At 37.4% G+C, this 288,358-nt stretch overlaps 1 protein-coding gene across 1 annotated transcript; it reads right to left on the reverse strand.

Moving 5' to 3' along the window:
* Positions 1-65,457: 65,457 nt before the first annotated feature.
* Positions 65,458-240,354, reverse strand: ABCA12 (ATP binding cassette subfamily A member 12). The gene is made up of 53 exons (XM_042993914.1): positions 240,286-240,354; positions 226,260-226,353; positions 185,588-185,741; positions 172,501-172,592; positions 169,269-169,366; positions 166,189-166,374; positions 164,357-164,535; positions 158,163-158,275; positions 153,679-153,754; positions 149,922-150,040; positions 148,741-148,847; positions 142,170-142,426; positions 141,965-142,077; positions 140,617-140,741; positions 138,596-138,769; positions 135,076-135,240; positions 134,541-134,751; positions 133,449-133,588; positions 131,539-131,658; positions 128,270-128,360; positions 125,938-126,117; positions 125,023-125,338; positions 121,817-121,931; positions 115,037-115,366; positions 113,841-113,910; positions 113,618-113,752; positions 112,555-112,710; positions 111,453-111,639; positions 109,159-109,377; positions 107,535-107,731; positions 106,589-106,749; positions 104,991-105,227; positions 104,329-104,479; positions 101,303-101,555; positions 100,571-100,657; positions 99,684-99,777; positions 96,710-96,837; positions 94,607-94,694; positions 91,710-91,815; positions 87,585-87,639; positions 86,822-86,999; positions 84,787-84,902; positions 82,890-83,049; positions 81,499-81,752; positions 79,475-79,679; positions 78,231-78,340; positions 77,809-77,950; positions 76,455-76,589; positions 74,462-74,565; positions 72,951-73,043; positions 71,772-71,877; positions 68,952-69,089; positions 65,458-67,180 (listed from the first exon to the last, which is right to left on the reverse strand). Exons 1-53 carry the CDS (start codon positions 240,352-240,354, stop codon positions 67,073-67,075), a joined length of 7,797 nt encoding a protein of 2,598 aa, XP_042849848.1. The 3' UTR covers positions 65,458-67,072.
* Between the last annotated feature and the right edge of the window lie 48,004 nt (positions 240,355-288,358).

A 288,358-nucleotide genomic window follows, 5' to 3' on the forward strand; every position in this document is an offset into this window, starting at 1 on the left:
ACTAATTTGATTTTCATCCCTTCATAGTTACATGGCTTTTATTTTTTGTTTTTGTTTTGTTTTGTTTTCCTTTCTGAAAGTCTTTAGACACTTGCTCTTTATCCTTTGGGCTCTGAACCATTTGTACGATGTGTCTGCAATGTGTCTGTGTGTGGGTCTTTTTACATCAGAGCTCAGGCAGTGGTGGGCCTTTCAGCTCTGGTAAATTATCTTCTCCTGGACTCCCTCCCTCCCCCTACTTACTTTTCTTTCTTCCTTCTCTCTTCCCCCTCCCTCTCCCCTCTCCTTCCATTTCCTCCCTTCATTTCCTCTGCTCTCTCTTTTAGGAATGCTATGGGAACAGTTGAATGTATTCTGTAGTATCAACTTTTCTGTTGGACTTTCTGCCTCTTTCTTCTCCTGAGCTGCATTCTCAGAGAACCTTCTGAGCTCAGTTGGCCCTGTCCCTAAGTCAGCCTTCCATTACTTCCAGCCTGCCTGGATACTGTATTGCAGGGCTCACGTCTTCATTTCTTTTTTTAAATTTTTTTAAACATTTAATGTTTATTTATTTTGAGAGAGAGAGAGACAGCATGAGCAGGGGAGGGGCAGAGAGAGAGAGAGAGAGAGAGAGACAGAATCTGAAGCAGGCTCCAGGCTCTGAGCTGTCAGCACAGAGCCCAACAGAGGGCTCCAACTCACTAGCCGTGAGATCATGACCTGGGCCAAAGTCAGACGCTCAACCGACTGAGCCACCCAGGGGCCCCTCACAGTCTTCGTTTCTGTAATGTCTAGTCATTCCTCACATAGTTGCTTAGTCTTGTTTTCTCCATTAACTGTTTCCTTTGATGTGGGTTTCCTGTTGAGTTTGATACCTCTATTTCGTAGTTTTTCCATAAGTGTTTGGGGATTTTGTTTTTTCTTTATATGAATGTATTAAAAATTCTTATTTCTGTCTTGGTGACTCTAGGTTCTGTTTACAGCATCTTGCCCCTGGTGATTATAGGAGGGGATAGGGCATGAAGTCAGGCAGGGTACGTGGGGATGGTTTGGACTCAGGGCATTTGCGTCCTCCTTCCTTTCAGAGATCCTAAGTTACTAGGGCATTGGCCTCCTTCTCCAATTCTAGCACCCTATCTGTGTGCCTTGTATAGGAGCATTTCTATAGAAATGCTTTAGAAAATCATATTCATGGTGCAGTTTCGTTGAGGGAGGAGTCAGATTGTCTTGCCTTCTCTCTAGTCCTGTTCTTATGGAGGTCTGTAGAGAACCCGGAGTCTACTCTGATTCTCTCTCCAAACCTAGCTCTCATGCCAAGAGACCTTAAAGGCAGATGTTCACTGGGTTTAGAAAGCAGTTATCAAAGTGTTACCATATCCATACTTTCCACTGCTATTCTAAATAATTAATGAATATCCTGATGATATTTCAATGCCTTGTAAGCTTTTTGCATTCGTTCACTTTGAGCTTGAAACATCTCTGGACTTCCTCTTATTCCTCCAGTCACTTCCTCATGTGCACATTTTCTTCCAATCTTATTCTCGTCCGTATGATTCCATCTGTTTGCTATTACTGGGGACTCTCTGCTCCACAGATGGCATCCTTGTTTTCTAGCATATGATGGAAATACTCTTTTAAAGACATATTTTCAGTTATCTAAAATAATTCTGGACAGGAAGGTGGGTTGATGCTGTGATTGGTCTTGATTTTCATAGTAATGTTTTCTGGTTGTTACTTACAAATTTGAAAATGAAACTTAAGCCAAATATAAAAATCACATAACCACACTATCCAGAGATGATCAGGATTAGTATCTTGATATTTATCTTTTTTGGGTTTTCTTTTGATATTTGCTGAAACAAAAATGGGATCATTGAAAATGGATTTATCTTTATGTAAAATGAGTATCTAATAAATAGCCAGGACCACTATCTAAGGGTTTGCATAATGTTTGTTCCATTCATGTGGCATCCTACATACATTTTATAAGACTAAGGGATCCATTTGATGACAAAGAGAATATGGAAGTAAGTACATGACCAATGGACCCATTGGGCACATCATATCCTGTACCACCCAGAAAGCTAACAACATAGCTAGAATGCCAGCTCAGAGGCAATATCTTGAAATGATGGAACATCATCCTCCAATATATACCCCCAGTATATACTTTATTTAGTGCTTCACAACCTGGGGCAACTTTGCTCCTCTAGACATTTGGCAAAGTCTAGAAATACTCTTGGTTGTCACCACTAGGGGGTTGCTGTTAGCGTTTGTGGATGGAGGCCAGGGATACTGCTACACATGTTACATCACACAGGACAGCCCCTACAACAAAGAATTATCCAGCCCCAAATGTCAATAGTACGAAGGTTGAGAAATCTTGCTTTAATTGATGACCTTTATAGGGTGCTATTTACCTGTAGGTTTGGGACCCATTAGGTAGAAGCAGAAGTGCCCTACTTACCATTGCTACCAGCTATCTGCTTGGGGAGGAACTTCTATTTCCACAATTCTCAGTTTTATGAGTTTAGAGATCCTGGCTCCTAAAAAGAGAACTCTACAGTGAAAATATGCAAGACTCCTATTGGTCTAGAAGCTACAGCTGTTGCCTTTAGGCTCCTTGTACCAAGGAACCATTAGGCACAAAAAGGAGTCACTCTCTTGGCAGGAGTAACTGGCCATAATAATGAGAATGTAGGGCTGTTTTTACCTTACAGGCAGGGAATAATATATTTGGCACCCAGTTATCCACTTGAGCATCTCTTGGTACCCGCTTCCCCTGTTTTGATGTTGAAAGGGCAAGTGCAGCATTTGGGTCCAAAGAAAAGCATGGTTACCACAGTCTCACACTCCTGGCAAGGAGAGTTTGTGTTATACCAGCAGGAAAGACATGGAGGCCAACAGAAGTGCAGCTGAAGGTACACATAATAGAGAAGAGAGGCATTGAGTGTCAGTTGTGGACTGGAGACCAACTGCAGAGGTGAAGGTTATGTTTTGTTCTACTAATCCTCCTCTTATATGTTCCTTCAGGAAAATAGCCTCCATGGAATCCTAGACCTTATGTGAAGAAACAGATCTGAGCACTGAAAAGGATGGACTTTAGTGGATGCTGTGATATACCCAAATCTCCCTTTAGAACTGAAAAAATGTATTCTCCTGTCTGGGAATGCTGCCAGCAGACAGCCCTTAGATTCCAGACATCTTAGAAATTACACAAGCTGAAGAGTGGCCTCTCCCAAGGCTACACTCTTTGCCCAGGCCATGTTCAAAGACTTGTGCAGACATATGAAGGCCTCATGCTCTTCTCCCAATTTAATGTAACTCCAAATGGCCATGTCAGTTTTAAACTCGTTATGGGTCTACTGGAGGTTTTCTTGAGGGGGCCTCACAGCCCAACTTTTCTTTCTGCTTAGTTCTTCTTTCTTCTCTTCCCTTAGATGAGTTGCAATGTCAAGACTACTCCGGAATCTATCGTTTGCATGTCACGTCTATCTCAGACAGCTTCCTGGGGAGCCCTACCTATAACAGATTACAAATTGAAGCAAGGCAGCAGCGGTGGTGATGGAGGCTGCATAGACATTTTGGATGTTTTAAGGAAAGAGAGAGAGTTCATTATCATTTGGGTATAAAAGGAGAGGAAGATGGATGACTTAATCATAACTTCCAGGTTTACTTGGACAACTGGGTAGTCTATGGTGCACTCATCAAGATGAGGAATATAGAAATAGATACAGAGTTTGAAGGAGAAAATGACCAATTTCTTGTACATTTTCATCATGTGTATAAAGGAAAATGCAGTAACATAATATATATAAAGTTATTAGGCTGAATCGTATGAAATTGCCATTCTTATAGGTCAAAAATTGTCAAATGCTGGCAATTTCAAATAGATTAACCTGATTACATACTAGCTTCTATCAGAGAAAGTTTACTATTTTTATTAAAACTTATGTAAGCCATGTAAGATTTTATAAAGGTAATATCTGTCAGATTCAAAAGATAATCTTTGGGATAATGATATATAATTTACATTTAAACTTCCAAAGCAAGAATATAAGTCACATGTTATTGCTTTAAGGCACATTAGAGGATCTTGATGAGATTGGGAACTCTGTTTTATATCACTTTTCTTGTGGAAGTTGAGATATAATTGCCATAAATAGACCCAGGAAAGGCCACAGATAACTTAATTTCTATTTTGAAGCTTTCACAAACATACTATCATCTGTCATAAGAGAAAAAAAAATCGAAGACAAATGTGGCACACTATGGCATTTGTTGCCTATCAACGGGTTCATTTCCAGAACACAAAATGTCGACAGTGCCATTTTAGGTGAGGCCAAAACTGAACTCCCAGACAAGCCTCACATCACCTTTATGAGCTGAAAAGTATATCTTAATATATCACGTTCTATCAAGGTTGTAACGTGCAGTGCTGATGGATACAGACACCCAAATATTAGAGATATAATGGATTCCAAGTGGTGGCTGAAGGTATGGCACTTGAAACAAACTTTGTGCTCACCTGAGAACTTCATTTCCACTCTTTTTGAATAGAGAAAGAATCCATTGGATCTATATTAATCTGATCAAGGAAAGATAAATAATCATAACTAATATCACATCAAACCACCGACCTGGAGAAAGAGAAAACTAGAATGCATACATACAGATAGAAAAACGACAGCAACCCTCTTTTAAAATATAATGCATAGGTTCCAGGACAGAGGCAGTGATGTCATTGCAATAGGTAGGTTAGAGAATGTAAGTGGGAAATGTAGTAAAGACTATCAATACACCTATCAATCTGAATGCGCTGGGTTATTCTGAGGCAAACAAACAAAAAAAAAAAACAGACAAGAAGACAAACAAAACACCCTGAAAATCTTAGTGACTTGAAACCACTAAGTTTATTTCTGGTTCACATTAAATGTCCATGGCAAGTTGGCTGTGGGCTCTGCTCCCCATTGTCCTGACTCCAGGAGCAGCCAAGCTGGGACAAGAAACCACTACCTGGAACACTGCGAGTTACTCAAAGTGAACAGAGAGTGTGATGAATTGCACACTGGCTTTTAAAGCTTATGTCCAGAGTCATATACATCACCTGCTTACTTTCCACTCACACTTTGTTGTCCAAAGCAGGTCCAAAGCCACAAATAACTTCAAGGGGGATGAGAAAGAACAATACTATAACATACCTGGGAGGGAAAAATGAAAATATTTGGTCAACAGCACTAATGACACACTAAGATTGCCGCTTTTCTAGACTGTAGTTGAGACCAAAGGCTTACAGTGTTGGGAGATAAAGTGCCAGGAGTCTTGGATAGAACAGAACAAGGGGATAGAATAATGGTAGGGGCCTGAGGCCAGAATGCGGTGAACCACATAGGCTTTGAAATGGCAGATGCAGGACAGCCTTTTCTAGAGATGCAAGAGGAATTATTTCTCCCTTACAAGAGCTTAATTCCCAGATTTTGTTATCAGCAGAGAGAAGAAAAGCTACTATAGGGCAGTCAGAGGGTTAAAGGGCAAGTCATGACCTGAAAAGTAACTTCTGGAATCCATTTCTCTGTTAATGTCCTTCAGCAGCTTACAGTGTGTGCCAATTTCCATTTGTCTCCAACACTGTGCTTTCCACTTCAGATCATGGCTCGAGGGCCACCTTATTAATTAAGACAGAATTTTAATATAGTAAAAAAAAAAAAAATTGGGGGGCAAGTTTTAATTACCTACTAAAAGTGCTATTTCTGTATTAATTCCACATTTCCATTGGTTTTTCTAGAGTTTATACATCTGATATGATTTATTAAAATAATTATTCATTCAGCCAATTATCAGCCATGACATTAATTTTTATGGCTTTAATTTATAGGGATAGTAACTGTAACTAAGAAACACGCATGGAAGCATTTGAGTGAGTATAGATAGATTTTGTGTACAGTAGCCTGTACACATTTGTGGATGCCTGAAACTGCAGATAGTCTTGAACCCTGTATATACTGGGTTTTTTTTCCCTATACATACCTGTGATGAAGTTTAATTTATAAATGAGGCACAGTAAGAGATTAACAATAATAGCTAATAATAAAATAGAACAATTATAACAATACGCTGTAATAAAAGTTTTCTCAAAGTGGTCTCTTTTTTAGAATGTCTCATTATACTGCACTCACCCTTCTTGGAATGACGTGAGATGATAAAATGCCTACGTGATAAGATGAAGTGAGGTGAATGATGTAGGCATTGTGACTTAGCGTTAGTCTACTGTGACCTTCTGACTGTAAGTCAGAAGGAGGATCTTCCACATGTGGACCGCAGTTGACTGTGGATAACTGAAACCATGGAAAGTAAAACCATGGATAAGGGGAACCGCTGTAGAGTAAATAATTCTGAGCAAATGGCATCATCCTGCAGATTATCAGCTACTTCTCAGAAGAGTTCACAAAAGAGAAGAGTACTTTTTTCTGTCCTTCAGTTCTAGATTTGATTGCAGGAGTGGAATTTATCCAAAAGCAAAACGACATGGTTGTTAAATCTTACACTATTAGACTTAAGTAAATCCGTAAGACAGATTGTAAAAAAATGTGGTTACTGCTATGTTGACCAAGACCTTGTCACAAAACTATAGTGAGAAAGTGAACCGTGCGGTTCTTATATTTTAAAATTGTATGGCCCATTTTAATGCCTCCTTCAAAACTCGAACAGAATGTCAACTCGTCCATTTTATCTTGCAGTTACAAAATCAAATAATGAAGCAGATGGACAATAACGCTTTATTTTAAAGTGAGTGAATGCTTTCATCTTCACAGCTAGTATGGAGAATTTTGTTAATAAAAACAGGAAGGGCATGTGTGAGTGAGCAAGTGAGCAACAGAGAGAGAGAGAGAGAGAGAGAGAAAGAGGGAGGGAGGGACAGAGAAAGAGAGAGAGAGAGAGGTCTTACAGACACTTTGAATTATTCCAGTATCTAGCATAATGCTTTGTACATATAAAATGCTCAGTGATTGCCAAAATGAATTGAGTTAAAGACTGTATACCTAGAATTCTTTAATTCCACCTTGATTGAAAATTAAAACTGAATTAGGAGGTGTAAGTTACAATAATAATGATAGTAATTATTATTATTATTTTGGTATCTGTAATACTGGTTATATAAAATGAGTTTTATATGGTTGTATATGTGTCCAATCATGTAGAATTAGAAGTGTTCCTACCACCTGTATTTTCTGAAAGAATTCATGTGAGATTAGTGTTATTTCTCCCTTAAATGTTAGAAGGAATTCACTAGTGAAGCCATCATGGCCTGGAGTTTCTTTATGGAAAAGACTGTAGTTATGAATTCAAATTTCTTTAACGGATATGTTATTTAGACTCACTATTTCTTCTTGGGTCAGTTCTGCTAAGATGTGTCTTTCTGGGAATTTGTTTGGTTAGTTGGCTGAAACCTGCACCACCAGGTGCCCCATACTGGGTGAATCAGAAAAGCTGCACCTGCTTTGATTTCATGGGGAGGGAAGAATTCAAAGGCTTAAGGAGATTAGAATATTAAAGCGGTTTGTCATTTAAGACCTAATCACCCGTGCTAGGAGGGACTGGAGGATATACCCTTCACTTCTGTGAGAAATAAATGTGTGAGGAGAACCCTGGCATCCTGAAAGAGCTCTCATCACTCTTCTCTCTGGGCCAGGCCTTACAGCGCAAGCTGCAGTCACTGATTTGGGGAAACCAAAATGTGTTGGGAATCATTGGATCGTGCGGCAGCTTGGACTTCCGAGCCTCCCAAATTATGAGAAACAAATGGCTGTTGTTTTAGCCGCTCAGTAGGGTATTGTTATAGCAGCTCAACCTCACGATGACAAGGACTGTAGTTGGTTGAAATGGCAGCTGGAGCCCTAGGAGTGTGCTGTGTGATAGGAGCCGGGTCTTAGGCTCTGCGGGACTGGAGGTCCTGGAGTCCTGCTGGCTCCCCAGGACTGGAGGTGAGAACTAACACCCTGAAGCTACTTCTCTCCTGCCTTCCAATCTCTTGTTGACCCCTCCTACGTGCCAAATCTAACTTGAAGTCAGAAGAGTCTAGTAATGTAATCCAGGTATCAGTAAACCGTGGCCTGCAGGCCAAATCTAGCCCCTGGCCTGTTTTTGTAAATAAAGATTAGTTGCAAACTTGTTCATTCGTTTACATATTTTTGGTAGATGCTTTCATGCGATAAGAGAAGAGTTTGGTGGTTGCAACAGAGGCTATATGGCCTCCGAGCCTAAAATATATGCTCTCTGCCCCTTTACAAAAATGTTTGCTGGCCATTGACACAGTTCACGAGGTTTGGTCCCACAGGGCACAGAAGAGGGTGAGAAGGATGGAGAATAAACCTGGAGGGGCAAACAAGGACTATTCAGCATAAAAAGTAATTTCATATTTTGTCAGTATATATTTGAAATAGGTTCTTAAAAGTAGGACTGCTGAGTCAAAGGATAAATGCCTATGTAATTTTTCTAGAGATCACCGTGTTAACCTTCATAGGGGTTATACCATTTTGCATTGTTTTTGGCAACATGCAAAAGGGCCTGTTTCCCCACAGCCTAAACACCAGAATATATCAAACTTTTGGAGTTTTGCCCATCTAACAGGTAAGTAGTATCACAGCATACGGCTATATTTTACATCTCTGTTACTAATAGTAAAATTGAACATTTTTTTTAAATGTGCAAAGGACACTTTAATTTCTTCTTCTCTGAACTACTATTTGTTAATGAGGGGAATAAGATTTTTTTTTCCCATTGAAAAAATGTACTTTACAATATATAAAGTGCATTGAATATGTGTGTGTATATATATATACAGGTCAATGAAACTTTTAAGCAAAGTAAATATTCTCAGGTAATCAACTAGATCAAGTTATAAACATTCTTAGCATCTCTGAAGACTTCCTCTTTCCCTCTTGGCCATTACCCCTCCTAAAGACAGTCACTATTCTGTCATAAATTAGCTTGATTTTTAGTTTTCTATAGACAGAATTGTACAGCATATGCTCTTTGTCTGGTTTCTTTCACTCATCACTCTATCTATATTGTTGGTGAAGCAGTAGTTTGTTTTTTTATTGCAATATGATCATCTCTTTTAGAAATATGTAATTCATTTATTCATTGTAAGTTATAAGTATTCCCATTTTTTTTTTTTTTTTGCAATTAAGAATAACACTGCTATAAACATTCATGCCCATGTATTTTGGTGCATCTATGTATACATGTCTGTCAGGTATATACCTAGCAGTGAACTTGTGGGTCAGAAGTATAGCTATGTTCAACCTCAGTGAATACTGATGAAAGCTTTCCCAAGGTGATCACGTTAAGTTTTGCCCCCTCAGCAATATCTTAGAGAACTACTTGCTCCACATTCTTGCCAGAACTTGGTACTGTCAGATTTTTAAGTTTAGGCCTATAAATCAGATATCCCTCTGTAGCCTCTAGTTTATACAATTCACCCAAACCACCACAGATGGATTTTAGGTCTACGCGTGCTTCGACAATCTTTACTGAGAAGGGATTTATGGTCCACACCAAAATAAGTAATGCCTTTCCTTGTAATTCAGTAAATTATCTATCATCTATCTACATTTACAATCATATCTCTATAGTCACTATTTATTTCTAGCTATGTCTGTACATGAACTAGTGTCATTTTTATACTTTTTATTTGCTCCAAATTCCTTATAGTTGCAGAACTGAGGCTCTCAGCTCTTAGAGGACACCATTGGTTCCCTCCATGGGCAGTTCACATCATAGCAGCTTACTTCTTCAAGACCAGCAGAAGAAGAATGTCTCTTTTTTTTCAGTCTGCTAAGGCAGGACCATAAAAGGTAGCATAATCATGGGACTAACATCCCATTACTTTGACCATAAAGTGTAACTAAATCAAGGGAGTGACATCCACCCCTTTGCCATATTCACTTGATCAGAAGCAAGTCTGGTTCTACCTGCACTCAAGGGGAGGAAATTACTCAAGGGCATGATTCACTGGAGTATGTCCACCACAGTGCAAGTTTCCTAATATATATACAACATGCTTGAAGTCAGTAGGGGATGAGCAGCCAAGAGTGTTGCTCAAACTGCAAAAAATTTTTTAAATTTTTTTTTTTTTTTTTAAGAATTGTCCTCTGGACACCAACAGATCCTTAAAAAAATTTTTTTTAAGTTTAATTTTGAGAGAGAGAGAGAGAGAGAATGACAGAGTGTGAGTGGGGGAGGGTAGAGAGGGAGGGAGACACAGAATCTGAGGCTCCAGGCTCTGAGCTGTCAGCACAGAGCCTGACATGGAGCTCAAACTCACAAACTGTGAGATCGTGACCTGAGCCAAAGTCGGGCACTTAACTGACAGAGCCACCCAGGCATCCCTTATTTATTTATTTATTTATTTATTTATTTATTTATTTAGAGACAGAGACAGCATGAGTGAGGGAAGGGCACAGAGAGAGGGAGACAGAGAATCCCAAGCAGGCTCCATGCTGCCAGCACAGAGCCTGACACAGGGCTTGAGTTCATGAAACTGTGAGATCACAACCTGAGCCGAAACCAAGAGTCAGATGCTTAACCAACTGAGCCACCCAGATGCCCCTCAAACTGTAAAATTAATATAAATTAAGAATGGATGATCAGGAGCCTGAAGACAATCCACTTAGTTAAAAGTTACAAATTCACATCCATTTTCTACACCTGAGCCAGTTTCTGACCCTAAACTTATCAACTGAAGAAGGAGGAAGCCTGTAACATAATGACAAGTCATTCCTCCACAGGAATTATAGCCACTCACTTGTATAACAAAATTCTGGGGAAAAGGAAATACACAAATGTTTTGAGAAATGTTAGATGTCAGGTCTGAGTTGACATTGATAACTAGAGACATAGAGCATCATCATTAATCCTACATTAAACTGAAGGCATATGGAGGCCAGATAATTAATAGGGTTCTAGCATAGGTCCAGTTCATAGTAGTTGGTTCACTGAGTTCACTGACTCACAAAGTGATTGTTTGCTTGGTCCCCGGATATATAATTGGAATGGAGACACTTGGTTGTTAATGGTTCATTAGATTGCAGAATAAGAGTTATTCTACTGGGAAGGCCAAGAGGAAATTTCTAAAAATCATCCCCCCACCCCATACATACACCTGTGAAATATAGTAAGTGAAAAGAACAATATTGCATCCCTGTGGGAATAGTGTAAGACCTAAAGAGTGCAGAGGCCATAGTCCCACCATATCTCAATTTAATTCACTATTTTGGACCCCTGAGAGCCCCAGATGGATCCTGGAGGATGACAGTAGACTACTACAAACTCAACTGGGCAGTAGCACTAATTGCAGTTGCTTTTCTAAGACGGATGGATGTCTTTGTTAGAGCAGATTATCATAGCTACAGGTACATGGCAGGCAGTCAGTAATTTGGCTAATTTATCTTTTTTTTTTTCTTAGAAAGGAGGATCAGAAACAGTTTATATTCATATGGGATAAACACTTATGATCTTGGCCCATTATTAGGTTAATTTTCATACCCTTCGTACGGTTGGATATTGTCTGGAGGCACCTGGACAGTTCATATATCTATATAACATCAGTTTGGTCATTATATTGATGACATCATATTAATTGGACCAGATGAGCGCAAAGTGGCAAGATAAGTACACTGGAAACCTAGGTGAGACACGTGCTCCAGAGAGTCGGAGATAAGCACTCTGGAGGTTCAAGGACCTGTAACATCAGCTAAATTGTTAGAGGTTCATTGGTTTGAGGCATCCTAAGACAGCCCCTCCAAAAAGCATAAATTATTGTGTCTTCACATTTTTCATCACTAGAAGAAACACAGTGCTTGGTGGCTTTTTGGGGACTCCTAAATCACTATGTTCTACAGTTGGGAATATTGCTCTGTCAGCTTTGAGGGGAACCCACATCAGGTAAAGTCTGTCCAGTAGGTCCATATGCAGCAGACCTGCGGTACAGGAGCACCTGTGCTAGGGTAGCCGTGAAGTTAATGATGAAAGGAGAATCATGGTTCATAAACTTGCGGTTTCACAAGTCCACAGATATAAGGAACCATACTCCCGGAGCTGTACTTAAGCAATTACACTCAAGGAGACTCATCCACATTTGAACATGATTTAGATGAGGTGATACTAGACATTGATCTGCTGCTACAATAGGTTGAGTTCTACAGGGGCCCTGAGAAATTGTGAGTATACTTTTCATGTGGAAGAGATGAGAATCAATAGGGGCCACAGGGAATACAGTGGCATAGTGGTAGACTGTAAAAGGGCTTTTGTCACCCTACCTTCTGGTATTCTTTCCCTTGTGTAATCCCTTTCCCTTGAATATTGGACTTAATTCCTCACTTCCAGAGAATAGGATATAGCAAAAATGATGGATGTCACTTCCAAGATCACATTATAAAGACCATGACTTCTATCTTGCTTGTACTTTGTCTGGCTCTTATTGATGCTTGCTTGCTCTGATAAGCAAGTTCCCATCTCTTGCAATGTCTTATACAGAAGCTTATGTGAAGAGGAACTAAAAGCAGCCTTCAACAAATGGCCAGCAAGGATGAAGATTTTAGTGGTGCCAATACTCATGTGAGTCAACTTGGAGACCAGTCTTTCCCCAGATGATCCTAGGAGGACTGCAAAACAGACACTTCCTTTATGGTAGCCTGTGAGACATTCTGAAACAGGGGACATCAATAAAAAATGCCAAGATTCCTGACTAACAGGAAGTATGAAATAATAATTGCTGTCTTAACCCAGTAAATTTTGGAGTAATTTGTTATAAAACAATAAATAGCTAATGTAATAGCATATCATTATACAGCTGGAGAGTCATCTTTCCAAGATCCTCCTTCATTTTATAGGAGAGAAAAATGAATCATACTGATCACTGATAACATATGTTCTTTCAACATGTTTTTTTTTTTTTTTTAATTTTTTTTTTTTTCAACGTTTTTTATTTATTTTTGGGACAGAGAGAGACAGAGCATGAACGGGGGAGGGGCAGAGAGAGAGGGAGACACAGAATCGGAAACAGGCTCCAGGCTCCGAGCCATCAGCCCAGAGCCTGACGCGGGGCTCGAACTCACGGACCGCGAGATCGTGACCTGGCTGAAGTCGGACGCTTAACCGACTGCGCCACCCAGGCGCCCCTCTTTCAACATGTTTTTAAGATAAACATGCTTTTGATCACATTGATATTTGTATTATTTTTCTTTAAAATAGGACCAAATCTTTCAAGGTGTTTAAATAAATTAGTGAATTTCAGGATCATAAAGCTGGAAGGGAATTTAGAAATCAGCTCGTGGTATCCACTCATTTTACAAAAGAGGAAACTAAAAATCTACTTTAGAAATTTCCCTTTTGTAATTGCCTTCTACAGTGGTTTATGAGCTATAGATGAGAAAACTAGGCTCATAACTTCAGCTCACCTTATTTTTGAAACCCCAAACAGTATAATCCAATTTAACCAACTACTTTGTTCACTAGTCTTGACTTTTGGCAATCTCTAAAAAATCAAATCCCCCATCAAAGGATGAAGATTTGCCACTCTTGAAGATAGTCAAAGAAATTAGCTTCAGGCTCTGAAAGCAATTTCAAGAGGAGCTCTAAAACTGTTTTAAGCAATGGCAGTACCACTGGAATAAGTGTGTACCCTGTCAGGGCAGCTGCTTTGAATGGGATACAGTAATTTGGATCTGTAATTTCTGCTTTGTTTCCTGAAGAGTAGAAACATATATTAAGTGTGTGGAAAGTAGTAGCCATCCATCCCACAACAGCTACAACAACCAAGATTTGAATAAAAGGTTTCAAATTGTGCTTCAATCTTTCATTCAACAGTCTATACCTATGATCCTGAATGTGACCTCTTTGCATTTTGTAGTTATCAGCTATTTGGGTTTATGATATTCTTTTAAAAAAAAAATGTATTTATTTATATTGAGAGAAGGAGAGAGAGAGAAGGAGAATCCTAAGAAGGCTCCATGTTGTCAGAGCAGAGCCCAACACAGGGCTTGAACTCGCAAACCATGAGATCATGACCCAAGCCACAGTCAGATGCTTAACCAACTGAACCACCCAGGAGCCCCTGGATTTATGCTATCTTACCATGAGTTCTGTCATTAACTATTGATTTCTTTAACATGTTCTTCAATCTTATTTCTAATAGCAGGACTCGATTTATAATGACGTAGACTCTCATCTCTCAGTTCCAATGCTTTCATCCTTCCATTCAGCTCAGGCTTTCTCCATATTCACGCATCTTGACTGATACTTAAAAGGTAACCGTTAGAGTTTCATGACATAGTTCCTGAATTATAAATAAGTTTTTGTGTTGTTTGCTCACTTTATTGAGTTGTTTGTGGGCCACCTGGAACACTAATGTGGAGAAAGATTCCGTGGCTTCATCTGGTCTCAATGGGAAAGAATTCTATATTTTGTTAAGCCTGCCATGATCAAAAAGACAAAGTAACCACATATATATTGATGACCCTTCTTTGGATTACTGCTTTGATTCTTACTGAAAAGAGAATATCTCTAGAGTAGATAAGGCTTTAATAGATTGTTAGCCAATTTTCCCTTAGAAGGAATAAAAGGTTTCCATTGTGTGGAATTAGACAGCGCATACAGCCGGTAAGTATTGGGAATACAGGATGTCACTATGAGGGAAAATGAAACAGAATTGGCGCAAAGACTTCCAGACTTCAGTATTTTACCCTGGTTCAGTTTTAATTGCTTTTAAGTGTTTCTTCAATTTGGTATAATTGCCTCTTTTCACCATTCAGAAATATTGCAGAAACCTGAAATATTCATATTATCACTTATGTTTCCAGGACATTGATTTAATCTCAGCCCCATTGTTTTAAGACTGGTTGATTTCCCAAGCTATCATTTGCCTGCAGGGAGGGCAGAATTTATCATGGTCATAGAACATACTGGATAAAATCTTGGTGGAAGTATTTTGCAGTATTCCTGGATATTGAATCAAGAAGCATTCTTATCATTTTCTATCTGACTCACATCTATGGTCAGTGCCCAGTGTTAGATGCCCAGTCAATGCCCAGTGTTTGGATGCCACTTTCCTATCACCTGTGTCTGGGATTCAGAGACTGTGAATTTGTCCAGTCAAAATGCTTTTTTTGCCTGAAATAATAACCAGGTTCAAGAAGGTAAGCAATCAGAAAAGTTTGAGATCAGCTTCCACGGGTACACATTGACCCTAAAAACCTGAATCAGTTCACAATCCTTGAGTTGTACCTGCTATATAACCCCCATAGCTTCTCCCACCCTGTTTCTCTTTCTGCCCTCCTCCACTGGTCTTTCTTTCCCCAAATCTCCTATTGATGTTTGTTTTCTTTTCCTTATTTTCTACCTCACTTTGCTGTAGTCATTCAGAACTAAATAGAATGCCAACCTCTGAACCAATCTATAGTACATGGCTGTGACCTGAATCCCATTTTCTCAGTTACCAATAAATTGCAATTCATTCTTCACAACTTTCTGACATAACCTCTGACTGGTTCACACTAAATCTTTACTATATCTCAGAAATCTAACCTGATCTAGACTCTAGTTCACTTCTATGGTAACTCAATATGTCTTTGTAGGAGGAGAGCTATCCTAGTTAGCATTACCTAATATTTTCTTTTTCTCTTTTAGGTTTATTTATTTGAGAGAGAGAGATAGAAAGAACATGAGTGTATGGCGGGGAGGGGCAGAGAGAGAGGGAGAGAGAGAGAATCCCAAGCAGACTCTCAGCTGTCAGCACAGAGCCCAACATGGGGCTTAATCCTATAACCTTGGGATCATGACCTGAGCCAAAAGCAAGAATTCACTGCTTAGCTGATTGAGCCAACCAGGCACCCTGTTACCTAATATTTTGTTAAAGTTTGAGACAATACTAAAAAATTTGGGAGAAGGGCACCTGGGTGGCTCAGTCGGTTAAGTGTCCGACTTCAGCTCAGGTAATGATCTCACAGTTTGTGAGTTTCAGCCCCACACCAGGCTCTGTGCTGACAGCTCAGAGCCTAGAGCCTGCTTCAGATTCTGTGTCTCCCTCTATCTCTCTCTGCCCCTCACCTGCTTGCACACTGCCTCTCTCTCTCACTCTCTCAAAAATAAATAAACATTAAAATAAATAACATTTAAAAATTCAGGATAAATGACATTAATTATGGAAAAAGACTTAAAAAATCTTCAATTTCTAATGTCATTCCAGTTTGAAGAAACATGATACTTTGTTACAGAATGGCTGAACTTCACTTTTTCTTTCTTTTTATTAAGAAAAAAGTTGAAGGGCACCTGGGTGGCTCAGTCTGTTGAGGTACCAACTCTTGATTTTGGCTCAGGTCATGATCCCAGGGTCATGGATTCGAGCCGCATGTCAGGCTCTGTGCTGAGCATGGAGCCTGCTTGAGATTCTCTCTCTCTCTCTCTCTCTCTCTCTCTCTCTCTCTCTCTCTCCCCCCCCCCCCTTTCCCCCAGGTGCACACACACACATACTCTCTCTCTCTCTCTCAAATTAAAAAAAAAAAAAAAAAGAAAAAAGGAAAAGTTGAAAAACACCAAGTATGCATATTTTTTCAAGTCAAGACTTTGCTTGAAAGACTTCGCATCCCACTATAGACTTATTTTACAATTAGTCTTAATTTGGCTATCTTTGATAAAAATGATGGTGATTTCAGAGAGGAAAATTATGTTTCAAAAACACATCCTTGTGGATGGTAGATTCTAGTTTTGATTACTTGTCTTTGAGTGTTTGTTGTTTGGCTATAAATTAGGCTGGATCCTGAGTTCTTCTGGTTTCCTCAAATATCTGGCTATTAATCTCCAAATTAAGGTTCCCAATTTTCTCTTATTCTCTTGACTTGAAATCATTGAGAACTAAAACTGCCCTTTTACCTAAAGCTCTGCAAACTGAAGCTAGACAACTTGATGTAAACTTCAGAGAAATCGTGACAACAGCTCATGTATAGACAATCCCCATGCCTGTTGCTCTGTGGGCCACTCAAAGAGATCACAAGAGACATTAGAACTAGAAATCAGAAAAATCTATCAGTCTGTCGCCGCTTGTCCCCACTCCATCTGAGGATGCTTCGAGGCTGACATCTAAAAATCCTCTCACTGACAGCACTAGGGACTCAGACACTAGGTTTGTGATTTGCTCCAGCCATTAGCCTGTGTTTTTCTTTTGTTTCCATAGAAATGCCTATGGTTACTTCTAAGACCCCAATGCCAACACAAGAGGCACTGAGGAATATTTCATAAGTCAAGTCAAATGGTTTCCTTCTACAATTGCCCCTTGTTGACCCCATTTGGCCAGAAGCAGTCAGAGGAGAGATGATATCCCCTTGTCTCTGATCTCACAAAATTGTGGAATGAACCTGTGACAGTGGGGAATTGTTACAGGGAAAGAAACTTAGCATGTCTGACTCCATACTGCTCCTATTGCCCTTGCTGCTGTGACCCATAGATTAGAAACTTCTACTTAGCCCTGCACATAGGCATGGTACAGCTAAGATTTGCAAAAAAACTGTTCTTTACCTGAAACCTACCTTACCCAAGGAGCTAAGGAAACATGTGAAGAAATGACCGTGCTATGTTTCAGATTTACAGGAATGGCATGACCACATTCCTGCATGCAAACACCAACTGTCTGAGGACAAAGAAGTTATCCAACCTCCCTGGGATGTCTATAGACATCAGCCACCTTTTGACTCTAGCCCCTTCTTGGCTTCCCTCTTTGGCTAACATAAAAGAAGCTTGAATTTCCTGCCAAAGGGAGATGGTTCTTTGGGACGGTAGTCCTCCATGTCCTCGGTTTGCTGGCTTCCCCCAAAAAAGTAGCTTTTCTTTACTCCAACATCTTGCCTCTCAACTTAGTGACCAATCATGTGACAAGCAGAATAAGCTTAGCCTCAGGTATAATTACCCAAGGAAATGAAAACATGTCAACATAAAGACCTGTGTGTGAATATTCATAGTAGCTATTTCAATAGCCAAAATCTGATGAACAACCCAAATGTTCATCAATTCTGGAGTGAATTAAACCAACTGTGATATGTCTATATGATAGAATTCTACTCCTCAATCAAAAGGAATGAACTACTGGTATGTGAACTATATATTAATCTCAAAAGCATTATAAGTGAAAGAAAACAGTCATAAAAGACTACATACCATATGATTCCATTCATATGAAATCCTAGAAAAGCCAAATGTATAGTGACAGAAAATATATCAGTGATTGCTTGTGGATAGAGGAAGTTGAAAATGGCCTCAAGGGACCTTTTTGAGGTAATAAAAATGTTTTATTTCATGATTGTGGTGGTGGTTTACCATTATATAGTTTGTCAAAAAATCACTGAACTGTACACTTAAAATTGGTGATCTTTATTGCATATAAATGATACATCGGTAAAGCTGACCAAACCAAACCAAACAAAACAAAAACCTTTCACATAATAAAGGAATTATAGGATGCTATCATGAGCATGAAACAGGGGACCTAACCTGAGTTTAAGGAGTGGCCTTCCTAAGGATATTTAGGTGGAGACTAAAGGACAAATAAAAACTTGCTAGGGGCACCTGGGTGGCTCGGTTGGTTGAGCATTGGGCTCTTGATCTCATGATCTCACGGTTTGTAAGTTTGAGCCCCAAGTTGGGCTCTGTGCTGTCAGCCCAGAGCCTGTTTGGGATTCTCTCTCTCCCTCTCTCTCTGCCCCTCCAACACACACACACACACACACACACACACACACACACACACACTCTCTCTCTCTCTCTCTCTCTCTCTCTCTCAAAATAAATATTTAAAAAATAATAAAAAAAATAAAGAGATAATAAGTTTAAATGAGGTCATATGGATAGGTCCTCATCCATGTGACTGTACTTGGAGATAGCATGTTTAAAGAGGTGATTAAGTTCGACAAAGGACAGTAAGGTGAAGCCCTTATCCAACATGAGTTATGTTCTTATAAGAGGAGAGACATCAGAGATGTCTGAACAGAGAAACGGCCATGTGAAGACACAGCAAGGAGGCCATCTGCAAGCCAAGGAAAGAGGCCTTGGGAGAAACCAAACCTACCAACACCTTTATCTTGCACTTCTAGCCTCCAGAACTATGAGACAATAAATTTCTACTGTTTAAACCACCCAGTCTATGGTATTTTGTCATGGGGGCCCTAGCACACTAGTATAGAGAATATGAATTTCAGAGATCAATATGAAGGGATTCAGGAGGGAGGAGAGATGTGGGAGTTGGAATCAAGAGAAACATAGATAAAAGAAGTGAAACAGACATGACTTTATCATATCTTTATTATTCTTCTATATTGTCAAGAATATCAAGGTATAATTTGTGTTAAATAAAATTCAATATATTTAAGTGCATGATTTAGGTATAGTGGGGGAATAAATGTATTAAGCCATGTAACCGGCACCACACACAAAGTGAGAAAAAGAACTTTGATATAGTTCAAATTATGTTGGACGATTAATAGTCTTTTCTTGAGTTAAGATATAATAACAAAATTAGTCATCTCAGAGACAAGACAATTGCTATACTGAATATGTAGGAGATATTTAAGTGGGGAGGGTAAAGAGTGGACTACCATTTTTGTAAAGTCTACTCTCTACCAGTTATTATGTGTTTGACATGATCTTTGCCATAACACTTTGAGGAAGTCAACTCATCCAAAAACAGGCAGTGCACCAGAAGATTCTTACAAAAGTGACTTAGAGATAGCCTTGACCCTAAGTCTGTCTGAATCTTTGCCCTGTACCACAGCCCAAATGAGTCCTGCTCAGTGCCCATGAAAGAGTAGGAAATAAACAAACAAACAAAAAACTCTACCATTTGAGAGTAAGAGAAGACTATCAAGTTGGTAAAGCACTAGAAATGGATTTACAGAAGAGGGCTGTAGAGTTTCTATCCTTGAGACTCTTTGAAAAACATAACTGATAATTCTGTCTGATGAATTTGGGAATTAGAAACTGAGAAATGAGATTTGCCATTCATCAATTTCCATCATTTAATATTCATTCACTAAACAGAAATTGAATATCTGCTGTTTGTTAGGCACTAGTGAAATAAAGGTGAGTAACATGTCATTGACTGGAAAGAACTCAGTTTTCATGGGAGGAGAACATGTTAACATGTTAACATCCAGAGCACTGTGTGACAGGTGCCATGAGGGAGGTGCTTTGAGGCAGGTTGGAGGAACGTTTGCCAAGACCACAGGTGAGAGAGCAAAGGAGTCAAGAAGTAAAATACAAATAGTTGGTTTTGTGCAGCATTTCTCCATATGCATGGGCAAGCGATAAAATATCAATTGTGTAATTTTGGTTCAGCACTCTTATTTTTTTACATTTAAAGGTGTCCTGCAGTATATAAACATGAACAGTAAAATTTGTTGTAATCATTTATGATTTTAGCTTTTCTTTATTTAGGACATTAAATAGGGGTGCCTGGCTAGCTCAGTCAGTGGAGTGTGCTACTTTTGATCTCGGGATTGTGAGTTCTAGCCCTGTATTGGATGTAGAGCTTACTTAAAAACAAAATCTTAAAAAAAAAAAAAAAAAAGAACATTAAATAGCAAATAAAAACACCCTGACAACTTGAAAAGACACAGCACAGAATAAAGAAAAAAAATTATATTTCTTTACATTTAATGGCACTATTTTCCCTGCTTTTTGAATTTTTTTTAACGTTTATTCATTTTTTGAGAGACAGCGTGAGTGGGGGAGGGGCAGAGAGCGAGGGAGACAAAGAATCTGAAGCAAGCTCCAAGCTCTGAACTGAGAGCACAGAGCCCCTCGTAGGGCTTGAATCCACAAAACCATGAGATCGTGACCTGAGCTGAAATCGGAAGCTTAACTGACTGAGCCACATAGGTGCCCCTTTTCCCTGCTTTTTGAATGTTTTTAAATGTTTATTTATTTTTGAGAGAGAGAGAGTGTGCGTGAGCAGGGGAGGAGCAGAGAGAGAGAGGGAGACACAGAATCTGAAGCAGGGTCCAGGCTCTGAGCTGTCAGCACAGACACAATGCAGGGCTTAAACCCATGAACCATGAGATCATGTCCTGAGCTGAAGTCAGACACTAAACCAGCTGAGCCACCCAGGCACCCCTTTCCCTGCTTTTTAAGTAAGGGATTTTATATTTTCTTTTTGTAATAGATCCCACAAATACCGTGATGTTTCATTAGCGTACAGCAGGGGTTGGCAAATTTTTTCTTAAAGAGCCAAATAGTAAATATTTTAGGCTTTTAAGGCTATATAGTCTTTGTCTCAACTACGCAACTCTGCCCTTGTAGCCCAAAACAGCCATAGACAATATGTATATGAATGGGTGTAGCTGTGTTTCAATAAAACTTTATTTACAAATTGGCCAGGCCATCAGTCACAGTTTGCCAGCTTTTGGCCTATATCTATGTTCTCAAGCTGGCCCCATATTAGAATTGACTGGAGAAGTTTTACATCAGTATTTGGGACCTGCTTCCTGAGTTCCTGATTTAATCATTGTTGGGTGGAACCCAAGTATTTGTTAAAAGGTTTCACTCTAATTTTCATGTGATGCCAGAATATGATGCCTTGCCTTTCAACCATTACCAATATTGGACATTTCTTAAGAAGAAAGGTCTGGATGGTTCCTTTTTTTTTTTTTTTTTTTTAATTTTTATGTGTTTTTAATACATAATTTGGTAAATTGAAAATATCATAAGTCAAAGGTCTGGATGGTTCCTTTTTTTTTTTTTTTTTTGATTTTTATGTGTTTTTAATACCCCTATCTGCCCTCTCAGAAAAGATTTATGACAGCATGTTTTGTTTAGACTCTCAGTGGCCTAAAGGCTCTGGCTGCTAACAAGATAATTTGGGAATAAACCTAGATGGATATAATTCAATCATGACCTGTAACTAACTGTGCCTTAATTGTGAGGTAATTGGAAATCATTTTTTAAGAAATATAGTATAGGAAACAAAGTGTAGTTAGTCACCTGGTCAAACTTTTAGAAAAATGGAATTGATAGCTCTTATCTAAGTTCTACAAATATGCTACAAGGGGGAAAAAGGACAAATTATTTTCATTTTGGAGTCTGTTGTCTTTCAAATGTGATTCTAATTCACCACTTTTGATTATTGTTGATCTTAACTCTGAAAAGAGCTATGTAATCAAAAAATTACATAGCATCAAAATATGTTACACCATAAATAAAATTGTTTCTGGTGTAACTCCAGAAATATATTTGTGCATGTACCTATGCCCTGATATATTTAGGTCTAAATTAAAGATATATTAAATAAACCTGATGAAAAAGGGAATAGCCATGTCAGTAACAACTCATTGTTATGGTTCTCCATAACTTAATTTTCCAGAGAGCAGAAGCTGACCCCTTGAAGGACCATCAGTTTTTAATCAATTTTAAGATAATTCTTTGAAGTGTCTTATACAATTTTCTGCTCTCTAGAAGTGAATATTTTTGATGACTCAGGACAATCATTATGGGTTTGAGTTATCATATTGGACGAGGACACACTGACATCTTTTGAGACCTTATGAAAATGAGTAAGAGCAAGGATTCTGGGGCAACATCACCAGTTTTGAAACTTAGCCCTCCCACTTACCCACCATATTACCTACACTACAGATCTTCCTCTGGGGTTATGTTCTGATAACCTCGTGATAAATTGAAAATATCATAAGTCAAAGCACAATTAAAACACTTAGCCTAAAGGACATCATAGCTTAATCTAGCCTACCTTAAATGTTCTCAGAACACTGTTAGCCTACAGTTGGGCAAAATTATCCAAGACAAAGCCTTTTTGATAATGTAGTGCTGAATATCACATGTAATTTACTGAATGCTGTACTGAAAGTGGGAAACAGACTAGTTGCATAGGTACATATGGTTGTAAGTATGTCGGCTATTTACCCTATGAACTGCAGCTCAAGGCTACTGCCCATCATGAGAGAGGATCATGCTGCTCATTGCTCTCCCAAGAAAAGATCCAAATCAAAATATGAAGGAGTTTCTACTGAATGCATATAGCCTTTATACTCCTATGAAGTCATAAAATTATAAGTCGGACCATCATAAATCAGAGACCATCTGTAGTTACTTACACACTAGCACCTCAACCACAAAGAATAATTACAGCACTACTTCACCAAGTTGTTGTGAGGAAGAAATGAGTTCCCACATTTGAAGGGCTTACAAGAGTGGCTGACATGTAGGAAGCACCCAATAAATGCAAGTTCGTGTTATCTTTCTTAAGGTTTTTTTTTTGTTTTTTTTTTTTTAAATAAGCCCACACTCTTCCTTTAGGTTTTGATTTTGCATTTGTTCTAGAGACATTTATTTTTGCTCTTATATTTTGGGGATATTGAGGGCATATCTAGAATATCAAGAGGGCATGGCAATTGGCCAAACATTTAGAACATGATGGGGCAGGAAGAGGAAAAAATAGCATCTACATCGTCTAGCACTGGACCCACCACTACCTAGTAAGGGATAAGCACTCAGGCAATAGACAGGGCTGACAAGAGAGATTCAGCCAGAGTGACAAACATAGGGTCGAGATTTGATCACCTCTCAATTCTTCATCTGTGGCCTGTATTATAGGAAGCAAAAGAGTTTCAAGTGAAGGATCAAGGCATCCTAACATGAGGAGGCCTTGACTTTGGGGACTTGGACTAGGAACACTTAGTAGTTCAGCATTCAGGAAGTTGGCATTGGAAGTGGTCTTCACAGGGCAAAAGCCCTAGCAACTAAACAGGGATCCATGGACTGTGTGTAACCCTAGGAGTGCAGGACCCCCATCCAGGAAGGATTTGGAGATCAGGTATCAACATAACACCCTGAAACCAAGGACCTAGACTGAAGCTCAGGTGGAAAAATTAGGAGAATTGGGGGGCTCAGGAGGAGAGGATTCCCAGTTATTAGAACAGAGACAGTGCTCTATCTCTCTCTCTCTCTTAAAAATAAATATTAAAAAAACAAAAACAAAAACAAAAAAACAGAGACAAAACTTCAGGGTCAGTTCCACAACAAAGATAACTCAATGATGAGCCTCAGAAAGTGGTTCTTCAAGAGTTTAAGGTTCTGTTGACCTTGAGAACTGAGAGTGAAGGTGAGTCTGTAAGGAAAGACCAGCTGGCCCCAGGGTTTTGTGTGGTGGGGAATAGAGCATGGGAAGGGGAAGAAAGATGCTAGGGTTTGGAGGCTATTCAGACCTAACAGACTTTCTTGTTGCTGTCAGTGAATTTACCTCTGGCAGCATTTGCCATCCCTGCCCCCACTAATCTACCAAGCCACTTAGAACGTATTATCAGCTAAAATACCACGCATTTATTCTGATTGTATATGAAGAAACAGACACAACGAGCTCTCAGAGTAGAGCCTGGAATGGCCCTCTTATGAATACATAAATACACTTAACATCTAGACTTTGGCTGCTCTGAAATCTTTTCAGTTTTCTTCAGCATTATGTCATATGTTGAGATAACCAGTTAAGTGTCATCAAAATAAATGAGATGTTGACATTATTTGAACTGATGTATTGGTTTCTATTCAACGGTCTCAGAAACACCACTCTGCCTCTCTTCATTCCCCTTTGTAGCATTCTATCTTTGTCTAGAGCAATCCAAGGGTTTGGTCTTGAGGTCTCTGCTGACTGGTTCCCCCTGAAGAGTCCCCTGTATTGTTGTGGATCATCTATCTCAGTATCCAGCTGCACCATGGAGTTTCCCTTCTGTTTTACTAATGACTGTCTGAAACCTGTGTTGTGGTATATCCGGTAAGCTTATGAAGCCACAGTGGTAGATTAAATATGTTCACAGATGCTTTGCTGCTTCTACAACTCTTAAATCCGTGCTCGTCCTAGAGATTTATTTGAGCAATGGATGTTGTAGAAGTGACCTTTAAAAATTCCGGAGGTGTGGCTGTAAGAAGCGCTGCATTCACTGTTAGTGTGCTCAGCTGGCATGTAAAAGCTCTGACCCCCTGAGGCCACTTTGCTGGAGAAACTTCATGGGAAGGCCATGAAGACTGCATGAAGAGAGGGTCACACACGGCTGGCTGCTCCAGCCCTCAGCCACGTGCATATCCCCACAGAGATCCTGCCCCAATTTGCAGATCTGTGATCAGAGTAATATGGTTGTGACTTCATGGCTGAAGTTTTGTAGGTGCTTGTTGCACAGCAATAGATTATCGGAACTACCCTCTTCACTGGCCCCAGAGATTCATGGAATAAGAGAATCATGGAATAAGAAAGCCCCCTTGCCTTTTATTAACTCATCACTTTAATCTCATAAAGGCTACTACACCAGATGCAAGCAAATGCAAATTTCTTTACTGAAAGACTAGAGCAATTTCAGGAGAGAAGTATACTATAGATGGCAGAAGATTATACTTGAGTACTCAAAGGGAAGACACCTAAGAATTATATCCTTCAAAAGGGTTCCCCTCATGGGTTTCTCCACACCTCATTTAGCTCCCGAGGCCCCAGGGAAATCCCCTCCTGCAAACATCTCTAGTTGCCTTTCATCTGCCTGGAATCCCCCCCCACCTCCACCGAACACTCCACTTCTCCCTGAATCCATCCCCCTCCTCCTCTAAAATAACCAGCCTACATCTGACGCTTGAAATGTAGCAGCCACTCCAGGGTTTTGCAAGATAATCAGCGAAGCAGGTGTATACCCAAGTCTCACAGGACAGGTGAGGGAGAAATGGCTCTGATCCTTTGGTAATGCTGAAGCAGGAGTCTCTTTGTTGCATTTCCCCCCAATGTTTGTAGCAGTATATGCTGCAGTTGAGCTGAACCCCATAATTAGAGAACATTTAAGTGAAATGCATAGTCATTAATTCGGGGAGAATAGAGCATTCTAAACCAAGAATCACAAATTGTAGCGTTCGGACACCAAGCAGATAATATAAATGAGTGAAGTGGACCTGATACAATTAAGGTTCAAAAATGGAGATTATAGGGGCACCTGGCTGGCTCGATCAGAGAATGTGACTCCTGATCTTGGGGTTGTGAATTTGAGCCCCACATTCGGTGTAGAGATTACTTAAAAAAAATAAAATAAAAGCTTAAAAAAATGGAGATTAGAACAAGATAGAATGAGCTCTCATTCCTTTGCAAAGGGCATAAAAATTGTTGTTCTGCAGGAACATAGATAGTGTTGTCATGTCTCCTCTCTCTTCAGAGATGCGAACTTACATGTGAAATGTTCAATTTTTAAAACGCTGAGGAGGCCAAACAAAACACATGTCCATCCACTGAATTTGGGGCATCGGCTGAAAATAATTTTGAGAAAATATTTTTCCTAATTATCAAGGCACTTCTCTCCTCACCTTTGCCTGATCCCCGTAATTGTGTGAGTAACACTTAGAGCACTGCTGTGCCTCAGCGTTCTTCCTGAATAACTGATTACATTAGTCTTTAATACGCACTCTTCTTTTTTTCTCTGAGTGACTCCCAGATCCGATTAATTCCTAAACTTTAGCCATCTCTCTCTAGTGTGGGGAGTGAAGTGTTTGCCAATTCTTTTCTTGACAGCAGTTTTAAAGGCTTAGTGAAGGCTGAGACCTTCACTCCTGATAGGTTAATTCCAAAACACTACCTCCTTCCATTCTCTCTTAAGCAATATTATATTAATCAGACTGCGCTGGGTCCCTATACTAGGTATTTCTGCTACAAACAATGCCTGGTTAGGGCTCTTAAAATTGGGATTTTAAGCAGAAAATAGGGGCGTCTGACTGGCTCAGTTGAAAGCATCCGACTCTTGATCTCGGGGTCATGAATTCAAGTCCCACATTGGGTGTAGAGATTACTTAAGTAAGTAAAACCTTAAAAAAATATTTAAAAAAACCCATAAAATAACTTGATGAGCATTTTTCATGGGAAATGATATTTAATTAAAGAATTAAAATAAGCATAAAAAGTTATGATTTTTATCCTGTAATAAGTTAATAAATCCTGTATTGAATGCCTACCATCTCTTTCCTGTGCCCACCTTCCCTCCAACAAGCTATCCTGGCAATAAATTCCTTACACTGGGATGACGTAATGTTCTAAGAGCTGCCAATATTTGAGAAGATTTCCTATTCTCATTCAGACAGAACTTTGAATCTTTTTATTACAATTCTATGGAAAGGGTGGGTCAACCACAGTGCAGCTATATTCCCTGTCAATTGCAATGTCAATCAGTCTTTTGAATCCTTTGAACTGTTCTAATTCTCCAGTCTAGTGCCATGTACCACTTCCAGAGCAGTCCATGAGAGGTTTGACCCAGTCAGAAGCTGAATAGACCTAGTGGTCCGGAAGCTTTTACAATTTGAGGGTCCTCTTCTAGAAAAAGAACACAAAATTACCAAAATAAACATATCCAAAATGCTCTAAAAAACAGACATTGCACCAACCTGAGATTTTCTTTAAAATCAGAACTAAGAGGGACAAGCCCTCAATCCCCCTCAAGTGATAAGAGCAGGAAATAGGAACCAGGGTGTTAGTGGTGGCTGGACCCCCACAAGTATTGACTGGTTGCATTAGGACTTAATAAAGTTCACACAAGAAAACAGCTATGAGAGACAGAAAGAAATAACGTAATTGCAGTTGTTCAAAAACCCGTTCTATAATCATTTAAAAAATGTTTTAGTGAGGGGCGCTTGGCTGGCTCAAGTCAGTTTAGCATCTGACTCTTGATTTTGGCTCAGGTCATGATCTCACGGTTAGGGAGATCGAGACCACGTGGGGCTCTTCACTGACAGTGCGGTGCCTGCTTGGGATTCTCTCTCCCTCTCTCTCTGCCCTTTCCCCACTCATGCTCACTCTCTCTCTCTCTCTCTCTCTCTCAAAATACATACACATTTAAAAGAATAAAAATATTTCAGCGAAATAAATGAGACATTACTGACACTAACTTTGACAATATAAATGGCAGTGTCTCTGTCATACATAAATTAATATATTAAAGAACTGAAAAGAATTCAGATAGAAATAATGGAATGTGAAACAAAGGGATGAACAATGATGAAATTAATAGACATTACTGACATAAAAGAAAACAACAGCAAAAAAAAAAAAAAAAAAAAAAAATCAGAGCATACCCAAAGCATACAAATGAGGTGGCCCCAAAGCTTGATCATCATTGTTCTTATAACAAATCTGCCTGTACTTGGAAGCCGCAGCCAGTCCTCTACACAAGATCCCCTGATATGATTCCAGCACAGAGAGGGTCGGGGCCCATTTTTACTACTTTCCTCAATACAGAACATGTGGGTTTGATAATATCCAATCACAACTCCCTTCTGTCTTATTTGGGAATAAAAAAGTTTACATTTCTTCGTCACCTATGAGACCTGCATATAAAAAGAATAAGCAAAGAGAGTCCCTAAGAAAAGCACTTTAAGAATGAGAGTCCCAGGTGTTACCCATGCTCCCTTGGGGCAAATATTCAGCACATATTTCAAAAGGAGATTCCTTGTGTGAGAAAAGTTGAATAGCTGTTAGTTTTATCTCCTCTCTTAAGAAGGAAAAATTGTATCATATGTTGTTGACAAGATTCTCAGACTTCAGTTGGAGATTTTGACAAGGTTCTCTGGTAAGTCTTTTTCTTCTGTCTTCCAGATCAACTTTTCTCTTTGCTTCTCTCACGAAATCCCAATTTATTCCACCACATGAGCTGTCCATCATCTCCAGGAGAGCTTTGATCTGTATTTGTATTCCCACTGTGGTTAAGACAGAATATGTCTGGGTGCCTGGGTGGCTCAGTCAGTTGAGTGTCTGTCCTCAGCTCAGGTCATGATCTTGCAGTTTGTTGAGTTCTAGCCCTGCATCAGGCTCTGTGCTAACAGCCTGGAGCCTGCTTCAGGTTCTGTGTCTCCCTCTCTCTCTGCACCTCTCCTGCTCATACTCCATCTCTCTCTCTCTCTCTTTCTCTCTCGCTCGCTCTCAAAAATAAATAAACATTAAAAAATTAAAAAAAAGAGACAGAATATGTCTTCTATAACCATCTCAATGCCTAGATATAACCATTTTTACTAGAACTTTGCTACCTCTAGTGAAAAATCCTTACAAGTTTGCTTTATTTTTCCATTTCTCTTCCTTGTTTAAAATGTTTATGCTACTTTTTGCCTTGATGCTTTTACTTCTCTGACTCAAGTTTGTTTTTATTGTATTTTTTCGTATAATGACTACCCTCCATATGTTTCTGATTCTTCCTGAAGACTTTCGCCTATATTACTGATGCTGGGGAGAGAGCAAATTCCTTCCCCACCCCCACCTCCTCCAGGGTTCTTGTAGCTGATTTAAGAACTAAATTGATATGAGACAGACTAACAGGAGGAAAAGAAAGTTTTATTATGTGTACATGAAGGACCAATAATAAACTTGAGACCCAAAGAAATGGCCAGGGCAGTAGTTTTTATACTTTCTTAGAAAAAGAGACAATACATCTGTGAGGAATTAACAGGACAAAATAAACATAACTTCGGGAGCTTCAATTAGTAAGAAATTCTAAAGAATTTGGGCTGGGAGAGTAAATTAGTAAAAATTAGTAAAAAAAAATAATAATAAAAATCCCTGGGACTTTTGTTTATAAAACCCCTGGCCCTTATCTCTGGTGATGAGGATGTCTCTTTACCTCCTGGTACAGGGAAGATACCTTGCAAATGCAAGACTTACTTCCTGCTTTCAGGAGGACAGAGGAGGGTTTGAGTCCTCTTCTTGCACAGGGTGCCTTTTAAGTAACTTTTATTTAAAATGACCAGTATGCCAAAGTGGCACATTTTGGAGCAGCCCATCCTCAGCCCCTACACTGATACTTGCCCTCAAGCTATATCTTTTCTGTTGTCTTCTTCCTGGAGTTTCTAATTCTTGATATTATGGGAAGAGATATTTACACGCCCTGTAGCCAATGTGATCACTGAGTCAGTCCTAGGCTGACTTGCTCAAAACCTTGTTTCCAAGCCACCTTAACCCTGACTTTTCAGGGTGCTGTTTGTCACTCACTCTAAAGCATCCTTTGGGCCATCTATTTTGAGACCAAAAAAAAAAAAAAAAGCCATTTTGGAGGTTTTTGAAAGATTTTCCTACAGTGGACTATGCAATTGTTTTGAAATGCACATTAATAGAGCTCAGGCAAAAACAAATAGCTGGCTAACAAGCAAGAGTTTCCAGTGGAGCTATGTAGCCCTCAGGTGAACTCATTAAGACCAGCCTGCCGGCAGCATGGGTATGCATATCCACCAGTTTGCTTCTCTACACCCAAGCATCATTCCTTCTAATGAAGGGATGAAGATTCTCCTTCACTGTTACCGAGTAAACTGTTCACAGGTATTTTTCTTTTCCGTTCTCCACCCAGATAATTCATAGCATGTCTTCTACCTGGTATCCATATCAGACACTGGAGACAAGATTGTTATATAAAATGAAGAATAAGCTCTCTATTCGGAAAGGATTTTAAAAGAATGTTGCAAGTCTGTGCTGTTTCTAATGGGCAGTGGCAGGGCAGTGGTTGTGGTGCAGAGGAGTGTTTAAGTGGTGTGAGATCTTCAGTCTGTTAAAGAAAGCATTATTGAGTTATGTCACTGACAAATAGTTACACAAAGTAATTTATATATTGAATAATCAGCGGTATGAGAAGTTGGAATTCTTTTTTTTTTCCTACCTCACTTTGCCAAACTGATTTTTGAGAATTTACCAGTAGTGAATTTGCTATATTTTCAGGGAAGCCAATTGGTATGCTTACCAGGTGATTGGTTTGAATTGTAATTCATCTTATGCACACATCCAATTACTTCTAATAGAAAGGGTTCAGAAAAGTTCCCAGCCTACCAAAGCTTTGCTACCAAGCAAAGTCTTGCCTTGAAAAAATATGCATACTTGGTGTTTTTCAACTTTTTCTTTTTTTTTTTTTTTTTAATTTGAGAGAGAGAGAGAGAGAGTGTGTGTGTGTGTGTGTGCCCGGGGGGAAGGGGCAGGGGGGGGGGAGGGAGAGAGAGAGGGAGAGAGAGAGAGAGAGAGAGAGAGAGAGAGAGAGAGAGAGAGAATATATCTCAAGCAGGCTCCATGCTCAGCACAGAGCCTGACATGCGGCTCGAATCCACGACCCTGGGATCATGACCTGAACCAAAATCAAGAGTTGGTACCTCAACGGACTGAGCCACTCAGGTGCTCCTCAACTTTTTCTTAATAAAATGAAAGAAAAAGTGAAGTTCAGCCATTCTGTAACAAATTATCTTGTTTCTTCAAACTGGAATGACATTAGAAATTGAAGATTTTTTTGTCTCTTTCCATAATTAATGTCATTTATCCTGAATTTTTAAATGTTATTTATTTTAATGTTTATTTATTTTTGAGAGAGTGAGAGAGAGAGGCAGTGTGCAAGCAGGTGAGGGGCAGAGAGAGATAGAAGGAGACACAGAATCTGAAGCAGGCTCTAGGCTCTGAGCTGTCAGCACAGAGCCTGGTGTGGGGCTGAAACTCACAAACTGTGAGATCATTACCTGAGCTGAAGTTCATATTGAACTTTAATAGCCTCTCAAGGCCAAAAGCCAAGCTGTCAGATTTGTCTGCAATACCCATAGATTTGGGTGAATTCCTCTATTCTTGAGGTCCCCCAAATATACCCCCAAATACATATTACACCTGCCAGGAAGGGACATTCTTTAATCACCTGGTAAGTCTGCTGGGAATTCTGTAAGCAAGGTATCAGGCCAACATTTCCAAGGGGCTCCATCAGCTCTATAAAGTCAACCTTGATTCCTTAAAGCTATCTGGTCATATCGGAATCTATGCACATCTCTCTCAAATATGATATTCCAGTCAAAACCTTGGTAATATAACCAATGTCTCCAATGGTGTTCTGTTACAAGGAGAACAGATTCTTATTGAACTTATGCAAAAAAACTATAATTGCCATTAAAGAAAGAACACTTAATGTGAGTTTCTGAATTTTGCAGGGTTCAGGTAGGGCAGAAAGAGGAATGTTTCAATTTGTTTACCAAGTAATATTTCATCAAATTTCTGCAAGTCATAGATATGTTTGGAGAGGACACACTTCCTTAAATCTCGAAGAGTAAACATTAGAAAACCAGCAATGTTTCAAACAAGAGTCATAAAACTATAATTATCTTCCTCAATTCATTTAGTCCCATACTAGTCCCATGCTAGTCCCATGTTACTAATTTTTATTCTGTTTGAATGCAGTTTTTCCATTAGTTTTGGAAACCTGTAGTTTAGTTTTATGATCTTTACAGATATCAGAAACGTATAATTGTCAAAAGTCCTTTCCATGAATCTCCTTGAAGCTGAAATGCATTTGCAAGGGCATCGGAGTGAAACAATAAATGTAAGTGACAAAAGACTAAAAAATGGCCATTGGTCAAAAATCTGATGAGAATTCACTGTGATGAAGTTGACAAGGAAATTTTGTTATTTTTGTGACATACAACATGTGAGTAATTAGAATGTGATGACATTCTACCAGAACATATTAAAACTTTAGGAATTTTTATAATTTCTGGAACAGTTACAGCATTTACTCATACAATAGAACCTAAGAAAGTTTGACAATGATTCCATGTAACTTCATATACCAAATAAACAAGCCTAATTCATGAAAAAAACCTTTCATTTAGAGTTTGAATTTTTGGAAGTTTCTTAAAAACCCCAGAAGGTTCTAAAGCACATGCCTAAATAGGATTATAGATTATAAAACTGAATATACAATTATTTACCCAAGGTGGCAATAAGAGAGTCTGTGGTTTATATACTTGTTAGCAAAATTTAGCTCCTTTAATATTGAAAAATTTTAATTTTCTTAAGTAATCAAAGACCTGATAAAGACAAAACATAGAAACTTTGTTTTTCTAGACAAAGAAACAAAAACTTTGTTTATAATTTCTTATCAAGAGCAGAACAATAATCCAAGCCAAATTCCAATATTATACCAGTGTCCTTTTAAAACTCATCCATTTCTCTTTAGAGCAGCATTATCAACAATAGCCAAATTATGGAAAGAGTCCAAATGTCCATAGACTGATGAATGGATAAAGAAGGTGTGGTACACACACACACACACACACACACACACACACACACACAGGAATATTACGCAGCCACCAAAAAGAATGAAATCTTGCCATTTGCCATGACATGGATGGAGCTAGAGTGTATTATGCTAAACAAAATAAATCAGAGAAATACAAATGCCATATGGTTTCAGTCATAAGTAGAATTTGAGAAATGAAATAGATGAACATAGGGGAAGGGAAAAAAAGAGAGAGGGAAGCAAACCATATGAGACTCTTAACTATAGAGAACAAAGTGAGGGTTGCTGGAAGGGAGGAGAGTGAGGGATAGGTTAAATGGGTGACAGGTTTAAAGGAGGGCACCTGTTGTTATGGGCCCTGGGTGTTGTAAGTAAGTGATGAGCCACTAAATTCTACTCCTAAAATCAATATTATACTATATGTTAACTAACTAGAATTTAATAAAAATTTTAAAAAGCTCATTTATTTCAATCTTAGTCTTGACCATGCATAAAATTCTTTTCCAAAGATTCCCCTTCAAAAACTTTCTATAACTTTGTTTTTCACTCCGTGGGGGAAGGGCAGAGAGAGAGGGAGAGAGAGAATCCCAAGCTGGCTCTGCACTGTCAGCGCAGAGCCCGATGTGGGGCTCGATCCCACGAACCATGAGATGGCGACCTGAGCCAAAATTAAGAGTTGGACAATCAACCAATTGAGCCACCCAGAATAAAAGTTTTATATGTAATGCTGATAACTTTAAAGATGTGTCTATTTTAATGACAACGAACCTTGAGTTAGCTTTAATACCAAATACTTTTCTAGATCATGTTAGCTTGAAAAACATCTGGATTCGTTTTTATCTTTCTGGGTTTCAGAATGCTCAATTTTTACAAGTGCTTGCCTTTAAGCCAATTGAGTAGAGCTCCTTCCCTATGAGAGCTATTTGCAGGCTCAAGGCTTGCTCCCGTGGGACCCTCATGTCCAATTGTCCTGGAGAAAAAACTCACTTGAGCATTTAATTTACAAAAGAGATCTGGGCTCAAAAGAGGGATGGGCATTCTGACATATACAGAAAGCTATGTTTTAGCATGAGGTCCCTCAAATGACATTCCAAAGGCTGCAAAAATGAGTGATTAGTACTTTTCCAGGTACCCGGTGACTGAGGTAGCCTGACAGGTTTTATGTGCTAGCTTGATGTCTATTACGGGAATATGTTGCACCCGTGTCCACTAAAAAATCAATTTGTTCCCCACTGTCAATCTTACCTGGGGCTCCTATGGGAAATCTGAAGTGGTCAGTTTAAGCACTTAAACTCCATGCTAATTTTGGAGGTGCTCCAGTATGAACCTCATAAGGAGGTGGCCCAACAGCTTGGGGTGCATTTTCCTTCCTGATAGTGAGGGTCGGGGGAGCAGGAGCCAATGGCATCGAAGGCACTGAGGACGGTATGGGGCTGGCTGTGGGAGCAGCCCAGGTGGTGGTGGTGCAGGAATAGGAGGAGGTGAGGGCAGAGGCACAAGAGAGCTGCCTGCAGGGCCAGAAGTTGATTCGAAGTATGGACCTAACGTTCCTTCTCCCATTTTTCCCTCCTGCAAAACAGGCTTTTTCTCTGGTTGCCTTTCAGCCCTCTGCACTATTTATTCAAACCATGTCCTAATGGACTTTCTTTGGGAACAGAAGGTGTGTTCCCCATTTTCCTAGGCAACAATTCAGAAAGAACACAGAAGAAACAAAACTCTAATGAAGTCCAGAGTACCTCCGTTAGCATTTGTTCCTCCCCCAAAGTCAGAGATTCACCAACTGTACCGAATGGCTTCCTAGACAAACTGAGAGAGCCAAGCCCAAATGCCTTATGTGGAGTCAACTGAATGGGAGGTAGAAAGCTGACACTAATATTTGTAGAGACAACATTAAAGGCCAACTTTCCAAATATCTTTTTGTTATAAAACGAATCTAACACAGCCAGTTTTGTCCAAAGATTAATTAAAAGCTGCAGCAACAAACAGACCAAATGCAAATGGACCAGTTCATAAACAAACTGGGTGAAAGTCCAAGTACTGCCTTCTCCAACAGGGTACCACAGACAAATGCAAGCAAAGTGGCTTGCCCCTCACCCCAAGGAAAAGCCCAAACAGAGGGGAGTGGAAGAGGATTCCCGACTATACACCAGTAGTGGAGTTCCTTACCCTACTTCGGAGTCTGGCAGAAGTTTGTTGATTCCTGTTGTCCCAACAGCCTGGTGCTGGGGCGGCCAGTGCTGTTCCAGGCAGTTAAAAGGCAAGCCTGGAACACAGGTGGAAGCAGCTGCCAGGGACTTACCAGCAGAATCCCCAGGGGCAGGGTGAGGCTGCTGGCCAGGAGTCTGTTCTCCCGACCTCGTTCTGCTCCCCTTACAAAGGACCAATGAGAGGCAAGATGTTGGGGTAAAGAGAGCTACTTTTTTCAGGAAGCCAGCAAACCAAGAACATGGAGGACTATTGTCCCAAAGAACCATCTCCCCTCCACACAGAATTCGAGTTTCTTTTATGTTAGCAAAGGGGGAAAGGGGAGAAGGGTTGAAGTCAAAAGGTGACTGACAACTGTAGACAGCTGAGGGGGGTTGTTTAACTTCTTCGTCCTTGGTTAGTAGGTCTTTGCATACAGGAATGTGGTCATGTCATTCCTGTAAATCTGAAACACAGCGTGGTCGTTTCTGTACATGCTTCCTTAGCTCCTCCAGTAGGTTAGGTTTTGGGTAAAGAGCAGTTATTGCCACCATGCCTACGTGCAGGGCTAAGCAGAAGTTTCTAAGCTATGGGTCACAGCAGCAAGGACAATAGAAGCAATATGGAGTCAGATGTGCTAAGTTTCTTTCCCTGTTACATAATTACATAGGAATGGAATTCTGAGCCATGTAGTAGGTATATATTTAACTTTTTAATCAACTGCCAAGTTATTTTCCAAAGTGTCCAATTCCTCAGTGCTACCTGTGGTGTTTGAGTTAACATTTGTTCCCTGTTCTCAGCAACACTTAATATTTTCAGTTGTTAGCTTTAGCCATTTTCACGGGTATTTACTGGTATGCATTGGGGTTTTAGTTTGTTTTTTTCTTATGACTATATTGAGTTTAATTCTTTCTTAATACATTTAAGTACTTGCAGAATGTCCATCGTCCCTCTCTGTTAGACTGTAAACCCCATGACAGCGGGAATGATGTATTTTTCTTCTCTCTTCTTTATTTAAAACAAAGTTTTAATGGAATATTTTTTAAAAAATACAGAAAAATGATAAACTCTTGTGTATTCATCACCCATGTATGAGAATCTTCAAACAAAGCCTCTTGTGTTTCATCTTTTTAATGCCTCCTGTGTCTCCATGGTTCACATATGCTGATTTATTTTAAAACATATCTGAGGCTGTATCTTTCTTATTCACAGATGTATCACTAGGGTTTAGAGCAAGGCTCAGACATGGAAGATGCTCAATATTTATTTGCATGACTAGATATTATTTTTTATACATAACTTATTTTCTCTCACGGTCTTGCCTCAACAACAAATCATTACTTCAAGTCAGCTAATTAATGGAGTTGAACTTTTTTGGTAAGTTGAAACAGAAACATCATAAGCCTCTTCCAAAAACTGCATCTATTGTCTGACTATTGTCAGAGGGATGGTGGGAGCTCAGAAATATTAACATTTTTTAAGCTAATCAAAGTTACTTGGTTACTTGCCAAGATTTTTTTTTGGTTGTGAAGCAGTGTCTCTGGATAAATCAGCCATGAAAATGAGCTGCAGCTATGGTAGATTTCTAGCTTTCAGCAGCTGTTTGCTAAAGTCTGTATTAGGTTGAATACTGAATAGTTCATCATACCAATAATGGGGCTAGAACAGAACTGCTTGACTCTGGTTCAATGCTGCTTTAATACATACATCGTAAAACTGGCTGTCAGGATGGAATAAACAATCAGAATAGCCTGTAGCAGAAAAACATTCATAGGCTGATGATTGGACAGAAGTAAAACAGATGTAAGTCAAATTTCTGGAGCCCACTGTTTTCTAAGGCATGATTCACAATGTAAAAGTCCTCCAGGAAACCTGGTTAAGAGATAAATAGGACTGCCTGAGAGGTAAGACAGGTAAATACATTTCCCATATTCCTCATTGGGTCCTACAATTAATCCTGAACTAAAATGCTTCCAAGTCCTATACTAAGTTTTGATAAAACAGATGCCTAAAAGGAAGGACGGACTTTCAAAACCATGAATTATGTGGTAGCCACAGCTTTGTTTTCCCAGAGAATAGCAATTGGATGACTCAAAAAGCTTAATTAAGAGGTGATATTGCTTCGTGACTTTCAGTTTGTTTCTGTTTTTCCCTCTCTGGTGACTCCGCCAAGGTAAGGTGTGTGCATTAGTTGAAACAATCCTTTTCCACAGTTGACTTTTCATACCATGGGCTGCAGAATATGTGACACAAAAATATCACATTTTTAAAGCAGCAGTTAACAATTTCTGTTAATCCTTATGTTGTGGTTAGACGCCAATAGCTCCATGAAGGCTACAGTTGAAAATAGCAATTATTTTAAAGTATGTCTCTTTTGTACACCACTAGTAAATTGGATTATGTTTTCTGAGCCTCCCAGGGGCATTAGCCAAAGCATATCTAAAGCTTTTCCAGTACTATAAATCATCTTTATAGGCTCACAGATATTTTATAATAAAGGTTGGGATTTCCCTAATCTTTTTAATGTGAAATTCATGTTTCCTTCTCTCCATTAATCCTTATCCCCTTTCTGTGACTCCACTCACACATTAAATTTATCTAGGCTATCAGCCAAAGTAGAGTGCTTGTTTACTTTCTTCTTAAAGCCAGTCTTCTCTTCCAAATTACCCACGGTAGATTAGAACTCTATTCTGACCTTGCTGCAAGAAATCAGGTAACTCCACCATTCTGAATTATGAGTAAGTGATAGGCTTATAAATTACCCACTTGTTTTGTTGGGATTAACTTAAAAGAGGCAGCTTTTCTTTTCAGAAGCATGTTCAAGGTTGTGAGAAAAAATAAGACTTCCTTTTGTGTACTCGAAAGGAATGAAGCTGTAACATGATGGCACATTTTACAAAGAGCTTACTTACCCATTGGCAATTTTTAGTTTGCATTGTTGGATGTGTGTCTACACAATTATACAATATCTTAATTTTAAAAAAGAAATCCCCAGTTGTCAGTGTATTTTAATTCTGAGTCTTATTCGCCTTTGTAGAGACTCCTCCGACACCATCCCCAAGCAAAAAACAAAACGCAGTTCAAACAAATAAATAAAAGCCACTCTGCAAAGACCTCCAGACAAATTACCAATATCATATTAATGGGGAAAGTGCCATTAGAATCTGAATCTATTTAAGTGCTTTAGCACAAAATCAGAAAGGGGCTTGTTATTGGAGAGGTTTGCTTCAGCTTCAGTAAGAGGATATAGTAGTCACCTCTCAAATCAATGTAATTCAGAATTTTAGATAAATATTATAATAAAATTTCCTATCAGTTAATGTGGTGATTTTTATTGTATTCTTTTGGCTTCAAGTAATAGAATATCTACCTTAAATGGCTTAGCAAAAGTTAATACAATTAGCTTATCAAAAAAGTCTAAAGGCTGGGTACTTTCAGGATTGGTTCAACAGCTTAGTGATATGAAGGAGTCAGGTCTTTCTGTACTTTGTCTCTCCATCCTCAGAGTTTTGTTTAGAATTTAAGTTTACTAAAACCTCTTGGATGTAGGAGTGTAGCTATAGTTTAGGTATTACATATAGAGATGACAACATCTGGTATAAAAAAAAAAATCCAGTTTCTTTCCAAATATCTTTTTGTAAGAGGAGGGAAAATCTTTTCCAGAAGTTTCTGAGCAGACTTCTTTTTGGGTCTATTGTGCTAGGATGGGTCTCATGCCCATGACCCAGCTTCAAGGAAATTTAAGAAACCTACGTGTGGTATGTTGAGACTCTGTAGCTCAATGTCATCAGGGACAATAAAAAAGAAGTGGGAAGAGGGAGGAATCTGCCAGTTGAGAAGACAAGAGTTGTCTACCAATTGTTTACATCACATTTTATGACTGTTTTTGTAAAATAAATTGACTAAGAATTATTTGTTTTTGCTAAGGAATTTATATCAACACATTACAGATATTTTTGGAGAGATTCACAGATTAATTTTAATTAAACTTCTTGAATTTCTTTCAAGTAAACTTAAATTTTTTCTTTAATGTTTATTTATTTTTGAGAGAGAGAGAGAGTGCAAGCAGGGGAGGGGCAGAGAGAGACGGAGACACAGAATCTGAAGCAGGCTCCAGGCTCCGAGCTGTCAGCACAGAGCCCAATACCGGGCTGGAACTCATGAACCGTGAGATCATGGCCTGAGCCAAAGTCAGACACTTAACCAACAGAGTCACCCAGGAGCCCCTCTTTCGAATAAATTTTAGAAATCCCTTTTAAACATACTGAGAAAAAGAAAATAAACCTTATTGTGATATTTCTGTTCCAAGTAATAAAAGACAATAGGATGTGATGAATTGAGAAATCAAATCACACTCTCAATGGAATGTGGCAAAAACCAACTGACTAGTAAAGTAATTAGGAAACAAGGCCCTAAACATGGACAAAGGCACAATGAAAACCAATCAGATTAAATAGACATCAATGCTATAATTATATTCCACAGCTGATGTAAAACTGAAAACACCAGGGCACCTGTTTTGTTCAAACCAAAGCTAGATTTTATAGACACAGTTTGAGAGGCAGAGGGCAACATTCAATCAACTCTCTTCATTTGGCTTGATTCACCAGGGAGACATCTAGATTTTCCAGTGGTGAGACAATTCCATTCAGGAAAAAAAAAAAAAAAAAAGGACAACTAAAAAGAATCAAACAACAAAAACAAAGCAAAAAAAAACAAAGATGTTACCTTATTCTGAAAGTTCCAGAATAGAAATACTTTGAAAGGATATTTTTCTTATCATAGTTTTCTAGTTTAATCTAAAATGAATACAGGTCCTCTCCACAAAACAAACAAGCTTTAATGCAAAATATCGCTCAACAACATTGTGTAAGCAGGGATTTATAAATCCTCACAATAACTTTCTTTATTGTTTCCTTCTTTTGTCAGAAAAGAAAACACCTCTGAGAGTCGCAAAGGGGACTTAAGATGGCTTGTTCAGTAAGTCTCCAACTAAAGGAGCAGAGCCCAAGGCCCGCTATATTTCAACCGAAGACAAAGACCTTCCAGGTTTCCACTAAGCACTGAAATAAATGCAATTCTGGCTACATTTAATTGAGGATTAATAGAGAATACAGACATTACAAAGCATTATTAAGGAACTATGGCACCCTCTGAAAGATAAGGTGACTTTCTGACAAAAACGAACACAGTACATTGCAATTTCCTTAAAAACAACAACAAAACACAAAACCTCATCCTAATGAAAATAGAGAAATACCATTTTATTAATCTATTAATTTTTCAAGAATAAAGGCTTTTTATATTCTTCATTATCCTAAAAGTCAAAACCTCCATTTCAATAGAGTGTTTTTAAGGGGAGGTAGAGGAAAGTTCTAATGAATATTTATGTCTAATTCTATCTGGATTTGTTTGATGACAGGATACAGAACCTTCTTACATGCTTTTAAAAATGTGTATGGAAACTAACCTGTGAAACAAGGTTGGCATCACATTCAAATTGCTGGGGCTGGAGGTACTGCAACAGGCCATTCCAAAGGTCTGAAAAAAATCATTATTTTCCGTGATAATGAATGGCTTTCCTTCCAAGACACAATACAGCAAAATCAGTAGTCATTTCATTGAAGCCTAACTGAGCTATGACATTAGGTTTAAGCCCATGGAGTATTTCAACCAGCAGCAGCCATTAAGAAGCCAGCGTCTGATTATTTCTCCTGTCAGTCCATTAAGTCAGTAAATATTTATTGAACACCTAGTATGCACTCTGATGGATTCTGGGGACATGGCAGAGAACAAATCACAGGTCTTCCCTCAATTTCCAGTTTCCTTTCTCTTTTTTGTATTTTTCTTCAGGGTCTAAGAAAGAATTCTGAAGCCTGTTTTGAGATCCTCTAGTAATGCTAATGGACCCAGAGAAAGATACCATGTAGATGATATGCATACCCTTCAGATTCCAGTGAAGCATAGATTTAGACAGAGAATTTTTCTCAGCTCTCCTTCCTCCAAACAACACATACCTTTGGGTTGGACTTTTATGAACTCCACTATTATGTTAAAAAAAAATTCTTTCCATTTATTTAATTTAAACTAGAGGAGAGACAATGACTGCAAAATTAATATAGTTGGAAATATACCTACAGTGGCGTTGACTAAAATCTCCAACTAGAAAATTAATATAGTTGGAAATATACCTACAGTGGTCCATAATAAAATTTCTGAATCATCTTAAACAGCATGCCCATTGTTTTTACAGGCACACAGCCAAATGAGCAGACACCAACCAACCCCAAACTCTAAATTTTTGTTTCTTAGAGTGTATCTTCTTATCTCAGGGCTTTAAGGTAATGGCATGGGTATTGAGAAATATTTATCTGCTCAATGAGATACAGCAATGCAGGCAGGATGATAAATTTGTTCACTTATCCAACAAATATTTATTGGGTGTCTGCAATATATCAGTCAGTGTTCCAGGCACTTGGGGGTACTGTGATCTCTGCTAGGTTGGAACTTCAATTCTAGAGTGTAGAGTCAGAGATAAGAAACTAGGCAAGTGGGCAAGTATGATTACAGTTGATACATGAGTTTGATCTGCACAATTCCACTTACATGAGGATTTTTCCATAAATATAGGACAGTATTGTAAATGTGTTTTCTCTTCCTAATGATTTTCTTTTTTTTAAATGTTTGTTTGTTAGTTTATTTAGAGAGAGCAGGGGAAGAGCAGAGAGGGGGGAGAGACAGAATCCCAAGCAGGCTCTGCACCGTCAGTTCTTCAGTTTGAATGGTCAGAAAAGTCTTCTGGAAAGTATGGAACACTAGCTTCAGGGCTAGGAGAGACTCCAAGGTGGAGGCAACTGTGACAAACTGGAGGGGTGCATAGCTCACCTGAGACAATCAGTGTCATTGATCTTTTGTAGTCTACTTCTACTTGGCAATAGGGGGGTGGGCCAGTGATGGAGAGCATGGTGAGAGATGTGGCTGTTCGAGAAAAATTTAGATTTCAAAAGGAAATTTCTTTTTTAAATGCTGGAAAATAATTAAAACTTAAAATATTTTGCCATCCAACACTATACCTTTGGGAACCATATATGTGTGTAGGGGCAGGGGGCTGGATCAGGACTGAGGGTTACCCATGAGCTGAATCTCTGCTCCAGGTCTTTCTTCTGATCTAGCTCACCTAGGGCTAATCTAATAAAATAATCTGGCCTAAAATGTTAATGGCAGATGGTGACTTAATGCCTATATCTTCCAGAGATGATATTTACAATTTAACGGGATTTTCTACGAAATGTTAATGATAATGTCTATTGGAAGGAGAGACTGTTCAGCCAGAGTGATCTGGCTCACCCTCTCTCAAGTCACTGCTATAGGTTTCCACCCAGTCTATCCCTACTTGTGGACACAAAAACAATGAGAACTAAACTGATGGTTAATTAGCATAGTGATTAAGATCATTCAGAGATTTTATTATGGACCACCGTGGGTATATTTCCAACTGTATTAATTTCCCAGACATCTCCTCTCCCTTGGTAAATTAAAATAAATGGGAGGAAAGAAAGTGAAAATTGGACACATAGGTTTCTTTCATTTAATAAGAGAACAGTGTGTACATATTGTCAGTAATGCTTTATAAAATTAAATTAAGATATATGGTTTACAGTAAGAAGTGAATGCTATTTTGCCATAGCATTTTAAGTTTTGCTCATTTTTAGGTTTACTTGGAATTGTTTTCCATTGGCTCTTTATCTAACTCCTTCATCACATCTCAGCATAAGTGTCAGATCTTGGCTATAATTCTTGGACAAATCATGCCACATAGTGTTAATACCTCACCATTTCTAAGTAGAGCCTTTATTCTTCCCACCTCGAGGCATAGAAAGTATTGTAGGCAATACTTTATTAGTTTTTCTTTTTACTTCATCTTTTTAGAGCAGTTTTAGGTTTACAACAAAATTGAGAGGAACGAAGGAGATTTCTCATATACTCCCTACCCTAACACATGCATAGCCTCCTTTCTTATCACCGTCATCATTGGAGTGGTATATTTTTTACCCAGGATGAACCTACATTGACAAATCATAATCACCTAAGGTCCATTACCTTCACCTTACCTTTACCTTAGGGTTCACTTTTGATGGTGGACAGTCTGGGTTTAAACAAAATATAGTGACATGTATCCGTCATTATAATATCCTAAAGAATATTTTCACTGCCCTAAAAATCCTCTGTGCTCTGCCTATACATCTCTTTCACTCCACCTTCCCTGACCACTAACAACCACTGATCTTTTTATTATCTCCATTCTTTTGCCTTTTCCAGAATGTCATAGAGCTGGAATCATACAGTATATAACCCTTTCAAATTGGCTTCTTTCACCTAGTAATATGCACTTAAGTCTCCTTTGTGTCCTTTCATGGCTTGATAGCTCCTTTCTTTTTAATGCTAACTAATATTCCACTAACTGGATGTACCATAGTTTATTTATCCATTTACCTATTGAAGGACATCTTGATGCTTGCAAGTTTTGGCAATTATGAAAAAAGTTGTTATAAGCATTCATGAGTAGATTTTTGTGTGGGCATAAGTTTTCAACTTATTTGGGTAAATACCAAGAAGTATAATTGCTGGAACTTACGATAAGAGTATGTTTAATTTTCTTTCTGTTAGTTCTGTACAGAAAAGAATATCACAGTCTCCCACCTGTTTATATAATTAAGTGCAGGTTTTCTTCCATCAGGTCTGTTTTATAGTCAGATGATGATTTCTGAGAAACTTGACCAAGTTTTATTTTCTTTTAATTCTGAAACATTTCAGACTGCAAAAATTGATGAAAAGTGGATTCTAAAATAGGGGTGCCTGGATGGCTCAGTCAGTTAAGCGTCTGAGTCTTGATTTCAGTTCAGGTCATGATCTTGCAGTTTGTGAGATTGAGCCCCATGTCGGGCTCTGCACTAATAGTTTGGAGCCTGCTTGGGATTCTCTCTCTACCTCTCTCTCTGCTCCTCCCCCCACTTATGCTCTCTCTCTCTCTCTGTTTCTCTCTCAAAATAAAGAAACTAAAAAATATATGTATATTAAATAATACGATCTTCCTTTGAAAACACTTATTAAAGTAATTGAGTACAAACTATCCAGAATGAACTCTTTTGGAAAAGAAATTATTAACATTGGAAATATGTTTTACAATTAAAATAATTACCCCATTTAGATGTTATAGCTTAGAAGAAGAAGAAGAAAATGAAATGAAATAATAAAATAAACTATTTTTTTAGGAAATCTTTCCTTACTTTTTACCAAGGACAGATTGTATCAGGAAGGGGCAGTGAGATCTTTCATCATACTAATGACAGCAACGACACTGGGGCCAAAGATAAGGATCAAAATCTGCCATGTGGCTAGAAAGCTAGCATTAGAACCAATTCATCTTGAATTAAAAACTAGAACCATCTACTAGAAGATAAATCACACCTAGCTAAAAGAACTTGACTGTTTTTAGTGTTTGTTTTTTTTCCCCCTAGTTCATCGTTTTTTATTTTTCTGTATTTTCATGGTCATTCTTATGATCAGGGGAGGAGCATGCTGTTTTAGTTAGCACATTTACACCCTGCATGTAACCATTTAGAAATTACCCGCAGTATATTTCTTTTTCTTTTGAAAGTCTTGGTGAATGTTATGTACTTTGAAGAGGTTAAAACACATATTATCGATCCAGAGGGAAAGTTTCCTCTGCATAGACTTTTCTTTTCGAGAAAATGAAGAAAACTGTTCTTAAAGAATGCCCTTTGACCTCTCTGTTATTCCTCTATTTGGGGGCTTATAATAGGCTACAAGCTGTTCTTTCTACACAATGAGCTTGTTTTGAAGTTTGGAGTTCAAAAAGAGATTTTGTGCAGGCTCTTTAGAGAAGCTGGAATCTGGATGGGGAGCTATGAGTGTAGATTTGCCAGGCAGGTTTGGATTTTGTCCTTGGAAGCAGTTATTTGAGGACCTTTTCTCTTTCCAGTTTGGCTGCTGAGGATGTGGTTTGATTGTTTTTAAGTCACTTAAAGAAAGTAAGCAAACAGCTAGTGAATCGTCTTAATCCTACTTAGCTCCCAGGTCCTGTAAGCTCTCAGAATGCTCCCCCCTCAAATCCCCATATTCCAACTACATATCATTCCATCAGCAAAGAACTACTTATCGTCTCCAGAGTACATCCTTCCGCATAAAATAAGATCTACTCTATAACCACAACTGACATGGTCCTTTCAACGATTAAAACACCCATGGAAGGAAATTCTATTTCTTTCTTTATCCGTACATCTTAGTGTTAAAACTCTTTTTTCCAGCAGCAAGTTCTTATTTATTAACCTCAAGTCTTCTGCCTACTCACTATCAAAGGACATAAACAATGATGTAATGAGCACAAAACCAGTAGTCATCAGCTATTAGGAAGTACATAATTTTTAAAAGTATTTTGTTCAATCAAAATTAGGATGCATTTCATGAATGGTATTTGATAGAAATAATATTTAAATTATATGATATTTTATTGCCCCCTAAATAATGTCACCATTTTTTAACTGCTTGATATAATTTACTTAATGTGTTACATAGTACTCCCAATAAATGATCGGTCATTTAATAACACTTTTGAGGGGCGCCTGGGTGGCTCAGTCGGTTGGGCGTCCGACTTCGGCTCAGGTCATGATCTCGCTGTCCGTGAGTTCGAGCCCCGCGTCGGGCTCTGTGCTGACAGCTCAGAGACTGGAGCCTGTTTCAGATTCTGTGTCTCCCTCTCTCTGACCCTCCCCCGTTCATGCTCTGTCTTTCTCTGTCTCAACAATAAATAAACGTTAAAAAAAATTTTTTTAATAAAAAAAATTAAAAAAAAATAACACTTCTGAGCATGTAAAGGAGCATTATGAGACCTAAACTTGGTCTACAGTTGTAAACCAGGACTGCCCTCTGCAAACCAGGATGCATGTTCTCCCTACCTCTAAGCATGTTCTCAAGCTAAAGAAAAGTTATGGTTCCTCTGCCAAGCAGTCAACTTTCTCTCATTTATATTTAGAGTTCATATTTTGCAAGCAAATGAAACCATCAGTTCCCCTTTCCTGCAAATAGGGAAACCTTGTTTACTCAAATTTTCAACATCAATGACTTCTGCAGTGTCCCACTCCTCCACCAAAACTAGGGGATAATGTAGCAAGAATTTCTTATTCCACAATCTCAGCCACTCTTTTCACTATCTGAAAAATATATCATTTACACTTATTTTTTTTTTTTCTGTCCCACGTTCCTCCCCAACCACCATGTAAGCTCTGTAGGGGTAAATACTTTGTCTTGTTTATTACTGTATCTCCACTACCCAGAACATAGTAGGTGCTCAACAAATATTTGTTGATTGAATGAATGAATGAATGAATGAATGAAGGTTCATGTGCAATAAGCATTATTTGGTTAAAAGCTAAACTGAAGATAGATAGGAGGAGGATATACTTGGTGGGGAAGTTTTGTAGGGCCTCTTAGGGCAGGTACCGAATGGAATGAACACAGCCAGGAGGAATCTTTACGTCTACATTGTGGGAGTGGTAGGCATCATGCTCCAACCAAAAACCCTGCAACTCCAGCCGACTGCTGCCATGCAAAGATATAGGGTCCAGTGATGTCAGCTCTTGCAATTTTTCAAGACTAGAAATTTTAATTTCAAGCCCATACCTATAATGTGACATGTTGGCTTTTTCCTTCTTTTCTAACATTGTGTAGTTTAAGTAAAACACGTCTTTGCACAGGATCTGATTGTGACCTCTGGTCTAATTCTAATTCCACCAATTGGAAATTAATTAGGATAAATTAACTCTTCTTTTCTGATATAAATAATACTGAGAGTATTCACCTTCTCCCTCAATCTCAATTTCAGAACTGCTTTTGTTAACATCAGTATCGCTGCAGCTATCAATTTCAGAAAGTGGGAGATTTCAGAAAGTGGAAATATGCACTTCCCTAGCATATTTGACTTTGAGAGTAGGTTTTATTTTTAACATCTCCTTCCTCTATTTGACAAAATTATTTTTAATAATTATCATGAAATAAAACTAATAGTCACCAGAAAATAAAAACTGACAATTTCTTTTATTCAAATTCTCATCTAGTCATGGCATTAAAAAATACTAATAAATTTAGAGACTAAAATAAATGTTATGTTTAACAAAGGAAAAATGTAATGGATTGATACTTTTTAATTGATTTTTTTTTAATGTTTGTTTTTGAGAGAGAGACAAAGCATGAGCAAGGGAGGTACAGAGAGAGAGGGGAACAGAGGATCTGCAGCAGGTTCTGCACTGATAGCACAAAACCTGATGTGGGGCTTGAACTCACAAACTGTGAGATCATGACCTGAGCCAGGGTCGGATGCTTAACGGAATGAGCCCCACCCAGGCAGGCATCCCATACTTTTTAATGATCTTAATCTTTAGTTGTAAAAAGGGAAAAATAACATATCTACACAGTGATCTGTTGCTAAATGAATAATAATAATAATAGTTTTCATGTTCAAGCCTTACCTTCTGCAAATTTGTCAATGGCTTCAGCAAAATAGATTTTTGTGTATTTAAGTTCATTAACAAGTACAGCCAGATTGTTCAATCTATCTTTGCTCATTGTTGGCCCAAGAACACTTTTTATTAATTTTAATTTTGATTATTAGTCTCAAAGCAACAATTATACAAACAGGGTTAAATGTTAAGAATCAAGAAAAGCTTAGCAAAAATTTATAAAAATCTCATGTCACAGTACTCACCACATCTTTCTTTCTTTGGAATGGAATCTAGCAGCTTTCAAATGCCTGTGCAGTCAAAAATTTTTGAACATAAATAAAACACGAAGTGGCTACATAAAAAAAAAGCAGAATTCAAGTAACAAGTGCTGTTTCATCATTTTTGCAATCACAGTACTATCATTGCTTTTTTAAAACCTGTTTAAATGCAGGAATACATAGTTGCAGAGACCTTGGGGGCAGAAATTACACCCATACAAGCTGGAAGGATTCTGAATTGTCCTGAACTTATAACCAAGAGTTCTCCAAATTTTCCTCCATATAGAATATAATGGTTATCAAAGGATAAATATTTTTTTGAACTTCTAATTTGAAATTTACATATATTTATTATTAACATCAGTAACCACATCAATTTTTAGAATTTATATTGACAAAAGATGTTTTTGGGTAGGAGTATTTTATCACTGACCTTGTTTGGAATTGCTGGAGCTAAGTGAAAATAAAAGCACAATGTCTTATATAGCTGGTTCTATCACTATTTTTAAATTCTCTACAGACATTGTCCCCCAATTTTGTCTGCACTGACGTGGACAGATCCCAGTGCCTCCCTTGAAAGGTTGTAGGAAAAACGTAGTAAATGGAGGAAAAAGATGAAGAAAAGTTTAATATATCCATGTGACCTTTCTCTGCTTTCATGGGACATATTTACGAATTGTCTTATTTCTATCTTCTGCATCTGATTTTCTACATATGCTAAGTAATTCGTTGTTTTTATTTGAAGAAGAGGGATTCGCTGAGGATGCTTAAGTAACTGACCTATGGGACTCCTCATCTCATGAGGGGTAACTTTTGTCCCCTTTGCTCGCCAGGGGCTGAATGCAGGGCCACTACCGCTCACTATTGGACCCAACCTGTGGCTCTTATTTCAGCTGTTTGTGGTCCATGGGCCTGTTTATCTTATTTTGGAGTTCAGTCATGGTTTTGTGTTATTTATTACATTTTATCTACTGTTATTCTGTTTTTACAGTACAGTACAGGTGGGTCCTGCAGGGCTTGGCCTTACAGCCATTTTCTCTATTTTCTACTGGCATGTACATATGCATCCTTATTTTTAAGTTTATTTAAAATTCTAAAAAGTTCAGAAGTGAAGCACAGTGGTGGTGCTCTCTGGGGAGATAAGGAAGGAGTCTAAATTGGGAGTGGTGTCAAAAAATCACTTTAATCTTACCCATAATATTTTAAGTTTTAAGGGAGACTGTAGAAATATATTTATTAAGTGACTTAAAATTCACATCAGCATTTAATGAAATAAAATAATAAAAATGAGGAACGAGGGGAAGTATTTTATAAATGCCTACTGCTTTATTTTTTCTAAGTTTTTAACTTAGAAGAATATATTAACCTCTATTAAATCTTAATCTGTGTGTTGTTTCCTTAATGGAATTTTTAAAATATTAAAAATATACATTATATTGTTGCACTTTTTGATTTTATTAAAAGATGTTTAAATTTAAAAAATTGAAAAAGGATTCACATGTATAATTCGCTATGGTATCGTAATGAACCCCTGACTTTTGCAGTCTAAAATTTACAGAGATAGAAGTATACTTCTGTTGCCATTTTTCTGAAAGTTATCAATTTACTAAGAAAACTCGATTTTCTGTGGTAGTTCTTACTCACTGATACATGACATAATGTCTTAATGCCGTAATTGGATTGTTAGGTAAGATTTAAGTGATTCACATATGATGCTGAGACAAAGCTTTGTCTTTAAGAACAGCTCAACATGATTCATATCCTGCACTATATTTTAAGAAAATGAGAAAGAATAGAGCAATGACTCTAAAAGCAGATGGGACAAATACTTTAGAAGCTGTTTTGGTACCTATAAGGGTTGCAGAACCACCTGGTTAAAAAAGCAAAAGAATGCTCATCATGAGAATCTTACATAGCATAGTTGTTGGAAAGAGCTTTTTTTCTGTGGGGAAATAATGACCCCAGAGAGGTTCAGCCGTGTCTTTCTCACGCATGCGGCAATTGGGTACATACCCAGGTTTTAAAAAGCTGCATTAGTTTTTAAATATAAGTTTAAGAGAAAAAAAGGCTAGAGAACAAATTAATTTTCATGTTATTTTAAAACATTATCTGATATCTCAAAAGGCTCTTTCCATTTCTAATTTTAGTAACATGAATATAATACAAGTTTTCAAGGGACATTAATACCTAGGATTTATATTGAGGCAATACAATTTATAATTTTATCTATGGAGCCAAAGGCTAATAGAAATTATTTTTAAGATTTATTTTATTTTAGTTTTGAGAGAGAGAGACAGAGAGTGTGAGTGGGGGGAGAGAGGCAGAGGGAGAAGGAGAAAGAGAATCTCAAGCAGGCCCCATGCTGTCAGTGCAGAGCCTGACATGAGGCTAGATTCCACAAACCGTGAGCTCATGATTTGAGCGGAAATCAAGAGCCTGATGCTTAACCAACTGACCCATCCAGGTGCCCTGGAGACTAATATAAATTTGATAAGAGTCTAAGAAGTTATATATTGTTTTTGAACTTTTTCGGTGAGATATCAATTATCCATAGAAGATAGAACCATTGCTCTTGACCTTGGCTGTACATTAGAAACAGTTGGGAGACATTTTAAGACTCCCAGTGGCCACACCACACCCTGATCAGTTATATCAGATTTTTCCAGGGAAGGATGGAACTCCAGGATCAGTATAATTTCCCCATATAATTTTGATGGACAGTTCAAATTGAGATTCACTGAGATAGAAGGAATTACCATAATAAAGTATGCCAGAAATCATTTTCTTCTTTAAAAATAATATATTGTGAAGCTCTTAGATTTTGTTGAGAGGAAAGTTGAAAAAGGATTTTTAGGATATATTACATTTATTCCTCCATTTATACATCCATGCATCCATTTATTCAACAGGCATTTATTGTGTTCCAAAATGTGCCAAATTGAGCTGAGTTTATAATCTTAAATTAGGGAAATTATCTTTTTGAAGACAAAAAGATGTACTTTTGACCCTTTCTTGTGAGAATTTAACCTGGAGGATAAAGCAAAGGAATAGTTTTGTAACTGCGGTTCAGACTAAGATGGAAATGATTTTGTCAACTAGCGGTCTTCTGTTGTGACTCTTCTGTTTGACAAGATACGTTAAGGGGAATGGGCTTAATGAAATTCAGTTAAGGGAATTTCTGGAATCAGTAAATTGCGTAGAAGTCATTATAAGACTGTTAGGTGTAATCATGTCATCCATAGAAAATTTTGCTCTTAATGATTTTTCTTTTAAAAGACACACTATAGGGGTGCCTGGGTGGCTCAGTCGGTTGAGTGACCGACTTCGGCTCAGGTCATGATCTCATGGTTTGTGAGTTTGAGCCCCACGTCAGGCTCTGTGCTGACAGCTCAGAGCCTGGAGCCTGCTTCGGATTCTGTGTCTGCCTCTCTCTCTGCCCCTCCCCCATTCATGCTCTGTCTCTCTCTGTCTCAGAAATAAATAAACATTAAAAATAAATAAATAAATAAAAAACACACTATAAACAAAAATGCCTTTAAATTTGCATTAATTGCTGATCTTGATAAGTGTAACCAAGCCATGGAACCAATATGTTAGTGAGTAATAATTTATGCAAAACTTACCATACAGCCTCTTCTAAGCACTTTTGACACCCTACAATCCTCATAACAATCCTGTGAGGTAGATATTAACATTGTCTCCATTTTTAAAACAATGAAACTGAGTTACAGTAGGGCTAAGTAAAATATCCAAGGTCACCCATCTAGGGCAAGTGGAAGTGAACTAGGTGATGAAATTCAAAGTCAGTGGTTGAACCAAGCAATTGGTTCCAAGATCAAACTCTAGTCTCAAAGTGTGTCTGAGGAGCAGCACCAGCAGCATCCCTGTGATGCAGAATCCTCGGCTTCATACCTGATCTACTCGTCAACATCTGCATTTTAATAAGATTCCTGGGTGATTCATATGTACATTTAAGTTTGAGAAGTCATTCTCTAAATCCTTGTTTTATTCTGCCTCTCAGACCTGATGTGGTCGATTTTATGAGCTGCTTATAAAAGTATACACATGTACATGTCATTGGTATAGACTGGCATACTGAGCCTCCTAGTCAAAAATGCAGAAATAAGCTACATTAGATTGTTTTCTAAAACAATGATTCTCCAAGTTCCCTGTAGATAAAAGTCACTTGGATGCTTGTTAATAATACAAATTGTTCCCCAATCACTGATTTATTGAATCGGAATCTCCAGGGGAAGGCCTGAAAATCTGTTTTATTATTTTTTTTAATCAAAGGTCCCTAAGTGATTCTAATAATGAGGGAAGTTTGGGCATATTGCTCTGAGTTAAGCTTTACAATCAATAAATAATGAAGACACAAAATCACTACATTTGAAAAAGTATATCTTGATTGAAAATGCTGTATTATGTCTGAAGAAATAAGTGGCCGTCAAAAGGAAGCTGGTTGGCATAGAAGCATTGGAAAGAACTTCTCAGAGACAAAAGATGGCAAGGGCTCAGGTCTCACTCAGCTCTGATAAGGGAAGAAAATTTTCAGAATGAAGGATGGGTCTTTTGAAGGTGTATCACACTATGGAGATGGATGCTTCAGGCTCAAGCTGCCTGATGACATTAAATGTTGGAATCATATAATTAACTCAACTTGCTCTGAGTCTGTTCTCAGCAAGCAACCTTCTGATTAAAGCTTGACTTCCTATGCAGTGTGCTTGAGGGGAAAGAAAATGCATTGGCTGGGGGATAGGAATGTTCAGCTAAAGTTCTCATTGTAAATCAATAATCTGGCAGTCATATTTTATCCATCAGTGTTCTGGACTTTAAAGTAAGTCCACCCATGGGAGATATGTCCCCTTTATGCTCTTAAGGTACGATTCAGAGCCTGCAAAGCTGAAGTGCGTTGAAAGGTAACACAGGCCACTCTGTGTGGGAAAGATCTGGCTGGATAGCCCTTTCCTCTGGAGCTTTTTCTCCATTCTCTTTCTGATTATCATGCCTTTCCTCTGTAGCCCAAGACATTTATCTTGTGGGGGGGGGGGGAAAGGGAGGATTATAGGGAAATTAGGGGACTGGAAAAGTTCTGGGAGAAAAACGTGGAGGAAAAGGTACTCTTAGTTTATACAAACTCTTTAGTTTATACTCTTTAGTTTATAACTCTATAAAGGTACTCTTTAGTTTATAACAAACATGATAGGAATTTGCAGCAGGACAGGAACTCTGAAGGACAGGGCATTATTTTAAGAATGGATTTACTATATTTCTTGGGGCACCTGGGTGGCTCAATCAGTTAAGTGTCTGACTCTTGATTTCAGTTCAGGTCATGATCTCACACTTCGTGTGATCGAGCCCCAGTCGGGCTCTGTGCTGATAGAATGAAGGCTGCTTAGCACTCTATCTCTCCTCTTTCTGCCCCTCCTCCACTCACATTGTCTGTCTCTCAAAATAAATAAATAAACTTAAAAAAAATAGAATGTATTTACTATATTTCTTTGACTTTCCTCCTTCTGACCCATTTAGATTAATAATCTGGCCTGGGAAACTAACGAATGAGTTCAAGATCACAGGATTTTCTTATAATGTGAAGAAAATACATTTTTTGTCTTAAAATTTGCTGTTTATTATAGAAGGAGGATCAGATGTAGATAAAGCTTGCCTGCTTTCTGTTTTGGGAAATTAAGCACAAGAGAAGGGAAAAAGAGAAGGTAAGAGGAGAGAAGAGTGAACATAATGGTAATTTTCTACTCTCTGGGCTTTGACATGGAGCGTGTGTGTCCCTGTGTGTTAAATATGCATTAAATGAACTTAATGTGAAGGTGAGCTGCTGTATATCACTCTGAGACAGTCCCCATCAAAGTAAACTGGACTGTGCAGGATGGCACAATAGAGGAGGGTCTCAGTGTAGCTACCTTCAGTTGAGTGTAGCCTGGTCCCTGACTTAAGAGCAGTGTTCTGGGGTGCCTGGTTGGCTCAGTCGGTGGAGCATGTGATTCCTGATCTCAGGGTTGTGAGTTTGAGCCCCATGTTGGGTGTAGAGATTGCTTAAAAAAGTAAAAAACAAACAAGCAAGCAAGCAAGCAAGCAAGCAAGCAGTGTTCCTATCACGGTGTCCACCCTGGCAGGACTAGGTGACCTCTGAGCTAAGAGTGAACTTCTATGTCCATAGGAGAAATGGACATTGGAACAAACACTTCAGGGTGAGGAGTCAGCCAGAAAGCACTACCAGACTTTGACCAAGCCCAGAAAGACCAGATTACAAGTTATGTCAGGCTGGGCTTTAGTTATCAATCCTATCAGGGAAAATAGTACCCGAAAAATAGGGGGCATTGCCCACCCTAGAGAATTTTGGAGGCAGAGGGCACTAACACTGGGAAACTTGACCCTTTCCTGCCCCAATAAGAATATGTGAGATCTCTCTACTGCTAATAAACTGGTAATTTCCCTTCAACTACCACTTATTTCTCTGCTCCCCTTTCCATTACTGTCTTGAAAAATGTAACTATTTACTTCATCTCCACTTTCCCTCCTATTTTTTATTGCATTCATTCCTGAGGCTTTCTTACCTATCATTCCACAGGATCTTCTCTTGTCAAGGTCACCCATGAATATGTCAAATCCAATGGCCAATTTTCAGTTTTTATTTTAATCTACCTAGCAGCTGCCTAGACAAGGTCAGTCACTCCCTGCTCTTAAGAAACACTTTCTTAACTTGCATGTACAAATTATTTCTGGATGTTCCTTCTGTCCCTCAAAAATAGTGTAATGCCCCAGGATGCTCCCTTTAGATTGTTGTTCTGCTTTGGGCACACTCATCTCCCTGAATACTCCCATCCAGACTAGTGGCTTGAATTTCCATCTATATACCAATGATTCCCCTCATTTGGTACAGTATGGACCTTTTCCTGAACTGCAGATATATAGATTAGCTTACTCAACATTTCCTTTAGAATGTCTAATAACCACCTCAAACTTAATGTACCTTAACCCCAGTTAAGGTACATTTCCCTCCTTGACCTGCCTTTGCCTCTCCAGTTTCCCCATTCTCCAATAGGTGGCAATTCCTTTTATCCAGTTGCTCAGGTCAAAATCCTTGAATTCATCCTTGACTCCCTTTTTTCTTACACATTCCTCATTAATCTGGCAGCAAGTCCTGTCAGCCTTGCCTTCAAAATATATCCAGAATCTGACCATTTCTTACCATCTCTGCAACTACTGCCTTATTTTGCTCAACTATTTTTCTAGATTGCACTGACTTCTGCTTTGCCTCCCTACAGTGTGTCCTCCATAGCTGCCAGCATAGTCCTTCAGCCTAGGCTGGATTCTGTGGCTAAATGTCAACAGGACATGGTCCATTATTCCATTTGTCAGTTCTGCTTGTTTCTGCTTGACTTCATTAAGTATGCAAACTCTTTCTATGTTATCAATAAGATGGGAACTGGGAGCCCTATGCTCTTCTCTATCTAGTTTAGCAATCTGAGGAAAAGGCAATATCTCTCCCTCCAAAATTTAAATATTAATTTCAGAATGATTGACTGACTTCACTGGCATCCTGTGTTAATCTCTAAACTAATCAAAGTGGTAGAGAAAAATAAGATATTCTGGCCACTCTGGGTCATATGCCCAACCTTGTTGCTGGGATAGTATGGACCCCCCACCCATACTGTCAGCCTCATGGAGATAACCTTGAATAGGAGCAAGAAAACCACAGAAACCAGAAGAGAGAGACTAGGAAAGAATTTAATGCAGACAAAAAAATATACCTCATTACTAGAATTTAATACATGTGTTTGTTGCTTTAAGTGAATTATTTAATCACTCTGGTCCTCCTTCTTGATCTGGGGTAATAACACTTTATGGGGGTGCTGTGAGGTCAGGTTATTTTTATACATATGTTTGTTCTATAAAAAATGAAATTATATACTTTGTAATATAACTGTTAGCTATTGTTAAATTGAGATTAGTCCATCAGTGGCTGATAAAAATATGGATAAATCCAAAGGAAGACTTTCTGTAACTTATAACAATGGCTTAGATGTAGACAAAAGTCAATCAAAGAGTTAACATCTTAAGCAGAGAGACAGGAAGAAAAATCATCTTGAAGACCAGGATTGGTAGGATAGGATTGGTAATCGCATACTTAAGTGAGTAATGAATAATAAGTAACTTTGGGAAGGATTATTTGAAGAAAGAATGTTAACAAGGCTGCAATCAGTGTTGACCAGGGCTATTTTTCATCTGCATGCTTAACTGGAGAAGAATCTGTTTCCAAACTCAGGCGATTGTTAGCAGCATTTGTATCCTTCCAGATTGTGGAACTGAAGGTCTCAGTTTGTTGCTAGCTGTCAGCTGGAGGCCATTTTCAGTTCTTTGTCAGTTGTTGGCCAGAGACTGCCTGCACTGCCTTGCCAAGTGGGCCTTGACCTGGCCTCTTACTTCATCGAAGTCGGCAAGAGAGAGAGGCTCCTAGCAAGACAGATGTTACAGTCTTGTGTGACGTAATCCCCTTTGCCATATTCTGTTAGCCAGAAGCAAGTCATGGGTTCTACCCACACTCAAGTAAGAGAATTGATCTCTCAATAACATGAGAACAGAAAGTGAGGATAAATCGGGGGCCGTTTTAGAAGGTCCACTATACTATGACAGCCTATTTTCTCTCCTTGGGTCAGATTTGCAAAAGAATACTACTACTAATAAAAAGTGCTCAACTCTCTGTACTCAATAGATAATATACTTTACACGTGTAGGTCATGTTACAGAATCCCTATTCATGAAGGAATCTTGAAATTCTAGACAGGTCATACTTGTTAGGAAAGGTTATAAGCTCCCTTTTTAATAAAGAGAAATTATTTAATAAGACGATCCATACTTTAATTTCTTTATCAAGGAAGGGTTTTGAGAAGACCTCCATAATGGGAGAATACTTCTGAAGCTTTACCTAAAAAAGGATCAGATAAGTTCTTAAAGCAGGTTAGTGTAATAAAGAAAGTTTTCTAGCTTAGCTAATATTTGCGCCTTTCTCTAAAGAATCTGACAGAAATTTATAGAATTTTTCTGGAGTTGTATCTGACGGTTTCCTTTGGTAGGAGCTTCCATTTATTTCATTCTTTTTTTTTTTAATGTTTATTTATTTATTTTGAGACAGATATAGAGGGGAAGAGAGAGAGGGGAGAGAGAATCCCAAGCAGGGTCCATGCTGTCAACGCAGAGCTCAAGTGGGGCTCGAATTCACAAACTGTGAGATCATGACCTGAGCTGAAATCGAGTCAGATGCTTCACTGACTGAGCCACCCAGGCACCCCCCATTTATTTCATTCTTGAACTATCACGTGCATTGGTTGGGGCATCTTGCTTCCAGTTTTTTAGTCTGATAATATTTAATTAATAAGCATCTTCATTCAGTGACTGAATTGTTTCAAAGGAAAGGAAAAATCTGGAAATACTAAATATTTCTTTTGGGCTGGTTATTGGTGTTTGTCTTTGAGAATGAGTTTGGTCAGTAACTTTTACTGAGTTACCAAGAGCAGTAGTTTAGTTGAGAGGCTTTCTTCTTTTACTAGAGACTTCTCAATGGACCCCAGGTAGCAAAAATTGAAAATCTGTTTTGTGGTGTCAAAACAGCCATTTTGGACATAACTTGTTTACAGTCTACATACCATATTATAGTGCTGGCTTCCTTATACTGGGTGATTCTGTTCCCATTTTAATGGAATAATAAAACATAAAAATGAAAAATAGACATAAGATGGGAAAATTAATCAAATAAATAAAATAACAAAATTATCTGCTATATTGAAAACAACAGCAAAATCCCAGTAAGTACTAAGCAAACTCTTTTAAGTTAAAATAAATGTAAATGATTAGTAAATCTTTGTATGTCTAGTTTATAGGGTTGGATTTCTTGAGGAATTTCAGAAGAGGCCGAATTGAAGGTTAGAGTTTTTCTGAAGGGTTCCTGGGGGGAAGAGGATGGTCAGGAACAGAGTCTTCTCATTCATGCCAGAGATCTTTGTGGCATTAGTCAAGGGATCAGGAATTAGGGCCACCAGGTCAACTTACCAGGTCAACACAGATATAAATACAGCATAGGCTTAAACTATTAGTGAACTTATGTTATCTAAATCAACATATTCAATCCTTCCTTTTTCTTTTTCTTTTTTCTTTCTTTCTCTTTCTTTCTTTCTTTCTTTCTTTCTTTTTCTTTCTTTCTTTCTTTTTCTTTTTTCTGTATTTATGTATTTGTCCTGTCAGAATACAATTTCTGGAGTCAGATTTGTTCCTGTATGATTCTGGGCTAGATAGTGACCTTTTACCAACCTCCAGTGTCCTTGTCAATAAAAAGGGGCTAGTAAGTTGAAAGTATGCTGTAAGAATTAAATAAGAATATAATAAATATGGCACCATTGACCCAGTATTTCACACATAACAATTGTCAGTAAGTGGTAGCTGCTGTTATTTTAACTATATAACCTAGATTAGTTTTTTCACTTTGCAACAAGGGTGATTAAGCATCACTCTATCTGGGTGAAAGTATTTGATTTTAATTTTTCTTAATGTTTATTTTTTTTGAGAGAGAGAGAGAAAGTGGGGGAAGAGCAGAGAGAAAGAGGGAGACACGGGATCTGAAGCAGGCTCTAGGCTCTGAGCTGTCAGCATAGAGCCCGACATGGGGCTCAAAGTCATGAACCATGAGATCATGACCTGAGCCGAGGTCAGACGCTTAACCAACTGAACAACCCAGGTGCCCTGAAAGTATTTGATTTTAAACAGTATTTTTATTTTAGTATCATTGGACAAATGCCATATTTAAGCAATGCTGTTAATAAAATAATAGTATGTCCAATGCTTGGCATTTTAATGAAGTGTGCTTTATGTAGAATCAACATTTTAATTTAAAATATTGGCCATCTGCATATTTTCCCCAGCAGTTAACTTTAAATTTTCATAGCTACTCTTTGAAAACTAAAAACAAACATAGTTGCAAAAAGTTAAAAGAAAAACTATGAAAATATTTCTAAAATGAAACGGACACTTTGGTCTTTCAGAGATTCATCAAGCAACAGTATGTGGATATTGTGCTGGATGTGGGCAATACAAGGATAAAGGAAAAGAGGTCACCACTCCTAAGGAACGTAGAGTGAGGTAGGAAGAGGAATGTACCATGGGACTGATTCCTGCAGAGCTCTACACAAAATGCTTCTGTAGCAGAGGACAGAACAGTGAACTCGGCCTGAGCCTCTCTGGGCAGGTTTCCTTAAAAAGAAAACACAAGAGAATGGTGGTAACTAAGATGAAGAGAATTTTCTAGATAAAAGCTAAGTGGGGACAGGGAAGAGGTCTCTCAAGAAGAAAGAGTAGTAGTGTGAGCAAAGTGGCATAGAACCAAGAAAAAGTCTAACTCTAGACTATAGAAATAGTCTATTTTCCTATAATAGGAAATACAAGAAATTCATTCAAACACAGATTACATGGAGAAAAGAAGTGGAAGCATTTGGGGCTGGATGATGAAATACTTTGAGGATCGGTTAAAGAGTCTGCATTTCATTTTACAGAGTATGGAAAACCAGTATGGGTTTATAAGCAAGGGAGGGATGGGATTAACTTCATAGCAAATAATGTCAAAGGAAATCAATCCCTTTTAGCTTGCTATTGCTATATTTAAAAACTTCATTGAGAAACCTACATTAATGAAGCAAGCAGGCTCCCAAGGTGGGGGTAAGAGAATGCAAACCTGCTCTATCACCCTTGCCCAGGAGGGCACCTGTTGTTCCAGTAGGGGATTATCATACCTAAGAAGAACAGATCCATCATTCAGACAGAGAGTATCACTGGAGAAAGTAGTTGTACATATCATTTTTCTATTCTTCTGATTTTGCACCAAATGTTTTAATGTTCTAAGAACCAGGTTTTATAGGTAAAGTGAAGATTGCCACAATCCTCAGAAGTAATGCAAGTAACTCACATAAAAAAGCGGATTCTGTTTATGTTATCCAGAGTGTAGGCAGTCTGGGAATTCTCAAAACATTTTCTCTATTGCAGAAAAATCCAAAGGCATGTGGGTTCAAACACTTTTTCATGTATGTTCCTTACTTATATGCAAAAATGCCATGAAACTCTTATGCAATACATCCTTACAGACAAAAAGACAAAGAAATAATGGACAGAAATGTACAATGGCAAAGCATTAGAATTCTGATTTCCAAGAAGGTAACAAATTCCTCCCACGCTAGTGGATTCACTGTGATATCTGTAGTGTGGAATAAAGTATCATCTTTCCTTTTTCTTCTCCATGAATAAACTACTCCTTGGGAAACTTCACTGCATTTCAGAGATTTATACTGAATAAGGATGCTTTGGTTTTATACCAACCATGCCAGCTTCTCTTTTGTTTCTCATTCATTTATTTATTCATCCATTTAACCAACAAATATTTGTTGAGTGCCACAAATATTCATTGTGTGCATGTAGATACTGGTGGGAAAGTTAGAAAGTCAAAATAGATTTTCTGTCCTCACAGAGCTTCATGTCTAGTGAGGGGGAAAAATACTAAATGAATATTTAAATAAAAGTGTAACTACTGCAGTCTAGAGGTCAGTTGGGGCTTCCCTGACTATGGAGAGACAGATAAGATTGGCTAGAATCCCCCAGAGCCATTACCTGTGGGGTCAGAAGCTCTACTCTGCATATCCAGGTCTCTGTCTCATGGTCTCCTCTGTCTTTAAGCTTCTCTGTGGTGAAGCAGTCACTGTTCTGGGCTGCTGCTGCTGCTTCTTTATTTTATTTTAATTCCAATATAATTAACATGCAGGGTTATATTAGTTTCAGGTGTACAATACAGTGATTCAACACTTCCATACAACACCCAGTGCTCATCACAAGTGCATTTCTCAATCTCTCTCACGTATTTCACCCATCCTCCCTGGTAACCATCAGTTTGGTCTCTATAGTTAAGAGTCTGTTTCTTGGTTTGTCTTGTTTCTTTTTACCTTTGCTCGTTTGTTTCTTAAATTCCACATTTGATTGAAATCATATGGTATTTGATTTTCTCTTTTTTCACTTAGCATTATACTCTCTAGATCTACCCATGTCTTTGCAAATGGCAGAGGTTCATTCTTTTTTATGGCCGAATAATATTCCATTGCACATATATACCACATCTTCTTTATTCATTCATCTATTGATGGACACTTGGGCTGCTTCCATAGTTTGGCTATTGTAAGTAACGCTGCTATAAACATAGGGATGCATGTATCCCTTTGAATTAGTGTTTTTGTATATATGTATATATCTTTGGTAGATACCCAGTACTGTGATTACTGGTTAATAGGGTAGTTTAATGTTTTGAGGAACCTCCACACTGTTTTCTGTAGTAGGTACACCAGTTTGCATTCCCACCAACACTGCATGAGGGTTCCTTTGTCTCTGCATCCTTGTCAACCCTTGTTGTTTGTTGAAATTTTGATTTTAGCCATTCTGACAGGTGTGAGGTGATAGCTCATTGTGGTTTTGATATACAGTTCTCTGATGATGAGTGATGTTGAACATCTTTTCATGTGTCTGTTGGCCATCTGGATGTCTTGTTTGAAGAAATGTCTGTTCATGTCTCTGCTCATATTTTTTAAAGTTTATTTATTCTGTGTGTATGGCAGAGAGAGAGAGAGAGAGAGGGAGGGAGAGAGAGAGAGAGAGAGAAAAGAGGGAAGGAGGAGAGAGAGAATCACAAGCAGGCTCTGCACTGTCAGCACAGAACCTGACGTGGGGTTCAAACTCATGAACCACGAAATCATGATCTGATCCAAAATCAAGAGTTGGACACTTAACTGAGCAACCTAGGCATCTCTCTTCTGTTTTTAATGGATTATTTGTGTTATTTTTAGTGTTGAGTTGTATAAGTTCTTTATATATTTTGGATACTAACCCTTTATTGTATATGTCATGTGCAGATCTTCTCCCATTCAGTAGGCTGCTTTTTAGTTTTGTTTCCTTCACTGTATAGAAGCTTTTTATTTTTATTTTTTTATTTTTTACTTTTTAAATATTTTAGTTAACATACAGTGCAAAATTGGTTTCAGGAGAATTGAGTGATCCATCACTTACATATAACACCCAATATTCATTACAAAAGTACACCCCTTAGTACCCATCACCCATCTAACCCATCTCCCACCCACCTCCCTCCATCAACCCTCTGTTCTCTATCATTAAGAGTCTCTTGTGGTTTGCTTCCCTTTCTTCTCTTTCCCCCATCCCTCTATGTTCATGTTTTGTTTCTTAAATTCCACATGAGTGAAATCTTATGATATTTGTCATTCTCTGATTGACTTATTTCACTTAGCATAATACGTTCTAGCTCCATCCACATTGTTGCAAATGGCAAGATTTCTTTTTTTGATGGCTGAGTAATATTCCATTATACACACACACACACACACACACACACACACACACACACATCTTCTTTATCTCTTCACAAGTCAATAGACATTTGAACTCTCTCCATAGAGTGTTTCCTTCACTGTGCAGAAGCTTTTTATTTTTATGTAGTCCCAAGAGTTTATTTTTGCTTTTATTTCCTTGCCTTAGGAGACATATTTAGAAAAATGTTGCTATAGTTGAGGTCAGAGATATTACTGCCTCTGCTCTCTTCTAGGATTTAAAAAAAATATTTGTATTTATTTTATTTTTTAATTTATATCCAATTTAGTTAGCATATAGTGCAATAATGACTTCAGGAGTAGATTCCAGCAATTCATCCCCTATATATAACACTCAGTGCTCATCCCAACTGTCTTCCTTAATGCCTCTTTCCCATTTAGTCCATCCCCCCACCCACAATCCCTCCAGAAACCCTCAGTTTGTTCTATATTTAAGAATCTCTTGTGTTGTGTCCTCCTCCTGTTTTGTATATTATTTTTGCTTCCCTTTCCTTATGTTCATCTGTTTTGTATCTTCATTTCCACATATGAGTGAAGTCATATGATATTTGTCTTTCTCTGACCAATTTCACTTAGCATAATTCCCTCTAGTTCCATCCACGTTGTTGCAAATGGCAAGATTTCATCCTTTTTGATTGCTGAGTAATACTCCACGGCATATATACATATACCACATCTTCTTTATCCATTCATCTGCCAATGGACATTTGGGCTCTTTCCATACTTTGATTATTGTTGATAGCACTGCAATAAACACTGGGATGCATGTGCCCCTTCAAAACAGCACATCTGTATCCCTTGGATAAATACCTAGTAATGCAATTTCTGGCTCATAGGGTAGTTCTATTTTTAACCTTTTGAGGAACCTCCATATTGTTCTCCAGAGTGGCTGCACCAGTTTGCATTCCCCCCAGCAGTGCAAAAGAGATCCTCTTTCTCCTCATCCTTGCCAACATCTTTTGTTGCCTGAGCTGTTAATTTTAGCCATTCTGACAGGTGTGAGGTGATATCTCATTGTGGTTTTGATGTTGGGCATTTTTTCATGTGTTTGTTAGCCATCTGGATGTCTTCTTCAGAAAAGTGTCTATTCATGTCTTTTGCCTATTTCTTCACTGGATTATTTGTTTTTTGGGTGTTCATTTTGATTATTTCTTTATAGATTTTAGATACTAACCCTTTATTTGATATGTCAGTTGCAAATATCTTCTCCCATTCCGTTGGTGGCCTTTTAGTTTTACTGATTGTTTTCTCACTATGCAGAAACTTTTTCTCTTGATGAGGTCCCAGTAGTTCATTTTTTCTAGGATTTTTATGGTTTCAGGTATCACAGTTAGGTCTTTAATCCATTTTGAGTTTATTTTTGCGTATGGTGTAAGAAAGAAGTCCAGTTTCATTCTTTTGCATGTAGCTGACCACTTTCCCCAACACCATTTGCTGAAGAGACAGTCTTTTCCCCATTATTCTTTCTTTCTCTATCAAAGATTAATTAACCATGTCATTATTGGTTTATTTCTGCGTTTTCTATGTTCTATTAATCTATGTGTCTATTTCTGTGACAGTAACACACTGTTTGGATTAGTACAGCTTTGTAATATAACTTGACGTCCAGAACTGTGATGCTTCCAGCTTTGCTTTTCTTATTTATTCAAGGTTACTTTTGTGGTTCCATACAAACTTTAGGATCGTTTGTTATAGCTCTGTGAAAAATGCTGGTGGTATTATGATAGGGATTGCATTAAATCTGCAGATTACTTTAGGTAGTATAGACATTTTATTTAACAATATTTGTTCTTTCAATCCATGAGCATGGAATATCTTTCCATTTTTTGTGTTATCTTCAATTTCTTTCATAGTGTTTTATAGTTTTCAGAGTACATGTCTTTCTCTCTTTGGTTAGGCTTATTCCTAGGTATCTTATTATTTTTAGTGCAATTTTAAATGGATTGTTTTAATTTCTCTTTCTACTGCTTCATTATTAGTGTATAGACATGCAACAGATTTCTACACATTGATTTTGTATTATATACTTTACTGAATTCATTTATCAGTTCTAGTAGTTTTGGGGTGGAGTCTGTCAGGTTTTCTACGTATATAGTATCACGTTATCTGCAAATAGTGAAAGTTTTACTTCTTCCTTACCAATTTGCATGCTTTTATTTCTTTTTCCTGCCTGATTGCTGTGGCTAGGACTTCTAGTACTATGTTGAATAAAAGTGCTGACAGTGGACATCCTCGACTTCTTCATGACTTTCAGAGGAAAGCTCTTAGTTTTTCCCCATTGAGGATGATGTTCACTGTGGGGTTTTCATAGCTTTTATTATGTTGAGGTATGTTGCCTCTAAACCTACCTTGTTGAGAGCTTTTATCATGAATGGATGTTGTACTTTCTCAAATGCTTTTTCTGCATCTATTGAAATTATCATATGATCTTTATCCTTTATCTTATTGATATATCATGTTAATTGATTTGTGAATATTGAACCACCCCTGCATCTATACAATAAATCCCACTTGATAGTGGTGAATGTTTTTTCTAATGTATTGTTGGATTCTGTTCTGCACTTCTTTCCAAGAGGACATCAACCCATCCTATCCTCAGTTTTTACCAGACCTCTCTTTGTAAGTGTGGCTGACTTTAATGAAGATTTAGGAGTCATGAGGAGAGTATGTAGCATGGTTTGTACAGCAAATAATGTGAAAACATTATTTGGATATTCATGGTTTTAAAAGTCCATTGTATCACTTCACCTTCTCACTGGACTTTCATCTCTTTAAGACTCAGCTTTCCCTGCTTTCTCCTTCCTCCACTCCTTTCTTTGCCCTTTGCTTCCCTTCCTACCATTGCTCAGAAGCAACCAACCAGCTAACCGACCAACTGCCATCACCACAATAACAAACACAATGAACAATAAACAAATCCTTTTATTCTTTCATGGAGCCTGACCACCTTTTTTTGTCATTTGGGCTTCTGAAGATATCCATGTTCTCAGAGTTACAACTTCTACTCCAAAAGGCTTATGTATACATTATACTCAATACAGTGTTTTTCTATCCTAAGAGAAATTCTGTTGCCATCTGTTAAGACGTGTATTTTTAGTCTGGGTATATTACAAATTAGGATGCATGCTCTGACAGAAAAGTAGGAAGTATAATAAAGTACAGTATTAAAACAGAGGGACTGGATTTAAACTGAGGAAGTAGAAAAGGAAAGCTTCTCTGAGAAAGAATAGCATTTCTGAAGACTATTAGCATAGTCTAGCGACAAGGAGGAGGGAAGAGCATTTAGAGTAGGGGGTCTGGAGATGGGAAAGAGTTTGGTGCATTGGAAAAACTGAAAAGAGGCCAGCATGGCTATACCCTAAAGAAGAAGAAGAGAAAGAAAGGGATGAAGGTGGAGAGGTAAGCATGGACTGATCATGTGGGACCTTGTAGGCCACATGACTCCAATTTTTAGCTTCCAGAATCTTCCCTAACAAATGAAATGGCTTCATGAATTTTTTTTTTAACTTTGAGTTTATTGGTTTTTGAAACCGATAACAATTGTGCCAAAGCTGGCAAATGTGTACGCACGCACACACACACACACACACACACACACACACACACACACAATTGTTACATAAAACACCTTCCCCGAGGGCTATATAATTTGGCATTATTATGAAGTCTATCCTATATAGCCATACGCATGATTCTGGGTCAGCCCGGGTGATTAGCTGAAAATTATCTCCATATTCATTTTCTCTCCACAGGAATGTTTTCTGCAGAGAGACCCACAATATGAGGGTTTCCGTAAGAGCTTAAAAAAATGTTGCCTGCCAGCAGCACATGAATTTTCTATCAGTTTCTAGGATTTGGGTCTGTTCAGCTGACACACCCATTTCCCCTGCAGAACAAGTAGCTTCTTCCTCTGCCCAGGGCCTTAAGTATTGTTAAGGACCAGCAGGAATAAATCTGAGTTCTGTTTACCACCAGGGTAAACTGCTCTCTTATGGCATTCTTGTGGAAAGGCACTTTTCTGGGGTTCAGTATACCCCCACATATTTATAGGCACTGAAAATGACATACATACCTTGCAGACATTGTGCCCACTGCTTACTGCCAATATTAATCTGTATCCAATGATGATTCTCATTCTGTTATTTTCTGGAAATAAATTATTTTGTTTCTTCTCTCAATTCTACCCACCCCAAACTATCTTACTCTTCTGCTCCATTCTTTTCACCTAGTAATAACCACACTTTTTCAGCTTTTTATTGAAAGTAATAAATTAAGACGTTTATCTTCAAGCAGTTTCACCTTGCGTAGTCATCGCCAACACATACATTAGCACGCTCACAGTACTGAGTGTTCCGGAATTCATTTCAGTAGCAACAACATTCACTGACCTTAAAAAAAAAAAACAAAACACAAACAAAAACCAAAAAACCACCTTTCCACTTACAGTTACTTGCTAGTCTTACACAATTGTACCTTCCACACAGTATAATACTTTAAAATGAAGATAGTTTGAGGAAGCAATATCTTCGGCGGCTCTTCCTTAAAAGGAAGCCACAGGCCACTTGCTGAGATTGGCTTTGCTGGAGGTACTAAGATTCCATCCGGTCATCCTGGGAGTCAACACTTATGGTGGAGCCTTGGCTACTGGCATCAGCACTTTCATAGGACTTTTGATCTTTGGCAAAGTTGATGAAAACCTGATTTTTCAAGGGAAATAAAGCCATTACTGCTTGGTAAGCCAAAGGAAGAAATAAGGTTAATGCGCACACACACACACACACACACACACACACACACACACAGAGTGAAAGAGAAAATAAGAAAACTAGATAGTATAGGGACATGTCCACACATATATACACACTCTCACTAGTAGTCCTTTTACATACTCAAATTTAACTGGGCTTTGAAAATAAAACCCATATCTACAACTATAATCATAATATAAATCTAAAGCTATAGTTGAGTATCTATAACCACATATCTGTATTTATATGATCTACATTAACATCTCTATCAAGAATAATACAGGAACCCAAGCCAAACCATTATCAAATGTTTATGAGATGATGTTGAGAGAAATTTCACTAGTTTCAAGGGTTAATATACTAAAACAAAATTTGTAAAGAAAGCCCACATTAACTTTATGTTCAGTAAGCCAGTTATTTAATTTTTTTTTAACATTTGTTTATTTTTGAGAGAGGCAGAGCATGAGCAGGGAGAGGGGCAGAGAGAGAGAGGGAGACACAGAATCTGAAGCAGGCTCCAGGCTCTGAAATGTCAGCACAGAGCTGGACGCAGGGCTCGAACTCAGAACTGTGAGATCATGACCTGAGCTGAAGTCAGACGCTTAACTGACTGGGCCACTCAGGTGCCCTAGTAAGCCAGTTATTTAACAGGCAGACTTTTATTACTTGGTTTAAAATCATTAAGTCTGTTAGTCATAGATTCCTCCAGAAACTGTTGATATTTTGTGTCTGACATGGTCATGGTAGTTGATTATAAGTCAAAGGCCAAATTTTCTGGGTCAGTAAAGCCATAATTTCCTGAAGGCCCCATAAAAAATTTTCCATAAAATGCAACACTCTGAGGCCCCTGAGGCTTAATGTTCAGACCTGTTGTGACGGTAGATGCAATGAGCTGTTCTATATATCAGCTTGGTAGAGCTGTACGAAATTAACACCACACAGAGGTGGTGAAGAATGACCACAAAGGCTCTAGTTACTGAATACAAAGAAATTAAGAGATGATATGAGTAAAACAAAAAATTCTGCATTTACCACTTTGGCTGCATGAGTCTAGCAGATCTAAAGGTCTGATACCAAATTCTCTTTATGCTGTGCTAATCCTGGAAGCCAGTCAATAGAAATGTTATTTAAGAAACCTACTGAAAAGGGGGAAAAAGACAGAAACTTATCAAGGATAAAGTAAGGAAAGTGTTAACATCTATTTGTTTTATAGGTGAAAATAACACTTTGTTGCTTTACATATTCATATAACCTAATGGATATAAGTGTCTTATAGTAAGGAAACGTCTTCTTTTCTCCATTAAAAAATAGTTCATGCTTTTCACACTTTTTTTGAACATCCCAAAAAGTAGGTAGAGTTAAATTAAGCTGGGGTGCCTGGGTGGCTCAGTCAGTTAAGCATCTGACTCTAGATTTCGGCTCAGGTCATGATCTCACTGTGGTGGGATCGAGGCCCATGTGGGTCTCTGTGCTGATGGTGCGGAGCCTGCTTGGGATTCTCTGTTCCCTTCTCTCTACCACTCCCCGACTCGTGCCATCTCTCTTTCTTTCTCTCTAAAAGATAAACATTTTTAAAAAAAGAAATAAATTAAGTTTTTCAGGTGTAAGCTTAGATATTGCTTCAATTAAAAACAAACTGAATGGTATTAAAAAGAAATAACCAGAATGTGTAATAATTACTATGTGACATTATGCACTTGGATAGTGGTATCCAGCTTACCTCTTCCAGGGTCGTTTGACTCACTAAGAAATTTGTGATATTTAAAGCAGTCTTGTTGGTTTCTAGCAGATCAAAAATGTTTGCCACTCCTCCTGCCGTGACAGGCACATGGTATTCTAGCATGCTGAGGTGCTGATCCTGTGGAAACCGAGGGAAACAATTTATTCTGCAATGTCAGGTCATACTGAGTTGACCAGACATAACCTTACCAAGAGCTAAGGAAAATACTGAAATGCATTCCATCGACAATGATGCAACAGTATAAAGTGATGGCTGTATTTTGAAACTAACAACCTGCAAAGAGATGAAAAGTTTTATGAATGTCAAAGAGGAAACAAATTACAAACCTAATGAATATTCCAAAGTAGTCTACATTCCTATGCACTTATAAAGTCATCACAGTCTTGCCTAGAAAAAAATACTGTGAAATGGCATTTTAAATATTTTTTTAATGTTTATTTTTGAGAGACAGAGTGCGAGCCAGGGAGGAGCAGAGAGAGAGGGAGACACAGAATCTGAAGCAGGCTCCAGGCTCCAAACTGTCAGCACAGAGTCCAACACAGGGCTTGAACCCATTAACCGTGAGATCACGACCTGAGCCAAAGTCAGATGCTTAACCGACTGAGCCACCTAGGTGCTCTATGAAATGGTATATTAGAGGTCAGATTATGCTCAGCTCACATTAAGGCTTTTTTCAGGGATCACATTTAGAATTTTTTTGTTTTGTTTTGTTATAATGTTAGAATTGTTCTAAAAGGCTGTGGATTAACTTCAATTCATATTGGCTAAAGATGCTAGATTTCAAAAGCATTGCATATGAAACATCTCTTTCAAATATGCCACATTCTTTCTTAACTCACCTGGAAATTCTTTTCAATTTCTTCATTAGTCCATAGTATCACCATCTACTTATAATCTATTCTTGTTTTCTTGGAGCATCTTTAACATTTTGTTTTTCTACATATTTAATAGTTAGCATATCCTTTTTATTTTTCCTCTACAATGACTCTTAAATGTAAACCTTTCCTCTCTATTTGCACCATCAATGTTATTAACTTGATGTTCCCCACTCCATATCTAAGCAACTGTTACAGCCTCTTCTGTGGCCTGGAAACTGCATACATTCATACATTCTGGCACAAAACAGCTAGGATAATCTTTCCTAAGCACTATTTGATCAAGAATCTACCCCTGCAACCTATATGGATCATGACTGTGTATTTCACCTGGTATTCAAGACATGTTACTGGAAACCCCTCCTCTTCTCACTCCTGTGCTCACTGCCTACCCCCTCTTATTAACCTGTGCATGCATCACGCCTGTTACCACAATCAGGCTATCTTACTTATTTTTATTCCCAAAATGTTGCTTTTGCTATTTCCCTTCTAGAGATCTAGAAACCACCACATACTCATAAAGAATGGTCTGTTTAGAAAGAAATGAGACTTTTGTGATCACTGCATTTGCTTTTTGTAGCCCTGGCCCCACAAGGAACAGACCAGGGTGAATGTAATCTCATCACTCAGTGCATAAACACAGATTTCAACTCAGAAATTCACCAAAAGGAAAAGCACTATGACCAACGTGATTTGTGCAAAGTGTCCTTTAATTTTTAAATTTGATTTTAATTTAGATGGTTGAAAATAGACTTTGATAAGAATCGTGAAAGCCATTGTTTCCTGAAGAAGTTAGCCAAGGTTTGGGAGGTCCAGGCAAAGGTATCTTATAGAGATAAAGAATTATTTTAAAAAATGCACTCTATTTTACTATCTACAATCATGTCACATTACTATGGTGCCTTATAGTTTATGAAGTAGCTTTGTGCACATTTTATCATTTATTTCTCGCACCAATTTTGTGAAGTAGATGTCATTATGCCTATTTCACAAAGGAGAAAAATGAGGTTCAGAGACTTTAAATGTCTTGCTGGAAGTCACACAGGGAGAGCTGGATTTTGGGCCATCTTTCACCACTTCTTTCCACCTTTACACACCTGATTTCTATTAAAAACAGTGGCTATAACTACATCTTGTACAAACTACCTACACATCAAAGATGTTATAAGGATAGCTGTTTTGTCATGTGCATTTATTTAAATATGTACTATGTGAGATACATACACATATATCTGTGCCTGTCCATCCTGTGGGTATGTATATATAACATGAGATTAATTGAATAATGTTTCAACTAGTGTGGGACTTAAGAACTTGATTTCCAAGCAGTTCAAATCATTGTGGGCTTATTTTCCAAATGAGAGGAACAAAGAAGATAATCTTTTCCAGCTGTGACATTCTGGAACTTTGTAATTTTTTTTTTTCTAAGAAGAAATGTTCTTGGTCATATAATATCTGTCTTCCCTCAGTCCCTTAACATATATAACTAGTAAACTCTGTGTATACAACTTAAAAACTAATAGTATGGTCATAAATCCTCTGTGAGGAACAAATAAATGAAGATATATATACATATAAGGACTACATTTTATGTATGTATGTATGCGCTTATGTTAATGCAAGCTGTCTACACCCAATGTGGGGCTTGAAGTAATAACCCTGAGATCAAGAGTGACATGCTCCACAGAATGAGCCAGCCAGTTGCCCCAGGACTACATTAATTTTAAATAGCTACAAAATTATATAATTAATTTGAGGATTCTATTTGTTCATAGTAAATATGTTTCAGAGTGTCTTATGTATCTTGAACTAATAAGTGTATTAATAGTAAAGCCACAGTCAATTTAAAAATGGCAAACATCCGTATGAGATTATGACTACCAAAACCAGTCAAGACTAAGAGGTAGGACAATTGCTTACTCACTTTTAAGTATGTTTTTGGAAAGTGCAGTTGCATAAACCTTGTGAGGGCCTCCATGCTCACTTTGGTATTCTTCAAGTGAACCTTGACAGTAAATCCTCTTCCAAACCTAGAAAGAAAAAGTGTGGAATGTGATATGAGTTACATTTCGCTGAAATAGCTCCCCTGGAATTCTAGGTAATGAAACAGGACCCAAGCTGACCATGATAGCCCCTTTACTTATATAAAGACTGTCATTTTGCCATAAAAGTTCAGGGTATGTTGCAACTGGAAATAGTGCACTGCCATTATTTTTTATTTAGTTCTACCACTATCCAAAGTCACACTCCTTGGACAAAAGCGGCATTAGAAAGAAAACATAAAATCTTGGCTTTCTTTGACATGGATGAATTGGCAATGGATGTCAATATGTGGGGTTAAATACTTTCTAATTTAAAGCAGACAGGTCTTAAAGGGCAAGTCTTTGGAGATTTGGTGTCAAAAGTGAGGATTAAAGTTATGGAGGTTTTAAAAATGAATAATAAATCAATATGCTAGCTAACTGTTTGCCCAAATATAGACTTTATAAACAAGTTACAACAGACTCTGGGAACAATGTATATGGCCTCTTTTGCCCTTTTTTGCTTACCTTGGTTAATGCTATCTTATAAGAAAACCAAGTTGTACAAATAAAGTTATAAAGTTAACACCCTGAAGTTTGGAGATTAACATGAATACGTGTAAGTGCATATGCATTCTGGCAAATATAAAATTTTAATTTAATTTTAATTTGGTCATATGATATTTATGCACGTTACCCCAGTGTATTCTTGATTAAAAGGTTTTGAATGCAGTAAAAATGTTAAATAGTTTACTGAAAGCCTGTGCAAATGGAAAATGAACACGTTAGATAAAAATCTATGCCTTCATGTACTTGGGAAGGTCTAATTTCTTCTTGAGTAAACTCTTAGAAACTGCCTTCTGAGAGTTATTTTTGTCGTAGTTGTTTTTAAGACCTAAGTAAGATAATTTTAAGACCTTCGGTAAGACAATTTAACTTTAAGGTGAACTGATGATCAGCTTTTTCTTTCCAGTTTTACTACTCATTACAGGATAGGCTGCTGAGTAATCCTACAAAGTAAGGACAGTACTGTTAGATGTACTTCCCCACATCAAATGTCAAACAATGCCATTGTTCTTCACCTGCTCTTTATATGCTGCAAAGATCCAATGCACTGGAACCTTCCATTCACCATAATGGCCAACCTGGTACAGAGAGCCTCACATTCTTCCATGCTGAAAGACAGAATCACATCAGAATTCTGGGCACAGAGAAGTGCTCATAAGCATAAGCTGAGCTGTTTCATTATGGCACCTTGGAAATACTATTTTAGTTCCTTAAGATGTCTTTTCCCTTGAAGGACACACAAAATACATTTTAAAATATAAATTAAATGTCTTCACATAGGGTTTATTACTCTTTATTCTCCAGCTTCAAGCTATCTCTCTCACCTGGAATGCCCTCTCATCAAATGCAGCATTTCTTTCAACCTCTTTTAAGCTTAGGCTCAAGACCTACATTTCCTGAGAAATGTTTCCAAAATAATCCTGAGCTTTTTTCATGATGTTTCATATTCCATATTCAGTTGACTTTTATGCTTTTTTATTTATAACTAGTTAACCTATACTTGATTATATAATCTCTCATTTCTAGAACTGTGTTAACTGGTAGAGATCCTCTCCACTTCCTACAAAAGTGAATGGTAATGAAAAGACTGGTTTCAGAACACATAGTGTATGGGGCATAGTTAGAATATGAAAAAGTCTCTTAATTATAAACTAATCTAGAACTTTTCCTACTATGAGAATTGCAGGGAAGAGATCACTTTAATACATGGCTAACCTTATAAAAAAGGCACAGATAAAATGCTTCAGCAGCATTTTTATTTCCTTGATTGGAAAGGTCTATTTCATGGAGGAGGACTGGGAGATTAGAATTTGTATTTTTGGCGGCGCTTGGGTGGCTCAGTCAGTTGGGTATCTGACTCTTGATTTCAGCTCAGGTCATGATCTCACGGTTCGTGTGATCGAGCCCCGCATCCGGCTCCAAGCTGACAATATGTAGTCTACTTGGGATTCTCTCTCTCTCCCTCTCCCTCTGCTCCTCTCCCACTCATGCATGTGCTCTCTCTTTCTCTCAAAATAAATAAACAAACATTAAAAAAAAAGAATTCTGATTGTGTGAAAAGACAGTTTCAGGTAGAAAGCACAGCCAAAGAGAGGGTGTGGTGATAAGGGAGGCAGTGAGTGTATGTGGAACCACTAGTCATTCAGATTGACTGAGAGGAGAGGGTGTCATAGGAGAAAAAAAAAATAAAAATAAACCGGAAATTTAGATGAAGCCAGACAATAAAAGGCCTTGTATACTACGGCTGAGGATGTTGAACTTTATGTGATAGGCAATAAGGAGTCCTAGTCAAATTAAGAGAGTCATAAGTCCCTCTCAATTCGAGAGAAATTTATTTTTAGAAAGATTGTCCTACTGGCCACAGGAGCTGGATTCTCACATGAAACCTGCCTGACTCGCCCCTGTGACCATAAACATAAAATACTTTATTTGGTTGTGGCAATTCATCACTAATATACATTACATAGGAATACCTCTTCCCATCTCTCATCCTAAAATGCTTCAGCGCTCCCCCCACTCAGTTTACCTGTGAGACGTGAGGATGACGGAACATTTATTCTGCACTTCTTCTGAAATGATCCTCCACAGGTGCCGTTTTGACTTAGGGTCCATCCCAGAGCTCGGCTCATCCTTAATAGAAAGTTACAGGGAAGATTTATCAAATTAATTAATATTTGATGAGGTCCTTTACATGAATCACTGCGTCTCACTTGCCTAGAACAGAAATCACTTTGCGAAGTCCTGTGACTAACTTGTTTTGTACTTAATAGGTTTCTTTCTGCTGTCAGAAAGCTCAAAATTAACCATTTAAAATTGTCAATCTGTTTTAAAAAGTGCCTCAGCGAAGCTGACACCCTGTTACTTTACACTTGTCTCATATTTCTTTGGAAAAAAAAACCCAGTTCAATTACTGACAAAGCAGAGTTTCTGCATTTAATACTACATTGTCACATGTATATTTGAAGCTACATCAACAAGATTGCTACCTTGCTCCTGATAGCAGAATTGTGGCACGAGGAATACTACAGCATGTGTCGCACAGAGAACACAACCTGATTTTCCAGTTAATATGTTTGAGGTAGATTTTAAATTCTATGCTACTAATTGAAATTTAATACTCTTTAGGGAAATTAAGATTTGTAGAAATTGTCAAGTAGAAAATATAAATCATATTTAAAATAAATGTTTCGAAAAATTGTTCAGACGTAAGATGCAAAATGTACAAAAATGAATGACCTAAACCAAGAATACTAGATCCTAAGAGATGATTAAATTAGCAAGTTCTAGGTCAAGATTAGGTAATAATTAAAAATATGAATTTGCAGTGGAAAACATCCACATAGGATCATCCGAGGCTTGTGTTTATAGTAAGAGGCTAAAGAAAGGCATGGATATTGATTTGGGCAAACAGTAAAGGATATCTTCTCATTGCCCCTGTTTTTGAAGATGATAGCATAGATGGCCAATGCATATGGAAGAAAATATAACAGCTTTCTCTCACAGCCTGTATTTCAGTTCAGCTCATTAAAATATAACCTTTGCATAGCACTTTTAAATGTTTTAAAGTAATTTACATCTATTATTTCACAGGGGTGCCGAAGGATTGTTTTGTTCAACTTAGGGGACACTTAGACAATAAAATTCCACCATAAGCATCGATTGGCAGGGAGGTAATGTGCTATAAGCTTCTGGTATTATAAAAAGGTAGGTTGTGTATCACTCTCGCTGGGCAGTTTAAACGATTTGGTTCTCTGTCTGACTGAATCCCCAGAATAACGTGGTGATTTGTAACTGAATTCGTATTGCATATGGTTAAAGCTCTTGTGAGGTTTGGAGCTCCTTGAATGAAGGGGAGCTTCCAAAATAAGGACAAGTTCATTTCTTGGTAATAAACACCTCCACAATGTTTGGTGCGAAGAGCAAGCAGGATGCCACATCACCTCTACGTGAACTTTGTATTTCCAGGTGACGAATTTAATTTTCCAGCTCTTAACCGAACTATAAATGTGAAGTGCATCTCTTGCGTCCGAAAAATTCAAACAGAATAGGAAGGCATATTGTCAATCTCATCCCAAACTAGGTAACGTGTATTTTTAAGTCAAGAGGAAATGAAATTTTAGCACAACATGTTGCCCTAAAATGTGTCTTTCCTCTTTAGTAGAAGTTGGAAAATATGTTGGTTCACCTGATGAGTTACTAACAAAACAGATTTCTTCAATAATGGGTAATCAAATTCTCCCATATTTTGTAACTTTACTTACTCATTAGCATATCCTGAATTTGGTTTGGCTACTTCCTGTTCCCATGACAAGTGTCTCTTCTGAAACAGACTGAGCCACAGCTCTTTGCTGACATAAATTCCCTTAAGGAGACGGCGTATGTAAAGTGTTTTGCAAAATAACAAGCACATTGTGAGACTTCACCAAAGGTTTATGGCAACAACGATAGAACATGTTGCACATACTATTGGACATGTGATTCTAATTATGTAGTAGCCTTTTCCACAACAGTCCTCTTACCAGCAGCAAAATGGAAGGTTTCCCTATCAAGGCCAGTGCGGTGGATAATTTTCTTTTTGTGCCGTAACTGCACAGCGAGGTAGCCCTGTCCTTGTAGGGCATCAGGTGAAGTCTCCTAAGGAGTTTATGAACAGTCTGTGGGTGGAAAACAGGAGTTAGAGGAAAAGATGCTTATGAAAGAAAGTTCTATAATGAAGAAATACATTACCTGAAAAAAATTCAAACATTTAAACCAGCATAGATTTTATTTTTACTTTTTTTTAATTAATTTTTTAAGTTTATTTATTTATTTTGAGAGAGACACAGATAGCATGAGTGGGGGAGGGCAGAGAGGGAGGGAGAGAGAATCCCAAGCAGGCTCCGTGCTGCCAGCACAGAACCCGATGCAGGGCTCCAACCCATGAAGCTCCAACCCATGATCTCCCATGGGAGATCGTGACCTGACCCGAAACCCAGAGTGGAGGCTTAACTGACTGAGCCACCCAGGTGCCCTATTTTTACTTTTAAAGGTCTACCTACAAATGAAAATTATTTAAAGAGATGAAAACGATTCTGTAGAGGCTCATTTTCAAATGAGATTTTCCCCTGTGTATGTGTGTGTGTTTACAGTTGCAGATTGTACTTTCTGCAGGATTTCTTTATAAAACTTAAAAGAGCTAAAACAGAACATGACCCTTCACAAGGCAGGTTTCTCATTGACTGTCCTCACTGTTCTGTCTTTCTTCTTACTGGGGGAGCAAGTTGTCACAAAGGCTTCGTGTCTATTTAAAACTGACCCAGTATCAAAACTTTAGCACATTAACTTAGGAATCATGGGTTCCTGAGGCTATTTCTGTTGTTAAACAGCTCTGGTAAATAGAGGAATCCTAGGAGGATTTCCACAGGTCCTCGGGGTTGCAGAAATAGAGGAGACTGCCCTAAGGGCTAGTCATTCCATTAAAAAGGCAAATGATTGCCATGAAGCACAAGACCACATTTAAAAAATCAAAATGGAAGCTATTCTATTTTATGTGGGCAGTTTGCAGGGAATTGCATTTTTCAAAACTTATCTAAACACTACAGGATGTGCAGACCAACCCATGCTCAAGCCAGAGCCTAAGGCAAGTATGATCCTTTACTTAATAGTTCTTGAAAGGTAAGTGAACAAGCACAGGTCAAGGAGCTTCTGAAGCTGAGTTCATAGGTGTATATATGATGTACAAAATTAGGCTAAGACTGCCTAAACTGTCAGTGACAGGAGGAAAATGCCCTAGTTTTTCAGATGTCAACTTAGTCTTGAGAGTTGGGGTTGCAGCGGGGGGAGCTGAAACAGTAATGGTTTTCAAATGAACTAGTTTTTCACACTTATACTCACTTCCTTAATATCTTTTTCTGGAATTCCATGTATCCTTGAGTAGAAATACAAATGTTCTTCCACCGATACCAGGTCGTCTAAGGCATCTTCCTGAGGGCAGTATCCAACTAATGAGCTGTGTGAGTCAACATGACCCAGAGATCTGCATTGAGAGAAGTGAAGATACGGAGGGGTTTCAAAAGGTATGTCCCTTCTAGTCCCCAAAAGTTGGGAAGGCAGCTCTACTTTGGTCATGGAGATTTGTGATTCTAATAAAAAGAGGTAAAATAACCCCACCATCATATCACACACATAAAGTTTTAAAAATTAGGGAACAAAATAGCTGTTTCTCCCCTAGGGATGTAATACTATATCTACAAAATAACAAAGTGTTCATTTTAATTATGTTGTGCTTGATAAGTTGAAGCCATGGTTTCCCATACCCAGTTTTATTTCTGATCAGGATGTTTCCACTTGAAGGAATTACGTCTCCTGTCAGCATCTTGAAGATAGTTGTCTTTCCTGCTCCATTCACCCCAAGAAGGCCAAAGCACTGGTTTGGGAGAGGGAAAAAAAGATGTAAATCTTAATCCAAACCAGACATGTTACTATTACATCTGTTTCCTCTTTTTCCCTGGATGAAATAAATTCCAAAGAAAAAAAAGTTCCTGGAATTATTCATGGATATTGTAGTGTTCTTCTGGCATTTGATAAAACTTTCTCTTTTACAACAAAGATCTTTTTTTTCCTTTAACCATCTGAACATTTGTATATATACACAGGACTTGTTTTACATATTATATTATCTGCATGACATGATAAAATATTCCATAAGTAAGATACGCTAACTTGACAAAGTAATTATATTTATAGGTTTCACATTATTCACACAAAATCACTACTGAATAAGCCACTGAAGCAATAATTTCTTTATGCTGTTGAATGGATTGGATGCATGTGGTTTGCAGCTCTCCTCAAAAAAACTAAGGGAAATGCCCACATTTTCTCTTTCTTTTCAAAGCTGGCTTAATATTTCTTATATAAAAATGGCAAGAATAAATATGAATGCAGTTCTAGGACCTTGCTTCTTTTTTTATTAAAAACAACTTTCTAATGCATATTTATTTTTGAGAGAGGTAGAGAGAGAGCTTGAGCAGAGGAGGGGCCGAGAGAGGAGACAGAGGATCCGAAGCAGGCTCCAGGCTCCACACAGACAGCAGAGAGCTCAGTGCACCACCTGAACCCACAAACCGTGAGATAATGACCTGAGCCAAAGTTGGACGTTTAACCACCCAAGTCAGATGCTTAACCCACTGAGCCACCCAGGCACCCCTAGGATCTCGCTTCTGACAACAGATCTCTTCATGCTGTCTTTCACAGGGAGCTAAAAACTGAAAGTTGAAGACAGCGCCCTGCACGGGCTTCTTGACTAAAAGTCCAGCCCAGGGAGGACAGTAGGTAGCATGGGCAGGGGCTTAGAAGTAGGTGTGTGGCGAATCCTCCCTGACGAGAGGGAAGACTTAGAGAGTAAGTAACATAAGGATATGTGTACATTGTATACACAGCATCCATCAAGATATTCAGAGGTTGACTTCTACATTTCTAGAAAAAAATAGGAAAGTTTAAAGATTTTTGTGACTTAACATGCCAATATAAAGGACAGTTAGGAACAGAGCAAGTTCCTCACCTCCCCAGCGGGTATGCCAATGCTGATGTTGTTTACAGCTATAATCTTTTTGTGGATAAGTTGGTAGGTCTTTGTGAGACGATGGAGCTGGACCAGGTCAAATTCACTTGCGCCATTTTCCACTCTTAATCTCTCAGCTCGGACGTCTTCATCTTCGTCTATTGTCTCCACTACAGGAGACGAACTAAATTTTCTAAAGAAGAGTCTAAAAAAAAAAAAAGAAAGACCCAGTGATTTTGCATCAATGATTTTAAAGTGGCACCGCTCAATTTCAACATGTTTTAATGAATTCTCACTTCACTAAAAGCGCGCAATCACACACTAAGCTTCAGATTTGTTATGCATTATGCTACTTAAGTAAGTTAAAAATTAGTACAAATGCTCTTCACCATATTCAGTGACATGAATGTCCCTCTATGTTCTGTTTACTGTGAATGTCTTACTTAGTATCTAGGCAATATATTAAGGTTATCAGCCCTGAAAGCAGTCTCAAACCCACATCAGTACCTTGCCTAACGTATGCTAAAGCAAACCAATCCAAACAAAATTTAAAAACCCAACAAATCAATTCAGGTCTTCTTCCCAATGTCCCTGTTTCTTTTAATGATATCCCCAGAGATTCTAACTGTGATGTTTTCTTTGAATCTTCCCCATTACAAAATCTACGCATGTAGTCAGTCTCCTAACACTGGAAATGCCTTGGAACACCCAGTCATCAATCATGTTCTGTCTATTTCTATTACCATCACAGGCTTTCACTGTTTCTCACTAAATTCTTCAAGAATTTCTAACTGTTCCAATATCTCTGATCCTCCATTCTAAACTGTATGACCTCCACAGAATCACATCTCCTAAAGCACCGTTTGACCATGTTGCTTTCTGGTCAAAACATTTATTGGACTATTATTTGTTTGTTGAAAAAGTCCAAATAATCTCTCTACCCAAGTATCCAATAGACTCCATAGTCTTCCAGCCACATGCTTGAGCTCCTACTATTTCGTTGCCTTTATTCTACGTTCTAATCAAATTGTATTACTCATTTCTCAAATACACTTAAGATTTTTTTCTCGGTCTTTGCTCTTGTCATTATTTTTATTACTATTAACTTAAGTTTTATTTTTCAATAGGTGATATATGCACACCATGTATTAAAATGGTACTGAAGAATATATAGTGAGAAGTAAGTTTCCTTCAACTCTATAGAGCTCTCCTCAGCAGGGCACCCATAGAGAGATAGTATATGCATATGTATGTATAAATTATAGTTCTTTTCTAACTCAAATGATAATATACTTCACACAAAGTTTTGAACTTAGCATTTTTCACTCAATAAGTATTAGTAGTAATCCCAAATATTCCATACAGAACTGTATCAGTCTTTCTAATGCCTGCAAGTGTTTACCTATGAAAAAATGTAAATTTGTATAATTTATTTAACCAGTCCATGAAGGACATTTAGGCTGTTTTCATTCTTTTGCTATTAAGAATGGTTGCGTTGATGGATAGCTTTATACATTCATAAATCTGCAAATGTGTGAGCATATCTGTAGGAAAAGAATCCTAGAAATGGAATAGTCGGGTCAATTGTATGCATATTTCTTTTTATTTAAGATTCCATTTTCTCCTTATTCAACCTTCTCTCAAACCCATTGCTAATACACTACTCACTCAGTCTTCTTTCTTCATTTCTACTTTCTAGCCATCCTTTAAACTCAACTCAAACACTACATCCTTTGTTTATGTATGCATTTTCTCTCCACCACTGAATCTTAATCTCTTTAAGGCTAACAATTGTGCTTGTTTAATTTTATTCTCTCACTCTACAATAATACTTGCAGACACAGAGTGAGGTGTGATAACTATTTACTGAATGGAATGAGTGGTGAATTATGTTACAATTTTTTTAAGTTTTTTTAGCACATTTCCACGTTACTAATAGAAAGGTTTAGACTATTGTTCCTTCCTAAATATTTTGAATTGAGTTCTATCATGCATGTCAAACACGATGTTTTCTTTTTATTTACCTGAGTTTCTTTATTAGCCATTCGTTGATTAAGAGCCGCAACAAAAAGAACATGGTGCCCTGAGAAACCAAAGCCACAAACATGGCACCTAGTTTATCCATCTCAAAGGTTTCACTTGGGTATTCCACTCCATATGCTTTTAAAAAGTCTAGGACCGACTGTTGTTGAGAAAGTTCAATCAAACCATAGCCAAAACAGAATTGTGGAAAAATCAGGAAAATACGCTTGAGGGTTTCAGAAATAAGTTCTAAAGTCTGAAATAAGAGAAAAAAAAAATGAAACTCAGTGTTAGACTTCTGACAAATTGACAAAAATTTAAAACTGATGTGAGCAAATGTGATGTGGGCAAATATTAAAACTGGGGAAGTTTATCGAGATCGGCAATTATTTCCCATGTGTGTTGAATTTACATGTAAATATTTACTATAACCAAAACATGGAGATTTATTACTAAAATATAAACAGAAAAGGTTTATCTTCTTTTTGAGATGATCTGAGGCATCAGGCCAAACCCTGGAGACAGAATCACTTCTAGCCCTGCCTTAGATCCTAGAAGTGTAGAAATAGCCAGGATGTTGAGGTCTGGTACAGGGTCTTGGTCATGCCTAGGTAAAGAAGGGATTTGGTACAGTGAAGTTTTAGAACTTTAGGTAATTCGTATTTGAAGAGGGGCTAAATGGTGAACTGAGATGAAGGAGAGACAACCTATCTACATGAGGAGCAAATGGCTTATTTTCACGTTATTCACACTTGGGCCAACCACTTGCAACTCATGAATTGTCTTCTTCCTCCTGGAGTGTGCTTGTCTGTTCCTCAGTTCACGTAGTTTCCTCTCCATTCTTTCTCATTCAATTGCCCAGCACTGTTCGTGCTTCCCTTCTCACTAACTGTAATTGTCAGCTTTGAATGGGAAGTGATGCTCACAATGAAGTAGACTCTATCTAATACATGCTTGAAAGGGAACATATCAGGTTTGTTCTCTATGAATGTTCAACAAAAAAAAAAAACACCCTTAACCAATAGTCACATAACTGAGCCATTGTCCTTGTTCCTACCATATGATAACAATTAATGAATAAATATTTCACTGGACCAATAGGTTCATGATTTTTCTAGTGTTGTACACAATAATTTGATTTCACCTCCACTTGAACGCTTTCAAATGCCAATAGTTTTGACATTGAGTAAATATAATCATAGGCATTAACCTACTTGGAAACTAAAAAGAATCTTAAAAGGCTGTAGTTTCTCTTCTATCAAACTTAATAGAATTAACTGAAATTCCTCTTTTCTATTTAGAGAATGCAAAATGTAGAAAATCTTTTCACCTTGAACATACTGAAACATTTCATACGTTTATTGAAGTTTACCAGGCGAATAATGGACCTTACCGGATCATTGGGCTTTTCCTTGGAAAGGAAGTATACCACTGACAGGGAGACAATGGAATTGATGCCAAAGAAAAGGTTGATGCAGACGTAAGTGATGAAAGCCATCCCTGTTTCATGGAAGAGCCCAGCCAGTAAGTACATCCAAGAAAATGTGGCATACCTATATGTAAATAACACAAGGATTAAAATTATGCTTTAATCCTTACTCTTTAACAAACAGACAAAACTTCTGATAGGGCTCCAAAGTGAAAATAAACATTAGGGATGCGTCACTAAGCCTCACAGCTAGATCTCTGTATTATAAAAACTTTTTTTGACAAATTCTTTGGATTTTTAAAAAGTGACGTGGAGAAACGGGAACACTCTTGCACTGTTGGTGGGAATGCAAACTGGTGCAGCCGCTCTGGAAATCAGTGTGGAGGTTCCTCAAAAAATTAAAAATAGACCTACCCTATGACCCAGCAATAGCACTGCTAGGAATTGACCCAAGGGATACAGGAGTGCTGATGCATAGGGGCACTTGTAACCCAGTGTTTATAGCAGCACTCTCAACAATAGCCAAATTATGGAAAGAGCCTAAATGTCCATCAACTGATGAATGGATAAAGAAATTGTGGTTTATATACACAATGGAATACTACATGGCAATGAGAAAGAATGAAATATGGCCCCTTGTAGCAATGTGGATGGAACTGGAGAGTGTTATGCTAAGTGAAATAAGTCATACAGAGACAGACAGATACCATATGTTCTCACTCGTATGTGGAGCCTGAGAAACTTAACAGAAGTCCATGGGGGAGGGGAAAAAAGAGAGGTTAGAGAGGGAGAGAGCCAAAGCGTAAGACTCTTAAAAACTGAGAACAAACTGAGGGTAGATGGGGGGTGGGAGGGAGAGGAGGGTGGGTGATGGGTATTGAGGAGGGCACCTGTTGGGATGAGCACTGGGTGTTGTATGGAAACCAATTTGACAATAAATTTCATATTAAAAAAAATAATAAAAAAATAAAATAGTCAATAATTTAAAAAATTAAATAAAATAGTCAATAATTTTAAAAAAAGTGACAGTAAGAAGCTTTTCTTTTAAGGAAACTTGAGTAGTTCTATATCATCACAACTACAAATGAATTCCTTTTAGAGATGCTGTCATCCAATCCAAGAAACTTTTTTTTTTTTTTTGCTCTCAGAAATAAGAGTTTAATCAATATAAATCTTATAATTTAAAGAAAAGTAATGCCATTATGGTAAGCTAACTTAGCAGACAGAGAAAGCTCAGAAGCTGGATGTCCTGCTGTGAGCAAACACTTGAGCAACCTTTGGGGTAATGATGAAGAACCGGAGGCAATGTAAACCTTCATCTGCTACACTGCTATGTCAATGGCTACTGCCCATGCATTCAGGGCAGAAAGAACTGCTATGCTAAGCACTGATTATATCAACCCATACTACCTGTATAGCCCCAATACAGAAATAATACTTGTGTGTGTGTGTTAAACATCCATAAAAATATAAATAAAATATACATGAGGATACATACCTTGCAATGTGATATATACTCATAATTTGTCAATACACAAATCCACACATGTATGTAAATTTTTCCGATCATTCTGAAACATCCATTTTTATGTAGCTTATATTACATGTGTAGATTACCAATCATGACACTTGGTACCTAGTAAGTACTCATTAATGTTAGATATTACTATTAATAACGACAACATTCATTTTCAGAAGTACTGTACTGTACAAACTGTGGACTAGCAAGTATAATGTGTTGTCAGTCATCACTCATGGCTACTGAAACCCCAAGACAATTGTAAATTAGCTAATGAGATTTAGTTTCTGTTTGTGCCTCAGAACACTTAGTTCTGTTAATTCTTTTTTCACTGCAGCTTACCCAAACAGTAGAAGTAGGAGGGATACGGCACCTAAGTTGTTTTCACTGTAGAAGGCAGGTAATTTGAAAATTGCAATGACACCAATTGAAAATGCTACAGGCACCAAGTAGAAGACCTATGGGAATATGTAAAACAATGCTTAATACATGGTAAATATTTGGGACTCATGGGTGGCTCAGTCGGTTAAGTGTTCAACTTTGGCTCAGGTCATGATCTCATGGTTCATGGGTTCAAGCCCAGCACTGGGCTCTGTGCTGACAGCTCAAAGTGTGGAGCCTGCTTTGGTTCTCTGTCTCCCTCTCTCTCTGTCCCTCCCCAACTCACACTCTGTTTCTCCCTCTCTCTCTCTCAAAAATAAATAAACGTTTAAAAAAATTTAAAATATATATATGGCAAATATTTTCCCAAAAACATCAATAGCCCATCTAGTTAAAACGATAACAAGTTAACCTTGAAGTATGTGAAGGAATGAATTTTTATTTATGTTCCTGTTGCTTGTAAGTTCAGCTTATTTTACACTGATTTCACTCTAGAATTTGTCTCCTGTAATATGAGGTCAAGCCAGTCACCATCTTTATAGATGTACATGGAGTCCCTGGTGTTCCTGCCTCCAGGCTTTGAGACTGGGGATCACTTTGTGACAGAGGTTCAGTGAGAAAGATAAGACAGTCAGGTATCTTGGTATTAGATGCAGTCTTCAAAGTACTGATTTCATTTTGAATGCTGGAACTCTCTCAGGTGGCTGATTTCGAAGGCCTGGTTATCGGTGTGAGCCACTCTGCGTAAAACAGTGGGGTGGCAGGTTCCACACATTCTTGGAATCACAGTATATGAACAAAGAACTCAGTGTTTTATTGGCAAATAGAAATAGTAAATGCTGTGCAGGCTGCAGCAAGAGGCACACTATGAAAGAGATGGTAATTTAATCTGGAAGGGAGAGGAATCTCCTAAATTGGGATGAGCACCAGACATATGACAATGGAATCTGAGTAGTAAGTAGCCCTTTGCAGAAGTGTGTACTTTGAGCTCTCTTGACATTAAAACTCCTATTAAGTCCAGAGGAGTCATTACCATTCTTTTAGATTTGACTTCTTCAACAAAGGCATTTCAGACCTCACTGGATACATTAACAAAGTGGATATGCAGATAATTACCCTCTAGCTCTTCAAGCCAATGATCTATACAGCAACTCAGACAATTCTGCCATAATCACCAGGCAAATGCATACCACATCCTGGGCTTTTGGCCAATACTGGCGCATTTGGAGTCAAGAAAAACCATCTGAATTTGGGGCCCATTTTATGCAAATGAGAGAGCTGTCAATGATATTCATCCTTTATTGTCCCTACTCATCTCCTCTAATGTGTCATTCATCAGGGACTGCTACTTCGAAGTTTTTACCATTAGTATTTGGTACCATTCGGCAAGGCTATTTTGCTTTCTATTTTTCCACAGTAGTGGCTCTCAAACCTTATTATGCATAAAATAACTTGGAGGATTTTGTTTAAAATGTATATTCTCTGGGTTCCACTCCCAAAGTATAGAACTAGTAGGTCTGGAGGGGGCCAGGAATCTGCATTTTAATAAATGTCCAGGGGAATCTGATATCGGTGGGTCCTCAGACCACAGAGACGAGGGGAGGTGGCTCTTTCTTCTAATTATCGGGTGACTGTAAGTCTGATGCAAATTATTTTTTTCTTTTTTCTTTTTTAATGTTTATTTATTTTTGAGAGACAGAGAGAGACAGAGCATGGGCAGGGCAGGGGCAGAGAGAGAGGGAGACAGAATCTGAAGCAGGCTCCAGCTCTGAAATGTCAGCACAACACAGTGCTTGAATTCACAAACTGTGAGATCATGACCTGCGCCAAAGTCGGATACTCAACCAGCTGAGCCACCCAGGCGCCCCCAAATTATTTTTTTCTTAATTTACTGACTTGTAGTGATAATTTTAACAAGGTAGGCATGAATAAATCCTGTATATAAGAGTGGTATCTTCTACCCCAATCAATCCTGTCTTTCCTGCAAGCTACTCACCATGTCATAAATGAAGTTTGTGGCCCAGTAGCAAGTCACACCGACGCCTGAAATGTGCTGCAGCTGCTTGGCTTTGGTCTGATGCTCCCTTACAACATAGGTGACAAAGCTGGCGGTGGTGACAGAGTAGCCCATCAGGATGGAGAGTGCCACTAAAATATCGATTAAGCTGCTCATTCTGTAGTGAGCAATAGGGAGAGGAGAGCATACATAAGTTTTTAGAACTCTTTTCCTTTCAGAAAGATTCATGACTAAAACCATCAACAAAACAGTATACGACTTGGCTGTGACACAAATAAGTCTTCCTGCAAGGCAGCCAGATAATATCTTCTACATGACTTGGCTATGACCCTGGATAAGTATAGCTCTAGTGCATCTGAATTGACTAGGGATATTTGATCAAAAAAAAAAAAAAAAAGCCCACTTCGGTCTCTAAGGGTTACTGGGTGTATGCAAGGAATATATAGTCCTTGAGCACAGAAATAGTACTTAAATGCTATGCAGGGAAATTGAAATGATGAAGCACTTAGGCACTTGACTTATAAAAGCAGCAGATTCTGACTCTACAGCCAGCAAGCTCACTTGGCAACCCCACTGCACAGACTTTCAGAAACTTCCTTTTATCCCAGTCAGTGACTTGTATTAACAGCTCTTCTAGATTGACATTCATTCAGATACAACTGTGATTTCCAATTACAGTACTTTATTCAGAGGCTTCACTATGCCAAGGAGTAATGTAGTCATACCAGATATTTCCACTTACGTGGCTTGTTCTTGGTCTTGCACTCCTGGATAAGGATGACTATACATGATGATGCCTTAAAGAAGAGACAGTTCTGTTCATTAGTAGATATTCAGTTATTCAGAAATACCAATTTTTGGATGAATAATGCATAACACTTTCCTCCTTATGCTATAATTTTGCTTTGGGGATAGTATTTTAAAGGAAAATTATCCCCCCCCGCTGCCCACCTCCGCCAACTAATCTCATCAATGCCACACAATTGGTGGCATTCACATAAAAATTAAAAAAATGTTTTTTCCCATTGTGTATGGAATTTTGGGGGAAGGGACAAGAATTTCCATTTCTTATATGGCATTTCCCCTCTATTACATTTTCCATTCTTCTCCCCATCTAATCATGCACGTTTGTATTTCAGCGGCACTTACTACATTGGTGTTTCAGACCAATTATATGAGGATCTCCTAAAGAACACTGACCACCCTCATCCCTCTTTATCGTGCTGTCGGCCAGGTTGGGAAAATACTGTAGCCTGAGAAGATCCTTCCTCTTTCACTACCTCCAAGACGTCTATTTTTCTAGAACTTTATCTACTAGGGTAAGGCTTGAGAGCTTCAGTCATCTCTGACGGGTTTTCATTGAGACACAAAGATCCAAGAGAATTCAGAGAAACTAGCTGGTGCCAGGAAAGTAGTCATTTAATTCCAATACAGTCCTAAATTATTGGGATCTCCCATAATCAGTTATAGTTTCTGAGTTAGAAACAAGATTCTTTTCTCCGCTTATCAGAGGATGATCATTAGTCATAGTCAAAAATGGGCTGGCAAAAGTTTCCCAAGGGACTACAGTGTGAAGACGAAGTCTATACTGTCTGAGTAACTTTGGAAAAGAATAGTAGGGGATGGCAGTGAGGCTGTCTCTTAAATATTTGTTTTATTAGAGTCATAAGCTGAGCAAGAACTTTCTCACTTACTGCTCATGTAGTATATGTTTATTATATCAAGATATTAAGACCCTTTCACAGCAGCCAAATATAAATTATTCTAAAGTTATATTCCCTCCATTAACTTAAATTTATAATTTTTGTTGAGTAGAATGTAACATATTTTGAGGTTGAATTCTGCAATTGTTACATGTTAAAGAAAAAAAGTTTAATTAAAGCAAAACAAAGAAACTACCAATAATAATCAATTTGGCCTGTAACTTTAATCACATCATTGGGGGAATGCACTTTTCTTATCTTTTGTGTAAATTAACAGTCTCTCTTTTTACTGAGATTCAGTTTTCCTTGGGGCCCTACTTAAACCTTATTGTTGAATTATAATATAGGCAGGGGAAAAACATTTCTTTTATTTCTTTCTTGTATTTCAGAATCAAGAACTACATTATTTCACTAGAGGAATCTTTGCAAATGCGTTTACTCCACTATGAAAAATGCTGCCAAACTAAGTGTTTCATAGATATTTTTAGCAGAAAGATCAAGTAAATGCATTAGGGTTGAGGATGTATAAAAATCTTCTCTGTGGGTTCTACCGTATCCAGCATAATGTTCTGACTACAGTGATCAGTCAATGAATACTTATTACATCATATTGAACCTTAAAATTTCAATTATTTCCCCCATATATAATATACATTAAAAATAACATATTATCTGTTTCTGTTGTCTCTATGGGCATACATCTAAAACCAGGTGCTTTCCATTGATCATTACTACTAATGCACTAAAGGGTCAGAACAAACAGGAGCGTAGAGGGAACAATATGTCCGTATGTTTGGAAAAGAGCCTCATTGTAGAACAATTGTTAGGGGAAACAAGCAAACCTTTATTGTTTGAGAAGAAAACAGAATTTTCATGTTAAATTAACCACTAGAGGGAACCACATGAAAATAATAGTTATTGACATAGCAAAGGAAAACTAATTAAAAGATTTTTACTAGCATGTTAGAATTCAAAGAAAATCAATTTTATAGCTAAAGCAAAATCCTAATTAATGCAGAATTCAACAAACATGCTTTAAAACAGCTAGTGTCATAGGGGGAGGGAGGTGGCCGGAGAGCAATTGAGTTGATTTTTAAAGACAATATTACCATGGCAGATCCCATATGTGCATTACAAGACAATGAAAGTATTTTAGGGTGACATGATTTCTTCTCTGAAGAAAATCAAACTCCTCCCACAGAGGGTGGAAAGCGACCACTTTCATGAGTCTATATAAGAGAAGTTAAGGGGGCCTGGGTGGCTCAGTCAGTTGAGTGACTTGTGGGTTAGAGCCCCACGGTGGGCTCTTTGCTGAAAGCTCCGAGCCTGGACCTTGCTTCGGATCGTGTCTCCCTCTCTCTCTCTCTCAAAAATAAATATTAAAAAAAGAGAAAAGTTTTTTAGAAAAGGGCACACTACTACTAACTGCTACAGAACTCATAAACCCTATTTTTAAACCTAAAAAATAAATTTCCTTTGAAGGTCAATAAAAAGTTTATGCTCCAGAATTCTAATTCTTTAAATTCTGTAACTTAAAACATGCAATGGTAGGAGCCACAACAAGCCTGCTAGGATCCAGGGTGATTTAGATTACTTCAGTCTTGGTAAAGAATACTACTAATAAATGAAACCTGAATATAGGTTTCAAAAGCCGACTCTTCAAAAGTGGCTTGTATGTTTTTCTCACCTACCTACCTACCTACGCTACATTTTCCCCCAGTCGTATCTACAGCTCTTCTGCTTCCATTATCCTCCATAGAAACAAGTATCTTTTGTTCTGATGAAGACATCCTACCAAAAGTCAAGTACTCAGTAGTATTTCAAACCAGGTTACACAAAACCTATCTGGCCTTAGTCACCATTTAATTAATTAATTGATTAATTAATTCTCTTTCACATTTTTATTTAAATTCTAGTTAGTTAACATTAGTGCAATATTGGTTTCAGGAGTAGAATTCAGTGATTCATCACTTACATATAACACTGAGTGCTTATTACAAGTGCCCTCCTTAACACTCATCACCATTTAATTTAATTTGTCACTTTTGACTATGTCCTTTATTGGTGCTATAGATCTAAGGACTATCTTTCAGTCTTGTTACTTTCTTCATGGTTCCTCGTGCTAGGAAACTGCTATAGCAGGTGGGAAGGAATGCTGTTCTCTCTAAAATGAAGACTGACAGACTCTCTTGCTAGAATGAGTGTTTGACTCTATAACTCACTTCTACAATCACGAGAACATCCAACACACATTGTTATGCCCAACAGGAAGGAGATGAAAGAAAAACAGACGCTGGCATTTCTAAAAGACCGGTTGTGTCTTTTTTCCTGTTTAATAGGCTATTTGTTAGCCTATTTATTAGGCTATAGACTCAGTATTGGCTAATAAATATATTACTCATTTGTTTCCATCATCATTATTATTTTTTTTAGGATCAGTAAGGAAAAATAATTTGAGCAAGGCTTAAGATGATAAAATGATTTGACTGACAGTAATCGAATTAGAAAAAATAAATCAGTCTTTTTAAAACCCCAAATCCTGTTTTGAAAACCACGTGGATGCCTCTTGGGAAATCCAACTGCAATAGATCTGGCTGAGTACCGAAAAGTATTAGAAAACTGAAGGGGCAGGACTCAGACAGACTTGGGTTCAAATTCCATGTCTGGGCTCTAGAAAATAGTAACAGAGAACAAAAATATTCATTCTGAAAGGCTACTGGTAAGGATTAGCAATTTTTCATATAAAGCATATATTATAGGGTAAGTGCTCAATTAATGATCAGGTGTAGAACTTCTTAGTTTAAAAGTTTTGGCTTCATCTTTAGATTTATCAACATTAATTATTTTTAATTCTTAGCCTATATACAAGTAAATAGTAATAAAATGTTTTCTTGTGAGTAATAGCTACTAGATGTGAGACCAGAAATAAGCATGAAGTAAGCTTTATTATCCTGATTTGATAAATGAGGAAACTAAATTAACCCAAAGTTAAGGAAATTATCTAGAATGTTCCATCTGGTGGTAGTTACTACTTTCAGACTCCTTTTAAAGATCTGTGATTTAGATACCATAAAATACCTGGAGGAAACGGAATCTTATATGCATTTTTATAGGGAGAGAGGCAAAAGTTGCAATACAAAAAGCTTCTGTGTAAGTAACTTTACCGTGTCGGGCAGCATCATATGTTGACATGTTAACCCGCAGAAGGAAATTATTCAAGCTGTTGAGGTAAGCTGGAAGTGAGTGATAGCCTTCTGGATCATACCATACCTGTTAAATTCCAAAAAGGGAGGCAAGATCAGTATGGTGTTTAAATAAATTAGGCTGCCTTTACATCTGACAGCTCACAGAATTTATATTTAAAATAAGACCAACAATTTCCCAATGAGTTATTTTATCTTCGAAGATTAGAACCATTCCCCAGAGTGCTGACCACAGACCTCTACATTTCCAATTTAGAGATGGACAGAGATTGAGAAAACAGGTTTTTTTTCTGTATGATAGCACCACGTTATTAGTTATTCTGTATCTTCTGCATAGGCAAAGCTTGAAATAAACTGAAGAAATCGTTATTATCTCCATCTCTGTGGCTGGTCTGTAGTGACTCTGGGACTAGAGCTAAAGCATACTCAATAATAATAATAATAATATAAAATAATGTCTAGGCAAGGATGTAGAAAGAAATTAAATACAAAGACAAACATTGTGTCCTTAGCAACAAGAATGATAACCTTGAAATTCCCACACTAACTTTCTATTCTTAGTTGCAAGGCACAGGGAGGAGAGTTACTTTACCTTCTGTGTCAAAAACAGAGGGATTTAAAATACTGGTGTGCCTCAATTCAAGAGACCCAGTTGATAATTTAAAATTACAAATCTAACTTAGAGAGAAATTATTGGTTATTAGAACTCTTTGTTTATGCAAGAATGTTTACTTTGTGTGTGGAGAGAGGAAGAAAAGGAACAAATGGCAGAGAGAGGGCATTCAAATCTCCAACACTACTGTCTGCTTTTTATATGACCTTTTATGAAAATCGGCTAAAACAGGCTCCATAATATCTCATAGAAATGTTGTGAGGATGTGATCAGGTAGTTTGTGCACCAGATGATACTAGTGTTGGGCTTATCACAGTTATTTATATATATGTGTGTGTGTGTATATATATATATCACATATATATATATCACATATACATATATCACATATATATATATCACATATATATATCTCACATATATATATCACATATATATATCACATATATATATATCACATATATATATATCACATATATATCACATATACATATATATATAACATAATAATATTAGTTTCTCCACCTCCCCCAAGTCTATATATGTCTCTTACTACCAAATGAGAAATGTGTGAAGGACAATTTAAAATTCCTAAGACTACCGTAGATCTTCTGTGTGTGATTCTGTGACCCTAGTTTGTTTGAAAGCATAGATATGATCTAGATGATGATAATAATAATAATAATAATAATAATAAAGCCTACAGGATTATTTGTCTTCATCAAATTCCGTTAAGTTTCCATGCTCTTTAAGAAACAAGGATAGGGGTGTGTGGGTGGCTCAGTTGGTAAAGCATTCAACTTCAGCTCAGGTCATGATCTTGTAGTTCACCAGTTTGAGCCCCGCATCTGTCTCTGTGTTGACAGCTCAGAGCCTTGGGCCTGCTTTGGATTCTGTGTCTCCCTCTCTCTCTGCCCCTCCCCTCCTCGTGCTCTGTCTCTCTTTTTCAATAACATTAAAAAAAAAAGAAACAAGGATAAACACATATAATATATATGTAAAGAAAAACGCATAAGACATTAATGTTCAGTTTAGCAAAAAATGATGAAAGGAGTACATCCATTGAACAATCACTCAGGTTAAGAGAGAAAAACTGGAGATGCCTGGGTGGGGGTGGCTCAGTTGGTTAAGCTTCCAACTTTGGCTCAGGTCATGATCTCATGGTTTGTGAGTTTGAGCCCCACGTTGGGCTCTGCACTGATGGTGTCGAGCATGCCTGGGATTCTCTCTCTTTCCCCCCCCCCCCAGAATAAACTTTAAAGTAATTTTTAAAAAAGAAACAAAAATTGCCAGTATCCAGAACATCTCCGGAATTCTGTGTTCTTCAAAATCAAAATCACAATAGTCTCTCTAAACAATATGATTGAGTTTTGCCTTACTCTTTTTATTTTTTTTTAATGTTTATTTATTTTTGAGAGAGAGAGAAACAGAGGATGAGCAGGGGAGGGGCAGACAGAGACGGAGACACTGAATCTAAAGCAGGCTCCAGGTTCTGAGCTGTCAGCACAGAGCCCGATGCGGGACTCGAACTTGTAAATTGTGAGATCATGACCTGAGCTGAAGTCGGACACTTAACTGACTGAGCCACCCAGGAGCCCCGAGTTTTGCCTACTCTTAAAGTTTATAGTAAATGCAATGATAGTTAAGTGTTCTTTTGCTTATTAATAATGTTTGGGATATTTACCTACTTATGGAACTAAGCTCATTTCACTGCTGAAAATTCTTTGTTTTTTTGTTTTGTTTGTTTTTTGAGAGAGAGAGAGAAAGAACAAACGGGGGAGGAGCAGAGAGAGAGGGAGAGAGAGAGTATCCCAAGAAGGTTCGAGCTGTCAGCATGGAGCCTGATGCAGGGCTCAAACTCAGAAACCGTGAGACCATGACCTGAGCTGAAACCAAGAGTTGGATGCTTAACCGACTGAGCCACCCAGGCACCTCCTGAAAGTTCTACTGAATGATACAACAATTCATTTATTCTGCTGTATACGGACATTTCGGATTCTGTTTCAGCTAATGTAAGAAACACTATTTTGTAAATTTTTGTATGTGTATCCCGGTACTTGTGTATCCAAGTTTCCCTGGGGTAAATACACAGGACTGGAACCCCAGTGCTATGGGGAAAGCATTATGCCAAACGCTTCTCAAATTGATTGCACTCATGTTTTATTTTTACTTCATCAAAATGCTTGAGCATTTCAAGTTCACATTCTCATTTGTATGACATCCCAGAGGGAAGGTCATAATTTACCTTAGCAAGTGTTCTATTGGCAGGAACTGCTGTTATATCAAAACGAAGGTCTTTAGTCAAAGGCAACCCAAAACTCCAACCTCCATACCTATATATAAGAATAACAAAACTTATATTTGTTTTAATGGAGAAAACATTTATACATAGATCTAAAATGTTTAACTAAAGGCTCAATGTTTTCTTTCCATTAGGAACACATTTATAGCATGAAATAAATACTGCCTGACAAATATTTTACTTTTTTATTGATCTTTTATTATATTTTAGTCTAAGGTAGACACTGTAACTAGAAGTAAAAAGTCATTTTAAGCAATTGCAAATGTGGACTAATCATTCTGAAAATAAGTGATATATAATCTAACCAATTCTGCCAACTTACCTGGATCATGCGCCATCTCAAAAATTATAGTATTTTTGCCCTTAACATTCCTTTTTAAAGAAGTAATTTATCACTAAGGTGATATTAGATCAGTTCTCATCTTTTTTCAAATGGCTTCATTTTTTTTATTCTCCAAACTTTCCCCCCTGGTTTGTCCCCTGGTGATATACTTTTTCTCTTCTTGGGTATTTGAAGGTGAATCGTGCCTATATAATTGCCTGGTGCTTGTCAGTTCATAGTCTCTTGAAAATAAAAAGTGGACTTAAAAAACCAAGCAGTAATTTTAAGAACAGATTAAATATCCCAAATTATGGTTGAATTAAATATGGTTGAGTTAAATAAATTAGTCACACTAGACTAATCTTGTGACTATCATCCTAAATGTGATCTACAGAGCTATACTTTTGACACACAAAGAACATGGCAGTATATTCCTTATTTTATAAAAAGCAGGTTTTAGAAATGTTTGTTTATAATAAAATGCCTGCTTATAATAATAATGCTTATAATTGAAAATATTTACAGGTATCTGTGTCTAGAAAATGTCTGGAGGATATACAATCAATAGTGGTTATACGTGGATATAGAGAGATTCCTTTTTCTTTCTGCGTATATGTAGTTTGTAATTATTTTACAGTGAACATCAGTCAGTTATGTACATTGAGAAATAAAAGACGGAAGAGATGAAGGAAAGGAGAAAACTATATAGCTATTACAAGATGACCAACTCCCCATGACCCAACTTTATCTGAGGTACAACTGACAAATAAAAATTGTATATATTCGGCTGTACAACTTGATGGTTTGATATGTGTATACACTGTGAAATAATCACCACAATCAAGCTGATTAAAATATCCATCACCTCATATAGTTACCGTTTTCTTTTTGTATGAGCATGCATGCACGTGTGTGTGTGTGGGTGTGTGTGTAGTGACAACTCTGAAGATCTATCCTTTTAGCACATTTCAAGTCTACAATACTGTATTGTTAACTACAGTCACATTGCTGTAGATTAGCTCTCCAGAATCTCTTGCATGACTGAAACTTTGTAGCCCTTGACCAACATTTCCCCATGTTCCCTGATCCCCAGACCCTGGCAACCACCATTCTACTCTCTGCTTCTGTGAGTTGACTATTTCAGATCCCACATATAGGCGGGATCATGCAGTATTTGCCTTTCTGTGTCTGGCTTATTTCACTTAGCATAGTGTCTTCCAGGTCCATCCACAGTACCCCAAATAGAAGTCTACCAACCTTACATCCATAGCAAATGTTTAGGTGGCTTAGGTACAAGGCCTGTGGCCTTGTCACATATGGACACATTTTATCCACACACAGATATCATAATCTAAATCTGAGATATTCATATTGTAAATAAGGCCAATTGTCACCTAAAACTATGCCGTAAAACTGTCCAAATTGGCAGAATCTAGTCAATAACGTTATTGCTTCAAGGGAAAAAAAAAAATGTACAAGTTTAACAATACACTTTTGTTAAAAAACAAAGCTTTTCAATTTCCTCAAATGAGTCTTAATTTGAGGGAACTGAAAAATTTTTTTAAAGGTTTAATACATAAGATTATTTAGATAAAATAGAGACTTTAACCGGGTAAATAATCAATAGAAATTTTCATGTATTGTCTCAAGTTCAAGAAGCAGTTACCATTAAAATTTGAAAGCAAGACAGGCTAAATTAAATGTCATAAACAGAGTATTTTTACCTTTTTTGCATAAATTCATTAGCAGTTGATATTAGATAATTTTCCAAGCGGTGTCCAGTGAGGTTGTAAATTATTTGAGAAGAGTAAGTTCTTCTATGAGGTGGAGAATAATTAAATTTAGGACACTCCTGAAAAATAAAGTTAAAAATTAAGTTCTTTGCAAATCAAATAGACGATATCAAGAAGGTTTGGTCTCATGATTTGTCTATTATTGCAACAGGTAGAGTCTGATAAGACCGTCTTCTGACTCTGAAGAGCTTTGAAGAGGAAGACATCTTCCCATGCCAAGAAATTAGACCAAATAGTGGAGCACATGCATAGGTTTACGACTCACTTGAAGCCAAAAAGAATACAAGTTAACCAACGTGTGATTTTCTTTTCACTGTACTGACAAGTTTGATTAAACTCTAAGATGACTTAAAATTCACTCAATGATTTACGGGAAAGCAAAAAAACATTTGCTCTGAATTGAAAAGAAAACATTAACAGACAGACATAAGTTCTCAGGTGACAGCAGTGGATGAAAGTGTGTGTTGTATTGTTTTGAAGGTACAAACCTTGGTATAAAAGTTCAAGTTTACATATATCTAAATCTACATAACTTAATTTTAAATAAATCTAAATCCATTCTTTACATATGTAAATGTAAAATTATTCCAAAATAAAGTTTATATATATTGCAAATGTGCTTATATATGTCTATAGACACACATAGATATATTTAAAATTTAATACAGAGAGTCTCTGTATACCCTTCACCCAGTTTTCCCCATTGTTAGCATCTTAAATTACTATCATCATACATTTGTCAAAATTAAATGTATTGTTACACCACTATTAACTAACTTCAGAGCTTAGTTTTAACCACTTACTTGTATGTGTATTAGCTTTCTGCACTTCCTGACCACTTACTTTCCATTGAAGCTTCCCATGCTTCTCTGACATAAAGCCAGAGAAGCCTAGCACTTTCCCAATTTTTCCTTCCATCCCTTCACACGATGTCCCAGAGCCTGAGGCTTGGACCACAAGTGTGCCCTGAGAACATCGAGGTGCAGACTGCTCTAAAAAATAAATGCTGACTTTGACCTTACATCAGGTCGGATCAACTTGAAGATCACATTTCTAGAACGCTACTTGTTCCGCAAATAATTAGAGACACACTTATGTATGCAATGTAGTTTTTTAGCTTTTACCTTGTGTTGAATTGTATGTACAGAAAAGCACATATAAGTACACAGCTTGATACATTTTGACAAACGGAACACAACCATGTAACCAGAAACCAGATCAGGAAACAGAACAACTACCACTCCCAAAGTAAAAGCACAGAAGAGTTTTGCATGTTTTTGTACTTTATATAAATGGAATTGTATTATATATATTCTCTTGTATTTGGCTTTTTCCACTCATCATTCATTTGTGAGCATCCTCCATTTGATGTGTGTAGTTGTAGATTAATCATTCTCATTTTGCTGTATACAGAATTCCAGCGTGAAGACAGATTACATTTGATTTATCCACTCTACTGTTGGTGGGAATCTGAGTAGCTATTACAAATAGTATTGCTATGAATATTCTAGTATATGCCTCTTGGTGAACGTATTCACACTTCTGATGGGTATATAACAGAAATGGAATTGCTGATCCCATAGGATCATATATCTTCAGTATTTGTAGGTACTGTCACACATTTTATATATATATATATATATATACACACTGTACATTTATACGTATAAAATATTTATATATAATACATATATGTATTTGGTAATTTATTTATTTTTATTTTTTTAAGTTTCTATTTTAATTCCAGTTAGTTAAAATACAGTGTTATAATAGTTTCAGTGTACAATATAGTGATTCGATACACCACCCTGTGCTCATCACAAGTGCACTCCTTAATTTCACCCATCCCCCCCACCCCACCCCCTCTGATAACCATCAGATTGTTCTATCATTAAAAAGTCTCTTTCTTGCTTTGACTCTCTCTCTCTCTCTTTTCCTCTGATTAACGAAATTTATCCGTATTCCAATTTTAAATACTAAGTTAGTTGACTCTTACTGTGAACTAAAGAAAATACATGAGGAATTTTCAGAAATTAACTAGATTACATGAGGGATTAGGAAACTCTTTGAGTACTGGGTAAGACTGATATTGAAATATGCAAGGATTCCAAAAGATGCTTCTGGGATCCCAGCTCTTACTGTAACTCTCTTGCATGCAAACACAAAAATAGGTTGTGTTTACAGAAAACAGTTTCATTCTAAAATATTGTACAAACAATGTAGGGTTGAATCATGTGACACTATTAAAACATTGCTAGATTCCGTTCCTATGGGAAAGTAAGTTGACAACATAGTCACTCTCAGAAATGAACAGTGACTTCTTCTCTTCCACAGTGTTTCATTTCCCCAGCGAATTTGGTTTTCTTAAAAGTATGTTGAATTGACAGGCTTAGAAAAGGAAGGTGTGTATCTATAAAATACAGACGAGGTAAGGGATGGTTGGATAATCTTTTCTGTTTCTTTCAGGACATGGGTTTTTCTTGCAGGCTGGAGGTGCTCCTTAGAAATGGAGTTCTGTTCTGGATTTACACATTACTGACTTGCCAGCTAACCACCAAACAGTCTCACTGTGTTTTTAGATATGGCAGTTATGGTTGGCTTTGTTGTCTGAAACATAGAGCTTTCCGGTTAGAACTGAACTGAGACCAAAATTTCATTTTTAGTTGGTTTCCACAAAGACTGTCGTCGAATTACCTGCCTTTGGAAATTTGTTCTGAGATGGATTTAAAACAGTGACCTGAAGTTCAAAGGCAATATTTTTGAGCTGCCCCGCTCCACATCTCTGAGCTACTAGCTTCCATAAAATGAAATTATACTGACTCTTTGGCAACCTGGATAGATCTTTCAAGTTTCAATATTTATTCCTTTCTTTCTCCTACTTCACTGAAATGAAATTCCATCTTACCTGGATATTTTCTGAACAGGAGCAAACACCAAAATTAGTGATCGGCTCCCCACTGGTGTTCCATTTTCCTAGACTGCCTCTCGTTAAGCACCTTCTGCAAGTAAAAATGATATTAAAGCGAGGTATGTGTGTATTCTCATATTTATGTATGAGTATATAAGCGAGTATTGGGTATTAAATTCAGATGTGTAGTCTTAGGTACAGTTTACTGGTTTTTCATAACTCAAATATACATTACGCTACCATTTTCAAGTGATTTGACATTTTGTGAGGGATTAGAGACAGCACTTATTGATTGAACAGTGTTGAAACCAAAGCTCATTGAATTGTCTTAATGAGGCAGGATGGGGCTTTTTGACCCCTTTCTTCTCTGCTCATTCATCCTGTTCTCCAACCTTAGCAAAAGAATATACCAATGTCAGGTTTACATGCGTTGTGTATTATCTTGGAATTTTGAATAAGCAATACTACCTAGTGCAAAAACAGAGTCAGAAGACTTGCACCCCAGCTTTAGCTGCACAACTTACTGTCTAGATATTTTTAGACAAGTATCTCAGTCCATATGAGTCTCAGTTTCTTCATCTTAAAAATGGATTAATAATTCACAGGGTTGTTTGTTAAACAAAATATGCACAGGAAGAAACTTTTTAGGTTAGAAAGCACCTACTGTTCACTGTTACAGCATAGCATAGCTACGGAATGAACTAAAATCTGTTAAATACAGATTTCTCTCAGGCTGCTGCCCTTCTCCAGCATACAACACACACCCACTTGTATACACACACACACACACGTGCGTGTGTGCGCATACACATGCATGCACATGTACGCACACAACTTGAGTGTCAAAAACAAAAAAGCAAAAAAAAAAAACAAGAACCACTTACGGATCACTGATGTTCAAACACATATTGTCGATGCCAGGGAAACTCCACATTGCTGAGACCAGTGCCTTTGTGCTTGGGTGAGAATTCCTATGATATAAAGGATAGAAACAAATCCTTGATACTCCACTAGTCTTCCATATTAAAGTCATGCTTATGAATAATTTGGAAAATAAAATATGCTGTCCAAAGGACAGTTTTCTTAAAAATCCAAGAAAGACTCAGTAGCAGGGGAAAAAAAAAGTATCATGGGAAAAAAATAAGCACAGGCTCTATTTGGCTGCCTTGTTATTCTCCTAATCATCATGTGCATTTAGTGATCACCTATTGTATATATGTAATATTATATTATACAGGGTTCTTACATTACTATCCACTATTTGTGAGGCTGAAAAAAAATTACTATCCAATACTTGTGAGGCTGAAAAAAAAAAGTTATTTGCTCTATATAACAACAGATTGGGAAGCCACACCTAACCAGGCTTTCTTGATGAAAGTCTAGGCATTAAAAATAAAGACATACTATAACTTTATTTTTAGACAAACACAAAAGCTCTTAAAGTTATCTGTTGGCAACAGAAGTGTCATGTTGCTATAAATCAAGTTGTCCATTCCCTTGGCAGAATCAGGTACAGTGCCTCATAATTCTTTATTCTTTAGCATTTCATGCATTCACTGAGGTACACTGAGGCCTCCGCAGGCACTGGGGAAACATTTTGGAAGAAAGAAACTTACGCATAGAAGGCTGTCTGTTCAGAGGTACCGTAGAGAGATGGGGAGATCTGGATCTCTGGATAACTGTTGCTGGAATTTCTCAGTGTGCCAAGGCCCATGGCAGTGGTTACAAAGACGATGGGGAGAATAACCTGAGCAATGAGACCTTTCCAGTTTCTGCGGGTATGGTGGAACCTCTTAATGAGTATCGCCATGATCTTCTTCAGTAACAGATCAAAACCATTCAACCTTTCACCTCTTGTCAGTATTTTGTCTGATTAGAGAGAGAGAGAGATTTGATATGGTTCTGGGTAATCCCGATAAATCAAGTAATAGAGTAACTTCAAAAATCATGGATGGATGGTATAATGTGATGTGATATGAAAAGCTTATATTTTGAAGGTTCTGATTTGAGGTTCAGCTCTTTGTTTTTCAACCTTGGGCCTGAGCCTCTCCATGTCATAGAGCCATACATAAAAAAGCTTTGTGAATTACAAATCACTATACACTAAAAGATTAGTTACACCCATAGTGGTTTTACATGTCAAAGTGAGATATTTACAATTTTATAAATGAATAGTGTCCCTAATCTCCAAAGTCACAATGTTTTCTCGGTATGTACTGCTAATTATACTAAGACTCAAAAGGTAGCTTCTATCAAGAGACTGAATTCCAATAAGATAAACAGAAACCCAGAAACCGACACCTAAAACTCATATGACATAAACTAATACAATGTATAACTTCAGTTTTAAAAAAAGATAAGCAGAAGCCAAAACAGCTGCCTAGTCTAAAAACTCACTCCTACTGTGGGTAATTTAGTGATTGTAAGTTTATTGGCTTGCATTCCAATGTGAGGTCCAATGAATTCACCTTAAACTTGGGAAAAGGGAAACATTTTCTTCAAAAGTATGATTCTAGTTCAAATATTCATTACCTTCTCTTTAGAAATCTGGACTGATTCTATCTGCCATTTCAAAACTCCATTTTTACCACTAGTGTCACAAAAAAAGAACTCATTGGAAAAAGATGTTTACAACCCCCACCTCCCACCCCTGAAATGTTCTTCAGGTGTGGAGAAAAATTCCATGGTTTCTGATAATGAATTAAGAGCAGCTGTAGAGGACATAAACTGTTGTCCCCTCAATTGTGCTCTTACAACTGATAATTCCACAGCCCCCTCTAAAAATATAACATTCTCTCCAAGGGCCTGATGCCAAGCACTCCTCTACATGTGATAAGATGACCGTCAACTCTGTGGATATTTTTAATTCTCCATCACAAATTATGCAGCACAAAAAATCATGATCTTCATTTAGCTGATAAGGAAAAATACAAAGCTGCTTAATTTAAAATGAATTCCAATTAAACAGAGTGAACAAGTTTAAATGCAAACTCATATCTCTGCAAAGGGGAATTGTAGAAGGAGCTGAATATTTTAAGTTAATTAGTATGCTTTTCTGTTTCTTGAGAAATTACATGTGGATGAGTTACAGGTGTATCAAATGGAGCAAATGTGCTTTCTAAAAGATAATGTCAATGAGGGAAACATTTTGACTGAAGAGTAGTTTCAAATTATGAGACAAATGCAGAGGCAAATACATAACATTTACTTCCTGAAGCAGATGACCACTTTCTAATCAAAGTCCTCAATGCCATGGGCTTGACAATTATATTCCCCAAAAGATGAGAAACGAGGAATATGGCAGAGGACAAATGAGACTCCCAAGTTCCAGAACTATGCAAACATCAGAGAAGATCTTCTCTAAATTTTATAGTCAGGCAAATGTTTAATTAAAAGTTCTGTTCCTAGAGATTTTTTCCAAGTTAAGCAAACTGTTGAAATGACTATTCCATAATTTATATGTCATTTTACTATCTGCTTCCTTAAGTAAATAGTGTTTCCAAAGGCATAAATTAACTGTCAGAAAAAGAATAAGAGAGGAGAAAAGTTATTTTCAAAGGAGCCCAATTCCTCAAAGTCCTAGCAAGAAACACGATTTCTGAAATGTATCTTGTGTGAAGAATTGAGGGGGACAACCTATCACTATAGGTTCTTAGGTACTGAGTCCAACTTCATCAAATCTGAAACCCTCCCCCCAAAAGCATTTTCTCAGAGCCTGAATTGTTCACAGAAGGGGAAGATTAGACATATTTTCCAATAAGGTCCCATAAAGAATGATGCCTCTTTTTTTAGCATTTTTTTTTTTTTTTGATGACTCTTCTGCTGAATATGTCTGTTGGTGAGTCAGCTACCTTGCAAGGTAACTTTGTCCATTGTTGGACAGCACCAATTACAGGAAGGATTTAAATTTGTTAAACACAAATCTGAAACTGTAGTAAATTACATGTTAAAAACGACTACCAGGGAGGCGACTGGGTGACCCCATCAGTATCCAACTTTTGATTTCAGCTCAGGTCATGCTCTCACTGTTCGCGATATCGAGTCCCACATTGCGCTCTGCACTGACGATATGGAGCCTGCTTGGGATTCTCTCTCTTCCCCTTTCTCTGCCCATCTCCTGCTCGCACTCTCTCTCTCAAAATAAATTAATTAAAAAAAATACTCATTAAAAAAATTGACTTCTTGTGGGTGTAAGGAATACATACCACCATGCTAATGAGGAAGTTCTTTCACGTTCTTCAAAACATTTTGAGAACTTGACTTTGTTTAATAAATACTTGGGAGATTAAAAAAATAAAGCTTACTTTTTTATTCTGATTTTTTTAATGTCTACTTTTTTGAGAGAGAGAGAAAAGAGAGACGTAAGCACAAGCAGGGGAGGGGCAGAGAGAGAGGGACACATAGAATCTGAAGCAGGCTTCAGGCTCTGAGCTGTCAGCACAGAGCCCGATGTGGGGCTCAAATCCACAAGCCGTGAGATCATGACCTGAGCCGAAGTCGGATGCTTAACCGACTGAGCCACCCAGGTGTCCTTCTTTATTCTGAATTTAGAAAGAAAACCTGAAGCTGAATTTTGTCCTATGATTTTTCTCATTTATGTCATTTACTGGAATTAAGCAAAATATACACATTAGATTTATACCATCTCTGTCTGTGAAACTGCTGCTGCTCACAGATAAATCGTCGGGAGTTGAGATGCCGTTGGTACTGGAATTTCCAATTTTCTTTTGTGTTAAGTGCTCAAGACTCATATCTCTATCTTTTTGTGACTCTTTAGTCAAATTCAGAAAGACCTAGAAAGAGAAGCCAGAAAACTTCATTAACATAGAACATGCATGCCCTTTCTAGTCTCTAAGCTCAATTTTGATTTTAAATTTTTATCACATTGAGACAAGTGTGATCGTAAGCAAATATTTTTATAGTGACTTTAAATGAACATTTTTTTTTACCATATGTTATTATAACATTATTGACTATATTCCCTATGCTGTACTTTTCATCTCCCTGACTTATTTATTTTATATCTGGAAGTTTATATCTCTTAACCACCCCTTCCCCGATTTCACTCATCCCCTTCATTCCTCTAAGTAAACATTTCGGTATATAAAAGATACATGCTCTCTAATTGGGTAGAAAACAGGTCTGTTTTCAAAAGTCAGTCTTACATAAAAATGGTATTGAGATAGTTTTAAGATTTTCTGATTTTGTAAAATGTTTATTTTAAAATATTTTCTCTTTTTAAAGAACTGTGTATATTTAAGGGAACAGCAAGTTATATCAGCCTTAAGAAAAAAAGAAATGTACCTCTTCCACGGTGGTGTCTGAGATGCCGTAGCACCCGATGTTCAGGTCACCCATGCCATTGTCCAGCGCCCTCAGGAGTGACAGATAGGCCCCTGAGACTTTGGTGCTAAATGGAGGAAGCACATACACAAGCTCTCCGCCGATGTCCTCCTTGAGGTAGGCTTCAGGGAGGTGTGATCGGATCATTGCTGTCACAGCCATTGTGTCGCATGTTGTATTTGCACTTAGATTTGGAGTCTAGATACAAAAACAGAAGTTGAACACTCCTTCGTCTTTACACTGTACTGATGCCCAAGGGCCCTAATCAGAGGGTGGTGAGATTCTTTCAAGACATTCAGACCTGAGTCAGATGACACATCCCTCCTCTGGTGTTTCCTGTCCCACAGGGGTCCCTAGCGTGCTCTATAAGTCACTATTTTATTGGCTCCATTCTCCCGCCTCCCCCTGTCCCTTCTTTAGCCTCCCTGCCCACTACCTCGCTCTTACCTGCTCTGCTCCAGCCACAGCAGCCTCTCTGTGTTGTCAGAGTGTTTCGAACTCAGGCACACCCTCCTCAGGGCCTTCCCAATAGTTGTTCTTTTGCCCTGAGATAGTGACATGGCTCCTTCTCTCCCAAGTCCCAACTCTTGGCTCAACTGTCATCTTCTCAGAGCCCCTTCTCTTCCTACCCTACTTAAAAGGGCACTGCTCAGCATTCCCATCCCCCCTCCTGTGCTTTATTTCTACCCTAGCATTCGCCACCTGCTAAGAGACTTAATAACACACTTAACAACACTATCATCGAATCCCCCATACTCTATCAGAATATAAACTCCACGAGGGTAGAGATGTTAATATCATCAGTTCTGTAATCTCAGGTATTATATACCTAATATTACATACCTAATACATACATTTCTTAATGAATTAATGAATGTAACAATACATTGCTTTTCATTTGGAAGTCACATTAGGATGATCAGATGTAAAATAAATGGTGGTAGTCAAAGCCTACCTAACAGCATACACATCTTGCACAGAATTGATAATCATACGATATTTTAGGTGGTCCAGGGATCCTTAGTCGCCACTGCTGTCCTTCAAAGATGTAAAAGCACCTTTGGCTTGAGTTAGTCTTTACACTGCCACTTGAGGGGTACTGATCAGAAAGTGAATACACAACTACATATTCTCTTTATTTGCTTTAATGCAAAAAATCTAATTTTTAGCCCTACAGGCTAAAATGCTAGGGAAACTAAAAGGCTGATCCTCCATATGAGCAAACTTAGGATGTAGATCCTTTTTGACCAAGTATCCCGGTTCCCTGTGTGATCCCGGACCAGTGGCATCCACATCATGTGGACCCTTGTTATAAAGGTAGTCAGTTCTAGAACCCCATCCTAGACCTACTGAATCAGAGACTCTTGGGGTGAGGCCAGATATGTGGGTTTAATCAAGGTCTTCAGGTGTTCCGATGCTTCCATGGGTTTGAGAAGTGTGAAACTAACATATTAATGATGAATTTTAGCAGTTAATAAAATTGGAGAGATTCTGCCTCCATTTCACAAAAAATAGTAATTCATGCCCCTGTCATGAGGTACACTTTCTCTCTTACAAACCTTTTTCTTAGTGAGCGTGAGGTGATACCCGTCCCCAAACGCTTCCTTGAGGTAAAATGGTGACCCACAGCAGCGCAGCCCGCCCTGCTCCAGGAAGGCTATGCGGTCACTCAGCACTTCAGCTTCGTCCAAGTGGTGCGTGGACAGAATGATTGTTCTGGCTTGAAAATACAGAGAAGAACAACCGAGAATGAAAAATGAAGACACAGCTCCTGAGATATACAGAGTTAGCACGAGTAAATCCTGTGATTTATGAGGAGATGAAGCACGTTTTATGAGTTAACTGAAAAACTGACCAGAAGGAGCTTTCAAAATAAACAAGGAGAAATTTGGAAGGGGTGTTGCTAAATATACAGGGCTCTTTTCTCATAAGTCGGCAGCGAAAAGGCATTGCCTTTGCTGTATGGCTGAATGTCCATCAGTCAGAGGCACGCGTTAGCAACTCCTTCCTTAGTTTGCTCCTTTGTCTTCATTTCCATTCTTTCTCTCTTTGCCTGTCTCTCTCCCCCACTTTTTTCACTATGAAGAAGCAATAATTTTCAAGACTTTTTGAATATTCCTCTCTGATTAATCCACTCCACTCTGATTGCTTCTTTGCTTCACATCCTGTTAGCACTTGTTTAGTCTGTTTTCAGTTTATTTTCGTTTGTGTATGTTTGATATCTCTAATTAGATTCTAAGCTCCTGTAGGCAGAATTTGGGACTTCTATCTTTTTGCATGCTCTCAAAAAGGCCAGTGAACTCAACTCACAGGGGGCACTACAGGGATATTAACTAATAAACCCAGAAATTTAATGGCGGGAAGAGAAGACTTTGGGAAGGGGAAGACTCCATCTGAGACTTTTAACAGGGCTTCTAAACAGAAAAGGTGTAGGCTTGGTTGCAAGCATCCCAGAGGACAAAGTTATGACTGCTGGGTGGACAAGTTATAAGAAGGTCCTCATACCAGTTTTGTTCTTGGATATAACATCCCATATACTTCGGCGAGAACATGGGTCAACTCCAGTGGATGGTTCATCCAAAATGACCACCCGTGATCCACCAATAAGAGCTATAGATATGGATAGCTTCCTCTTCATTCCTCCTGACAAAGTGCCAACTCTCTTATGACGATGGCTGTATAGTCCAGTATCTTTTAACGTCCTTCAAAAATAATGTATGGTGGTTATTTTTGACAGAGAAAATATTTGAATATTGAAAAAATACAATAAGTACTTTAAGTAATAGGTATTTACTAAGCAACTATTATGTGCTCAGCAAGGTACAATACACTATTAAGGATTCATGATACGGTTTTTTACTGTTTATCGTCTAGTTGGAGGTTCAAAATTGATACCCAGAAAACAACACAAGGGAATACATGGCTCATTTTTTTATTTGTTCATTGAAAAATACTTAGGGAAGGCCTGCCTGTTTTGTGCCAGACTGTTTAAGCTACTGGAGGAAAGTAGTGAGAAGACAATATTCCTACCCATAAGGAGATTAGGTTCTATCTAGTATGTGTATGTATTGGGAAGGATGCAGATAAAATTCGGTCAATAAACATATTCCCAAGTATGTTTATAATTCACCAGGTGGTAACAAGTATAATAAAAAATACATAAAGCAGGGTACATGAGATAAGGAGTGCCTGGGGCATGCTATTTTAAGCATATATATATATACAGTCATCCCCTCAGAGAAGGTGATATTTAATCAGAGACTAGGAAAATGGAGGAGTGGGTCAAACAGCTGTCTGGGGAAGGCTGCTCTAAGTAGAGGAAACAATAAGTGAGAAGCCCTGTGGCGGGAGTATAAGCCAGTGTGTGACTTAGGCAGTGTCTAGAGCACAGTGAATGGAGGAAAACTAGAAGGAAATGACATCAGAAGTGAGATGGGGGCAAGTCTTGTAGGGTCTCTTGGCCTCTACTGAGTTCAACACTGAATGTGGTGGGATGCCATAAAGGACTTTGAACCCTGGAGTTACACGGTCTGATTTGTCTTTTTTTTTTTTTTTTTTTTTAGTTTATTTACTTATTTTTAGAGAGAGAGAGAGAGAGAGAGAGAAAAGCATGAGAAGCATGAGTGGGGAGGGGCAGAGAGAGAGAATAAAGAGAATCCCAAGCAGCCTCCACACTGTCAGTGCAGATCCCAATGCAGGGCTTGAACTCACAAACCTCAATGTCATGATCTGAGCTGAATGAAGTCGGTCACTCAACTGATTTAGCCACCCCAGAATCCCCTGATTTGTCTTTTAAAAAGGTCACCCAGGCTGCTCTTTGAAGGATAAACTGTATAAGGGAGAGGAGAAGGTAGGTGTCCAGTTAGCAGGCTTGGTCTGATGTTGTAGCCATTAGAAACAGAGGATTTGGGGCAATATGGTAGCCCGAGATGAAGAAAGTTAAACAGTTTCAGTACAATAATTGGCTCGTGATGATGATGACATAAAATATATACAATACCGGAAAAGTAGAAAAACTAAAACCAATTCTTTTGTGACCAAACGTTTCCTACAGGCGTTATCATTACCATAGCTTGACGTCTTTTTGAGAGGCGTTACCAGTGCATGTCCTGATTGCCACTATACTGACCTTTTCACTTCCTCATGCAGCTGCTTTTTAGTCCAGTGAGGAACTTTGATGGAGCCATACAGGAGTAAGTGTTCCTTGGTAGTGAGGTAACTAAACAAGACGTCGTGCTGCATGCAGACCCCCATGCTCTTCCGTACCGTGTGTAGGTCTGTTTTGGTATCTTTTCCATAAACAAAGATGGTGCCTGCTGAAGCCCCAAAAAGCCCAGTCAACATGGAGCTGAAAATGAAGAAATGATAAATTAGGTATCAACCAAGCATTTAAGTTAGATTTTAGAACTAAATATATCTCATTCATTAGCAAACAGTATTACAGTGTATCTCCTCAGGTAAGACCAAGCTATAAAATAAAATGGTATTACATGAGAACAAACATTGAGTGACTTTTAAGCTTTAATTATTTAGAGTGTTACATAAACACTACACAGTGACAATGATGGGGAGGGGTGGTGGCCGTAGTAATGACAGAAATGGTCACATACTTTAATTGCCAAGTATGCTCTCTCCTTGAGCAAACTCATGCACCTCCCTGGCATCAGATGGTATCTATGAGTCGTGGAGTCTCAAATTTATATCTTTAGCCCAGACCTCACCACTCAGATCCAGATTTTCACTGTATATCCAGAAGACAGTATCACTTCTCCATAAGACATCTTACAGGACCCTCAAACTCAACATGTTTAAAATTTAACTCAGGATCTTTGCCCTCAACTCTGTGCCCCCACTGATGTTCCTCTTTCACCACATGATGAATCCAAATACTGGTTGCACAAGCCTAGAATCCAGAAGCTGTGTTTGCATCCTCCTCCTATCTCTGTTTTCAACCTCTGCCCATATGTCCCATTTTCCCAGCCACACCACAGTGCAAGCCACACCACCACTTGCTCCTGACCACACCACTCTCCTTCCCATGTGAACATTGGTCACTTTCAGTCCCTTTATCTACACTGTGATTATTCTCTATCTTAGTAGACAATTGCTTATCATTTTTCAGATGGTTAATAAACTGAGCAATTACTTAATATCCATCTTCTTCAGTAACATGTAAGCTCCATGAGGTCATGCAAAGGATCCATTTTTCCACCACTGTCTCTAGTACCTAACTAGTACCTTGTACCTTGTATATAATGAACCCTAAATGACTATTGTGGATTTAATAGGGAATCAATCATATACGCAATTCTTCCCAGAAAAACACCTTGAAATATAAGCAACTCATTCTTCATATTCAGAAGAATAAAATTAGGACTTTCTCAGCTAAAATTACAGCTTCTTCAAAAAACCTTCTTCTCTTTTCTTCGCTGGTCTCTTATTGCCTATTAGAAACCTGCTTTTAAGCACTAAATCACTATGTTTTCACTAGAAAGCCAACTTTGAATTTAAGCAGGCCATATAAATAAGAGTAGCTGCATGTTCCCTCATTTCATGACCTTACTTTGTCCCCTTTTATTTGCAAAAGAAAAATTAATTTGAATATATTTTGGCAGTCACTGAGCTTACTTATGATAATACTAAGTAGGATATCCAGCAACTGACACTTTTTTTCAAATAAGAGCTAAAGAGAAACAGCAGCTTAGCGTTGACTTCCAGCCAAGAATGTGGAGCACTGGAGGTGAGTCACAAAAAAAATTCAAAAGGATGTCACTTTAAAAACATTTGAGTCTCTTCTCCTTTTGGACACATCAGTTAAATCATGAGTGAGAAAGAACAGCTCATGTACCACTCCTAGCCCTTTTGATCTATATCTGATAGCTGGTGATTTCTTTCTTCATGAATCAAGGCAAGGAGCAGCTGGGGCTGACTGTGTTTATAGCAAAGTGTGTAAACTCAAAATTATACATGGGCCAGAATAGAAATGCAAATAAATGAAGCAGACTGGGCATATGCGACAGTGCAGATTTGTGAGGAACGGGAATAAATCAGAAAGCAGATGTCCCCTTTAAGAGAACAGTCACCAGTAAGACGCAACCAATTGTCCCCACCTTAGACTGTGGACCCAGTATTGCCAGAACATCCTATTATCCAAGGAATGTGAAGAATATTTCTTTTTATTAGAAAACCTCTCCATTTGTAAATATTGGCACTGAATTAAAACTTTTAAGAAGTACTGGTTCAGCCTGATGTGGCCTTTTGAGGTCTCAGATTGGGATCTCTGACTTAGACTCCATTTTATAGTAAACAAAATGAGCTACCTTAATCTATCTCGGAGATGTAGTAACTTTATTCTTTATGAAAGAAATGAGGAAATATTAAGTAATAGGCTTCCAGGACAATAAGTGTTAAAAAGTAACATACATCGTAGTAGTTTTCCCGGCTCCATTGGGCCCCAGCAATGAAGTAATATGTCCTTCATAGAAGTTCAGATTGAGGTTATCAACAGCAATTTTTGAGCCATAGATCTTTGTGACCCCATGAAGGGCAACCCCAACTGTGAGATCCTTAGGTTCAGGCTCAATGTTGGAGGGGAACATGTACTCAGGACCTGAAGGGAAATCAAGAGAAGAATTATAAAGCTCACAAAGAAGGAAAATGCAGCGAGAGAGAAACTTTTCCTTAATTAAAAACTGAAGACTATAACAACACAGGCCTCTAAGTAAAAATAACTCTGGAAACAAAATATCTATTGTAGCCTTCAGCCTCCTTCTCATTTGGTTAAAGAATGAATGAGGTGGGGAACCACATTCTCCAAGGCTCATATCACACCTCTCTGTCAGAACAGGTAGTCTTAGACTACGTTATCATAATAATGAATTCTCCTTGATTCAACAGATCTCAAATATTTAAAAGGCAGTCTAAGTTCTCTGATCAGACAGGATGATACCAACTAATGGAAAAAAAATGTCTACAAGATGTGATTTTACGGTGACAAGGCCAGTTCAGATCTGTGGTTATAGAATCCAGTTTATTGATTACTATCCACATCTGCTTTAGGCACCACACATAGACCATGGATATGGGTCATCCTTACCTTATGAAGATGGCACTACTCTCCCAATGTAAGTCATGAGTTTTAAACTGTTTGTTCAGCGTTGGTGATGGGTTATGCTAAATTATCTGTATTTGTAACTTGGTTACTCTTTTTGACTAGTGACAGATGGCTGGAGTTAGGGGTGTAGACTGTGGCCAAGGAACAAATTTTTTCTCTGTGTGAATCTAACTGGACCACAAAGGGATCTACAATCTTGGCCTAATTAGCGCCATATGCTAACCAACTGAGCTAATGAGCCCAGAAAAAGCCACAATTTAATCTCCATAAGAGTCTGAACACATATGTGTGGACATATTCATCCATGACTAAAAGGATGATAATTTTGCCATTTAGAAAAACATAATTAAAATCACTCGTCATGTAAATTTTATATCACTTCTGTCATAATAATGCTTGTTGTTGACCTACTTGTCTTACTGGCAGATGGGTTGGTGTTCTGCATCATGATATTAGTAAACATAAGGCCATTGCTTTTCTCATGCTTCATGTCTGTACATCCCAATCGCTCCTTCCAATAGGAAGGGAGGACTGGAAAATACCACGGAGCTGCCATGCCATAGGTACCTGTGATAAAAATGTATTAGGAAGAATAAATATTAGCTGATTGTTAACATTAGGCATCAGAAGCTAAACAACAGAACATTATATATGGTTCAGAAAGTATTTTCTTTCTTTCTTTTTTTTTTATCTATATCAAATTAAAGCGTAGTCTGTTTCGAAAGTAAAGCAAAAAAAGATAGCCTCTCTTTTATTCTTTTTAAAAAATAACTTCATTGAGGTATAATTACATGCCATAAAATCTGCTCATTATAATAAGTGTAGAGGTAGATGATTTTAGTAAATACCTGAAGTTGTGCAACCATCACCACAACCCATGCATTATTAGACTATTCCTACAGCTTCAACAAGTGTTCTTATGCCCATGTACAGATAACTCCTGGTCCCACCTCAAGTTCTAGACAATTACTGATTTGCTTTCTGTCTCTACACATTTGTCTTTTATAGGAACTTATGCAAATGGGAGGATACTCTTCTGTTCTACAACACCAGGAAATACACAAATATCAGTAAGGCTGAATGGAAAAGCTCTCAAGCATGTTAAAAGTAATGATGACCTGAGAACGAAAATAGGGGCTCTAACTAGTGTTTTCTATTAGAATTTGGTAAATTCTCCTCAGAATTAGGAGAATTGGTTTTGCTTTATCATGTCTCATGTGCCCAATTGGAAAGACTGGATTCCACGCTTCTTGATACACTCCACCCTTTAAAGGAACATCAGAGAAGGAATTCACCAGTCAGTGCACTATCTCGTCCTGGAAAGTTCTGGTTAGTTTGTAGTTTTAAGTTTGTATGTTTTTGTTTTTTTTTTTTTGAGACTATATATGGCAGATCAAATATTAAAAAATATATAGTAGCTGATTTATAAGCATGAAAACTATACAAAATATATCTGTAGGAAGTATGTTCATACCTGGGAACACATTTCTGACATACCAAGCAATAAGGAAATAAATGAAAGAGTCAGCTAGGATTAGACAGCAGAGCCAGCCAAAGGAGGTAGTGTCATCCTGAACTGGGGAACTGTACATATTTTCCCACTGAAGACCTAAAAAGTAAACACATGTATTTATTCTTCTGCGAGATGTACTGCAGTTGTGAAGGATAAAATCTAGTTTTAAAGGAAGTGAGCCTACCAATGCCTTGCTCCTCATATCTTGCAATGTATTGACTTGCATAACTGAATGCTGTTGGGGACAGCAGGCTCTGTGAAGAAATGAAACAGCAATGATAGCTCTTACAAGTTTTGTGCAAGAGGGATCTAAACATACTTAAAACTTTGGACACTTACACAGATAAAATTGACACTAACTCCCTAAGCGTATTTAAAAATGGAGAGATCCCATTGGTACGGGTCCAGAGGTCCTGTACCAAGCACACTACCCCTCTGAAGAAGAGAAGAGGGAATAGCGGAAAACAAAATCAGGAAAATTATGACTTGGAAAATATTTGCCAAAAACCCAAAATATGTATCTAAGCTTAGTTAAATGTTACTCAGCAATTTATAAAATAGGTAATTAAAAGGTAATGCAGTGCTAAGACTAAAATCAAATCAACTGTTAGAAGCCATAAGATGTTTTTACTTCATAAATTGATTACAGGTAACAGAAGTACTATGAATTAAAATATACTAAAATATGAATTGATTGAATACTTACAATGTAACAAATTAGAAATTTAATGTTGCATTAACCCAAAGTAGTCAATGTTAAATGAAAGTTATTTAACACTTTCCATTTCCATAAACACCAAAGTTGCAATATGACTCTCAAAGAGATTTATTTCTCTGCTTTCCAAATTTCAAACTATTCTTATTGATTTCATTAAAATTCTTAAATTAATTCAATACTTTTGAATTGAAAAGGCAGAAAAGAATTCAAAATTGATTATATGCTGTCAGTGCATTTGTCTTTATGCCTATAAGTTATATTGTATGTTACCAAACCCATGAAAATTATTCACACATGTGAATAATTACAGTAATAAAGGCTTTAAGATATTTAAGGAGTTGGACCAGAAAAGAAGTTAGAATTTGTGATGATCTTTAAAATGATTGTTTTTAAAAGATTATTCTTTCTTCAGAAATTATTTCTTAACAGCATTAAATACTATGATTTTAACAACTGGGGGGGGGAAAGTTTTGTTTTCATTGTCTTATGTTTGTACAGTACTCAGTGATATAGAAAAAACTATCATTAGAACACTTAAGCTTATTTTGCAATTGCAGAACTTTTCAATTTAGATAAATTAACTTTTAGTTTGAGAGTCTAAAAGCATAAAAAGAACCAATTCTTATCACACACTAGCCATTCAGTTGTGACAGTTGACTCACCATGAATACTTTTACAATATAACTCAACTCATCCTCAACTGTAATCAGAACAATAAAGGGAAAAAAAGCAATGATGTAGATGAGGCTTCCAATAAGGGCTGCAATGTTGGTGTTGTTGAAGAAGACACTGATAAGATAGCTCATGGCAATAACTGAGAAGCTGTAGTCCGAAAAATACAGGAACAAAATGAAACCATTTGTTTTAGGAAGAATATTGCCAAACTTCAGAATAATGATAAGGATGACGATGGTAACCAGTAAAAATCCAATACTCTCTATAAGCCAGGCAAAAAAGTGGCTGCAGGAGTTCACACCCATCATCTTCATGTACTGTGAAAAGGAAAAAGCGTTAGCCACTTTGTGAGCAGATATTCTCTCAAATAGCAATTATTTCTGCACCATGCCAAAATGCCCATGAGACTCTTCATATATATGGAACTAGGCATCTTAATGATTTTCATAAGTCAAGGATTTGTCCATGCTTGCTATGTAAAATTAATACGACCATTTACATCAGCCCAATTTAAATTGTATGCTTTCAGAGTGCCTAATATAATGGATGATTTGGATGGTGAGGTTCTTTTTTTTATTTTTTCCAATTTCATTTTATAACTGGTATCTAACTGATGCACCCAGATTAAATTAATTTAGAATAGATTATCAAAATTTATGGTGTCTTCTGCAGAATTTTACAACATGAATTTGACATTTGTGCAGGCATGAATATTTCAAGCAGGTAGAAAAACACGGTTTGTTTCAAATTCACTATAGGGATTGACATAGCAAAACTCTCTTTAAGAAAAATCTAAACATTGATGGACAACACAATCAGTATTCAGCTTCCTGAGAAAAGTAGAATGGACCTGATTCCTAAGATTTAAAACATGGAAACTTTGAAGGGAGACTTTCTGCCTTGTGGCACAGCTTCCCCATCCTTAAGATCACTGGTAGTCTCGGTCAGGTCTGTCATCTTTGTTTCTCAAAAAGACATTCATGCACCCAAAATGAACTCATGTATCTGAGATTCATTCTCTCTCAATTTATATTCTTTAATAACTCAGTAACATCCCTAAAGGCCAAGGCATTTCACCAAGGTAGAAAAACAGATCAGCATGATATGTTTGAGCATTAACTCAAAGGGATTCTGAAAGCTCTAACATCCCCTGGATCTTGGTTGTCTCAAATTTGATGACATGTTGCAATTTGTGGGAACCTGCATATCCTGGTACCTGGTTTTAACAATACATGATTAATGCTAAGCTTATGAATCAACAGTCCATTTTTAAAAAAGAACAAAAGAAATGCTCCACTAAAGCTTTATAATCTAGTATTTCAGGTAAAATCAAGGATTTTCAATGTCCTCCTTCTTTAAACCTAACTTGTCCAGGAAGAAAAAAAAAAAAAAAAAAAAAAAAAAGGAATGCTGCTGAATCTTTTGCTCTACACGCAAAATAGTGATTTTTACTTTCTGCCTTTGTAACTTATCACATTTTGATAACTCTGCTGCTCCTCTTGTTGCCATGGAAACAGCTACCTGACTGCCAACAGTCTAAGCTGTGGGCCTTAAGCTAATCACCACTGAGAAAAAAGCGTGTGACTTTTTCTCTTAACTTTGCCCTCTTCCTCACCCTCCTCCCTCCTTACTGCTTCTCTCTTCCCAGGCCTTCCTGCCCTTTGCAGTAAAGATTCAACTTATGTTTCCATAGGAATGGAAGTGTGGGTCAAAGTAAAAAACTCAGCATGGAGCAAAGATGTACTATGGAAGGTTTCCTCCATTTACTATGTATCTATCATTGAAAACAAAATTACATTTCAGTATGAAAATACACCTCACAGGTCTTATCGAAATTTTTTCTCTGCACCCCAACCCATTTGAAAAAATTACTGTGTCATGTTTGATGACTGCATTTCAGAGACACGTGCCTATTCCAGTATGATTATGATACGTTAGCTCTTTCATTTGCCTTTCTTATTTGTATTTTGAGGTTTAACTGAGTTCATAATTAACTGGAGAGTTATGGGACCCATATAACTACTCCAGAGCTGATACCCACCACCTAATTTCATGTGACCTATGTGAAAAATACTTTTCCCCAATAGCAGCGTATGTTAGTAGGAGACAATGTCAATTTATTTCACAAGGTGAATATAAAGCATCTAGGACATGAAATAAAGCTGACTTTGGTGTGTGTAAACATGTTTTCCTTTCCCAACAATTTGATAGCTGCAATATAAAACATTTTTATAACTAGAAAATTCTCCATTTATAGCTTATTAAAAGATAATCTGGCAAACCTGAAGACCAGGACCAAAGGTGTTTATCCCTGTAATTTTGAAATTTTCAAGATTTGAGATCAGATCCCTATTCCCAAGAGTTGGTAAAAGTTGGAGGGTGATCATTGCTTCCTATGGACACAGACTGAGCTAGGTGCTTCCAAAAGTGTTCACTACTTAACATTCTAGCATGAAACTTCAGTGTTAAACTTCAGGATATTGTGCCATGAGGAGAACAGCTGTTATTCATAAAGAGAAAGAGCAAGGAGAGCATGTAAGTCATCCATAAATTATCCAGATTCACTGCCAACATCGTTATAATAAATAAGACCAAACCTGCTGATGGAAGATGGCCCACCGAGAATCTCTGGCTATGCTTTCCTGGATGTCATTAGTTGATCCTCAGAGTGACATATGTCAGGTGCCAACTTTGCAATCAAAGAGTCACTTGTCTCAAGCCTTCCAAACCTGCCTGAAGCAATTCATCAGCATCTCATAACCTGTTGCTCAAGGAAAACCCCTGTACACAGAGTTTGCTTCAGTGGATGGCAGAAAATACTGAGAGCAGGTTTGGCAAGATTTTGGGTAAATGTGTTGCCACATTCAAGAGAAGCTTATGCACAGGAACTGACATTAATGCTCTCAGGAAAAGAAATCACAAAGATTCATGTATTTACTTGAATCTTCATTCAATTCAACAAGAATGTCAAGCACTAATTTATAAGGAATAGTAACATTTCCTACCTCAATTAAAATTTTTTTCTTAACAATTATTGTTTTTTAGTAAGATATAAAGGGTGTTGTGATCACTACTTGAAATGTTCCAAATTCCTACTACCGCGATGGATAGTGTCTATGAAGAAGGCATAAAAAATGTTTAAAGTGAACTACTAAAATCCCGTCTCTTCAGACCACAGATATTTTAGACTACCTATCTGAACTGAGAAAGAACAACTCCAAAATTTTGTCTCCAGCTGAATATAAGCACCGAAATCCCCATAAATGACTTAGATTAGCTAGATGAAGCTAACCCATAAATCAAGAAAATAATGTGCAAAAGTACTTCTCTGTGTGTTGTAAATCAATTTTTGTAAGTTTTAATATTTTAATTTTTAAAAGCAAGGAACACAGAACAAAACTACGAGCATTTCAAAATAGTTTTTTTTTTTTTTTTAACTACTGGATTAATCTCATCAACAAACTTACTGGGCATTAATATTTGTACTAATTCCTTTAACAAATTAAAGAAACTCACCGGAGTCATATCATAACAAGGTCAAGGATTAATGGCTTCATTGAAATAGCAACTAACTTGGTTTTCTTACCCAGATTTAAGAGCAATTACAGAAGGAAAAAAGTATTTTTTTATCCTTTTTTATTTAATTGGAATGAGAAGGACATAGGGAATTAAAAGTTTAGTACTTACTGAATATTAAAATGATGGTATTAAAACATGATTTTGAATCTCTGGTAACCGAGGAGATTTTCCATCATCATTATCAAAAGTCCTTAAGTGTCTATGCCACCAAAATAAGATAAGAGGGAAAGCAGCTATGATGTGGAAAAGCATTGGTTCAAAGTCAAGACACTTGAGTTCCAGTCTCAGATGGATGACTAACTAGCCCTTCAGTTTTCACCAAGTCACCTCCCCCTGGGCTCAGCTTTTTTCCGTCTAAACAGGAGGACATAAGATTAGAACCATGAGCAGTAGAGGAAGGCTGACCAGGAGGCATTGAGCAGGAGGTGTCCATTCCACATCTCACAAATAGATGGCATTCCTTTGAATTTAGGACACCACTGATTTTAAGATGTGCCATTATTTTTACATGGCACCAAAAAAGAAAAATCACCACCAATTAAATGGTGACACCCTATCAAATGCATCCCAATTCCAGAGGCTTTAAGAAGCAAAGGAAAAAAAAAGTATTACCTTAGAATTGATAAAATATGGATAACTGAATGTGGCAGTGAGAGAGTCACATTCTGGAAGTGTGTGCTGAATTACGTCTAGATAGTAAGGCTTAGTGGAAGGGATTGGGCCCAAGTGAGTATGAACTGGAAGACTCTAAGCCTGATTCTCTGATCCCAAGCTCAGTGATTTTCTACTGTATGACTTTGAACCCTGAGATCAAGTAGTTGAATTTTGAAAGTAGATGCATGCAAAATGAAGACACAAAGCTACCAAACAGAAACCAGTGTGCCATTAAAAAAATATGTCTTTCTTCAATTGAGAAAGAACTCTTAATTATGCTTTGATTTTTAAAAAAAAATTTTTAAAGTGATGTGCTTTAATACACACACTTATATTTACTGTGTGTTTCTACCACAAATTCTATCTTTAAGGTAGGTATTTATTTTGAAGTAGAAAAGAACTCAGTATCTATCACAATTTTCTACTTTAAGGTTTTCCTTTAATCTGTGAAGATTCACTTCTAAGTACCAGGAAACTGAAAGAGAAATATAAGATAGGAGTTTGCAACCAAAATTCTGCTTTAGGGCATGGATTCAAGTTTCCCAAAGGATACAAAAATGCTGATTTGAAGGGACACATGCACCCTAACGTTTATAGCAGTGCTATCAACAATAGCCAAATAATGGAAAGAGCCCAAATGTTCATCAACTGATGAATGGATAAAGAAGATGTGGTATGTACGTACACACACACACACACACACACACACACAATAGAAAACTATTTGGCAATGAAAAAGAATGAAATCTTGCCATTTGCGACTGTGTGGATGGAACTGGAGCATATTATGCTAAGTGAAATAAGTCAGTTAGAGAAAGATAGATATCATATGATTTCACTCATATGTGGAATTTGAGAAACTCAACAGATGAATATAGGGGAAGGGAAGGAAAAATAAGATAAAAACAGAGAGGGACACAAACTATAAGAGACTCTTAAATACACAGAACAAACTCAAGGGTTGCTGAAACAGAGGGTAAGTGAGGGAAATGGGTTAAATGGGTGACGAGCATTAAGGAGGGCACTTCTCAGGATGAGCACTGGGTGTCATATGTAAGAGATGAATCACTGGGTTCTGCTCCTGAAGCCAAGACTACACTGTACGTTAACTAACTAGAATACAAAAAAAAAAAAAAAAAAGAAAAAAGAAAAAGAAAACCTTTCTAAGTTGGAATTAAGAAACTATCACACACAGTTCTGAATACAAGAAGGCTCAAACCAGTTGATGAGAGGTTTAGCAAATTGTAATTGAAATATAAAAATGCAGCTGTGAGGATCAACCAGAATTCAAATAGAAAACGTAAGAAGTATAGGTTCAAACTCTAGAACACCCCTGGAAGCCTGATGCTGAGCTAACAAAAACATGAATCAGTAATTTGTACCCTGTAAGGAGAAATAATCAATTGCCTGGAAGCATTGGCAAAGTAAGTCTGAAAAGCACAAGTGGACTAACAAGTTACTCTAACCTCATTATTTCAGGTTGTCAGCCAGGCCTTGCAATAATTACTGTGCCCCACTTTTGAAATGTTCTTGCTTTCTTTTCACTCAGTGAGTGTAAGGATTGACTCATTACAGGATGAGCAGATAAAATAATTTTTATTCCAATACAATCCCAAAATCACACAGCACTTTTTCATAAATTCTAAAAAGAAGTAAGCTATTTTGGATTTGGAAATAATGACGGGGAACATGCTCAAGAAGAGACCATGCTTTATATCCCAGGCCCTGTCTTTCATCATTATATTATTAACCTAGTCAGTAGCGTAACATGAAATTCTTAGTCTCTATGAATCATGAGTCAGTGGAAGATAGGAGAGAAGATAACTGAAGAAGACAAGGCATACTGGAAAGAGAATTTGCTTATTGAGAGCTGAAACAAGCCATCTGTCTGTCTATGACTATGTCTGTGTCTACATCTATATATCTATATCTAAATTCGTTTGGACTCATTTAGTTACCATGCCAACAATCTTCCTGCCTTACTAATTATTACTGTTATTATTTGAATTTCCTATAGGAATTTCATGGGCAAAAATTACTCTTAGGATTATAAATTGAACTCAGATTTTACTCAGAATTATTTACATTTTGTTTTTTAGAGGCACTTATAACATGATTTCTGCGTAATTTTTTAAAACAAAATATTGCTATATCAGCTGCCTTTATGATTCATAAAATATTTTCTTTAAAAAAAATTTTTTTTAATGTTTATTTATTTCTGAGACAGAGAGAGACAGAGCATGAGTTGGGGAGGGACAGAGAGAGAGGGAGACACAGAATCAGAAGCAGGCTCCAGGCTCTGAGCTGTCAGCACAGAGCCCGACGCGGGGCTCGAACACACAAACCGTGAGATCATGACCTGAGCCGAAGTCGGTCACTCAACCGACTGAGCTACCCACGTGCCCCAAAATATTTTTCTTTTTAATTCATGAGGTATGGGTCAGGCTTTCTGATTTTGTATAGATATGATGAAAAGCATACTAATTATTATACAAATAGATTTTATTTATAATAAAAAGAGATTCTTGACATACCTCATGAAGCCGGAGATCTTTCTCATAAACAAGTTTTTTTACAAATGCAGCTATAAATACAACCCAGGCAACCATGAGCACAATTGGAAGAGAATAAGAGACACTGGTTAGGAAGCTGCAAAAAAACAGAAACAAAAAAAAAAATTCAGCGACCCTAATGAATATCAACTGTGCAGATTGTGATATACAAAAACACATTCCCTCTTACAAATTATAATCCTGCTTTGAAATTGAGAATAGTCATTAATATTATTCCTTTATTTATGAAGTATGAAGCTAACTTAACAGTAAGCCTTTGATTTTCTTGCTGTATTGTTGCAAAAGTAAAAAAAAAAAACCTCTGGATTGTTGGATAAAATTACCCTATTGTTTAGAGTGTGTTTGAGTATGTCCTATCTAGGAAAATAATTATTACATAGATATAATTTCAAAGCTCAAAACCCTTCTGTCTAAACTAAATTCTTATCTAAAAGGCAGATTTAAAATTAGATGATGATTGGTTTATCTAGCTAAAAGCTATATCATCCCAAATTACTGTATTTATCTACTCTTTGGATGCTCATAGTTATTATTAAACTAAATTTCCCAAAATGAAATAAAATAAAACTCAAAGCATTCAATTTAAAATGCGAACAAAGAGGGCGCCTGGGTGGCGCAGTCGGTTAAGCGTCCGACTTCAGCCAGGTCACGATCTCGCGGTCTGTGAGTTCGAGCCCCGCGTCAGGCTCTGGGCTGATGGCTCGGAGCCTGGAGCCTGTTTCCGATTCTGTGTCTCCCTCTCTCTCTGCCCCTCCCCCGTTCATGCTCTGTCTCTCTCTGTCCCAAAAATAAATAAAAAACGTTGAAAAAAAAAATTTAAAAAAAAAAAAAAATGCGAACAAAGAACTTGGATTCCTCAAAATAATGCTCCAGGAGATGTTTCATAAACAGTATATAAATGACTTTTCTGGTAATGTGTTAAATTAGGCAGTCACTGGAAGACTTCATCAGGCTCCAAATATATTCTTCCGTGGCCTGCCCATGATACCAGAAAGTTCCAATGCAGTGTTTCTCAAAGTTAACCGTGCATCACAATCACCTGAAGGGCTTACTAAACCACGGATTTCTGAGCCTTACCCATAACCTTCTGATCTATTATATCTGGGGTGGGATAAGGAATTTGCATTTTAAACAATTTCCCAGCTGATGTTGATGTTGCTGGTCCAGAGACCATACTTTGAGAATCATGGTTCTGACATTACTCACATGTCCATGGGCAAATGAGTAGTTTTCAATGAGAAGAACTCTAAATTGATCTGCTTTCTGTAGTAGGCTCCACTGACATTTTCACTTAGAGAAAGGCACCAAGGCTACTCCCCTTTTAATCTATAAGGCTAAGGAATTACCTTCAAAGGTCCTCATGAAAAATGCAAATATTAATGGAACATGACATCACCATCATTATCACTTTAGCATCAGAAGTGCATTATCATCAAAGATAGGAGGGTTTTGTTTGTTTGTTTGTTTGTTTTGTTTCATACGTGTGTGTGCTGTTTTTTTGTTTTTGGTTTTGTTTTTTTGTTTTGTTTGTTTTTTTGGATGGAGAAGAGGGTGGGGGCCATATCCATTTTTTTTGGTTCCTGGGAAACTGTCTGGCATGGCTTAGGCACTTAGACAATATTTGTTGAATGAATTTTCTCTTGGTTCAGGTCCAGCCCTAATGGTGTTTCTGGCTCTAGAATTAGGTAAAGGGCCTCATTCATTAATAACAAATTCCCTAAAATGTTTCTTCCAGTGATGGTGTATTTTAAGATTGGTTTGGTTTAGGTTTGGTTTAATATAAAGGAGAAAATTCTGGTCTCCTAATCGAAAGACCACTGAGTTACCGGCTATACAACTATGGACACGTTACTTAAGCTTTCTGGATTTTAGTTTTTTCATCAGGAAAATATGGTTGATGATACCTCATCTCACTTACCGTACTAAGGTTGTTGGGTAAACAGAGGAAATAATATATGTGAAAGCACTTTGTATGCAATAAAGAGTTGATATGTATATGTAGGATATTATGACCATACTCCCATGAAGAATGCAGAATATAGTTACTTTTATTCTTAAAAAGAAAATCCAGGTACCCACTATCCTAGGTACCAACATTTATAAGGGGGAAAAAATGAGCAGAAAATAGATGAGAAATTTTCTTTTAATTGAACCCACAGGTCTTTACTATTCGTGCCAGCCGATGCAGTTCCTACACAGTTCAGGCTGCAGAGAACTGACTGGCCTCCACAATAAGCAGCTAACCTTGACAACCCACTGGTGGAAGCCTCATCCGTCTCCCTGGATCGCTGCTGCACAAAGGGTTGCATCACCTCATTTTATCTACAGCTCTTGAAGCAGCCAAAGTAGACAGACACATTGATAGAAAGAAAAAAGAAAAAAAAAAACAACAGAGCAGAGCCATCTAAATTGTATATAAACTGAGCAAATGGGCTAACAAGTGTAATTTCATTAAAGTAATATTCTGCCTCAAGCTTTTATGTAGGAGGATGAGGCTGACTGTGGTCAGAGTGGAGGAGCCAGCCAGCGCTACCCGCCTGGCAGACTTCTTGAACATTCAAATTCAATTGTCTAAAACATGATCTGTACATTTTTTGTTGATGTAGCAAACCATTTGAGATAAGGATTTCTAGCAAGTGGACTGGTAGTACCTAACATAACATAGTGTTAGATGGCATAATATTTATCTTAGAGAGTGAATCAATGATGTGCTCTATCAAAATTTTTCTTAAAATTGGTCATGGACTCACTGATTTTTAATAAAATTTGAGAGTTGGAAGAGATGTTAAGATTGTCTTGTTTAATCCCCTCCTTTCACTAGAGAAAGCGAAGACCAGTAGAGAGTGGGCAGCATCAAAACCGTGCAGCGATGCATTCAGGTCTGTAGTTTAATGTTCCTAATTCAAGGGCCATAGTCCTTGGAAAGCTAAGGGTTATGATGAAGAAAACCTGAATCATTTGGTAAGAACTTTGCCATCATTTTGGTAACAATGAGCAGCTGTAGTGGAGCTGTGCCCTGTACCATCGACCCTCTCCTGGAAGCAAGCTTTAGACAAAACTTTGGTGAAAGAGATCGCTTTCATTTGATACATGTGAATGAATACATAGAAATGAGTGCTCAAAAAAGTGGTTGACTATTAAAAGAGGCTAGAGCTGCAGAGACTTACTTGTCTTTCATGTAGCAGGGATATGGAATTGCTTGGACCTGGACTGCTATTTCCTGGGAGTTTCTTCCAGTCTGCAATTCAATGATTGCTCTCTCAATACTATCCTGTAAGTAAACAAAAGCCCTGCCATAGATCTGGTTATGTGATGGAGAATTGTGTGGCCCCGGGGCCCAAATCTTGGTCCTTATGCTTCTTGTGGTCTGTGCAGTCTTGAGACTCATGCGGATGGTATATTTTATGACAGGAGGAAGAGAGACATTTTCAGAGTCATAGCCTCTATGCCGACTTCTGTTAGAAGGAAGCTTAAAAATAACACCTAAAAATAAAAGGGAAACAACAGCATAAAGGTTATTTTATGGTTGACATTATTCATTGTTTGGAGGGTACACTTAGGGGGCAGCCAAACAGGCAACTGAGTTTGTAATGTGACAGTAAGTTCAGGCTCCTAATTTACAGGAAAGATGGCTAATTGGAAGTGACAACTTCAGAGACTCAAAGCAGGAGTTTGAGAATATAATTACAAACTAAGTGGTCAGATTAAATAGATCACTCTAAGCCACTTACTAAAATTAAAACACGCACGCACACACGCACGCACACACGCACACACACACACACACACACACACAAATGAATAATCTTGACTGATTATGAAGATGGACTCAACTTCACCCCATAACTATGTAATCCATTTCAGTCTCAATTCTAACCATGCCAACAAAATTACACATTTGTTGAAGTCTCCACGGACAATATAGTTGGTTTACTACATGAAAGGTTCTCATTTCTAAGGACATCAGAGGGGACAGTGATCCCCCAGACTACTTTTCTGAGTTCTGGATGAAAGGGGTGAGGAAAGAATTTGGCCAATTTTAGTACAAAGAGAAGCTCAAACTCTAGTAGAATGACACTTACTTCCAAAGAGTTCGTTGCTTTTGTAAAGCCTTTTAGCCTGTCTCTCCATCTCATCTATGCTTTTTGCTGCCTGAATACGGTCATATAATACACAGGAGGAAATATTTACTGTCAGGGAGGACAGTGTGTTGAGATGATCAATGAGGTCAATGCTGTTTTCTAATTTCAGCCTTAGAATATCTAAAAAAGCAAAGCAAAACAGACAAAACACATATTAGTTGTATTATAATGTTGTTTCTAATAGTACTGAGACAAACAAAATACTGACTTTTTGGTATATAATAACCATTATACTAGATTATGAGTAATAGGAAGTTGTAGAATTTGCTCCAAAAATATCCAGTAACAAAAATAGCTAATAACACATAGGAAAATGTATCCAGTTGTTCAAATATTCATTGAAGAGTATGTTGAGCTGGTACTGATATAGTAGACCCAAGTTCAAAGAGTGGTACAAGCCAATTTAAAAGTATATTCTGCTACAATTTAAGTAACCAATGACTAAAGGTGAATAATTAAAAATATATATCTACATGTAGTCAGGAAGAAAACTAGTGATAAAAGTTTTGAATAAACAGAAACACTTAACTTCATTCAGGGAATGTGAATGTAAGAATTTAAACAAAGAAAAATCTATGTAGAGTATATAGAACAAATAAACTATGTCATTAAATAAGTTGTGCTACAGAATCATTTCTTAGGAGACTGTGAGAATCTATGCCACATAGTTAACAACTTTCTAAAACTGATATAAAACCTTAAGTGAGTTATGTTTATTGATATCTGTATTAATCTAGACAAAATGATCAAGTTTTTATTTCAGGTAATTACTTTGGAAGAAAGAGGATTTAATTGCTCTTCAATTTCATGATTCCTTATGAGGAAATCAACCGAGACAAAGGGTAAATATGAAATTGCAAGTTAATAAATCACTTGGCCAATTAAATTTTCACTGACTTGATCATCATGAATACCAAGAATGCTGTATCATAAATCCCTCCTCACAGAACCCAAACATGACTCTTCCAAACTCCAACGCAAGACTAATTTCTCACAGAGGGCAACTTCTTAAATGCATTTCTCATTAGAATTTAAAGTGAAATGGTTTGCTGGATATAGACATTGGTGGGGGAGGGGTAAAACTGTGGTTGAACAGTGGCCTCCAGCGGCCATTGGAAATTAACACAACACCAAGGATTCCTTAGAAATGCTGGCAGACAGGATCAACGAGCTATGAGGGTCAGTGCCCCACTCCCAATCCAAACTATATAAACTCTCAGATACTAAGTTGCATATACAATTACACAAACATCAAGTCTCACTGCTACATTCATTTTAGTCTATTTTTAAATTCTAGAACTCCTGTCCTATATTAAGAAGATAAAATTTATATAAAACTTTGTAGTATATTCCTGATATTTTGATCAAATGGTTTCTTACCCAAATGGTACTTTTAGAGAATAAATCCACTAGTATCTTTCCTTAATGAAACTCGGTCAACTATCATAAAGTGCACACAATTATACACAATACAAACATGAGCCTAATTCCTCCCTACTGGTTTACAGACTATGTCACTTCTGTCCCAGGAGCTTCAGGGAGGAGGGGCACTTGCTCTACTGCAGCCAAATTCTGATGCTCTCAATCCCTTCCTCATACTTGTGGTTGCATAGCAACAGTGAGTCAGACACAGACTGAATTAGATGTCTTGCATCCCTTAGGTTGAAGGTGGGGATGTGGCAGAGGGAATGCATAAGTTCAGACAGCTTCCTTTGATCCTCTTTGCCTGTTTCTTTTAAATGACCATGAGAGGAGGATCCAACCTTGAATACTGATTTAAGTTTATTTTCTTTTGAATCTCTTCATTGCCTTTGTTTTGCTTCTGCTAACTCAATAATTTCTTCCAGTTACATTTTGGGTTAATCAAAGTGATACTGAGGCCAGCAGAGATAAGATGTTAAATGTAACTGGAAATAAACCATTTCATCTTCCTTTGTCCTTAAGGACTTGCTTTTCATCAAGTTGCTGGGGAGGTGGGGGGGACGTCCTCTTACTTCTAGCAATCTACCAAGTGACCAATGACTATAGGAATACATGAAGTATATGCTTGTTGAAACTAACTGCAGACGCTGGGTATGTGAATAGTTATTACTACTTGTAGTAATACGACTATCTGGGAAAAAGATGGATAGATATGTCCAAGATTTTACTGTCCTTAGAATAACTAGCTAAAAATCAAATGCAGAAGAAAATAAAACGTTTTCAAATGCAACCATGTTTTTCACATTCCTGACATGACTAGTGAATAAAAGTTTTGTAACTCTGGACTTACCGAGTTCATCGATCTGTTTCAATAGTTCAACGGCATCAAGTCCCACAGAGAATTTCACAAAAACTTGCACAAAGGGGTTCCTTAAAGTATTCTAACAAATAACAATAGGGAATCAGTTTCAGTACAAGAAAACATGTTTAATCATCATCTGTCTAACAGCATCTACAGTGAAAGGAAGTAACAACCACCCGGCATTATCAATGCAACACCTTGCAGTGCTCACATACAAATCCTTAGAAAGGGAGAGAAGGTGCGTGGCTGGTAATGACTAGAAAGGCTGGGTTTTTCTTGTTGATAGACACAAATTAGTCTGCATGCTCCTGTGGCCAGATATGACTCTAATTATCAACATTAGGAAATTACATTCAATGTAACAGTCCTTTTACCCACGGCTATGACATCATTTGTTTTTTGATATACTCTATACACCACTGTAGTTGTTCATGGTTGAATTTTGTTCAACTAAAAGAAACTGATACAACTTTTAAAAATTGTGAAGTCTATAGGCACCTGGGTGGCTCAGTCGGTTGAACGACTTCGGCTCAGGTCATGATCTCATGGTTCATGAGTTCGAACCCCACATGGAGCTCACTGCTGTCAGTGTAGAGCCTGCTTCCAATCCTCTGTCCCCCCTTTCTCTCTTGCCCTTCTCCTGCTCATGCTGTCTCTCTCTCTCAAAAATAAATTTAAAAAATATTTAAAAAATTGTGATGCCTAAATGGAACTTCATATCACAATTGATTGGTGCAAGAATTCTACTACTTCCTAGCTATGGGCTCTCAGCAAGCAATCTGTTTTTTCTAGCTTCATGTTACTTTTCTGTAAAGTAGAGATGAATGAGTCATCAGAACATTCAAATGTAAATTACTATAATATCATTTATCATTGCAAAAAGCACAATTATGTGAACATGGAAAAATAAACTGACGATAAATCTTTAAATTTCTCTATCTCCATGGAAAGACTGAAAAATTAAAAAAAACAAACCTCAACGCTTTAACATATAATGATTTTATAGCTATCTTCCAAATTAGGAGACATAGCTTCTACCACTCCAGAAATACAGCCAGGTAACACTTGTTGAGACCTTACTGTGTACTGCACACTAACAGAGTTTAGCTTAATTTTCTCACAGAGTTTTCCAGAACACCTTGAGGTCCCTTAAGGACACAAAATTAATAAGGGCCAAAGGGCCAAAGGGCGGAAGACAGAGAATTCAACATGATTAGAGAAATGCTTATCTTATGTGTTAATTCATGGTCATGTTTTTATGGGAACCAGACTAAAACTGGTTTTCCCTTTGGAGGACAATCCAGGATCACTCATCATTCTGTCCTTCTTACCAATATCTTCAGTTTTGTTACCATGGAGATAAAAGGTTAAGAATAATATGTATGAACAGAGCATAGATACAAGAGAATTAATTCACTAAATCCATAGATGCTGAGGGGTAAGGGCAGGTGACAGCATGTAGACTGACGGCTATCACACAGCTACACACCATGATAACCCAAGTCCTCTGAAGTCTATTTACCAGGAATTAATTTGTGCATCCTGGAAAAACTGAATTAGAGCATTACTAATAAACAAAGCACTGTGTCTGTTGCAATTCAGAGAAGATCCACTGAGCCATATCTCCATTCTCCCACCACTCCTTTTGCGATCAATCCTGTGATGAGTGACACTATTTTTACATGCTTTCACACATATGATCCTCACAAATCTGTGAAGTGGCTCTCAGTATATTCATTTTAGAGATTCGTAAACTGTCGATCAAGTGTCTTATGTCATTTGCCTCGGGATTCACATTGGCAAAGCCAGGTGTTATGCTAAAAGCCTTAAATTTCAAAATCTGTGTACATTTGCATAAATAAGTTTTTCCTCAATAATTGAGAATAATGATTTATTTTTGGTCTAGAGCAGAATCAAGTTGCTTCCATTAGATGATGGTCCCTTTATGGACACAATCACAGAATTTCTTCATAGCAAATTATTGCACTTTGGAACTATTATGCACAGATCATGTCTTTTGTTAATTCACTGCTTTAGCCACAAAACTTTCCTTAGTGAAATGATATGTGTAGGGTTTTTTTTTTTTTTTTACTCCACAGAAAAAGAGTTAAAGGAAAAAGAGAACAATCTTCCATTTAGGAAAACAGATAGGTCAACAAAGTACTATTAAGTGCTTTGTTACATAAAACATCCACTTGAACCTACTTAAAATTAGAACCAAGTTTAATAGTAAATTGTGGGGAAGATGTCTGATGCAAGTTTACTTTTCTTATATTAATTAAGTTATTAAATATCTATTTCAGAAATGTATTTTATATTATAATATAAACTTTATATATTATTTATGATAAAAGCCAGATTGTAATTATAACTATGAGCTGATTGTTAGTCAAAACAAAGACTAAGCAAGGCATCTTTGGATATAATTTTTCTGACAAAGTTGTATGAACCAAATCCTTTATTCTATGTTTAACTTCTTGAGCATGTTTTTAAGAAGGACCTTTTTTTTGCAAATATATTTTAGCTCTCCATCAATTTTCCATGGGCCTCTCTCAATACTTTGATATGTAAACCATTCTCTCTTAAAGTTCCTATGTTGCATCCTTCCTGCCAGTTTTCTCTTCTCCAACTGGTAGCTGGTCTGACTCTGCTGCTCCATTGTTAGTTCTCAGTAGCTGTTTGTGATTGGAACATTTGCCCCACATTATTTTCAACATCTTCAGAAAACCCTACATCTTTTGCAAGAATTGCAAATTATACTTTGAACCAGTGCACATTGTATTTGAGTTGCATTGTCAAATCTTTACCCTAGAGTGCTGTATGTTTCAACCAAAGAATTCCCCAAACTGAACATTCTTCTCCAGAATACTAGTATTTTTAGGAACTCTGGTTCTGTTAAAATAGCAAAAAATAATTTAAAGTGAAGGGACAAATAAAGAAAACACATTCTAAGTAGTTTTTACAGCATTTCATTTTTGGAAAACAAGATTTACATCACTAGTTAGGTCTCAAGTTCAACCTGTAAGATGGCTTATCTCTGAATTACAGATACAGAGAGGATGCACCACAGGAGGTGAGGATGATTAGGAATGTGAGAGATCTGTTATCCTGTCTCAGACTTTCTCTCTGGAGGACAGGAAATTTAATCTATTGGATACGGATTCCAAGTTACTACAGGCCCATTGCCATAATGAGGATGATTAAAATCTTAAAGAATTATAATTCCTATGAAGAAGAATGACAGAGCTGTCTCCTACCTGGAGCATGGGAATTGTCTGGTTTAACAGGTGGAAGGAATTCATGAAAAGTGGTGAGTTATCCATCCACTCTTGAGATTTCTCTCTTAATTCCGCCAGCTGCCTCAGAGTTACATTAGACTTAAAGACAAAGAAACAAAGACAGATCAGGTCCATCACTATTTCTCCTACATCCCAAAAAGGTATCCTAAGGTTATTTTGTTATACAACTTTAAAGAAACAGTTCTAAAAGGTAGAGCTAGTAAAAAAAAAAAAATGTCAGAAATTTCCCACACGGTCAGAAGTTTTTAAATGACAGCTTTTATAGGGTCAGGATCACTTTTAAAAATTCTGGAAAATGTAGGGTTTGCTTCAGTGTCCACAGTGAATTTACAGTCAAAATGAAAACATGTCTTCTGGAGTTCTCACAAGTTACTCATTTTTTCCAATGACACATTTAACTTGACTACTACAGAAACATCCTAGTTCAAAGATATGAGGAGATTACTCTCATATACTGCTGGTGGAAATGGAGGTGTTACAGCCTTTTTTGGAAAGCAATCTGACAACAGACATTACATAAAATACAGTATTCCTTAATCCCTCAATCCTAAACAATCATTTCATTGAAATAAAAATTCCACTGCATAAATAACATGCATGAGAATATTTGTTGTTATATTATTTACATTTGCAAAAACAAAAATGAAAACAAAAGGAAACACTGGAAACACAATAAATGCCCAACAATTGAGGATTGGCTGAGTAAGTTCTATGGTATGAAAAAGTTTGCAATTTTCAAGAAGAATGAATTAAACGATGCCAATTGAGTTAGAATTTCCACAAGGTATTGTTGTGTGAGTAAAGTAATACATAGAAAAGTATTATAATGTAACCTCATTTTAATAATGCAAGCAATGACAAAAAACCTTGCATATGAATGTATGTATAGTATCATGATCTATAAAGAATTAGAGAAATGTACATAAATGACAAAAAATCACATCCTTGAATACTAAAAATTATAAGTTACATAAAAGAAAGAATAAGATCAAGAGGAGAGAAAAAGAGGAGGTGAGAGCCAAACAAAAAGGAAAGACAAAAAAAATGACTACACTTGGAAAATAAGCAGATAATGACTTCACTTATGCAAAATTATTAGGAGCACATAGTCAATAAAGCAAATTAAATATTAAAATGCAAACAATAAAAACAAACGTCATCCTAGAAACCAGTGATGAACTCATGTCCATTTTTATATAGACCTACAATAACGTTATATTCACCTAAACTATGGTCTAGTGACCAAGTAATGGTAAAGTGGAGATTTTTTTCCTTCCACTCTATCATTTTAAAAGTATCAAATTTATAATTCAAATCATTAAAATTGCAACTTTCAAAGTTGCAGGGAAATGTAATTATGATTAAGTTAGGTAGATGATAAGTATAGTGACTATTAATAATGTTGTATTTCTCGACGTCTTTCATATAAACATAACATGTTGAATTGTACAACCTAATGTGAAGCCAATAATTTATAATTTAGGGATTGTTTTTGTTCAAACTAGTTACATAATGCTCTAATATTATTTTTTTCTAGTGTCATTATTTTAACATATTTGAAAATTAGACACCAGTGGTAGAAAAATTTTCTGCTTTTGGAGATAAGCTGAAAAATATGAGATCTTGCTTCAACTAACCTCACTCTCAAGTGTCACCCTGGTTCATTTCTCTTCAAAGGGCTACTAAACAATCTACACTGTTTACACATGTACAGGGCAGAATCTGAGAATTACGAGTTTCAGAAATCCAAGGGTAATACTAGGTAAGATATAAAGAAATCTGAGTCAACTATAGTAGATTTGGAAGCTGACTACTTTAAAAGTCATCTTAATACTTTAGATAGAAACTGTGAGTTATAAGGGTCAAACCTTTTCCATTATTGCCTTTGTGATGGGGGTATATGGCGCGTACAAAATTTTTCCCAACAACATAGGTTTCAGGAAAGCCCAAATCACAGGTCCAGCAGGCATATTAATGATGTCTTTATAAAGGGAGAAGCAAAATGGTGCTGGAAGGAAAAAGTGAATAAAATCCATTTAGTATGTGTATCTAAAATCTATTTTCTTATGGTAAATTGGCACAGATTATTGTTATTATGCCCACAGATGCATGTCTTATACTTCCTTTATTATTAACAGTTGTGAAGCATCTGGTATCAAAGTAAGAAAGTGTAGTAACAAATCTTTAGGTATGAGAGTTTAACCCAATAAGCAAGACTATGATAAGTGACGGCATTTGCCAAGAGGAGTTAGAAAGGTTTTGAAAAATCACATTTCAGAATATCTTCCAACCAACACTTAATTTAAAAATATATATGTTTGTATGCAAAAATATGATACCAGGGTAGTACCAGATATATGAGTTGTTCAATAAATTTTGAATGAGTAAAGAGATGAATAAATGAGTCAATCCAATTGCACGAATATACTAAACATTCATATATCACTTGGAAGAGCTCAACTGATGGAATTTTGCATCCCAAGTAAACGGCGTTGATGTGCTACTAAGCGTTTATGGTTCTGCTGCATTCACAGAGCTTTTCTACATGTGAGACTAATTTCTAATTCTCAAAAGTTAAGAAAAATGTTGAGTAAGCAGGTTTAAGGCATGTTTTTGCATTATTTACTGGCAAGGACAGTATAGTTGTGATGGACAAGTTCTCAGTGTTGTGACTCAGAAGCTAGACTGCTGAGCTCAGCTCATAGCTCTGATATTTCCACGTTGGGAGACCTTGGCCAGTTACTTAAGTATGTCTGCACCTCAACTCCCCTAAGATGGAGACGCCTACCTTCTAGGTTTGCAAAGTGTGGGTCAGTCAATGTGCAAACATGCCTGAAGTGTGGGAAGTGCCGTGTAAGTGCTGGGGAAAATTAACGCATCATTTATTATGAAAGGTTAAGACACAGTGGACAATGTTGTTAGGAGATGATGTCACTGTGCTAATTTTGAAGTATACTTACTGGTATGTGTGGGGATTCCATATTTGGAAGCAATCTGTTCTTTGCTTAATTTGTAAGTCAAAAAATCCTTCGTGTGGTTGCCTTTTCGCCTTTGAGAAGAGGGCAGCAAGGCAGTTAAATATTCAGTGGTGATCCCCTGGGAACACAATGCTTGGGAGATGGTGCTAAATGATCCTTGGGGTGTGTTCATCCGGTTGCTTCTGTACATTGCCTGGGAGATAAAAATCCACGATTTATTAACATTATGTAGCTATAAGTGCTGCTGAGGACAATACAGAAGAAAACCTGGTAATGCTTAGAGTATCCTTATAGCTTCCATAACTCCTTTAAAACACGTATCCTAAATGTAAATGCAGAATGCTGAACCTCGCTAATTTAAGTGGCAACGCTTTCGCCAGACTAGAAGAGTTTCCCTGGAGGTGATTTTTTTGAATGTACTGTATTTGTAGCTGCATGTATTATAACTAATGTCAAATAAAAGTTAATATGACAAAAGGAATTTCCCAAGAAGCACATTACTGGGTGGCTTTCCTACCTGTGTTAACGGAACACTTCTGGGCAGATGCATTTGTTTCAGGGATGACATTTTATCCAGCAGCGGACGTGTGCCGGAAGCCATCTGACTGAGAATCTCTTTTAGCCTCATGAAGAGTTCTATCATCTTTTCTACTGGCTTTTGATCTTCCCTAGGGAAAAACACCTAACAGGAACAGAATAAAAATAAATGATCTATGTGGAGACATTGGCACCTGCGCTCACTGTTGGTAAGAATCTAAAAAGTTATAAACACTGTGGAAAAATTTTTGGAAGTTTATTAAATAACTTAGATATAAGCTTACCATGCAACCCAGAATTCCATTCCTAAGTATTTATCCAAGCAAAAGGAAAACGCATGTCCACACAAAGATTTGTATGTGAAGGTTCACAGTGGCATTATTCACAAGAGCCAAAAAAAAAAAAAAAAAATGGAAACAATCCAAATGAATGGACAAACAAAATGTACACCCTAAAACTAGAATACCGTTTGGCAATAAAAAGATACGAAATACCAACACATGTTGCAACATGCGTGAAATTCAAAAACATTATACTAAGTGAAAACACACACACACACACACAAAGACCACATATTATATGATTCTGCTTATATAAAATGTCTAGAAAAGGAGAATCTCTGGAGATAGAAAATAGATTAGGGGCTGCCTGGGCTAGAGGTCAGAATGAGAAGTGACTGCATATAGACACAAAGTTTCTTTCTGGGGTTGACGGAAGTATTCTAAAATTATGTGGTAGGGGTGCCAGGGTGGCTCAGTTGGTTGAGTGCCCGACTCTTGGTTTTGGCTCAGGTCATGATCTCACAGTCTGTGAGACTGAGCCCCGTGTCAGGCTCTGAACAGATGGAGTAAAGCCTGCTTGGGATTCTCTCCCTCCCTCTCTCTCTCTGCCCCTCCCCTGCTCATGCATGCATGCTCTCTCTCTCTCTCTCAAAATAAATAAATGAACTTTTAAAAAATAAAATAAGGTAAAATTATTTTGTGGTAATGGTTGCACAATCATTGAATTGGACACTTCAAATAAGTGAATTTTACAGTATATAAATTATACCTCAATAAAGTTGCCTAAAATAAATGATTTTAAAAGTCATAAAGGTAAATGTCAATTACACAATTCTTCATGTATGCTGTTGCTCAAAGATCATATAATATTATCCTTAAAATCAGAAAAACCCTGTCAAAAAACTCATGTGATTTATCAGGTTTTATCACAATCCCATAAAGCTCTTCTGATGCATGAAGTAATACTGGAAATGCTTTAAAATTTTAAAGTAACTTCATCCTCTGATTCATTTCACCAACAAACTTTGATTGAGTGTCTGCTATGCTCCCAGCATGGGTGAGGTGATGGGTATATTGGGTGGTGCACAAACTGACATCATCCCTCCACTCAAGAGGCTTTGGTCTAATAGATATCAAACAAATCAATAGACAAAAGACTGGGGGAATATGAGGGGGTACAGGGAGTTTAGCTAAGAATCAAAAAGACCTTTCTTTCCAGTATGGCCCTGCAACGGAGAGAAAGAACAAACCAGAGAAAGAATAAGCAGAAGAAGGTTACAGGTAGAGGGAAAGATGTGTGAGGTCCATGAGGAGGGACAGTTCTTGACACGCCCAAGATAGTCAAAGACCACCATTATGAGAACAAGATGCATTTGGAGAGATATCTTGAAGACACAGATACCTCATTAGCACAGCTATTAATTACAGTCATGTTTTTTTCTAAATTGAAATCAACATTTCAGTTTTTCTTCCAGTGCTGCCCAAATTCTTGGCATTCTTACACTGATGTGAAATAAATGGACTAACGATGACTAATTTTTCGTTATTTTTCTTTGCAACACCTAAAAGAGGTAGGAATGGTCTTCTGCTTGTCAAATGTACATATTTAACTACTAGACTCAACAAAAAATGTTTGGTTTGGTATCTGTTCTGCAGAGGCATTATAAATAAAGAATTTAAAATATAAAATAAGAATTATAAAATAAGAATTAAAATTTTAGATGAAAAAAATTAAAAAATAAAATTTTTGATGAACAGAATTAATAATTTCACTTCATATGCATTTGAAGTCATAGTTTATGGAACATAACCATTTGTATAATTACTGGGTATTTGCTGAGTGCCTTTATGGGCCTGGCACTATTCCTGGCATTTGAAGTATTGGGTGGTTCCACATAGCAGCTATGGGCCCAAGGAGACACCATGGAGGAAAGAGAATGTCACAGATGGGAAGGGGGTTTGCAGATTATGGGGATCCTGTAGGATCTGGGGGGTTTACCTGAATAGAATGGGGAGCCACTGGAAGGTGATGAGCAGAGGGGTGGCGTAATGTCACTTAAGTTTTAAAATGATCACTCTGGCTGTTTAAGAATGGTAGGGAAGGGTAGCAGTGGGGAGGTTACAAGTGTGGAGGCAGGGAGTCCCAGTTAAGAGGCCAGCACAGAAGGGGTGCCTGGGTGGCTCAGTTGTTTAAGCGTCCGACTTCGGTTCAGGTCATGATCTCATGGTTTGTGAGTTAAAGCCCCACATGGGTCTCTGTGCTGAGAGCTCAGAGCCTAGAGCCTGCTTCAGATTCTGTGTCTCCCTCTCTCTCTCTGCCCCTCCCTTACACACACACACACACACACACACACACACACTCTCTCTCTCTCTCTCTCTCTCTCTAAAATAAATAAACATTGAAAGAAAAAAAAAAAAAGAGGCCACCACAGAAAGATAGGTATGGAAAATGATAATCCAGAACAGGATTACTGATAACTAGTCCTAAAACATTTCCATCCCCTTTTCTATAATGTCTCAACAACATATGTCACCCAAATTGCTTCTGGTGCTTCTTACTGTAAAGAGAAAAACACTTTTTGCAATGTTTTCAATAATATGTAAATATTTTTGATCTAGTATAGATGTGGGTGAACATAGATGTTTAATTTTCTTATGTTTATATTTTTCTTTCAGTTTGGTGTCACATAAGTACTTATAAAGCATGCACTTATTGTAAGATGAAGTCATTGCTGACTTTTCTAAGTTCTGATAATGATCCATTTATTTTATTCTACTGCATGAGTAACAGTAGCCTCTTTCTAAATTGATGGAAAAAACACATACAAATTTTTAACACCAAACCAATCTCCACTTTCTTAAAAAATTTGCTTTAATCTTTATTATTCTACCAAATTAATGCTTGTTCACTGTAAAAATATACACACACACACACATTTGTATCTCATACTTTAGTATAATATATATTCAATTTAATACCTGGTCTTGGATATACAAACTGAGAGTTAATAAGGCAATAATATTAATTTCCCCATTTATAAAATGTGCAAATATGCAGCATATGATCTCTAAGGTCCTATTTAGCTCCAAAATAAAGCTATAATTCCAAAAGCTGTATAAATGGATCTTATTCATTAGAGTATCAGAGAGCATACTCATGTAATCAAATATTTTTATTCTAAACTGCGAATATAAAATATTTCATCAACAGAAACTTGCCTTGTATGTGAAGTTGTAAATGTCCAAGTAGTGCAGAAGGGTGAGTCCAATGAGGTAAGACTGACGGGATCTTTCTGGAACAGACAGGCTGCAGAACTCCTTCATCACATCCTCCATTTTGGAATAGGTCATATTAGCATCACAAGAATGCAACCAGAACACACGAGAAATAATCTGCAAGTTGGAGGAAGAAAAATATTTTAGCTGTGAATCCTTTGAGAGCTAGCTCTTAAAATAAAGGTTTTCTTTACTCTTAGACTTCACTTAAAAATATGATAAATTGTCCTCCAAATAAAAAAATTTTTTTTTCTATTTAAACCACTAATCACCACCAATAAAACTATAGACAGCTCATTGTCCAGTGGAAAGCTTAAGAAACAAGATTGAGAAAAAGAGTCAAAGAAGTGTCTGTGATGATTCTGAGATTTCTCATTTGAACAACTGGTTGAATGATGGTACCAAGAATTGATCTGGAGTTAAGTTTGGGAAAAATATTAGCTTAAGACTCATTTTCCCTATAAAATTTACTTAGTTTATTCAAATTGCATTTCATTTTTAAAATTATTTGAAGTTATAATCTTATATAATAATCTCAAGGTATCTCCATCAAGAGATAAAGGGCAAAGAAAAAAAACCACCTAGAATTGGATAATAATATGAATCAACTGTCCTGGAGAGTAATGGTATGTGAAAAGTGAGGCATGAACATGAGAAGACAGAAGTCATCTCTATTGCCATTGAGTTGAAATCAAGAGAAAAGTTTACAAAATTTCAGATTGTTGAGGGGCACCTGGGTGGGTCAGTTAGTTAAGCATCCAACTCTTGATTTCAGCTCAGGTCATGATTTCACGGTTTGTGAGTTCGTGTCCTGCATTGGACTCTGCTTGGGATTCTCGCTCCCTCTCTTTCTGTCCCTCTTCCCCCTCTCAAAATAAACATTAAAAAAAATTGTTGGAACTTTTCTCTCTTTCCTATTGAAAGTAATAAGAATGTATACTCCCCATTTACATATTTTTGTTTACTAAAATGAACCTGCTCTTCAGAAGCCAAACACACTGACTGCTGAAATTAGATCTTAGGATAAAATGAGCAAAAGGTGAGATCAAAGAGAAAAGGTCAATGAACTACTATTTGATAGAACAAGAGAAAAAAAGGGAAGGCAAAGCGGTTTTAATTTTTATATGAGGGAACCAATGAACAGGACACAAGCAAACCTACATTATTTCCCAAAAGCAGTCTTAAAGCCTTTCCACAAACTTTATCCAATATGGGAGAATAGCTGCACTGTGCTTAGAATGACACACTCTGTCACATGTAAGTTCTGAATGGATGTGGCCTTAAGCTCTGCAGTTCTTTCGGAAAATTTCTATGACATTTTCAGACAATGGACTTGGAAAAGGGATAAAAGAAAAGACAGTTCAAGTGGAAAACCCTATTATCAGCCTATGAGGAAATGACATTATTCATTTTCACACCAAAACATCTTTCCTATACCTACAAACTTGCCCAGAGTTCTCCGGATTCTATCTGTTTTACATACTATGCCTTGTCTTGCTTGCGACTCTTAAAAACCAAAGATGAGTATTCGTTTCAACAAACTGTAAATGGTCTGGTGGTTTTTTCTCCCAATCAGATTACTGAAATCTGACTTTGATGTCATCATAATAGACTGTGCAAATTTATCTCAGAAAACATGATTGTGATAGGAAATATGAAGAATTACTGACGGCACCACTTATTTAAGAAGACGATCTAGGTGCAAGGAAAGGGAGAAGACAAAGACAGGAAGAGGAAGGAAAAGGAAGACTAGACAGAAAAGACAAGACAGTGATAATCATCTTGCTTCAGGATTTTTCTTCTAACTCCACTTAGGAATTTGGACCCTAATTTTATCATTCGCATGGAAAAATCACCAGATTTGCATGCCACTTCTCTGTGTTTTACTGAGAAGTGCTTACAGATACTAAACATCACTTAAACTTGTAAAATCTGGCTGGAAGCACAGACCTATTGCACCTCACCTCAGCTCTGCTATCAGGGATAGGAATGGCCAGCAGGCTGTCAACACTCCTACTGGACATTCCTGTTGTTCTCCTCAGTTCTTCTTTCAGCAACTCAACATTTTTAAACATTTCTATTAACTGACCTACAAGGAAACAACAACAACAAAACAACCTCATATGTTGGTTGCAATGTAATTCTTTTTAAGTCATTATACTAACGTTAGAGAAACCTTCTAGACTAAAACATACATTCAACGTATATGCCTTGTGTCAGGAACAGATGTCTCCCAGTCTTGGCAAACTCTGCATCTTTAGGATCTATTTCTATCTGATTTAGACTTGTTCCTATTATGAAATCATTGACCCAAGGTAACAGATTGCTCTGGGTTATAAATTTTCCTTAGGTGTCTACAACACAAGGTTGATTCAAAAAAAAAAAAAATGATTTCCTCACAGACTTTGATCACATAATGCGCTAAATATACATCCCTCCATTTGATTTAAAACATCACACAAATTCAAAATGCTTTTTAGCCTCAGATCATATAATACTGTCAACTTAGGACAGGTCTGCTAAATCTATAACATAACACTGCCGGGCATTTTTCCTTAACTTTGCCCAGCACACTAGAGTTTATAAAGGAGATTTAATAATCATTACCTCACTTTTAAATAGAATGTTTTTAACTTCAAACTTTTTTAGGACAGTGATTATAATTATTTCATATCTGGGTCATTTAATGCATAACAAATAATATTTTGGCTTTATGTTAGCAGATTATAATCTCCATTCTGCAAATATCCTTTGATTTCTTTATGAAGTTTCCCTTATGCAAATATACCCTCTTTATTTTTGGACTTAGTGCCCTTCCAATTTTGTGGCTGCCTGTTGTCCAAAACTCTGAATGCCTTTCTTTTCAGTATTGAGGTATTATGCAAAGAAGAAACGTATTGCATGATGCATCATGCTCAGAATACTAATAGAAGGTTCTGAATTGAGATTTCTATAGACAGCAGCGCATCTTTTTTATTTTTTAAATCAGATTATTTTCCCAGAAGTAAATAAATTCCATCCTAGCTAATGCACTTTAATATATCAGAGAAATAAAAGGTGAATGGTTTAACTAGTTAAAATTTTGAAGATCTTTTTGCTGTGAAACCAAATTTCCCTATTTCATCCTCTGCTGGCTTTCTGTGTGTTTATTTTAGACAAGTAACCATATTTGAAAGCTTCATATTTCTCATGTGTGAGGGCAGATACAAAGTATGTTTGGTTGGGAACTTCAAAAAAGCCTTTCTTAAACTGCAGCATGAGAATCACATGCATTCTTATAAGACAGCACTTAAAATACGGATGGGGAAACACCTCGTTTTTCAGAAGCATCTGCACTGTTATTGACATGCATCATGGCGTCTATGGTCGGCATTAACCGTGTGATATTTTCCAAGTAATTCATTTGCAATGCCTGTTCTAGAAACCTGAAACAAAGCAGAAGAGAAGATAAAGCATATCCATAATTATTTGAGAAGGGATTTCTCTCACCAAAGAAAAAGGCAGTGCAGATACTTACCAATCCATATTTAAATTAATTTTGCTTGGATCCCCAGTAAGCAAATCCCTCAGTTTCTTAGATAGAATATTGTCACGGTACAGTAAGTTGGTTGCTATTTCGGTGCCAATCTCTGCTGCTTCAAGGAGCTGCACATGAAACGCACTTTCTTCACATAGGTTCCCAAAGTTCATATCGGAGAGCTGGCACATTCTCTCTATTGAACTGAAGGTTTCAGATTCACAAAGAAGTTCGGTCAAGTTTCGAAGTTGAGACAGCTTTCCAGAAGAGAAAAGAAGTGAGAAGTAGATTGGTTACATTATTATAAATATTTGGTAGTTGAAAATCGCCAACCAACATTGATTTACTTCAAAAAAACAACACTGTGCATATGTGTTTATTTAGTTAGCATTTGGCAAGTTTTACCACAAAGCATTATTTCCTGTCATTTGAGGTTTATTATTTTCTTTTTTTTTTTTTTTTAATGTTTGTTTATTTTTGAGAGAGAGACGGAGACAGAGCACCAGCGGGGGAGAGACAGAGAGAGAGGGAAACAGAATTTGAAGCAGGTTCCAGGCTCAAAGCTGTCAGCACAGAGCCCGACTTGGGGCTTGAACTCACAAACTGCGAGATCATGGCCTGAGCTTAAGTCAGACACTCAACGGAATGAGTAGCCCAGGTGCCCCTAGATTTATTATTTTCTTAAGAATTTATAAAACTTTTGGACCTGATAGGCCTGTATTTCCCAACTGTACTCATACCTTGTAGATTCAAAGGTTAAAAAGATGTAGTTCAGTTTTATCTCACTGAAATCACAAATACTTAAACTAATTTATATTTTACTTTGTATTTTAAGTCATGTGGAAAAGCAGAGAGCAAAGCAGGTTTGGCTTGGAACTTCAAAAAGGGTCTTTTCCTCATACGCATTAGGATAACTACTATAAGTAAAAAGGAAAGAAAGAAAATTATAAGTGCCGGGAAGGATATGGAGAAATTAGACCCCTCGTGCACTGTTGGTGGGAATATAAAATGATGCAGCCACAGAATGGAGTTTCCTCAAAAATGAAAATAGAATTACCATATGATCCAGCAATCCCACTTCTGTGTATATACACAAAAGTATTGAAAGCTAGGTTTCAAACAAATACTTACACGCCCGTGTCATTATTCACAAAAACCAAGAGATGGAAACAACCCAAGTATCCTCTGACAGATGAATGGATAAACACATGGTAGTACATACATACTATGGGATATTATTATTCAGCCTTCAAAAGGAAAGAAATTCTGACATATGCGACAACATGGATGGCTTTTGAGGAAATTGTGCTGTGTGAAAGAAGCCAGTCACGAAAAGACAAATACTGGATGAGGTCACTTAAATGAGGTATATAGAGTAATCACATTTATAGTGGCAGAAAGTAGAACGGGGCGGGGCGGGGGGAGAGAGGCACAGGAGTTATTGTAATGGCATAAGGTTTCAGTATTACAAGATTGAAAGAGTTCTAGAGATTGGTTGCAGAATAACATGGATGTATTTAACAAGACCGAGGTGTACAGTTGAAAATGGTTACGGTAATAAAGTTTATTTTACGTGTGTGTTACCACAATTAAAAAAAATTTAATTGACAAGAAAACAGCCTTTTACAAACTACAGCATGTGAATCACATGCATTTCAATAAGACATATGGATGGGAATACACTTGGTTTTTCAGAAGTGTCTGCACTGTTTTGGACATTATCGTCTGCCCTCTTACCTACTGAGGGAAACTGGATGCCTTTGTTCTGTGAAAGTGCTGGAAAGTTCTGTCGTGCTTGGAAGCTACCCTGGAGCTATTCCTTTTAAGAGGCTGAATAATTTGGAGCAACATCTCAAGAAGCAAATATATGTGTCATTCATTGCAACTCGATTTTCAATTAGAAGTTGCATTTTGATAGAAATGAAATATTTTATGATACAGGCAAATGTTTAGGGATGTTTCTTTCCATATATCAAATGGGAAAGATACAATGATGTCTTAGATGAAAGATTTATAGTAACTGCATGTAGGCAGTAGTAATTAAACACTGATCATCCTAGATAGTAAATATCATTGGTCTATTTTTTACTGTATTTAATATTCTAATTGACTGCTGGCTTAGAACTATCTAAAATGTCCTCATGCATATTAAACTTCTACTCACTTGTCTTATAGCTATGAGAAAATTTCCATTACAGGCCCAATTGTTTTACCAGCTATTTTTGGTACCATGCTACCATGTTTGCCACTCTATTCCTTTCTTTCCAAATACTAGACATGATTAACCTTTTAATAAATAAAACCAAGCCTCCCTGCCATGTACTCCAGTGGCTTTTAGTGATTTTTTTTAAATAAAGTTTATTTATTTATTTTGAGAGAGACAGAGAGTGTGAATGGGTGGGGGGGGGGAGCGAAAGAGAGAGAGAGAGAGAGAGAGAGAGAGAGAGAGAGAGAGATTTAGAATCCCAAGCAGGCTCCACACTGTCAGCTCAGAGTCTGACATGGGGTTCAAACTCATGAACCATGAGATCATGACCTGAGCCAAAATCAACAGTCGGATGTTTAACCAACTAACCACCCAGTTACTCTGAGTTTTAATGATTTCTTAAAAAAAGGATAAATACCGGTAGCCCAATATATTTGTTTCAATCGAGCTTTGTGGGCATAGTAAATGTCAATGATTTTTACTTAGTAGAGACCAAATATATTTTTTAGTTGCAAGTTTAACATACATGTATGAGAAACCTGTAAAAGTCTATACAGTGTAATCTTGGTTTGATAAGATATAAGTTAATGAAGGAGAAATCGGAAATCTAACCATGCTACTGAAATAAAATTGGTTCTCTGAAATAAGAATTTAATTCAGGGTCAATGATGTGGAATGCATTGTGGGGCACATCTATCAAAGAATAACCCAACGGTCATTTAGTATTTGTCATTATTTACTACTTTCTTCTAAAAGCAATACATGCATTAAACATTTAGAAGCTTCATGGATCATTAATAATCAATCATAAATTCAGAGAATTAAAATCCTCTCTTCAAAAGTATGTGTCAAATCTAGAATGTAGGTTTGTCAGCACCTCATATACAGTCCTTCTCTCCTTTGTCATGACCCTGGTCCACAAAGTGAGTAAGTGCTCAGATCTAAACTTTAACAATGAGCCATAACTAACTCCAGGTCCAGCTGTGACTGAATTCCCCAGGGCCATGGTCCCCAAATGCATCTGAGTCAGAAATGTAAGCTACATTTAAATAAGGCTTCAAAATATCATAGGCATAAAAAGGATAAAACAGCAATGCTCCTGGGCCCTTGGCAAGTAAATGCAGGGGAAAAGGAACCTATTTAAAAATTTAAAGATGTTACAATAAAAATATTGTGTTGCCCACGTTTCTGCCCAACATGGGCAGAATATCCACTTTACATATAGTTCCCCAACCAGGAAGTTAACCTCCCCACAATGAAGGGAGTAGAAAACACAAAAGCTCAAGAAGAGTGCAATGTTAGGGCTAGAAAAGAGGAGTAGGAACAGAAGAAAAAGTCACCTTTGAATGGCAGGCATTTGACATTTTGGAGGGTCTAAACCTTCTTAGAAATACCATGAATAAAGTTTTGGAATGGGTAGGCCTTGACTGTCACAATTAAGATACTAATTACCAGAGAAGGCAAAGCAGGGAATTTAAATCATCTCTAGGAATTTGTCTTCATTCTTTCAGTTATATGTACTGAATATTTTCCCCATGTCAGACTATATGCCAGGTGCTGAGAATACCATAGGAAGGGATGTTAGCAATGTTCCTGACAGAGCTTTTAGTCTTGGAATGTATGGATTCTGTCAATTGCAGATAGCAGCCATGCTTGTTGTAAATGACAATGGATTTTCTACCCAAGGGACAGGATTGCAGTTTATTTCCACATCTGTGGCTTCTAGAACATTTTTTATAATGTAACCCTCAATAGGAGCAGTATATCCAAAATGTGGATGCTGTTTTAAATTATTCTTACATCTATTTCCCATTCCATTAGTGTAAATGATTGAGAATGTGTTGTTTCAATTTCCCTGCTGTATATTTTGTGCTGAGCGGTTACTTCACAAGTTGAGAACTACAATGAATAACTGTCCTGGTAACACAGTTACATCACCAGAACTCTTTACATCACCAGGGCTCTACTTTAACACCCTCATTTGTTCATACATCCATGAGTTGTCTTAAGCATCTACTATGTGCTTGATGTGGGGCTTTAGAGATGTAGAACGCATAATTTTATCAGAGTTCACACTCTAAAGTGATGGAAATGGACCTTATTTATACAACAAACTATAATGTGAAGTAATAAGTTCCAATAGCCAGAAATCTGTTATCAGACTCCTCTTTCTTATGCCTCACACCTCACTGGCTGCCATGTTGTGTCACCTAACTTCCTATAACACTCTTGAAACTGTCACTTCCTTTTATTCTCTGCCACTGACATAGTGCAGGGCCTCACTTTCTGCTTAGGTTACTGCAAAAATCACCTACTTGGCTTTCCTCCAATCTGACTTCCATAATTTTCCTAGATAGATCTCTTTCTAAAATGCAAATTTCATCTTCAAATGCACAACTTTCCAGATCAGATTCAAACTCCTTGACTAAGTCAAAAGAGGCCTTTGGGATCCGGGCCCATTCTCTCTGGAGCCGCCTTTCCTTCTGCTCCAGCTGGACACATGACTACAGATAACCTGTATCTGTCTTCAGGATCATACCTCTGTCTTAACAAATGCAGGGCTCTATGTCTGGAATGTAGGACTGTAACCTAGTCCTACACAGCCTGCAAGAGTAAGCATTATCTCCTTTATGAAATGTCTTCTCCTCACCTCCATCCCCTATAATCAGAGTTAAATATCCCACCTCCCTACACAGACTCCTGTCCATCCACATACCACAACACTTATCTCACTGAGTTATAATTATTGGTCTGCTTTTCCATCTGCTACCCTGGATTGTTATAAGGACTTTGGGGTTAGAGATTATGTCTTTTAAATAAACAGATTAGTGTTATGGGACCACAGATGATGAATAGAATGAATGAATGGATAAATATTATGTGCACACAAAGCCATTATCTTGGTTGGGCAACAGGGAGAAAGGCAATACTCTAATATTGTAGAAGTGACATTTAAACTTGTCCTTGAAGGATGAGTAGGAATTTTCCAGATGAATGCATAACTTCCTTCTCATTTGCACAAACAAATTAAGATAGTGCTAAATTAAGTACATTAGAAATTTTGATTTGTGTAGAAGACTAGGAAAAAATGTATGTAATCTAACTAGCATACTTACTTGTAATACACATGGACATATGTTTTGGATGCTTGCTTAATTAGACCATGTTGACTATACAGAAAGTCATCTTGCTTGCCCTGAATAAACCAGTTCTAATTTTGCTTTATCCCTGCCTACATAAATTCAATTAAACTGCTGTTCTTACTAGGAAAACTGTTTTCAAATTTTAATAGGGTTATTTAAGAAATGAAGTGAATATCATAACTTATATAGTATATGCACGAACTAGGCAAAGAATGATAGATAAACATGAACCAACTGAAACCTCAGAGATTATAAATTTTTTTTCTGTTGCCTTCCCCCCTCTGTTTAATATCATACATCTTTTTTTAAGTTTATTTATTTTTGAGAGAGAGAGAGAGAGAGAGAGCAGGGGAGGGACAGAGAGAAAGGGAGAGAGAGAATCCCAAACAGACTCTGCACTGTCAGCGGGGGGCCTGATGTGGGGCTTCAACTCATTAACTGTGAGATCATGACCTGAACCAAAATCAAGAGTCAGGCGCTTAACTGACTGAGCCACTCAGGAGCCCTAAATATCATACATCTTAATGTGATTTATTGATTTCTGCTTTTGATGACAATAAAAATAAGGTTAGTCTACTTCTGAGATTTCTGCATACTGCTAAGTCTAAACATCAGCTTTTAAAATAAACTTTCATAGTTTTAAAAACTGAGGACATCTCAAGTTAGAAATTATATTTTGAATATTTTTTTTAAATTATGAAGCTTAATGAGATAGCTATATTATTAGTCATTCCTTTTTGTATGTGAATACTGTAATTAGGCTCTTATGTCATTTCACTCAGAGATATCTGTTAATTAAAAACAAAATGCCATTTTATAGCACAAAAACACTTTTGTGCCCCTTTTCTAGCATTAATCTAGTCAAAATAGGACCAATATTTATGAACATACAGATTTAAAATTTTAACTGAAAATACATCTTGGGGCACATAGGCGGCTTAGTCAGTTAAGTTTCCGACTTTTGATTTCAGCTCACATCATGATCTCACGGTTCATGAGTTTGAACCCCGTGTCATTGGGCTCTATACTGACAGCAGGGAGCCTGCTTGGGATTTTCTCTCTCCCTCTCTCTCTCCGCCTCTCCCCTGCTCACGATCTCTTTCTTTCAAAATGAATAAATAAACTTAAAAAAAAAAAAAAACTTTAAACTGAAAATACATCTTGCCAGAGTATTACAGGAAATGTAGAGGTTTATTTATTTATTTTTTCTTTCATGGCTTACTTTTGATTTCACGACTTCAGGAACTGAAGACAAGTAATCCTCATAAAAACCATTTTGAAGAAAAGATTTTTTAAATGAAATTATGGACTGCAGGAGTCTTAAATTTTCTGTAAAGGAAGAGAGAAGAGTTACCTTATGTGAACTGCAAGGTCATTTAGGGAACCCATTTGAAAAACACCTTTATCCTAATTTATTGCCAAGTTTTTTCTAAGATAATGGCCTCTTTCAATCTAAATATAAGACAAGTGAAAATTTAACCTTTCCTTGAACCATGCAGACTACAGAGTTCGTTATTTTTAAAATATTCATAGATACTCTGCTTAGAGACAAAAATATTTCTAGCAAAGGTGCTACGCACTTTTGGCTCTTGTGAACTGAGTATGCTTTTATTTCTGACTTTTGGATATACTGTTAAGTTGAAGTGTTTGGGGGAGAATAGATTGTATAATCACTGTGACACAGACATGCCCTTCCCACCTTGATTAACTCATGGCTAGTAAACAAAGACCACACTTAAATACTTGTTACGCTATTTGCCTACCATTAGGTCTCAAAAAACTATTTTGGTGTGGGGAAAGTGAATGCATATCTCTAGAAAAATGTGAGAAAATTGATATTTTTCTTTAAAAAGGAAAAGAAATATTTGATTAAATGTCATCTTCATGGTTGTCTATGTAGGCAGAAAATTGAAAATACAGTGTGTAAGGGTGGGAAGTAAAACCAGTCTGCCACAAAAAAATCCTTTGTTTATGTAATTTACACCTGCTTTTAGAAGTCAATATTATCATTTCTCATTATTTTTTGATAACTAAGACTACTAAGGGCACAGAAAACGCCATGAAGGGTTAGGTGAACTCTTAATAATTCTAGAAACTTGGCAAGTATGTCTGGGTGGCCATTGTCATACTCTCTGTTACATGGCCATCATACATTAAGTCTGTCCAGGAAGCCAGGTGGTACTAGCAGCAGGAACAAAAGTAATAACGTATTAATAATACGTATTAATAATACAATTAGATATTCCCTTTATATATCAAACTACCAAACTGAAACTCATGCATATGGAAACTAAGATCTTTTAAAAGCTTTTTTCTCTATTTTTTAAGCAAATGTCTTAAAATACTACTTTATAATAGAATTAGAACCATAAGCAGCATTTTGACTACTAAGAAGAGTATTACCTTGTGATCCCCTGGCCAAATTGTCAGTGACATTTCTCACACATGCCAAGTAAGGAATATAAGGACTATCTGCTGATATATTTAAGAGAGCATCTTCAAAATTTTCCAGTATTAGAAGCCTATAGAATTAGAAAAGAATATATAAATTAAGTCACATAAAAATAGAACAAAGCTATTTTGTTGAGGTCATTTAAGCTGTTGGTTATTTGGCAATGGATGACTTGGGCATTGGTTGACTTGGGCATTGGTTGACTTGGGCAGTGGTTGACTTGGGCAGTGGCTGACTTGGGCAGCAGTTGACTTGGGCAGTGGCTGACTTGGGCAGTGGTTGACTTGGACAGTGGTTGACTTGCGCAGTGGCTGACTTGGGCATTGGTTAACTTGGGCATTAAAACACTATGAAGTAGAATATCTTCCTTCATACAACCTAAGTACACACTGGTTCTTCATCCTCTGAGCATTTACCTCTCCATGGGCATTACCATTATATTTAATTATTTTAATATCCAATGATAAGTGATCTTAAGATTATTTCTAGGCACATTCATATGAAAGAAAAAAATTACTGGGCTAGAGTTGTCAGATGAAGTATAGGACTCCTACTTAAATCTGAATTTCAGATAAACAATGAATAATTTTTCTTTTCTTTTCTTCCTTTTTTATTAACAATGAATTTTCAATGTAAGTACAACCAGTGAGTCTTGTAGATTTTCTTTTCCTTTTTCTCTCCCCCACCTTTAAGTCTGCCAACCCCCCTCTGGGTCTCAGTTTCTTCTCTTGTCAAATGAGAGGTAGAGGGCTGAATTGATCTGCTAATCCCATCCACCTATAACATTCTTCAAATAAATTTAAATTTATTTAATTGTGATTTTAAAAATAGGGGAATCTAACAACAATGTAAGTTCCTTTTGTTTTCCTTTAAACAACCAATTCCGTGTTTTCAAATTAACCACTTTCAGGTTTTCTTTCACCGTGACTGGCATATGAGAAGACAGCCTAAGATTTCTGAGGCATAAGTTCACGTGAGTAAGTATGTGTGTGTTGCATATGCCCAGCCACTTCAACTCTTAGGCTGCCTCTCTATTTGTTTTGTAACGTCTTCCCTTAGTGTCTCCGATTGAATTTTATGTACAGGAGAGATAGAATAAATGTCAACAGCTGATTTGGGGACCATCTGCTTTGCATCAAACTGCACAATACACAAATTAACTAGTTCTGTCAGATGTTTAATTTAGATTTTATTCAAATACTAATGGAAGAGACTTATCCTGGTGTAGCTAGAAACACATAAGAAAATGTATTCATTAACGTTAAAGCACTCTTAGGATATTTAGATGTGGGTTAATACAACCAGATCCTGGAAGAACTTTAAAAAGAAAAAAAACAAGAGCACCTGGGTGGCTCAGTCAGTTAAGTGTCTGACTTTGGCTCAAGTCATGATCTCAGGTTCGTGAGTTTGAGCCTTGTGTCGGGCTCTATGCTGACAGCTCAGAGCCTGGAGCCTTCTTTGGATTCTGCATCTCCTTCTCTCTCTGCCCCTCCCCCACTCACTCACTGTCTCTCTCCCTCTCTCTCTCTCTCAAAAATAAATATTAAAAAAAAAAAACTAAAAAAAGAAAAAGAAAAAAAATCTATGGCAAGAAAAGTCTCTAATTTGGCAGAGTAGAGTTAATTGGTCAGATAGCTAACCTCCATTTAAATACAGCTGATAGCCTCCACATAAAAAAAAAAAAAAAAAAAAAAAGTAACCATTTCCAAGCCCTCTTGCTTTTTCTTAGGCATTTCCCTGGCCAGACTCTCTCCTGCCAATACTGTCTTTCTTTTGTGTTTGTCTTTTTCTCTGTAGTACTTAGTATAGCACTGAGCCATTTGCATCCTAGTACAGTGCTCAATAGCAAAATACCGGTTTAACCTTCTAGGATGGAATGACACAAGGGATTCTCATGAATTTTCAAGCTTAAAATAGAAAAAGTAGAAGAATGTTGCACGAAAACTGACCTTGAAATATCATCTAAGCCATTTCTCTTAGTTTCAGAAAGAACATTTGATTGCCAAGATTTTGATGATTGGATTTAATATACTCCCCAAATTAAGATTCCACATCTACGTGCCACTGCTTTAGCATAAGCATCCAATTATTCTTATAAACCATTTAATTTATGTGTCTTTTGTACATAATCCTACCTACTTTCCAAGAATGTTTGCGGTAAAAGATGAGTTTATGTGTGTGCATGAGTGAGCATGCATATATGCACACACACACTGAACGATACAAATAATAAACTTAGAACAAAATTAATCAAGATGGAGAAGAATTATGAGGGAGAGATATTTCAAGCAGCCTTCTTTAGAAAATTCTTGACTAAACCAACTTTTATGCCAAATATTGCTACTCTGTGATTATTTTAAAGTGGGAATGGAAAGGAAGTCCAAAGATAAGAACTCCCTTAACTTCATCAATCTCAACAAGAGCCATGTTAAAAGTATTGAATTCTTCCTAATAAACTGTCAGCTAGCTATCAACAACTACACTGTGGAATTTGTGGTCTGAAGTGCTAGCATCATCAATGCTATGGATGCCTCAAGGCTCTGAGAAAGGTACCTGGTTTCAACAATAAGCATCCAGTTGTCTCAGTTCAAAGATTTTAAGAAATATATTTTTGATGGCTATATAGGGAATGTGTTTCAAAGACCTGCCTATTTGGAACACGGTGGTCTAGCCAGGGGGAAACTGCCCAAGGCTGCTTGACTGCTCTGGAAGGAGCACTAGTAGGTTCAGCCACCGTAGAGGAGGAGAACGGTGGGAGCAGAAATAGGAGGTGGTTGTTTATGGAAGGGATTTCCCTAGAATTTACCCAGAGTTGACAGCTTCTCATTAAATGGTAGAAAGTTTATAAACAACTGCATAGATCCTATTTTAGAAAAAAAATGGCTAAAAATAAGTCCTACTATTTGATTTTATTTGTACAAATTTCCATCAGCACAGAAATATATCCTTTGGGACTAAAGTCAAACAATTTCAATAGTATAATTTATCAGGCCAAAACAACCTTTACATAACAGGCCATCTAATCCCTAAATTTTCCTTGAGCTATAGGAATTTACTTCAGTCAGCTTCTACAGGCAACCGCGTGCATTTTCTATCATGATTATTACAGTTACTTCAGGGCACTGCTTACATTAATGGTCTTTAGAAGCCAAGGCTGCTGTCATTTCCACTGCCTATTTCTGAGACAACATATTTACATGCCCCAATAAGAGTACAAAATTATATTATCTATAAACAGTTTTACCTATGCGAATGCTAGGGAAGCAAACCAATTTTGTATTACCTTGACTGGCATGAGAAATACTGTGATTTTTCAAAACCAAAATACATCATGATATGAAAAATTGGATGCTTATCTGTCTTTCATAATGAAAGACCTTAAAGAAGTTGGAAACTGGACCTCTATCTAGATTTTCCTCAGAAACATAAGGCAACCAATCCAGACAGGACACACTGTTACAACTGAACAGGAGATGCTCATGCCGCATTACCCAAGGGTCACTGGGTAATATGAGAAAATAAGTCTTGACTTCACTATATTTCCAACTATGTCCTTTTCTTTGGTCAGTCAATAGTGAATTTTTCTGTTTCAAAGTCTTACAAATTGATAAAAGAATTATGTTTATAACTTGTGTTGATTGCTTATTCAGACAAGTTACCTACCAACTTAGAAACAGACCAACGGACCAACAGCAAAGAAAGACTTACTGTGCAGCCAGGCTGCTTGGGGATAATAACTGCCCATCTTCCTCACTCCACACATGTGTTGTGTTGCCAGAGCCACCTAAAGAAATGACATTTATATAGGTGAACACTTAACATGCTTGCTTCAAGGAAGTAATTTTCTTAGCAAAACATCATCACAGGTCAAATAAATGGGAAGAAAATACAGAAAAATCTGCAGAATTTTTCTCCAAAGAGTTTTACAAAAGATGTCTATGCTCTTTTTGTTGGAGACATTCAGGATATTTATAGGTAATAGATGCCTGCTAATCAGAAAACCCTAATGGTCAAGCACATGCATCTCTAAGAACTTCTTTCTCCATTTGTCAAAACATTACATTATTTTATCCTAAAAGCTGTATGCATAGATGACTCTTGAATACTATAATGCACATTGTCTACCACGTGATTTGTTAATCAAATGAGGCCAATTTCAGTCTTACAGGTCACTAGATTTTTTTGCTTTCAGTTGTCAAGAATATAGCCTTAGGAAACATCTGCTATCACTAATCTATATTTTCCATCTTTCAAAAAGCAGCCACTGATTTCAACTGAATGCAGCTGTGAATGCAAATTGGCTCATATTAACAGAACCATTCTGAGTGGTCTCAAATAATATGAAGGTTCAAAGTGTGGGAGGCAATCGCTAACTAATGGAAACCATATGGGAAGGTCTAATTCAACACTGTGAATTGCCCCTCGAAGTTAAATAGGTCTCTGATTCCGCTTGCCACATAACACTGTATCATAAAAAGAATAAGTGTGCAACAGAATTCACATGAAAAATTGAACATGAGAGTACTTTTAATGGCTACTGCATAAATAAAAATCATAAATCCAAGGCTTTCATTCAGCCCCTTTAGGGAAAAGGTATCAAGTCTTTCCATCTTCTCTGGAGACAATACTTACTCCCTATAATCCAGTATATTTCAGTGCTGGTATTTTTTAACACTGATCTAATCTCTTTCAATCAGATATTTTATTACTAGTAAGCATTGATAGTTCTCTCACTGTCCCTAGTTAGTGTGTCCTAAAGCCTTCTATAAAGGTCCTACTGCAAATGTATGCAATCATCCATACTTTTCTGGTGCTGATCACTGAGTTGATTTAAATTAGTATGGGCGTGAAAAAGACTATTACTAAATGAAAGACCTCCTTGTCCACCTCTGTATCAGTGGTGTATGAGTAATGTTTGCACCATCCGTAGTATCTAGCACAGGGGCTTTTTCAGTTTTCCTGTTCAGCACAGCAGAATTTTCCGGTGCTCCACTCAAGGTGCAGCTAATATTACTGCTCTAGCGATAGCAATGCATCAGTGAGTTAAAGAACCGAGAATGAAGATACCCAGAATAAATAAACCTAATTAATAATGGTAGTACCTATTATTTCTTGGCATGCATATATAGAAGAATCAAGGATAGGTCTCTGTTGATATTTCTACATTGCAATGTAAAAGAATATAAACCATTTTTCCAAGATCAAATCTTGCTAAGTTTGAATTCTTATGTAATGCTGAGCAGGTTTATTGGCATTTGTATACTATGTGGTTACAGAGTTTCTCTTCCTCATCAAGCTGTTAAAATGTGTAACTAACAGAAATTTTACGTATCAGTGATAGACTTGGCCCTGATGTTGACTAGGGACATTTCCCCTGAACTATAAAATATCTTAGAAGAAATAATGTACTAAATAGGCTTTAATGAAGTGGAAACCTTTACAGGTCTTTAAAAAGTGATATTTTACTTCACTTCTGTTTTTATTTGTAGGATTAGATATAATTGAAAATGGTACCCACAGACATAGAAAGAAATCTAGTGCACAGATAACCTCTTTTCATTAGTAAAGATGGGTTTCTACTTCAAGAAGTAATTTCATATAATTTACTACTTTGTCAAAGAGCAAACTTCAATGAGTCACAAAGATAATCCCTGCTCTCAAAACTCGGTGTTTATAAATGGAAATACTAAAGCATATTAGCTGTGAGGCAGGGATCTTCACTGGGGCAGAGCTGAGAATTAAGACAGGAAGTTAGGGGACAATCTTTCTGTTTATTAGAATCTTCATATTTTCATGGTTGCTGAGAAGTCTCCTAAAGAAAACTTGAAGTGTGTTGGATCACAGACAGAAAGGTCTGTAAAAAGCAGAGTGGAGAGAGGAATGGGGGCATGCCTGTTGAAAAACTTCTGTGGAAAGGAATTGACATGGTGAATCAAACTCCACAGTGGCTGAAAATGGAAGCCGTTCTGAGGTCTGATGGTGGCAGGTACTTGCATGACCCCAAGAAATAGCCTGGAATCAAGTGTGTATGTCCCAGAAAGTAAATGTGAGTAAGGCCGTCTGGCAAAGAATTCAAGGCAACTGGCTCTGGGGACAGAGAGATCTAATCTTAGTTCAGCCACTTGCTGGGTGGACAGCATAGGCAAAGTGCCCAGCCTCCCTTTGCCTCAGTTTCCTTGTCTGTAAAATAGAATGATAATTCTATCTCATGGACTTATTTTCATGAGAACAGTGATTTAAGGTAGTAAAGCACTTAGCATTGACACAAAAGGTACTATCTCTTATTTTCCTTCTTCAAAAGAGTGGCATGAGATTTTCAAAGCTATCTGGACCCTGTCATACATGAGAACCCAAGCAACTATGCTACGAAACATCACCACACTCCAGCTTAACTGAATATAAAGCCAAAGGAGAAGTGTGTTCGTTTCACGGATATTGCCAAAAGTCATGAAGACCAAGCACAAGGTGGTCTGGGCATCATGGTGGGCATTTGTACTTGGGGCTAGAGACCCCTGCACTGTTGAACCAGGGTCACTGGTTCAGCTTTCAAGGACAAATTTGAGTTCCCTGAAGGATTCCCAGAAATACCTAGAAGAATTTTTCAAAGGCCACAAAATTTCTGCTCAAGCAGGTAGGGATTTGGGGTTAAGGACTTTCAGGAATTGATATTAATGCTACTACATTAATCCTCAGACTGATGAAGTCACAAGTATAGGAAATTAAAAAACAAACACATGTAAGCACCTCAAATTTTATAAGTAACAACACATTTCTCTGATGTATTTCCTTGTCAACTTGACTGCCCAATGACATGTTTTAATACATGCCCAAATCATTAGCATATTCACAGACATGAAACACGGCCACTGGTAAATATTGAAAACTGAGTTGTACTGTTCACCAGGAAAAGTGTCTGGATAACTCAGTTAATAAGAAGCGTTGCTTCTCTGACTTCTAGCAAGGCACTGATGAGCTTTTGTCCTTTGTAAAAATGTTTTTAACTTTATCCCTTTACTTTATATAATTACAAGGTATGAATCTGAAGATGATAAGAAAGAGTGGTACGAAGAAACTTGAAATTCTCAAGTCTTCAAAATGCAAATAAAAAAATACAGAGGAAATAATTAGTGTTCGTTGGTGTACTGTCTGGTTTTCTGGCCTGGACTTTTTATTTAAAGAGCAAGCATTTTTTCCAATGTTTGTCAAGACCATTAAATGTTACCACAATCAATCTTGCAAACTAGTCATTAATTCTGTAATTGTAGATATAAAAAAATGCTCTAGCCTAACAGAAATTGGTTTCCAAAGTACGTCAGACTGTCCAATGAGAAGTCTTCGAAGAATATCAAAACCTGCTATTCATATGAAAACTGGTAGTTTAATGAGGAATAGTATAATGAACAATCAGCTTGTGACCTGATGCTCTCAGGATACTTGTAATCCAAAGGTAAAGTCTACATATTTGAAAGCTAACAAACTCAGCTGAGAAAACAGAATTCTAAACTCATTCAGAAGAGGTAAATGCTAACCAAACATTGCACTTGGTACTTCAAAGTAGGTATTTATTCCTTATGGCCCTAAATCTTTGCCTATATGTGTCCGTGTGTATATATATCTGTGTATTTCCATGTGTGTGGTATATAATGCTATTGTGTATATAAAGATGATATTTTCTGACTCACTAGTAACATGCTATAGCTTGTCTTGCTGGGAATGACAGCAGATTTATATCAATATTCACACTCTGATGTCCATCAAGTATTTTCAAGATGGCTGGTTGAGGGTATATTTTTACCAAGGAAAGATTCATCCTGATTAGAAAGCCAATATTTGGAAATGAGGGTAAAAATAGTGCAATTCAATGTAGGCTTTTGCTCCAAAAAGTAGTAGAAATCTTTTTGTTGAGGCTTGGTCCTAATATTTACTTTCCATACAAAGCATAAACATAGTTTTATAAGCTAAGAGAAATAATTTTCACCTAAATAAAAATCCTAAAAAGTCACAGCCTTTTTTTCTAGCCATTTCTCATTTTCTTTGATTAGCAAGAGATCCAAATTTAGGTGAGGCAAATTTGCCCACCTAAGAATAATATTATCTATAAATGATTATTTTGGTTGCATTCTGTTTTTTTTTAATATTTCTAACAGGCTTTGTGACACATAATTGGATATAGTTAGATGGAAATACAGTACCTTGAGCTGGGGAGTCCAAAGTGTACAACAGATGTTTAACAGATTTATGGAGAGTTTTGAAACCTTCGTTAGTTGTGACACGTGGATAAACCTTCTGCACGACCAGCAGTGCGCTAACGAGTCAAAAAACAATTAAACCAGATTGCATGTCAGGGTTTGCAGACAGAAACCAAAGGTTATTCAAGGAGAAAATCGCTACAGTAAATTATTCTTATAACGTAGAAGACAAGATACTGCTTTTGTTGTTTAATTACTTGTTTATTAATGCAGAAAACACCCCCAAAATGTTCTTGAACCAGACAGAGCATTTTACATTTCCCCGATTCTAAAGACTCAGGACTCAAAGGCCTAAAAGTAAGGGAGTGAAGTTCACATCAATTGTTTCTGTTAAGACTTAAAAATAAGTGGTTAGGAATAGCTATGTCCAATGAAATGATGGCATTGTTTCTATTTAAGGGAAAATTTAAATACTGGAAATTATTTTTATTAAAAATCAAGCCTAGGGGCACCTGGGTGGCTCAATTGGTTGAGTGTCCAATTCTTGATATGGGCTCGGGTCATGGTCCCAGCCCATGGTCCCAGTTGTGTGACTGAGCTCCACATTGGGCTCCATACTGAGCAAGGAGCCTGCTTAGGATTCTCTCTTTCTCTCCTTCTGCCCCTCTGCCCCTTTCCCTTGTGCTCTCTCTCTCTCTCTCTCTCCCTCTCTCTCTAAAGAAAATAAAATTAAAAAATCAAGCCCAGAGAAAGGACCCCATTTCAGGAATAATAATTATTTAAGCATTTGATAAATATTTATCTGTTGCTGGACAAATGGTAATGTTTTTGAAAAAGAAACGGAGCTTGCCCTAATTAAAGACTGCATTCTATTCTCTAAGTGTCCCATAGGCACTACTCCAGGAGTGGCTCAAAATTAATATCCAGACTAACTGGCACTATTTTCCTAGAGTTTTTATGTTACAAATAAGATGGGTGGTCTGCACTGGGGATGGCCAATCAGCAAATTCACTGATGCTTGAGTTCATTCTACATTTTCAAAAAGCAATTTGTTTCTTAAGAAATGTCTTTTTTATCTCTTTACTGTCATTAGTACATTTTTAAAAAAGCTGTCATTGTACATCTGAATTTTCCAAATACTGTGATTTATATCAATAATCAAGGGCAATGTTTTAACTTACATGAGTAGTAACTAGAACAATAGGCTTCATTAACAATCTGCCATTGTGAAGTTAAATGTACACATGGAACTAATAGTTTTTCCCTATGTATCCTAGTGAACTAAAGGCTCACTCCAGCAACAGATATAGTATGTGCATACACTTTCATGGTTTTCTACAAGTTTTGAAATTTTTAATAGATTAAGATCATTTTAATTTCAGCTCCCTAGTTATGAATAAAAGCTGTATTTAGAAAAGTAAATTGAGTGTCTTCTAGTTTCTAGCATAGTATGAGGTATACAGATAGATATGTGTATGTGTGCATATAAGCATAAATGTAATTTTATTTAGTCCTCTAATAATTCCATAAAGTCCATTTTATTTGCCTTGTTTTACAATGGGAAAACTAAACTTTAACAGTTACATAGTATCCAGTTATTCATAAGTACAACTGATTTTGTCTAATTTCAAAGTTTATGTTCTTTCTATTCTTCATCTTGTCTCCGGCACAGAAACTGTGCCCCAACATGGCTGGAGAGGAGAAGGGCAGGACATTTCTGCACAGAGCCCACAGAATTATTAACTTGTTATTGTGTCTGGCCATAGAGGCATGGCTGTGTTTTTTTTCATCTCTGCTCTATACACATAGCAATGGATACCTCAGGCATTTTATATTTGCCCTAAAAATCTCCCGGTTCTGACTTTGTGTTGAACCTTTCTGACCATGGAGACTAGTTAGATGGTCTCAGGTTATAGATTGCCACTAGCTTTCTCCCAAATTGGCCCTCTGCCTAACTCACCTGATCGGTTGTTTCACGGTAACACCTTCAAAGACTGAACAATTGGCAATCTCATTAAAGCTGTCAACATTATTGTTGTGAGTATCATTAGTAAAATGTCAGTAGACTTAATTCATCTTTTTCTAACATGACATTTAACTTAAAAATAATGACACTTGGCCCTCATCCTCTCTGAAATCCTTTGAACCCTTCATTGATCAAAATATTTTTATTTTACTTCATAGATTTTTTTCCCTGCTCTTTACCATAGAAAAATGGAAGTTATCAAAAGATAACTTATCTTAAAGATAATTTTAAGAGTTCTCATGATTTGGATTTCAGCACAGCTTCCTCATAAATGGTGAAAATCACATATATTTTTTCCATTTATACTTCTTGACTTTTTTGAGATTCTCAGTTTTGCTAATTTATGTCATAATGTTAATATTGTATAATGTGGTTTTGGTGATGGTTTAAAAACAATTTACAACTCAAAAAAGAAAAAGTTGTTGAAGGAAATGACTTCACAGTTTTTGTGAAGTTCATTTATCCCTATTACTTTATCAACAAGAGTAAGATAAACTAGAGACCCTAATTTGGTATATAGCCATTTATGGTGAGGAAATTATGACTCTTAATGACATTGTCAGTTTAATAACAATAAATAATAAAGAAGATTTAACTTTAAAAAATTGTTTATAAAGGGCTCTCCAACAGAAATGTAATGCAAGTCGCATATTTAAACTTTATAGTAGTCATGTTAAAAAAGTTAAAAGAAATAGATGAAATTAATTTTAATAAAGTATTTTATTAAATCAATACATCCAAAATATTATCACTTCAATAGCCAACCAACATAAAAATTATTAATGAAATATTTTAAGTCTTTTATCATTCTAAGTTTTTAAAATTCACCACGAATTTTATACTTAACGGATCATCTCAATTCAGATACTACATTTTCATTGAAAATATTTATTCTGTATTTAGATTTCATTTCAACTACAGATGAAATGTAGGTTCACATATCAACATTATTCCAAACATACTAAAAGGTTTATCATTAACTGAATCAAATATCAGTGTTTAAAAGTTAAATAAAGTTAAAAATTCAGAGTTTTAGTCAAAATCCACATGTGGTTATCATACTAGAAAGCCGTATTAGATAGTCAAGGGCTATCATATTAGAAAAAAACTAGTGTATAAATCAGTAATAAAAAAACAAATTAAATAAATATTCTTTAAAAAAGAATTGCTTAAAGTCAAATGTCATCTACTTCAAAAAAAAGCTATTTCTTTTAGCTATTTCTCTTTTCTTTTTCATTATTATGTAGACTGGTTTACAACATTTGTAATCATTACTGGACAACATGTTCTATTGCATAATGCTATAATATGCAATAATTATAAATTTTAAGAGACTTAAAACAGCTACAGCGCAATGCTTATCCTATATAATTTTTTTTTATATTTATTTTTTTGAGAAACAGTGTGAGACAAAGTGTGAGTGGGGGAGGGGCAGAGAGAGGAGACACAGAATCCAAAGCAGGCTCCAGGCTGGGTAAGTGGTCAGCACAGAGCCTGATGCGGGGCTCAAACCCACGAACTGTGAGATCATGACCTGAGCCGAAGTCGGATGCTCAACTGACTGAGCCACCCAGGTGCCCCTATCCTATATAATTTTCTTCACTAAAATAATGCCTAAAGTATTTTATTTATTTATTTATTTATTTATTTATTTATTTATTTATTTATTTATTTATTTTTAATCCTAAAGTATTTTTTTGGATCTCCTACTTTCTACTAAATATTATTTCGTGGGATTTTTGTTTTTTATTTGTTGTTTCTTAACCAAATTTTGTTGAGGTATAATTCACACACAATAAGATGCACTTATTTTAGGTTATAATTCAGTGAGTTTTAACAAATATATATACTCATGTAACCACCATGCTAATATGATACAAAGCATTTCAATAATCCCCAAAAAGTTGTCTCATTCTCCCAATAATTGTCCTGGGATCCACTGATCTAATTTCTAACACTATAAATTAATTTTGCCAATTTGAGAACTTCATATAAATGGAATAATATAATATCTACACATCCAGTAAGTGTTCTTTTTTTGAGGGGGAGGGATCTGGATTCTTTTGCCAGCATAATAGTCATAAAATGTATCCATATTATTGTGTGATTCAGTAATCATTTGTTTTTCTTGTTGAGTAGAATTCCAATATATAAATAAACTATAATTCTTTTTCTGTTTTATTTTTGGATATTTGTTTTTTCTCTCAATTTTTAGTTATCATGAAAAAATCTGTTATCAACAAGCATACAAGTCTTCATGTGGACATGTTTTCATTTTCTTGGGAAATATCCAAGAGTAAAATGCTACATCATATGGGCCTACTATTAACTTCATTAGAAGTTATCACACTGTTTTCCATAGAGTTCTATTTGTTCTACATTCTTGCCAACAATTGAGGTTGTCCATCTTTAAAAATTTTACCCATTCTAGTGAGTGTGTAGTGATGTCTTACTATGGTCTGATAACTATTTTGACTCTTTTTATTGCTACATTATGTAATTCAAATGATTCTTTCTCCTTTAACTGATTTACCTGTTTCCTTGTTAAGATAGAATATAAATAAAAGCAAGAGGATGAAGTGCCAAAATCCTGGGTAAATAAAAATTACCCTAAGTGCTAAAATGAAGACCATTTAGAGAACGAAACTTCTTAATACCTTGCCCTTCTGTAATTTAGTTATGACATGCTATGGTGGAAAAAGCATAGGACTTGGATTCAGATTCCTTGACTTCAGGTCCTGCCTTTGCCACTTACTAGTTCTAGATACTTGGGGAAGTCATTTGAAAGGGTTTGTTTCCTCTTCTACAAAATGGGGCTATCTGTTGTCTCAATCTCAAAGCATTGTTGTGGGATCAAATGAGATTAATGTACCAACATAAGGGCTTATTATAAGGTCTTTGAACAAACATAATATCTTGGAAGCTTTCCAAAGAAGATGAGAACACTGTCTTCTGGTGCTTCAGACATTTTAGATGGAACATATCATGCTCTTAATAACATATTAGAGAGGGAGCCTGCATTCTGGGGTTAGAAAACCCAGGTTTAAACCCTCATTGCTGTATAATCATCAAATATTTAATTTTATGACCCTCTGTTACCTCATTTACAAAATAAATATTAATTTAGCTGTAGGATGTAATGTGGATATATAAAGGGCTCAGTGAAGTGCCTGGTATGTAATAGACACACAATAATTGATGATTGTTGATGTTGTGGTTTTTTTTAATGCACATTTCCAAATCAGCTAGACAGGAGTCAAAATCAAAACTTAAATATAAGACCATTAAGTCCTAACTGCTGGCATATTCTGAATTCTTTTATAAGGAAAATAACTTTTAAAGGGATTTCTCCTGGGGGCACCTGGGTGGCTCAGTCAGTTAAGCATCCGACTTCAGTTTGGGTTATGATCTCACGGTTCGTAAGTTTGAGCCCTATGTCCGGCTCTGTGCTGACAGCTCAGAGCCTGGAGCCTGCTTCGGATTCTATGTCTGCCTCTCTCTCTCTTTCTGTCCCTCCCCTGATTGCTCTGTCTCTCTCTCAAAAATAAACATTAGAAAAAAATTTAAAGGGATTTCTCCTGCAAAAATAATTCCAAATCTTTGTGTCATATATGTCAAATAAAGCCAAACTAATACACAGGTTTAGAAAGGTCATGTATAGGCTGGCCGCACATGAGGGAAGCCAACCCCATTGAGGTAGCTCAATTCAAAACTCCACCAACAGGTTGTTTTATATTGGATGGTATCAACAAAAACCCAATGGAATAGTTTATTCTTGGGCAGTTTAAATGCTAAATGCACAGAATTCTGGTTGGCCCTGAATGAGTCGGAGCCAATGTTCTAATCTATGACTGGTCCTGTTACACACCTCTTTTTCAGAAGGTCTGCAATACCAACTGACAATACATTTGTTAAGTTACTGTTCCTCCTCACTTCTTCATGTACTTGGATAACCCTGAAGTTCCACTGGTTATTTTTTTCTTTGCTTAACTAATACCCTCATCTTCATTGATAAAATTTGCAAAAAGGTGAAGGATTATCTGCTCCATGTTTAAATCACTTACCTACCAGTGATCCTTACAGGTACCATTACAAAAAAAAAAAAAAAAAAAAAAAAAAAAAGGCTTCTTTGTGAATAGTAATGTCCCACTTGCTTCTCATATTTTCTTACCTGTTTGCATTTCGAAGAACATCAAGCAGATTGCTCAGTGTCGTCTCATTCTGGAATACACTTGGAAAACTAGAAAGGAGCTGCCACACAGCAGTCTGCTCTTGCACTTGTGAGAAGAAGGACAGCACTTTGACCATTTCCTGAAATACTGTCTTCTGGTTGTTGGGATCACTTGATATCTTATAAAATAACAAACAGCGCAAAGTGAGAGTTCGGCATTTGTAATCACGTGGCTTACTGTTTTGGGAAACATTAAAAATTTAGATTTTCACATAATTCTTTCTGATTGTCATACAATATGAAATCATCCTTTACTCTGAAAAATTATAACCATTTCTAATATTCTTAAACATAATTGGATTTTTTTCCTATGCCTCCAGAAATTAGCATATTTCAAGCTTGGTTAACAGAGCTATGTTTCTATTTATATAAAATATTTTAAATTACATTTTTTAATTCCTTAAAATGAAATTAGGTTCTAGGTAATATTTTTGTTTTTCCCAAGGGTATCTGGTTTAGAAGTTACAGACATATCTTCTCTATATCCATTAGTAGACTTTCTATTATTTGGGTACAGAACCCTTAAAACTATATATATTTACTATTATAATTACACATACACACATACTTAATGGGATAAAATATTTCCAATGTTCTGTTGCGATATCAGGAACTTTAGTATAATAAATCATTTGTATAGTAAATGAATATATATAATAATCACATCTTACAAGCAAGCAAATAACAAAAACCATGACCTTTGGTCTTGCTCTGGATCATAGGACCCAGGTAGTACTTTCAAAGTAAAGTATTTTTTCATTATATTCCCACCCAAAGTAATTTTCTTAATAAACTCAATCATACTGGTAAAGTCAGGCTTTTGTTCAGTTGTAATTGAAGTTCTTTCATGCTGAGAATGTGATTTTGAACAATATATTCTTAAGCACACATTTTACTCTACATGACTGCTGAATTTGTTTAGAAAGCATTTTAAGTGCTCTAAGTTGGATTGGGGTTATTATAACACTGTCTCTAACCCAGTTCATTTGGAAAACTCAGATTACTAAAGATAGTTCAAGCATTCTGAACTTAACAAAAATTACAATAAAATTCAGAGAACCAAGAGGAAAATATCAGAAGTGGACATGTATCATTTATTCTTGCTTATGAAATTTCAAGAAAATTCTGAATATTTTTGAGATCTTTCACCATATGTGGGGTTTTGTTAAATTTGCACATCGTAGTGTAAGAATAGCATATAAAAGTGGTCATTACCACTTTACAGTATAAAGTCCTTACCCCTAATGTACAATGTTTTGGGGGAGAGGAATATATTGTTTCATCAAAAATCAGTTTTTCAAAGTAGGCTTCATGTTAATGAGAAAAATTAAAAAGATCACCCATTACTCTAACTTCTGAGAGTTATATGGCTCCAGTAGTTTAATTATTAAACTTATATGACATCCTGAGTAATCTTACTTAAATATCTCAAGAGAAAACAATCTTCATTCACCATAGAGGAAAGCCACCTACAAAGATGTGTCTACATTAACCAAAATGCAATATTTTTGGTTCAGCATTGAAATCACTTCAATCCTGAACATTTCAATGGAAGGCAGATATTACTTAGAATGAGATACTGTGTGTGAATCTCTGTGTGAGGAATTCATGCTAAGGGTGAGCACATATTCAAGTCAATATTTCCCGGTCCATGTGGGCTATGGACTTGCCCTTTGACTCAAATTGAATTATTTGTGGATACAAGACTGGAAACAATACATGTCCTTTCATTGTTTAAGAGGTCTTGATCAAATTAAAATGTTTACACTCACCTGAGAGAATTGGTTTGTTAGTTCATGAAGAGAAGACTCTAAAAAGGTCATATTGGATAGGCAAAATCTGTTAAAAACATTTTTCCCTAGGGTGGTCCAAGAGAAGGCATAATGGGCAATATAGTCTGGATAGCTATCACACAGTTCTCTCCGAATGTCTTCTGAAGTTGAATTTTGCTTTAACAGCTAAAAATGTGTGAGAGAAGAGTGGGATAATGATGTCAGTACATACAGATATGAAATATTCTTGTCTTCAAGGAAATGGACTTGTTTTCATAATAGCCATTTTAAGGTCCTGCATTATAGCTACTATTCAAATAACACTAAAATACACTCGGTTTATTTATTACAAGTTACAAGAGAATGTGTGAATGTGGCCATTCTTGTCACTGTTGTGATTTACATGATTCAGATATGACTTGTTTAACTGAACTCATTTCCTGTCTCTGACCAGAGAAGCTAAATGCACCAGGTCTTTTCTCGCAAAAATCGTCAGATGTAAAAATCTGAGTTTCTCCTGGGCTTTTAGCAGCAAACTCAGGTGTCCTAACTCGTTGTGACACTTCCTGGGAAAGTGGCTGTGATCTCTGGAAGACTTCCAAAGAGGGGGAGCTTCAGAGTCCAAGACAAACAGTGTTTTTAGTGAAGTGGACAAACATGGATTACATTTCATATGGAAAGAAATACTTCATTTAAGAAGTATGCATATGAAGAGAAAAGGAAAACATATGCATGAAAACACATAAAGGTATATAATTAACAGATGCAATAAGTGGAAAGCATTTTCATAATGGAATCATCCCAAGTCTTGATATATTTCACAGTACAGACCAGACAGGGCACTAATTGTAGGTAGAATAGTGATCACATTGACCATTTTAGGTTTTTAGGTCTTTATAGAGCCAATTATATTAGTTATAATATCTAATGGGTCCTTCCTAACAATTAATTCTTAGAACCCTGTTAGGTGAGGGGCAATTAACTTTATTTTCCCCTTAAGATTATGTCACAGAAGCTACACTCTTCCTCCTAGTGATGCAACTTCTAAGTGAATGGAACAAGACAGGATCCACTTATTCCAGGATATACTGTAAGTGCCAAGTCCTCGAGCCATTCATCCATATCTCTTTCTTAACATTACACATAAACTCACTCCAAAATGATTTCTCTACTCATTTTTGCAAGGGTTGCAGAAAGCAGGAAAGAGAAAGAAAGAGGAATCAGAGAGATCGCTGACACAGGCATCAACATATCATCCTGATTTTGACATCCCTTCCTTGCTCCAACTACTCTAAAAATATGTATCTATACATAGAAAATCAATTTTTGACTTATCTCCACTGGATCTATGACTCTGTGCTGCCTCACAAAATTCTGAAATTTCATTCCATGTGAGAAAAATAATTTTGGAGTTTCAACACAATAAGGCGGTATTTTTGAGGATAGCATTTTTATTCTATATATTAAAGAATTTAGCTGATCCAATGCAAGACTATTTGCTTCTAGGAACCAATATGGAAGAAACAGAAATGGAATAAAATAACTTTCCCCTATTTACATACTGGCCTAATTTAGGGAGGGTTTACATTGGAATTAACTGAGCATATTGGGGGCTTCTTATGCCAAATAGGGTGCTTTAGGTATCTCAAATATTATTACTGTTGAAACTAGACTTTCAAAATCTAGACTGAACCAAATGGGGAAAGTCTTATATTTCAGCCAACACTGGCAGAATTGTCCTGATGGGTAATAGTGCCTTTCTTGGAATCCCTTTTTGTGTTGTAAACCTTTGGCTTATTTACATAAACCAGTTTATTGAGATGCCTCATTTATACAGAATGTTTTTAAGGGTAACTAACAGAGACATATTAAGCAGCAGAGGTTATGATCACTGGAATATGAATAAAAGTCAAAGTTATGTCCTATTTCCTATGTTCCATCCAGATGGAAGAAATGTCTACTACGTAAAATATGAATATATTATTTAAAATGCATATGTGTACATGTGCATATGACAGAGACAGAGACAGTGAGAGAGAGACAGAGAGAGAGAAGTCTATTAGAAAATGTTGAAAATGATCTCTTTTTGATGTCTGAAGAGCACATAAAGGAGGACTCAAATGCCTACAGAGGCTAGCCAAATAAATGTATGAATCTGGCTGGATAAAAGACAGTAAGGAAAAGTGGGGACTGTGGTCAACAGAAGAGTACCTGTTCTGTGTAAAAGCGTTCAAATTCAATTTCCTAATATCCCTACACAAACCTTCAGACACACACGCGCGCGCACACACACACTCTTAACTCATAGGCTGCCAGTTTATGCCTCTGATAGAAATTATGATTATTTTTTTTTGCATCTGAAATCTTAAAATAAATGACTGGTGAACAAAGGGATAGATATGTCAGCTCTCCAAACTACACTAAGCAAAAGGACTTTGCTACTTCAGGTAGATATTTTCCATAGCTCCAAATTTTCCAAAGGCATGATCAGTATGGACGAGGCAGCAAGTTTAATGAGTGTTAGAGCTTCATATGCTTTCATATTCGTTTTTTTCTTCCCTGTTTCAGAAAATTAGATCATATGCAATGCCACCCTATCTCTAACTAAAGGAAAATCTTAAGTTTGATTAAGGGACTTAACAGGGAAGTAAATAAATGTCCAAGACCTTAAAGAATTCAGAATGTCTGAGAATTAAGCTTTTTTTTTTTTAATGTTTATTTTTGACAGACAAAGAGAGAGACAGAGTGCAAGTGGGAGAGGGGCAGAGAGAGAAGGAGACACAGAATATACAGCAGGCTCCAGGATCTGAGCTGTCAGCACAGAGCCCAATGCAGGGCTCAAACCCACAGATCGTGAGATCACGACCTGAGCCGAATTCGTATGCTTAAGCAACTGAGCCACTCAGGCGCCCTGAGAATTAAGCTTTTTATGGAAGAGCTCCTAAGAAAAGAATTTCCCTGAGATATTACTCCAAATGGGAGGGTGTCCCAAATCTCTTCCTGTTTGGGAATTCCTTTTATTAAGGTATTTGTTCAACTGCTATTTATTATCAGTCCATTACAAAACTGAGTGAAATTACCTTTTCCAAACCAAGGATTCGGGCAAGGATTTGACTACCATTGAAAGTATCTGTTCCCATACTTTCCAAATTAGAACTGGTACTGGGAAATACTGTGGCTGCAATAGAAAAAAGAACAGATTAGCATTCTAAATAGACACACAAAAATGGACAGATTCACACAAGAATCCGTAAATATCACTTGTGCCCTTATATACCCCAAAGCAAGAATGTGCTCAATATGCATCTTCCATGAAAATTTTGAACTGGTAAAACAGCAAATTTCATCATTATTTCTTTTCACATAAAATTGTGATGGTTTTGGTCTGCTCTTGGGTTTTTTCCAATCAGCTTAGATGTCATTTGCTTTCATTCCAGTTTATGTCATTAAACTTCATCACCAATATTATTGCCTAATAAAGTACATCATTTCTGTGCAGGCCTGGAGGATTTGAGGTGTCTCCATGAGCTCCACAGATCCATCATATCTAACATCTGTTCAAAGGATCTGCCAATGCACATCTGGTGATAATGGTTTTCTTTTTAATTATTCAATTGGGAGGCTAAAATCTGCTTAGGATCATAAATTCCTTCCTCCCCAAAGTGTTTTCTGAAAGATATTTCAGATCAAATAAATGGGATGAAGCAATTAGTCCAGACTACAGTATACTCTAATTAAGCAATTCTCAAAGTAGCCTCATCTAGTACTATTTATGATGTGGTGGGGTGTTCTGGGTTAGGAGCATTAGCTAGAAGATTATGTTCATCCCCAGAGCATGGATGTTCAGTAAGCCAGTATGTTACCTTTTATACATTTTAGACAGTTAGTTATCCTCACAGCAAAGAATCTTAGTATTCAAAAATCCAGTGATCTATCATCAGTAGGGCCTACGTTTTATTATAACGCCTGTGGGGCTGAAGAATTTACCAACTGATTCCTCTGGACCAGGCGATACATTTGTGAGATGAGTGGAGAGGGTAAGAGACATAATCTGTGGCTACTGAGCAAAGCAAAGCTTACTAGACCACAACACTATAATCTTATTTCTACTGTGCTTTAAGCTACTCAGCCAAATACCTTCAGATCATTCACGATAGAACATTAACTCCTCAGAACCACTCACCATCGTATTCCTCTTACATTAACACAACAGGACCTTTTTCATTTGGTTCATCAACTTGTATTGGAATGTTATTTAATGTCATAGTTATTTTGTTTTGTTTTGTTTTGTTTTTGGGGGGGGTAGTTGACACACAAGGTTATATTAGTTTTAGGTCTACAACATAGTGATTCAACAAATCTATATGGTATACTATGCTCACAAGTGTAGTTATTGCCTGTTACCATACAACACTATTACAACATCATTGACTTTATTCCCTATTTCCAGTTCTGTGTCCTTTATTCCTGTGACTTGTTTATTCCATAACTGAAAGCCTGTATCTCTCACTCCCTCTCACTCATTTTGTCTGTCCTCCCTCCCCCTTCCCTCTGGCAATCTGTCTGGTGATCTGTCTGGTGACCTGTCTTTATCAGTTTAGTTCTTTTTGTCTGTTTATTCATTAGTTTTATTTTGTTTTGTTTTTTAGGTTCCACTTATGAGTGAAATCATATGGTATTTATCTCTCTCAGTCTGGCTTATTTCACTTAGCATAATACCCTCTATGTCCAGCCATGTTATTGCAAATGGAAAGATCTTACTTATCCTTTTTTATGGTAGCATAATATTCCAGTGTATATATATATATCTGTGTGTGTGCGTGCATGTGTGTGTGTGCGTACACCATATCTTTATTCATGTATCCATTGAACACTTTGGTTGTTCCCATGTCTTGGCTATTGTAAATAGTGCTGCAATAAACACAGGGGTGCATATATCTTTTCAAATTAGCATATCATTTTATTTGAGTAAACACCCAGTAGCGGAATTATAGGATTATGTGGTATTTCTATTTTTAATTTTTTAAGGAACCTCCATACTGTTTTCCACAGTGGCTGTACCAACTTACACAATGTTATAGAACCTTAAATATTCCATGGCATTTTTAAAGGTACTTTTTTTTTTTTTTTCAGAGCACCAATCATGTTCCAAACATACAGGAATCTTTGTTTTGTTCACTAATATATCCCCAGGACATAGGACCGAGCTTACATGATAGTGGGCATCCTATAAATGTTTGTCAAACGAATATAAAACAGTCCTGCTTTTTTGAGAGTTTATCAGCGATTTATGGCTTCTAATGAGTTTCTTAAGGCAATCTGCATCAGAATTACTTGGTGTAAGGCTCAGGTAGTTCAACCAGAAGGTTTTCTGCACACTAAACTGGGAGGGCCCCTGGCGCAGCTGTAAAGGAAGCACACAGTCCCGCTGAAAGACTGATACTGAGCACTGCTGGGGAGGAACAAGGGCGGAGTGGAAAGGGTCCTGGCTTGGCTGCTGCTCTAGTAGCAGGTCTGCTGGATGGGCATAGACAGGGCAGAGAACTTGGTCGGGCCTCATATTCCTCATCTGTGAAATGAACAGTTTGGGCAAATTTCCAGGACTTCATCCAATAATTTTTTCTTTGTTTTAAATTGAAATGAAATTAACATAGAGCATTGTATTAGTTTCAGGTGTACAATAGGGTGATTCAATACTTACATACATTACTCAGTGCTCATCAGGTAAGTGATCTTTATCTATTTCACCCCTTCCCCCACTCACCACCCTCTGGCAACCACCAGTTTGTTCTCTGTATTTAAGAAAGGTTTCTGGTTTGTCTCCTTTTTCCTTATTTGCTCACTTGTTTTGTTTCTTAAATTCCATATAGGAGTGAAATTATTTGGCATGTGTCTTTCTCTGACTGACTTACTTCACTTAGCGTTATACCTTCTAGGTCCACCCATGTTGTTGCAAATGGTCATTTTTTATTACTGGGCTTTCTAACCATCCCAGCATCATCTAATTGCAGACAACTACAGTCCCTAGCCGATTCTGGGAAAGTGAGCAATTCTCAACATCATATTTCGCACCATCTAGGCTTTTGCTCCTAGAAAGTATTTTAGTAAGAACTTAATTTCCAATTATCTCAAGAACTTTGCATAATTGCACTGCCACACTCAGGCAACCTTGAGGAACATTTAGGTCTCTGAGGAATATTCTAGGCATTCCATCTCTGTTTGAAAAGTTAAAAGTTTAACCCTTTCAAAGACTAGACCTTGCTGGCTGTTCCAAAAGGCCTGCTCTAAACTCGAGAGAAGAGAATAGCTTACCCGGCGATGTGTGCCTTCTTTCTGGAACTTTGGTGCTCTGGAGTGATAAATTGCTGTCCTTCTCCAGGTTGGATGACTTTCTCAGAATTTCACTAGAGAAGAAAAAGCAAGAACTCTATAACTTCACCCACATTAATTTCAGTTAGTTACAGCAATGTATTATGTGGCAGATACCAGGGCTCTCCAAGGACTTTCAAATTTTTAATTTACTTTCTAGGATTGTAATGGAAGAACTCACCTAACCACACACCAATGAATACAGACGCTCTCCTACAAGGTAAATTTTTATTCAGACAAAATGGCCTGGATGATGTTTAGTTATTTTTACTTTTATCTTGTAAAAAGGAAATTATTTTTAAAAAACATTAGAGTTAAATATTGGAAATAATTATGATACATATATATATCATATATGTATGATACATATATATGTCATATAGATATATATCATATCTATATATGATATATAGATGATATATATATCATCTATATAGGATATAGATGATATATATGATATTATACCATATAATATATATATATATACACATTTCATTTAAAAAGATGAGGGATTCCAAAGAGATGAAAGCTCAACGATGCTTGTGCTTCAGGGACTGAAACAAAGGTATGCTTATTTGTTAACCTTGAAAGAAAAAAGAAAAGAAAAGAAAAGAAAAGAAAAGAAAAGAAAAGAAAAGAAAAGAAAAGATGTCTTTACAAGACAGATTCAAGGAAGAAAGAAAAGAACACACCTTTACTGAATGTCTAGTCTGTGCCAAGCTCTGTGGCTGTTGCCATTACAGGTGGCACCAGGTGTTAAAGGAATGTATGATGATGTAAGTAGACTTTTTATTGTACTGGATGCATCAATGCGGCAACATAGCATTGTGGTGCCACGAATCCCTGCTTTATCATGGCCACAGTAGCTTTGGGAAGGAAACATTACTGGACCTTTAGGAACCTTCTTTTTAAAAATTCACTTCCTCTTTAGTTGATTATTAAAATGGAGATAATCATACTTTCTGGAAAACATGATATATCTAAACTAAGTGTCCAAAATAAATGTACATATTTCAAGACTGAAATCAGTCCGATGCCTGGATGTGAACACTTTTTGGAATTCCTAAAAGTTGGTGAACTTTGTGTACTTGTTTATAAAAAAGCTTACTTAAGATACATAAGGACGGATATAAAAATATAATAGTGAAAAAGCAAGAAGTTCCACTTACGGTTGAGATTTCAATTTAACTTCCTTTTTAGAAACAAGATCTGAATCATGGTTCCAGGGTACACTGTGATTTATAATTGGGAAAAAAATCTGTTTTTTTTTTTTTCTTTTTTAGTGTGTCCTTTTAGTAAAAATGGTAAGAAGAGGTGATATTTGTTTTCATTCCCTAGTGTTTTTCCAATATTCTCTATAAAATGCACTGGTTGCTCCAAAAGTTCTGCATTCTTAATGTATATTTGAATTATTCATGACCATGACTGTATTCCCCAAAATCTTTTTACATTCCTTATGCTGACTATTTGGATGGGAAAACTGCTCAGATAAAAATAAGAATTGACCTGTACCTTTTCCCTTCTCTCAAACAGAAGTTTTAGAAAGTTTGAGAAAGTCAGGTTCACTTTTCTTTTTCTCAACATTTTTTTTTTAGTTCAGCTTGAAATGCTATAAGGAGGACTATTGAATATCAACACATTTTGAAAATAAAGGGGAAAACTACCTTCATAAAAATTTTAAGGAATAGGGACAGCAACAAAAACCAAAAGGAGAATGACAAAGATCAACATGAGCAAACAGGGAGCAAGAGAAAACAGAGACTGAATAATATAGGAGAGCTGGAAAGAAAAACAGAAGAAGAGGTGATAGGAAACAAAGAAAATGTAAGTTAAGAGACAGAGGACACTTTGCCCATCTTCCCACATTCAGAGAAGGGTCCTAAAACTACTCCTTCAAATATTCTTTAAAGACCAAAGAAAAAAAGCTCATCTCCTTCCCAGCAAGCCTCTGGCTCAGCAAGTCTGCATTTGCTCAACAATAAAATGTCAGCTTCCAGACAAGGAACTACAGATGCTTCTCTCCTAATAGGACCTGTCCTTGATCAGGAAGTACCCGTGGTTACATGGTCACCACCCATTCCATATTACAGGAGTGGGGAGGTGGTCCCTTTCCTGTATGTGGCCTTGGTTTGCCTTTTTGTTGGGGTGAGAGATCAGGATATCATGTGGGCTTTGCTGTTCAACTGCCTGCAAATTCCTCCCAGTTTTATTTTGCATTTACAAAATGTGGTGTGATAGCATATGTCCATTGCCACTGCACAAAAAACTATTGTCTTGGGGCGCCTGGGTGGCTCAGTCGGTTAAGCGTCTGACTTCAGCTCAGGTCACGATCTCACGGTCCGTGAGTTTGAGCCCCGCGTCAGGCTCTGGGCTGATGGCTCAGAGCCTGGAGCCTGCTTCCGATTCTGTGTCTCCCTCTCTCTCTGCCCCTCCCCAGTTCATGCTCTGTCTCTCTCTGTCCCAAAAATAAATAAACGTTAAAAAAAAATTTAAAAAACTATTGTCTTTAAGCTCTTAAAATGGAAACCCCAAGGGGCACTTAGGTGGCTCAGTTCGTTAAGCATCCAACTTTGGCTCAGGTCACGATCTCATGGTCTCTGGGTTCAAGCCCCACATGGGGCTCTGTGCTGACAGCTCAGAGCCTGGAGCCTGCTTCAGATTCTGTATCTCCCTCTCTCTCTGCCCACTGCCCACTCATACTCTGTCTCTGTCTCTCAAAAATAAATAAACATTAATTTTTTTTAAATAGAAGAAAAGATAGCTAAGGAAATTGTGTTATTTTTGTTTGTTTGTTTGTTTTTAATAGCTTAGCTTTCCCTCCATTGTTGCATACCTGTGTCTGTCCTTAAAAGAAAAAACACCCTACAAGCTTCATAATGGCAATAAATTCATATCTTTCAGTGCTCACTCTAAACGTCCATGGACTCAATGCTCCAATCAAAAGAAACAGGGTTACAGAATGGATAAGAAAACAAGATCCACCTATATGCTGTTTACAAGTGACCCACTTTAGACCTAAAGACAGCTTCAGATTGAAAATAAGGGGATGGAGAACCATCTATCATGCTAACGGGCAACAAAAGAAAGCTGGAGTAGTCATACTTGTATCAGACAATCTAGACTTTAAAATAAAGACTGTAACAAGAGATGCAGAAGGGCATTATATCATAATCAAGGGGCCTATCCACCAAGAAGACCTAACAGTTGTAAACATTTATGTGCCAACTGTGGAAGCACCTAAATATATAACTCAATTAATCACAAACATAAACTTATCGATAGTAATACCATAAAAATAGGAGACTTCAACACCCACTCACAGCAATGGACAGATCATCTAATCAAACAATCAATAAGGAAAACAATGGCTTTGAATGACACACTGGACCAGAAGGACTTAACAGATACATTCAGAACATTTCATCCTAAAGCAGCAGAATATACATTCTTCTCCAGTGCACATGGAACATTCTCCACAATAGACCATATACTGGGACACAAATCAGGCCTAAGTAAGTACAAAAAGATCAAGATCATACCGTGCATATTTTCAAACCACAAAGTGATGAAACTCGAAACCAACCACAAGAAAAAATATGGAAAGGTAACAAATACTTGGAGACTGAAGAACATCCTACTAAAGAATGAATGGGTTAATCAAGACGTTAAAGAGGAAATTAAAAAGTATATGGAAGCCAATGAAAATGGTAACACCACAACCCAAAACCTCTGGGATGCAGCAAAGGCAGTCATAAGAGGAAAGTATATAGCAATGCAGGCCTTCCTAAAGAAAGAAGAAAGATGTCAGATACACAACCTAACCTTATGCCTTAAGGAGCTGGAAAAAGAACAGCAAATAAAACCCAAAACCAGCAGAAGACAGGAAATAATAAAGGTTAGAGCAGAAATGAGTGTTATCGAAACCAAAAAAACAGTAGAACAGATCAATGAAACCAGAAGCTGGTTCTTTGAAAGAATTAACAAAATTGATAAACCACTAGCCAGTTTGATCAAAAACAAAAAGGAAAGGACCCAAATAAATAAAATCAAGAATGAAAGAGGAGAGATCACAACCAACATAGCAGAAATAAAAACAATAATAAGAGAATATTATGAGCAATTATATGCCAATAAAATGGGCAATCTGGAAGAAATGGACAAATTCCTAGAAACATATACGCTATCAAAACTGAAACAGGAAGAAATAGAAAATTTGAACAGACCCATAACCAGTAAGGAAATCGAATGAGTAATCAAAAATCTGCCAAAAAACAAGAGTCCAGGGCCAGATGGCTTTCCAGGGGAATTCTACCCAACATGTAAGGAAGAGTTAACACCCATTCTCTTGAAGCAGTTCCAAAAAATAGAAATGGAAGGAAAACTTCCAAACTCTATGAATCCACCATTACCTTGATTCCAAAACCAGACAGAGACCCCACTAAAAAGGAGAACTATAGACCAATTTCCCTGATGAACATGGATGCAAAAATCCTCAACAAGATATTAGCCAACTGGATCCAACAATACATTAAAAAAATTATTCACCACGACCAAGTGGGATTTATACCTGGGATGTAGGGCTGATTCAATATCTGCAAAACAATTAACATGATACATCACATCAATAAAAGAAAGGACAAGAACCATATGATCCTCTCAATAGATGCAGAGAAAGCATTTGACAAAATAGAGCATCCTCTCTTGATAAAAATCCTCAAGAAAGTAGGGATAGAAGGAGCATATCTTGAGATCATAAAAGCCATATATGAATGACCCAACGCTAATATCATCCTCAATGGGGAAAAACTGAGAGCTTTCCCCCTAAGGTCAGGAACAAGACAGGGATGTCCACTCTTGCCACTGTTATTCAACATAGTATTGGAAGTCTTAGCCTCTGTGATCAGACAACACAAAGAAACAAAAGGCATCCAAATCGGCCAGGAGGAGGTCAAAGTTTCACTCTTTGCAGATGACATGATACCCTTTATGGAAAACCCAAAATATTCCACCAAAAAACTCCTAGAATTGATTCATGAATTCAGCAAAGTCGCAGGATATAAAATCAATGCACAGAAATTGGTTGCATTCCTATACACCAACAATGAAGCAACAGAAAGAGAAATCAAGGAATCGATCCCATTTACAGTTGCACCAAAATCCATAAAATACCTAGGAATAAATCTAACCAAAGAGGTGAAAAATCTATACACTGAAAAATATAGAAAGCTTATGAAAGAAATTGAAGAAGACACACACACACAAAAAAAAAAATGGAAAAAGATTCCATGCTCCTGGATAGGAAGAACAAATATTATTAAAATATCGATACTACCCAAAGAAATCTACATATTCAATGCAATCCCTATCAAAATAACACCAGCATTCTTCACAGAGCTAGAAAAATAATCCTAAAATTTGTATGGAAGAAAAAAGATCCAGAATAGCCAAAGCAATCTTGAAAAAGAAAACCAAAGTGGGAGGCATCACAATCCCAGACTTCAAGCTATACTACAAAGCTGTAATCATCAAGACAGTATGGTGCTGGAACAGAAACAGACACTCAGATCAATGGAACAGAATAGAGAACCCAGAAATGGACCCACAAACATATGGCCAACTAATCTTTGACAAAGCAGGAAAGACTATCCGATGGAATAAAGACAGTCTCTTCAGCAAGTGGTGCTGGGAGAACTGGACAGCGACATGCAGAAGAATGAACCTGGGCCACTTTCTTATGCCACTCACAGAAGTAAACTCAAAATGGATGAAAGATCTCAATGTAAGACAGGAATCCATCAAAATCCTCGAGGCAAAAACCTCTTTGATCTTGGCCACAGAAACTTCTTACTCAACACATCTCCAGAGGCAAGGGAAACAAAAGCAAAAAAGGACCTCATCAAAATAAAAAGCTTCTGCACAGCAAAGGAAACAATCAGCAAAACTAAAAGGCAACTGACAGAATGGGAAAAGATATCTGCAAATGACATATCAGATAAAGGGTTAGTATCCAATATCTACACAGAACTTATCAAACTCACCCAAAAAACAAAGAATCCAGTGAAGAAATGGGCAAAAGACATGAATAGACACTTCTCCAAAGAAGGCATCCAGATGGCCAACTGACACATGAAACAATGCTCAACATCACTCATCATCAGGGAAATACAAATCAAAACCACAATGAGATACCACCTGACACCTGTCAGAATGGCTCACATTAACAACTCAGGCAACAACAGATGTTGGCGAGGATGCGGAGAAAGAGGATCTCTTTTGCGTTGTTGGTGGCAATGCAAGCTAGTGCAGCCACCCCAGAAAACAGTATGGCGGTTCCTCAAAAAACTAAAAATAGAATCACCCTACGACCCAGCAATTGCACTACTAGGCATCTATCCACGGGATACAGGTGTGCTCTTTCGAAGGGACACATGCACCCCAATGTTTATAGCAGCACTATCAACAACAGCCAAAGTATGGAAAGAGCCCAAATGTCCATCAATGGATGAATGGATAAAGAAAATGTGGTATATATATATACATAATGGAGTATTACTTGGCAATCAAAAAGAATGAAATCTTGCCATTTGCAACTATGGATGGAACTGGAGGGTATTATGCTAAGTGAAATTAGTCAGAGAAAGTAAAAAAATCATATGGCTTCACTCATATGAGGACTTTAAGAGGCAAAACAGATGAACATAAGGGAAGGGAAACAAAAATAATATAAAAACAGGGAGGGGGACAAAACAGAAGTATGGAGAATAAACTGAGGGTTACTGGAGTGGTTGTGGGATGGGGGATGGGCTAAATGGGTAAGGGGCACTAAGGAATCTACTCCTGAAATAATTGTTGCACTATATGCTAACTAATTTGGATGTAAATTAAAAAATAATGATAATTTTAAAAAGGACAAAAAAAAAAGAAAAAAGAGAAAACACTCAGGAATGGCATGGCAGACAACAATGTATAATCATGCACTGTACCTACCATATTCATTGATTAATTCACCAATATTTATTAAACTCCCACTAACATAATGGAATAGTCAAATAAAGACCTGGGATTATAATACACTAATAATATTAGCTAGGTAAGGACATGTACAGGGGACAATAACACATGATAGGGGCTGCTAAAATGAGAGATATAATTTGTGTTTCTTATAGAGCAAGATCCTTGAATCACAACCTTAATATAAATACCTTGCTACCTTAAAATTTATCCTTCAACTTTCCACTAGACCAGTGGTTCTCAACTGGGGCCATTTTGGCCCCCCTCCCAGCAGATATTTGGCAATGATTAAAGACATAGTTTTTGGCTGTCACAACTAGAGGGCGTGGTGCTATGGTCATCTAGTGGGTAAAGGGTAGGGATGCTGCTGACCATCCTATAATGATAGCACAACAAAGAATTATCTGGCCCCAAGTAGGAATAGTTCTGACATTGAAAAACCCTCCAACAGGCTATTACAGATAAGTGAATTTATTCTGCGATGACTTATCCCCATTCCCACCCTCTACGATGAAGTCAGGAGACTTAAAAATCCTATTCAAGAACTCCAAAAGCTCTGAGGAAGCCTCAGAGAATCTATCTCATACTGGGTATCTCTGGGAAGAATATTAAAGCAAACGCGAAACTTAGAAGCCCCCTGAATCCAACACACAGGCTCACCTGAGTCCAGAAAATCCAACTCTCTAAGTGGGGCAAGAAAGCCTGAATTAAATTTGCAAGTGGCCCATGGTATCAGTTAACCACCTTTTCTGGGACCCAGACATTTGTACGGTACCATGGAGATGGCTAAGGGATTCTCCTCCATGATGCTGATGAAGTAGATTCTACCTCAGTGGCATTTATAGGCCCCTGTTTTGGAATGGAATTCAATAAAAGAAATATCTCAGACTCAAAATGTTAAATTTAAGATACTGGAAGGGAAATTAGGCCCAGAGTAGATTTTACGTCTTCTCAGACATGTCTACCAACAGTTACATTTGTGAAATGCCACATTTATAGATATCATCATAATGGTAGAATTTATGCACTCATACTTGATGTCTATTTCCTGTGAGTGGGGAAGATTACCTGTGTAGGTGGTATCCATGTGCACCATGGTAAATTTTGTCTATAAAAAGAACTGCTTTCAGGGAAGCCACATATGGCAAGTCCTAGAAAGAAAATTCTGACATTCTTTTTTGCTTCCAAGGGTTAGTTAAACTTTTTATATTTTTTCCCTTTTGTCCCCAGAATGATCACACAGGTATATAGTGACACCTGGAAAGAAGATGTGAGATGTGCTCTAGGCCAATTCTGATCCCAGCTTCAGAAGACATTCATTATTGACTTTTAATTATAAATAAGGACACTGTATGGCAGTGAGGCCCCCCGCAGTGACTTGACACAGCTTTCCTTCCTGGCTACCCCCAAGCTGATGTCATTCACAGGAAAATCTTAATTTTTTTCACTGTTTTCTTCAATTTCATTCTAACGTTCATTCTTTCAGGGCTGTCCGTGCTGCAGATACAATCCCTACCTGCCCATGTTTAAAATGGACATCTTTTCTAGGCGGACCACTAAACCAATCCAACAATCTATACCAGTTAAGACGTTAAAATTTTTAAATGTCTTAATATGTTCCTCTGCCCTAGGATATTTTTATATGCTTAGGAGGGACTTTGGAGATACAATATATATCTGAACTAGTACCTATCCAGAAGCTGTTAAAGGCACTACGACAGGCAGATGAGGAAATGTCTTAGTGAGTAGATGTGTATAAGAAACATATAGAATATGAGGGAGATAACAGCACAGTATCTTCCAGGTGACACTACACAGATTATGTTCTACCTGGTCCTAGTCCTGAAACAAGTTGATTAATTTGGCAGCACTACAAGGGAAGTTACAAATTTTTCCATCACTATTTGCCTATTCTTCTAAGCTATGGAAGGGCCTCTATTTATTTCTCTCTTTCATTAAATTCTGGGATTCTTTCTCTATGGCCCAACTCAAACACAGCTTCCTCCAGTCTGGTATCCACCACTCTATCTGCCCTTAATGATCACACCCTTAAGGCCTCCGGAGAACCCTCCTGACATTGCCCTACCCAAACCTCTCTCTATTACAATCATATATATATCTCCAAGATATATTCCAATATATCTTCCTAGATCCATATTCCTCAGGCAAAAACAATGTCTTCAAGTACCTGTTGTAACTATTCCCCTTTTGTTGTCTCATGTTCTGGGCCCAGTGAGACCCAAACAAACGCTCATCACATTTACCATGTTATATGGTAATTTACCTATTTGCCTGTCTCGCTCTTTCTCTCACTTGATTGTAAGTTTGTGTAGAGCATAGGATGTGCCTTATTCACGTTCATATCTGCAGTGAATTGCATCATCTCCAGCATGTGGTACGTATTCAATACATTCTTACTCGATAAATTAATAATTTTGCCTGCATGGCAGCTAAGATATCCTCCCACTTTGCTTTCTGAGAAATAAAATTTTAACCCTTTATTTTAACATGAACAAATGATTCTAAAATGATTAAAACATAGCTATAAATTGCTCTGAAATTAATACAATGTGAAACCCATACATCTCACATCATCTGTACAGTCAAATGAGGACACATATCTGTTCTACTTCCACTTACCTTATATTCCCAATGATATCTTTAGGTCAATTTCTAAACACAACCATATTTTTTGGTACTAAACAAAAGCCTTGGCACTTTAAAATTATCCCTGAATAAGATACGATTAACTATGTTAAAAGTTCTGTAAAAGCCATTCAATAGGAGCAGAGGTATGAGTTGGAAACCACAAGTCATAGAAGCGTGTTGGCATGACAGAGATAGGGAGCAAATCCATAGAAGCAATTCTCCCACATGATTTTTAGGAATGCTGAATCACTTCTCCAGATAATGACCCTGTGAGCCCTGGAGGATGATCTTCACATTCACCAGCTGTGTGAGCAATGGCACAGACAGGGGCCCCCACTGTTCTGATATATTCTTAGAGGCAGTGCAGAGGGAGGAAGGACCACAAGGGTAAGTCCCATGATGTTGGATCATCTGTTATACAAATGAGCAGGGGAACCATAAATGTAATGTTTCTTTTTCCAGACAGCTACTTATAGAGTTGATGCTGAGTATAGTATTGGATTTTTATTTTAAAGCACATCATCCTAAAGATAATGCCTAAAAAAGTATGAATTTAATAACAGAGGGCTGGTGCCAGTGCAAAAACCTCAAACTACCTGGCGACTGGCCAGCAAGCAGTGACTGCAGTGTGATCACTACTTTCAGAAGAGCATTCTATTCAAATAAACATGGCGGGTGTCTTTTGATGAGGCCAAAGATGGCATTTTCTTCCCTTCACTTACAAAACAGAAAAAGACTATTTTGTTCCCTTAATGATGCTATGCTGGTGAATTTTCCTTTACCAAAGGGAAGCAATTTAGTGGAACCGCTAACCCAGTAGCCATGCCCCCGTTTCACTGCACGGCTGTATAAACCATAAAAGTTAATAGCATGGTGGGAAATATCATTAATGCAATTTTATTATTGTACATAATTTTCTAAATTAAGTTCCAATTATGTGGTAGTTTAGAGAAAATACTGAATATACAGCAATATACAGTTTGAGCCAGACAAAGTACCTGGGGGCTAGAATAAAACAAAAAAAGCAGATATGTCCATCTGCCTAGAGAATCATCAACAAAGGATAAAATAAAGCTGGACTTTAATCCTAGTTCTAAAACCAACTCAGTGGCTCATCTCAGGCAACTCTATGAGTGTGGCTCTATATGACATCACACAGAAAAATACTCTTTTTTAGGAAGGTATATTTATATAGTCTTAGATATTTTTCACAATTTCTCTCATTGTCACTTACTTCTTCATGAAAAAAAAAAAAAAGGTATAAAGTTGATAGCCCCAGGAGAGCTGCAATTCATTTTGTAAATAAGGGACATTAATTTTTCCCATGTCCTCTCTAACCCTTGCTTCGTGAAATGTCTATCACAGGTACAACTCCTTCATGAAGATCAACCTGATTATCCCACCTGAAAGCTGTCTCTACTTTAAATATGGAGTGTCTTCCTTCAACATCTTTCTGGTACTTTTCATTGCACTCTCTCCCATTATAATGATGGGTTTAATATATTCCTTCCCCTATTAGAACATGGGCATGGATCATGCTTCATTAACCACTCACATGGGGGCACACAGACCATCTGTGAACTAGATGAACAACCAAGATGCCATGCTTCCATCCTTCCTCTACTCTGTTTACTAAGAGGGCATAGGCTCTAGTTAGCTTTTGGTCTCCTCACAGAGATAAGGCAACTAGTGTTAGTTGAGGTATGCACTTGGAACACACTGGCTTCGTACACAATATGTCATGTCATCTCCCTGCTTACCACTTTCCAATGGCTTCTCATTATACTAAAAAAAGATGCAAATCCCTTCCCTTTTTCTACATGTTCGATTCTGCATGTACATGTTTTCTGCATTTCTTTTCGACATATCCCCAACCCCTTGTATCATCTCTCACTATGTTTTACAAATATTAGCCAACTTTCTGTTCCTCTAAATGGTCAGGCTTATCTCCACCTGAGGATTCTTTGCTGTTTCTCTGCCTGGAATACTCTCTTCATATGCTGTTGCTGGTCTCTTCCTGTCTTTGCTGGTCTCTACCCAAATGCCACCTGTTAGCAGAGGCCTTCTCTTGCCACCCTATTCACTTCCCACCTTTCAACTTCTAGCTTATAACCTGCTTTCTTTTCTTGCTAGCACAATTGTTATTATCATTAATTATGCTATTTATTTATTTATTTATTTATTTGATTGCTCATTTTTTTGCTTGCTTTTCCATTAGGATGCAACTAACATACAAGATTTGTCTGATTCATTCTGTATCACAGTGCCTAGAATGATGTCTAGCACACAGAAATTTCTCAGTCATTATTTCTTGAATAAATTAATAAATGAATGAACATCATAATATTTTAAGCATCAAGACTGATTAAATTATTGAAATAACAAAACCAATGTGAATTAGCAACTCAACAATTGTGTGTTCTGAGTCATTTCCTATGGCAATTCTTGATATATTTTATGCTAAACAGCTTGCAGTTGCTCTCTCTTAAAGTATCACCCATATTATCTGATGACCAAAATCATGATGATAATGTTCATACAGATATGATGTTAGATACCAAGGAATTTAAATTAAAATTTCAGAACCAAATATCTCTGAGTAGGGATAAATATAATCTTTCTTTGAAAAACACTTCAAAATAATTTGTACCAGAATTATCTCATGGTTGACCCAGATTACAACTTTGTTTTCAGTTCTACAGACAGGTGGGCTCCTGGAGTCTCTTTAGGTTTAGAATCCCAAGAGAGAATACTGGGATTATAAATAGTCATGTTGTAAATGGTCTAGATTTCTTACCTTTATTCTTCAGCTGCCTCTCACACCATAAAACAGGACACACATGAGCCTCAATTAAAGGGTTTTATTGAATTAAGGATGCTTTCAACTCTATTACTTTGATTTCTAGACTTTTAATTTCCTGCATTTGCATCTCCTGGTTTCTGTTGCATCTAGAAGTACCATATGGAGTAGTATAAATATGTCATTCTTCCAGGAGATAATGCCCCTAAATTGCCCTATATATGAAGCTTGTGATCAAATCTTAGGGCAATGTGTCACTGACAAATTGTCACTGACAAAACTTTGAGGGAAGTTAAGGAGGGCCTTGGCCACCCATCTTAGAAGGAGGGCCTTGGCCACCCATCTTAGAAAGCAAAGTTTGGGTAACTCATCCAAAGTAGATTATGCTTACTCCCACATAAACAGGGTAATACAAGCGTGTACTCAACTTGTTTGTTCATATTTAGATCACCACATTTGCAGATATAGAAAATAAAGTCATATATATAACCCTGGTTGTCCTGGATATTTCATAAGGAGATAAGATCTGATCTTTCAAAACAACTGAACACACTTGGGAAGTGCCCCTACCTGTCTTTAAATAGTGCATCATTAATTCCTTTCCTACGAAGCAGATCTTGTGGCCCATATGGTGTGTCTTTGCATTTAGAGTCTGTGTCACAGAGTAGGGTTTGCAGGAACGGGAAGAAGCCAGTACTAGGAAGGTTTCGAGGTGCAAGGTAACCTGAAATTAAAAAATAAAACAAAGCAAAAAACAATAATTACATCACTATGGCATTTGCCTGGGAAGGGAAAGAAGTGTAGTAACTCTGTTTTGTGAAATTACCTTCTGGATTATGACTGTCTGGGTCTACTATGTATCCAAAAGTGTAAAAATACATGTTGCCTTACAAATTTATTTTACTGGGACTTATTCTAAGGAAATAGCTGGAAGAATGTCTGCTAGAGTATTTTAAAAATAGATCACAGTATATCCATATGATAAAACACAATGCAGCTAATAAAAAGTTTGTCAAATAATACAGAAAATGTTTGTATCTTGCCAATTAAAATGAGTAGATCAGAAAATAACATGGCCAGAATAGTTGTAACCTCGAAAAAATATATAATTATATGTATTCTTAAAAATATGGAGGGATTTCCCGGGTGGTATATTTCACATGATTTTTATTTATCTTCTTTTAACTATATAGTAACTATTTTTTCTCACAGTGTACATATCTTCTTTTGTGATCAAAGTCATTATAAATGCAGCCAATCTTCCAGACACTAGCAAGTATTTTTGGTTTAGCATAACAGCTAATTTAATTATCCTATACACACAACATTTTTTCCTATTTAAAAATCCAATAATGGAATAAATAAATATCCCTAATATTAAGGTAACAGAAAACAAGAACTGTAAGAGTAAAGGGTTTTTGTAACCTTTAACATTTGCTTTATAAAATATGATGATAGCATACACATGTCAAGAAATAGGCAAACTGCAAACCACAAACCTTTCTGCAATTAGGTCTAATATCAAAACACTAGGTTGCTCTTTTGGGGGGAATATGGAGGCAATGAATTACCAAAAAAAGCAGGTTTCAAAACTATAAGAGTAATTCCAAACTGAAGACTAAAAAGCAAAACCTTAACTTCCTCATGAATCCATCAAACACGGTGTCAGTACAAGTATGTTTTCATTAAACATAAAAAGAAAGAGGAAAGGCTACAAAAAACAGTATGAGCAACTGGGCTAAGTATGCATCAATATATTAGCAGAGAGAATAATAAATAGAAATTTGATCTCAGTAACTTAATACAGCTCTACATACAGAAAATTGGAAATAAAAGGGAATGGGTCATATGAAAGTTGGCCAGAAGTAAAGAGGGAAAAAAAAGAAGAGAGACTGGAAGATGTTGCTCTGTTGACTTTGAAGATGAAGAAGAAACCAAAAGCCAGGGAAAGCAGGTGACCTCTAGATGCTAGATAAGGCAAAGACACAAAGTCTCCTAGAGCCCCCAGAAGGAATGAAGCCCTGCCAACACCTTAATTTTTAACCCACTAAGACTAAATTTTAGACTTCTGATCTCCAGAACAATAAAATAATAAGTTGGTGGAGGTTTTTTAAAACTGAAGTATAGTTGACATACAATATCACATTAGGTTCAGGTATACAACATGGTGATTAAACATTTATATACACTATGAAGTGATCACCATGGTAAGTCTAGTTAGCATCAGTCACCACACAAAGTTGTTGTATCATTGACTATATTCCCTATACTGCACTTTACATCCCCATGACTTATAGATTTTATAACTGGAAGTTAGCACCTCTTAATCCCCTTCTCCTATTTTGCCCATCTCCCAACCCCACCTCAAGTAAGTTGGTGGTGTGTTTAAGCCATTAAGTTTGTGGTGATTCTTTACAGCAGCCGTAGGAAACTGATCCATGAAATAACACTGGTATGAATTAAAGTTTTGGAAATTCAGAAGAAATTGGAGAGAACTTAAGTCCACCAGAGTATTCACCACTACCTTCTAAGCAGCATCTCTTTCTGACACCGGAAAGACCTGTGTCTCTCCTAACATTAAACCCAAGTGAATCTGGAGTGAACCTTCAATGCTTTCATTGTAGCACAATTCCCCGAATGAGCTAGAGAGTAGCAGTCAAACTGCCTGTTAACTTTTCACATCACCCCTCTAACATCAAAATTCTACCACAGTGGACACGTAGAGCAAGACCTTGGAAAAGCTGCAGTGAAACTTCACCATTAACAGCGATCGACCCTGTTACACAGATCCCAACGGCAGCCACTCTCTCCGGGTGTGGGTCTGCAAATGGTTTTATTCCTATCTGATCTCAAACACGTGCAGTGGATCCTTTGAATGGAAAGCAGATGGCAGGGCAACAGGAGCAGATGACCGCTTCGCTGTATGCCATTTATCAAGGTGATGGTGTGGCTGAGCTGGACAGTGCTGGAAACGACAGTTCGTGAGAAGCCAGATCACGACAGGAAGAGAAGGAAAAAATAGGAAAGGACATCATGGGAAGAAGATCTGAAAAGAGGTGGCACATGACGTCCAGTTTTAGTTTCTCTGGCATTGATCATAACCTTCAAATATTAGAGGAATTTGGAAGCATTTAAACCCACAACATTCCTCACTGTGATTACTATAGATATACTTTATAGAAAAATTCATCCCAGAGGTTCTTTAAAAACTTTTTAAAGGCCCCCACGTGTCCAAAGTGCAGTTTGATCATGCTTCACACAGACTTTTTGATAACATATTTAACCTGTTATAATGGGTTCATGCAAATCAGGAATTAGTTTAAGTGTATACACATTTAGTTAAGTGTATACACAGTGCCATGCGCAGAATGGACTGCCTGTATTATTTATTTTGCCATTACCTTTTAACTCGGAACCATACCCTCATTAAGATAAGGAAGGGTCTACTGCAACAACTGATTTACTTAAGCATCCACTTATTCACCATAATCAGGTAGGCATGTGACATACATTTATGTCATTTATCCTTCTTTGACATCCATTATATAGTTTCTCATACACATCAACGTCTCACATAATCTGGAGATCCTCTAAAACTAACAAGTCAGAATTAAATATAATTAAAATTGAATATTTTTCTTGTGGGTAAAAATGGATTTTTTTCCTGTCTCCTGACCATTTCGGTTACATGCGTGCAAGGAGGTAACCATGCAGGGCAAAGGTGGAATGAACCAGCACACGTTTTAAAGAGCTGCTAATTCTAAATTGAACTCAATTCTATTCTGAAGGTGTCTCTGGCACTTTCAGGTTCCAAAATTATGTTTCTCTTTATATCTGTAAATGCCAGGATGCAGGAAAAAGAGAAACATTTCTCTATCCTTCACAGAACTTTTGTGCAGCAAACACGGAGCATGAAAAATTAGGGCTAATAACTGGCTACTCACATTCACAGCCAGCGTATAGATTTAAGGACACAAGTAGAGGAAGGTTATAACTATGCAAACCACAGCACCACTTGTAAGTCAATAAATAAATAAGTAAGTAAGTAAGTAAGTAAGTAAGTAAGTAAGTAAAACAGATCTAAGGGTTTGGGGATGGAGGGCTTAGGCAGGATAAATTCCTTGGTATCATGAGCCCCAAAGGTCTCACACTTAGGACAACATTTATGACTATCTCCAGGAGAAAACCTATCAATGAACTTGCAATTCCATGGAGAAATTGGAGCCAGAAGACTCCTGCATAGTCTGGGAGTGAGGTTGGTGAGTGGTCAACAAGATCTCAATTCACTTATAGTTTCGTTTCTCAGGGGCTCCATGCAGAGGCAGTGAGGTGGGGAGAGGTTATTCTCATAAAATGGATGCAGTCAACATTATCAACACAGTCCAATAATAATATTGACAGATCCCAATGTTATTTCAGGGAGTTGAATCAGACCAAACTACAAAACATTTTTAGGAACAAACCACCAAATAGCTAAGTTTTAACTAAATCAGATTCAGTTTTTGTTGTTTTAAGAATAAAACTGGCATTTTAAAAAGATCCAGTTCAAGATCCACTTAAGAAAAAAAAAAAAAAAGAGGGGCTCCTGGGTGGCTCAGTCAATTAAGCATCCGACTTTGGCTCAGGTCATGATCTTGCAGTTCACCAGTTTGAGTGTGCTGACAGCTCAGAGTCTAGAGCCTGCTTTGGAATCTCCCTCTCTCTCTGCCCCTCCCCTGCTCACTCTCCCTCTCTCTCTTAAAAATAAATAAACATTAAAAATTTTTTTAATAAAAAATAAAAACTAAAAGAATTTTTAAAAATTGTGATATCAACCCATACATCTATGTTTTCTAAAAAGGGGATCAAGTTTGGTTTTCCCTTCCTTTCTTCACAAAATTCCTTATTCAGAACAACATTAGTGTGATATAAGGTAACGATTCGAGCAGTGGTTCTCAAAGTGCAGTTCCTGGACCAACATCAGCATCACCTGGAAACTTACTAGAAATAAAAACTTGAGATCTCACCTTAGATCTACTTAATCAGAAACTCTGGGGATAAGGTTCAGCGACCCTTCTTTTAACACGCCCTCTAGGTAATTCTGATGCACAACACTACAGTGTGCCAACAGTATAGACTACAAACTTTTCCAGAAGGGTCAGATAGTGAATATTTTTAGCTGTAAGACATAACTGTCTCCATCACAATTACTAAACTCTTGTCATTGTAGACTAGAAGCAGCCATAGACAGTGTGTACATTAATGAGCCTGATTGTATTCCAATAAAGTTTTACTTTAAAAAAAAAAAGAGGCAACAGACTGGATTTGGCCCACAGGCTCTAGTTTGCTGACCCCTGGGGGATGACAGCTTACACTTGTCCTTCTCCCTCTCCTGCCTTGCTCACTTCTTATTTTCACATCTTCCCCATCCTTCTTTTTCTCTTCCTTCATCTCATCTAATTTACTTAATATCCCTCAATATCCCCTTTCCTCCATTTCTTAATCTTTTGTTCTTTCCTTCCCACTGACCACCCGCTCTTTGGACTCAATTTCCAACTCTTCTCTCTTTTTCTCCAGCTACTCCCTTCACCTACTGCTGTATCTCTTTACTGACTGGTACAGCCAAGAATGCCCATTTCCCTCAATATCTTCCCTTACTTCTTTCCCCCCCCCCTTTTTTTTTTACCTCCACAGAAGGGTTTTCACCCACTTCCATTATAAATTCAGGACCACACTGCTTGTTGGCTCTATCCACAGAAGTGCTGTTTTCTATTTATTGTATAAGTTAAGAAAGAAATGTCACAGTCTTTTCAATAATGAAGCTACTTCCATTTGACATCATTAGGCTTAGGAAGCATTCTGTAGGCTACCTTGGTGACATTTGTAAATATTATAATAATGGTAGATATTGGAGAACTTCCACTGTGCTTCTTTGTGTTTTCCTCAAGCAGGTCAGAACCCAACCTAGATGGTATTTTGTGTTTCCAGGTGAAAGGAATTTGGTCTTAACCCCCCGTAAAGAGATGAATGATGAACCTTGGAAGGAAATTCTGACTTTTTAAAATATGAAGTTACTCATTTGGGGTGTTCTATTTTTCTTAACTTTTTACATACAGGGTCACATTAGCAGAATACTTATTAGGCTTTTTGACCAATTAAATGATAAGTCTCCTCAAGAAACACGACAACAAGAAATTCTCATCATGATAAGAATACCAAATGAGACAAGTGTATCTAGATACAACACCTATAAACAATCAAATAACCAGGTAAGAATAAAGAAAACATGGGAAAGGAAAGGAATCTCATAAGTATGTTTGTAATAATTAAAGTAAACCTTTTTATTCTTCCTGTAGTTTTTCAGCAAATTTGTTCTCAGTAGCATTTTAAAAGATGTAATTAAAGTTATAAATGACATAAACCTGGCTTTTTAAATTATTTTATGACATTAAGTCAAGAATGCATAGCACTGTCCTTGTACTTTATGCATTTTCCATTTGGGGCAAGAGCTGTTCCCTGAGGGGAGATGTCTTGTTCCCTCAACCATCATCAGGTAAACTCAAATACACTGCCTCTTCCTGATTCTAGTCTCTCTGAATAGGGATTTTTTTTTTTTTTTAAACCTTTGTGGCCCAGAGAGACCTTAGCCTAGGATTAAATACTTATATGACTTTGAATCTTCAGGTAGAGTCACTAGCTCAATAAAATTGCACTTTTTGAGAGACTAGATAAAGAATAAGCTACTTGAAAGAAAGAAAAATCCTTACATAGTTATAGCACAAAGCTTGACATGGTGCAAGCAATTATTAACTATATGAATGAATGAATAAATGAAAGAATGAGTGAATTCCTGAAGGTCACAGGAAAACTGCATGATTGAGGACTTTAACATAATATACATTTATCTTTATTATTTAAGGGCAAAATTTCAAATTTTATCCCATATTATGAATTCAATGGATAAACAATGGATACAATAAGTTCAATTAATAGTAAGTACAATGGATAATATTGCATTATATCCCTTATAAAATGCATAAATATTGATAAAACCAGTAGCATTTATTGTTATAAGCTCTTCAGATCTCAGTTTCTTTGAAAATCTAGCTATTACACATTGGCATCTATAATATCAACCACTGAAATTATTATTCATAAAAAGAATCCATCCATCATTTATTCAGTGTAAATTTACTGAACAGACACTGTGTATCTGGCCCTGAGTAAGGTGCTAAGTATAGTTCATTCTTCTATCTTTTTAAATAAGAGATATTACTTAAATGTTTTAAAAGTATATCTCCAGGGGCACCTGGGTGGCTCAGTCAGTTAAGTGTCCAACTCTTGGTTTCACCTCAGGTCATGATCTCAGAGTCTGTGGGTTCAAGCCCCACATTGGGTAGGCTCTGTGCTGACAGTGCAGTGCCTGCTTGGGATTCTCTCTCTGCACCCCGCCCTGCTCACTCTCTCTGTCCCTTCTCAAAAATAAATAAATAAACTTAAAAAAAATAATTAAAAAAATATATACCTCCAGGTTGTGTGTGTGTGTGTGTGTGTGTGTGCGAGAGAGAGAGACAGAGAGAGAGAGGGAAGAGAGAGAAAGAGAGACAGAAAGAAACAGAGAGAGTATCTGTTTTCAAAGGTCATCACACTTTTATTATGTAAAAATGCCTATAGGAGTCATTTGTTTTCCTAAATTGCCAGAAATATTATGTATAAAAATAGCATATATTTGAAAATAAATAGTAAAACATTGGTAAGAAAAATAACTTCATGTTTTTTGGAAAAATTAAACAATCATTTTATATAAGCCCCATGGCAATCCCAGAGGATAAGCAGGGCAAGCGTTATACCCATTTTGCAGATAATCTCAGAGAGATCAAGCAATTTGCTTATGGTCACATGAAAAGCTAAGTAGCAGAGATGGACCCAAAACTGCGTGATATATGATGATAATGAAAGCAACATTCTGTTCAGTTAAGTTTCAGTATATGTTGGAGGGAGCAGATTGAGAATTTGAAAAACAGGTACCACTTCTGGTTTTGATGTTGATTCATTAAATCACCAGGTGTAAATTAACCTCTCCATGTCTCTATTTCCACATCTACCAAATGGAGGATAATGGGCCTTGCCACCGCACAGGGCACAAGGAAGATTAATTAGATAAAGCTTGTGTAAGGCAATAGGAACACACTGAAGAGGGAAGGCCGCATGGAATCCTGAGTTACTATTGCTCATCAGATTGCTGTTGCGACATTTGTCTAATTTACTCTGCAGTGACCAGGTCTCTCATCTCTGTGTCTTGAACCAATGAATGGTTAGGGGTATTGCATAATGTGTTTCTCTCCCTAGTAATTCATAATATGTACCTGTATCGACTGGAGCAGTGCTTCAATTACTGCCTGCTCACTGGGTGTGGTGCCATGATACATTCTTCCTAATTCTCCCCAGGCAAGTCTTGCTTCAACATACAAGTGTTTTTCCAAGTTCAAATCCACTGGCAAAAAGGTAGACTGTTTCTGGCAGTGAGAGCTGAGGGAAGATCCTTAATCCTTAAAAGCAGTGGGTAAGAAGTTCTTACACTCAAAAGGTTGCCACAGAGAACAAGAACAAACTTTGGGTCATTTGAGATGGTGTCCCACATGCCGGGATCTTTCCCACATTCCTCAGAGTTGTCTCTAACTACCACAGTCAACAGGTTTTGAAATGTACAAAAAGTGTTCCAAGGAAGACAATTTGGGGACTCTGGGCTATGACATTGCAGGTGCCATAGGAGGTGAGAAAGATTCTTGCCGTTTTTATATATTTGGCATATTACTATCACTATTTTTTAAGAAAAAGAGATGTGGCACTTTGGACTTGGAACCTTGCTATCTCTTTGGATGTTACCAATTTGATTCTAACATACACAGTTGAACTGATGGCCAGAACAAAGGGCTCCATAGCCCACATTCCTTAGTTTCTAGAAGAGAACATGCCTCCTTCCTTTCTGAAGGTTAAGGAGACCCTGTTGGGTGATGGGTTCCAAAGATCATGGTTTGATTTATTTAAACAGTAAACAAAATGATTCCACTCAAGGCTAGGAAACATAACTGTAACACATACATGCCAGATAATAAATTCCCACATGGGTTGAATCAGAGTTCAAAAATACTCACTAATATTATTAAAAATATTCTCACATGGCAAGGAATGTTGAGTTCAATGGCTCTTCTTGAGTGAGCTGGATCCATTTGTCTTATTAAACAGAACGAACAGTAACCAATTGAGACTTGTCTTTCAGTAACAAAGATTCACAACTGCATTTTTAAAAATCTTCCTTGCCATGGCCACTTGCAAACAGAATCTTGGCAACTGTTTTATTTCCTTCTAAATCTAAAGTTAAAAGAAAGATGAACCCTAGATCCTTGCTCCATTGTAGAACAGTCTTCCTATAAAACCCAGTCTCCTAATACTTCTTAGATATGGCCAACCAGGAAAGTACCCTACAGTCTGTGGGCAGGGCTGATATGAAGCTGAGTCCACATAGATATGGCTGGGTTGATTGGTAACATCAAGAAGACTTGATGCCAGTGGGGTGAGAGCCACTGTCCTGCACCCCACAGGTCACAGACTCCCTTGAGACACTGCCCTCTTCCACAGATCCAGCAATATCAGTGAACACCTGGTAAAGGGTGGGGGCATTTCCTCCAGTGTCACCACATCTGTTCTGATTTGTCAGGGAAGTGTTTCACTAATTATTACCCACAGTGATATCACTCAGACATCTAGGTAGTTAACTCACAAAACCTGCTCTTGGGGATGAACTGAAGAACTGATTCTTCTCCCATCATGATGGTCTCTGACATGATGCTGGGGTTGGGGGGGAGTGTAGGAGGTGGGAGAGCATCAGCATTTCTACAAACCAGGTCTGGGGCCAAATGAGTTTAGGAAACTAAGCTCTATCTCCTATTCTGGGAAATCCAGAATATATTTGCATACTAAAGAGTCTGAGAGGTTTTGCAGTAAGAAACCTGAATAACTTTGGTTGATTCTACATTTCCACAAATGTGAGTACAGAATACTTTTCATTCTTTTTCTTCCTGTTTTTAAGATTCCTGGGAATGAACATTCCATAGGGCACACTTTGGGAAACAGTGCCTTCACCCATGCTCTCACAAATTCCCAACTGAAAAGGAATCTTGAACTGGAAATTTACTTATTTATTTTTTCCTCAGGAGGGAACTTTTTACATAAGGAAATAGCTTGGCTTTGAGTCTTGATGTTCTAGGACTTACTTGTAAACTCCCACCTCACTAACTTGGCTTAAATATAGTAATTCAGCAAGCACCTTAGTGTTTATTTGTGAAAGTCCATTACAATTGTGCAACGCTATTTGTGGGAGTCGTTCAGCAAAACTTGTCTAAGACATTGCTTGGGGAAGGGAATTTCATTCCACAAGGATTTGGGGAAGCTTATAAAAGTACACACTCTATAATGGGGAAACATAAGGTAATGAAGAAATCAGAATGAGAGCAAACAAGTATAGGAAAGAATAAAGCCAGCACAATAATAAGTGCCAAAGGTATGTGTGTTAGAGGCTGGATGCAAATTTGAATCTGAGTGTCCTAAGGAACTACAGAAACAATCATTTAGAGTGTCCAAAAATAAAGTAAAACTAAATATATGTATTGGGAGAAACATAGCTTTTCCTATATAGAGAAAAATAATGGTTGTCAGGCCCCAAGAGCTTCAGTGGGTCTTAGTGTATTTGCTCCCACCCAGAAAAGGAGCACCAATAAAAGTGATCACCATCCCAGTGACCCATCTTGAATGGGAAGTGTGTGACCTGTCCTGAAGGTATTTTCCCTAGGAGGCAAGAGTAGAGAGAAACTGAGTTGTTGTTCTCCCTTTACCACTTGTAAAGGGTCCACTGCCAAGTCAGGGCACCATGATCATGGGATGGTATACAAAGTATTGAGTAATACAGTGTTCTACAAAGTTGTTTGGGAGTTAGCCAGAAAAACATCCTCTTTAATTTGTCTCCCAAATATTTGCCTTTTTGGTAACTGGGCTAAGTTATGAGTTGTTTCCAGGAGCTACATATTGGCAGAAATTATAGGAATTACTCTAGTGAGTGAAGCACCAGACAGCAGGAGCAAGAGTTAAAAAGCATCCTTCTAATCCTAGCTTTGCAAATGATTTATTATGCAACCACGACCCTCTACCTTGAGTCATTTCCTCACTTATGCAGGAAACATAAATCTGGACTGCCCATCCATCACAACTATTATAAGTAGAAGACTCTCCTGTAAAAGGAGATTTAGCCGGGTTGAAGTATTAAGCACTTATCATAAGATGAAAATTATGTTTGGAAATTAAAATGTGATCTCAGTAACCCATTAAGAGTAATGATATGGAGAAAAGAATTTCAGTAATTACCCCTATAAATGTATGTTACTAACAACTATTTTTTTCATTTGGAAATCTGACTCAGTTATCACAGAGAATTATATGTGTTGTAGAGTAAAAATAAAAGCCAGTGAAATACATTGCTGGGATCATTGTGTAGAAAAAAAAAAGAAAGTCCTATAAACACAGGGGCTTATAAATGTCTTTAATTCAACAGATGGTCTATTCGCTTGGGAAGAAAAGGGTCTAGTTTCGGATCCTATCACTTCTCAACAGCTCATATAGTATTTACGCCTTGGTATTCATATTCTGTCTATTTACAAATGATACGTGTGACAACCTGCCAGTGGAAAATGTATGTCACAACCTTTTCTTTCAAGTAGCGCTGTTGACAGGTAGCAACCTCATCTTCTTGTCAGACTTGACTTTCTCCTAAACCAAACATTTTCTTACCAAGACCTCTGCCAATCACGAAGAGACAATTTAAGTGACCTGTGGCTTGCTCTGTAACCAGAACATATTACTGGCCTTCTCTCTCCCTCTACATAGAACCACTTTTCATCAAAGCTACTCATTAGGAAAACAGAAAGAAAGAACAAAAGAAGGAAAGAAAATAGAGAAAAATCCCTGAGGGGCATTTTCCTCAATTGTAGAGAAAAAAAAATGCAAATATAGCATTAGTATTTTCTGTTCTTTTTTTCTAAGAAAAAAAATGTTCTTTTCTTTCTAAAAGGGAAATATCTCAAAAAAATACAAATAGAAAGCTCCAGATTCCATTTGCCTATTGGATTGGCAAAAGTTTAAAAAGTCTGACAATAACAAGTGTTGGAAAGGATATGTAGCAGTGGGGATTGCCATCCCATAGCGGGGAAAAGCTAAGTTAGTAAAGTCACTGTGGAATGTATTTGACCATATTCAACAAAGTTTAAAATGTGAATAGCTATAGGTATATGCCCCAAAGACATGTGCACACATGCACAAAGAGACATATTTAAAACAATTACCACAGTACTATTGGAAATAACTGAAAAATAACCTAGGTGCTCATCCAAAGACCATGGATAAATAGATTGTGATATACCTATGCATACAGTATGTATACTCCATGAACTCACTGAAGTTGCATAAATCAATGGAGATAAACTGACAAAATGCCATGCTGAACAATAACATAGTAGTCAGTCTAAAAAACATGATGCAAAAGGATGCCAGGTTGGGGTACTATTTCTATAAAGTTTAAAAACCTGTGGTCAAAGGTGCAAATTTCCAGCTATAAGATAAGTAAGTCCTGGGCACTTAATATATAGCATGGTGACTATGGTTAACAATACTGTATTTTATATTTGAAAAGTGCAAAGTGAATGGATCTTAAAAGTTCTCATCATGAGAAAAAAAATTGGTAACCATATTAAGTAATGGATATTAGCTGAACTTACTGGGATGTTTCACAATATATACACATATCAAATCATTATGTTGTATATCTGAAACATGTTATATGTCAATTATATCTCAATAAAACTGGAAAAAAGTCAGTTATACTAGAAGACATAAAAAGTAAAAGAAGAAGATAAAGAACCGCTTGATAAACTACATAGCAATGAAATTATCAAAATCATGGTTCTGCAAAAAATCATAGAATTGTCCCTGATTTCCTCACAGCACCCATTTCAGAACAAACCTCTATTTCCTAGGTCCCACCTCAAGTTATTACCCAAAGTTCAACTCCTATAATAGGCTCCTTCTAACACCCTCTTACAGAGATACTTCACAGTTAATCACAGGGAGCACTCTCCCTAGCTGCACGGAGTAATAAACACAACTTATTTAACACCAGAAACAAAACTGAATAAAATCCAAGGGGCATCTGGGTGGCTCAGTCATTTAAGCGTCTGACTCTTCATTTCTGCTCAGGTCATGATCTAAGGGTTCATGAGTTCAAGCCCCGCATCAGGCTCTGTGCTGTCATCCCTGCTTGGGATTCTGTGTCTCCCTCTCTCTCTGTCCCTCCTCTGCTCACTCTCTCTCTCTCTCTCTCAAAAGTAAATAAATTAACATTAAGCAAATTTTGAAATCACAGAATTTTTTTTAAAACCAGCAGTATAATATTATGTAATGTAGTTAGGTAGATAAATATATAGTAAAAATTAAAAAAACAAGCACGGGAATGTTATACACCAAATAAATGATAATGATGTCCTTCAGGAAGGGAAGGATGGATGCAGGCGGGCAGGAGAGAAATCAATCTGAGTGGTTTACACAGGGGCCTCACTGCTACTTTAATGTTTGATTTGTTTTATACAAACAAAACAATTCTGAAAGAAATATGGCTAAAAAATGTTAGGGTTTGATAAAGTTAGGTAGTGGATACATGAATGTTTGTGCTGTTTTTATGATTGTCAATGTGTTTGAAATAGCACACACTGTTCTTTTTAAAGATAATACAGATCTTCCTCTACTTATGATGGGGCTACATCCCTACAAGCCCATCCTAAGTTGAAAATATAATAAGTCAACAATGCATTGAATACAGCTAGCCAGCAAACATCATTGCTTGGCCTATTTTGTAATAAATTGTTGAGTATGTCATGCAATTTATTGAATACTGTACTGAAAGTGAAAACCAGAATGGTTGTATGGATACAGAATGGTTAAGTGTATTGGTTGTTCATCCTCGTGATGCGCGGCTTACAGGGAGCTGTGGCAGGCTGCTGGTGCCCAGCACCATGAGACAGGATCCTATGGCATATTGCTAGCCTGGGAAAAAGGTCAAAATTTAAAATTCGAAGTATGGTTTCTACTGAATGCATATTGCTTTCACACCATCGTAAAGGTGAAAAATCGTAAGTCAAATCTTCATAAGTTGAGAACTGTCTTTATACTGGAATTACATTAAACTTTAGGAAGTTTTAGTTACTGAAATATCAGAGAAAGTTCATTATAATGTAATCTAACCTACAAGCCAGTCCAAGAATAGCTTTATAACAATACTCTCTGGATCGATAAATTCCATTCACTTAAAAAAAAATTTTTTTTTATTTGAGAGAGAGAGAGAGAGAGAGAGAGAGAGAGAGAAAGCACAAGGGGGGAGAGGGGCAGAGGGAGAGAGCGAGAATCCTAAGCAGGCTCCATCATGGAGCCTGACACGGGGCTCGATCCCCTGACCCTGGGATCATGACCTTAGTCAAAATTGAGAGTCGGACACCTAACCAACTGAGCCACTCAGGTGCCTCACCATTCATTCAGTTTTTGTAAATGTTGTAACTCATTAATCTATTTTTTAAAAATCCATTGTCCTCCTTGCCCATTTATTAAGATCCTAGCTGAGAGTCTTTCTTCCTGAGAGGCAGGGCTAATTCAGAACTCATTAAATGCACGACTCCAAACTATTCATTATACATTACCTCCATCTCCTCTCCATTGAGCATCATCTGCTATTGTGTTTACCCCATTACTGAGCTTAATTAAGTCCTTCAAGAGTTTCTCGTAATCTTCCAAACTTGTTGTTGGCAAATATGTACCACTTATTTGCACTGCTTCTGAATTGTTAATAAATACGTTTTAAAATTGTTTCTGGGCTTCTAAAAGTCATCACACTGTTCTAACTGATTGTCACGCTCTCACTTTAAATATTTGCTTATTCCAACTTGTTTTTGGAACTATCCAGGATCTAACCTTTTATCCACCAGTAAGTTATGCCTCAACTTATTTAAAGGAACCTTCATTCAGAGCCTTGTGGGAAGATCACAACAAAGTGCCAATCACTGGCTTATCTAACTACAAATACTCAGTTAATTATTTCAAGGAGTTTCAGCAGGTTAAAAAGACATAAGAATGAACTGCCTGGGCAGGTTTTTTGTTTTTTTTTTTTCCTGCTAAAGGAAAAATTTGCTCACAACTAATGTGAATTCCCAGGATCTCTCTTCTCACATTTTAAAAACAGGTTAGCCATTAGCCAGCTGGCAGCTCTTTAAAGATATTCTCACAATTAATGGTAAATGATACAGCTTTTCTAGTGGGTCAGTTTCACTCTGTAGTTTCTTCAGATTTTTTAAAATGATAACCAAGGGAAGTAGGGCCACTTCATTCCCCCAGACTGCCACACCTTTCAGGGCCAAACTCGGGTCAGTGGGCTCCATCATTGTGTAGAGGAGAGTAACACAAGATCATGGAGCAAGATTCTGAGAGAATCTGATCTAATAGACAATTCTGATTTTACCACATGCATGCTATCAGAAAATTCTTGTTACTCAAATTTTGAGTTGTGAGTAATGCTGCCTTCAGATAAACTCTTTATTTGAAAAGTCTTACTTTATGCAGTCCTGCTGATAAATTTGCTCTTTGTTACCCTTTCTTGGGTAGATATTATTCCATCGTGTGTATCTGCATTAGCGATGCAGCATCATTACTCATCGATCAATCCACTAATGGCCACTGAACACCTTTATGGACATAACATGGAAATGTCGTTAGCGGACAAGAGAACACTAACTATCCTCACTCTTAGACTAATGAGGGAGAAAACAGGTGAGTTAACCATGTTAGTAAAACAAACCCTGGTCACCCCATCTTTATTTTGGGGCCATTAATACCTGAGAATTATATCTAACTGACACAGTAACTTCCAGACAGCCCCCATCACCACCACCCATTTCCTGTTTTGGAATTGTCCTTCCACGATTAGACAGACTTCTCTGAGGTAACAATGAAATGAAATCCTTCCCATAAATCCAATAATTAAAATAAACTGGGATAAGAATCAGCACATAAAGTGGGTGAGTAGCTTAGTACATATTTTTTTTTTCTTCCTTCTTGTCTCTTTTTATGCATATTTAGTAGACTTTGTAGCAGTCTCTTTTGTGTCTGAGGCAGGCAGATGCTTTTACTCTCTTAGCTTAATGATGTGGAGAAAAGCAGAAGGATGCAAAAAGTCTCTAAGTGCTTCATCTTCATAGATAATAGACACTGAAACTGTATTCCTCACACCATCCCCTCGTCCCAGCACAATATCTGGAAATGGTGAAACAAGTAGAAATCTGTGCTGTAACACACGAGAAAATCCTTCTGTAGACACTGTGGGCTTCTTTTCAGAAAAAGACCAGCAACTGCATGACCTAAAGGATTAGAGCTTGAAAGTCACAACACTTTCTTCCTGGCTCTGAGACAAAGTGTAAATGAGGGGGGTCTCACCAGCTATTCAACATAAAATCATCAGGGCCAGTCCTGGACAATACAGGTAAATAACAGAAATGAAACATGGAAGATATCAACTGAAGCTAGTCTCCAATTTCCAAATATCAAAATTGATGTAATGTCACTGATTTCTTACTATACTTAAAGGAACAAGTCAAGGTAAATTCCATTAATCTTCCAATACGATTTTATCTTTTCCTGATTATTGTCCCTCTGTTTTATATCATTCAAGTCAACAAAATGAGTTGCCAGCTTTTACTTGATTGCTACTAGACATGAACCAATTTCCCCCCAAGCACCAGACTCTTTAATTATTCCTTGTGGCAACACTGAAAAGCTCTTATACTGTGTTACTTAATAAAATGTTTAGAAAATTTAAATCCCAGGCCAGTGGCTTTCAACATTTTAAAAGGCTGATGAAATCAGGTACAATATGGGCAGTTGGGGAAAAAAATTAGAGTTAGACATACCAAGAGGATTAATATCAAAATACAGGTTGGGGCTGGATGTCCCAAAGGATAAATGGATAAATGGACAACTGTAATTGATTGTATTCCTAATATGTATTCCTTTATGTGACATATACCATTTGTAATTCTCACAGCAACCCCGCAAGTTGATTTTTTTCCTGTTACATCTAGTAATTCACAGTACCCTACCTGTATTTGGAAGGCCTATTTTGTGTCTTCAGTCCCATGTCATTTTTCTTGCTTGTATATAAGAAAATGAGGTCTATTATTAACAACTTCAAGTGCAGTTTCTTAAAATTCCTTTTAAAATATAAAGTGGATACTCTCTCCTTAAGATGCAGCTAAAAGAGTCAGAAATTTACAATGATTTTATCATAGAACTAAAACATATTCCTAATTAAATTTCAAAATGCTTTAAAAATAGATATTTATCAACCTAAGAAACAACTGCCCTAGATTTAAAATGGAAAAATTACTTATTTATACTTGATAGATTAGAAAAGAAAGACACGGCAGGAGTGAATGATATACTGATGGCAGCTTAGTCAGTGGCCATAAGTAACATCCATTCCTTCCTGTGACCAATGAGATTCTCTGTTGGGAAGTCAAGATTGTATCTTAAGTGCCATATTCCACTCAATACCCCATTTTCCTGCTTGCTGCAGTAACCAGGATTTCACATAGACATTACTAGAGGTACAAAGTAACCCTCCGAAGAAGGTATAAGTTAAGCCTCTTTTTCCTTTCCCTTCAGAACTATATTAGTTTTAATTTTTATTTTATTTTATATTTTATTTTATTTTATTTATTTTATTTTATTTTCTTTAAGGGAGGGGCAGAGGGAGAGAGAGAATCCCAAGTAGGCTCCATGCTGAGCGTGGAGCCCAATGTGGGGCTCTATCTCATGACCGTGAGATCATGACCTGAGTCTAAATCAAGAGTTGGACGCTGAACCACTGAACCACCCAGATGCCCCCAGAACTATATTATTTTTAATCTTTTCCCCTTTTAGTTGATTGAGAATTAAGAATTAGTTGATCAAAGTTGAGAATCATTTGGTTTATCATCAATTTGTTTTATGGTGCCAATTTCTGGCCAAGAAAACAAAGATATCAATTACCTTGTTAAATTTTATGTTGTGCATATCTGTATTCAAAAGCTCCAGTTAAAATTAACCTTGATTGTCTCTCTTTGACAAAAGGGAGGATTTACATTTTGTTTCCCCCAAAAGCATGGTGAATTACTTTTAAACACTAGGATACTCTGATATACACTACTTACTTTAGAATGTATCACAGAGAATATTTAAAATTATACATTTAAGTATATTATATATATTTATTACACAGTACATGTTTTATGTTTTATATATGCGTACTTATACACACGCGCACACGCACACACACACACACACACTACACATGTCTTTAGGAGAGCCCAAGAGAATGCAAGAGGAGGAAACTGAGACAGGGGAAAAGGGGTATTCAGGAATAAAAGATGCAGAATGGAGTTTTGTTCCACTGTGAAACAAATAGAGGATCTTGAAATTCCTAGCACAAAACCTATATTTAAAAGGTGCTAGATATTTTTTTTTGTTTCTAGGCTATTGGAATTGTCCTTAAGAGTGTTACACAGTTGAGTAGGTCTCAGACAAAAGGATGTAAGTACACCTGCAGATACGTGGTATGCCAAAGTAGCATCTTAATGCCCTCTTTCCTGAGCAGCCTTCCCACCTCCAGGTTAAAGTCCAAATCCTAGCATTGCGTAGGACTCCTACCAGCCCCCACCCTCTTCTCACTTCCAACAACAGGATGTCTCTCCAACCCACTAAAATGAATCATTTTGTTTATATTTTGCAATAAGGCTTTTATAATTGTGCCACAGAGTTCACAGGAAAATAGGCCTGGGGCAGTCGATCTTCCTTATTCAAGCACTTGCCTTCTTTCACTTCACTGCTTCCAGCCTGATGGTATGCAGGCTGAGCTGAGGGGAAAGAAGGATCAAAGGCCCCTGAAGAATCAATGAACACTTGAGCATGTGACCCACTATTCCAAACACAAGCCCCTTGCTAACTGCTAGTCCTCTTGTAGCTCTTGGAATACATATAACTTGCTTGATCTCCTTGAAGAGTTGGCTCAAGGGAGTGATTTTTTCAATTTCAACAATAATAACATATGTAACTACATGTAACTCTAATGTGTTTTAATGTTTTTCAGCCTTAAAAGTACTTTCACAAATAACATCACATTTGAGCATCACAAAACCATGAGAGGTAAGCATGATTTCCTCTTTTATGGATTAGGTAATAAAAGCTCAGTGACATTTGTAGGTAAACAAAATTGGAACTTTAAACTAGGAGTTGTGGTTTCAAATCCTGTATGTTTTCCTCCATATCAATCTGTTTATATCGTGTATTCTGAAAGCTGATGGATGTCCAGGAGTTCCCCCTGCCTCTAAATATTCTTTCCTAATTTTGCAGTATGATAGGCATGTCCATATAGTAATGACTCTCTGGATATATGTGCTTTTATTTACTATTATTTTTATTTTTTAAAGATTTTATTTTTAAGTAATCGCTGCACCCAACATGGGGCTCAAAAGTCACAACCCTGAGATCAAGAGTCACATGCTCCACCAACTGAGCTAGCCAAGCACCCCTAGATATGTGTGCTTTTAAACCAGATTAATAGATTATGTTACTTGAAATGTATAAAACATTGGATAACTGATTTCTCTATAGGGATTAGTGCTTATAATTGTCCTTAACATGTAGAGTCACCTAGCAAAGAATAAGTGTCTGGGGCGATGAATAGTGGAATGTGAAAGTTCGGTAGAAAAGGAAGGGCTGGAAATTGTCCTGAGCATGAAACTGTCCCTGAGTAGGGCATCAGAATGAGAAATCTAAGGGTGCTTGGCTGGCTCAGTTGAGATTCCGACTCGATTTTGGCTCAGGTCATGATCCCAGGGCTGTGGGATACAGCCCTGTGTCAAGCTCTGTGCTGGGCATGGAGCCTGTTTGAGATTCTCTCTCTCTTTCCCTCTACCCCTCTCCCCAGATCATGCTCTCTCTTTCTAAAAAAGAAAAATAATGATGAGGGGGGGATCTAGTCATCTGCATTCAGTACAAAAGTATCAGAGAGGATGGATGCATCATGGGAACCAAAGAGAAAGGCTAAGAGTATCCTTTGATCTAAAAACACTCAGTGCCTTTGGGCATCATAAGAGATTATCTGGAAAATTCCCTTTATACTGAAAAAAACAGAAAGAATTTATAAGAAGAAGGGAAAAATGAACCACATTCAGTTGTCTTTTGTATAAACAAAATAGTACTTCTCACTGCATTTCTAGATTTTGCTAACTAGAAGTTAGCATTTCTAGTTTTGCTAACACTACCATCATGGAGCTCTCTTGGGGACAATGATGTTGAAACCCATAGTTCAGGTGGATATGCTGAGGCAGAGTAGCTCACATGGCATGTCAAGTGGCTTATAATGGGTGTTCAATCCAATGACAAAGGTATGTGGTATGCCATGCCCAGTGACTTAGCTTTAACTGCTGTGCATATTTTCCCCTTAAAGCCATCATTTCAAAATGGAAGTATTTTTGGTATGACTTGGTCTTTATTTTCATGTTTATCACTATGGGGTTTCTCTTTTCACCTTTCGTCTTATAAAGAATATTTTCAATCAGCACCCAACCTATCAATATATAATTCACATGTGAATCACAACTTATGCTTACAGATAGCTTTATTCCAAGAACAAGAAAGTACAGTGACCTTTTGCTTATCAAACGCCAATCTGAATAACAACAGTTGATTGTGTCGTATTACTCAAACAGAATGGTTGCATTTGTCTTTCTGTAGTTCTTTAAAACTCACGATTTAAACTTGGAGAAGGAAATACAAATGCTAAGATCAACAACAGTCTTCTACTGGCCTGAAATGGCTCTAAGATTAAAGCTTAAAGATGCAGTGACCAAGGCTGAATTAAAATCCTTAACCTTCCAAAGAGGGAGTTTCACCAGAAGCTTCTCCTAACTATTATCCCAACTACATAAAGATCAATGTGCTATTTGAACTCAGGAACCTATTAAGTTACAATTCTCCATGAAGGTCAATTTGCCTTCCTGGCAAGGGTTTAAAATGTATATTATGCCGTATATAGATGTGCCAAAATATGCTTAGAGTGGGAGCTCAGAAATACTGTTGAATGAACAAATGAGTGAATGATGCTTATGCAAGAGGCTAATGCTATAATGCCTGAATCTCAATTACAATGAGCTCCCTGTACCTGATGTATTAGACTTTCACTGTTGTAAATATTAATTGAAATTGAGTGAACCAGATCAAGATTTCAAAATATTTTTGGGAATAGGTTATAAAGGGAATTTTTATGGTGTTAGCCCAGGCCTGGGCTCAAAGCCTGGCTCCAGCTTCACCACTGTATGACTTGAGCCAATTGATTTCACGTCCTCTTTTCTTCAGAACACAAAGGAGATACCAACATCTATCTTCAAGTGATATTGTAAAAATCAAATGAGAAGTTATATGTAAAAGATTTACCATAGTCCTGGGTACAATAAATGTTAATTCCTCATGCATAAATATTTTTTATAATGGGATTTACTTCAACAAGAACTGGCCTGAATTAATTGGCCTGAATTAATTTGCTTCTGTATGCAGGAACTGTATCTCTTTCATTTTATCATTATATATATAAGGATAAGTTTCTCCCTTCCGTAACTTGGAATGTCGCTCATCCATTCTATGGACATTCTAACACTTTATATGAGTAAGTAAAAGTGCTAGGCATAGAGTTACTGCCACAGGGAATGGAAAGCAAAAGGGAGGGAAAGGTCTGAAATGTTCGACAAAGCATCAATCTGCTTCCACAAGAAAAGTAAGCATATAGACACTGGGAGAATCAAACAATACTATGTAATTGAGAGACCCCCAAATATAAGTGAAAAGACCATTATATAATTTTAATACAATACATAAAAAGTAGGGGCACCTGGGTGGCTCAGTCGGTTAGGCAGCCTACTCTTGATTTCGGCTCAGGTCATGATCTCATGGCTCTTGGGTTCAAGCCCCAAATTGGGCTCTGTGCTGACAGTGCAGAGCCTGCTTGGGATTCTCTGTCTCCTTCTCTCTCTATCCCTCCCTCACTTGCTCTCTGTCTCTATCTCTCTCAAAAATAAATACATAAACTTTTAAAATATTTAAAAAAAAAACATAAAAAGTAATAATGGTGGTAGAAGTCAGGACCCTTGGGTTGAAGATTGACAATGAGAGAGCAATCACAACTGAAGGTGAACAACAGGAAGGAGTAAGTAATGGGAAATGTTTTAAGCTGTGACAGGAGGGTATTTGCTCAGTTAACCAACCCTTCTGGCCAAAATTCATTGCTGTCAGTAGCATTTATTGTGCACCATCTTTAGGAGGGGGCTGGTAAGAACCTGTGTGACTGTCCAAAAGATCCAAGAGTTAATTGATAAGCAATTGATACATTTATTTTTAAATACATTAGGATACAATGGGTTAAGTGTGTTCCTTAATTTTAACTTAGCAACTCTGCATTAATTTTGAAGTTAATTCTAACCTAAAATCCAGAGGCTATTAATTAACTTTTGAAATTCCCAAATAGAGATATGCAGTCCAGGAATAGTTAAATCTAAATTAGAAACTCTAAGAAGACCCGAGCTAGGATGGCATTTTGCAAAGGCAATGCTTCTCCTGCCTTTATTTCATGCAGCCCTGGAACGTGTTAGGTAGCATAAGAAGTGTTAGAAGTAAGTCTTCATCAGTGAAATGAATGGTGTTCAAGTTAATGTGGCTTGGCTAGAAAATATTACCAATGTACCTCCACATTTGCATGAACAAGATGTTAGGATCAGCAAACCCAGGGTCTTAATACCTCTGGAGTGTACATGTGGTCTAGCAATTCCATTCAGCCCTGTGCTTTTGCACTAACAAGATGATTCCAGGCTAAAGCCCATTCTTGCTAAACATATGGCTGCATGTGTCTCCAATGTACCTTTCCAGCAAGACCCCTGTTAGAGTGCCTGAACGAACATAGAATCAGGTCTCCACAGAACTTCGTGAACAGATTCATGTGACCTCTTTTGTGCATGCTTGCCAATAAATTTTTTTATAGATGGCAGACTGTGAGACCTGTTATGCTGCCAACACGATTTCGAGGAGGAAACCCTTATCTCACTTATCTCAAGTTATCAGACAATTAGTAGTATCTACCAAGAAGAACCTAAAGATCATGAATGGCCAAAATGGCTTAGGATATTCTTAACAGATTGGGAAGCAAGAAGCCGCAAATATTTATTCAAATGGTTTACTGCAAATACAGATATTTATCTTCCATTTAGATCATGAATTTATTCTTTGTGCTTGCCACTGTGCTGTGTATTAAGAGCAAATATAGATATAAAAAATAAAATTCTTACCCTAAATGGGCATACAAGCTCTGTGTATGTGCATGCATGGTGTGTGTGTGTGTGTGTGTGTGTGTGTGTGTGTGTGAGATGAGGGGTTCAGGAAGATAAAAGAAAAGAGACAAGCATGTGTCTGAACAATTATCACTGGCATCATACTTGCTATGATGATAGGGTCATGCACTGTATATGCTACTAAAGTATGAAATTTGGACTCCTAATTCAATTTGTGGCAGAAGGGTAAAATGGGAAGGTGGGAGGTAGAGAAGGTGGTATCTGCCGTGAGTTTCGAAGGACAATCCGGAGCTAGCAGGGAGAATAACAGGGAAGGGAGAAAATAATTTATGCGAAGGCATAGATGTAAGAAAGCCCTTGAGAAGGCTGAAGTACAATAAAACTCCACGATAATGCAATAACTTGAATTCAGATATGAAGCAATTGGCTCACCAGGTCATTTCATTATCCTTGCAAAGCAGGCTCCTGCATTTTACATGACTGGATGTTCTGGACCCCATTTACAATATAAGGACAGCATTTCCTATAGTTTTTTGAAAATGGCTGGAGCGTGAAGTACATGGCTGTGAGTGATGGGGAGGGGATTATGGCCAGAGAAGGTGCTGAAGAGTTAGGCATGAACATGAAAGGTTTTAAGTATCAAGCAATAGAGTCTGGATTTTATCCCCAAAGTAATGGTGAGTCAGAAGGATATTAGGCATGAAAATGGCATGGAAATATTTGTGTTTAGAAAAATAACTGGCATTAAGGGTGCCTATTTGGCTCAGTCAGTTGAGCCTGCAATTCTTGATCTCAGGATTGTAAATTCAAGCCCCACATTGGGTATAGAGATTACTTAAACATTTTTAAAAAATATTTCTAAAAATCTTAAAAGAAAAAAGAAAGGGGAGCCCAGCTGACTCAGTTGGTTAAGCATCTGACCCTTGATCTTGGCTTAGGTCATGATCTCACAGTTAGTGAGTTTGAGCCCCATGTTGGGCTCTCTGCTGGCAGCATGGAGCTTGCTCGGGATTCTGTCTTTCTCTCTCTCTCTCTCTGACTCTCCTCTTTTCTCTCCTCTCTCTCTCTTTCTCTGTCTCTCTCAAAATAAGTAAATAAACTTAAAAACAAAGAAAAAGAAAAATAACTGGCATCAGTATAAATGATAGACTGAAGGGAGCTGTATCAGAGGCATGGAAACCAGATAAAAAAGGTGCTGTAGTCATAGCAAAGAGACAGGAGGAAGATGTAAACTAGGGCAGTGGCAGTGGAGATGGAGACAGAAGAGTTTCAAGAGACATTTGGAAGGAAGAATTGATCAGACTTAGTGACTGAAGGATTTGAAAGTGAAGGGAAAGGATGATAGCATTTTGTTGCTTTGGATGACTCAGAGAATGGGGGATTCATTCCCTACATTATGAAATCACTAGTTTGGGAGAACAGGAAGAAAAGGAGGTTAGTAATAGATTTGTTGAACACTTATAACAAATGCACATTTCCTTAATTATTTTTCTTTAGGAATTGCAATTGAACTAGTCTACCATAAGGAAAAGTCATTAGATTTCAATGGCTTGAGCTGAGCTGGATTAGATACATTTATCATGAGTTGACTAGGAGATTTAGAAGCGAAGCTGTCAGAGGCTTAGTTTGGACTTATTTGTCATCAGCCCTAACTAGGATTTTAATAAATGGGAGGAGGTGAATTTAAGAGAGGGTAATGAGAATGGAGACACGTATTCTTGGAAAAAAGCTCGTTAATTCCTGGTTATGATCATGTATTTGTTATTAGCGATGCTGAATGATGTTGGTGATGTAACACAGCGGCTCCTCAAATGAGTTTTAGTAGCAAACAGGGAGTTTGTATTTTGAGGGAAAACTTAGTGATGCATTGATTTAGTCATTCCATAAAGCATTCATATATTCATCCATCTAGTAATACTTATAGAATATCTGCTAAGGCCCATGCACACTGAAAGAGCTGAGAGAGTTTCAACAAATTTAAAAAGAAAAAAAAAAATCAAATCTTGGTCAGAACATTCAAAGAAGCTTTTGGTACTTCAGACCTTCTCTGTGTAAATAAGGGCTCAGAGACCTGATAGGAATAACTAAAGTGAATGAATACATACTCTGGTTTGGTTGGATTCTTTTTAGCTAGAGCTCAAGTTGTTTTTTTTCTTTAGTTCCAAGCCTTACTTATGCTCAAATAGATTCCTTATAAACTGGACAATCTTTTCTTGCTCATTGTTTCATGTTTTCCATGTGCCTTCTAAGAATGGAACAAGAACATGTCAAAATGAAAAGAGTGACTATTGCTACTCCAGAACTACTAAGAATCCCCCTTATGCAAGGAAATCAAGACCAATACTAGCAAGGATATGATAGTAAAACAAAGGCTATCTTTTACAAGTGAATGTGCAGGCCAGAAAGTCTCTGAATATTTCCGCTCTCAGAAAACATTTTCTCATCAATTTCCCTTTCCTGTGTGATTACTGTCTGGGGCCTACTGGAGGGAGCAGAATTCTATCAAATGTTGGTTCTATTAAAATGTACTTGGCTTCTCAACTATAAACAGTTGATGTAACATCTTTATTGCCTTCAGTTTTAAAGTGCAGACACACAATGAGAAACAAGTTCCATTAACAGTGGTTGTTGCTGAAGATTATAGGACTAATTTAGCGTTAAGAGGATTTTTATCCAGTGTGTCTCTCTTGGCACAATTTCACATGTACGATCTAGCACATAAGGATAGAAACCAAAGAGCAATTTACAACCCTTCCCCAATTTTAGGATAATTTAGATTGGCAGAACTAAGATGAGAACCATTGGTTTTGTTTTTTCTTTAAGCACCCGATCAGTGCTTCTTAAGGCATGGACTGCAGTAAACAAGTATTGCCCTTTGGCTAATGTAAGCAACTAATCTTTTCGCTACTCTGTCCCTGCGCCTCATTTTTTTCCCTTCTAACAACAACAGCTATGTATAACAAATACATCCAAAGACCTGGGTTCAAGTCACAAGCTCTTCCACTTACTCACTGTTTAATCTTGGACAAGTCACCTAATCGAAATCCTGTAGCGAGCATTTACCGTATATTTCTCTAGACAATACATATGCTTCTCTTTGATATCACAAATTAACTTACTACATGCTATCTTATTTAACTCCCCTCAAAATTCTGTGAGACAGGTAGCTTGATTATCCTCCTTTTCCAGATGAGGAAACCGAGACTCAGGGAAGTTGAGTGACTTCTCAAGGTCATAAAGCTTGAACTGGGACTTGAACCGAACACCCAGGCCAAAGGCCCACAGATTTGATCATTAGACTCAATTTGCCTAAAAGAGTCGTGAGTTTCTCATGTGTGAAATGGAAATCACAATAAAGAATCTCTCAAGACTTCTACAATAATTAAAACACAATATTGCATAAAGGGGTCATTATTATTGTTATAGTTTTTGCTGTCCTACTTTCTCATAATCCCAGATTAAAAACCAGGAGAGCTCTTTTATTTGCAACTATTCCTTTGTTCTCTGAACACAATCTCCACTATACTGACTTCCCAATATTCATTCCTTCCCATTTGTTTACCTGTGTTAGTGACAGTGCCCACCACTTTTTGTAATTTCAATAACTGTGTAACTCTTTTTTCTTGCTCCAGGCTTCCTTACCCTGATATAACCTTCTCATACTACCTCATTAATATACAAAAATACAATATTCCTATTATCATGTGTCATTCTTTATTGCTTATCAGGCGAAGACATCCCAATAGCATCCCCCTGGTATTTGAGACGCTGGGTCTCTTGGTCCTATATTATCCATTCAAACCCATTTCTCAGTAGCATCTAATGGAATTGGAAGGAAAAACTTGTTTACTGGATGTTTGTTATGTGCAAGGCAATGCTGACATTTGGTGGAAAAGAGTAGCTTAGGCACAGGCCTCATGAAGTAAAGACCAGAGACACAAACATCAAGTAAATACATGCATAGTAAATTACAATTATATAAAGAAGGGGTGGGTGGGGGTCCAAACTAAACGAGTACAGAGGTTCAGGGAAAATTGCCTGAGGCAAAATAAGACAATTCACCTTATATCCCCAACACCGTAAACGTGGTTCATTCCCTTCCTTCCCTTGAAAAATGTCCCATTCTTCTCCATGCAAATCCAACCATCCTGTTAGTTTTCCTCGGGATGCAGTTTAAGTCCTCTCACAATATTAAGTTTTGCTAACTTCTCTAGCCACCAAGGATTGTATTCAAAAAGAAAATCAGTGCATCTGCAGTTCTGTCTTCCTTATCAAAGTTGACTAATAGATTATGGGTTTTAGGGTCAGGTATGGTATAGCGTGCCCTCACAACTTGATTATTGATGTTTTTATCTAAAACGCCTGGGTGCTTCACCTTTAGATTCCACATAATGCTATGATAAATGAGTGTCTGTTTAATGGATAGCCGAGTGTTCAGTGGGTGTGCGCATCTAGGTGTCTAGAAATCTATGCAACAAAAGTAGGGATCAGAAACACGGCTCTAATATCTTAAGCAACCTTCCTAATGCTTAAGATTAACCTAATCCCACTCTTGTTCATTTGCTTTAGGTTTTATTTGAGCTAAATTTTGATACTCTCTTTGCATTAACACTGGAGAAAAACTGCTTATTGTTCTGGAGGTTTGGCTACATTACCAAATGTTAACACAGGATTCATAATAACCCAAAACCGAACCCGCCTATGAGATTCACTCCTCCCTGTCATTTGCCTTCCGGATTATATATTTAATGCCAAATTTCCACAAAAAGCTAAAGATAAATCAACAAAATAAAGACCTTAAATCTTGGTTCTTGGCATGCCTCCGAAAGAAATGTGCTCTATGTAACAGAGTTCTGTCGCTTTGTTTTTGTTTTTTTCTACTTTTCAGAGCTCTGCTTAGCATGCAATCTTAAAAACAGCTAATTAAAGCTAACAGGACTCAGTGGAGGTGAGTGAAGTTTTCAAAGCAGATTAGGTTCAATTTTGGTACAAAACTCTGCCGGAATAAATAATGTTAGTAGTTGTGTAGAAAGGTGTGTGAGACCTTAGGGATGTCAAGGATTCATTTGCTTCCTTTTGTCTACAGGTTAAATGTCAAGGCATAATGCTATTCACATGAGAGAAATTCCAGCTGAGCCACTGTTATCGCTCCTCTTTTCCACTCCCACTCTCAAAGGGACTACATTCAAAATAATGATGCAATGATATAAAGTTCATTCGCCACAGAATCCAGGTAGGTGGTCATTGGATTGTAAGCTGCTCAAAACACAGAAACTCCACATTTTCTATATTTTTGATATCTAGCTTCTATACTTTAAACACAGTATCTTTTCAGTGAATATGACAAAACAAAAACCTGCACAAGAGGCAAGCATTTTGGCCTGTCTTTCATGGTTTTCTCCTGACTTGTAAGTAAATTTGAACAGATTTCTTCATAGCTCCAGTCTTCACGTACTGTTGTACGAAGTCTGTTCACATGTTCAACAAATATTTGTTGGGTGACTATTAAGTGCCAGGCAATGTTCCGGAGAGTGGTTCTGTTAGCTATGCCAACAGCAAGGTGAGTGTTTCCAACAGAGATGAATGATTCTGTTTGACAGAGAGCATGGAGAGTAGAAAGAGGATTTGAGTAGTAAGACCAAATTAAATCTTGGCTTCAACACTCACTTAGTGAGATCTGTGGCTAAAACCTCTGAAAACAAATATCTTCATCTCTAAAATGCTAATAGTTCAAAAAATATTTAACCGATGCCTCCATGCGCAGACAGTGTGCTGGTGCTAGAAATGCAGTATGGCCCCAAGCAGATAGGGGCTCTGCCGTGGTAGGACTGAACATTTCAAGCATATTCAGCGCACACCGTTACTGTACTAGTGACTCTTGTGTGGTGCAATCAGTCTGTGTGGTGGTTTTAAAATGTGCCCACAGAATGTTTAACACTTTTTCCTTCTAAACGTAGAACCTAATTCTCTTGCCCTTGAATATGGGTGCACTTTTGGTGCCTTGTTTCTAATGAAGAGAATGTGGTCAAAGTGCTGCTCTGAGGCTTCTGAGGCTAGGTCGTAAAAAGGAGAGCTTCTCCTATTGTCTCTTGGATTACTTGGTCTGGGGAAGCTCCCAGGCATGTCATGAAAACACTAAAACAACCTGTGGAGAGAAGCCACCCGCTTGGTACCTCAACTGGTACCAACCAACTTGCTAGCCATGTGACTAATCCACCTTTGAATTGATCTGCCAGCTATCACATGAGGTCAACTCCAGCCAAAAGTTTTCTGCAATCTCATGAGAGACCTTAAGCCAAAACTGCACAGTTAAGCCACTCCCAAAGTTTAGACCCATAGGAACTGGAGTCTCTGCCACTAAGTTTGGGAAGGCAATTTCTTACAGATCAATAGATAACTGATTTAGCCTATGATATAAACATTTGGGTGAAGATAAAGAATTACGGTGGAAGATCATTTCAAGCTTCCCTTAGTTTATCTCCCATGTTGGAAAAAGAAAAATTAAATAATTCTTCACAGCCTTCTAGAGTTTCTTTTACTACAGGAGAAAATCCAAACTCCTAGATCTAGTGTTGAAAGCCTCACACCAGAGACACAACTTGGTCTCTCCCATGCTCCAGCACTGACACTCGACGTTGGCTGAATCGGTCTGCCTACCCTCAGCCAGCTGTTGATCATGACCTTCACTCTTGAAGGGCCTATCTCTTCATGTTGCATATTCAGCATATCCATTGGTTTTCCTTTCAAGCTTAATTTGAGTCCTGGGGTAATTCTTGATTACGCTAATGCAAAGCAATCCCTTCCTTTTTTAAAGCTTCCAGTAGTTTTTATTGCCAATGCTACTTATTAATACTTATTTTCCTATATATCTACACTATTACATGTCGCTACTAATTAATCAATACATAGTTGAGTTCCTACTACGTGCAAAGCTAGGTTTAACACTTTTACTTTAGCTACATTTAACTTTTTTTTAAATCTACTATAGCATATAACTTTTATGTGTGTGGAGTGTGCGTATGTGTGTATTTTTCCCCAGAGTTAGATTGTAAGCAAGTTGAGAACAGAACACAGACCTATTCTTCTCAGCTGTAGGCACATTTTGTAGAATATGAATCTCCAGAAGCATCTTTATACCATTTTCATACATGGTAGTAATTTCAAAATAATGAAACCATTTTTGACATTTTTCTCATTCTCCCAATATTTATGAATCTAGAAGTACAGTGATACTGTGTTAGAGTGTTGAAGTGAACTGGGTTCCCTTGGCCATGAAACTAAATCATGAAATCCACTTGGACAAACACATGTGCATAGGAAAGTCCAGGAAATTATGAACACTTCCTTCCTTCATCACCAACCTCCAAGTGGAGGCATTCTCTTCAACTGTCCTGAAGATGTGATCTTCAATATAAGACATAAAAAAGAGTGTGGGATTTCTAGCATCCTGGGGATTACAGCGAGAGATAAAATGTTAAAATGAAGCAGGGAACCCTAGCAAATTTTTCCCTGATACTATTCAGAGAATTAAATCCATTCCTTGGTTGGCTTTCACAGTCATAAGCTAGTAAAAATGCAACTGATTTAAAATATAACTGAAAAGATAACTGAAAAGAAAGGAAAATGTAGCTCTCAAACTTCCAGTTGCATAAGAATCACCACCTGGGGAGTTTTGGGGCTGTCTGGTCCTCACCGCCCCACGCACCACAGCACCTCATCATTTCAGCATCCCTCATCATCACCATCACCTTCTCCACCACCACCCCCAGATGCCCATGTAAAAAAGCCCAGGGTATTTTACATCTTTCAGTAGCATATTTATATGATTTAGATTAAGGTAGACTGGTTGAGTGTATCTGTTTATAAATCACTAAGATAGACAAGATAAGGAAAAATACCAGTAATATTGTGAGATTCTCATATTATTTTCTCTTCAGTTACCTGTATTTTTACTCCCCAAATTTGTCTGAAGTTGTATTAATTTCATTTGGACAGTATGAAATTCAAGACTTATAGTTGTGCATTGAAAGCTTCCCTATTATGAAGAATAATTCTCTATTCTTTAAAGAAATCTGGATTTTAAAATCTGGAAAGAAAGTGAAGGATTGAAGGAGAGGGTGTTAAAAAGTGGTCGGGGGCAGGGGGGGAGGGGGACATAGCCAGCTGTGACAGGTCTACAGACATTGTAGCCCCATAACATTTCCAGGGCAATCAAGAGATCATGAAAAGGAAAACTGAAGTCGAAGTCTTAAAACCAGAACTCTGTGCCCAATCCAATCACTAGCTTCTATGAAATCATCTCCATGCTGCTGTGGAAGTTCCTTCTAAAACATTATCTGAGCCCAATGTTCGCATTTTGGTTGTATGTAGGTGTGTGTGTGTGTGTGTGTGTGTGTGTGTGTGTGCGCATAGAAAACGGCCTGAAAAAATTGTACACTTAAATGTTAACAATAGTTATCTTTACACGGCAAGATTATGCAGGACTTCTGCTTTTTACAATATGCATACTTATATTACATTATTTAATTTTTAAATAATAAGCATGTATTTCTATGGTCAAAAGAAAAAATAAATATGTTAAAACAAGGCTAATTTACTAAAAAGTTTCAATGGCTTCTCATCCTCTCCAAAATAAAGTTCAGTACATTTGGTATTGATCAGATAGCCTCACCTCCCCACTTGCAACAAAAAACCTCCTTTTCCAGACAAAACAAACTGCAAATTCCTGGCACATCTAACTCTGTCATGTCCTCTGTCTCCACTCACGTTGGTCTTTGTCCATTAGAAATGCAAAGACACTACTTGTCTAGCTGCCAAATGCTTCCTCATTCTTTAAGACTCATGCTAAGACATAGGACTTCCTTGTGAAGCCCTTCCTGATATCCCAGGCAGTGCTATGGGAGCCAACCGGAGCCCAAGGTAAAGGAAAAGTCAGTAATATTGAGCCTGACTTTATCTAAAATGTTAACATTTGATTCATCATAGAATTTTTAAAATTAATCTTTATATTTTAGAATATTATATTGAAATATGATTGATCATAATTACTGGGGTTTTGCTAACCCTTCAAAGTTTGCATTGCACTCGCATTGCCATAGACCCAGCCCTGATCCCAGGTAAAGTTGTCTGGACTCTATTTGCTCTGCTGCTTTGCTCTTGAGCCTACCTCCACTGTGGAATTTATCATGTCGCATATTTACTACAGATTCTGACATACTTATTAACCTTCTAGAAACTTGACTGTTCTGAGGGTTCATGGCTTTTTTGATCAGTGCAGACATAGCAGGTACCCTTTAAATATATGATAGAGGCAAGGATAAATGTGCAACCACAATCAAGTCTTAAATTTTTGAGCCTCAGTTTTCTTCTCTGTCAAATAATATACTAGATTATCTCAGTGAGACTCAATGATTGATATTATATCATATACCTATATAATATTACAAGTAATGTAAAACATAATATCAGGGTGCCTGAGTGGCTCAGTCAGTCAAGCATCCGACTTTGACTCAGGTCATGATCTCACAGTTCATGGGTTCGAGACCCATGTCAGGCTCTGTGTTGACAGCTCAGATCCCGGAGCCTGCTTTGGATTTTCTGTTTCCCTCTCTCCGTGCCCCTCCCCCACTTGTGCTCCGTCTCTCAAAAATGAATAAACATTAAAAGAAATTAAAACGAAAAACAAAAAACCATAATATCTAACACTAATATAGCTCATACTATGTGCCAGATACTTATCTAAGTATTTAGTAAATATTAACTCATTTAATTTTTACAACAACTCTGTGAGGTGGCTGCTATTATTAACTTCAATATACAGATGTGGAAACCAAGGCTCAGAGAACCAAGAGACCTATCCAAGGCTTGTGTTTGAATCCAGGCAGTTTGAATATGGAGTTTGTGCTCTAAGTCCTTATTCTGCCTCTCACAGTAATACTAATTTTACATATAAATATAAATGTGTAAATATATAACCAAAACAAAGATTTCATTTTTCTTAATGTGAATGGTCATTCTAATTTTATTCCACAGTGAAATTCCAATGGACTCAAGACCAGTGACTATCAGATGCTGTGGCATTTCTTCCATGAGGGCTGGCTGCTCTACTCTAAAAATATACACTGGTTCATTTATGAAAGCAAAGGACACAATGTGACCTACAAAGAGAATGAGAAAAGTTGAATGGTGAGAGCAGCATAAAATGACAACGGTTTGCTAAGCCAGGGTTCCTGGGAGATGCTTAGAAGAATACTGAACAGTCACTTGGGAAAGCACACGGTCAGCCAACCATGGAGCCAGGCCCTCACCTCTTCTAAGTATCACATGTGAGCCTCAGTCTGGGCTCAGTGCTCTTGAATAAGTGAAGGAGAATGGGTTGAAATTACTTTGTTAACTCTATCTCTTAGCTTTAAGGGTATATTGGAAACATCCACTGATACTGGGGACCTTAGCAAGTGACATTACTGTACTTGTGAGGATTTTATAAGTAATCAATTATTTCTCTTTATTTGTCACATAGACTTGAATATTAGAGCTCCTTACGTGAGAGTAACAGGAGCCCCTCTGCTCTTTATGAAGGGAAGGAAATAAAGAAAGAGTGAAAAAGAGAGGACGTGGCCCCCAGAGACAATGTCAGTGAGGCAGTCATTTCTGGGAAGCTTATAAGGTAAATCATCAAAAGTAGGCATGATGCAGAATGGACAGGAGAAAAAAAATAGTAAGACCCCCAAACAAGAAATCTTCCATTGTGCAATCAATAGCTATTCTTTACTCTTTATTTTCCTACTTGTTCAATTAAGTTTTATTGTACTTTAAGATATTCCCAGCTCTCTGATGCAACTCTGTGTACTAAGCCTTAGTTGAGCATTAGTTGAGAAATCCTTTTGTCATGTTATCTGGCATTAGGGTGTGCCCATGGCATTGCGTGAGAGAATTTCAAATCAGGTCTGGGGGAGATGGGCAACTACCAGCAGGAGCTGTAGCCAGCCCTGTGTATGAGTGTGCAGGGGCCATGTTCACACTGCCTTCTTCCTGCTGGTTCCCTACAGCCCGGTCGGCGCAGCGTGCTTGGGGATGCAGTCACCGTCTCGGTTTCCCTGAGTTTCACGGAATTTATCTCCATGTTGCCATCTAAAGGGTCAATAATGTTTCCCAATGTTCGCTACTGATTCGCTGATGGAAGAAGTAAATGATGGGGCTTTGGCTGTGAAATTCAAACACTGCTCTAATGTTTTCTGGAACTTAAGCAAGAAGCAGACTATAAATCTCTCCCACACAAAAATATTCTGTACACATTCACATGAACTCTCAGGTATTTGTGAGGGAAATTCCCAGGTGGATCTACCTGGGGAGGAGTGAGAGAGCTTTATATCCCTTTTCTTGTCCCAATATTAGCATTATAGATATTGTTTTAATGTTTGTTTGTTTATTTTGAGAGAGAGAGAAAACAAAAGTGAGCAGGGGAGAGGCAGAGAAAGAGGGAGAGAGAATCCCAAACAGGCTCCATGCTGTCAGCCACTCAGGCACCCCTCCCAATATTAGCATTATAGATATTTCTGATAGCACAGTCAGATTTACCTGAAGTAAAAACCAAACCAAAAGCAAGCTAACTTCTTGTCCTTTACCTATCTCAGATGCACAATGAGCTTTATTTCCATGCCCCTCTAGGTGAATGCGATAATCCAATCCCCCATATCTTTCAAACTGCACTACATTCTAAATGATACATTCCATTCTTATTTTGTTCCCTGTGGTAGGAATCATACTGTATCTGATATTAGTATGATGCCTTGGCATGATTTCTGATATTAATGTACTATTAGTCTAATGAGTGAGCCAAGATTAAAGCTTTATAAAGCACTCAAAAACCACTATTAGCCCACACATCCACAAGAGAGATAGAAAGGAGAAATAATTGGAGTTTGGGTGATGAGGGAAGGCAAAAGGGTAAGCCTTAGATAAGAGCTTGTCTTTTAATAGACGAGGAGGAGGGGACAGGAGCATGCATGTCCACATGGCAATGAGCATGGGATGTGTGGAAGACATCTGGACAGTGCCTCTTTAGGTAAAGGCCTCATACTGCAGAACGCAGTGAACTGAAAGTTGAAGGAATCCTGATCATGAACATCTTGAAAGTAGGATAAAGGGGAGTTGAAACTCAGTAGACCCAAAGAACATTTTAAGGGATAATCTGATGATAAACTATGGGAAGAATTAGAGGTTGGGCTTCCAGAGTGCTCCCCCAGCCCACCCCCAAAATAAAAACCTAATGAAGAAATACAGGCACAAAACAATGAGATCTCGAAGCAAGGCACTGCAGGAGGGATGGAAAGGATGGGGTAACTCCAGGACACATTTCACAAGACAGATTCTGGCTCATGGTTATGGGAGGTGAAGGAAAGGGAGGAGGCAAGGATGAGTCAGACGTTTCTAACCTGAGAGACTTCCTGGTGCTGCTGGCACACGTGACAATGGAGAACTTGGATGGGGCAAGACCTGGCAGGAGATGAATGATGCGGGGTTCTGAGCTTCCCAGAACAAAACCTACATTAATTTTGAGCCAATCAAAATAGAACAGGAAACGATTTACTATGGGTGCCTCAACTACTGCAGCTGAATCATGGGAAATCCATTCCCCAGAATGGAATCTGGTCCTCATGTGTTTGCCATCTCTCCCATGGAAACACGCCATGTGCAAAGTCGGAAGCAAAAGCAGGGCCAGAAAAAGCTTGGCTCCTCTGACTTTCACAACCTTTCCCGGTAAGAGGCCCCATAGGCCTATTCAACATGAAACCACACAATAGTTTCCTCTTAACAGTTCAGGTGCTGTATAGCAACATGCATGGACCCCGCAAACCACCAATTAATCAATAATTTCAATCTTCCTTCTCACATTTTTTCTTGGAGCTGCTGACAAGTAGAAAAATCAATTGAGTTCACTTTTATAGCCATGTTCGATCTTTGGCAGTGCTAACAGGTGGTATGAGGAAGAAAAAGGAGATGCTGTAAAACTCAAATGAGCCGGATCTTAGGATTGCCATTGTTGGCAGTCGCGACCTGAACAAAACTACTACAGTATCTGCAGGGAAAACTGTGTTTAAAATCCAGCTTTGGGCACAAAGCACCCATGTGAATATGGGTAAGTTACTTAACATTTTTGTGCCTCAACTTTGTCATCTTTAAAGTTGGGACAATCCTATCACAGTTTATAGAGGTGATGTATTAACTAAGGAAATAGATGCAAGGTACTTAGCACAGTGTCTGACACACAGTAAAGTGTTCAATAAGTTTGCACCCCTATTATTATTTTTATTGCAACCCTGAAGACAAAAGGTATGCTTTGGAGGCCAAAAGTCATGCTGGGAATGGCAATCTTGCATTTACCAAAGTGATGGAGTCACATCCAGACGGGCAAAATTCAGTATAACCCTGTGCTAGCACAAATTTAGATATAATTCAATTAGCAGTTGGCTCCTGCCTTCCCCTGGGTCATTTGCAGATGTGAGATGGGCTGAATTTCTTCTCTTCTGAGGAGGCAGGGGTATTAGGAAGTGATGGCTCCAGGACACTTGCAGTTTAATCCAAGCTATGGTCATACTTACACAGTATAATTTCCATTGTGCTTTTCGTGGTATTTTCAACCACTTGAAAAATACTGTTTTTCATTAACTTCATAGAAATGTGGCTCCTTACTTGGCAAGACTGCAATTTTTGGAGACCACTTATCTCATTATGCCAGGGTTTTTTCTGTTCTTGAAAAGTAGTCAGTTCTGCAGTAATTAGGAACTGCTTGCCTGCACTTCATGGGTATGTGCATGTTAAAAGGAGACAAAGATAGCTCGCTGTACATTATAGCTGGGCTTAGTCTAAATGCATTTTGGAGGGTTTGTTTTGTTTGCCTCTGCTCCTAAGCATGGTGTTTCAGCTTTAAAGTTTGTCTCCTGACAAGTTACTGCGTGTACAGATTATAAAAGCTTGGAGCTATTTCAAATGTGGCGCCTCAGCCCATTCTTCTCTATGCAAACAAGAAGCATCCTGGCCTGTCTGCCAGGCTTGGGAAGCTTTCCTTACCTGGGACTTATTATTTGCAGAAGCTAGTTACCTAAGCTGTTGATGGCAACACAGGAGGGTGTAAGTGAAAGCAGACAATGCCAAAAGTAAGTCTTTTGCTCAGGACGGGTGCCCTCCATGGCAGACGCTGCAGCAGCTACCTAACTCACCCAAGTCCAGACTTCCACAGATGCCCATCAGTCAAGAAAACTATGGAGGGAGCCCTTTGATTCACTAATTATATTTGTTCTGAATGACGTATCAGTCCTACACACATGCCCAGCTATTCTGAGCAGAATGTGCCCACGGGATGACAACTCCTGTTCTCACCACAGCTGAGTTTCAACTGGGGTGTAGCCTGGAGTTTCTTCTTCATTTCTCTGTTGCTCAATTAGCACTGAAGCAGTCACTGTAGCCCGGAAAGGATTTTTAACTCTGTTAAACAGGACGTGATTTCCATGATACTACAATCACTACAGTGATTCATGCAGAGGCAGAATTCTCCACTGAATACTAACATTTAGGATAACTGATTCATATATCGGAATGCACCTCCCCCCCATATTTCTGGATTTCATTTTCTAGATAGACGCAGAGAAGGGGTGCTTAGATTCCAAATTTCTAACTTTTAGTCTACTTTTATGAAACCTAAGTAATGCAACATTATTTAGAAAGAGTACAGTACTGACTCCTCGATGTAAGAAATGTGAGTTCATAAGCTTAAAACCAGAGTCTAGGGCCAGACTGCCCGGGTTCATCAAATCTTGACACCACCACTTTTGAACTGTGCAATCTTAGCCAGGTTACTTAATCTCTCTGTTGCACTGGTTGGCTGTACTGGGAATTGAATAACACTGCCATTACCTCCCCAAACGTCTGGCACACAGTATGAGATCAAGAAATATTTATTTTTATTATTTATTATTATGAACTCACTTTAATCTTTCAGTACGATAGATATGAGAAACAAAGAAAAACAACAATAATTGTTTTAGAAAAAGAATAAAAATGCCTGAATCCAAACTTTGACTTTGAAGTTTTCCCTCTATACCACAAGACAGGGAAATAAAGTAACTACATCTATACTAGTTTTGGATTCTCTAACTTGCTGTACAGATAGCACCTCTAGTTATAAATTATATTTTATATTCTATTGACTATAGGATGAGTTGAAATTTTGGACACAAAGTTTTGTCCAAAGGTATTATGGCTCTATGTATAAGATGGCAAAATATGAGACAAATCTCATGGACAAAGAATAAGTAAAGGTAGTTTCCAAAACCTTTCTCTCCTATCCCACATGATCAAACTTTCACAAATTACAATCGCCCAGGTTGCCCAGTGTTCTCTTCTGTAAAGTGAGAGGGTACCTTCCTTCTAATAGTTCTCATAAAGTTCCAATAAAAACAATAAACTTTTTTTTGGACTGAATTTTGTAAGTTCTGAGAGACTAGCAAAAATACTTCCACTGAACTCTCCTATAATTCTGTTCTCTCCTACCCACAAACATAAAGACAATCACCTCATAATTAATTATTATTAGTGTATGGTCAGAAGTCTATAGTAAAACGTGGTTATTCGTCTCCCTTTGGATACTGTGTTTTTGCAGACCCTTTAAAAAATTAGGTCTCTGAGATACTTGTCACGTGATTTTTTTCAAGGTTTCCCCCCCCCGCCCATAATTTAGTGAAATTATAAGAGCTCTCCAAGATTTTTTCCATGAATCTCTAAATCCTATCAGGTAGCACCAATTAAGACTACTCACTCACACACCTTATATTTCTGTCTTGTAAATTTTGTAAGAGAAACTTATTATATAGCTTAAAACTCCTTATAAACAAGAAATTAATAGAAATAAGTTGTTGAAAGAAGCTAATAAACTTTTATCACTATCATTCGTGAATTGATAATTAGCATCTTAAACCAGAATAGTTCAAAGAGTATTTGTCCTTATGTGCTGAATGCATTATTTCTGAACTCCATGCTACCTAGAATAGGCAAGAATACATAAATTTCAAGAGTATACAATGGACTAAATCTATTATAAACAACTAATATACATGACATGAAGAGAACAAAATTATGCTGCTTTTATAAACAACCTAATAAAATATCATCAACAACTCTACATAATAACTTGAGCAAAAGTCCTTTAGAAATGCTAAGTTGCTATTCAAATGCAAGGAATTATTCATTCCAGTATCAAGAGTTTAAATGCTTTACACTAATTTAATTGATATTCTCTTTTGAATTATTCTATTGTGTATGAATCAAGTAGATTCCATGATGGCTATCATCTTACTTCTTAAGACTGAGTGACTGAAAAACACTTATTTTTAAAAGTCACCAGCTCATTATTCTCTTTACAAATAATTCAGCATACTATTCTTTTATATAGTAAATTACCAAGATTTATCTGAAATACAATCAGATTTATAGAAATTTAGTCTATGAGAAGCTTTTTAGGAGATGGCTGCTCTGTGAAACATGATGTATCTCACTTAACCTTTACTCCTCTACCAACAAAACTGGCTTCAGGGTTTAAGAACAAAAGCAAAGGGGCGCCTGGGTGGCTCAGTCGGTTAAGCGTCCGACTTCAGCTCAGGTCACCATCTCACGGTCCGTGAGTTTGAGCCCCGCGTCGGGCTCTGGGCTGATGGCTCAGAGCCTGGAGCCTGCTTCCAATTCTGTGTCTTCCTCTCTCTCTGCCCCTCCCCCGTTCATGCTCTGTCTCTCTCTGTCTCAAAAATAAATAAACGTTAAAAAAAAAATAAATAAAAAAAAAAAAAAAACAAAAGCAAAAACAGGGGTGCCTGGGTGGCTTAGTCGGTTAAGCGCCCGACTTCGGCTCAGGTCATGATCTCATGGTTCACGAGCTCTCTGCTGTCAGTCTAGAGCCTGGGGCCTGCTTTGGATTCTGTCTCTCCCTCTTTCTCTGCCCCTCCCTCGCTCATGCTCTCTCTCCCTCTCTCTCTCTCAAAAATAAATAAAAACATTTAAAAAATTTTTTAAAAAAAGAATGAAAGCAAAAACACTGGTTAGATCATTGGGGTTCTCATCTTCCTCCCCTCCCCCACCCAGTTCTGAGGAATTTTCTGTGTCTTTCCTGAATCTCCATTCTGGATCCAAAAGAAAATAATGGCCTGAGTTAGGCGTCGTGCCCATTTTATAACTTGATGATGACTAAAAATAGCTGGAATAGCACTAATTGGAAAGCAATGTTCTTTTAAATTAAATGTGTTGATGCATTTGCACCACTCATATCAGTCCTGAAGAGAGATAAGAGATTTTTACAGTACCCTGGATTTCATTTGTTCAGTTCATCAGATACCGGTCTATGGTTTTTGTGACAATATAAAAGTAAAGGATGATCTAGCTTGAGACTGATACTTGTTTGTGTCGTACAAACCATGGTGAGATTTATGAGGTGAACAATAAATGAGTCAAAATTTTATAAAAATTAATTTTATAAAAATTAAAATGCATTCTGGCTTCTACATGCTTCATAGTTTTTTAGATAAGTATTACAGGCTCACCCTTCTAACCAGTTAAAAAAGCTGGAGAAAAGAACAGGGTAAGTATTTATACAAATACTACCAGGTAGAAATACTATTAAAACAAATTTAGAAGAAAACACTCCATAGTATCAAAATAAATTTTAACTGTAATCCAAAAATTAGGGAAACAAATTTACTTACAAGTTGGTTTTGCTCTTGGAGGAAATTTGGTCCGGGTAATAGCCAAAATTATGAAGATAATGACTGGCCATAAAATCAAGACAAGTGTCCAAAGCTGCAAAATAATAATAGGAAAAAATGTTAATTACACTGCTGAACCAAAACTTGACAAGAAGTACAACATATTATAAACTTCCAACACAAATCAGATATTTGCTTGCAAATGCTATTAATAAGAAAGGAATGAGAGATTTTTAAAAGTGCAAGAGATCTCGAAATGAACACAAGAATGCCTTTTCCAGGCTTAAAACCTTAAAATGAGCTTCTGAAGCCTCCTTTCCAGTCATCTCTCATGACTGTCCCAAGAGTGATGATCTTAAAATTCAAATCTGAGCAGTAATTTCTCTGCTTAAAAATCTTTTCATTGCTTGTTGGATAAGGTTCAACATTCTAAACAGGGCATACAAAATCCCAAATAATTTCAACCTAGGCTTATTTTACCACTTCCAATGTCAACATTCTATGGCCAGCCATAAAGATTAGTATGACACTGGATATTGGATCAATAAACATTAGTAAATGAATGAATGAATAAGTAAGTCAATGAGTAAACAGGAACTTAAAGTACTATGCAAGCCCCCTATACCACTATAAATAGTATCTTGTGTCTGCTTTTATCATAGAACTTACACTCTTACTATCTATCTATCTATCTATCTACCTACCTACCTACCTACCTACCTACTTACCTGTATATATATATTTTGCTTGGCTTACAATAAATTGGTGATTCTTTTATGGCAGGAACAGTGTCTTATTCGTTTCTGAATTTCCACTGGTACAAAACAGATGCTCAAAATGTAATTATTTAATCAAAATTTCTATTAGGGAATTTCATTGTAAGACACTTCAGGAGTGGCTTTTCTCCTCACATACACATGATTCAGTTCGTAAGATGTGAACTTAGTATTACATACATAAAAAACTGGTTCCAGACCAGTAACATGTATACTCAAGAACATCAACTGTGATATGCAGTTACACTGCTCAAACGAAACTGTACAGAACAAACTGTGCCTATACTTAATAAAGTTTAAATTGGAACTATGTTTTTATCTGGTTATGCAGACTTGTTACCATTTCTCCCCAACTTGCCACAGCTTCAGAGATAATTTCTGACAAATCTCGGACTACTGCCTGGGCTCTTCAAATGTCCAAAACAATCAAGACCCGTTCAATTACTGATCCTTAAGTAATTATGAAAATCTCCATTGTGTGTCTATAGCACTGCTGTCCTTGCTGAGAGGCCTGTCACCAACTTCTTAAACTGCAGGTTCAAAGGCAAGTTTTTTTTTTTTTTTATTTATTTTTTTTTAAACGTTTATTTATTTTTGAGACAGAGAGAGACAGAGCATGAACGGGGGAGGGTCAGAGAGAGAGGGAGACACAGAATCTGAAACAGGCTCCAGGCTCTGAGCAGTCAGCACAGAGCCCCGACGCTCGAACTCACGTACCGTGAGATCGTGACCTGAGCCGAAGTCGGACGCTTAACCGACTGAGCCACCCAGGCGCCTCAAAGGCAAGTTTTTAGCAAATGGAAGAAAGCAGATATAAGAAATCCTAGGGTACTTGGTTTAATCACAGCTGAAAAGCTCCCAGTCTAAACAGCTTAATCTGTAGCAGCGCCTCTCAAGCATTAATGTGCACACCAAATCACCTATGAATCGTGTACCCATGTAGATTCAGATGCAGCAGATCTGAGGTGGGGCGGAAATCCTGCATTTCTAACAAGCTGCAGATGTGTGATGCTGAGGCTGCTATCCATGAACCATACTTGGAGGAGAACAGTTCTAAATGTATGCCATTTTACCTAACTAGCAAGATTGTTTATAAAGTCCTAGATTATTTTTGTTGGAGAGTTCCTTTGACATCATCTAGCGGATAGAATTCAGGACGCTTGTAAACTTGGATAGGAAAAAAAAAAAAGATTACATTTTTATCTTCTCTACCTTTTAAATGAAATTTAGCATTTCCCTTAATGATTACCAGAGACAACGAACCACAATGTTATTAGAAGTGCTTAAGAGACTGTTAAAAACTGAGAACAAACTGAGGGTTGATGGGGGGTGGGAGGGAGGGGAGGGTGGGTGATGGGTATTGAGGAGGGCACCTTTTGGGATGAGCACTGGGTGTTGTATGGAAACCAATTTGACAATAAAATTCATATATTAAAAAAAAAAAGTGCTTATGACTTTGTCACAAATAAAATCCACAGATATTTTTAAATCACTTTAGTGTTGCTATTGCAGATATCTCAAAGTTCTGTTCCTACTCATGGTGACATTAAAAATTATAGTAGTTATGGGGTCACTTTGTTTATTTATTTATTTTGTTTGCTTATTGCTATACCAAATAAACACATACTACCATTATCATAAATTTGCTTTTTAATCCCTTAATAACTGAATTTCAATATAATTGGTTTTATTGGTAATTCTATTTATTTTATTGATTTAAAAGCATTATTCTTAGGAGGGCCATAGGCTTTACCAGGCTGCCAAAGACATCCATGGCACAGCAGAGGCTGAGAAGCCTTGGTCTGATCCAACTTTCTTTTTTGTTCTCTGAGGTACAGAAGGTTAGCACATCATTATCCATTAATTTACCCAAAGTCACATACCCAGTTGGGGAGTAGAAAAGGGGTAAGGATCTGAATATCAAGATACTTAGGCTAGATTTTTTTTTTAAACAGCATCTTAATCTGAGGAACAATAATGCCTTACAGAAAGTATACCAGAAAAATATGAATGCTATAGAAAAATATTAAGAGTTATTCTAGCCTAGTCTCAGATACATTAAAAAATTAGAGTCTGTTCTTCAAAGACCTAGATACAAGTACCATTTTTATTCTATTTGACTTATTTCAAATGTTGACTATAAAGAATTAGGATTAAAAATGTTAATGTTTGTGGATTTCTTGGTTTTATACTTGAGGCCACAGTTATTCTTTTTTTAAAAAAAAGATTCATCTCAGTAGGTTTAGTGCCTCATAGTTACTTTTAGGAGCATCTATTCATTTTCTATAGCAACCTCATGAGAATTCAGTGAGTAACGGAGACCAAGTGAACCAGCACAAATGTATATTCACATTCAAATAAGGGGCATATGTCATGGGATATCTTTAAATTCTCTTTTGATTGATCTAATTTAATGTTTCCATGAGGATGTTTTGATAAATTTTGAAATTAATTTTAGACACAATTTAAATCCAGACAAAACTATAATCTAGATCAGAATAGTTTGAGACAATTTGGACTCTATTATAGGTAAAAACTACAGCAAGCCCATAAATAATCCATTATCATAAGATTTCCCCCAGGATCTTAGGTCAGAGAGGTTTGGAGAACATTTCTGTTTACTGCATTTTAGAAGGATAATAAACACAAAGCCCTCCACACTGTGATCTTGGGAATGTTAAGGTTGACAAGTTAATCACAAAAGCAAGAAATAAACAAAATTTAAATTTTCACAGCAGCAGGATTGCTCCCGACACCATTCTAAATATTATCATAAACAACCTAGAAGCAAATGCAGTGTCAAGGACCCAAATACTAAACCAATGAGCCATGATTCATTTTTGTTTATTTGGAGAAAGGACTGGTATATTGATTTTACACATATAGATATTAGGCCCACTCAAAAACTAAAGGAAAAGCAGTTTTTAAAAGGTTCATTTTTTTCTAACATTTTAATTATCTCACATTTGCCTCTTTACCTCATTTGCGTTCCACCCCCTACCCTGCGTTCTTGACCTCCAAAGGCATATGCACCCTGAGTAGTTTAAAATTCCTTAGTGGGCTGTGGCATGTGTCTCTTTTTATTTCTCCAGGGCTTACTTTCCACTGATTTGTCCCATTCTGTTCTCTTTCTCTTCCCTTTCCCTTCCTGAACAATTCAGTGCCTAAAAATCCTTTTGGTGAGGCCAGGATGTCTAGTCCACACTAGTACTGAGGGCACCACCGTAACACAGTGAAGAAGGTGGATCCCTAGCAAGGTGTAGAGAAATGCACAGTGCAGCAGTCAGACCTGGGAGGTCAGAACCCAAGTAGCATAAGGAAGGTGTTTATTCAGGGCAAGAAACAGGTGATTAGTTTCACACAGGGAGGTTGACCAAAAAAGTAAATACATTACCCACAAGAGGGGCCAGGTTTCTCATTATCGATCAAGGGAATTTTAACATGAAAAAAGAAGAAAAGAGAATGTTATAGTGTTGGGTTAAAATTAAAGAGTTAAAAATGCATAAAGAGACATAAAACAGAGCTACAAATGTGTGGGTATAACTTCTTTGGTTATTTTTTTCTGGTTTCACAAACTGTTTCTGCCTTATCATGTAGTTTCTCTGTCCCAGCCCTGGAAATATCCATTCTCCCAAGAAACCCTAGCTTCTTTTAGTAGGCATCTGAGAGCTAGGTGTACTCACTGCTATTAGAATATCACTGTTTTCATGCCTATAGACACAGTGATAGGTATACGATAGGTAGGTAGGTAGGTAGGTAGGTAAATCAATCGATCAATAAGATACACTGCTTAGAGAATGTTGAAAATGATGGAGACATCAATAGAACCAGCCTATCACAAATTCGAGCATGAAATTTGACCCATTGGCAACATTAAAAAAACATTATGACAATAAAAGATTATATCTAACTGAATAAACTGGAATTCTGAGTCTATGTAGGTATAAATAAATACATAAGCAAACAAATAGATAAACTGAAAGTTTAATGAGGTATAGTCTCAAAAGAATTTCTCCACAAAATGGGACAAATTGACATCATACACCTCCTGATGTGAGGCAATGGTGCAAGAACACAGCATCACTTGTGTAGTATTCCTGTCAAAGATAAATAACCAGAGCCTAAAAATAAGGAAATAACAGATACTCTACAAAACAACTAGTCTTAAATGTTCAAAATATGTCAGGGTCATGAATGTCAAGGAAAGACTAACAAACTGTTACAGACTGAGGGATTCCAGAGACATGAAAACTAGATTCAGAACGTGATTCTGAACTGGAATCTTTTGTTATAAAAGACGTGGTTGGGACAACTGATGAAGCTTGAATTGTGTCCAAAAATTTGATGGTGATATTGGGTCATGAGGTGAATGTCCTTCTTTGTAAAACAGGCACACTGAGGTATCCAAGGTGATGGGGCATCACTCTCTACTGACTCTAGAAAGAAAATTATTTATACTATTTTTGCAACTTTTCTTTACATTTGAAATTTTTCAATTCAAAAATTAGAAATTATTTTAAAAATAATTCTTTTTAAAAATCGAGAGGCTGGCACAAGAACAGACACTCAGATCAATGGAACAGAATAGAGAACCCAGAAATGGACCCACAAATGTATGGCCAACTAATCTTTGACAAAGCAGGAAAGAATATCCAACAGAATAAAGACAGTCTCTTCAGCAAATCGTGTTGGTAAGACTGGACAGCTACATGCAGAAGAATGAGCCTGGACCACTTTCTTACACCAGACACAAAAATAAATCCAAAATGGATGAAAGATCTCAATGTAAGACAGGAAGCCATCAAAATCCTCGAGGCAAAAACCTCTTTGATCTTGGCCGCAGAAACTTGTAACTCAACACGTCTCCAGAGGCAAGGGAAACAAAAGCAAAAATGAACTACTGGGACCTCATCAAAATAAAAAGCTTCTGCACAGCGAAGGAAACAATCAGCAAAACTAAAAGGCAACTGACAGAATGGGAAAAGATATTTGCAAATGATATATCAGATAAAGGGTTAGTATCCAATATCTACACAGAACTTATCAAACTCAACACCCAAAAAACAAAGAATCCAGTGAAGAAATGGGCAAAAGACATGAATAGACACTTCTCCAAAGAAGGCATCCAGATGGCCAACTGACACACGAAACAATGCTCAACATCACTCATCATCAGGGAAATACAAATCAAAACCACAATGAGATACCACCTGACACCTGTCAGAATGGCTCACATTAACAACTCAGGCAACGACAGATGTTGGCGAGGATACGGAGAAAGAGGATCTCCTTTGCGTTGTTGGTGGCAATGCAAGCTAGTGCAGCCACCCCAGAAAACAGTATGGCGGTTCCTCAAAAAACTAAAAATAGAATCACCCTACGACCCAGCAATTGCACTACTAGGCATCTATCCACGGGATACAGGTGTGCTCTTTCGAAGGGACACATGCACCCCAATGTTTATAGCAGCACTATCAACAACAGCCAAAGTATGGAAAGAGCCCAAATGTCCATCAATGGATGAATGGATAAAGAAAATGTGGTATATGTATATATACATAATGGAGTATTACTTGGCAATCAAAAAGAATGAAATCTTGCCATTTGCAACTACGGATGGACCTGGAGGGTATTATGCTAAGTGAAATCAGTCAGAGAAAGACAAAAATCATATGAATTCACTCATATGAGGACTTTAAAAGACAAAACAGATGAACATAAGGGAAGGGAAACAAAAATAATATAAAAACAGGGAGGGGGACAAAACAGAAGAGACTCATAAATATGGAGAATAAACTGAGGGTTACTGGAGGGTTTGTGGGAGGGGGGATGGGCTAAATGGTTAAGGGACACTAAGGAATCTACTCCTGAAATCATTGTTGCACTATATGCTAACTAATTTGGATGTAAATCTTGAAAAATAAAAAATAAAATTAAATAAATAAATAAAGACTGTATGTTTTTATATTTCTTGAGCAAGTACCCAGGAGTAGACTTGTTGGATTATATAGTAAATGTATGCTTACCTTGTAATAAATTACCAAATTATTTTTCCAAAAAAAAAAAATCGAGAGGCAATTTTTAAATGATAGCACAAGAGAAGAAATGAGAGTCAAGAAAAGAGATAAAAACAAACATATTTCATATCCAGGAATGCTATCCTAGGTGGTAAGGTTTAGGAAATTAATGGTGATGGCAGGATACATTTCAATGACCCTGAGGTCAGCAAAGTCATCTACTCAAAACTTCAAGTTTAAATCTTAAGAAGTTTCCAGAATTAACCAAATATTAGTTCACTCCAAAAATTTCATTTAGAGCTGATCTGTAGCACCTGTTAACTAATTTGCATTACCTAGTAACATTAGTCTCTGCATTTGCTAAGAACCATTGTTTCAAATCTTTGAAAACTTCTCAAATCTAATTTTTTGAAAAATCTGAGCAAAGCACATAATTTCAACGTTAGGTAATTCATACGGCATTACTTTGTCAGAACCTTTCATTCTAATTACTGCTAGTCCATCTGATTCTACTTGTATCCACCAGTTTTATTACTCTTAAAAATCACTTTCACTCAATGTAAATAAGAAAATAAGATACCAATGAATTTTAAATTATTAAGTGTTACCATATGTTTAAAATTTTGAGGACTTCTACTACTATTTGAATACCTTTAAATGGAGCATTCATGCTCTAGTCTTCATCCCAAATGTCACCATCCCTTACTGTCTTATGCTTGGCCACTCCACATAATCTTATTACTTGTCTTTCCTGTATAGACTTGCACTAGAGTGGTTTCAAGTTCGTTATGTCCAAAATGAATGACACTGAATGTCAGCACAATTTCCAAACTGCAATGGGGATTCTTTTGCCTACCTCTGAAAAATCAATAAAAATACAATGTTTCAGATGAAGATTCTCTATTCTTGGTCATGGAATCATGGTCTTGGAGAGTCTTACATTCATAATACAATAAAAAATTATCGGGGCGCCTGGGTGGCTCAGTCGGTTAAGCTTCTGACTTCAGCTCAGGTCATGATCTCATGGTTTGTGAGTTCGAGCTCCACGTCAGGCTCTGTGCTGACAGCTCAGAGCCTGGAGCCTGCTTCAGATTCTGTGTCTCTTTCTCTCTCTGCCCTTCCTCCACTTGTGCTCTGTCTCTATCAAAAATAAACAAATGTAAACCTTTTTTTTTAATAAAAAATAAAATAAATAAATAAAAGGAAGATAAGGCAAGGGGAGTAGAGTCTAAAACCTAAAAGATGAAAAAGGGTCAGACAGAAGAGAGGATATGTGTGTTGGATGGAATGTGAAAAAGAAGTGGGAGTCTTTCAAGCAGAGGAAACATATGGGTAGAGACCCACAGATGGGAAAGAGGGTGGAATATTCCAGGAAAAGAAATAAGTCCAGAATGACTGGTACATGAAAAGTTAGGGAAAACATCTTTGCCATATGGTTATCCAGCATCCACTTGAGTGCTTCTAGTGACTAGAAGTTCACTATTTCAAGAAACTTCATTATTGGACAACTCACATTGCCTCATGTGTTTTGTTTGTTTGTTTTTGCTCATATCAAGGCAATATCTTCATTCCCACATCTGACACTCATTCATCTTAGTTTGGCCTCTTCTTCCACATGAGAATTCTCCAAGTATTTGAAGAGAGACAAAGTCCCCTCTCCTCCTGGGTACCAATGCCAGTTCCCTCAACAATTCTCTGTTAAATATGATTTCAAAATATCCTCCCTGGGATAAATTCTTGGCAAGTGGTCTTATAATTAATATCAATTCAATATAGTATTCCAAATAAATAGTTAATAATATTTATTGGCTGCTTAGATTATGCAAGATACTATGTTAAACACTTAATGTGCATTATCTCACTTAATATAATCACCCCATTTCCTCTTGCATATGGGAAATCAGAATCTTAAAGAGATTAAATAAGCCTTCATTCCTTAAGGCACTAAATGGTAGAGCTGGTGTCTGAACTCAGGGAGCCTGGGTTCTGCACCTGCAGAGTTAAGCATTAAGCTGTGTAGCCAAAGCACTATAGGATATATTACTAGTTCTCTTTGATCACAATACCATAATTTTTATCAGTTCAGTGTATAAGAGCATTGAAAATCATTTAAAGGTTTTCCTGTAACCTAAAACCATAACTTTTTTATTACAAACGTGCAAGTAAAAATTGCCCAACCTTCCATGTATAAAGTACACTGTTCCTTCCTTCCTTTTCCATTCTTTTACTTTTGCATTGTCCCAGGGATGACTGTTACTTGGTAACAAGAAGATTCCATGGTTCACATTCTGAAGTAAGAGGTTGGTATTTTAGATCTGGAATAAACCTTAGTTCCACCCCCAAAACAAGCAAATACAAGTGGCAAAGCTCTCAGTTAACTAGGCTTTCTGCTACTGGGCTTTTCTGCCATCTATGGAAATGACTCATCTAAAAACTGGGATCAAGTACATCTTCTGAAATTATCATACATTTTGGAGATTATCATACATTTTGGAGATTGGTAAATCTTCTATTATGCATATTAAAACAACAGTTTTTTTCTTGGACTTTAAGCTAATTTATTTCTATATTCCTCTCTTTTCTAAAACGTCTTTATCTCATTTGCTCTTCATTGACAGACTAAACTAACAAAATGGGCATGCCTGCTATATAACAGGCACCAATATAAACAGGTAGATCTAAATTTTCTTTGAACAATTAGAAGGGATTAAAGGAATAAATGATACAGACCCAGAAAAGGAAAAAGGGCCTAGAATATTTGGTCAGGTTGTTGCCTGAATTGTTCAGGACCTAGTTCATTTTAATCTGATTTATAACTAAATTTGAGATGACAGCTTAATCCTAAATTGCTTTAATCAAACAATTATTTTAATATACAGACCAACCTGCTCCAAAATTTTGAAGCGGGGACTTTCTCTTTCTCTAGACACTGTGAGGGGAGGTCATATGAGCAAGGTGAGGATTGGGAAGGAAGTGTGAAACTTGATCCAAAGTGTTAGAAATCAATCAAGTTGTGGGAATGTCTGTGACAGAAAAACTAGTTCTATCACCAACTGAGCTAAAGTGTGATCCACTAGCCAAACAGTTAGGTTAAAATAAACAGCTCAAAGTAATTCTCTTTCTTCCATACTAAGTCTGGAATTAGATTCCATTTCTGTAGAGATCTGAAATCATTCCTTGATATGGCTACTTAAAACTCCTCTTCTTAATGAAAGATAACTCTGATCTTGCACTATCTAATCTTTCATGCTGCAGCCTCTACTGTCCCAGGACTCAGTTTCCTATCATCAAGTAGCATCTCATTAGGTGAGCCTCCCTGTTGCTAACCATCTCCAGTGGAATCTTCATTTTTGCATTATTTCTAGAGTTAAATTACAAGCCCAGCAGGATAGCAACTGCATCTAATTGATTTTCTCTATTACCTAACATTTCCGTTGGTGCTTAGTGTATTTTTTTCATACTCCTTTAGCTTGCTTTTTCTTTTTTCTTCTTTTTTGGCCATATAATTGAGAATTGATGTAACCACTAATATTAAAAAAAAAAAAAAAAGGAACAACAGTAGTATCTAAGGCCTCGTTACCAATTATGATTTCTTCATTGGTGGGCCGAACTCTGAGTAGGGATCAGAGCATGTTGGAAAAAGAAACTCAACTCAGTGACAGTAGAGACGCAGCAAGAGGTAGGGAAAGAATAGATCCGTTTTGGGGGGAAATCTGACTTTGAGTCCTTAAACTTGCTGTGTGACCCTGGACAAGTCCCTTGAGCATTCTAGGGCCCTGTATAATTAAAGCAGTTAGATAATCCCAAATATTCCAGAATTTCACTAGTCGATTTTATTAAAAAGAGAGAAATATTTACTCTAAGGACAATTTTGACGGATATCATCTCCAAAATTAAAGATCTTGCCTTCCCTTTTTTTGTAGCCAAACTCAACAGTTAGCTTATCCCAATGTCCTTCTATTTCTTAGACTATATAGTTGTTTGAAATTCTTTTCTCACTATTCTAGAATATATCTTTATAATATATTTCCTAAGTAATCCCCACTCTAATATTTTTACTGTATATTTGTTTTTTTCCCCTTATATGTCATTTGCTTCTCCATTAATAGATTCCTAACTCCTTCCTTACAGACTATCCTTCCCACCATCTTGCTTTGCGATAGAATCTCTTGAAAACAAAGTGGAAGAGGATGTCTTGGTAGTGATTATTCTTTAACATTCACTAAAGACTATACATTTCCAGTGTCACACAGCTTTATTTCTATTGTCTATCATATTCAGAAAGATTACAATGAGAGAAATAAAAATGCTTGTATTTTAAATAAGTGCTTGATGGATTAAGTCCAGTCCCTACATAAAGACTATGTCCTCTATTCAAATTTATATACCTCTTTTTTTTCACATTCTCTTTTAATTTGTTTATATTTTCCCTTTTCACAATTTCTTTTTTCATTTCACCTCCTAGCTTTCCAACCTCTTGATTTTCTCATCCTTCGCTGTTAACACTACCACAGGTATATCCTTTCTACCTGTGTCCTCAAGTCTTCTTTCTAAGACAGGAGATAGGGCCGGCCCTAGCCAAACTATGAAGAAAGAAATGTAACTTTCTTTGCCCTCTCACTCTCTTTTTCGAATGGACTCTCCTCCTTTTGGCACCACCATTTTCTAAAGGTCTCTTGTGTCCCTCTAATTGGAGGTAATGGATTCAAGTAGGCCTTCTGTATTCCCCCAAATTAAGAATCATTTTTTTTTTTAACATTTATCTATTTTTGAGAGACAGAGAAAGACAGAGCCTGAGTGGGGGAGGGGCAGAAAGAGAGGGAGATACAGAATCTGAAGCAAGTTCCAGGCTCTGAGCTGTCAGCACAGAGCCCAACACGGGGCTCAAACTTGTGGACTGCGAGATCATGACCTGAGCTGAAGTCAGACACTCAACCGACTTAGCCACCCAGGTGCCCCATAACTATTTCTGATTTCATTTCCTGCAACCAACACTTATCTGTCCTGGGTCTCAAGGTAGACTTAATCCTCCGACGTCCCCAAATGAACTAATAGATCACGTATTCTCTTTCCTTAAGCAAAATTATAATTACCAGGGGCTTTTTAGGGATTTTTGACTGCACAGGAATAATACAAGGTATCATGGTGAAAATGTTTTAGCATGCCTGAATTCCATCTCCTTTAAATATGCCATATCCAGCAGAAATTGACTAAAATGGAGAGAAACTCTAAAGTAGAAAATTGATATACCAGCTACTTTACAGATAAGGAAAGAACTTATTAAAGTTTCTAAAGATAAAATTTCTCAATGAAAAAGAAGAAGGTATTCACCCGAGGGTTGGGTTTCTTTCTTTCCTTTTTTTTTTTTTTTTAATTTTTAGGTAAAATGGAGTTGTAAGGAAAATATACAACCTCAGCATTCAGTTTATCAGCAATAACAGATATAAGTTTTCAGTTCTTCTATGCTTTTATTTTTAACTATGGAGTTTCATCACTTAAAACTTTACTGTATATAAATTTCTTCTTCTCTCCCACAATCCCTTTTCCTAGATTTCCTTCCACCATTACTTTCAATGAAATATGACATACACATGACCCCAAATCCTTCTATCTTCTATTTGTTAAGGGTTTCACCATTTGTAAAGCACTTTGAAATATACTGGCACATTTGATCCTTACCACTCAGTGAGATAGATATAGTAGCCCCTAACCCTATTTGGCAAATAAGAAAACCAGCATTCACATAAATGGTGGTATGCTCCTTAAGTCATGCAGGTGCTGAAAAGCAGAACCAAGAACCCAACTCTCATCTTCTGACCACACCTACCTATCCAGACTCTTCCTGCTCAATTCCAAGTAGAACCTAGCATGGAATCATTATGGGAGGTTTTTCTTTTGTGTTGTTCTCAATTTTAAAAGAATACTAATGATTAAATTAAAAAAATATTGGGGTGCCTGGGTGGCTCAGTCGGTTGAGCATCTGACTTCAGCTCAGGTCATGATCTCACAGTTCGTGAGTTCGAGCCCTGCATCAGGCTCTGTGCTGACAGCTCTGAGCCTGGAGCCTGCTTCAGATTCTGTGTCTCCCTGTCTCTCTGCCCCTCCCCTGCTCATGCTCTGTCTCTCAAAAATAAATAAATTTTAAAAAATAAATAAATTAAAAATAAATACATAATATTAATGATTTAAAATATGATGGCCAAACCCCACACTCATACAATCACATGATTTTAAATCTCATCCACCACATTCACAAAGGGGAGTGAACATTACTTCTCACTGTCAATACATACATCAGAACACTTAAGTAAGCAGTGTCAGGCCCTGCAAACAAGCCCAGAGTGAGATAAGGTACATAGATAAAATGTTGGTTTCTATGATGCACGTTATTTGCATAATATTCATATTATTCATATGGGGCTGGGAATTACCACTCTCAAATGAAATATATTGAGTGTCTTTTTAAATTTATCTGGTTTTCAAACATTCTTCTGAATATGTGTCAATTCATAGAAGCCAATTCCTTTCTCAATCTCCCTATACCCTGTCTGATGAGTATCTAATAGTTAGCTTTGTCATTTAAAAAGCAAACAAGAATGTAAGGGCACAAAAAAGATGTTGCAATAAACAGAGTAGACAGACTGTAGCCATAAAGTTAAGTGATTCAATGATAGTCTTGAAGCATGGCACATAAATTGACTCTTGTTTGACATTTCTAGTAAATAATTTTTAGGTACTAAAATTTCTTAGGAGCTTTCTATACCAACAGCCTTCAAACTATTTCCTTTCTATATGTCACTTTTCAACCAAGCTTTCCATCACTTTTGGTTTACAAATGCATTTCTCCTCCATGTATTATTCCTTTCATCTAATACCTTTCTTCATCTCATTTTTAACTAAATTTATTAAGAAAATTTCTGAAAGCATTTTGGCCTGAAACCTAGAATTCAGCACTAGTTCCAACTCAACCAGTAGCAAGGTGAATCCTTTTCTTTGCCCAGGGCATGTTCTGGTTTACCCTTTTAATTTACTGAAGTCAAAAGGCAGCTTTGGGGTATGTTTGGACCTGCCTCATTAGCTATAAGACAGATATAGGGATGATTCCTAAATATCTTATTCCTGCTTCAGAAAATGGCTTCAAATTCCTGTTTTACCTGTCACTAACATCACTAACATTTAGAATTGCCTGAAGCATTGCCCCCCAATGCCCTTCCCTACCCTTTTGCTACTCACCGGCTGCCTTTTGACACCTAGCCAGTTTTTCCAGACCAGGACCCGAAGCTGATGAAACTGGGAAGCCATCCTTCAAACACCAGGAACAAGAGAATTCCTCTCTTTTCCTCCGCCCCACAGAAGAATTGGTACCCTGTCCAACTTGCTGTGTCAATGGGTCAAAGCCTTTTCACGGCATAGCTTTCCTGAGGGCCGGGGTAAGAAACCCACAGTTCTTCTGCTGCTGGATTTTTCCTCTGGGTTAATCCTTGACCAAGGAGCACTCTGCAACCAACTCTTCCTCCGAAACAAGAACCCAGACCAGAACCTGTCAGTGGCTTTGCTTATTTTAAAATAACATCCAGTTACTGCCTGTTGCATGAAGTCTAGACTCAAGAGAGAATGAATATCATTCAGATAATGCCCCACTGTAAAAAAAAAAAAAAAAAAAAAAAAAAAAAAAAAAAAAAAAAAGCTGAACCCACACCTCCTACTCTCCATGATATTAACTGCTTATCCACACCTTCCAGAAGGTGTCACCTGCACTGGACACGTCATGAGGAATTAGGTGGGACCCTTGCCAGGCCAGTAAGACTTGTCCTACATTCTCTCTCCTTCTTTACTACATAGTGCCTGCTGTAGCAGAGGCAGTACACATAGCATTTTACAGACTCTGGGCCCAGTGACTCATAATATTTAAATTGCCATTAAGATGTTTTAACTCAATAAGGCCAGAGCTCAGCTGAAACACTCTGAACCTCTGTGCATAGAGAAAGTCTCAGTCTTTATCCTAAAGTTATGTTGAATGTTTTGATTTGGAGGGAAGTAACTAAGTTGGTTAGGTCTTCCCTTCTGTTACAACATACTAGGTTAAACAAAATGCAGAAAATAAAAGGAAGGCTGTAGGGAGCAAAAATGACATACAATAGATTCCCTCATTTTGGGGATGGGGATTCATGTGGCCCATTACAGGAAAGCCATGTTGTTTTAGGTTTTTACAATTAAAGAAGACACAGGTTGACCCAGGATATTTCTGAATATATGATATAGCAGAATTCTGAGTTCTAATGCACTTGAATATCCAAATCAGCTAAAGAAATCTATTGTAAATTAGGAGAAAAGAAAAAGGCTTTATGCTTGAATTATTCAAGTGTACTTTCTAATTAAGCAATTTTAATTGTGATTTCAGGACACATATGAAGAAGTCTGGAATAAAGATCTCCAGGAGAAACCTTGCTTAAACACCTTAATGACAACCTATTCCCTATGAAATTCAATGCCTCCACAATCTGACTCCAGCCAAGTTTTCAATAATCTACTATAAATGTTTGACTGCTTGCCCAATACTATAGATTACAGTATGCAAACATACTTCGGCTTTCTGGCCCTTGACTTGCTTACGCTATCTCCTCTACCTGGGATACATTCCTCTTGCTCTCTAAGCTCCTACCTCTCAAAACCATCCTCAAGTTGACATCTTCCATGATGCCTTTTGAGAAATACCCACAGGATATCCTCTCTCCTGCCTTTGAATCCAGCATAGTTCTTTGTTTATATTTCTCTCAAGGACCTTGTATTTATCTTTTCCACTAGACTATAAATTCTTTAAGACCACAGACTATTTTATATCAAAATACTTTAGACATGATTAATACTCAATAACTGCTACTGAATTTAATTGAATATTGAATAGACTATTTGAACCAAGGCTAGTGAAACTCTTCTTTGGTCCTCACACCTTTCTATGACTGATCCAGACTCTATTCGTCAGATCAGTAAAATCAATATTTAAGTTCTTCCTTCACACTGGGAGCAAATGCTGGTTCAGCTTCTGGGTCCCCATGCCAACTCTGCAATGTTGATGGCAGCCAGCCTGGGGCTGACTGGAGCCATGCTGGGACCTGCCCATTACCTCAACTTTGGCTCTGTCCCTACTGAGATGAGTCTCTCTAAGCCTAATCCCCATAAGGCAGCCAGTCCTGAATATCTAGAATTTGGCTCTTTATTTATTTATTTTCCTGAACAAGGTTAAAGACAAGGTGTTCTTCAGACATTGAGTGCCTCTGGAATAATATTGTCTCCTCCTTCACCACTCCCAGGATTCAGTGTCCAAGATTCTTCTGGATTTCTCAAGCTTTGCAGATGATTTGAGGTCCTGCGCCCTGCCTTCTTTCTCTGCCATCTGTCATAGCCTACAACTCATTAATGGTTTGGTTCACAAATAGGGATTACTCAGCTGTGAAGTCAAGGTGGGATTTGGGGATGTGACTCTACATGTCAAGGGACATTACAGGCACAGAGTCACTTTATTCAGGCAGATTACTTCAACTTAAAAAGAACTGACTCACCACGTGACTGATGCAGGTAAGAGGTGAGATGAAAAGTATCAAATGGTTTCTCCTAGCAGTTGCTCATCATCTTCCCAGTGTAATCATGGAGTTGTTCTCTTGTTTGTTTAACTTTAGTTAAAGAGTCTCTCTCTCAGGCTGTTCTCTTGCCTGGACACCATCTACTACCTCTAATTTTCTGATGAAGATAACGTATTTTATTACAACCCATGACTTCCCAGGAGATTTATCTCTTCAAAGTAATTTAAAAACTATGCATTAAGTGTTTAACATATGTAAGATATTCGTTTATACTGGAAGGCACACGATGTCATAACTCCAAATGTCACACACACTTACTTGGGGACTGAGGTATTCTTTCACAACACATAATTCAAAGTAGTGTAAGTTAGGATACATAGACCATGAGTTTTCCAAATTTTGCCCCACTCTGAACATCTATATGTTGGCATCTATATTGGCCATATCTGCTTCTACTATTTTCTTTAAGATTTTCGAATTTATTTTAAAATATAATTTTGAGAGTGGGAGGGAGGGGAGGGTGGGTGATAGGTATTGAAGAGGGCACCTTTTGGGATGAGCACTGGGTGTTGTATGGAAACCAATTTGACAATAAACTTCATATATTGAAAAAAAATAAAATAAAATATAATTTTGAAAACATCTTTTAAGATTTCATTGCAGAAAAGGCTTTACCTAACATTAATCTTGGAAGCTATAGTGTATGTAAATCAGGAATCATAATCTCTGATCAGAATAGAACTTAAAACAATTATTGGACCAACAAAAAGGAAATGGAAGAGAATGTGGAAGGAGATTAATGATAGCAAAATTTTGTTTTGCACAGAGAAAGATATAGCTTTGCGCCCTACTCCTGATTGTAGATTGAGGTGCTTGGCAGATATTTTAGGAGTTCGCCTTGAGGGAATAAAGAACAATTTAGCAACCAGAAATAAGTTGTACCCAGGACACATAGCTGCTGGAAAATGCTTTTAAAAAGCAAAAAGTAAACTACAAGGCAAATAAACAGAGGCCAATTATAACAATATAAAATCCATGAATGAATACATTTACTAGTAAGCTGTTGACAGATTTTATTCCTGCCATTGTACTGAGAGGTTAAATTACTCCATTTAGCCAGACCAGGGTGATCTGTCCAACTACTCAGTGTTCCAGCGCTTCTGCCACAGGCCAGCAGACCCAGGTTGTCTTGAGCATGACTTTCAAGACTCAGACCATAATATCTGCCTCTGCTCCCTTTCTTTGCTGTTGGCGATTCTACTCCTTGGTGATCAACCATATTCCTTTATCAAGCAAAGAGTCATAACATCCACCAGAACTTAGGTGGTATTTGTTTTTGTGTGCTCACTTCATCAACAGTAAAAACAAAACAAAACAACAACAAAAAAAAATAGCTTTATCATGGAACAGCTTGCACAAAAATTAGCTAATCCCAGGATTCCAGCATTCTGTTTTCCTAAGCTCTAGTAAGTTTTAGAGAACAGTTCACATAGTCCAAATTTGACTGAGCCATGCACAGAATTAGTTTTGAGCATGTATGGTTATCCTCCTAAGGTTCGTCTCATCTGGGATCACCTCCAGAGTCACTTCGCCTACTGAACCTGGTTAGAATAATGGCTCTGCCAAAGCTGCACAATCATGTAATTGACAGGCACCGTAAGCATTGAAGTGACAGCTCTTGGCAGTCAATCATCATGGAGCACACTCCAGGACCAGGGCAAGAAGGAGTGGGTCCAGCCATGAATAGTACACTGATATGGCTGAAACACATTGATTTGTTTTGATAGTATTAAAGATCTAGAGGCGCCTGGGTGGCTCAGTCGGTTGAGTGTCTGACTTTGGCTCAGGTCATGATCTCACGGTTTGTGAGTTCAAGTCCCGTGTCAGGCTCTGTGCTGACAGCTCAGAGCCTGGAGCCTGCTTCGGATTCTGTGCCTCGCTCTCTCTCTGCCCCTCCTCTGCTCATGCTCTTTCTCTGTCTCAAAAATAAATAAAAAGTTAAAAAAATTTAAAAAAATAATATTAAACATCTACATTAATAATAATAATAAATACTAGACTACAAAGCATATATCTATTTAGCTCATCACTGTATAATAGAAATTTAACATAGATCTTGGCCTATAGTCAGTGGTCAATTAATGCTTGTTGAATAACTGAGTAGCAAACATTTGTTAAGCACTTACTGAATCATCATAGGAGGCCTACCATACAGAAAGTGGCATTATCCCCATTTATAGAGGAAGAAAGTGACATTCAGAGAGGTGATATAACTTACCTAAATTCACCCTGATAGAAGTGGGGATGGTGGGAACAGCATTGTGGGGGGGGGCAGGAATCTCAAACCCTACATCAATATGTTTCATCTCTGTGTCATGCTGCCTCCAATACCGTGTACTGCACTGTGTCAGAGGAGCTCAGAAGGAAAGAAAAGAACTTCAGAGCTTTCCCTGGTTTTCTAGGGGCCTATAAATCACTTGTAGAGATCTACTGAAAATGAAAAATTATTGTCAAAATCAGTGCACAAAGAATTATTGCACCAGGAAGTCAGGAAAAGAAAGTCTGCTCTTTTTAGACTTCTTGGTAGAGCAGCAAAGAAGTTCCCAGTGTGGCCCTTGCCAGCTTCATTAGATGTGTCTCCCCCACTCCCAGTTACCCCTGCTGCCATCTGCTGTAATGTCTTGGACAAGGACTATTCACTTTCAGGCTTTGGTCATGCTTCTAACCTCTACCCAAAATGAAATTGTACTCACTCTTCAACAACTGACTCAAGTGTTGCTTCCTCATCGAAGCCTTTCCCAGCCCTTCTATTCACCACACCCCCACTCCAGGCTGAATTAATCACCCTTCATCTGTGTTACTATAGACCTTGGTTCATTAACTCCTTATTAGTCTCGGTCATAGTCAGTCTTTCTCCTCATCTACACTCTGAGTCCCTCAAGGCCAGAAACACTGAGTTGGGTATTAAGTCTACATCCCTGGAGAATAGTGAGAACTCTGACTGCACTAGACCTAAGACTGGTTTGAAGATGTAGGAGATAAAGTTTGAAGAGTGAGGGACCTTAATGCTAATGAACAGAGGATGCCATATTGAGGATTTGGAATGGGAAGTTCCTGGCAACTCTTCTAAGGAGACAGAGGGAGATTAAACTGATACTGTGGGAAGATGAAAATGTTAGCGGTTGACACTTGAATCCTCTATTCTGAATGGGAAACAAATGTGGTATTAATGATGCAGTGAAAGAACTTAGGAATTTTAATGGCAACCAGACCCATTCTTTCAGTTCTTCACCTCCAAACTGGTTTTTGTCCATCACATCAGAGATAAGTCACTTTTCCCACCCCTTTTACTTTAAGGTCCTGTGGGATGGGGGTTCCTGCCTGGCTCAGTTGGTAGAGCAAGTAACTCTTTTTCGTGTGGATGATTTAAAAAAAAAATGGTTTTTTTTTATATTTATTTACTTTGAGAGACAGAGAGAGACAGAGTGTGAGCAGGGGAGGGGCAGAGACAGAGGGAGACACAGAATCCAAAGCAGCCTCCAGGCTCTGAGCTGCCAGCACAGAGCCCCACGCGGGGCTTGAACCCACGAACTGTGAGATCGTGACCTGAGTCAAAGTTGGACACTTAACCGACTGAACCACCAGGCACCCCATGTAACTCTTGACCTCAGGGTTGTGAGTTCAAGCCCCATGTGAGTTCAAGCACAGGGCTTACTTTAAAAAGGAAAAAAAAAAAAAGATGCTGTGGGATGCTCATCACATACAGGATCTAATCTTTATAATAAGGATTTAGATATATTTGTTTTGTGTTTGAGTGATTCTTCCTAGGAAGAAGATTAATGTATGAACTTCTAAATGATTTTAGAATCTCTGCTTTATAGATAAGGAAGCATAAGTCAAGTAGCTTTCCTAGGTCACACAGCTAATGAGTGTCAGAACAGTGACTTGAACTCAGGCTTCTGTGTCTGCAAAGCCTGTTCTTCAATAGGCTCTCATAAAGCAAGCATGGCAAGTGTGTGCATTTTAACCCAGGTAGAAATGTGCAATGAGTTGGGAAATTGAAGCTAACTCATGGCAAAAAATAACAGCATCCTTCCTTTATGAGTAGGGTGGGACTCCGTCAGAGGCTTAAGATAATGAGGCACCGATTGCTAATACCTCATTACCTAAGATCCACCTTACCTGTGATGTAAGGTGGTGATAGTGCTAGGAAGCAGGTAGGTGTGAGGAAGGTATCAGATTCAGGATTTTCAGGTGCTTATCAGCACTGAGACACTCCAATGATGATGTGGATAGAAGAACTGTGTCAAGAAGCAACTGGTAAATCCTGATCTACAAAACATTTCAAGGGGGCTCACAATGAGAGTCACTCACTCCACGCTAAGTTATAAGGCAGCTTCTCTCTCCAAGATGGTACAATGATACAGAATGCCCCATCACAAATAACATGGTCTTGTCAGGAGAGCCAATTTGATAAACTGATTATCTTGTTTACTATTGAGCCATGTGACTCTGGGAATTTCAGGGTGATTTATAATCTTACAAAGAATTACTCACCCACTCACACAGGATGAGTAATAATTTGCTTGGTTAGACTGGTAAAGTATGTTGAATTAATTAATTTTACTACACATGTTGCTATAATCTTGCAGGGATAAGAAATCAGAAATTGTTGGTCCTTTTTGGGTCAACCTATTAAAACTGAAGGAAAAATCTGAGGTAGAGTATTAAGAGAAATCAGTCCTCTCTTTGAAGAGGAAGTTTTAATCAATTCTCCACTTTAGAGGAAAAAGTGAACCTGAAAAATACTACTGTTTTCTTCTTCTTCACAACTTACGTCTTTCTCCCCTCCTAAAACCTAAAGCAGCTTATAAGACAAATATATGTTTTTATCTAGTATCACTTATTTCTTTACTGCAACAAACCAATTTCAGTATGTGTTTTAGTCTTTGGTGACTTAGCTGTTCCCTGAGAAATTTTTAAAAGAATATTACAAATAATAAAGGTTTTTATATTCATGTTGCAGTATGCATTCTCTTGAATACAACAGAAACTATGTTAGAAATTTAGATTTTTCTTGAGTAAGCCAGAATATTATCATTCCTAGAATTTTAGAATTCTAAACCTTTGGTATAGATAAAAACAAATCACCCAGTTATCTGTCCTCTCAATCTTGAGCAACACACAATTTTTCTATATATTCTCTATGTGTGTCACTTCTAAATTCATTTGAAAGAACGGGGCTGGGGTACAAGGGATTGGTCAATGACTTCATTTCAAATCAACAGTAAAATATTTTAGGTCAAAATTCTGATGATTCAAATACCAACTGACCAGAGTACAAAGAATGAAGGTCTTTGTTTCTGTGTCCCTTTATATGCCTTCCTTTAATACCATTTTCCTTTCATCGACCTTCACAAGCAATATTTAGTTTGACATTTTTTAATGTTTATCTTTTATTTGTTTTTTTTTTTTTTGAAAGAAAAAGAGGCAGAGAGAGTGTGTGTGCATGTGCGAGAGCAGGGGAGTGGCAGAGGGAGAAGGTGAGAGAATCTTAAGTAGGCTCACAACCATGAGATCATGACGTGAACCAAAACCAGGAATCAGACACTTAACTAAATGGGCCACCCAGACACCCTGATAGTATGACTTTGAACAAAAGAATATGTTTTTTTAAATAGGATGGAATAAATTAAAAAATCCATACTCAATATCCATTTTACATGTGTTTATGGAGCAAAAATATATGCCTATATATATGCTTTTTTTACAAACATGTAGCTACAGATATAAAGCATATGCATAAGTATGTAAAGAACCATTCACAAAAATTCAGCCTTTATATGAGCATACATGGATTGTAAATGTGAAGAAAATGGTATATAATAAAAATGAAACATCTGGCCCTCCAGATATGCATTTTAATGAGTGCTTTAATGATAGCATGTGACAAATGGGGCATATGGCCATATCAGTAAAGTCTTGCTACAGAGAACTGGACAGATCTTTTGAAACAAATTTTGTACCATATAGATACATTCATAGTATTTTTCTAAACACACAAATTTAAAACCATTTTATTTGATTTTTTTAAATGTTTATTTATTTATTTTGAGAGAGAGAGAGTGCAGGCATGCAGGGGAGGGGCAGAGAGAGAGGGAGAGAGAGAATCCCAAGCAGGCTCTGCGCTGTCAGCACAGAGCCCAATGCGAGGCTCGAACTCACAAAACATGAGATCGACCTGAGCCAAAATCAAGAGTCTGATGATTAACCAACTAAGCCACCCAGGTGCCCCTAAAACCATTTCAAATTAAGTAACTGCACATTCACTAATTGTTTTATGAAGTTCATACACTAATCTTCTTCCTGGGAGGAATCACTCAAATGAAACACAAAACAAATATATCAAATAAGAATGTGACTGACTGCAACAAAGCTAATCTTGCCCATTCTGCTCCTACTCAGGCTTTCTCTCTGTATCATGGAATTGTTTTGAAAACTGGTTGTGATCTAGATATAAGCTATAATAAAGAAGAAATTTGTTCAAAACTCTCTGAGAGGCTTGCACAAACTTTCCCACCACTAAAGCTCTTATGGAAAACATAATCCCATTCTCACCTACAGCTTGACCCTCAAATCTTCAACCTTCTTTCAATAAGGAAAGTTCATTGCTTAGAGAAAACAACAAGCATTTTGTGTAGCACAAGGAGGCTATGAAATGGAGTTCTGTTGATGTACTGGTTCTGCAGATTCAGGAGGTCACTGGCAAGATGCCATTTTGATATAGCAACTTCATTCCCTAAACTAGGGGCTGTGTGAGAAATGTCAAATCATGCTGGAAGAGAAGGCACTGACTTACTGCAAGGGGAGAGAACACGACAAGAGCTGATTTAAGGAAGACTTGTTTTGACTAACAGGGATGCAGAATGTTTTGGGGGGAAGAGCAGAGGGAATCTAGTGAGAGGATGACTGTTGAGGCCATTCTGCCACTTCCCCATGAGATCAATTTCTGAGGCTCAAATGCTCTACTTAGAAAGTGGGGTAATAGTCCACAGATTTATTGGGGAATTAAAGGACCAAACAAATGTAAATAACCTAGATGTTAGCTAAGGCCTCTCTGCCCCCCAGATCCTATACCTACACATGTGGCTTGAGTTAACACTCCATACGACCCAGAAGAAACTTCAGCCCATTAATGGTGTCTATAGGAAAACGAAACAAAAATGCATACCAAGTATTTGGTGACTTTAGTGCCCTTATTTTTATCCTTAGTGGGGCCACAAGTTGTAGAATATGTGAACCCTCAATCTCACTGACTTTTCCTCTTTTCTCTCACCTTCCCATCTCCTTATTCTCTTCACTCCATTATTCCTTCTCCCATTCTGGGACCATGAAATTTCTCTCCTTCATGAGTAATTTTGCCTCCTTCTCTGAAGCTTAGGTACCTCCTGACTCTAGAGAGATGCATTTACCCCAAAGCTTATCAGTCACTGGAATAAGGGCTGTACTCTCTCCATAAGAATCTCTGGTAGCAGCTCCCAAAGGAGTAAAATTTCACCGACTCCTTACAGTTAATTACTATTATTGCTGGCTAAAATAAAGCTTGATCACTTGGAACCTCCAGAACAATGACAAGCAGGGAAGATAATGAGATTAATTTCACAGCAATTATTTCACACTCAAAGCAATGTTCAGTTACATATCAGAGCCTATGAAATACTGTCACTTTCTATTTTTCCTATACCCAAAGAAGTCTGAGTAGAAGTGCAGACCCCTCTGTCATCTGTGACATGCTCTCAGGACCTTAGGCATTCTTTCTGAAGATTTCACATTTTGGGGCTTTCACGTTTATGATACTCTGAAAAATTAAAGTAAGTCTCCTCTGCTTCATCTAGATGGAATGCCTTATGAACAATGAAGTGGGGTAATAGTCAAGTGATCAAGTGTCAAGTGATCTATGATAGAAATGTTCAACCTTTTAGTGAACTGAAACTTATCTACGTCCTCTCCTAATATGAAAATAACAATTGTTACATATCTACTATTGTAACTCAAACTTGAAAGAACTGTTAAATCTCTTTACAAGTTATAAAAATAATACTTTCCTATAGCAATATTTCATAGCCATAATTTTTCAGATTTTTATGTATATTTCTATGTACATTTAAATTTTTATTTGACATTAACATGACGTGGTGAAGCAAATACTATAATTGTAGTGGGTCAGTGAGGAAAAAAAGAGGTAGATTTAGTACAGAAATTATACATTCACAGTAGTATCAAACAAATGCATACACATGTTTTAGGAAACCTTACAATTTCAGCAGAAGGAAATCAGCACTAAATGACTTGTTCATGGCATTTAAAAAACTATTTAAACATAAATTGAAATTTCTCAGTTATACTTCAAATTCAGAGAAGATTGGTCTTTGTAAGGTTCTGGGTAAATATAAAAGTCTGAAGTAGCAAAGTAATTAATGCCATTATACATGACTTACATGAATATGCATTTCCTACATTTAGAATACACTGACTATAGTGACTCTTCCTTGTAGGTTAGAACAATCCATTTAAGTATCCAAAAATATGAGGTAACCATGCACAATGAACCCCTATGATTAAAGGGATGGACAAAAATGAGATCATGAGCAACAAGGAGAAATGCTGGGAACAAACACTTTGGGTCCTGAGGTAGTCTAGACATGTTACTTGGCTAGGCTAAGTCCCCAGTTATCTAACCAAAAACTAATCTAGGTGTTGCTGAAAGGTATTTCATAAATGTGATTAAAGTCCATAATCAGCTCACTTTAAGCAAAAGACATTACCCTAGATAATCTGGGTGAGACTCGTGCAATGGTTGAAAGGTTCTAAGAATGAGACTGAGGCTATCCTGATAAGAGATTCAATCTGTGGATAGCACTTCAGTCTAGAGATCCAGCCTGCCCTTCCTGCCATCCTGAGCTACAGATTTCAGACTCACCCAGCCACCCCTCATAATTACATAAGCCAGCTCCTTGCAATAAACCTCTTAATATAGATCTCCTGATGGCTCTCTTCTCTGGTAGAACCAACTGATACAGGATCTTAATAACTTAAAGACATGTAGATGTTCAGCAATTATAAGGGCTTGATATCAAATAAAAATTTAAATGCAGCATAACTTTGTAGGTTTTTGAAAACTAACCTCTCAATTTTTAAAACTTTTGCTTTCAATATATATTTTTTTAAGTGCTATCTACTTCTTATGAAGGAACATTGTAGATCGTAAAACTGGGAAAGTTTCAAATAATTGCTATAAACATCACTGGATAAACAATAAGGACACTGCAGTGTAGGGAGACTTTAATTCCAGATCAAATGGTCCTGGCAAATGGCTATTAGCGGTGGGAACCGCATGATGCTCCAAACCATCAGAGAGAACTATATCAGGGGTAACGTGTCCAAAGAACGAACAAATCTGCCACTCTAGTAGAGACGAATGAGGATCCACAATGAATGTGGATTTGTGAGCCTCTCATTTCACAAACCTCACTGTCACCTTGGCTTCTGATACATCCAGATCATGCAACGAGCTCTGAATTAACCCCATCACCATCCTGAAGAGAATCACAAAAGTGAGAAGTAATACCAAAGACTGAGGCTTTGTCCTAAACACACTGAGTCACCATTAACAGGCTATGTAAATTGGAAAAGACTGTTACTGTGTATTACCAGATTTGTAGAATTGTTTTTAACCTTGTGGTTGTACATAAAAGTGTTCTGGGCTCTTTTACTGAAAGAACTAGAATTAAAGTACTTGTGGAGGCAAATGATTCACCAAACCTGCTCCCCAACTAGTGTCAGGAATATAGTTAGAGGTTTTTTGTTTAGTTGTTTTATAACTATGACAAGTAGGAGAAATTTTATTTGAGGATGAGTTATAATAGAAAGATAATGGAAGGGAACACATGGCATTTGTTCCTTTTCAAATAATCTGGACTAAATTTTAATCATTGAGGTTTATACGGTTGAGACCCAAATCATTGAGGTTTATACGGTTGAGATGGAAATGTTCACAAAAGATCTTGTGAAATTCTGAATACAAGCAGAATTTCTTTGGTACCCAAGTGATAAAATGTAGCACAAAATTTTTTAAAAAATAAGACTGGCCTTCCTGCTAACGTTTCGGAGCCATTTATAATTAAATGGGTCTAAACCATATAATTAAATGGCTCTAAACTAAGGCTCTAAACCCCCTTCAGACATCCAACCTTCCAGCATAGAGCAAAACTTGAGGGGAGGAAAAGGCAAAGGGGATTCCAAACAATCCAGACTGACCCCCTAAGACAGCTGTGGTTCTGTAAGAGTCAGCACCAGCTCTTCAGTGAGGAGGAAATGGAGCTTTTATCAGAATTCATCAAGACCTGTTGTTGTGGAACTGTCCTGAAGTGAACAAAATCTGCCCTATGGCCTCAGCCGTTGGAAGGTGAGGAGTCAAATACTTAAGCAAATGCCATTTCAGACATCCCTGATCCTCTACATGACCGATAATTATGTCCTCATGAATGCTACCATTATACCTAGTCAGAATTTCAGGGTCAGTAACATGAATAAGACATGTTTGGATTTATTAATATCTTATTTGTTCTTTTCAAATATTGGTAAAAATATCTAGATATAATTTGGAATTAAAATTTGTTCACAGATTTGCCATAATGAAAGTCTATATCAATTGACATATAAATTATATTTATGATAGCAAGATTAAAACATTGCTACAATGGTGTGCTTTCAGAGCTGTTGATTCAATATACAAAAAACTTATTAAGAACCGTGAAATTGTTAAGGAATTAAGAAAGTTAATTGACCGTTAATATGAATGCTAAGAGAGAATGCACCAGCTTGCTACTTTTACAGATACTAGTGTAGTAACAAGTCTTCAAGATGGCACCCAGTGATCCTCACCTCTTCATGTCCTGGTATTCACACCCTTTTGTAGTACCTTCCCATAATGAATAAAACTGAGCTTTATAAATAATAATCACATAGTGTGATTTCTAGGGCTATGCCAAAGTAGACATGAAGACTGCTACCTTCTCTCTCGAGTCACCTGCTTTGGAGAAACCAGCCACCATGTCATGAAGACACTTAAACAGACTGTGAAGAAGCACATGTAGGGAGAAATGAGGCTTCTAGCCAACAACCAGCACCAGTCTGCCACTCATTTGCGTGAGCCAACTTAAGCAGATCTTCCAGACCCCAGCTAAGGTTTCGAATGACTGCATTCCTGACCAACACCTGGACTGCAACATCAAGAAAGACCCTGACCCAGAACATCTAAGATAAGATACTTGAAGTCTCTCACCCACAGAGACTAAGTATTATAAATGTTTATTGTTGTAAACCACTAAGTTTGGGGGCAACTTCTGATGCAGCAATACATAACTATTACAAATATAATACTTCTTAACCTAATAATTTTTAAATTAATAATACAAAACAGAGTAATAGAGATTATACCATATTTCTAACCACTGTAGAATTGCCTTAATGTACTAGTATTCACTGCAATAAATAACTTTTAAGAATGATGCTTAACTGTTAGTTATTTAATTACATTTAGGCCTTGAATGTTTCAAGAAAAGGGCTTAGTTTGGAATCTTCATGTTCTGAGAGGAAGAACTGCAAACAAAATGGCAACTTTGCATCTTCAGAATTTCAGCAGAAGAAAAACATCTGAAAATGTGTATAAAACATGCATGATAAGGGGTGCCTGGGTGGCTCAGTCGGTTAAGTGTCAGATTCTTGATTTCAGCTCAAGTCATGATCTCATGGTTCGCGGGATGGAGCCCCATGCTGGGGTCTGTGCTGGTGGCACAGAGCCTGCCAGGGATTCTCTCTTCCTTTCTCTCTGTCCCTCCCCTGCTCGTGCTCTCTCTCCCCAAATAAATAAATAAACATTAAAAAAAGCATGCATGATAAATGATCTTTGATCCAGTCATAATGAAAATGATCAATAAAGAAATATAATATATATTAAAGAGAAATGAAGTACCCCAAACACATTTTATTCTCATTAATCACACTGGTCATACTGCAAAACACCAGGTTTCACTAAGATTTAAAAAAACAAAAACCATTTTTTTTATAGTTCCAAGTCTAAAAAAATGTTAAAATGCTAACTATAAATAACTTTTGAGATTTGACAAGATATGAATCCTAGGTACAAAATTCTTTCTAGGAAACATGTTGCTGAACATCTTTTTCCTGAATTATATCATATCGTATCATATTAGATACATTATGCTACGTTATAATTATGTTAATTTTATAAATACTATATGAATGAAATTGTTAATGGTATTATTGAATATGCTGCGTGTATATGTATACTCAGAAACATGCATACAACCAATATGTAATCATGGAACAGAATAATATAGCAAAATTACTAGCCATAAAGAGAAAGACAATGGCCCCTTTCATCATTTTTCTACCACAAATAATCTATATGACATACAAGAAATCTGAGAATGTTCTTATATACGGTATTCTAGCAAAAAGAATACACAATTGGGTATTATGTGTTATCAGTCAGCTTGAACAACAATAAAAGCCTCCAAATAGTACTTTGCAGATAATAATACCCACATAGGGGTACCTGGGTGACTCACTCGGTTAAGTGGCTCTTGGTTTTGGCTTAGGTCATGGCCTCACAGTTAGTGAGTTTGAGCCCCATTTCCGGCTCTGCGCTGACAATGCAGAGCCTCCTTGGGATTCTCTCGCTCACTCTCTCCCTCTGCCCCTCTGGTCATGCACTCTCTCCTTCTCTCAAAATAAATAAGAATTTAAATAATAATAATAATACCCACATGACAAGACTTACTAACCACCAGTAGTTGTTTGCAAAGAAAGTACTCTGACAACCAGAACCTACTGAAGAATGCTAACTTTAGACCACTAATATCTTTCACATGGCACCTGCTCTCTAGGAAAAATGCTGAAATTGGTTTGTATGCAAGGAAAACTGAGATACAGATGGAAATCGAGAGAATATTGTTATCTTTAAAGGCTTCTTTACCGCAAAGTTACTATTTTGGAAGAGATACTGTGAGACTACACAAATATTCTGTTCCTCCTTAAACTGCCACCCACTAATTATAGCATCCATTGGCGGATCCTGCCTGTAGCAATTATTACCGTGATGTTATAATAGTGATGTTCTATTTCCTACCTTCTTTCAGCACTTATTAAATAAAATTCTCCTGTTAAGAAGAGTTGTTCCTTGGGGCGCCTGGGTGGCTCAGTTGGTTGAGTGACTGACTTCGGCTCAGGTGATGATCTCAGGGTCTGTAAGTTCGAGCCCCATGTCGGGCTCTGTGCTGACACCTCAAAGCCTGGAACTTGCTTGGGATTCTGTGTGTGTGTGTGTCTCTCTCTCTCTCTCTCTGCCCCTCTCCTGATCATGCTCTGTCTGTCTGTCTCTCACTCTCTAAGAATAAACATTAAAAAAAAAAAGAGTTCTTCCTTGTATACCATTTATATAGTTATTCAAGTATTTATATCAATATGGACTTGTGGATATTTATTTTATTCTTTGGTTTAACTTCAATTATGCTTAACTAATTTTCGTGGGTTTTATAAAGTCCAGAGTTAAAGGTACCTGGACTGGGAAGACCTAACATGATTGTTTCAGTCAAAATTCTGAATCCAGTATAGCCCCAACCATGTGACAGAATTCTTTACAGAATTCTGTTTTAACATGTATGTTTCCTTGTACATTCTATACTAGATTTGCTTGTAGATGCTCAATAAATGTCAAATAAATTAGTAGTTGCTTAAGACTGAGTACTCACTAAAACCTACAGGTATGATAGGTAATAATGTTGAATAAAGATTATGTCTCTGCCTTATAGACATTATGGGGTTTACATTTTCACAAGCCTTCATTCCATCATGAGTAAATATGATCAAAGAGCATGGGTTTTCTTTCCAGAACACAGTTTTAACACCATGGTTGTATCATGCATCAAAATATTAATCTTAAGGGGCGCCTGGGTGGCTCAGTCGGTTAAGCCGCCGACTTCAGCTCAGGTCATGATCTCACGGTCCGTGAGTTCGGGCCCCGCGTCGGGCTCTGTGCTGACAGCTCAGAGCCTGGAGCCTGTTTCAGATTCTGTGTCTCCCTCTCTCTGACCCTCCCCCGTTCATGCTCTGTCTCTCTCTGTCTCAAATATAAATAAACGTTAAAAAAAAATATATTAATCTTAAGCCCTTGGTTAAAGCAGAGTCTGATAGGTTTCTGAACTGTAAAGTTATTAACTAATTTGAGAGAGATACTTTAAGACTATGTTACTATCCTGTTCCTCTTTAAACATTTATTTACTAATTTTACCCACTAAGTTCACTCATCCAGACCGCTACTTAGCTCATTACGGAATCTAAAGAATTCAAAATACTTTGACTACATAATGGTAAAATTAGAAATCTCTTCAGGAAAATATATTAGCCTGACATGGTATAGAGGTTTAAGTAAAAACAAAAAAAACAAACAAAAAAAAAAAAACAAACAAAAAAAAACCTCAAAGAAGTTTAAGGCTTTTCTCTGTTACTTGGATGTTTTCGTTAAAAACAATTAAGTGGTTTTGCCTTAGTAATCCAGGAAATTACAGCTGAATGACCCAGATACAGCATTACATTTGACAACATTTCGAAGGTGAATTTCATTATCTATCATGATATGTTTTTACGATATGAATACTTTCTTCTCTGATAATGATGTACTATGGTGAATACTCAAACTATTCAATTACTTTTTCTAATGCAATTTAAAAAGAGATAATGACAAGTCCTGAATTCAGATTCTAAACCAGAATTATGCAGGAATTGGGAGGAGACAGAAAGAAGGAACATGTTCCCCATTAACATTCTCCAGGAATTGTTTTAGAACATAATTAATACACATTTAAAGCTTCTTGGAAACACTAGAATATGGTGAGTCAATATCACAAATCTAGGTCAAAGAAGTAATATTAACTAAAATCAAACATTATGGAAGAATATTAGTTATAACTTAATGTTTAAAACAATTTATAGATTTCATGCTTTATCACCTAAGGCAAAAAATGGACAAAGTTTGCATTAGAAGGCCAAAGTTGAAGTCCATCATTTTCCATGAGATTAACACACTTCGCCCTTTGAAAACATCACTACTTACATTACATTGGACACACAGCTTTTATTGGATGCCTATGGAGAAGGGGAGAACTTCACAAAATGTGTATAAATTCATAAAACGATTGTTTTAAAGGTTAATAAGTAACAAGGAGGGATTGGTGAAATTAAGTTAAGAAATGCATACATAATGTATATGTAAAGAGTAAAAATTGAGGTAGTGTGGAGGGAGTAGCCTCACGCTTACAATAACTTTAGGGAGATGTTCCAAAAGTGAAAGCATTCTATTTGACATCTGTTCAACTTTAAGGACTCTGTGACATTTGTGATGAAGGCAAAGTCATCTGACAACTCAGAGAACCAGAAGGTTGGGAAGAAAGTCTTCAATTAGCACTGCTACTAAATTTTTTCATGACCTAACACAGGACACACCTCACTGCACCTAAATTCTTAAACTCCATACCGGTAAAATTGAAATTATGATACCAACTCGCTTTCAATGTTATTGTGAAGGTTATCCAATAAGAGGCATAACATTTTAAAACACTGAAATGAGCTCCCCTGCAATAAAGTCAAATGTCAGTATCTGTTCCCAGGAGATATGGTGGATTTTTCTCTTCTGGGAGACTTTATGAAGTCATTTGTCCTGAAAGTTTGCAACATCTGCTAGGGTCTGAAAGGAGAATATTGGATTAAATTTCTTGACATCCTTTTCAGTTTTATTCTCTTATAAATTACATGTTGCTTTCATGTAATACTTCTCAATAACATTTAATCACGGATATGTGCTCTATCATCCACTCTCACCTCTCCAAATCATTTTTCAGATTGTAGCCACAATGATCTTTTCAAAACACAGGTGGTGAAGATATCACACACATGCGCTTTTAAAGCCCTTGAATGCCTTTCCTTTGTGTTTAGGACAAAGACAGAACACCTCAATGATCCACAAAACGTACCACGGTGTAAACCTACTATGATCTGATGACTACCTTCATACCACTCTCCTCCCAAATTTTCTCCACTTGCCTTTTTTTAGTGCTCCTCAGCATGCTCCCTCCTACCCCAGCACCAGGGCCTTACACACAGTTCCTTCCTGTCCTCTCCAAATTCATACTTACTCTTTTTTACTTGTTACTTCCTTAAAAATGTCAATGTAGGGGCACCTGGGTGACTCAAGTCGGTTGAGCATCCGACTTCGGCTCCTGTCATGCTCCCATGGTTCATGAGTTCGAGCCCCACATCAGGCTCACTGCTGTCAGCCTGTCAGCATAGAGCCTGCTTTGGATCCTCTGTCCTCCTCTCTCTGCCGCTCCCCTACTTGCACTCTCACAAAAAAATATATGTTTTTTTAAAAATGTCTGATGTAATTTCCATAGCGCTGTGCTTATCTACTTGTAGGACTTATTGTTGCAATTTAGATTTCTGTGTACACTTATTTCATCACTGGCTGTCTCCTTCTATGGACTGTATACCCATCAAAACCTATGCCATGTTGGAAATCACACTGTATCCCAGGGCCTACGCAGTGCCTCACACAAAAAAAGGGCTCTCAGTAAAAATTTTTGAATAAATAATATTTGCCTAAATCATTCCTATATTCCATTATAACTGAAGGTGGTCAAGTCCCACTGCATGGGGAAGAAGCTCCCTTTTTGTATGACCTCTGTACACATGACAAATAAAGCAATATATAGGTAAGGATGCCAACAGCTATGCAAGATCTTTCTTTCAATAAGACTGCTTTTACAAAATCAACTTCTTTTTGAGCCTGGCATCTTTATTGAGAACATAAGCCACCCTTGATCTCAGCAAGAAATACAAATGCAGTGATAATCAGTAGCCACTGTGGGAACGCATTAGTAGGTCTCAGAGTTGACCCTCAAAGGACAACAGTCCAGCCTGCTAAAAGGACTAACCTAGTTTCCCATCATTTTATATTATGTGCTAATGCTTTCCTCTACCCTATTTAATCCTCTTGTGGGATAATGCTATTCATTTTAGCTTCCTATTGCTAAAGTCCTCTGGGCACCTTGTTTCTTTAAGAGTAACAGAAAACAGCCAAAATTCTTATCAACAGTATCCTGAGCAGTGTATGCTTCCTGCTTCTATGAAAATAAAACCTGTCCTTAAATGTTAGCACATCTTTAAAAATATAATAGACTAAGGAGAAAATCTAGTCTGACACCTAACATCTGAGTGAGCCCACCTCTCAGGAGAAATATTTGGGCTACCTGATTTAAAGGACCTCAGAGCAGCTCCCCGGAGTAGAATAAAAACAAAAGCAAATGTGTATTGGTTGAAGCTCCAGACATCTGGAAGGAAGGAGTCCTGGATTCTCTTTGAGTGGAGAAAGGATCCATTTTATGCTTTAGCAAGGTGACTTCTTTGGGTCTCTGTTATTCTTTTGAGTAACACAGATGTCCATTCTCTCATTCTCTGTTTTTTATCTCACGGGTGTTATTCCTAAATATTTATATTTTTCCTAGCTTTACTGAAATATTATTAATATATAACATATGTTAATTTAAGTCTAAGGTATATAATGTGATGACTTAATACACATATATATTGTGAAATGATTACCACAATAAGGGTAATTAATACCTCCATCCCCTCACAAAACTATTATTTTTTTGTGTAAGCTATGAGAACATTTAAGATCTACTCTCTTATCAACTTTTAAATACATAATACAGTATTATTAATTATAGTCATCATACTGTACATTAAATCCCCCAAACTTACTTATCTTACAGCTAGAATTTGTACCCTGTGATGAACATCTCCCCATTTCTCCCCTCTCCCAGCTCCTGGCAGCCACCACCCACTCTCTATTTCTTTGAGTTCAACTTTTTTTATATTATATTTGAATTTTATATTCACATGTAAGTGAAGACATACAGAATTTGTCTTTTTCTGTCCGACTTGTGTCACTTAGCATAATGCCCTCAAGGTCCTTTCAAGTTATCACATACTGCTAAAGAATATTCCATTGTGTGTGTGTGTGTGTGTGCGCGTGTGTGTGTATAGCACACTTTCTTTATCCATATAGTTGTTGATGGATATGTAGGTTGTTCCCAGGCTATTGTGAATAATGCTGCAGTGAACTTGGCATTCAGATTATCCCTTAGAAGTAGTGGTTCCATTTCCTTCAGGTATATACCCAGAAGTGGGGTTGCTGGATCATATGATAGGTCTATTTTTAATTTTTTGAGGAGCCTACATACTGTTTTCCATAGTGGATGCACCAATTTACATTCCCAGCAATATTGTTCAAGAATTCTCTTTTCTTCATATCCTTGCCAACATTTGTTATCTCTTGTCTTTTTGATACTAGCATTCTGATTGGTGTGAGGTGATATCTCATTGCGGTTTTGATTTACATTTCCCTGATGATTAGTAACACCGAGCATCTTTTCATGTATTGGTACCCATTTGTATGTCTTCTTTGGAAAAAGGTCTATTCAGTTCCTCTGCCCATTTTTTAATTAGATTGCTTGTTTGTTTTGTTTTGTTTTGTTGCTGTTGAGTTATATAAGCTCCTTATATATTTTGGACATTAACTCCTAATCAGATAAATGGTTTGCAAATATTTTCTCCCATTTCATAGGCTGCCTTTTTATTTTGGTGATTGTTTCTTTTGCAGTGCTGGAGCTTTTAGTTTGATGTCATCCCACCATTTGCTTATTTTTGCTTTTGTTGCTTATGCATTGTCTTATCCAAAAATTGTTTCCAAGGCCAATGTCAAGGCACCTTTTCCCTATGTCTTCTAGTTTTACAGTTTTGGGTCATGCATTTAAGCCTTTAATCCATTTCAAGTTAATTTCTGTGACTGGTACAAGATATGGGTCCAATTTAATTTTTCGGCAAACAGTGATCCAGTTTTCCCTGCACCATTTATTAAAGAGGGTATCCTTTCTCCATTGAGTTTTCTTGAGTCCCTTCTCAAACATTAGTTGACTATATATGTGTGTTTATTTCTGGGCTCTCAGTTCTGTTCTATTGGTCTATGTGTCTATTTTTATGCTGGTAACATACTGTGTTAATTACTATAGCTTTTTAAATGTTTATTTATTTATTTTGGGGGGACAAGGGGCAGAGAGAGAGAAAGAGATAGGGAATTCCAAGCAGGCTCCACACTGTCAGCAGGGAGCCCAACAAAGGACTCGATCTCATGGAACTATGACCAGAGCCAAAATAAAGAGTTGGATGTTTAACCGACTAAGACAGGCACCCCGGTGGCTTTAAAATAAAGTTTCAAACAGGAAGTATGATGCCTTCAGCTTTGTTCTTCTTTGTCAAGATTACTTTGGCTCTTTGGGGTCTTTTGGGATTCCATATGAATTTTAGGACTTTTTTTTTCCTGTTTCTGTTACAAATGTCATTGGAATTGATAGGGATTGCACTGAATCTACAGATTACTTCAGGTAGTGTACAGACATTTTAACAACATTAATTCTTCTGATCTATGAACATGGATAGCTTTCCATTTATTTATGTATTATTCAATTTTTTACATCAATCTCTTGTAATTTTCAGAGTACAGATCTTCCACCTCCTTGCTTAAATTTATTCCTAAGTGTTTTATTATTTTTGATACTATTTTAAATCTAAATATTTATCAATTTTTCAGTGTGTCTCTCCTAAAATGTAAGATACTTTAGGTCACAGTATTATTCAAATATATACATATGAATATATATATTCAATATTAGCCAAACTGTAGGCTAAAAAACATTTATGTATTTAATTAATAAATTTATTTAAAATCATTGATAGTTATAAATCTAATAATAGTTCCTGTTACAGGAAGTATTTTAAGCACTTTATACACATTAACTACTTTATTTTTCTATCTTTTATCTTTGAAGAGCACGCTTTCCCTAGCGGTGACTGAAAAGTAGGCTTTCTCTAGCAGTGAAGGCCATCTATTCTCTTTCAGTTTTTGTGGTTTTTAAATTTTTTTTTTAATGTTTATTTATTTTTAAGAGAGAGAGAGGGAGAGACGGAGCATGAGCATGGGAGGAGCAAAGAGAGGAGACACAGAATCTGAAGCAGGCTCCAGGCTCTGAGCTGTCAGTACCTGGACCCCAACACAGGGCTCAAACTCATGGACTGTGAGATCATGACCCGAGCCGAAGTCAGACTCTCAACCAATTGAGGCTCCCAGGTGCCCCTTTTGTGTTTTGGGTTTTTTTAAGTTTACTTACTTATTTTAAGAGAGTGAGAGAGCACAAGTGGGGAAGGGGTAGAGAGAGAGTGAGGGTTCAAACTCAGGAACTGTGAGATCATGACCTGACCTGAAACCAAGAGTTGGATGCTTAACCAACTGAGCCACCTAGGCGCCCCATCCTCTTTCAGTTTTTAAAGGGATGCACACGGATATTCAAGCATACACTCAAATCAACCCTGACAAGTAGTAGTGTGACAAATATTCCAGCCCAGCTGCCCATACACCTCCATGTCACAATATGTAAGGAACCTAGCTCAATGCCACAAGAATATCAAAATGAGTAAGATTTGGCTAATTTTCCACAAAGCTCTTAACTTTTAGAGGCTGATAAAAAGGTGTTGTTCTCTCCTTCTCCACTCCCTTCACCAGCACCGTCTTCCTGCTGGACTCCCCAAATGCTTGCAGGTTATTTTATATAATTATGTAAAAAACTGGAGTCTATCTTTCTGGGGAAACTGATCCACCCAAAAGAAAAGACTTCAGAATTATTTGGGGAGTGTCCTAGTGGGAAAGCCAGACCCCACATCCAATCACTCTGTGCCAACGTCCACAAATTGGCAAACTGTCCCAGAAACAGAATTCCCAATAATGTTTTCTTTAAAAATAAAGAGCCAGAAACTACCAGGCAGGGAAGGGAAGTTGTAGCATGAAAGGCAGAAATCGAACAAACAGAATATACAAACCCAGAGAAAACAAAGATAAGGGAAGAAACAAAAGGAAACTCTAAAACATTTAAAGTAATTTTGTTAAAAAGGCAGATGCTATGAAATCTAAATGAAGCTACAGCATACGTAAGACAAGCAAAGGATGTTTGGCCACAAAGAAAAAAAGAGAAGAGAAGAGAAGAGAAGAGAAGAGAAGAGAAGAGAAGAGAAGAGAAGAAAGAAAGAAAGAAAGAAAGAAAGAAAGAAAGAAAGAAGAAAATTAAAGTATGATATAGGGGTGCCTGGTTGGCTTAGTCAGTTGAGCATCTGACTTCAGCTCAGGTCATTATCTCACAGTTCATGGGTTCAAGCCCCACGTCAGGCTCTGTACTGACAGCTCAGAGCCTGGAGCCTGCTTTGGATTCTGTCTCCCTCTCTCTCTGCCCCTCCCCCACTCGTGCTCTGTCTCTCTGTCTCTCTGTCTCTCTGTCTCTCAAAAATGAATAAACATTTAAAAAAATTTTTTTAAGTATGAAACAGAAACAACCTTTCAACGTGTAAGAGAGGCAAAACTTCCTCTACCCTCTTAAGGTCTCTTATTGGGTCTGATAATTAAGTTGGCATAAGAGAGATTAATAGGAAAAATGTATACAAATTATACTTTTCCATGTGTATGGAAGCCTCCATAGGAAAATAAAGACCCTTAAAGTAGTCAGGCCTGTGTGCTTATATTGCTAGGTTAAACAAAGAGCAGTAATTATGAAAAAAATAACTAAAATATACAGAAAAGCTAAAGGAAGATAAAGGTTATTTTAACAAGATTTATTTGTATAGATTCTTCTCAGCCTCGATTCCACTCTCTGGTGATGAGAATGTTCAGAGAGAATATCTTTCACATGGAAATTTTATCTTCTGTTTTTAGGGGGAAAGTAAGGGGGCAGTCAGAGTGCTTTCTTGCACCTGTTGTTGAAGTGCCTTCAACTCAAGAGCATCAATATGTCAAATTGGCATATTTTGGGGTGGTAGGTTCTAAATCCTTTCAAATGGGAGCACTTAAAAATACGTACAAAGTAGAAATAAAATACGAAGATAATGAAATTGGAGGTCATTTTTATTTATTAGATCAAAGAAGTCCACTATCTAAATAATAATGGTTCCAGAAATTGAGAGTAGAGAAAATAGAAGATAGCAGATTACCAAAGGATAAAACAAGAATATTTTCCAGAACTGAAAGGCATATATTTATAGGTTTAAGGGACCCACTGATAAATCCTACATCAAATCACATAATACAAAATTCATGAATAATTGATATAAGGGATAGATTTTAAATACCATCAGAGAGTTTAAAAAAAAATCCTCATCTCTTATAAGGGATCAAGAATCAGTTTTAAATTATTCAATCGGGGTGTCTGGGTGGCTCAGTTGGTTTAGTGTCCAACTTTTGATTTCAGCTCAGGTCATGATCCCAGGGTTGTTGGGATCAAGCCCCACATCAGGCTCTGCACTGAGCATGGAGCCTGATTGAGATTCTCCCTGTCTCCCCCTCTGCTGCTCTCCCTTGCTCTTTCTTTCTCTCTCTCTCTCTCCATCTCTCTAAAAAATTATCTTTCAATAAAGCTGTTTAATAATAATAATTATAATTATAATAATAATGAAAAAATAATCAGCATAGCATCAGACTTCCCACATTCACCACTGGAAACTGAAAATAACAGAACAAAATTTGAAGAAAAGGAATTTCTACCATAGCATTTGAATCCAGTCAAACTAGTAAGTGTGAAAATAGGGCAAAAATATTTTAGGTCATAAAAAAAGTAAATAAAAGTACCTACCATGAGTCCTTTCCCAGGAATCTACTGAAGGATGTGCTGTCTCAAACAGAGGAGTAAATCAGGAAAGATAAAGGCATGCACTGCAGGAAACAGACCAGGAGACAGGTAGGCAGCTTCCTATGTGGTGGGGAAGGAGAAGGGATTCCTAGCATGAAGGTTGAACCACCAGCTCTGGGCCAGCCAGTCCACATTAGAGCAGGACTGAGGCCTCAGGAGACCTATCTCCAAGAAGCAATGAAAATGACAAAATCCTAGTATGTTTGAAATTATTCAGAGGAGGTTGTGAAAAACATAACAAACCCAGCAGAAAAACTGTCAAGGAAATGAAGATCCAAACTCAGAACTCAGAAATAAGCCTTGTCATAAGGATAGCATGCAAGGAGAAAAAAAGAGATGCTCACCAGCCAGAGGCTGAGACCATCCCCTCCCAGATTCTCAGCACAGCAAGGTGTGATTTTTTTTTCCCCCAATGTACTTAGATAAAACCTAAGGTCTCTTCCAGGAATTGCCTTGGAGTCAGCAGGACTCCAGGTTGAGAGGAGAACTTGTAGGTATAAGTCAACAAACTTCAAAAGTGGGTATTTGAAAGGGGTGTGTACAACAAACATTTTCAAAGAACCCCAGAGTCTGTTCCAGCAGAATATTTAGAGTATGTCATTTGCTGAGACTGGAGCACTCTTTAACTAGGTCATAAGGCATATGGTCTTACAGAGTTTCCCTTCCTCAATGTTAATTAGAAAAAAGCAAAAGATAATGCAAGAAAATATGTACATAGTACTCAAGTGAACACTGTCTCCATTATGAATAATGTTTACATAACCATCTCAATCATTCAACTATTCTAAACAAAAATTGTGAAATAACCATATAGAGGGTGTGTGTGTGTGTGTGTGTGTGTGTGGGTTTGCAGCACAGATATGAATCAATTGGTATGTAGAGGGTAGCAAAATCCTCTTCTTACCTAGTATGAAATATATAGAAAATATGTAAAACTTTAAAAACCAAGAAATCAATATAAGAAACATGCAATCTAGAAATACGGAGGCAAATACCAGAAGAAACCGCTTAAACGGTTAAAGGTGGTTGCCTCTGAGTAGCAGGAGTTAGGAGTTCTAAGCCAAGCATTACTTTTTATTTTTAAAATTACATTCAGTCATTACTTTAATAATGATTACATTTAAATTTTAATGGAAATGCAGTAGAGTAGATGGGAAAGAAATTCACCCGTTCTGTCGGAAAGGTCACCTTGGGTTACATTCCTCACCATGCTAAATGTCTAACCTTCAGCTTCTAGTCCTCAGCTTTGTAGGCTCAAAACTTTAACTTCATCTGCACCTAAAAAAACAGGCCCAGGTCTGAGAGAAGCAGTGAAAGCCAATCACTCTCATGAGATGAAGTATAATAATTTAGGATGAGGCCTCAGTACTCTGGAAATCAGCGTGCCTGTCTGCAAAAATGGTACATTCTTTTTCTATGGTAAAGCAACATGGTTAGGTAAATGAGGATCATTAGTGTCCACTGAGAAATGACTGAGAAGGTCCAGAAGCCCATGTGCTTACCACTAAATCTTCCTCTAGAGACAGATACTTAGGATACCACATGGGTGGAAGGTTGCTTGGAACCAAAACTAAACAAATCCAATGAACTGAATATTTAATGGCCTCATCCTAAATTGTTAGAATGATTCTGCAAGGCAGTGTTATTATCCACTGCCTTGAATATTCGGAATGTTTCCTTATTCTAAGAGTAAGAAACTAATGCTCAGAAAATTAATCTGCCCAAGGTCACACAGCTAGCTGGGATTTGAATCTAGATTTGTCTGATTCATCATATTTCTGTTGTGCCACATTACTTTCCCAAAATAAACAATGAAATGGGTGATCCGAGGACTAACTCCTCTTACTTAAGCACTTTTTTTTTTCATTTTTGCTATGAATAGGACTTTAATAAACCCATCTTCTAAATACAGAGGGTTAAAAAATGAGGGAAAACAGGGAGATTAATATTTAATGAATGCCCACTACATAAGGCTCTGTGCTAACAAGTTTTCAGTTCTGATCTACCTATTTTTAAAACAGTGTATTTATTAAGTGCATTTATGAATCTCTACCTATTTCTACATACTGTTGTTTATTACATGTAAACAGCAGTTACTTTGTGTTATTAAACCTGACTGAGAAATTTGTGCTGCCATATTTCGGAAATGTTGTTGGCATTTTTACTTCCATGAAGTTAATTGCATAAAAACATGTCCAAAAGGTCTAATGCATCTCCAATGAGTAATGCCACAGTCATTTCCGAAAATGAAAATGGAAGTAATAACACATCATATTCTGTTACCACCACTGCTCTAAAGCCAGATTTTAATGAGCCCAACTCTATAATCTGCCCGAGCATTTATAGACCTCAGGAGGAGAACTCGACAGCTTCAGGCGAGAAACAGCATCAGAGAATGTCTCTCACTAGTGCAAGAGCAGAGCTGGGTATGGCTTTTCTGTGGGCAAGCTCATCAAACATGCCCCTTGCAGGGGGCACTGCCTGGGGCAAGAGTTGGGCAGGCCAAGGTTGCCATTAGATATCAAGAGGTATGTAAAACCTATCAACTTTTTCCCAGTTTATTGTGAAGAAATAGAATAGAATACAGTAGCCAGCTACTACACTGCCAGTACAGAAAAGCAGCATTACAAACATTTATAACATTTTTTCTTGTGGAAATCCAACTTTATACCTTCGGAAGGTAGGCAAAGGGTAGCAGGAAAGACAGAAAAATCACAATTAAATGGTGCCAGAAAATCCACCTGCCATCTCTCAATATGCGGAGAGTATGCCCAAGATGAGTAAAAGTGGGAGACATTAATCTTCTCTCAGTTTATCTCAGTTCCTCCGAGTCTCTCATAGTGTGAGAATCAGATGCACTAAATAGAATTCTGGTACTCAGACACAGAAGATAGTTTTCTTACAACATGGCCCCAAACAGAAGCCAACTCCTTCATCTGGTGCTTAACGGAAGAAAAAGTAACTTGTTCCAAAGCTGGAGAAAAAACTGGCTGAATTGAGTTCAGCTGTGAGATGCTGTGGTGGCCTCCAACTTGGTTTCATCCTAAAGGAATTTTGATAGTAACTGAGACCATAGGTAGTTTTTCCTTTCTCGTGGACTTAAGAACCTAACTCCAATTTCAGATGTAACCCAGCTATACTAGGTTCTAAGCAGCCTCAAGATAGAGGAAGCCATGAGCGCCTGGCTAATCTAGTAAATGAGGAAGTCAATAAGAGTTTGAGATGCTATTAGGACAAAAGTCATGGTGAGGATATCAGCTATTCTAATGTAGGTCTACAGCACCATGAATCTGAGACTCACTCCAAAGACCAGCTCTATGCAGTTGGCAAATAGGAGAGAAGTCAATTCCAAGAAAGGATTCAGATGTAATTCCCATTAAAAATAAGACTAAAGGTGTCATGTGTTTGACATTAAATTTAGCAGTTCTATATTTTAATTTGTGCTATAAAGCAAATGTCACTTTCTTATTTTAAATATTCCCTAATTGTATGATCTGATGAGTCTTTAGCTGTCTCTGAACCCTACATAGTGGGCTACAGGGGCAAGAGGGCTAGTCTAAAACTACACAATTTCTTCCTATATAGCTCAAAATGTGTAGTTCCTCATTATGCGAGCCTGTCTTTGCTCTGGGATGCACCTTTTTCCTCTTTTATACATCTGGTAAGTCAAATGCCTACTCAGGGTACTTGGGTTTACCTCAGATACTGGTGATTTAATGCCAGTGTAAATATATTAAACTGGAATTATAAGTATTTTGTTGCATAATGTAAAGGGCATTCTTGTGGTTAAAAACAAGGCACATTTCAGTATTCACCTATAAAAGCAAAAACCCTGGCTATACCAAGTATTGTCAGAGGAGTTTCTGCAACTCTCCTACATTGCTGATGGGCATGCAAAAACAGTATGGTCACTGTGTAAAAACAGTTTGGTAGTTTCTTTTTTTTTTATTTGTTTTCAGTTTATTTATTTTGAAAGAGAGAAAGAGATAAAGAGAGCACACACAAGTGGGGTAGGGGCAGAAAGAGAGACAGAATCCCAAGCAGGCTGCACATGATTAGCACAAACCCAATGCAGGGCTCAACTCATGAACCATGAGATTATGACCTGAACCAAGATCAAAAATTGGATGCTTAATGGACTGTGCCCCCCAGGTGCCCCTACTTTGATAGCTTCTAATAAAATTAAACATATACTTGCCATATAGCCCAACAATTCTAGTAGGTATTTACCCAAGAGAAGTTAAAACTTCACACAAGAATTTGTACATGAATTTATAGCAGCATTATTCATAATTGCCAAAAACTGGAAACTCAAAATGTCCTTTCAATGGGTTAATAAACAAACTGTGGTATTCATGTGGTGGAATATTACTCAGCAACAAAAAGGAATGAACTACCTATATGTGCACCAACAGAAATAAGTCTCAAATACATCATGCAGTGAAAGAAATCAGACTCAAAAAATTAATAGTATATTATACCAAGTAGATGATATTATGGAAAATGTAAAACTTTAGGGTCAGGAAACAAATCAGTAATTGACAAGGGTCAGGGTGGGAGGAAGGTTTGACTACAAGGGGGGAGCTCCAAAAAAATTTTGGTGTAGGGTATTGTTCTATATCTTGATTGTGGTGCTGCTTAAGTGACTATGCATTGATCAGAACTTATATAACCATACACTAAGAAGATAAAATTAAACATATCCATGAAGATTTGTTTCAATGAAGAGACTGGCAGATGCACCTAGCAGGTCAGCACTCTGAATTTAGGTGAAAAGGTAGATGCGGTTATGAGCACAGGACCAGCAGACCTAAGAAATATGGTGGCAGGCAGGGCCCAAGAACGTAACAGAAGGGAATTCCCTGTGACACAGTCTAGGCATGACTACAGTCATGAAAACTGGAAGCACTTCTTTACTTAAGAATCAGCTCCAGGGGCGCCTGGGTGGCTCAGTCGGTTAAGCGTCCGACTTCGGCTCAGGTCATGATCTCACAGTCAGTGAGTTCGAGCCCTGCGTCGGGCTCTGTGCTGACAGCTCAGAGCCTGGAGCCTGCTTCAGATTCTGTGTCTCTGTCTCTCTCTGACCCTCCCCCGTTCATGCTCTGTCTCTCTCTGTCTCAAAAATAAATAAACATTTGAAAAAAAAAAAAAAAGAATCAGCTCCAGTTTATTAAAGAAAAAAAATCATTTTAGAACTGTACATTGATTTCTGTCTCTGTAATAGAGGCACAGAAATAATTTTCCATGTAATAAATGTGTAGAGACACTGAGCAAAACAAAATGTGCTTGGAAATGATTTTAAGTGAACTTTTCATTTTCCATAGCATTCCATATAGTTTTTCCATATGAAAATAATTTTTAATAAAAACATTATATAAACACAATATATTCATAGACATAGGCCAAATAATTAATTAAAAAAAATGTTCTCCCCCTCCCTCATCATATGGGTTGTTATCTAATTCGCTGAAGGACTGGCATACCTAATAAGGGGGGACAGAAGGAAGTGGATTTTAGGTGGGGACAGAATATGGGAATCAAGTGTGACTACTGTTGGCTGATTATTCAAAGCAGGTGAATAATTAAGCTTCAAAGACAGCTTAGAGATCACTAAGGCCCCCTATTGCTTTATAGATGAAAAAGACTGTGGCCCAGAAACAGAAGTGACATGCCAGAAGTCTCAGAATTCTTAAATTGTATAATCTGGCCTTCTGCCTCCAAGTCTAGTGTTTTTTATTTTTTTGATTTCTTCTACAAAAGTACAATTTGCTGTTCTTTCCAAAGATGGGAGGATATAGACCTAAATGTACAATTTAAACATTCTATGATGCAGTGGGGGAAAATATGTATATTTGGAAATTTTATTAAAGTGGCAAAATACAATCCTTTCTAAACACTGTTCTGTTACCAATAATAATAATTTTGTAATTTTCAGAACTCAGCCAAATGAAAAAACTCCATTATTAGTTCTCCAATAGGCTGTCTCTCTCTCTTCCACCTCTTGTAGGTGGATCAGTACAGAAACCAGACCAGAGGTGTGGGCTCTATGTGACGTTTGCATACAGAAATACATAGCAGGTTCTTCATTTAAATGGGTTACTGCTTAGTTTGTTCCTAAGAAGGTTGCCCTACGACCTTAATCTTTTTCAATTAACTATGCAACCAAATATCACTTCGTGGTATACAGGGATTCATTCATTTACAAAAAAAAAAAAAAAAAAGGTGTATTGTCCCCGAAAAAGGCCAAAGTTCCAACAAATGTGGTAAGGGATTAAAGCCAGAGATGGCTCTGCCACGGGGACCTCCTGCCTTCAATTTGTGGTTCTTGAGAGACTGTTGAGCTATTGAAGGTGAAAGAGAGAGGGAGAGAGAGAGAGGGAGAGGGAAAAAGAGAGAGACAGAGAGAGAGAATCCAACTAAGAACTGATAATGGATTTTTTTCACTTGGTTGAGTACTGAAAACTACAGTTATTAGTTACAGGACATTGTTTAGAGAGGTTTGCAATATATAATTTTGGTTCATTGACCAAATGAATGCATTGCTGATCAATACTCATTTTTTTGAAGTTGTTTATGGGCTCTTATACATGTTCTTCAGTCCCCAAAAACCTGCATGGAACAAGAACATCATGAAAGGACCAGTCACATAATAGTAAGATAACAGCATTATCTTTCCAGAATTATCCATTAACCATCCTTGAGCGAACACAGAAAAGTCAACCTGTTAGGTGCTTATTATAAAGTACCTAACTTTCTGATCAATGTGAGAAAAGATTACACATTCTTTTTCATTCCCTCCTTCCTCCTAACTCCACACATGCATGTTATAAAATTCCTGCTGAAATTCTATGAAATAACCAGCAATTATTTAAAGCGATGGATGATGCTGTTTTATGAAATTAATCATCAATGGTAGATTTAATGGTGAAAGGGGGAAACTGAAGCTCTGGTTCTGAGATGTTCTTACACACTGCTTAATTTATTTTGTCTGTCGTCCCACAGCAAGATTTCAAGTCCACAGAAACCGCATCCTTGACTATCTTGTTCACTGCTACATCTCTAGGGTCTAACAATAACCGACTTTTGTTTATGGAAGGAATCAATTAATCAATTAACAAGGTAGAAATCTTTGATCAAGGGAGACTTTAAGTATTTAGCAGGTCTCCATAAAAGATAATAAAAGTAAAAAAAAAGTTGGAAAGGTTAACTAATGTACAAATGAAAAATATCTGTATTATTGTCGTGTCAGGTTAAGCATGTTCACTTTGGGACATATTACGCCCCATTTGCTTTCAGATACTAGTGACAGTTGTCTAGGCCAACAATTTTAATTCTCATTACATCACTGCAAGTATTAGTAATTCTAAATATCAAATCTCATGACATTTTGACAGAAGGCCACCTACAAATGTGTCTGAATTATACATGCAAACAAACCTGAATTAATATCAAAGGCAAAGCAGATCTTTTTCTCAGAGGGCAAGAAGAGAATTCATACCAGTTTATCATTTAATACTTTGGCAAAGGCTTTTGCTGGAAGATTTTTAATGTTCTTTTCAGTATTCAATCAAACAACTGTCTGAAGAGGATGTTGTGATTTGGGTAATAATTTTCTCAAACACATTTACATCCCTAATTTCTTTTTGAACCGAGTCAATCAACATGCCATTTGGGATGCACCTGGAGGCAACTTGTTTGAGGTTTTTTTTTTTCCTTTTTTTTTTTTTTTTCTGGAAAGGGAGAACTACTCGGCATCCATTTGCACTTGAACCGCCTGTAAATACCTCCCAAAGTCCCTTAGCTGTATGCGGGAGAACAAAGGAAACAGCCATTTTCAGTCAGTGCTTTGTGATTTCTGTATTTCACAGCCTGGAGAATAGAATGGAGGATGCACTCCACTCTCACTGGGGTCACTCTCTGGAATGGAGAGGAACAGGCTGTTTTTTTACATTTGTAAATGCCTTCCCTTTCAGTTTGCTGCACTTCCCCTGACAGCCATGTGTGCACGTGTACTGCCTTCTTGGAGTTGCTTCTGGGTTTCCACTCCAGTGGCAAGTGAGCAGTAGGGTACATATCATGTCATACTCTTTATGACTTATTAAAGGTTTAGCCCCAAAATCCTCCTTTCCAATTTTATGACCTCTCTCCCCCTTTACAGCCAGTGTTCCTAGACCTTCAGTCAGGCACTCAGAGCAACAGGCTGTATTCAGACTTTGAGCTCCAGTAGGGCATTCTTTAAGAAGACTGGGGGGCTAGGTGGCAGGGGTAGGTGGAGATGAAAACAGATACAATGTCTAAGTTGCTGTGTTCATACAATAGCTCCTCATCATTCATCATTTCATTCCAGAATCTTTGCAACATGCACCATGCCCACCTTTCCATCCCCATCTCTGCTGGCCCACAGACAAGATGTTCATGTTCAGGCAGCTCTAAATGACTTCTTTCCCATGACTATGCTCTGTACATATCTCACTGAGATGCTTTTGTTCACACTTATCCCTGCCCATAGTCACACCCAGACTATCTCAGCCTCCTCCGATCCTATTCAGCTGCAAAGGCCATCTCATATCTATCCAAACCCTTTATTTCTGATCCTCTACCTAGATAAAACAAGATGTAAATTACATTGTTGGTTTTCTTTTACAGCTATGTGAGAAAATACTTGGCTAAACTTGAGACATGGGGCATAATCCCAAGAAACAAAATGATGGTTATCCTGTTCTTTCAAAGAAAGGAAAGAGAAAGATCTCTAGCAGGAGAGGAGATAAACACTTTGCTGGGGAAACTACCAGTGGAAATACCAGGTGGCTGCATAGCCACAGATATTTTAAGAATGGAGAAACGAACTGCAGATTAAAGTTGTTTATATGGTATGAGAGTTGGTTTTTATGGTGACTTGACCAAGCTATATAGTACCCCAGTTATTAATCAAACACTAGTTTAGGTGTTACTGTGCAAGTATCTTGTTAATGTGGATAACATCTATAATCAGGGGACTTGAAATAAAGGAGATTACCTTCATTAGGGTGGTTGGGCTTTATCCAATCAGTTTAAGGCCTTAAGAACAAAAACAGGTTTCCTGGAAAAGAAATTCTGCCTCAAGATTGCAACATTAACTCCTGCCTGAGTTCCAGCCTCTAGGGGTGTGTGTGTATATATGTATACACACACACACACATATACATATGTATGAGGTAGGGAAGCTGAAAGGACTCCATTTTAGAAAGACTCCATCTTTGCTGTTTTTCTGCTAGGCCCTATTTATTCATGTTCCATATTCTGCCTCTGAATAAGCCAAAGAAGCTATGTTCCCACTTCAAGGGGGAAACACGGAAGTTAATCATTCTCTGAGGTCCAAGACCTCACACACCCGGTAACATCCAAGAAGAGATGGATCCCAAACATGTTCCAGGACATTAGCTTCAAAGAAACCTCAGGTGACAGTGGCATCAATACCCTCTACCTTCAGTGATTTATGGAATAACACCTACTGTTCACCTGACACTCACCTTTGATCAGACTCTACCCTGGATTCCTGGAGGACCACATACCTGGACCCCTTTCCAATATACATCCCTAACCCTAAGCGACAATGGAGACTCCCTCTCCTTTCCTTTCCAAGTCTCCCAGACCCTCCATCTGCTATTCTCTCCCTGTCACCCACAATACTGAATAAACTCTGCTTTCACCTTCCCTAGCTTGTGTTTGATTTCTATCCTGAGTGAAGCCAAGGACCTTCTTGGTTGGACCCCAGCCTGTCTGCATCATATATAATGTATATATATATATGTATATATATTTATATATGTATAATTTCACACATATATTTGTAGCATTTCTACACATGCATGTATAATATATACATGTGCAACACATACATGTACATATAAAGTGTGTGTATATATATATATATATATATGCAGTCAATCCTTGTTATTAGTGGATTCTGTATTTGTTAATTTGTCTACTCACTAAAATTTATTAGTAACCCCAAAACTGATACTCAAGATGCTTTTGCAATCACTCATGGATGTCATACACAAAGTAGTGAAAATTCTAAGTTGCCCAGTGCGCATGTTTTCACCTGAGGTCAAAGAGGCAAACCTCTGTATCCTTTTCATCATCTACTTAGTGCCATAATTTTGCACTTTTGTGCTTTTTGTTGATGTTGCTGTTGAAAATACCCCTCCCCTCCCACCCTCCCACCCCCCAGCATAATGCTAAAGTGCTGTCTAGTGTTTCTAAGTGCAGGGAGGTTATGATATGCCTTGTAGAAAAAATACATGTGTTAGGCATGAGTTGAGTTCAAGGTTAATGAATCAAATATATATATTAAATAAGGCATCTCTAGAATAGAAACACACACGAAACAAGGTTATGTGTTGATCAGTTGAGGAAAATGCTGCCACCAGTGGCTCCAGAAACCCAACCCTTGTATTTCGCCTAGGACCACTGTTCAGTATTTGCTAATTCAGTGTTTGCAGCAACTAACAGAACATAACTACTATAAATTGTGAGTAACAAGAATCAACTATATATACATGAATATTGTGCACATCTATATCTGTCTATCTATCTATCTCTTATTGGTTCTACTTTTCTGAAGAACCCTGGTTGATATGCATGGCTACCATCATCAATTATCCCCAGTGCTCCCAGGAAAAACTAGTAAGGAATAGAGGAAGCAAGAGCAAGAATGGGAAATGAGACACAGAAGTAATTTCAGAAGAAGTCTCCTTTCTCTGTCACTGGCTATAGTCTCCTTGAGAGCACATAAATGCACATGTACTTCCCACTCTGGGTCGGTCCTGGCAATGAACTCCAGTGGCCCAAGAATTTTCGTCTGAAGAAGAACGCAGGGCCAAGCCTGCTGGAGTAAAGCAGCCTCAAGCTAGAAGCCAGAGAAGGAACTGACTGATAGATATTCAAGGTGACACCAGAAAGAAGGGACCCACCCTTTGTCTTTGTGAACCTCATGCCTGGTTGCTAGCTGAGTGCATGGTGTACAGTAAATGCTAAATAAATGATGAACACATAAATGATCCATCCTGCTGCATCTCACCAAGATTTACATGTACAAACAAGGCAGAAAATCCAGTATTCTCAGGAGTACTTTTTCATGCTTCTCTAAATCATAGCTGTTGAAAATATTTGTGAAAGGGAAAAGTTTTGAAAATACCTTCATGGCTACTCGAAAAATAATTTCTTTTAGAGAACTATATGATAAAATTAAACTTGTTAGTCTTTTGCCGGAAAAGTTTTGAGAGTTTATCCTAACAGCGTCAGGGAAGAAGGCATATATGATCGAAACAACTTAGAGAAATATCAAATGTACACTGCCAAATCAGAAAACTCTTCTGATCTCTCTCCCTCTCTCTCTCCTTCTTTCGCATGTGTGCGCGCGTACACACACACACACACACACGTGAAAAGTTACTATTTTATAAAAGTTACTATTTTTTATAAAAAAATTTCTATACTCACTGTAAAATTCAAGTGTAAGTAAACCAATAAATACCAAAATATCAGGTCAATCTGATATGAAGTGCTAGTTTAACTATTAAGTATAGTTTTCTACAAGGTGTCTATAATGTAAGGAAAGATAGTCGTATGTATAATGTGGTATCTGTAGGGATAATGTCTAGAATGATACTTGCCTATTGGAAGGGTCAGACTGATATGCAGCTTTCAGAGCACAGAAGTCTTGCTGACTCTTAAAAATCTGTGACTACATTTTGGGGCAGGCAAAAAGGGCTGGATTACCCCATAAGGCAGTTGAATTGCTCAACTGTCAGGGAAAGGTCCCTATCACCAACAGAATCAGGTCCCAACTCCTTAGCATAGCATGTAAGATCTTTCACCATTGGTCCCCAACCTCTCTCTCCAGCCATACTTCCTGCCCCTACCCCCTCAATAGAGCTTACATGGGGCCACCCGATTATTCATGCTTCCTCCAGTGGAATGTGCCATGCTCTGGCATGCCTGCACATCTTTCTCCTTCCTGTTTCTTCTGCCAGGCATATCCTTGCCCTTTATGGCAAACTCTCACTCATTCTTCAGAAACCATCTCAAATAAACTGTGAAACACCCCCTGATCCTCCTATTTCAAAGTAAGTAAGTCAAGCCTACCTCTCTGCTCTAAGAGTTCCCTGCATATCCCACCAGGTGGAACTTTTATCATATTGTATTTTAACTGTATGGTGTCTGAGCTCCTTAAGAACGAGGACTATGTCTTATTTATCTTTGTTTCCTACATGTGCTGGCATATGACAAGCTTTCAATAAATTAATCTTGGATAACTCTTCTATTTTGGTAACAGTGATGATATGAAATCTTTGGATAAATGTAAATAGTAGGTGAATTATTTGTTATTTTAAGGACACTTAAGAGCACTATAGAGCAAAACAATAAATAAATAAAAATCAATCAACCAATCAATCAAAAAGTCTCTGCTAGGAGAAAATAAGCATTAACAGGAAACCCCAGGGGCTCCTGGGTGGCTCAGTTGGTTGAGCGTCTGACTTTGGCTCAGGTCATAATCTCATGATTCCTGGGTTCAAGCCCCAAGTTGGGCTCTGTGCTGACAGCTCAGAGCCTGGAGCTTGCTTTGGATTCTCTCTCTGCCTCTCCCCTGTTCACACTGTCTCTCTCTCTCTCTCAAAAATAAGTAAACATTAAAAAAATTATAAAAAACAATAAACAGGTAAACTCCCCAAAAAGTGAAGAATGATATTATAAAAGTATCAAAGTGTTAATCAAGGTACTTAAATATATTAAAGATTTTGTCAAAATGGGAATTTGGAATGAAGGCTTAGCCTGAGACCTGAAGAAGAAATTACTTACCAGAATTGAGCAGATGTTAATTCTGGTATCCAGTATCCAGAAATGGAAAGAAGCATAACCTGACCTAGATCCTATCTGGAGAAAACTCTGTGGGTATGTGGGAGGATTCTAATCATGTGATCAGTGCCTGGGAAATTCAACATGAGATGAAGGACAGGTGTTCCAGTAGACAGGAGAAGCCTAGAAATGGGTAATATAGAGCAGGAAATCCTCAAGCAGGTGGCTGAGAGACATCAGGAATCTCTAGAAACAGGGCCCCAGACCTGTGGCTACAGGTAAAGGGTAGGACTCCAGGCCCTTATAAAGGCTGACAACACAGCCCTAGTGGGACAGGGGTACCAAGCATGCTATCAGAACAGAACTCAGGCAGTAAATAAGAAGACAAGAATACAGACTCTGGAATGAGGATATATGATGGAAGTTTTATCAAAGTACAGCCTAAATATGACTACCAGCTCATGGCAACTTAGAAATGGCAGCAGGGTTAATGAGATATTTAATCATTGGAGCTCTTAACCAAAGGCTCCTAGAGCTCCCCCAACCAGGAACAGGATTGGCGCCAGCCACAGCTGGACTAACCATGCTTTGGGGAATTGGGAATTTAGATGAGGGGAAAGAGAAGAGTCGGGGAGCCAGAAAAGTCAGCACAGATTTCAAAAGAAGGTGATAAGGGAGGGCACTTGCAGGGAAGGCTGGTTGCTTTCTTCAACATGCTGATGAATATTTAAAATATGCAAATGTAAGCAAAGATGATGTGTGAGTCACAATAGAGACTAAAGGAAGGAAGAAGGTCCAACTTGCCAGATGAAGTCATGGCTTGAAGAGCAAAGAGTCTGAGTTGTTGAGAAATGGGAGGGAGAAAGAAGTTCTTCAAAAACAAATGCATTGATTCATAGTTAAGCAGCTCTGAAATGATACATCAAAGACTCTAGAAAAGAGAAGAGGAGATTAGAAGAAATCAAGGCAGAACTTGTAGAAAGGAGCCCAGGACAAACTACTACAGTTTATTTTGACAGCACTTTATGCCCCAGTAGGTAATTTGATCCCATGTAAAGTATTTTAAGCAGGATTGTACAAACATGATCAATTTTCATCATGAAAATATTTTCTGGAGTTTATTCCATTAAGCCAATTTGATTCTTTGATCAATTTTCTATACAGGGCAGTTAATTTTTTTTTTTTTTCATTCTTATCCTTAATGTAACTGAAAGTACTTTTATTGAAATTGATTTTTCCAGCTTAAATATTACTCTCAAGCTATGATTATTCTATTGGATTTCTTGAAAACATTGTATTTTCCCAATTATAGCTTCTACCATTGTGATTTTTCTCTGGAAGCTCTTCTAACAAACTCAATTTCCTCAAGGCAAATTTGACATGTCTAACTTTTGTCAAGAAGATTCTGAAATCAGATTTTATTCTGATATCATATTTTAGTGAATGATAAACCTTATCATGTTGTTTTAGTTTTTTTAGGTTTATTTTATGATGACTATTTATACTAACTCTAATTTTGTCTAATCTTTCCCAATATGTTTCTTCCATAGACTTTTAATCTTTTAACAATTTTTATGTATAGTTTTTATCGTTGTAAATTTTATTTTGGGATATTTTGACCAAAAATATTTATTACAATATTTTCATAATGAAGTACTCTGCAGAAACTAAAAAAATAAAAAAGTAAGTCTCTGTGAATTTCTATTATTGTGAAAGAGCAAAAGAATGTATATACTATGCTATCTTTTGTATAAGGAAAAAGGGAATATTCATAATATAGAAACACACACACACACACACACACACATTTACTAACTTTTGGAAAAATAAACACAGGGAAAATAAGCCAGAAGCTAATGGCAAAGGTTATGTATATGAATGTATGGAAATGGGTAAATGGGATTGAGACTTCCCTAAGTATGCATTTTTAATATACTTTTCTGTTTTGAACCATATACATGTATTCCCTATTCAAAATCTAAAATAGGGGTGCCTGGGTAGCTCATTCGGTTAAATATCCAACTCCAGCTCAAGTCATGATCTTGTTGTTCATGAGTTTGAGCCCTGCATTGGGCTCTGTGCTGACAGCTTGGAGCCTGGAGCCTGCTTCAGATTCTGTGTCTCCCTCTCTCTCTGCGCCTCACCCATTTGCACTCTGTCTCTCTCTCTCAAAAATAAATAAACATTAAAAAAATAAAATAAAAAGAGAATGAAAAAATAAATAAACCCTCATAATGAACCCAAACAGTAACAAATGAATCTAACAAATAATCAATCATAAGAAAATTCATTAGTTTGTATTTTTACAAGGTTATTTATAAGAAAATTAGGAGTCATTCATTTCAGACAATCTACTAATATTTAGTGAATTCAGTTCTCTTACATATATCTGTTCACTTTGTGGGGCTATGTGCTAATTGTTCATGCTACTTGTAGAAAAGCAGAAGGGAAAGTGCAAAATTCCTTCAGCGATGGACGGACAGTTCAGCTCAGCAAATGTGTCCAAAAAAAAAAAAAAAAATCTTATGTTCTCATAATGGGGAGAAAGACTAGCCCAAGATTTTCCCAAAACAATAAAATGGCAGAGTGGCTGGGTTTGTGGAGGATTCACCTGGTACCCAACCAGGAAGAATCTCTGAAGTTTGAAGGATATATCAGCTTTTTTTTTTTTTTTTTTTTTTTTTTTTACTGTTTTTATTTATTTTTGAGACAGACACAGACAGAGCATGAGCAGGGGAGGAGCAGAGAGAGAGAGGGAGACACAGAATCCAAAGCAGGCTCCAGGCTCTGAGCTGCCAGCACAATACCTGATGCAGGGCTTGAACTCACAGACTGTGAGATCATGACCTGAGTTGAAGTCGGATGCTTAACCGACTGAGCCACCCAGGCGCCCCTAGCATATATCAGCTTTGATCTTAGGCATAGCCAATGAAATCTACTAGCAACAAAAAGGAGCAATATTATGAAATTTTATAATAAAGGCAAATAAGTAAAGCTATTTTCATTTCAAGAAGAAGGAGAAAAAAGGACAATACTCTGGCCTCAACAGCAAAGACCTGACGAAGTGGCCCCCTGAGGACTCAGGGGAAGGAGTCGCAGTGGCTGGAAGAGACTTTCTAGGGCTTTAGGTGTAGCCCAGGGTGTATGGACTAGATCTTTATTGATAAATCTTTGTATGCTAAAAGAAAAGTCTACTTGATCTCATTAAATAACAAATGACTTGGTGGGGAGGGAAATACAGTGAAGGAACAATGTGGGACTGCTCATCACTGGATGGTCTCTGAGAAATCCCCTGCTTCTCTCCAGGTGGTATCTGTGAAAGATTAACCCTGACCAACTGCAAAGAAGAACATGGCCCATGCGTTAAATGAGTTACCGGGTGAGGGTTAGGTAAGAAGAAAGGTAGATTCTCTTGAGAGAAGACTCCCAAATTTTGTTCAAGATTTAGGTTTCAAAATTCCTCTACGCAGACCCATTTTTATATATTAGCCTTCGTTTTAGCTTCACCTTTAAATGCAAAGTTTAGTGCAAACTCCATGTTTTAGGCATTTATTGCAGGACTTTTTATTACTACCAATGTTTTCATGCAGTGACCTTCTCTTGAACTTCACATGTATTGATTTAAAATTTATTCCATAATAAAGCTCCTAACTATAGAGGATCAACTACAATATTATTTCAATTTTAATCAGAGAATTGTATAAATAGTGCCTGGCTTGCACTGAAACATGGATTTCTGCTTTCTTCTAAAGTTTCAAACTACAAAATAGCCATACTCTCTGGATCTTTTCTAATGGTTTCATCCATCCTGGCCAGTTTTCCCTACAGCCTTTCACAGTCATGAGTTGGTTTTTATTTTTGTTTTGTTTTTTGTTTTTTGTTTTTTAACACAATACTGGTAATTGGCTCTCTAGCAGGTAAAGTTATGTTCATGCTATAAATGCTAATTTGAAAGTTCAGACAGGGCCTGTATATACCAAATTGCCAGAATAAAAAAAGTACTGGGCAGTCTAAAATATCTCAGTATCTTTAATTAGCCCGCAGACATATTTCACTGCACAATTTATTATATATAACTGGATGCTCAACTCTTGTTAAAATTATTGCCTTTAATGCCAGATACTTTAGGAATGGTGAACAAATTACATACTGAAAAAAAATGACCTTGTGTGCAAGTCATTTCACCTTCTACTTCTTTAAGTAAAGAATTAAAACAATTATATTTAACCCTTGGGCAAACAATAAACTGCATTAGAGATTGTGGGAACGATATGTGTAATCAAGCTCAACTATTATATTTTACATATAATTAGTACACTACTTCAAAAATACCATGAGCAAAATTGTAGCAAAAAATCGGAAAGAGAGACATATGGAGAGATAATTTGGTTCTGGAAGTTTCACAATCAGTTTGGTTGACCCAAAATGAAATATTCTTTATATCCTGACTGTTAAAATTCTACTCCTACCATCTCAAAAAAAAAAAAAAAAAAAAAGTGATTAACAACAGTATAAGTAACAATAGTTTATGGATTATCCACACTTCTTTGGCTTTTCTTTTTTTAGCCTACTGTCAGTCTTTTATTGATATGTGACTATTTGCTAACTTGCACTGAAAGCCATTTTAAAAGCCACATCGTGGAGAAGAGCCAGAGAGAAAAGCAAGATTAATGTGAGCTGGGACCTTCCTCATGTAGATGCCCTCTGCCTCTTAGAAAGTCAAGATGGAGATGTGGGGGTGCCAGGAGCCAGCACAGAGGTACAAGAAAGTCCAGGAGTAGAGAAAGAAGCAGTTGGCCACCCAGAAATGAGCAAAAAATGCTGTATAATGGGCAGTGGGAGGAAAGTCCCTTCAAGTGCACATAGTGAGGGCCGTTCACACTATTTGATGGAAAAGGGCTCAGAAGTCATCACTTGTGAAAAATCATGCAGTGAGGTTAAACCACAGGTTGGTTGGTATATTAGAACTCATACACACACAGAAAAAAAAGTATTTTAAGAAGATATTTCATATTCTCATTGGAATTTTGTTTTTGCTGGCAAGTGTAAACTAACCTGAATATGTGGTCTGGACAAATTCTTTGATGCTTTAGCTCTGCAGCAGTCCCTAAAAAATAAGACATTATTACTCTTGCACCAAATGTTTTAAAAATGCAACTATTTCACCACATGCTCCATGGCAATGTCTTCTTGTTCACACACACAGATGTGAGTGTGAGAAAATTTTGAAATGAGACCAATAACTAGTATGAACATATGGGATCTGTCATGGTGTTTTATGGGTATATGTTTCTTTTTACTTTGAGAATCCATTTTTAAGAAAGTAACCAGCATATTAACACTTTGAGCATAAATGGCCAGTCTGTTCTATGCTTTTTAACTCTTCTGAACCTTTTTCTACCTTAAAGTCTCTCCTTCAGATACCACATACAGAATGTGCCTGTGTTCCCAGAGGGAGAGCCAGTCTGTCAGTGAACCTGTCAACATCACATCCAAGTAAGGGAGCACGCCCCACATGGAGACAGCTAAACCCTGATGGGAATCGTAGATTTTGTTTTACCATGGGTTTATATTGATGTCTTACACAACCAAAACAACAAACTCCCTGTTTCAAAGTCTGGCATTCCAGGATGTGCGTGTCATTGTCTAATCTCACCTATGACTTCTCTTTCGCTCATTTACTTGGAAGAAGGCGTTCCTCCCTCCTATTGTAATAATGAATTTTTACTTAATGTTTCAGCTGAATTGTTCACCTTATTTTTGGTTCTGTTCTCTCCTCATCTTGACCAAGTGTTGGCCGAGGAAGAGTCTGGAGTATGGACAGCACCAACTGAGAGCAAACAGCCTGCAGGGGTTCTGAGCTCTGAGGGTACATACTGGCTGAAAAGTTGCCCAGCTAGCCACACCTTCTTTCTAACTTTCATGATCCTGGAGTTTTTGATAATCATTTCCTTGCTTTAAAAAAAAAAAAAGTGGACTTATAAACCTTGAAGGCATCCTTTAACAATATAGCTTACTTTTGTCTCTTTAACTTTATATAAATGGGATCATGTTGTGTGCATTCTCTTATGCCTTACTTCTTTTGTTCAATATTAGGTTTAAGTAGCTTACTTCTTTTTTTTTTTAAGTTTATTTATTTTGAGAGAGAGAGAGGGAGGGGAGACAGAGAGCACAGGGGAGGGGCAAAGAGAGGTAGAAAGAATCTCAAGCGGGAGCTGTGCTGTCAGCGCAGAGCCCAATGCAGGGCTCCATCTCAGGAACCAAGAGATCACGACCTGAGCCGAAATCAAGAGTCAAACACTTAACTGACTGAGCCACTCAGGTGCCCCTAAGTAGCTTACTTCTTAAAAAATCATGTAAGCTTCCCAAAGCAGAATAGTATAGAAAAACAGAGTCCAGTTCAATCCTTTATAGTATATGTGATGGGAGAAAACTTCACAGTTTGTGCCTCCTGAAGTTCTCTCATGTCTCCCTTGGTTCTATCCTTCCTTCCTTCCTTCCTTCCTTCCTTCCTTCCTTCAACACATACTTACTCAGTACCTAACTTGTGCCAGGCTCTGTTCAAGACCTTGAGAACAGTGACTAAGATGAAATTCTGTGCCCTCATAGAGCTTACATTTTAGTAGAGGGAGACAGATAATTGGACAAACTGATTTATAGATGATGGAGTAATAAGTGCTAAAAAGAAGAGGGGAGGAAAAAAAGGAGAAAGGAAAAAGGGAAAGGGAAAGTGAAGGGAAAGGGAAGGGAAAGGGAAGGGAAAGGAAAGGGAAAGGAAAGGGAAAGGGAAAGCAAGGGAAGGGAAGGGAGGGAAAGGAAGGGAAGGAAAGGGAACAGGAAAGGAAAAGGGAAAAGAAAGGGAAGGGAAGGGAAGACAAAGGGAAAGGGAAGGGAAAGAGAAAGGGAAGGGAAAGGGAAAGGGAAAGGGAAAGGGAAGGGGAAGGGGAAGGGGAAGGGGAAGGGGAAAGGGGAAAGGGTAAGGGAAGGGAAGGGAAGGAAAGATCAGCATAAAAGTTATTGTTATAGAGGATGATGGAGGGAGAGGTTGCTGCTCTCATTCCCAGCCATGGTTTATTTTTTAGATCCCTCTCATAATCCCTTTTCAATCTCAATTCTCCAGATATGGAATCCTAAACTCTTTCATCTCAAAGCTTCACCCCTTTCTCTTGAAGAAAAGAAAGCTATGTTCCTTCTTGAATTTTGCCAGCATTGAAGCCTTGGTCTTCAACCAAATACTGAGGCAGTCTTTCCTTTCTTAGAGTTTTGAGGCTCTGCAGAAGAGTACGTGGTTTGTGTTCCCTCAAGGTGCGGAACATGCTGACCCATCAAAGGCCATAGCTGGATTCTTCCCAAGTCACTCAAAGGCAAACACATCTCACTTGAGCAAGCATTCATTTTCTTCTAAAAACAACACAATTTAGTCTCCTACAAGGAAATCATCTTTCTCTTTGTAACATGGCCTTGATTGCCCTGCTTGTGAAAGAATCCAGGACTCATTGTGATAAGAAGCATGTGACTACATCCTGTGGTTGTTTGCCTTCCAGCCTTACTTGAAAATGGTTGGGAAAGTCCCCAAATATGCCCTGATAGCCTCCTGATATCTTCTCACAAACTCAGGTGAGAAATTTGCACATAATTCCAAATGCAAAAGAGATGAAAGGATTGTTTTTAAAAATCAGGGAACAGGAATCATCACACCTTAGCTTTAGGATGAATCTTAGAATAATGATAAGGTATGCTAACAACAATACTACTAACAACAACAATATTAATAAAAGAGGAAAAAACTAGTCAGAAAATGACTTCAGGTTTCTAGATAAGAAGCAATGAGCTCTGAACTGAAGTAGGGGGAATTAGGTAGGAAAAGTCAGAGATAGATACGAGGCACGTTGCAGAAAGAAGTTACAGAGCTTGGCAAAAATTAAATACTAGGGCACTGAGAAATGCCAACACTTCAAGTCTGGGGACCATATGAAAAGGAATAAGGTACAAACAAAGAAGAGGAGGATAATCAGGGCCAGGATGGTGGGACAGAAGAGGAAAATCAGTTGTGATATGTGAAGTCCTCGATTTCCACAGACATCCTACACTATGTCAAAGTTTCTCAATCCTTGAGTCAAGGAAGACTTCTCAGAACCAGTTTGGAAAGAAGTTAAGAATGTGGGCCCAAGAGTCAGACAGACATTGGTTTGGATGCTGCCTCCACGTCCTTGCTGCTGTGTTCCTCTTTGCAAACTACTCTCTCTACTCAGTGTCTTCATCTGTAAAATGAAGCTAATAGTGTTTCCCTCATAGATTTAAGTGGGATGATTAAATGAGAAAATTCAAGTAGGCCACTTTTAATATTTTCTGGCATATAGCAAATGGTATATACAAGTTATAACCCTTGCTCTTGTTCACTGCTTTATTCAACCTTACGTAAGACGAAGACCCATATAAAAATTCTAGATTATCCTTATGTAACACAGGATCACTTTTTTGTTTTCAAGACTGGATTCAAGCTTGGCAGTCAGTGGTCAATGACAGTTTGCCAACGCTTTCTTACAGTGATAGGACTTATGGTGTTTGGCAAAACGTTTTACCTACAGAGATCGGGAGAATTTTGTACATTTTGCATTGTGTAATCATTGATAAGAATTATGTGTCAATTCATCACACTTTCATATCATAATCATAAACCTTACTCAAGATGATTTCAGTGGAGTATTAATTCCTTAAAGTTTAAATGTCTCATTAGATCCTTAAAATTGCATGCATACCGGGCAACTGTCACATAGTTTATACAGACTTTAAAGAAGAGCATCCATTCATTCAACATCTCTTGAGTGCAGACCCCGTGGAGAAAAGGAAGCAGGCCTAGGGGAATCTAACAAATATCACCTTGGAATAAGGGGCTCTGCCACTTCCTAGTTAGATTCCTAGATAACTCTGATTCTAGTTCTCCCCTTTACAATGGAGATAATAAATCCACCTCATAAAGCTGGTGTAAGCATCAAGCACCGTAATATGTTTAAAGTGCCTAGAGCTATGTCCACATTAAATAGAATTTATTAAGTTAATTGATATTTTGATGTTATTAAATTAATGTAATTGCTGACCATTAAATAAACGTTCAATAGATGGAAACTGCTGCTACTATTATTACACGTGTCAAGTTCTAGGGTGCATATGACAAGTACACTGTCCCTACCCTCCAGGGGCTCAAGCCTTATAGAGAAATGCATAACCCTCTCAATGGTGATAAAATGTTGGTGCCAAATACTGAAAATTAAGAAATTCAAGTACAGTACATTTCACAGACTTTGCTCTAAAACATATGAACTTCCTTCCTGAGACTGAGTTTGTCATAGAATTCTACTTCTTTTTAAGAAATGTAGGTCTATCTATGGGGCACCTGGGTGGCTCAGTCGGTTAAGCGTCCTACATCAGCTCAGGTCATGATCTCAGGGTCCATGAGTTTGAGCCCCACATCGGGCTCTGTGCTGACAGCTCAGTGCTGGAGTCTGCTTCAGATTCTGTGTCTCCCTCTCTATCTACCCCTCCTCCACTCACATTCTGTCTCTATATTTCTCTCAAAAATGAATAAATGTTAAAAAAATTAAAAAAAAAGAAAGGTAGGTCTATCAAAGAATGATTTTAAACACCAAATTGGAAACAGTTTCAACTTTCAACAAATACTACCCACAGAGGACTTCCTAACTAAGATCTTGCTGAATAATGACATCTGCCCGTGGCTTAGACAAGGAGACGATCTACTTCTACTATAATGTCTCCTGGTGGGATCATGATAACTCAATCTCTCTTCCAAAAGAAACTCTTCTGTGTTTTAGCCATTTCACTTTTTTCTTCCTTCACATTTGACCCTATAGTAATGTAAACATAACTTCACAAGTCCTGTATACCTATAACAAAGCTATAAAAGTCTGATGCATTGCTTTTTTATTTATTATAAGCCCAACA

This window comes from Panthera tigris, chromosome C1 (genome assembly GCF_018350195.1).
Source record: "Panthera tigris isolate Pti1 chromosome C1, P.tigris_Pti1_mat1.1, whole genome shotgun sequence".
In the NCBI taxonomy this organism is placed as follows: Eukaryota; Metazoa; Chordata; class Mammalia; order Carnivora; family Felidae; genus Panthera; species Panthera tigris.

What these genes read in the sequence shown, in the direction of transcription:
- ABCA12 (XM_042993914.1), bottom strand. Translation starts at nt 240,354, where the DNA reads ATGGCTTCCCAGTTTCATCAGCTTCGGGTCCTGGTCTGGAAAAACTGG. An exon ending in TGTCAGAAATGTGTTCCCAG is followed by an intron (nt 112,711 to 113,617) that starts GTATGAACATAC and finishes TTTTTATCACAG; the next exon opens with GTACCTATGGCATGGCAGCT. An exon ending in CAGAAAAAGATATTAAGGAA is followed by an intron (nt 76,590 to 77,808) that starts GTGAGTATAAGT and finishes TTCCACCCACAG; the next exon opens with ACTGTTCATAAACTCCTTAG.